Source organism: Rhinoderma darwinii, chromosome 1 (genome assembly GCF_050947455.1).
Source record: "Rhinoderma darwinii isolate aRhiDar2 chromosome 1, aRhiDar2.hap1, whole genome shotgun sequence".
NCBI classification, from domain to species: domain Eukaryota; kingdom Metazoa; phylum Chordata; class Amphibia; order Anura; family Rhinodermatidae; genus Rhinoderma; species Rhinoderma darwinii.
Genome location: NC_134687.1, coordinates 556,504,234 through 556,792,591, shown reverse-complemented (window position 1 = coordinate 556,792,591; position 288,358 = coordinate 556,504,234). Strand labels below are relative to the sequence as shown.

Genomic DNA, 288,358 nt, shown 5'->3' with positions numbered 1-288,358 from the left:
ATAAAGGAGGGGGGGATGCTGAGCGCTCACTAGAGCGATAGCTTTTAACCCAATGTTGCAATGCTGCAATTTTGGGAACTAGCTCCAAACAGCTCCATCTAGTGACCAAAAATGGGTAGTATTATAAATTTTGAAAAATTTGAAAAAATTTATAATATTTCCTGACTCGCGAAAAAAATAAAAAAAATTTGAACAATGTTTAATCACCCACACACTAAATGTTTAAATTTTAAAAAAAAAACATGTTTTTGGGGCGACACCATGCCTTTAAGACCAAAGATTTACTTCTGCAACATCTGAGGAGAAATCCTTCTATGCCTGAGGATTATGGCGACACATAACTATAACTGTATGCTGATCTCTCAGCTGCCACTTTAGCCTGACGAAGAGAATTCTCTGCCATGACCAAGATTTTGAGGGACTTGGTATTTCCTATAAATAGGGTTTCCCAGTGAAACTTGTTATACGCAAAGAGGGATCTTTGTTTACTTGTAATACCCCGGACCGAGCTCAGGACCTGCTGCGCTCGTGGAAATTAATGCCATTACAACACCTTTCTCCCTCAGTTTGGTCTTCAAATGCTAACAGATTGGATGCAGATTGGGCTACGGCCTGAAGGAACTTTCATGTCTTTGAGGAAATGTCGGACTCTAACTGTCCTTTGTTTACACCTATTAACTCGCAAGATTGCGAGTTATTGTTCCCCAGAAGACTAATACGTCTAAGCGTTTTCTAATGTTTCTTGGCTATATGGTTTGCCAATTTTGTATGTTCATGTGTTTGTTGTCAGCTATACGTATGATTTCTATTTACAGGTTTGGAGCTTATGCCTTTATGAGGAGTGTGCTTACTCCTTTAGATAATGGGGATTAAGATATTACTGCTTAATGTGAGGGAATTAAACTCTCCCTTCAAGAGGAGTGTAATGTGGAGAGAAATTGTGCAATCCAAAACTGACATAGCATGTATTCATGAATCACATTTGCTACCCACGGATTGCTTTCGAGTGGCACATAACCAGTTTCCTTACATTGTACATTCAACATCTAATGCCAAAAATGCTGGGGTGTGTATTATAGTTAAAAATACTTTAGCTTTAGTGGTTGATCACACATTTATCGACAAGAAAGTTAGATTTATAATTCTGGTTTGCACTATAAATGGTCAGCAATTTACCATTGTTGCTTTATATGCTCCGAACAAGGCCCAGACTAGATTCCTTAGAATTTTGTTTAAGAAAGTTGGGAAACATAGGGTGGGACATCCGATAATGTGTGGTGATTTATTTATTTTTCAATAAAAAAAATTTGTATTGGTTTTAATACAAACATTTATCAAAACATTCAGAGAAAATGTGTCCTCATAATAAAAGAACATTACAAATAGGGCACAGCCCAAACAGAGGATAGACATCACATCCTATGGAGAGCTCACAGTACGCCAGCCTTCTGAGTAGTCATAACTGGAACACTGCTTAAAAGTAAGGAAAAAGAATCATACAATAATTAATCGACTTCCTACACATCCTAAAATGCACTGGCCACAACATGTGAGCACAAACACAGGAAGAAATGACCCCCAAAGTAGAAACAAGAAAAGAAAAAAAAGGAAAAGGGTGACAGGAATAGGAGACACACAAAGGCAAGGGAAAGACAGGGAGAGTTCATGGTGAACCTGGACTCCAATTCCGGAAAAGCATGGGTAAATAAGAATAAAAAAATAAATAAAAATCAGCCATGTATGAAGCAAGCAAAATCCACCTCACTTGTCCACAGTCCTCCCCCACATGAAGTCTCAAGAGGGTGGATGGGCACTAGGTCTCCGGCCACTACAGTATGGTATGTGGGAGAGGAGAGAAATAGAAGCCATGGAGACCAAGTATCTCTATATCGTGCAGAGGCCTCCGGGGATTGAGCCAGGAGGAGTTCCATACGCTGTATCAGGGCTACCTCCTGAAACCATTCATCTAACAGTGGGGGAACTGCCATTTTCCATTTGCAGGGGATAATCGATTTGGCAGCCTGAAGGAGGAGCCTAACCAGGGAGCGTTTATAACTAAGTAGTGGCATAGGAAACATAAACAAAAGGGCCGCCTCGGGAGAACTGGGGACCGAGACCCCAGAGACTTCTAGTATTATCTTAAGTACCCCCTCCCAAAAACTCTGCAAGGAGGGGCAACTCCACCAAATATGAGACATAGATCCCCACGACGCCCCACATCGCCAACACGTGTCCGGTACAGATGGGTACCACTAATGTAGAGCAGAAGGTAATCGATACAACCTAGAAATTATTTTGTAGCTAGTTTCCTGGGCTTGTATGGCTATCTAGGTCTTCTGGGACAGGTAGAAAGATCACCTCCATTGTGCGTCCGCAAATGTCATGTTCAATTCAGTCTCCCAAGCATTGCAGAAGGATGGGAGATGAGGTGATCGCTGGGCAAGAAGTAATTTATAGAGTGTGGAAATGGCATGTGCAGGGGGCCGGGTGGAAACACATAAATGCTCAAAATCTGTACACGGTCGGTGGAGGTGAGCCCTACGCTTAGTGGCCCTATAGAAGTGTTGAAACTGGGAGTACTGAAATATATGACGCAGTGAAGGCGTTTCAGTTGGGCAAATAGTGGTTAATGGGAGTAAAGAAGAGTCAGATAGGACCTGAGTGAAGTACATGGGATTGATGGAAGACTTACCTAGGAAGGAGAGACGCGCTTCCCCAGCAGGAAATGCTGGGTTGTCAGTAATAGGGGTCAGTCGTCCCAGCGGTTCCACAAGTGAGCCCCCTCTCCCAGAGGAATGCAGCGCCAGGAGGGCATGGAAAACAACAAAGGAGTCAGGTCTCGGTCTGTTTCCAGGTAGGATCCAATGCAAAGTAGAAAGTTTACGGGTACAGAGCTGTTGGGCTAACCGAACCCAGAGTTTAGAGTCATGATTATGGAAGAAGTCGAGCACCCGAGCATGAGTCGACGCCATATAATAAAGACGACAGTCCGGCAGACCAACCCCACCCGCGTCCCTGGAGCGAGTAAGGAGTGTCCTACTCAGACGAGGACGACCCATTTGCCAGATGAAGGATCCAAAGCACTGTTGGATACGTAGCCAATAAGAGGGCGTTATGGAGACAGGGATAGTCTGCAGGAGGTACAACAATCTGGGGAGGAGTGACATTTTAATAATATTTATACGGCCAAACCAGGAGAATTCCCTTTTATGCCACGAGGCGAGATCTGCACGGAATTTGTCTAATAAAGCGGCAAAGTTGTTAGTAAACAGTTGGGATAGGTCAGAGCTTAGGCGCACCCCTAATTAAGTTATCCCCCTAGAAGGCCAGGAGAAAGGGAAATTACTTTTGAGGAGTGATTCTCTCGAGGATGAGAGGGACACAGTCAGAGCCTCAGATTTGGAGAAGTTGATCTTAAAGTTGGACCATGATCCAAAACAAAACAGCTCGGACATCAACGATAGAAGAGACACATGCGGATTCGTAAGATAGACCAAAAGGTCATCAGCAAAAGCAGAGCACTTATATTCCATCCCGCCTATCAGAATACCCTTAACATCCGAGCTGCCCCAGATGGAAGCCATGAGATGCTCCATAACGAGAACATACAGCAACGGGGAGAGAGGGCAGCCCTGCCTAGTGCCGTTATGAATAGCAAAGGACGCAGATAGGGAGCCATTTATTTTTAATTGGGCAGATGGGGAGTGATAGAGGGCCATCATCTTACTTATAAGGGACGGTCCTAGGCCTATATATTGGAGAGTCTGGAGGAGGGCGGGCCAGGATATTCTATTGAACGACTTTTCGGCATCCAGAGACAGGATCATGAGAGGGATATGATGGGACTGGGCATAATAAATGATATCTAAAGTTTTCAGGGTATTATCATGCGGCTCCCGGCCAGGTACGAAGCCCACCTGATACGGATGAATTAAATGGGGAAGATGTTTATCTAATCTGTTAGCAAGCAATTTGGCATAGATTTTTAAGTTCACGTTGAGCAAGGAGATGGGGCGATAACTGGAGCATAGCTGGGGGTCCTTACCCTGTTTAGGAATAACCGTGACATGAGCCAAAGGGGAGCCTGCGGGAAACAAACAGTCTGTCAGTTTTTTATAAAATTTGCACGTGCCTCCATCCGGTCAAGGACTCTTCCCCCCTGGAAGACGATTAATAACTGCAAGGATCTCCGGCAAGGTAAAATCAGCATCCATCTCCTCAGCCACCACACAAGCCAGAGGCGTGAAAAAAGAAGGAGAGCGAGGCTCAATCCGGGGAGGAAGAGCCAGCTGAGGGTGGAAGGTTATATAGATCAGAGAAGAAGGTATGAAAGCAATCCGCAATCTCGGGGTTCGTGTGAACTACATGGCCAGAAGGAGATTTGATATTTGGTATATTTGGTAGTCTTTAACGCCCTGGCTAACATGCGTCCGCTTTTGTTACTAAATTCATACAACTTACTCCTACAAACTTGGAGTGCACGTTGTTGAGCAGAGTCTAACAGACGTCTGGCCTCTTGACGGGCACTCTGTAACTCCCGTAAGAGTGGAAGAGAAAGCGCACGCTTGTGAGCCAACTCAAGGGAGCTGATTTTTTGGAGAGTAAGCTTCAGGGAATGGGGCCTTTCTCTTTTAATACGTGCGCCATGTTATACAAGGACACCGCGGAGCACACACTTGAGCGCCTCCCACTGCATCATCGGAGAAGTGGCATCACGGGCATGATCGGATGTGAAGTGCTCAACCGTTTGCAACAGTTCAGCACCACAGACCCCATCAAGGAGCAGGGACTCGTTAAGTTTCCAGGACCAGGGACCCTTAGTGAGGAAAGGGAGGTGTAAGGTACAAAACACCGGGGCATGTTCCGACCATAATATATTGCCTATGAACGTGGAAACAGCCCAGGGGAGGGCATGATGTTGGAGGGGGATGTAGTCTAACCCAGGGGCGTAACTAGGAAAGACTGGGCCCCATAGCAAACTCTTGACCAGGCCCCCCCCCGGGAGCCACAAGCAGCCCCCTTGTTAATAGTGTCCCCTGTAGAATGTGTGATACAGCCCCCCTGTAGACAGTGCTATATAGCCCCGCCTATAGACAGTGTCACACCCCATTTGTTGATAGCGCCCTCACCTCCCCCTTGTAGATAGTGCCATAAAGCCCCCTGTAGATATTGCCATAAAGCCCCCACTATATATAGCGCTATACAGCTCCCACTGTATATAGCGCCACACAGCCCCCCCTTAGTAGAAAGTGCAGTACAGCCCCCCGTAGTAAAAAGTGACACACACAGACCCCTAAAGATTGCGCCACACTCAGCCCCCTGTAGATAGAGCCACAGCCCTCCCCTAGTAAATAGTGCCTTACAGTTCCCCATGTGTATAGTGCCACACAGCTCCCCCTTGTGTATAGTGCCACACAGCTCCCCCCTGTGTATAGTGCCACACAGTTCTCCCTTGTGTATAGTGCCACACAGCTCCCCCTTGTGTATACTGCCACACAGCCCCCCCCTTTGTGTATAGTGCCACACAGCCCCCCCCCACTTTTGTGTATAGTGTCACAAGGCAATGGCGCATCCGAGAAAGTTGTATCAGCCAGGGAGATGTCACTCAAATATGGAAAGGTGGGTTTGGAGGCAGGACTATGTGACTCTTCAGAATAGCGGCACTGCCCCATGACCCTCTAATAAGTAATTAGCATATAGTGTGCGTCGTTTTAAAAGTGAATTTTAAGAATTTTGCTGCATCTGAGGAAAAACATACAAGGGAATGTTTGGAAATATTGTCAGGTCATGTATTACCGCATAGTTGCGGTTCAAGGGTTTAAATATACAATGAATTGAGAACAATTCCATCTGCCCTGCAATTTTGTTATTATAAATATATCCTATATAAACTACAGATCCAGAACCAAGCTCTGACATATATATATAGTACCACAACAAAGCTCAGTACATAAATACAGTACCACAGCCAAGATCAGTACAAAAATACAGCACTAGAACCAAGCTAAGTACATATAGACAGCACCAGAACCAAGCTCAGTAGATAAATACAGCACTAGAACCAAGCTCTGACATATATACAGCACCAGAACAAAGCTCAGTACATATATACAGCACTAGAACCAAGCTCAGTACATAAATACAGCACTAGAACAAAGCCCATACATATATACAGCACCAGAACAAACCTCAGTATATAAATACAGCACCAAAATCAACCTCAGTACATAAATACATCCCCAGAACCAAGCACAGTACATATATACACAGAACCAAAACCAATCTCATACGTATATACAGCACCAGACCTAAACTCAGTACTTACATACAGCATCAGAACCAAGATCAGTACATATATACAACACCAGGACAAATACAGCTCAATTTAGTGCAACCCCTGCTGTATAGGTTTGTACGGCGTAAAACTACAGCTCCCAGCATGGACCGAACAATGGTGAGGATATGCTGGGAGATGCTGTTTCACCAAAAAAAATCATATCATAATCATCTGGCTGCAGATTATACAGTGGCTACATTACTGATTAGAGGCAGAATAAACATTTACATTAAGTGACTCACCGGTGACGTCTCAGATTCTAGTTCTTTTCTTCTCCCTCCGGTCCAGACATCTATGATGGATTTCTACCAGCCATGACCCATTTCTGCAGTTTGCCACTCAGATGTCTTCAGCTTCTCACTTTTAAAACATTTCTGCACCTATAAACAAAGTTAAAATTCTCAACACCTCTTGCACCTCTAACTATAATAGCGCCATACACTGTGTCCCTGATTATAATAGTACCATACACTGTCTCACACACACACCGTGCCCCCTGTAGATAGTGCCACACTAGCCACCGTGCTGCCCTACATATAGCTTCCCCTATAGGTAGTGCTCCATGTATAGCCCACCTCTGTAGACAGTGCCCTACATATAGCCGCCCTGTTGCTAGTACCCCACAGGTAACCCACCCCTGTATATAGTGTCCCACATATAGCCCACCCCTATAGAAAGTGCCCTAAAAAAAATAGCTCCCCTATAGATAGTGCTCTACATATAGCCCACCCCTGTATAGTGTCTCACATATAGCTCCCCCTGTATACAGTGCCCCACATATAGAATACCCTGTAGATAGTGCCCACATATAGACCCCCCTGTAGATAGTGGCCCACATATAGACCCCCCTGTATATAGTGGCCCACATCACCACATATAGACCCCCCTGTAGATTGTGTCCCACATCCCCACATACAGACCACCCCTGTAGCTAGTGCCCCACATCCCCACATATAGACCCCCCCTGTATATAGTGGCCCACATATAGACGACCCCCTGTAGATAGAGCCCCTACTATAGATAATGCCATTAACAGTTTTATGAGAGAAAGAATAAAAAAAAGCTTTACATACTCACATGATCCCATTCATGTTCGCTGGCGATGCAGATCTGCTCTCTTCTGAGCAGGTCTGCAGGAGCTGAATGAGCGTCATCCAATGACGCTGATTGGCGGGGAGAATGACTTTCCCCGTCAATCAGGGCCTTTCAAGCATGGAAGCGGCGCAATGACGTTATCGCACCGCTAGCCAATCAGCGTCATTATAAGGTGCTGAATGGTCGGACACGGAACATGCCCGGCCCCCTCCGGTGCTAGCGACGCCTACAGGCATGAGAGGGCCTGTGTCGGCCGGCCCAAACTTCTTGGAGGCTCGGCGGTGCGGGCCCCATAGTAGCGGCCCCATAATAGCTGCTAGCGGCGCCACCGGGCATATGAGGGGGGGGCAAGTCGGCTGGCGGCACGGGCCCCCTCAAGCCGCTGGCCCTGTAGCAGCCGCTACGGCTGCTACCACGGTAGTTACGCCACTGGTCTAAGCGACTGTAGATGCCATGCGGATTAGAATAAAAGCTATAGTCTTTATCAGAGGGATGTTGAAGGTGCCAAACATCACATAGTTGGAGCTGTGAAAGTTGACGTCGCACCCGTCTGATAGCACCATAGGCGACAGTGGAGCGACCAGTAGAGCTATTTAGAGTCGGGTCCAAGGTAAGGTTAAAATCACCGCATAACACCACAGTCCCCCGTACAATCGGTAGGGCAGTGTCTACGAGCTGAAGTAGGAAAGGGACCTGACCAGTATTAGGGGCGTAGGCATTTATTACCGTGAACTCACGTCCACCAATGTTGAAGACTAGAATGATGTATCTAGCGTCAGTGTCAGGGACAATATTGACGACCTGATGAGTGAGGGATTTATGAAGAGCTATGGCGACTCCACAAGATCTGGAGTGTGGGTTGTTACTGAAATGCCAGTGTGTGTAAACTTTGTGCCTAATAGCAGGGGAGTGACCTTCCTTAAAGTGTGTTTCCTGGAAACATGTAATATGTGTCTTATGCTTATGAAGGTGGTGGAGGATTTGCGCACTCTTCTCAGGCGTATTCAACCCCTTCACATTGAAGGAGGCTAAATTGAGGTCAGCCATGGACGTATGCAGAACCGCATTCTGAAATGCTCCGGAAAGAACGGGAGAAGTAGGAGTCCAGGATCACCACAAGTAAGAGGAGAAGCAGATGGGGGGATATTCTAGGGAAAGAAAACACAGCATGAGAAAAAAAAAACAACAACAAAAAAAGGCAGCAACACAGAGACTGCCGCAGGAGCTAAACACAGAAATATGGCGGACCATAGAGCGACAACTGCGCTCCGGAATGGCCCAGTACCTACGGGGGAGGGGGGGAGGTGACACATAACAGCGACCCAGTCTCCCCAGCATATAATAACATAAAAAATAGGTATTAACAGCTATTATTATAGATACATTGGAAATAGGGGGAAAGGCGTACGATAACAGTCATGAACACAATTTCTAAGGCAGAAAATAAACTGGACATCTCACACTAAGTAAGAGCAAAAGAGGACATCCAGGAATGTAAAAAATCACGTAAGGCAAATTAAGTCCTGGGGACTTAGGACTCCAAGCAACACAAGTCCTCAAGCAGAGCGAGCAGTTTCCTCAGACTGTACAGGTTCCCAGTCGCGTCCGCGACCGGACCGTCTTCTGGGACCCCTCATGGGCCGACCCTCGCTAAAATACGGGCGTGAGGAAGGAGGGCGCCCTGCACGGGACCCTCCACCAGCAGAGGACAACAGCTTGGGCCACTCCTGGAGTGAGACGGAAGGAAGACCTAGATTCCTGAGGAAATCCGGCAAGTCACCGGGAGATCTCAGCGCGTAGGTGTGCTCGTCGCGCCTGACCATTAAGGCGAAGGGGAAGCCCCATCTATAGACGATACCTCGGTTCCAAAGAGCCTCCAAAAGGGGCTTAAGAGCAGCTCTTTGTGCCAGAGTGTGCCTAGAGAGATCCAGCAATATACGTATCTGCGTCCCGTGGTGAAAAATGGTGGACTGTTGACTGTTTTTTTGCAGGACAGCGTCTTTTAGGCCATAGAAGTGTATCCGGAAAATAACATCTCTGGGCCGCTGGTCATCAAGGCTCAATGGACACAGAGCTCTATGAGCACGATCAAGTTCTATATGGGTATTTGGCGGATGGCCCAGTAACGTATTGAAGATGGTGGACAATGTGGAAAAAGAGATCGGAGGCAGGGATAGTTCAGGCAGTCCCCTAATACAGATGTTGTTTCTGCGGTTACGATTCTCAATGTCATCAAGATGTTGTTGCAGAGTGAATAATTGAGCAGAGTGATGCTGCAAAGTGGATTGCATGGTGACTATTGTTGCATTGTCAGTGACACAGTCATGAGCAAGGGTATCAACTCTCGCAGAAAGTGAGGAAAGTTCAGCTCGGAACTATGAAAACTCCAATTTACATTCTTCCACAATTTGTTTAGCAAAGGAAGTCATATACGCCCTAGTGGGTAGCGTTTGGACCATCTGTCGGATGTCCAAAAGAGTCGCCGGTCTATCCTCACAAACAGGCGCTCCTGAGATGTCTGTATGAGTTAATCTGAAATCAGCCGACACTTCACCCGGATTCCGGGCAGCGTCCAGAGCATGGTGGCTGGGAAAGAGGATGGCGGAACCCTGGCTGCGGGCTTGGGGGAGGCCCCTGGGGGGTCAAGGAAGGAGAGGATGGCTGAGCATTGGGGGGACTACCCCATGAGGAGCCAGAGGACCATGCGGGGGAACGTCCCGGTTTTCCAGGGCCCTGGTGAGGCTGGAGGTTTATGCGGGCCATAGCAGTGGAAAGGGGCACTTGAGGTCCAGGACCCCCGTACTCACTTTGTGGATCGCTCGGTGGAGAGGATGCGTCCCGCAGAGGCCTGGCTTGAGGGCCGGGTCGATGTGGAAGTGCAGGGTCCAAGGCAAGGAGGGGGACCGCCGCTCTGAAAGGCAGATCCGGGCGGGAGGACGCCTCGAGAGGTGACTCAGCATCCACTTCCGGTCTCCTCATCTCCAGCAGCCGGTCATCTTGGAGGGCCGCATGGGAGGCATATGGTGCCTGGAGCCGAGCGTCGGCCTCTGCAGCGTCCCCTGAGGCATCAGCGCAGGATAGTGGGGTCCCCATCGGCAAGACCTCCCCAACAGGAGAGACTGGTCGGGATGCAGCAGCAATACTGGCCCAGTCGGGATCCGTCACACACAGGCTGCGGCGGCCAATTTGGAAGGCCTCTTCATCTGGGGCTTGGAAGCCGACTCCCTCATCACAGAGTGTGGAGGGAAGGGACCCCTGCGGTGATCCGGGCGGTGTTCCGGGAGGAGGTAAGGAGACCCCCACGGATAGGAGGGGAGCATCTCCGGCGTACTGGGGCAACCCAGGAACTAGATCCGGGCAGCCAGCCTGCCCACGTGTGTCGGGCCGTGGCGCACCCCTTCAGCTGCATGGGAGTTTGCCTCCCAAAATATTCCCTAATATCCCCCTGAGGGGATGAGGGCTGTACATGTGGGGCCATCTTACTCTTTTTGGATGCCTTCCCCATCTGGAAAGCAGGATGTTAGCTGATCCTGTTGAAGCTGGTGGAGGATCTCAGGGAAGCACGTCTTCACCAATTCATAGCTGGCCACGCCCCCCCCATGTGTGGTGATTTTAATGTCCATGTAAATAGAGGAATTGATACTTCTTCTACACCTAGGCAAGAAAGAGGTGAGATAAATTCATTGCTCAGAGAGGAAAATTTACATTATGTGTGGCGTTATTATAATGCTAATGAGGTAGATTATACATATTTTCTCCTAGACATGCGCCCTATTCTAGGATAGATTATTTTGTAGTTGGTTCCTCTTGTTTCCATTTATGTACAGAGACGTCTATAGGTACTATTACATGGGCTGATCATGCCCCGATCACCTTGATGGTGGAAGAACAATTTAAGCCCTTACCTCGTTTATATGTGGAAATTGAATAGTTCCCTCCTTAGACTGCCTGCCCTCAAAGATGAAATGTTATCATATTTAAGGGAATTTTTCTTGATTAATGATAACGGGAAGTGGCGGATGAAACATTATGGGCTACCCATAAAGTATTTATGAGAGGTATATGCATAAAATTAGCAGCTAATCAGAAACGTGCTAGGGAAAGGGAAATTGCTACCTTGTTGACACAAATGACTCAGAAGGAAAATGAAAATAAAAGTTCTCCATCTCAGTTTCTAGGCAATCATCTCATGCAGTTGTGTACCAAACTACGTTTGGTTATGTTGGATAAGTATGAATACAATATGATAAATTGTAGAACTGAATATTATGCTATGGTAGATCGTGCAGGTGCTCTTCTAGCTCATAGAGTTAAAAAACAATCAGCTAAATCCAAGATAGAGTATCTGGAAGATTCTAATGCGTCCAAGATCAGAAATCCCATTGACATTGCTAATTTATTCTGCAATACTATGCCGATCTGTACAATTTAAGAAAGGACCCCTCTATATACCATCCCCCTGAGTCGGTCATTAAATCCTTTCTAGATTCTTTACACCTTCCTTCTGTTTCTCAGATTCGGTTGGAATGTTTAAATGCTCCATTTGAAATTGCTGAGATTCAACGTGTTATTATATCGTGTGCTAGGCACAAAGCTCCAGGTCCCGATGGTTTGTCGAATGATTATTATAAAATCTTGGCAAAAGAATTGTCACCATATCTAAACCAGAGAACTTTAGACCTATAGCACTGTTGAACTGTGACTTAAAAATTTACTCTAAACTGTTGGCATTTCGCCTACAGAAAGTCATCCCTGCATTGATCTTTCCAGATCAAGTAGGATTGGTAGCGGACAGGCAGTCTAAGGACGATACAAGGCGTATGCTAAACCTCTTACAAATGGTTGAGATGTCCAGGGTCCGAGTGCATTCATGTTTTTGGATGCAGAAAAAGCATTTGACAGGGTGCACTGGGGTTATTTGGATGCTGTCCTTTCTAAATTTGGGTTTGTGGGAGATATCAAAAAGGCTATTATGGCTCTATATGTTTCTCCTAATGCGAAAGTTTTAGCATCGGGATTTCTATCAACCAGTTTTGATATCAGTAATGGTACCCGGCAGGGTAGCCCATTATCTCCGGTAATATTTTCTCTGGTTATAGAACCGTTAGTGAAGCATATTCGTTCACATGATGGCATATCGGGTATTCAATGTAGCTTCCATGGCCGTGGACCATCAGGATTACTTACCCCCTGGCGGCCGCAGCCATGGATCTGTGAGCCCTGGCTCGCATCTCCTTCCCACGAGACGCCAGCACTCACTTTCGCTCCGGTCCACTGTGTCCCGTAGGGTGCGCGTGCATGCTCGTGTCGGGCCTTAAAGGGCCAGCGTGCGCACATGGGAATCATCATCATCAATTAGCCTATGATTCCACTGGACTATAAGAAGGGCCCTGCCCCTTTGCTCATTGCCTGAGCATTGTTAGTATTCCCATGTCAGTCTTGCAAATGGTCCCTTAGTGTTATCCTGTTCCTGTTGTTACCCGTGCCCTGTTACCTGTATCCTGTATCCCGTGCTGTGTTCTTGTTCCTGAGCCTGTTAGTGTTGGAGTCGTGCCCTACTGCACCTGCTGTCATCTGCCACGTCCAGTGTCTTCTGCCACGTCCAGTGTTATCCGCCACGTCTGGCGCAACCTGCTGCCCCTGCTGTCATCCGCCACGTCTGGCATATCCTACCAATGTCCCCTGGCAGCACATTGCGATGGACTTTGTCACAGACCTTCCTCCCACAGCAGGATGCAACACTGACTGGGTGGTGGTGGACCGGTTCTCGAAGATGGCACATTTTATCCCGCTGACCGGCCTACCTTCTGCTCCCTGACTGGCGAGTCTCTTCATTCAGCACAACTTCCGCTTGCATGGCTTGCCCCTTCACATCGTGTCCGATCGGGGGGTTCAATTTACCTCAAAATTCCGGAGAGCCCTCTGTAAACTCCTGGATTTGAGATTGGACTTTTCCTCAGCCTATCAGCCCCAGTCCAATGGGCAAGTCGAGAGGATTAACCAGATCATGGAGAATTATCTCCGCCACTTCATCTCTTTGTAGCATGATAACTGGGTACAGCTTCTTCCGTGGGCCGAGTTCTCATATAGCAACCACACAAGTGAGTCCACCTCTTCCACACCATTCTACATTGTGTACAGTCAATATACTAGAGTACCTCCTCCTGTGTTGGCTACAACTCAGGTACTCGCTGCAGACTTTCTGCAAATCTGGCAACAGACCCGGTCTACTATTTTGCTAGCAGTCGATTGCATGAAGCGAAAAGTGGATATAAAAAGAACAGAGCCGCCTCAGTATCTTCCAGGTACCAAAGTCTGGCTGTCCTCACAGAACATTCGTTTAAAGGTGCCTTCATACAAGTTTGCTCCCAGGTTCCTCAGACCTTTTGAGATATTGCAACATATAAATCCTGTCTCCTATAAGCTTCGGCTGCCTCCTACTCTCAGAATCCGCAACTGCTTTCATGTGTCCCTCCTGAAACCAGTGGTCCTGAACTGCTACAGTAAGACTCCCAGTCCCGCAGTTGCTCTCAGCGGTTCATTTGATGTGTTTGAGGTGAGGGAGATGCTGGACTGCAAGAGGGTAGAAGGAAGGACTTTCTATTTGGTGGACTGGCGAGGGTTTGATACTGAGGAGAGGTCCTGGGAGGCGGAAGAGAACCTCAGTGCTCCTGCCCTAATTAAGAAGTTCCTCTCTCGCTCTAGCCCCAAGAAGAGGGGGCATAAGAAGGAGGATACTGTAATGTCCATGGGCACAGAACGTCAGGATTACTTACCCCCCGGCGGCCGCAACCATGGATCTGTGAGCGCTGGCTCGCATCTCCTTCCCAGGAGAGATGCCAGCGCTCACCTCCGGTCCGCTGTGTCCTGTAGGGTGTGTGCGCACACTCGTGCCCGGCCTTAAAGGGCCAGCGTGGGCACATGGGAATCATCATCATCAATTAGCCCATGATTCCCCTGGACTATAAGAAGGGCCCTGCCCCTTTGCTCATTGCCTGAGCGTTGTTAGTATTCCCATGTCAGTCTTGCAAATTGTCCCTTAGTGTTATCCTGTTCAATTAGTGTTATCCTGTTCCTGTTGTTACCCGTGCCCTGTTACCTGTATCCAGTATCCCGTGCTGTGTTCTTGTTCCTGAGCCTGGAGTCGTGTCCTACTGCACCTGCTGTCATCTGCCAAGTCCATCGTCTTCTGCCACGTCCAGTGTCTTCTGCCACGACCAGTGTTATCCGCCACGTCTGGTGCCACCTGCTGCATCTGCTGTCATCCGCCACATCTGGCGTAACCTGCTGCACCCACCTCCATCCTAAAGCCTCGGCCACTATTCAGATACCCTAGTGTGGGACTTTGTATTACTTGGGTGCTCTGTTGTTTGGCCAGCTGCCTCCCAGCTACGGCGGTGCGGCCTAGTGGGTCCACATACGCACAGACCGTGACATTCAAGTAGGGAATGAGTTTCACTATCTGGGCTTATATGCAGCTGACGTTATCATCACATGTGCTAAATCGGAATAATCTATTTCAGCTGTAATGGGGGTGTAAGACGCCTTTTCTAATGTGTCGTACTATAAGCTAAATGTGTCTAAAGACCCTTTTACACCGGCCGACACTCGGCCGGTGCTGCGAGCGCCGATCAACGAGACATTCTAACATTCTTAACCTCACTTTGTATCATAGAGCCTCTTTAATTGATGCACTGCCTGAGTGGTGGAACTCTGATTCTGATCATAAATGGATTTAAATAGAGAAAACTTTTACTAAATTTCAATCTACTAAAATTCTTTTGGAGGCGGAATGTCTGAAGCAGACTGTTTTGTGTGCTCCCCTGTCCTCTATGCAGGCTACTCTAGACATGTGGAGATACTTGCTAAAAAAATAAATCCAGGTTCCCTTTAAATCTACACCGCGTTCCAAATTATTATGCAAATGTTATTTTTCGCTGATTTTCCTAAATAGTCGATGCAAATGACAGTCAGTATAATCTTCAAGCCATCAACCGTTGGCGTATAATGCAAATTTTATTGAACAAATCTCCTAATGATAACAGATTTTTTTTTTAGAAGTAAAAAACTCAAAATGCACTGTTTCAAATTATTATGCACAACAGAGATCAAAACATTTTAAAGGTTGTAAAGAGAACTAAAATAGTAATTTGTTGAATTTACAGCATCAGGAGGACATATTTACAGAAATCAAAAGCTCTTTCAATAAAAAAAAACTTAACAGGCCAAGTTACATGTTAACATAGGACCCCTTCTTTGATATCACCTTCACAATTCTTGCATCCATTGAATTTGTGAGTATTTGGACAGTTTCTGCTTGAATATCTTTGCAGGATGTCAGAATAGCCTCCCAGAGCTTCTGTTTTTGATGTGAACTGCCTCCCACCCTCATAGATATTTTGCTTGAGGATGCTCCAAAGGTTCTCAATAGGGTTGAGGTCAGGGGAACATGGGGACCACGCCATGAGTTTCTCTCCTTTTATGCTCATAGCAGCCAATGACACAGAGGTATTCTTTGCAGCATGAGATGGTGCATTGTCATGTATGAAGATAATTTTGCTACGGATGGCATGGTTCTTCTTTTTGTACCACGGAAGAAAGTGGTCAGTCATAAACTCTACGTACTTTGCAGAGGTCATTTTCACACCGTCAGGAACCCTAAAGGGGCCTACCAGCTCTCTCCCCATGATTCCAGCCCAAAATATGACCAACCATCCACTACTCCATCCATCTTGACCATCCAGGGTTGCACGGCACTCATCAGTAAACAACACGGTTTGAAAATTAGTCTTCATGTATTTCTGAGCCCACTGCAACCGTTTCTGCTTGTGAGCATTGTTATGGGGTGGCTGAATAATAGCTTTATGCACACTTGCAAACCTCTGGAGGATCCTACACCTTGAGGTTCGCGGGACTCCAGAGGCACCAGCGGCTTCAAATACCTGTTTGCTTCTTTGCAATGCCATTTTAGCAGCTGCTCTCCTAATCCTATTAATTTGTCTGGCAGAAACCTTCCTCATTATGCCTTTATCTGAATGAACCCGTCTGTGCTCTGAATCAGCCACAAATCTTTTCACAGTACGATGATCACGCCTAAGTTTTCTTGAAATATCCAATGATTTCATACCTTGTCCAAGGTATTGCACTATTTCACGCTTTTCGGCAGCAGAGAGATCCTTTTTCTTTCCTATAGTGCTTGAAACCTGTGGCCTGCATAATAATAAGGAACGTCCTTCTTAAAGGAACAGTGTCATCACAAATTATTTTTTTATATGTTAAAGATGTTAGTGCTTTATTAAAAACGTTTATATTCATTTGTGTGTTTGTGTTTTACTTTTTCTTATTTTTACACTTTTTCTTCCCTATGGGGGCTGCCATTTTTTGTTCCATTTCTGTGTGTGTCGATTAACGACACATACAGACATGGAATACGGCAGCCACAGTCCCATAGGGACTGCGAACGGCTCCCGTCCCATTGACTGCAGTGTACGGCGTCTGTGTGGGAACTGCGCATGCGCCGCTCCCACACAGTCCTATTCGAAATTGGCGCCGTCCGGCGCCATTTTCCTGTGGACCGGAAGTCGCGGCCGGACAGTAATATTACTACTTCCGGTCGCGGCTTCCGGATTTGTGCACTTGCACCAGCGGCAGCAAACGGAGCGGACGGGCCGGAGGGAGCCGCGGCGGCAGGAGCAGGTAAGAGATTTCAATGTATGTTCGTGTTTGTGTGTGTTTACTACTGTATGTAAACCTACTACACTGTGGGTTAGCTCAAAAAATGGCGACACACAGTGTAGGAGGTTACACCGTTCAAACCCCTCGTTTATCCCGGCACTAGCCAGGATAAAGGAGGGGGGGATGCTGAGAGCTCACTAGAGCGAGGGCTTTTAACCCAATGTTGCAATGCTGCAACATTGGGAACAGCTCCATCTAGTGACCAAAAATGGGTAGTATTATAAATTAGAAATAATTTATAATATTTCCTGGACTCGTGCAAAAAAAAAAAAAAAATTTGAACAATGTTTAATCACCCACACACTAAATGTTTAATTTTTTTTAAAAAAACATGTTTTTCTGGCAACACATTCCCTTTAAGTAGTTTTCCTTTGATTGGGCACACCAGGCAAACTAATTATCACAGGTGTCTGAGATTGATTACAATGATCCAAAGAGCCCTAAGACACAATACCATCCATGAGTTTAATTGAAAAACTAATAATTTAATGTTTATGACACTTTAATCCAATGTGCATAATAATTTGGAACACGATGTATATCCTTAAAAAGTTTGGAATATCATATACCCCATTCTAACTTTTATATGTGGAGTCGGTCAGGAACAGTTACTGTAGACAAGCTTTATTGTAATTCAGTTTTGAGGACGTTTGAAGACTTGAGTCGAGAGGCAAATTGTGAGATTTTATCAGTATTTTAAAGGTGATATTTTATCAGTATTTGCAAATTCGTCAAAAGTTCATAAAGGGTCATAAAACCTATACTAGAGGTATGTCTATTGCATATAAAGAGCTGACGGTTATGGGTGACGGAGAAGAGAAACTGCCATATATGCATAAATGGGAACAAGATTTAAATATTCAGACAACTGTACCTCAGTGGAGAAGAGCTTGTGACTTGCTGATGCGTTCATCTCACTGTGTGAATCACTTGGAGCAAGTTAAAAAAAAATACACTTAAGATGGTACCTTTACCCATCCCGGCTAGTTCATATTATTCTGGGTTATTCAAATCTCTGCTGTAGACAATGTGGGCAAATACGTAGTTTGGAACACATGTGGTGGTCATGCCCAATAGTTAAACCATTTTGGGAGGCTACTTTTCAGGTTATTTACGCAGTGACTGGATATGACATTTCTCCTACTTTGGATATTATGTAGCAGAAATGTCTCTAGATCATCGCTGGCCTACATCACACATTTTAACCTCAGCACTAAAATGTGTGGCTTCACATTGGAAATCTTCCATCCCACTGCCAATTTCTGAATGATGTACCAAGGTGAATTCACATACGCACCACGAATTTGCATTAGCTTCTCATTCATCTCGGTTAATTGTACTTAAAGAGGCTCTGTCACCAGATTTTGCAACCCCTATCTGCTATTGCAGCAGATAGGTGCTGCAATGTAGATTACAGTAACATTTTTATTTTTAAAAAACGAGCATTTTTGGCCAAGTTATGACCATTTTTGTAGTTATGCAAATGAGGCTTGCAAAAGTCCAAGTGGGTGTGTTTAAAAGTAAAAGTCCAAGTGGGCGTGTATTATGTGCGTACATCGGGGCGTTTTTAATACTTTTACTAGCTGGGCGCTCTGAAGAGAAGTATCATCCACTTCTCTTCAGAACGCCCAGCTTCTGACAGTGCAGATCTGTGACGTCACTCACAGGTCCTGCATCGTGTCGGCCACATCGGCACCAGAGGCTACAGTTGATTCTGCAGCAGCATCAGCGTTTGCAGGTAAGATCGACTTACCTGCAAACGCTGATGCTGCTGCAGAATCAACTGTAGCCTCTGGTGCCGATGTGGCCGACATGATGCAGGACCTGTGAGAGAACGTCACAGATCTGCACTGTCAGAAGCTGGGCGTTCTGAAGAGAAGTGGATGATACTTCTCTTCAGAGCGCCCAGCTAGTAAAAGTATTAAAAACGCCCCGATGTACGCACATAATACACGCCCACTTGGACTTTTACTTTTAAACACACCCACTTGGACTTTTGCAAGCCTCATTTGCATAACTACAAAAATGGTCATAACTTGGCCAAAAATGCTCGTTTTTTAAAAATAAAAACGTTACTATAATCTACATTGCAGCGCCTATCTGCTGCAATAGCAGATAGGGGTTGCAAAATCTGGTGACAGAGCCTCTTTAAGTTACACTGGCACACTTGATTAAAAGCTCAATGGCTCTTCTCCCACGAGAATATAACAGTATATGACAATATCACATTTAATTTCCATTGGAATATTGATGCTTGATCTTTAATTTCTATTTTCTATATGATTACTTCTTAGAGAGACTTGTAGCTCTATTGTAATCCTAAGGCCTTTTTCACACGACCGTGAAAATCACGCGCGTCGCACGGACCTATGTTAGTCAATGGGGCCATTCAGACAGTCCGTGATTTTCACGCAGCGTATGTCCGCTGCGTAAAACTCACGACATGTCCTACACTTAGCCGTTTTTCGCGCATCACGCACCCATTGAAGTCAATGGGTGCGTGAAAATCGCGCACGGCACACAGAAGCACTTCTGTGTGTCGCGCGTGATTCGCGCAACAGTAGATTAAGAAATGAAGGAAAAAATAAAAACACTTCCTTAATTTCTTTTTCTAAACATCAAAACTGCGTGTCATAAGGATGGCATATGCGTGAAAATCACGCAGCCACGCACCATTCACTGATGACACATGGAACTGCAACGCACGAAAAACGCTGCGTTTTTTGCGCGCGCAAAACGCACACGTTCGTGTGAATAAGGCCTAAATGTGTATACGATGGCTGACATGATTCTTTATTTCTTTGTGTGTCAATTGTTTATATTTATTTTTTAAACTAATACAAATTTATTGGAAACAATAAATAAATAAAACTGTTTTTATTGTGCAAAAGTAGGAAAATATAAAAGAAAGATATAAATTTGGTAGTGGTATCAACCTATAGAATAAGATAAATAAGTAATTCATACCACACAGTAAATATCGTTGAAAACGAACCTGAAAAACAATGGCAGAATTTCTGTTAGTTTCCATTCCCCTCTTAAAAATGATAACGTTTTTTTAATATATTATATTCACCCCAAAATGGTGCCATAAAAAATATACCTTGTCCCGCAAAAACAAGGCTTCATATGGCTACGTCAACAGAAAAATTAAAAAGTTATAGCCCTCGAAACGCAGTGATGATATAATAAAATAAAATCGCTGTGTCCTCAAGGCTTAAAATACCTGAATACAATACAACATTTTTTATTTATACTCCAGTTTCAAATTTTGGGGAAAAACTTACACAGGTGCCAATATATTTGTGTGGGTTTATTGTAGGTGAGTGTAATCTCTCCACAATATGAAATTATGGCCAATTCTAGTCATGAACGCTCGTTGCTGATAATTCACCTTTGTAAAAAGGGCAGCGATCAGCAGATGAACGAGCAAACACTCGATCATCTGCTGATCGCATCTCGTATCGTTTTTAAAAAGTAAAATATTATCGTTGTCAGAAGCACATCTCCCTGTGTAAACAGGGAGATACGCTGCCGACATGATAGTAATGTATAGGGACGAGTGATCGGAGTAAAGATCGCTCGTCCTCATCCATAGCTCCGTTTGACAGGAGCAAACGAGTGCCGATCAACGATGTCTCTCTGTAAGGCGCTCGCTGCTCCGGCCAATTGTCGGCCGGTGTAAAAGGGCCTTAACAGTAGAGGCCTCTGTGTAACAAAAGACTATGAGCCCCGTGCTTCCCAACAGTTATTTGTCATGTGTGAGGGATCCTTCGTAGAATTCCTTTTTTTGTTTCCCTATCAAATCTAATACTGGTATGCCAATATCCCTGGAGTAGTCCCATTCATGCCTTCTAATAGAAAGTACTATACGCCGTTATTTTCTGTCTATGGTGTTGGCTGGCCTCCTTGCGTACGGGGACCCTGTGAAGAACATAGCTTGTACATATGGTATATTCTCCCATGCATAGACAGCATTATTTGTGAAATTTGTAAGTGCTGCTTTCATCTTACTGTTACCCTTTCTCCATATATTGAGTTATGTTAGCGTCCTGATGACAGATATTTTGAAATTAAATCCATCACTGTTTGATTTATTCATTGATAGTGGTTAAATAAGTCAGTGCCATTAGAGACACAGTATATCACTTTGCGGTTTCTTGCTGATCTAAAAGATTGGTGTATACACCCCTGTAACTACAAGCTGAAAATATATAATATAGAAAACAACTTGATTTGCAATGATTAAATGCAGAGCAAATATAATCCAAAGAGAAAGCAGAAACATTCACTTTGAACATACCTGGAGAAATGTATTAGGGGCTTGAGCTTTATCAGCAGGAGTATTCTCATAGTAAAATACAAGTGGAAGGGAGTTTCAGGGTCCCTATCATTTCCATTGTCAACATTATATTAGGGAGTTGCTAGATGGTGCTAAAGATACAGACAAATTAAGTAAAACTGTACCATGCAGCCTGGGACTTGGGTGAATTTAAAGGCTATATACACCTTTGAATGTTTTTTTTTCTTATTAAATCAATGTTTTTTGTAATTTTAAGCACTTTTTGAATTGACTATTATTAAAAATATTTTTTACTTTTTACGAATTAATGCATTCTGCATACATACTTAAAAGCTGTATTGCTCTCTCTCCCTCTTTCTCTCTATGAACGGACAGCTTGGCTGAGAGTGGGTCCTGTGTGGGTCTAACACAAAGGTTCGCAATAATATCAATTACATCTAAGTTTATCAACTTAGATGTGATCAATATTAGGTGGATACTTAGATATGATTAATATTACATGGATCTTGTGTGTCAGAGACACACAGGATCTTCTCCAAGTCGAGCCGTCAGATCAGCTGATGGAATCGGCTGAGAGCGAACGACACAGCTTCTATGTTTGCAGGATACATAGAAGCTGTATTGTAAAAAGTAAAAACAAATTTTCAATAAAAGTCAATTCAAAAAGTGCTTAAAATCACAAAAAAATAGATTTAATAATAATAGAAAAACATTCAAAGGTTTCCATAACCTTTAAAATGACTGTCCAGTTGTAAGCTTGAAAATCATATGTAAGTCTGTATATATATATTCTGCTTAGGCCCCATGCACACGTCCGTAGTTTTTATTTGCAATTTAAAATTTGCCATTTACTACGCTACAGACTCCCAGGCAGAGTGCTAGTAGCTAATAGCGCTCTGCCCGGTACTCCAGCTCTGGGGAAGCTCCAGACATCACTGTCCATATAAGGACAGTGATGTCAGGAGGAAAGAAGGAGAACCAGGGAGAGCGCTAGAAGCGTCTCTGCTCCGGGACTCCGTCTCTGGGAAAGCCCCCTGACATCACTGTCCATATATGGCTGCATTGAGCAGCTGAAACGCTGCATTCTTTTCCACTGATGCATTCTTTTGCACTGATGGGTGAATAAATTTATCCTTTTGATACGAATTTTGGAGTGCTGCCTTTTTTCCTGTTTTTTGTCTACATTTGGGGATTTACAAGTCGGATCCCTGGAGGCTCGCACCCAGTTACCCTGGAGGTTTTGTTCTACTGTGCTGCCCATATCTCTTCTGTTGGACATATATGGACAGTGAGGTCAGGAGCAGAGCAAGGGTCCCAGGCAGAGTGCTAGTAGTGCTCTGCCCGGGACTATGGCTTTGGGGTTGCCCCTGACAACACTGTCCATATATGGACAGTGACGTCAAGGGCTTCTCCTGAAGCGGAATCCACAGCCAGAGTGTCGACAATGCTCTAGCTGGGGATTCCACTCCTAGAGGGAGCCCCAAAGGCACTAGCTACAGGGAGGTGAGCTGTATGGAACTACCTTGGAGGAGGGGGCTGTGTGGCACTGCCTGAGAGGGTGGATATGTGGTACTACCTGGGAGGGGGTCTGTGTGGCATTAACAGTGAGGGGGCTGTGGGGACTACCAGGAAGGGGGGCTGTGAGCCATTACGAGGATAGGGTGCTATGTGGCACTACCTGGAAGGAGGGGGCTCTGTGGCACTACCTGTGAGAAGGGGGCTGTGTGGCACTACCTGGGATGGGGCTGTGTGGCACTACCTGGGAGGCGGGCTGTGTGGCACTATCTACAGAAGGCACTACATTTATGGGGCTACAAACTGGGGGCCTAACTTCTATATGGGGGCATAAACATGGCCTAGCGTTTATATGGGGGCACAAAGTGATGTTTTCTGCCATTTTACTGCCACCGTGAGTTCCCCTGCAAATGTGTCTACTAAGTCTGTGTCGCCCAAGGGCCCACATAAACCTAGAGCTGACCCTGGTCTGAAGCCCCACTTCCTGCCTCCTCATTGATTTTCATTATTTCTGCTCTCTCCTCCGCTGCATCTCTGCCCAGGGACATCGCTAGACTAAAAACAACTGGTGCCCCTTCGGGTACTGTTAACGTGTGGGGGGGGGGGGGGGATGCTGCTAATGTAATGTCCAACCACTACATAGTGCAATATAAACATGTGTCTCACCCCAAATAATTTTCCCCATCAGAAGTATGTTTAGCATACACCTCAATATAAATAATATTGCTGTAGCTTGACCAGTTATTACGACTACCGTATATACTGGACACATAAATGCAAATATACTCAGCTAGAGCCAGAAAATAAAAGATAAATATAATGACTCATGCTTCCCTAATTGTAGTCATTCACTTTCACCGTCCTTTCCATTTGGACAATGCCTTCATGACAGACCCAATGTTCCCATTACAAACACAATGTCCCATATGCCTCCATGATAGTCACAATGCTGTCAATGCCCGTATGCCAGCCAAAGAGCCCCCATGTCATCCACAATGCTCCATGACAGCCACTATGCCCCAATGACAGCCATAATGCCATATGCCGGCCCCAAATCTACCCTTCTTGCATTAGCCAAGCCCGCATGTACTTCCTGCAGGCAAGATTCTCACTATATGTGATGTGCGAAGCTCATATCCGCATGTCAGACGTGTGAATTGGCATCAGCTTCAATGTCAATTACATACTAGGAAACAGGGAAGCATCTTTTCCTGCTAGTTTTAAATTGTATTGGTGTCTTAAGGATGCAGATACAATTGAAAGTGGTAATTGAAAGTGGTAACAATTGAAATTGTTTGACGGCCCGAGACACCTGGGACACAGAAGACCCGTGTCACGTGTCCTTGGTCCCTAGCCTAGCGACGCCACTGTCTCTGCTCACCAGGAAGTCAGTGCATGGAGAACTGACTTACAGTACAGCAAAGATAGAATGATTATAACATACAGATTACTAAACCACCAGTGAGGAAAAGAAGATTATTAGGTGTTATGGCTGCGGTCGCGGACCGCTGCAGCTCACCCTCGACGAACTGCAGCGACCGCAACTTCCTGGTCGTCTGCCAGCCTCTTCCTCCCCGGAGACACCGGCTGCATGGCCTCCCCTTCCTGGACTGTGCGATAGGGCTAAACCACTGAAGTTAAAAAATCGGAGTCCTTCACTCGGAACAGATCACCTTCCTCGTCCTGCCTAAAACCATCAACCATGTCCTGCTGGGCCTGCCTTGGCTTCGTCTACACGCCCCGGTCCTTGACTGGAATTCAGGAGAGGTCCTCCAATGGGGGCCCAGATGCCTTAGCCGCTGTCTGCTACAGGTTTTTCCTGTTTTGCCTCCACTGCCGCAGTCAGTCTCCGACCTACCGTCTCATTATGCTAGTTTTGCGGACGTCTTCAGTTAGAGGGAAGCAGAGACTCTTCCTCCTCATCGCATCTACGACTGCCCTGTTGACTTACTCCCTGATGCTTCACCGCCTCGAGGGCGCATTTATCCTCTTTCCCTGCCAGAGACCCTAGCCATGTCCGCCTACGTCAAGCAGAACCTTGAGAGAGGGTTTATCCGGAAATCTTTCTCCCTGACCGGAGCCGGATTCTTCTTCGTGAAAAAAAAGGACGGATCTCTTCTTCCATGTATCGACTACCGAGCTCTGAACCAAATTACGGTTAAAAATAAGCATCCCCTGCCTCTCATCTCAGAACTTTTTGATAGAATTTGTGGGGCCAAGATATTCACAAAGCTGGATCTACACAGAGCATATAACTTGATCCGTATCCGCAGAGGAGATGAATTTAACACCCGTGACGGACATTACGAATACCTTGTGATGCCTTTTGGACTGTGTAACACTCCAGCTGTGTTCCAGGAATTTGTAAATTACATTTTCCGGGATCTGCTGTATGTCTGTGTGTCTATCTGGATGACATCTTGATTTACTCACCAGTTTTGATGACACGTGGATTTGATGAAGCATGTTCGCCAAGTTCTGTGGTGGTTACGGGAGAATCGCCTATATGATAAAATTGAGAAATGTGTGTTTGAAAAAATCTCTCTGCCCTTCCTGGGCTACATTGTATCTGATCGTGGTCTCAAGATGGACCCAGAGAAGGTGATATCCATCTTAGAGTGGTCACACCTACAGGGCCTTCGGTCCATACAAAGATTTCTGGGATCCGCAAACTTCTATCGGCAATTTATCCCGAACTTCTCATCTCTGAGTGCTCCAATCTCGGCCCTCACCAAGAAGGGGGTGAACGCCAAGGTTTGGTCTCCAGAGGCAGAATCGGCATTTACTAAGCTCAAGAGAGATTTCACTTCAGCATCTGTTCTCCATCACCCTGATGCTTCTCGGCGGTTCTTTCTGGAATTGGACCCATCTTCCATCGGTGCTGGAGCACTACTATTTCAAAACAACTCTAAGGGCAAGATGGTGGCCTGTGGCTTCTTCTCTAAATTGTTTTCTCCGGCAGAGCGTAACTATTCCATCGGAGATCAGGAGTTGCTTGCCGTCAGGTTCGCATTTAGGAATGGAGACACTTGCTGGTGGGTGCGGTTCACCCTATTATCATTTATACAGACCACAAGAACCTTACGTACTTACAGTCAGCTCAACTACTAAATCCTCACCAAGCCAGGTGGTCCTTGTTCTTCGCCAGGTTTCAATTCTTGCTTCACTTCCGCCCTGCTGATAAGAATGTAAAGGCTGACGCCCTGTCCCGATCATTTGAGACTAATGACTCTGAAGAAATTCCTCAATATACTATGTCGCTAGTCCATTGCAAATTAGAGACATTCCCCCTGGAAAGACTTTTGTCCACCTTGCAGACAGGAAGAGAATTGTCCACTGGGGACACAGTTCCAAATTGGCGGGGCACTCAGGTGTTCGAAAGACTCAGGGCTTCATAGCCCGTCAGTACTCGTGGCCCACTCTGCCGAGAGATGTAGCGGACTATGTCTCTTCATATACGAACTGTGCCTCGAACAAGACTTCCTGCTCCAAACCTACTGGTCTGCTCCTACCCCTGCCCCTTCCTTATGGCTCTTGGCAGCATATCACTATCGACTTTATCATTAACCTTCCTCCTTCAGTTGGATGTACTATGATCTGGGTAATAGTGGATAGTTTCTCTAAAGTGGCACATTTTATTCCACTGACTGGCCTTCCATCTGCTTCTCGCCTGGCAAGCCTGTTTATTTCGCACATCTTCCGGCTACACGGACTCCCTCTACATATTGTCTCGGACCGGGGTGTACAGTTTACATCCAAGTTCTGGAGAGTCCTGTGCAACCTGCTAGACATTAAACTGGACTACTCTTCTGCCCACCACCCTCAGTCCAATGGTCAGATGGAGAGGACCAACCAAATTCTAGAGAATTACCTTCGGAATTCTCGTACAACAATCACACAAGTGAGACTACTGCCCCATCTCCTTTCTGCATCGTGTACAGCCAGCATCCTCGAGTTCCTCTTCCTGTGCCAGCCATGACTCAAGTACCGGCAGCTAACTCTTCTTTTGGTTCTTTTATTCACATCTGGCAGCAAACTAAGGGCTTATTTAGATGAACGTATAATAGGTCCGTGCAACGCGCGTGATTTTCACTCGCCTCGCACGGACCTATGTTAGTCTATGGGGCCGTGCACACTGTCCATGAGTTTCACGCAGCGTGTGTCCGCTGTGTAAAACTCACGACATGTCCTATATTTGTGCGTTGTTCGGTCATCACGCATCCATTGAAGTCAATGGGTGCATGAAAATCACGCGCAGCACACGGAAGCACTTCCGTGTGACGCGCGTGATTCGCACAACAGCAGTAAAAAGTATGAATGAAAACAGAAAAGCACCACGTGCTTTTCTGTTTATAAACATACAAACAGAGTGTCATAATGATGGCGGCTGCGTGAAAATCACGCAGCCACGCATCATATGTGGCTGACACACGAAGCTGCTAAGAACCTTTTGCGTGCGCAAAACGCCGTGTTTTTTGAGCGCGCAAAACGCACACGCTTGTGTAAATCTGGCCTAAGGCTGCGATTCTCCAAGCAGTGGACCGCATGAAAAGGCATGCCGATTAAAGAAGAAAAGTCCCTCCTCAATTTTCTCCTGGAGTTAAAGTCTGGCTGTCCTCTAAAAACATTTGACTCAAGATGCCTTCGCACAAATTACCAGGTACCAGGTACCAGGTTCCTCGGCCCTTTCGAGGTTCAACAACGGATTAACCCTATGTAATGACAGGGGGTAGGGAAACAGACAGTGAGCCCTAATGTACCCACCACTCAGTCCCTGCCTACTTGCAACGACCCGCCCTAGGCGACGGGGTACAACTGGGCGACGGTCCCTACGCTCAGTAGGTGCACGACAGACAAAGGGACAAGGGGACACAAGCAAAGGGAAATGGGGCATTTGCCCACGGCAACACCGTGAGCAACAAGAGAGGTGAACGAGCCGAGTCAAACCAGGAATGTACGAGGTACCAAACGCAGAGCAGGAGAGTACTCAGAAAGCCGGGGTCAGTATGAAGCAAGGTCAAATAGCTAGGAGCTGCAGCAAGGCCAGGAAACCACACGAGAAGAATCACAAGCAAAGGAGGAACAGGAAAGGCAGGTATAAATAGACAGAGGGCGGAACTAGCTCCGTCTGGCCAGGCTGCGATAGGCTCTCCCACTCTTAAGCCTGCCATCCTGAGTGGTGGAAGATGGAGTCAGTCTCAGAGACATAGAACCAGGTGCAGACTGATTACCCATGGGCGTATACACAGAAGTGCCTGGCAGATCCTTTACACCCTTATCTTATAAACTTTGGTTGCCTCCTACTCTCAAGATTTCCATCTCATTCCACGTGTTCCTCCTTAAACCTGTGGTCCTGAACCGCTACAGTAAAGCCCTTGGTTCTGCAGTTGCTCCCAGTGATTCTTCTGATGTATTCGAGGTGAGGGAGATTCTTGACCGCAAGAGAGTAGGAGGAAGGACTTTCTATCTGGTGGGCTGGAGAGGGTTTGGCCCTGAGGAGAGGTCTTGGCAGCCAGAAGAGAACCTTAGTGCACCTACCCTCATTAAAAATTCCTCTTATGCTCTGGACCCAAGAAGAGGGGGCGTAAGGAGGGGGTACACCCTCGGCGAACGGCCGCGACTGCAACATTCTGGCCATCTGCCCGCGTCTTCTTCCCTGAAGATTCCGGCTAGCACGGCTTCCCCTTCCTGGACTGTGTGATGGGGTTCGCTACAAATGGCCTTAAAGGGCCAGCACGCGCACTCCCTAGAAGTTCCCCATCCTATCCCCAGTGCACCCTGGACTAAAAAAAAAGGGATCCACCCATCCACTCCTTGCCTGAGCGTTGTTATAGTTTTCCCATGTCTGTATTGCAAATTGTCCCTCAGTGTTTTCCTGCTTCCAGTGTTCCCGTGCACTGCTTCTTATCTCTTGTATCCCGTGCTTTGTTTAGTTCCTAAGCCTGTCTAGTATCGGAGTCGTATTGTGCCGCCTGCTGGATACACCACGTCTGATGTAATCTGCTAACCCTGGTACCACCCGCCACAGCTGCTGGATACACCACGTCTGGTGTAATCTGCTAACCCTGGTACCATCCACCACGTCTGACGCAACCCGCCACACCTGCTGGAATACACCACGTCTGGTGTCATCTGCTACTTCTGGTGCCATCCACCACGTCTTGCTCAACCTGCCACATCTAGCCCCATCTGTGTCAGAGCCCTGCCACTATCTGGACTATCTCAGGTACCCTTGTGCTACAAACCTCTTCCATAAGACTTTGCATAGAGAGCGATTATGTAAATGTAAGCCACATTCTTATGCTAATAAGCTATAGTAAGAAGGAGTCTGGAGAGTCAGACTTGTCATAATATATTTTGTGGACTTCATAGATGTGAAAAATAAAGAACAAAACAGTGGGAGAGGAAAATTATTGGGGACAGATTAAGTAACAATGGTGCTTCATATGCCAGTCCTAGCTTTCTGCTCGCTGGAGTAAGATGCAACAGATTTAAATCTGTCGCATTTTTCCGCCAACTGAATGCCACAATTCTGGCGTTACCGCCGAGTTTGTGCACCAACCATCCCCTTCCCCCAATTGGAAATAAAATAAAAAAAATAGAGCTTCTCCCTTTTGTGGCCCCTCAGCATGTCGCAGCTCATACAAGGTCATGACGTTGAGCTTAGTCAGTGCTTTATATGTGACCCTGCACTCAACGTCTTGAGTACTGCGTCACAACCTCTTGACACTGCCTGGCGTCAGTATGTTGTATGAGTCGCATCATGCTGATGGAACCTAAGGAGGCCCAGAGGGGAGAAGCAAAGAGAAGAAGTGAAGTGCAAAGTACAAGGCCCGGCACGGACCTCTACCCTGTGACTCCCCTCAGAGTGAAATCTGCTTCTAGCTAGTGAAAATTATAGTAAATCTGTCGGGCCACTTATGGTAAGCCACACCACTTTTTACAAAAGTCGCAATGGTGGTGTAAGATGCACAAAAGTACCAATTTTCAACACAAATTGCGACTTTTGAGCCTTTTTATGGATTTCTAAGCCAGAAAACTGGCGTTGAGGCCCCATGCACATGACCGTATTTTTTCCCTCCCGTAAATACTGGCGTAAATATGGGTCCTTTGTCACCCGTATTTAGCCCATATTTACGGACCCGTGCCCGTACATATGGGTCTGTAGTCACCCATATTCCACTTGTATTTACGGACCCGTTTTCTCTGCTTCTCTTTACACGTAGAGAGAGATATTGCACTGCACTAATCGGCAGCCCCTTTTCTCTATCCAACACTGAGAGAGAGAAGAAGCTGCTGATCAGTGCTGGATAGAGAGAAAGGGCAGCCCCTTCTCTCTATCCAGCACTGATCGCCAGCCTCTTCTCTCTATCCAGCTGTGATTGGCAGCCTCTTCTCTCTATCAGTGCTGGATAGAGAGAAGTGGCAGCCCTTTCGGGCAGAGTTTCCGCAGCGGAGTGCAGCAATAGAAAGAAAAATAAGTTCATACGTACCCTGGCCGTTGTCTTGGTGATGCCTCCCTCTTTTGGTATCCAGTCCGACCTCCCTGGTTGACGCAGCAGTACCTGTGACCGCTGAAGCCTGTGATTGGCTGCAGTGGTCACATGGGATGAAACGTTATCCCAGGAGGCCGGACTGGAGGAAGAAGCAGGGTGTTCTGGGTAAGTATGAACTTTTTTTTGTTGCAGGTTTTTGAAGGAAACATTAGAAATCTATATTGTGAGCGCCGCACATGGTACTCACTGTCCATTGGTAGTCACTGTCCAGGGTACTGAAAGAGTTACTGCCCATCAGTGCAGCCCCTTCTCTCTATCCAGCACTGATCGTTTAACTCTTTCAGCACCCTGGACAGTGACTACTGCTGGACAGTGAGTACCATGCGTAGCAACGCTCCCGTAATTATGGGTGCACACACATAGCCACGTAATTACGGGAGCCCCATAGACTTTTATGGGCCTGCCCGTGCCATAATTACGGCCTGAAACTGGACATGTTCTATATTGTTCAACGGCCCAGGCCGTAATTAGGGACGTTTTTACGGTCGTGTGCATGGGGCCTGAAAGATTGTTAAATTCCCCCTCGATGCCTTTGAGATTCGTGAGTGTTTATGAATACTTTTGTGATTACCTTGAAAGGCATAGAAATCTAACAAGCGGATCCTTCACCAAATCAGCTCTAGCATTTCACTAAAGCAAGAGTGGCCAGACTGAAGATATCCTATTTTGGACATGTTATGAGAAAACCCAGTTCATTAGTAAGGTTATGTTGACACGCTTAACCAAAAGTGTCTGAAAATACGGAGCTGTTTTCAAGGGAAAACAGCTCCTGATTTTCAGAAGTTTTTTGAGCAACTCGCGATTTTCGCTGCGTTTTTCGCTGCATTTTTTTACGGTCGTTTTTGGAGCTGTTTTCAATAGAGTCTATGAAAAACGGCTCCAAAAACGTCCCAAGAATTGACCTTCACTTATTTTTCACGGCTGCTTTTTACGCGACCGTTCTTCAAAACGCCCGCGCAAAAAAAAGTCCTGTCGGAACAGAACGCAGTTTTTCCCATTGAAATCAATGGGCAGATGTTTGGAGGCATTCTGCTTCTGATTTGTCGTCCATTTTTCGGCCGTTTACGGCCCGAAAAACGGCCGAAAATAAGCCGTGTGAACATACCCTAAAGATACTGTCATTATGCTTGAAAAGTAGGTGAGAAAAGAAGGAGATAATGAAAAACAAAATGAATTGAAACAATCACAGAAATCATAAATACAGAGTAGAAAATTATATTTATTTAGTTGCAAGGATATAAAATAGATAATTCAAAACTGTTGACCCACAATAACTCTTATTATTCTTATGATCTGTCAATGAAACAATTCATACCAGTATAATAGGTGGGTCTGACTTCTGGGACCACTACTGTTACCAAGAATAAGAGGCTCCAAGTCATGTTGAATTTATACTTTCACCAATGGACATGTTTTAGATGTTTTATTTAATAAAACCTTGACTAAGGCAGACAGATATAACTCTTGATACATTATGGTTGAGTGGAGGGCAGAAAATTATAAAGAGCTTGAAAGGAATTGATCCTAAAACTATGTCTGATTGTCCAAGACAGGACATTCCAGAGTTTAAATGCAGCATGGAAGATGCCCTGGAGAAAAGAGTGAGGATATGTTCACACGCAGTGGTTTCAGATGTAATTCGGGCCGTTTACGCCTCGAATTATGCCTGAAAAAACTGCACCATTACGCCTCCAAACATCTGCCCATTGCATGCAATAGGATCTACGGTGTTCTGTTCCCACGAAGCATAATTTTACGTGCCGTTGTCAAGATACGGCGCGTAAAAAGACACCCGCGAAAAGGAAGTGCATGTCACTTGTTGGGACGTTTTTGGAGCCATTTTTCATTGACTCCATTGAAAAACAGCTCCAATAACGGCCGAAAAATACGCCACGAAAAATGCGAGTTGTTACAAAAACGTCTGAAAATCAGGAGCTGTTTTCTCTTGAAAACAGCTCTGTATTTTCAGAAGTTTTTTGCTAAGCGTGTGAACATACCCTAAGAGGAATCAGGGAAGCTGTATGGGATGAGAGAATACATTCAGGAAGAAATGATTAGGACTTGGATTAGTGTTTCAACCAAGATGCTGCAAATATTCCGTATTCAAGTGTATACATTAGAACAGATATAAATCAATCTACTTAGATTGGTAAAAAATAATCAACTCCACTAGATCGATATAGACCATTAAATAATACTAATGTTGACTCTGCCCACAAGAGTTTATAATCTAAATGGAATAGGAGTGACATGGTACATTATGCTTTTGTTTTTTCTAGGGGACCAGTTCTAATGTTGGCAATGAGAATATAAATAATGCTGCATGAACCAGTCACCCAGCCAGTATCAAAGAAAACACGACTATAAAGTGCAGAGTGATGTGACAAAGGTAGCTAGTTGGGGACGTAGCAGAATGGAGTGATGATATCTATGACCAGGCCAGCTTCTGTATGTTCCATGGACTATGTGTATGTGACACAGGACGCCTTGAAGAAATAAGTTTTGAAGGTATGATTAACTCAGAGACTGTTAGGCTGGGTTCACACGACCTATTTTCAGGCGTAAACGAGGCGTTTTATGCCTCGAATTACGCCTGAAAAGACGGCTTCAATACTTCGGCAAACATCTGCCCATTGCTTTCAATGGGTTTGCCGACGTACTGTGCCGACGACCTTTAATTTTACGCGTCGCTGTCAAAAGGCAGAGTTCGTTCCATCTATATCCTAATCATTTCTCTTAACTTCTAAGTGGCCATAAATCCCAACTTATCCATTCCCATTATACACACAGAGACATTGGGTTGGATAAATTTGGCCAAAGCAGCCATTTTTTAACATACATAACAATAATCAAGGTTTGCATAGATCAAAATAACGAGAAAGGGGAGTCCTTGAAGCTACAAATCTGGCATCAAACTGCCCACCTTTATAATATTTACCCCCAGCCATCTCCCCACAGGCTCAGGGGCACCAATATAAACCGCAGTTGGCTGTCATAAGTGTAAACCACCCAGCAGGAGCCCAAATTAAGCCAGACCACTGACCAATTGTATAATTTGGGAGGGACCATACCCATGATGAATCTCCCCACAGCAATTTACAACCAACTCCAAGGACCCCCAATCCGCCACACGAACATACTTAGAAAACCTTCAAGTATGAGAGCCCCACCAATCAACAAGGCATGTTCTATCTCCTCCTGGATCTGTAAGGCCCAGAGGTCTATGCCGACCATTAAGGTGAAACCCATCACCTAACCAAAAACTGCCCTGGCCATCCTCAAAGTCGTAGTGACGCACAAAGACACCCCCGTTCATGACCTCGAAACCAGAAACTGCTCGATTGACTTTCAGATGGCTTGTGTGGAGCCTTATTAAGGCGCGTGATCTACAACGAGAAAAAAGAAGAAAGGGGGGGCAGGTGACACGGCCAAAATTACTCAATACAAAACAAATAACCCACAGTCAGAATATCACAAAAAATTGAGGACGGACATAAGGCTGAAATCTCCTGGACTCCCACTGACCGACATGTTTCACCACCGCTGGTCCAAGCCCCCACAAAGCTGCCTCAGTTGCGACCCCGATACGAAACGAATGAGGAGCGAACACCGACCCATCGAACCCTAAGACCTCCAAGCACTTTCGATAAACCCAGGTAAATTAATATTGAGACAAACACGATCCATTGTCATGGCATAACAACTGACCACCAGCACCCGGCCTAACAGCACTGTAGCGAGCCAAACAATTAACTGGACACATTCGTGCTCCAGGAACCACCCCCAACACAACCCGTTTACCCCTACCGCCTTGATCTGTCTTGGAATGCCTAATCCAAAACTCGACACTCCCCTTCAATAACAGCACATCCTCAGCGTGCAACCCTCTGGCCCTCTTAGTGTTAGGCGCCAGCAAATTCCCTACCCGAAGGGCCCCAAAAAACGCCCACGATAAAGCCAACCAATACAAAGTCACCTCAAACACAGAAAAACAAACACCAAGTAGCACTTCCTACAGGCGCTCCAACATCAAAAAGGATACAGGGCGACGTCCGTCTGGCAAGAGCCTACCCTTACGGTAACCCCTCAGGGTCTGGACAACCAAGACATTTTGTGTGACATCCCAAAAACCCAGGATCTTAAAACCGAAAACTAGAGCTGCCACAAACCAATTCACCTTGGATAGAGGCCAGCCCGCCACAGAAACCCAGCCCACAAAGCCTAGCAATGCCACCACTCGATCGCTGTATAGTTGCACTTCTGTTAAATCTGTGAACCATCCCTCCCAGTCCCTCCACGCCGCTTCGTAAGCCTACTGAGTACCAAGCACTAAAGAAGACCGGATCATTCCTCTCGCTGGTTGTAAACCAATCCCCATAGCTGTTCCAGGAAGTCGATCCCCTCCGCTTCCGCCTCCGGAGCTAACATACGAAACCGATCCAACTGAATTTACCAACTGCCGAATCAATAAGACAAGGAATTAAGCTACATTGTGTACAGCTGCCTTTTTATTGGTTTCGGGACCATATTTGTGATTGGTAGTGGTAGCTGCAGGTTGTAGCGTCCATGGCCACGGGCCGTCGGGTTTACTCAACTACCGAAGCTCGCAGCCATGGATCCGTGAGCGCTGGTCCCCATCTCCTTCCTAGGAGATGCCAGCGCTCACTTCCGCTCCGGTCTGCTGTGTCCCGTAGGGTGCGCGCGCACGCTCGTACCCGCTCTTAAAGGGCCAGCGCGCGCACCTGTAAAACAATCATCATCATCAACCACATGATTTCCTGGTCTATAAGAAGTCCCCAGCCCTTCTGATCCTTGCCTGAGCGTTGTTAGTTATCCCAAGTCTGTCCCAATGCTCCCTTAGTGTTTCCCGTTCCAGTTGTTACCCGTGCCCTGTTACCTGTTCCTGTATCCTGGGCTGTTCTTGTTCCTGTGCCTACTAGTGTCGGGGTCGTGTCTACTGCACCTGCTGTCGTTGCCACGTCCAGTGTCTTCTGCCACATCCAGTGTCTTCTGCCACGTCCAGTGTCTTCTGCCTTGTCCAGTGTTTTCTGCCACATCGGATACTGCCCGCCACATCTGGCGCTACCTGCTGAACCAACCTCCATCCGTGCTGAAGCCACAGCCACTGTCTGGACTACTTCAGGTACCCAATTGTTACTAACTACTATAGACTTTCATATAGACGTTGACCTGGTCAGCTGCCTCTCCGCTATGGCGGAGAGGCCTAGTAGGTCCACATACCCTGTGACCGTGACACAGGTACTCAGTTCGTCAGGGCTAATAGTGACACCTACCTCAGTGGTGCCCCTTTAGTAATGAGAGACGATACTGGTCGTACACTCCTAAGGCTGGTTCTGTTGTAGTACATTGATTCCATACTTTGACATCACTCTTTGCATCATTTCTATACTGTGTACATGAAATCCTTGCTATAACTGCACAATGTTTATTAAACATGTACAGTAACATGACTGCGATTGGTATTCATGCTTTTGTCAGATGTCTGCATAGTGATACATCGTGACCATTATTACTGTTCAGTGAAATCATTGTCTAAATTATTCCTGTACTGTGGCATTATATGGACCATTATTTCTGTACTGTGACATTACTGTGTGCACCATCATTTTTATTATCCCTGTCCAGAAACATCACTGTGTTTGTTATACCTGACACTATGTTTATTATTCCTGTGAAGTGACATCACTGTTTGCTTTTTCAGAGGCGTAAAAGCTGTATATGAGGTGCAGGGTTGCAGTACCACCCAAGAATCAGTGTCTGACGGAGCAGCACATAGACCCTCTGCCACATTAGATGGACAAATTAGATCTGAAGATCTATCCTGGTACAAATTTGAATCAGGGCCCAGGAATTTATGACTCACGTTATGCTCATTTTGCTTACAGTGTTTTAGGAAATATGTAACGGGGGCCCAGGCCACACGCAGGGATGGCTAGAAAGTCTTAGCGGCTACAGTAGTTTACCTCAGGAGACATTTCATGGCCCCTTTTAACAGTGTATAAATGTCGTAGTCCCGAGTGATATGATAATTCGTATATGCAATGTAAATTTACTTCTTTTGGAGAGGATAAATTCTTAAAATGTTACACATGCATTTAACAGACTCTTTGTCAACGGAAACTTTTTACACTGGTTGGCAGTGATGACTTCCCCTGGTTCCAACTCCTGCTTATACAGTAGGCCTGTTCACCAACTGCCGCACAGCCTGGTAACTTGGCTTTCAGCAGACCTCAGTGGCTTCTGCCCTGCTTGGCAACTCAGCTTAGGCAGCCCTTTCAGCAGCTCCCTCCCTGCCTGGCAACTATGCACTGCGCGCCTTAAACTCTGTAAATCAGGGTGGTCAACTGTTGCTGTAATTCCACCTGAATCTAAGGAAGAACAGTCCCTTTTTCCACTACAGGGGGCGGGGGCTTGAGTCTCTCTGATCACTGGTAAAACGCCCAACGCTTAGTGCCAACATTTTTACTCTTCTATACCATCTGGTTAGGCTCCCCCTCCTCTACGTGCATAGGCTTGCGCATCTTGGAGGCTCCTGCACTACAGTACTTAAGACCTCCCACAACATGGCACCTGGGAATGACACTGCCCAGAGCCTATAATACTCAATACCCATGGAGTTTACCTTGCAATTAAAGATTATTGCCCCAGACAAAATCATCGCCACCCATTCACACAGAAACACAAATATCTACATGAACATAATTCAATTACAGTATTTCCCCTCTTCCAAATAGAGATCAATTTCCTGTGTGGTTGTTATATAACCTCATGGCCAAAAATCAATAGTAAAGTAGTAAAAACCACAAGCTTTCAAGATATTTATAATAATTTCACTATAAAACCTGTAAAAAGGGGATAATAGAAGTATAAGTGTTTGGGATGACATCAGTAACACTACATAGAAATTCTAATGGGAGTATGTAAAAGCTGCTGGGTTGAAAGTCAGTGCCTTCCTCACTGAAAGTACTAGAATATTTATAAGCTGCTGGATTTCAGTATATGTGCACAAAACAATTTTCAGATTCTTTTGGGGATTGATTTCAATGTACTTGAGAAAAAAAATACATTAACAGGAACATTCGCTCCATTAAATTATAATGAATCAGACATTTGGTGCTAAGGAAGAATGGTCAAGTTGGCTTTTGCACATTCGCACTACATTTTAAGAAACATAGAGTAATGGACAAGGGAATTTACAAACCTATCACATATTAGGAAGGAGATAAAACCTAGACTGACAGTACATTGTCAGGAGAAACCATCGCTTCTACACAATTACAGTACAAGGATCATGTATTGTAGGGAATGTCTCCTACTTTTTTTTTTATTAATTAAAACCAGATACTGAAACATATTCTTTTTTTCTATTCTTTATAATTTTTATTTTTTAAATGTATATTTTTATTCATTTTCTTTTTATAATTATGGGGACAGCCATCTTGCCTGAGTTGCTGCTCTGAGCTGTGTACAGCAGTCCAGAGGTTTTCTTTACAGCAGCCACATGGATATATGAAACATCAGTCAGAATATAATTCATTGACATATATAGGAGAATGTTGTGAGCATGCTTTGTATCCTGTGTAGAAATCACCTGTGCATGGAGGAGGTAAAATATTTGGACGGAGGTAAAAAATGCATGAACGCTTGAGTCAACGAGCTCTTCGCTCTGATTCACAGATTCGGCACTGAGCTAGAGAGACCCACCTTTATGATATCTTTATGTTCTAATAGGGAATATGGAAAAGGGTTGTCCTGATGTGACAGCCGTTTCAATGTCTTATATGAGCTTTTGTACTCTAGGTAATAAGGAACACTGAGGAATGTACACTGTGTATTATCATTATCAAATGATTTGTGGACTCACTTAACTTGAAAGTACATTATCAAAATTATATTATATTTGCATTGAGAATGTGGATGTGAAGAATTGAAGGTTTATTAGATACAATAATGTTACGTGTGAATAATAAGAATAGTAAACTCTAGTGATCCCCTTAAAATTAAAACAAAATTGAGTTTCCTTTTCAAATAACAGATAATCAAAGAAAAACACAAGGCTAAAAACCCTTTAACACGGGCCATTTATCGGGCAAACGAGCATTCATATGAATGCTCGTTCCGGATCATTGCCCTGTGTAAACAGGAAAACAATCAGCCGATGAATGAGCAAATGCTCGTTCATCCGCTGATCACATCGTTTATGCAGCATGAAATATTATCGTTGTCGGCAGCACATCTCCCTGTGTAAACCATACTAGTGTCCATACTAGCTCCTTGTAAAACGAGCACACGAGCGCCGATCAACCTGCTGTCTCATTGATCAGCGCTCAATTACACGGCCCATGTTGGGCCATGTAAGAGGGCCCATAGGCTCCATGACAATTGCCGCATTAGAGATCCATGTGTAGCAGATTCATAATATTTTGGCCATAACATGCTATGGGCTCCTAATATAACTATGTTTAACTCTGATTTTATATGATTACATGTTGTATGAATCTGAAAAAAAATATTGTGGCATACTTGGTTATGGAGGTATTTTCCCCTAGTAGCATTGCTTCCAGGGGAAAATACACTACCTCTACTATGGGACCTTGGGCATACAGCGTCTGTGCATGTCGCTATTGTTTTTTGTGTTTCTTTTGTACGGTGTTCACCATGCGGTTTAATTAATGTGTTAGATAAATTTTTTAGGTCATTACAATCACGGCAATACCATATATGTTTATTTTATTTATTTATTTACACTTTTATTAAATAAAAACACTTTTAATAGAAAAAATGGTTTGATTTTATTTTTACTCTTCACTTTTTTATATTTTTTTTGTAAATTCTTCATTTATTTAAGGGTTTTCCAACAAAGGAAAAGGAAGGATACAGAAATAAAAAAGGAAAGGGGTGGGATACAGAAAAAAAAAAAAAGGGGAGGGGTATCAGATCATCTTCACAAGGCGAAACTATAATAATGCATCTCAAACAATATGATCAGGTGTAATAATGTGTTTTGATAAATCAATAAGGTGTTGATCTTAAAGAATATGGCATTAAATCCCTTGAATCTATATATGGAAGATCTGGTGAGTAGATGGCTTGTCTCAGGAACAAGAGCTGATGAAGATGTAGATGGGGGAACAGGCTGTGGTCTTAGGTAATAATTAGGATATATCTACAGATTTATAAAATTGTATCCAATTGTCCCATATATGTTGGAATTTGTCTAGGTCTTGGTTTAAAAGCCATTAATTTTTTTCGTACGATTGTATTATATTTATTTCTCTTAACCACTCAGTGATTGTAGGGGGATCAACCTCTTTCCAGTGTCTAGCTATTAAGGTCTTTGCTGCACTTATAAGATGTGGCAAAGTAGAGTTGCGATTTATATATTGATACGACACGTCTAAATTGAGTAGGATTAATTCTGGAGTAAGGGTCATGTCTTTGGCTAGAAATTTTCTTAAAATGACTTGGACCTTTTGCCAAAATGCGAGTATTAGGGGACATTTATACCATATATGCAAAAGCGTGCCTTTTTCTGTTCCACATCTCCAACAAGTAGGAGAGTAAGACGGATCAATTTTATTCAGAACCTCCGGAGTTTTATACCACCTCGCTATGATCTTATAGTTAAGTTCCTGGATTCTTGTTGAGATTGAGAAGGATTGAGAGTGGTTTAAGATTAGTTTGGTTTGTTCTGCTGAGAATTTAGTATCTAAGTGTTTCTCCCATTTTGAGATATAAAGATATACTTTTTTATATTTTAATAAACTTTATTTAACTGTTTATATATATTTTTTTTTTAGTCTTGCTAGGGAACTTTACAATGCACTCTTCTGATTGCTGATATATTGCTTTGGTATACTTAGTATACCAAGGCATTATTGCTTGTCAGTTTAAAACTGGCAGGCAATCTATTAGGCCAGGCCTCTGGCACGGCCTAATAGGCATATAGCCATGGCAGGCCTAGGGGCCTTTGTTAGGCCCCTGGCTGCATGGCAACCCATTGGCTTCCCACGACCATTCCCACGACGTGCATGTACGTGAAAATGCGGGTAAGGGTTAAAGTGTGGGTCCACCCTTGAATAGAATTTTGGTATATTTTTTGTTGATTTTTATCTAAATAGGTTGAAAAGTCTGTGCTGAATAATTTCCTAATATGTCTTTATAGTTGACAAAGCTCAACCTTTGAGAGGTGAATATAAACTATTGTAACTTGGGAACGTGTTGAGATCTACTTGATACTGAGTTGTGGCAGGAGAATGAGGAAAATTATGTGTAAAATATCAGGGGCAAATTTCAGGGTTTTAAAAGACACGGTCCCTGGATGGATATTCCTTATTAAATTACATTTACTTAAAAAAATACAGATAGGGAATTTAGATTGTGACTCCCATTGGCGACAGTAAATGATGACAGCTTCTAAATAGTGTATTCAGGAGATCAGCAGCACAACCAGGTATGTATCACACAGGAGAAGGGTTAAAATATCCCAACGAGGGATGGTGCACGCAGAGAGAAATCCCAGGTCTAAAGGGACAAATTGTATGCAATATAAATAAGAGAAACTGCAGCACTCAAGTTTCCAAAAGATGTGTTGGTTTTTATTCACCAAGTAAAAAAACTTGCGACGTTTCAACCCATGTTGGGTCTTTATCAAGCATATTAACAATGAATCAGTGCATGCTTTTTAAAGCACATAGAGTAACGTCCGTGGTCACTGACCACAAACTACTTCCATCCAGTCGACGCCCTTCTCTCAAGAGATGTCTGCACATATGGCCCACAGTGATCACCAGGGTGCGCTCACGAGCTCAGTCCAGACTTAAGAAGCCAGAGCGCACGCATGTTGGAGATTGAGCTAATTGATCCCAGAGCACCCTGGGCTATAAGAAGGTCCCAGCCCCATACTCCCACGCCTGAGCATTGTTGTCAAGTTTGTCTTGCAAATGGTCCCCTAGTGTTTCCTGCTCCCAGAGTTCCCTGTTCCTGTATCCTGATCTAGTGCCGCGCTGAGCTGTAGCCGTACTGTGCTGTATACCACGCCTGTCCTGCTTCTCCACGCCTGACTTCTACCTGCTGCCTAGTTCCTGCTAAGCCTGCCTTGCTAATGTCCGAGCTGCCACAGGTACCCTATATGAACTATAGTCTCTGACCCGCGCCCTGTTGGCCAGCTGCCATACCGCCAAGGCGGTATGGCCCAGTGGGTCCACGTACCCTACGTGACACATAACTTGTGACATCACTTCCTTTACAATTTTTATATAAATAACATGTGTAAAACATTAAACAGTGCATGACAAGGCAGATACATTTCCCCTACAATATCACCAAGGATCGCCAGGAGAAATACCTGTATATCAGCTTATTATCCCTCGTAATGCCTACGGTGTCCACCACTGTCTATAGCGCATGCTCAGCTTTCCTTGTTACCAACTTCTGGCGTTTCCAATCCCAGTGGTAGCAGATCGCACTATTCAGTGCGAACTGCGCACGTGCGCTTCTAACCCCATGTGCGCATGTATTCCCTATCGTAGAGAGGACACATAACGTTACATGGTAAGAGACCGGTTGCCAAAGGCAACGAGTGACGCTAACCCATCTCTAAAGAAGCACAGATCACACCACTACTGCACGCATAGTAGAATTAAGCTGCAGTCCCTAGGAGTTCTGCATGCCTCAACAGAATCTCATTTTTCAATACCATCAATGACTAATTATTGCAGATGAAAAGGCCATCTAGAGAAAACTATAAAAGAACAACTATACGATATATTTCTCATAGGCTCTATGGCCTTAATCTATACATACTATAGCTACCAAAAAAGGGATAAGTATATAAAGCCCCATATAATGGGGTCAAAGAGTATTAAACCAATTTAGTAGCATCACAATATAGTAATATTACTTATAGTGTTTAACTCCATAGTTTAGGCAAAAATCATACATTTCATAATATAACAACTATCCTTCCGTTGAGGCAGGCAGACATTCCCAGGGAACAAGAGCAGTCTGGGTCCAAAACTGATCAGGGATCCTCAAGGGTTCCCTCTAGGTGTATTCCAAAATTCTATTCCCAAATAGTATAAAAATACATAAAAACAAGTAAGTAATCATTAAATCAACATGTGACAATTACCCACAATAATACGACCAATTGCCAAAACCACCCCGGGACACACGGCTAACCAATACCTGTAGTCCTAAACTCCCTATTTTCTGACTAATAGGCGAAAATGTGGATACAAAAGGTATCCTTTTATGTATCTTCCTAACTGATTTTTTTTAGCTAGGAGATCCCCTCGGTCGCGTTCCTTAACTTTAGTTATAGCTCTATCAAGGACAGGTCTAGGATATCCTCTTTCAAGGCATTTGTTAAACATGACATTAAGTCTCTCATCGACAGCTCCGTCATCTGACACTATTCTTTTAACCCTTAAGAGTTGACTATATGGTAAAGATTCCACAATGCCATGAGGATGACAACTGTTAAAATGTAAGGGTATGTTCACACGCAGTGTTTTCAGACGTAATTCGGGCGTTTTATGCCTCAAATTACACCTGAAAAAAATGGCTCCATTACGCCTACAAACATCTGCCCATTGCTTTTAAATGGGTTTTACGGTGTTCTGTTCCCACGAGGTGTTATTTTACGCGTCGCTGTCAAAATACGGCGTGTAAACAGATGCCCGCGAAAAAGAAGTGCATGTCACTTCTTCGGACGTTTTTGGAGCCGTTTTTCATTGACTCCATTGAAAAACAGCTCCAATAACGTCCGTAAAATACGCCGCGAAAAACGCGAGTTGCTACAAAAACGTCTGAAAATCAGGAGCTGTTTTCACCTGAAAACAGCTCCGTATTGTCAGACGTTTTTGGTCACTGCGTGTGAACATACCCTAATAAGTTGTTATGGTCAGTTCATTTAACAAACAGTGACAATTCGACTATCTTTCTTAGAAACGACTGTATCTAAAAATTGCATTCTTTCCCTAGAATAGAGTATAGTAAATATACAGGTATTTCTCTTGGCGATCCTTGCTGATATTGTAGGGGAAATGTATCTGCCTTGTCATGCACTGTTTAATGTTTCACACATGCTATTTATATAAAAATGATAAAAGAAGTGATGTCACAAGCTATGTGCTTTATAAAGCATGCAGTGTTTCATTGTTACTATGATTGAACTCAACACGGGTTGAAATGTCGCAAGTTTTTTTACTTGGTGAATAAAAACCAATACATATTTTGGAAACTTGAGTGCTGCAGTTTCTCTTATTTATATAGCTTCTAAACAGTGCTGCTTAATATGTTGGCGCTATTTAAGCAACAGAAAAAAAATGATAATAATAAATAAATTTAGCACTATAGATTATACAGGAGAATACAGCACTGGTGAGACACAGAGATAATTCACAACAATGACATATAGTGATGTTTTCTGTGAAGGTAGACTTTCTCCTCATCTTTGTCACCTGGGCCAGACCGCCATGAACGCTTCTTCTGACCACTACTCATCTCTGCAGCATTTGTTTTTATGTTTATTTTACTATAGTAATTTGTTCGGGGTGATTAGGTCTTTGTGGGGGACTCGCACTGTCCGTGTTGGGCAGGGGCGGTGTTCTCCCTCCCATGGTCCCCGTTGCCGTTCTTTCCTCCTATACACATTATTATATAATACATATGAAATACATTAAATTATTCATATAATCTGTGTTATTTATGAATGATGTATATATTTTTATTTTTATTGATGACCTATCATCTTTCTGTATATACTACCTTCTTAATATTGCTATTGTTACATTGCTTGTGGATTTTGATGGTAGCGATGATAATTGGATCTTTTTCATGTAGCTGCCATACTTTGTGTGCAAGTTATGATGTTGGACTACAATCATTGAGATTAGCATGTAAGTAATATTAATTATTGATTCTTTTTCTCTATATTTAAGTCATCAGCGATTGGTGCGGATGCACGTCGTGTGTCCCTCCAGGTGTCATACCGGAAGTTGTCAGTACTGGTGGACATCGAGTGTGGGCAGTTATGCTTGCACTGATGGACGGCTGTGACGCGCATGGTATGACAACAGATGGGCGCGTGAGGTGTCATGCGCCATTAGTGGTCGCCTCATTAGGTTCAGTATTTAAACCCTTGATGGGGCTAGTATCCTCACCTCCTGACGAAGGGTGCGAAACGCGCGTCAAGTTTTTCCCTCAGGTGTACTACTATTTCCATCTGCTGTCATGTCTACCACAAGTAATTAACTATTCAAATTTTTGCACTTTTTTTGTATTACTGCACTTTTGTTACACTGCACCTGTGGTTTTACCATAAGGATCTGATCCTAGATATTGTTCCTTTATGAATATTTATTTTAATATATTAATATTGCTGATATATAAACCACCGCATTTTTGTGATTTTGACTTTCACCTGAGGCTTTTTTTAATTATATGTTTTTTAATATTGTTCTGTATGTTTTTGTATATAATTGTAGAGGGGGGGGGGCTGTCCCAGATTGTGGACTAATAAGGATTATCTACAAATACTATTTTGGAATATTTGTGTTTTGTATTTGGTTAAAGACATTATTGGTTTTGGTTAGACATTGTATAAGACTGACTCACATATTTCCCTGTATAGTCTAATAGGTGCTGAATATAAAAATCTTTAATATCTCAGCAGATTATAAATAGCACCAGGGTCACATTTTTAGTATACTGCAAAAGGCTTGGCCCTCATATTATTGCTCACAGAAATGTTTTGTTTCCTTGGCTGTAGATGATTCTTTGCATAGTAGATTCCTTAATAGACCAGTTGTGTAAATTAAACATACAGCATCACATAAGAAGCTATACAAAAGACCTTGCCCATTAAGGGGGTGTAAATATATTGGGTATATATATGATTAAGGATAGGTTCAGATCAGTCAGACCTGGTCACGGGTTCCACAGAGGACAACAAGAACTGCACCTTTATAGTAGCAATGGCAAACTGAATTCAGCCAGCCCAAAAATGCTTGGCATGGGGCAGTGGGGGCCTATAGCAAGATCAATATAGGTTCTCATTATGATGCCGGTTTTGCCATCCAGGACAGAAGGGTCTGGTGTTTGTTTACTTTGCATGGCTTTTGGACCCCAGCCGCTTGTTTGCTAACAATAAAGTTGCTGTGAAGAGGGAAGTACTACACAAGTACAAGTGGCAAAAAAAACGGGCCCAATCAGGGCAGGGCCCCTCTCGGTAAGGGCCCTATATCAGCTGTACTCAGAGGCGTAACCTTAAGGTGGTTATGTGGGGACTGAAAAGTATTAGCAGAATACTCACTGCAGTATGTAAGTACACTCGCTAATATACAGTCCGGTCCCACGTCGCACTGAATATGAGATTTTAATAGATTTTAATGTATTTCTACAGTGCTGGACAGTCTAGTGGCACAGTCTTCCTTCATGAGCCTGTGAGCCAGGAACTCTCTATAGAAAAATACATAGCTATTGTTGATTTGATATAATGTAAAGAAATGTCAATGTAAAATTGAATACCAATAGTCTAACATTACAAAAAGAGTATATCTATTTTTTTAGAGTACAATTATGTTATATTGAAAGCTGGAGGGAAAAAAAAAGAATGAATGTTCAAATGGTACAAAATGTAGCAAATTTTCCTATAGAGAAGGAGTCCACTGACAAGTGACTTTTCAGGTTTCTATACGCTTCATTTTGTATAGTAACAGTTGTTTAGGATTAAAAAGCAGCAGCTGTTATGAGCTCTATTTTTCTTTCCATGCCCCAACTGGTCAAACATAGGAAAAAAGCAAAGCATCAATCATCTGTTCGTGCTGTATTATTGTAGGAGTAGTAGTAAGCACTGCTTTAAAACTATAGGGCGAACGGTGCATCTGAACCAGATCCCTCCTCACCCCGCCCACGCCGCCATTTTCATCTGTATTTGCGTACCCAGGCCATCGGCTCCCAGCACCAAGATTACCTCTTAGAAGCGATAGGCTGCTTTAGGTCTACATCCTACAAAAGGAGACATTATACCAGAGTAGTGGGCACAAACAAGGCCTTAATGTCTGTGGGGCAATATTACTTTGTGGGGTCTAATTTTTTGGGGTCACTATCAAACTGGCCCTACTGTGTTCAGGCACAATTATTTTGGGGTCACTATTTGTGTGGCTCTATTATTTTTAAAATAACTGTGGTTATGAAACATATATTCCTGTTGCTGTAGTTTTCAATTTGTTTTTCTAAAGTATAAAATTTGGGGCACAATGTGACACAGCAGGTACAGTGGTAGAGGCATATAGCGCAGAAACAAGTACAGCATTAATGGTAGCAGCAGGATGGCGCGTTTGTGTAGAGGTTGGGCAATAGGTGGGAAGGTTGCTGGAAAAGTTCTCAAACTCTGGAGGCTGGAAGAAGTTTTCATAGTGCTCTGGGATGAAAATGAAGTGAATGGCTCCATTCAGAGAAGACGTCACCTGTGAGTATAGCGCTCTGCCGTTAAAGAGATTAGACTGACACTTTGTCAGCTCCATCCTCCTGAAGTGACAGGGACCTGAAATGGTCAGCTCCCTGTAACAAAAAATGGTAAGGCATTGATGACATCACAGGCTTTCAAATTTCTATGCTGGGGGGTACATGAAGTATTTTTTTTGGTATCAGTAGTAAGAGGTATCTTTTAATAGATCATTAAAGGGCCTTGATATTTTGAAGTAGCCCTCAATGATACATTGGTAAAACCACAAAATCCTAAGAATCAACTTCGTTCAGTCAAGTTGGTGGGACATGATCATGTGTCCCACAATATTTACAGATGAACATGCAAGCGTACATTTGTCAATGGAAAGTGTCAAGCCTTCTTTTCTTAAGCGATCAAGTACTGAATAGTCTCCGATTATGCTCTTTAATAGTGGAGCCAAAAGCAATGTCATCGAAGTAGACAATGCACTCTCTAAAAAAAAAGGTCTCCCAGTGTCTCATCCATTAATCGTTGAAAGGAAGCTGATGCTACAGTTATTCCTTGAGGCATGCGAGCAATCTTGAAAAAACCTATGGGCAGACAAAAGCTGTCTTTTCTTGATCTTCTTCACTCATGGGTACCTGATAATTCGCAGATCTTTAATCGAATACAGTGAACCATTTGCTGCCTTGGAGGGTATCAGAGCTGCTTCATTTTGAGGAAATGTGTACTGATCTGAAACAGTACGGCGGTTTAAAGAGCAATCTACAAAAATGCATACACCACCATTTTTCTTTTCTTACTATCACAATTAGTGAAGCATAGGGGCTTTGAAATTTTACAGTTATTTATTTATCTCTTATCTTTTGTAAACAATTCCGCACATCTTTCAAATTTCTAGGAGCTATACGCCCCCTCCCCCTCCTCTCGTTTCCTTCCCTGTACACTTGCATGACAACTCTGCCAAGCTGCTGCACCATCGGTCGCTAAATCCTGCAACTGCGCCATGCAAATCTGCAACTCAGATTGAGTTCTAGGGAATTTGAAGGTCAGGTCAACACCTTGAACTATTTGACATGCTTCTCAAACCATTCCTGAACCATTTTTGCAGTGTGGCAGGGCATATCCTGTGGCAGTATCCTACTGAAAGAGTCCATTGCCATTAGGGAATACTGTTTCATTGAAGGGGTGTACTTCTGTAACAATGTTTAGGTAGGTGGTACGTGTGAAAGTAACGTCCGCATAAATGCCAGGACCAAATGTTTCCCAGCAGAACATTGCCCAGAACATCACACTGCCTCTGCCAGCTTTCCTTCTTCCCATAGTGCATCCTGGTGATATCTCCTCCGAAGGTAAGAGATGCACACGTACCTGGCCATCTACAGTCCTTTTGAGACTGACACAAATTTTTCTTTTCATAAAACTTGCTGCTACAGTTTTTATAGTGGCAATTTGCATTAACTCTAGACTGTTATGAAGAATGATCAGATGAATTGCAATTAATTGCTAAGTCATTCCTTGCCACAAAAATTAACTTCATCACAAAAACCCAATTTCCACTGCATTTCAGCCCTGCCACAACATGACTTGCTAACATAATTTCAGTGACCTTCTCATTAGCTAAGTTGAAAGTGTTAACGAGGACAAGGCAGCTGATATCACTCCGTCATGCTGATTGAATTATAAGAGCAGACTGGTTGCTTTAAAAGGGGGATGGTGCTTGAAATCGTTGTCTTCTTCTGTTAACCATGGATAAAACACGTACCGTCGTGATTGCTTTACATCAAAGGGGCTTTACAGGCAAGGACATTGCTTCTTGTAAGATTGCTCTTAAATCAACCATTTATTAGATCATCAAGAACTTTAAAGAGAAAGGTTAAATTGCTGTGAAGCAGGCTTCAGGGCACCCAAGAAAGTCCAGCAAGTGCCAGGACCGTCTCCTAAAGAGGATTCAGCTACGGGATCGGTTTAACAACAGTGAAGAGCTTGCTCAGGAATGACAGCAGGCAAGTGTCAGTGTATCTGCATGCACACTGAGGCGAAGGCTTTTGCAGGCTGACCTGGTGTCAAGAAGGGCAGCAAAGAAGCCACTTCTCTTCAAGAAAAACATCAAGGACAGACTGACATTCTGCAAGAAGTACAGGGATTGGACTGCAGAGGACCGGGGTAAAGTTATTTTCTCTAATGAAACCCCCTTCACACTGTTTGGGACATCTGGAAGAGTAATTGAGAAGAAATGGTGAGCGTTACCATGAATCCGCTGTCAACAGTAAAGTATCTTGAGACCATTTATGTGTGGGATTCATTTTCATCCAAGGGAGTGGGCTCAGTCACAATTTTGCCTAAGAACACTTCCATGAATAAAGAATGGTATCTAAACATCCTCCAAGAGCAACTTCTCCCATCGATCCAGGAGCAATTTGGTGATAAAAAAAATAACAAAGCAAAAGTGAGAACTTTGTATCTCGGTGAACAAAACATTTAAGTTTTGGGTCCATGGCCAGGCAACTCCCCAGATCTCAATCTCATTGAGAACGTTTGGTCAATCCTCAAAACAAAAACAAACAAAAACACAGAAATTGTAATAAACTCTAAGCACTGATTAAACAAGAATGGGTTGCCGTAGCCAGGATTTGGCCCAGAAGATGATATCCAACATGCCAGGGCGAATTACATAAGTCTTGAAATAGAAGGGTCAACGCTAAGTATAGAGTCTTTGCATAAACTTGATGTATTTATCAATAAAAGTTTTAAAACGTATGAAATGCTTAGAATTTTACTTCAGTATACAATAGAAACATCTGACTAAAATAGCTAAAAACACTGAAGCAGCAAACTTTGTGAAAACTAAAATTTGTGTTAGGCCGGATTCACACGAGCGTGTGACGTGCTCGATTTGCACGCACCCATTGACTTCAATGGGTGCGTGATGTGCGAAATACGGGCAAGTATAGGACATGTCGTGAGTTTTACGCAGCGGACATACGCTGCGTGAAAATCACGACCTCTCAGAACGACCCCATTGACCCCACAGACGTAATACACGTTCGTATGAATAAGGCCTTAGTCTCAAAACTTTGGCCAGGACTGTACATGTACAAGGCCACCTCCATTTCTCCATGGTCCAGTTCTGATACTCAAAAGCGTTTTGAACAGGAGTCATCATTGGCACTCTGACTATTCTGCGGCTACGCAGCCCCAAACTCAGCAAGCTGCAAAGCAGTGTGTGTTGACATCTTTCTATTATAAATTCAGTGAAAACTTTATTGTTACATGTAAATAGATAAAAATACATGAAAATGTAATCATTCCCACGATGAAGGATTAACCCCAAGGTCTATAGACAATCAGATACAGTATATATAAAAAATGGAAAGTACAAATGCTACAATCAATGTAAGCCAAATAATTATTCTAGGACTGCAGTTAAGTATAAAGTGCAAAGTGCATACAATAAGCCAATCAAATACCTAGATACCGGAGAAGTGGAACATACAGACCAAGGGGTAACACACCCGACACGTGTTTCACCCTGCTTCTTCTGGGAATATGTTCTACTTCTCCTGTATCTAGGTATTTGATTGGCTTATTGTATGCACTTTGCACTTTATCCTTAACTCCAGTCCTAGAATATTTATGTGGCTTACATTGATTGTAGCATTGGCACTTTCCATTTTTTATATGTACTGTATATGATTGATTATAGACCTTGGGGTTAATCCTTCATCGTGGGCATGTTAACATTTTCATGTATTTTAATCTATTTACGTGTAACGATAAAGTTTTCATTGAATTTATAATTATTTTGTGAGTCTTGCTGTCATTTAGTAGGAGGCATTTAATATTTAGACATCACCAGTTTTCCTTTTTGGAGCTAGTACAAGCCCCTTTCTCGTAGGTGGTACCTTTCTATTATAGCCAGCATTAACTCTTTCAGCAATTTGTGCTATAGTAGGTCTGTAACATCTGTGGTCGCTGACCACAAACTCTTTCCATCCGGTCGACGCCCTTCTCTCCAGAGATGTCTCCACATGCGGCCGTCCTATTCCACAGTGACCAACAGGGTGCGCTCGCGAGCTCAGTCCAGACAAGGAGCCAGGTCGCACACAGGTGGAAGATTGAGCTGATTGCTCTCAGAGCACCCTGGACTATAAGAAGGGCCCAGCCCCTTCCTGCCATGCCTGAGCCTTGTTGTCGTTATCCTAGTATGTCTATGCAAATGGTCTCCTAAGTGTTTTCCAGTTCCCAGTGTTCCCCGTTCCTGCTACCTGTATCCTGTGCTATCCTGGTCAAGTGCCGTGTTGAGCTGAAGTCGTGCTGTGCTATGTACCACGCCTGTCCTGCTGCGCCACACCTGGTGCCTGCCTGCTGGCTAGTCCCAGCTGAGCCTGTCTTGCTACCCATCTGAGCTACCACAGGTACACTATACAAACTACAGACTGTGACCTGTGTCCTGTTGGCTAGCTACCATACCGTCAAGGTGGTACGGCCCAGTGGGTCCACATACCCAACGTGACAAGGTCTTTTGTGACAGACGGGATAGCCTTTGCTCCACACACACATCTAAGAGTCTTGCAATACTATAGTTAGTATAATCCTACAAAATCCATGACTTTGTACAAGTATACCTAGAAGAATTAATGCTGTTTTGAAGGCAAAGGGTGGTCACACCAAATATTGATTTGATTTAGATTTCTCTTCTGTTCATTCACTTTGCATTTTGTTGATTAATAAAAAAAATATTAACGCTTCTAGTTTTGAAAGCAATCTTACTTTGTAGCAATTTTCCACAACTGCCTAAAACATTTGCACAGTGCTACAATATATATATATATATATATATATATATAAATATATATATATATATATATATATATATATATAGCAGACAAAAAATGGCGACAGCACCCTGCGACACTAATGCCACCTAAACCACTAAATATAAATAAATATGCACTAAAGCTAAATCTACTTACAAATAGGGAGGTTCTTAGTGCACATTTTGATCAAAAAGTGTTAGCCCACCTGCCACGACAAGGCGACCTCTGTAAGGTGGGAACCTACGCTGCACATACACCCAGAACTGGGACTAAGCCTACATATATATATATACCTGGGGATGGTAGGATCCAGCATTGAACTGATTAAAATCACCCAGGGCAGAATGGGAGGAGTGCAAGAACAACAAGTGGAGGCAGTCACTAACCCCACATATATGGATACCATCAACACAACAAAAATTTGAACAGCACATTCCAACTAAATGATACAAAATGTATGCAGGTGCAAGAACACCTGTGACTGCAGATATACAGCAGACAAAAAATGGCGACAGCACCCTGCGACACTAATGCCACCTAAACCACTAAATATAAATAAATATGCACTAAAGCTAAATCTACTTACAAATAGGGAGGTTCTTAGTGCACATTTTGATCAAAAAGTGTTAGCCCACCTGCCACGACAAGGCGACCTCTGTAAGGTGGGAACCTACGCTGCACATACACCCAGAACTGGGACTAAGCCTACATATATATATATACCTGGGGATGGTAGGATCCAGCATTGAACTGATTAAAATCACCCAGGGCAGAATGGGAGGAGTGCAAGAACAACAAGTGGAGGCAGTCACTAACCCCACATATATGGATACCATCAACACAACAAAAATTTGAACAGCACATTCCAACTAAATGATACAAAATGTATGCAGGTGCAAGAACACCTGTGACTGCAGATATACAGCAGACAAAAAATGGCGACAGCACCCTGCGACACTAATGCCACCTAAACCACTAAATATAAATAAATATGCACTAAAGCTAAATCTACTTACAAATAGGGAGGTTCTTAGTGCACATTTTGATCAAAAAGTGTTAGCCCACCTGCCACGACAAGGCGACCTCTGTAAGGTGGGAACCTACGCTGCACATACACCCAGAACTGGGACTAAGCCTACATATATATATATACCTGGGGATGGTAGGATCCAGCATTGAACTGATTAAAATCACCCAGGGCAGAATGGGAGGAGTGCAAGAACAACAAGTGGAGGCAGTCACTAACCCCACATATATGGATACCATCAACACAACAAAAATTTGAACAGCACATTCCAACTAAATGATACAAAATGTATGCAGGTGCAAGAACACCTGTGACTGCAGATATACAGCAGACAAAAAATGGCGACAGCACCCTGCGACACTAATGCCACCTAAACCACTAAATATAAATAAATATGCACTAAAGCTAAATCTACTTACAAATAGGGAGGTTCTTAGTGCACATTTTGATCAAAAAGTGTTAGCCCACCTGCCACGACAAGGCGACCTCTGTAAGGTGGGAACCTACGCTGCACATACACCCAGAACTGGGACTAAGCCTACATATATATATATACCTGGGGATGGTAGGATCCAGCATTGAACTGATTAAAATCACCCAGGGCAGAATGGGAGGAGTGCAAGAACAACAAGTGGAGGCAGTCACTAACCCCACATATATGGATACCATCAACACAACAAAAATTTGAACAGCACATTCCAACTAAATGATACAAAATGTATGCAGGTGCAAGAACACCTGTGACTGCAGATATACAGCAGACAAAAAATGGCGACAGCACCCTGCGACACTAATGCCACCTAAACCACTAAATATAAATAAATATGCACTAAAGCTAAATCTACTTACAAATAGGGAGGTTCTTAGTGCACATTTTGATCAAAAAGTGTTAGCCCACCTGCCACGACAAGGCGACCTCTGTAAGGTGGGAACCTACGCTGCACATACACCCAGAACTGGGACTAAGCCTACATATATATATATACCTGGGGATGGTAGGATCCAGCATTGAACTGATTAAAATCACCCAGGGCAGAATGGGAGGAGTGCAAGAACAACAAGTGGAGGCAGTCACTAACCCCACATATATGGATACCATCAACACAACAAAAATTTGAACAGCAGAATGGAATGTGCTGTTCAAATTTTTGTTGTGTTGATGGTATCCATATATGTGGGGTTAGTGACTGCCTCCACTTGTTGTTCTTGCACTCCTCCCATTCTGCCCTGGGTGATTTTAATCAGTTCAATGCTGGATCCTACCATCCCCAGGTATATATATATATGTAGGCTTAGTCCCAGTTCTGGGTGTATGTGCAGCGTAGGTTCCCACCTTACAGAGGTCGCCTTGTCGTGGCAGGTGGGCTAACACTTTTTGATCAAAATGTGCACTAAGAACCTCCCTATTTGTAAGTAGATTTAGCTTTAGTGCATATTTATTTATATTTAGTGGTTTAGGTGGCATTAGTGTCGCAGGGTGCTGTCGCCATTTTTTGTCTGCTGTATATCTGCAGTCACAGGTGTTCTTGCACCTGCATACATTTTGTATCATTTAGTTGGAATGTGCTGTTCAAATTTTTGTTGTGTTGATGGTATCCATATATGTGGGGTTAGTGACTGCCTACACTTGTTGTTCTTGCACTCCTCCCATTCTGCCCTGGGTGATTTTAATCAGTTCAATGCTGGATCCTACCATCCCCAGGTATATATATATATGTAGGCTTAGTCCCAGTTCTGGGTGTATGTGCAGCGTAGGTTCCCACCTTACAGAGGTCGCCTTGTCGTGGCAGGTGGGCTAACACTTTTTGATCAAAATGTGCACTAAGAACCTCCCTATTTGTAAGTAGATTTAGCTTTAGTGCATATTTATTTATATTTAGTGGTTTAGGTGGCATTAGTGTCGCAGGGTGCTGTCGCCATTTTTTGTCTGCTGTATATCTGCAGTCACAGGTGTTCTTGCACCTGCATACATTTTGTATCATTTAGTTGGAATGTGCTGTTCAAATTTTTGTTGTGTTGATGGTATCCATATATGTGGGGTTAGTGACTGCCTCCACTTGTTGTTCTTGCACTCCTCCCATTCTGCCCTGGGTGATTTTAATCAGTTCAATGCTGGATCCTACCATCCCCAGGTATATATATATATGTAGGCTTAGTCCCAGTTCTGGGTGTATGTGCAGCGTAGGTTCCCACCTTACAGAGGTCGCCTTGTCGTGGCAGGTGGGCTAACACTTTTTGATCAAAATGTGCACTAAGAACCTCCCTATTTGTAAGTAGATTTAGCTTTAGTGCATATTTATTTATATTTAGTGGTTTAGGTGGCATTAGTGTCGCAGGGTGCTGTCGCCATTTTTTGTCTGCTGTATATCTGCAGTCACAGGTGTTCTTGCACCTGCATACATTTTGTATCATTTAGTTGGAATGTGCTGTTCAAATTTTTGTTGTGTTGATGGTATCCATATATGTGGGGTTAGTGACTGCCTCCACTTGTTGTTCTTGCACTCCTCCCATTCTGCCCTGGGTGATTTTAATCAGTTCAATGCTGGATCCTACCATCCCCAGGTATATATATATATGTAGGCTTAGTCCCAGTTCTGGGTGTATGTGCAGCGTAGGTTCCCACCTTACAGAGGTCGCCTTGTCGTGGCAGGTGGGCTAACACTTTTTGATCAAAATGTGCACTAAGAACCTCCCTATTTGTAAGTAGATTTAGCTTTAGTGCATATTTATTTATATTTAGTGGTTTAGGTGGCATTAGTGTCGCAGGGTGCTGTCGCCATTTTTTGTCTGCTGTATATCTGCAGTCACAGGTGTTCTTGCACCTGCATACATTTTGTATCATTTAGTTGGAATGTGCTGTTCAAATTTTTGTTGTGTTGATGGTATCCATATATGTGGGGTTAGTGACTGCCTCCACTTGTTGTTCTTGCACTCCTCCCATTCTGCCCTGGGTGATTTTAATCAGTTCAATGCTGGATCCTACCATCCCCAGGTATATATATATATGTAGGCTTAGTCCCAGTTCTGGGTGTATGTGCAGCGTAGGTTCCCACCTTACAGAGGTCGCCTTGTCGTGGCAGGTGGGCTAACACTTTTTGATCAAAATGTGCACTAAGAACCTCCCTATTTGTAAGTAGATTTAGCTTTAGTGCATATTTATTTATATTTAGTGGTTTAGGTGGCATTAGTGTCGCAGGGTGCTGTCGCCATTTTTTGTCTGCTGTATATCTGCAGTCACAGGTGTTCTTGCACCTGCATACATTTTGTATCATTTAGTTGGAATGTGCTGTTCAAATTTTTGTTGTGTTGATGGTATCCATATATGTGGGGTTAGTGACTGCCTCCACTTGTTGTTCTTGCACTCCTCCCATTCTGCCCTGGGTGATTTTAATCAGTTCAATGCTGGATCCTACCATCCCCAGGTATATATATATATGTAGGCTTAGTCCCAGTTCTGGGTGTATGTGCAGCGTAGGTTCCCACCTTACAGAGGTCGCCTTGTCGTGGCAGGTGGGCTAACACTTTTTGATCAAAATGTGCACTAAGAACCTCCCTATTTGTAAGTAGATTTAGCTTTAGTGCATATTTATTTATATTTAGTGGTTTAGGTGGCATTAGTGTCGCAGGGTGCTGTCGCCATTTTTTGTCTGCTGTATATCTGCAGTCACAGGTGTTCTTGCACCTGCATACATTTTGTATCATTTAGTTGGAATGTGCTGTTCAAATTTTTGTTGTGTTGATGGTATCCATATATGTGGGGTTAGTGACTGCCTCCACTTGTTGTTCTTGCACTCCTCCCATTCTGCCCTGGGTGATTTTAATCAGTTCAATGCTGGATCCTACCATCCCCAGGTATATATATATATGTAGGCTTAGTCCCAGTTCTGGGTGTATGTGCAGCGTAGGTTCCCACCTTACAGAGGTCGCCTTGTCGTGGCAGGTGGGCTAACACTTTTTGATCAAAATGTGCACTAAGAACCTCCCTATTTGTAAGTAGATTTAGCTTTAGTGCATATTTATTTATATTTAGTGGTTTAGGTGGCATTAGTGTCGCAGGGTGCTGTCGCCATTTTTTGTCTGCTGTATATCTGCAGTCACAGGTGTTCTTGCACCTGCATACATTTTGTATCATTTAGTTGGAATGTGCTGTTCAAATTTTTGTTGTGTTGATGGTATCCATATATGTGGGGTTAGTGACTGCCTCCACTTGTTGTTCTTGCACTCCTCCCATTCTGCCCTGGGTGATTTTAATCAGTTCAATGCTGGATCCTACCATCCCCAGGTATATATATATATGTAGGCTTAGTCCCAGTTCTGGGTGTATGTGCAGCGTAGGTTCCCACCTTACAGAGGTCGCCTTGTCGTGGCAGGTGGGCTAACACTTTTTGATCAAAATGTGCACTAAGAACCTCCCTATTTGTAAGTAGATTTAGCTTTAGTGCATATTTATTTATATTTAGTGGTTTAGGTGGCATTAGTGTCGCAGGGTGCTGTCGCCATTTTTTGTCTGCTGTATATCTGCAGTCACAGGTGTTCTTGCACCTGCATACATTTTGTATCATTTAGTTGGAATGTGCTGTTCAAATTTTTGTTGTGTTGATGGTATCCATATATGTGGGGTTAGTGACTGCCTCCACTTGTTGTTCTTGCACTCCTCCCATTCTGCCCTGGGTGATTTTAATCAGTTCAATGCTGGATCCTACCATCCCCAGGTATATATATATATGTAGGCTTAGTCCCAGTTCTGGGTGTATGTGCAGCGTAGGTTCCCACCTTACAGAGGTCGCCTTGTCGTGGCAGGTGGGCTAACACTTTTTGATCAAAATGTGCACTAAGAACCTCCCTATTTGTAAGTAGATTTAGCTTTAGTGCATATTTATTTATATTTAGTGGTTTAGGTGGCATTAGTGTCGCAGGGTGCTGTCGCCATTTTTTGTCTGCTGTATATCTGCAGTCACAGGTGTTCTTGCACCTGCATACATTTTGTATCATTTAGTTGGAATGTGCTGTTCAAATTTTTGTTGTGTTGATGGTATCCATATATGTGGGGTTAGTGACTGCCTCCACTTGTTGTTCTTGCACTCCTCCCATTCTGCCCTGGGTGATTTTAATCAGTTCAATGCTGGATCCTACCATCCCCAGGTATATATATATATGTAGGCTTAGTCCCAGTTCTGGGTGTATGTGCAGCGTAGGTTCCCACCTTACAGAGGTCGCCTTGTCGTGGCAGGTGGGCTAACACTTTTTGATCAAAATGTGCACTAAGAACCTCCCTATTTGTAAGTAGATTTAGCTTTAGTGCATATTTATTTATATTTAGTGGTTTAGGTGGCATTAGTGTCGCAGGGTGCTGTCGCCATTTTTTGTCTGCTGTATATCTGCAGTCACAGGTGTTCTTGCACCTGCATACATTTTGTATCATTTAGTTGGAATGTGCTGTTCAAATTTTTGTTGTGTTGATGGTATATATATATATATATATACACACACACCCTGCACCCTGTTACGCTTGGGACAACAATGATAAAATCAGCATTCTCTTTTAATCTCTGTAATCTGTATTTTGGTGTGTACACATTGCTATCATGAGTGTTGTTAGCCTAAGGCAGAGGTAGACAGTAAATAGCATGACGCACTCAGCATCAATTGTGTAAAGTGGATTAGGAAGTTAAATAGTAATTCTACTTACAGTATATAAAATATTTATACATTGAAAGGCAGGGAAATGCCACGGTAAAAATAGTAGGCTCTTTTTCAATTTACAGTGTTCATAAAATTCAATTTAAATAAAGCTACAAAGTGGTGAGAACTACTCTTATTGTAAATTACCTGAAAGTTTACTTCAATATTTCTGCTTGCAGTGAATAATACATCACTGTTTATGGGTCACTCCCAACTCCTTGTTGTCTTGCTTTGACTATCCCTTTTCATAGATATAATTCACATGTAATATTGCGAAACTTTGTAAATACATTGCACCAGGGGTGGGTTTAAAATTTTTAACATCTGGTTCCCTGTTTTTCGGACGAAGACATGCGGGGGGGATGGTTTTACGGTGTTTTGCGGTGTATCGCGCCATTGAAAATTATTCTAATAATAAAATAAAACAATTATGATATTCCAAATACCCCCTACATTAAAGTGGACTCTAAATAAAGAAACTCCCTGTCCAGAATGTTTTAGTGTGGATTGCGACACTGTTTATATAATTACATAAGCGTACAGACCTACCCACACATTATATTAAACTCACCCATTACGTATAGGCCTATATGCGCACATTCAATATCCTAAGCGTGCTCAGCCCATTTAGTTAGGGTGTGCACATGAGAAGGGTGGAGGACGGTCCCTACGCTCAATAACTGCACGACAGACAAACAGACAAGGGTACACAGAAGCAAGGGAAAAGGGGCAGTTGCCCACGGCAACACCGTGAGCAACAAGAGTGGTGAACGAGCCGAGTCAAACCAGGAGTGTACGAGGTACCAAACGCAGAGCAGGAGAATAGTGAACAAGCCGAGTCAAGCCAGGAGTGTACGAGGTACCAAACGCAGAGCAGGAGAGTAGTCAGTAAGCCAGGGTCAATATGAAGCAGGGTCAAATGGTTCAAGAAGCTGCAGCAGGGCCAGGAAACAAAACGAGAAGAACCACAAGCAAGGAGGAACAGGAAAGGCAGGTATAAATAGACAGAGGGCGGGAGCTAGCTCCATCTGGCCAGGCTGCGATAGGCTCTCCCACTCCTAAGCCTGCCATCCTGAGTGGTGGAAGATGGAGTCAGTCTCAGAGACATAGACTCAGGTGCAGACTGATTACCTATGGGAGTATACACAGAAGTTGTGCCTGGCAGATCCTTTACACTCAGTACATATATACAACACCAGAACCAAGCTCAGTATATATATACAGCACCAGAACAAAGCTCAGTACATATATATATATATATACATATAGGTTTTGAGCTTGGTTGTTCTGATATATATGTACTGAGCTTTGTTCTGGTGCCGTATTTATGTACTGAGCTTTGTTCTGGTGCTTTATATATGTACTAAGCTTTGTTATGGTGCTGTATATATGTACTGAGCTTGATTCTGGTGCTGAATTTATATGCAGAACTTAGTTCTGGAGTTGTATATATGTTTTGAGCTTCTCTTTGGTGCCTTATATATGTATTGAGATTGGTTGTTATGATGAATATAACTCCAGAACCAAGCTCAGTACATATATATATATATACAGCACCAGAACCAAGCTCATACATATATACAGCACCAGTACAAATACAGCTCAGTACAGAGATAATTTGCAAATTTCGTTTAACCCCTTCCATATAAGTTTGTACGGCATAAAACAACAGCTCCCAGTATAGCCAGAATGATGGTAAGGATATGCTGGGAGTTGCGGTTTCACAAAAAAGAACAATACACACATCTTCTCGCTGCAGATCATACAGTGACTACAGTACTGAGCAGTCACAGGAGAATAAACATTTACATTTAGTGACTTACCGGTGACGACTTCTCAGATTCTAGTCGTTCTCTTTACTTTTCCATCAGGTCCAGAACTCTATGATGCCTCCTGGCCCTGACCCATTTATGCGGAAATGGGTAAATTTGCTGCTCAGATGTCTTTGGAAGCTCACTTTTTCAACATTTCTGCACCTATAAACGAAGAGCAAATTCTTATGGTACCACACTCTATGGCCCCAAATATAATAGTATCATACACTGTGTCCCAGAATATAATAGCGCTACACACTGTGCCCCTGAATTTAATAGTAACATACACTCTGCCCCTGAATAAAATTGTGTCAAACACTGTAAAGTAATGCACCACACACAGTGCCCCCTGTAGATAGTGCCCCTCATAGAGCCCTCTGTAGACAGTGCTCCCAGTAGAGCTCTCTGTAGATAGTGCTCCCAGTAGAACCCTCTATAGATAGTTCTCCCCATAGAGCCCTCTGTATGTAGTAGCGTTCCCTGTAGATAGTGCCCCCTGTAGCGTTCCCTGCAGACAGGGCCCCCTGTGAGATTCCCTGTAGATAGTGCCCCCTGTGGCATTCACTGTAGCGTTCCCTGTATAGTGCCCCCTGTAGCGTTCCCTGTATAGTGCCCCCTGTAGATAGGCCTCCCTGTGGTGTTCCCTGTGGATAGAGCCCCCTGTGGCATTCCCTATAGATAGAGCCCCCTGTGGCGTTCCCTGTAGATAGAGCCCCGTGTGGTCTTCCCTGTAGATAGAGCCCCCTGTGGCATTCCCTGTAGATAGAATCCCCTGTGGTGTTCCCTGTAGATAGAGCCCCCTGTGCCCCTGTAGCGGTTCCTGTAGATAGGGCCCCATGTGGCGTTCCCTGTAGATCGGGCCCCCTGTGGCGTTTTCTGTAGATAGAGCCCCTTGTGGCGTTCCTTGTAGATAGAGCCCCTTGTGGCATTCCCTGTAGATATAGCCCCCTGTGGCGTTCCCTGTAGATAGAGCCCCCTGTGCCCCTGTGGCGGTCCCTGTGGATAGGGCCCCATGTGGCGTTCCCTGTAGATAGGGCCCCTTGTGGCGTTTCCTGTAGATAGAGCCCCTTGAGGCGTTCCCTGTAGATAGAGCCCCCTGTGGCGTTCCCTGTAGATAGAACCCCCTGTGCCCCTGTGGCGGTCCCTGTAGATAGGGCCCCATGTGGCATTCCCTGTAGATGGGGCCCTATCTACAGGGAACACCACATGTGGCCCTATCTACAGGGATTGCCACAGGGGCACAGGGGGCTCTATCTACACGGAATGCCACATGGGTCTCTATCTACAGGGAACACCACAAGGGGCCCTATCTACAGGAAATGCCACAGGGGGCCTTATCTACAGGGAACACCACAGGGGACCCTATGTGTCATTACCCTGTAGATAGGGCCCCTGTGGCATTCCCTGTAGATAAGGGCCCCCTGAGGCGTTCCCTGTAGATAAGGGCCCCTATGTAGTCCCCTGTAGTTAATGTCCCCTATATAGTACACTGTAGTTACTGTCCCCTATATAGTCCCCTGTAGTTACTGTTCCCTATAGTCCCCTGTAGTTACTGTCCCCTATATAGTCCCCTGTAGTTACTGTCCCCTATATAGTCCCCTGTAGTTACTGTCCCCTGTAGTTACTGTCCCCTATATAGTCCCCTGTAGTTACTGTCCCCTATATAGTCCCCTGTAGTTAGTTCCGCGAACCGGCCGGATCCCACCCCTGCATTGCACTGATCCTAAATTACAGCCTGTATAATATTCCAGAGCTGCATTAACAACACTTATAGATACTGTTGGAAACAGTCAACAAGTTTAAACCCCTAGCATCTTAGCTCCTATGATATAGTTGATAAGATATATTCGTTGCAGACATTGATCCAGCTTGGAGATTGAAAAAATAATACTAATTCTGGCATTGTTTTTTTTTGCAGTTTACTGTACATTTTTTAATAATATGGTATTTTTTTTATTGTAGTTACAGTTATAAGAATACCAAATAAGTATTCTTTTATGTTTTGTTTCTGTTTCAACTTTTTTTTAATGTTAACTTTACAGACTTTTTTAACTTTTTCCCCCCACTTGGGTACTTGACGGTTTGCTTTTTACTCATTAACTATAATGCTTTGGTATGCCTGTGTATTTCAATGAATTATTGTCTCTGCTTAAAAAGGAAATGTCAGGTAAAGCTGCCCACAGACATTAGATTAAAGTTAGTCAAGTCACCAATTTTAGCAGGATCGACTGACAGTCCCCCAACAACATATATCAGGGGAAAGAAGAATCCTGTGGGTCATTCCCTATACAGTTTCCCAGGTGGGTCATAACAACCACTGTCCGCACCACCTGCCAGAAGATGCCTTTATATACCCTAAAACTTGGCGGTGGATTGGGCACTTCCATACTTTTCACTTTAACTTTTGACCTAAAATATATTTTTATCTTCAAGTCCCTTAGAGCAATAGTAACTATGTTGTAATCATATTTAATAAATCGAATCTGTGTTATAGCTATATTTGCAGGAATTCATGTTTCTGCATAATTGTATTGGAAATAGTACAATTCTTATCTGAGCTGTTTTCATATAAATCTAATTTATTTGTCCTGCAGAAAGCTATCTATTAATCTTTTCTTGTGTACAGTGGAGCAGCTGATTTTTACAATGTTATCAATATAATTAAAATTTAATTTTAGTTTGTTCTTTCATAAATTTAATTAAAACTGACTTAATGGATTTTGCAATGCAGCTAAATATAAATGTCAATATCAGCTTGTTCTTTCTGTGATTTTTAATACTGATATTTACTCTGATTAAAGTGTCAGCAGAGAAGACATGCATGGATTTTGACATAATTAAAATAATATAGATGATATGATCATAGGGTAAAACAAGACATATTCCACTTATAAGAGTAAAATATTTTGTCAAGTCAGATGACTACAAGACTTTCAAGTGGCAGTAGTACTTAGGGCACCTTTACACATGCCCATAGTGTGCGGCCAGAGGCGTAACTTGAAGCTCCTGGGCCTCAATGAAAAATCTGAAACACGGCCCCCAAACTATCACACATCATTCATAGTACTGCTCTCCTATAATGTGGCATAGGGACCTTTTGGTCTTCTTAGGCTGCAGGGCCTGGGTTTCTCACCAATATCTGAACTCCTTATTGTTACCGCACCTGAGTGCGGTAACAATATTACATTATTACATTATTACAGGACACTTTAGGAACATATATTAGGTTTGGGCTGTCACTAAACACAGGTGAACGTTGGCGATCTTGGAGTAGGAAAAGGTAAAGCATTCTATAATTTATATTCTGCCACGATTTGTTGACTGTTTGTCCTGCCTCTCCTGCCATGCATATTTGGGCAGGCCGAAACTTTTTTGCCGTCCCTACTGTTATGCCAAATTGAGACGACTGTAGATACGTTCGTGTGACAGCCGTTAAAACAACAGCCGTCACGCGGACGCATGTATTTCATTTGGGCCGTTCACATGGCTGTTGTTTCAAGGGGGGTGTGTTGAAAAATAGAACATGTCCTATTTTCTTCCGCTTTCACGGATCCCTCGATAGACTCAAGTCAACGGGGATCCGTGAAAACAGGACCCGCTAGGGTGCAACTTGGACATGAAAAACTGCCATTTTTCACGTCCGAGTTTACACTCGTTCGTGTGAATGTGGCCTAATTTTGACAGCTCTTCTTGTGGCTGCCTTCTGGGAAACCCCAGGAAACCCTTGATTGGAAACACTCAGTGTTGACTTCTAAGCGTACAGTACTTTATTCAAGATTTTGGAGTTTATGTATATTATTTCTTTCTGCTGGCTATGAAGAAGAGTATTGCTGATGGCAAGAAAAGGTTGCAAGTTATCTAAAAGATAAAATGTCGTTTTCTCAGGAGTCACTTTTGTACCAGGCTATTGCGTATTACAGGGAGCCAAACTAGTACCCCCAGACAGAGTATCCAATCTCACTATGTTGAGATATGTAGTTTTGATCTCTGCTATATTACTTCTGCACAGTCCAAAAAGGGGGAGTAGTGATAGGACAGATCAGGTACAATTTTGATCAGGTACAATTTTGTTTTGTTTTGAATTTTGTTTTGAATTAATGAATTTGGTTCTAGGTCTACAAAATGTGTATGAGACCCCAATGAGTAATCCAGATTTAATGTGTAAGAGAGTAACACAGATTTTGAGATTTTCTGTATAGACAGTTCCAGATCCTTCCAGAACGGTAAATATGGCACTGGTATGCTGTGCTGTAGTCACCACTCAATATGAGGTATTGTGTAAGAGACCATCCCCCTCCAGCAAATCTGTACAGGAGGCCGAGGTGATGTCACTCACAGATGAGTATTTACAGATTTACATGGGAAGGAGGTGAAAATTGTCTGAATATTGTTAATTTTATGCTAGATTTTAGTAAAATTATTTGTTTGTTTTTGTATTAATCAGGTATTTACAGGACCTGATGGGGTAGGATTTATAAGTGTTCTGGATTATCAGATGAATGTGGAAAAATAAGACTCCACCCTTTTGAAATGGTCTATCTATATGCAACATGGGTTTCCAATGTAAATTTGTAATGTAGAGATACTTCATCATATACAGTATGTACAAGACAGGGTACGAGGCGTGAGGTAAATCATACAGAAACCTCTCTCACCTCCTGGTTCATCTCAAGAAGCGGAGCTGGAGGTGCTCGCTGTGGCATGTAACCTGGCAAAAGGTAAGATGGCCAACATTTACACTGACTCTAGGTACACTTTTGGCATTGCCCCCACAATTATGGGCCCATTGGTAGTAGGACGTTTGTTGGATAATCGGGTAAGCCAATTGAGAGTGCAAGAGATGACAGACCTGACAAGAAGAGTATGTGTAGCCAGGTAACAGAAAATTGGCTTGTCCCTGGATTCAATAATGCCACCACTGGGTTTGTAGCAGCCTGCATGATATGCGCACAGCATGACATAGGTAAAACAGCAAAGGTACCTATGAGAAGTGCACCCTGGCCAGATTACCCGTTCCAGCGACTGCAGAACATACAACTACCCGAGGTAGGTGTGTATGAAAATGTGCTCGTGTGTGTAGACCTGTTCCCAGGGTGGCCTGGAGCCTGGACAGTATCTTCCCCACTGCAGAAGTTGTGTGTAGTGATGGAAATAGTGTTCTCCCAAGTATTGAACTGGTGTTTGTACAATGATTAAGATATCAGCAGTTCTCCAGATGTTATTCCAAAGTTAGTTTGTTTAATAATGATATTCAAGAAGTGTTTTGGGAATATTATATACTGCCTTAGCATTGGACTATTGGAGGCATGTGTCAGATAAAAGGTACAGCAGCGGAATATTTCCATTTGAAAAAAAATTTTGTTGTGAAAGGAAAATTTTAGAGCAGAAAATTCTGTGCAGTATATATATATATATATATATATATATATAGAGAGAGAGAGAGAGAAGAAGAATCAGTGTGCATGTACCACTTCTAGTTATTGCTCAATGTGAATTTTAATGTAGAGATGTTATTTGTTAATGTTTTTCTTCAACTGAAAGATCTGATTAGGATCAAGTAATGATTATGCAATGAAAAAGATTGTTCTCCACAGGAAGTGTCCAACTGGGAGTGAAAGGCGTGAAAACCAGATTCTAACAGAATGTGGACAGATAAACGAAGGTAAACCGGTAGCACCCAAGGCATTCTTTATTGCACTTGCATTGATGGTGTATGACCTCACATATGCCCCCAAGACTGCAAGGATAGATTTGGTAAGATCTAATTGGTATGTCCCAGGCTTTACAGCTGTTGCTGCTAAATTCTGTTAGAGCTGTTTGATTTGCCTACAGAACAGTCCTGACAGACTGGTGCCAACCTTATCATCACACCCACCTCCCACAAAGCCCACAAAAGCAAAGTCTGTGTGTTATTCCTCCTCTCCCATATCGATATGAAATCTGTAACGTCCGTGGTTGTTGACCTCGAACTCCTCTCATCCTGCCGACGCCTTTCTCTCCAGAGATGCCAGCACAAGCGGCCGTCCTGTTCTGCAGTGACCACTAGGGTGCACGTGCGAGCTCAGTCCAGCCTTAAAGAGGCTCTGTCACCAGATTTTGCAACCCCTATCTGCTATTGCAGCAGATAGGCGCTGCAATGTAGATTACAGTAACGTTTTCATTTTTAAAAAACGAGCATTTTTGGCCAAGTTATGACCATTTTTGTAGTTATGCAAATGAGGCTTGCAAAAGTCCAAGTGGGTGTGTTTAAAAGTAAAAGTCCAAGTGGGCGTGTATTATGTGCGTACATCGGGGCGTTTTTAATACTTTTACTAGCTGGGCGTTCTGATGAGAAGTATCATCAACTTCTCTTCAGAACGCCCAGCTTCTGCCAGATCACGCTGTGACGTCACTCACAGGTCCTGCATCGTGTCAGACGAGCGAGGACACATCGGCACCAGAGGCTTCAGTTGATTCTGCAGCAGCATCTGCGTTAGCAGGTAAGTCGATGTAGCTACTTACCTGCAAACGCTGATGCTGCTGCAGAATCAACTGTAGCCTCTGGTGCCGATGTGGCCGACACGATGCAGTACCTGTGAGTGATGTCACAGATCTGCACTGCCAGAAGCTGGGCGTTCTGAAGAGAAGTGGATGATACTTCTCATCAGAACGCCCAGCTAGTAAAAGTATTAAAAACGCCCCGATGTACGCACATAATACACGCCCACTTGGACTTTTACTTTTAAACACACCCACTTGGACTTTTGCAAGCCTCATTTGCATAACTACAAAAATGGTCATAACTTGGCCAAAAATGCTCGTTTTTTAAAAATAAAAACGTTACTGTAATCTACATTGCAGCGCCTATCTGCTGCAATAGCAGATAGGGGTTGCAAAATCTGGTGACAGAGCCTCTTTAAAGAGCCAGAACGGACACATGTGTGAGATTGACAACATGTAGAAAAGAAGACAGCATGGCACTCACCATTTGCAAAAGGTTTCTCTTTATTCCTAAATTGAGCCAGGCAACACGGGATTAAAAAGACAATAGAGCCGACCGTTTCACGTCCTTCAGACGCTATATCTTTAAGCCAGTTACTTTTTTTTTACAGACAATAAAAACAGAGGCGCTAAGATACCTGGGTTTGAATGATAGGAATGACCTATCAGCATTTCTAAAATAAAATAAAATAGAACCTTGAAATAGGTATGTTTGACACATTGTACTTAGTCTATTGATCAGATACTCATAACATGTATGTGTTTCTATAAATATTTGTTGTTTTTACTTGTATTACCGTGAGAAGCGGAAGTGCTATAATGAGACAAGGTGTGGGTATTTAAAGAGGCTCTGTCACCAGATTTTGCAACCCCTATCTGCTATTGCAGCAGATCGGCGCTGCAATGTAGATTACAGTAACGTTTTTATTTTTTAAAAACGAGCATTTTTGGCCAAGTTATGACCATTTTTGTATTTATGCAAATGAGGCTTGCAAAAGTCCAAGTGGGCGTGTTTAAAGTAAAAGTCCAACTGGGCGTGTATTATGTGCGTACATCGGGGCGTTTTTACTACTTTTACTAGCTGGGCGTTCTGACGAGAAGTATCATCCACTTCTCTTCAGAACGCCCAGCTTCTGCCAGTGCAGACACACAGCGTGTTCTCGAGAGATCACGCTGTGACGTCACTCACTTCCTGCCCCAGGTCCTGCATCGTGTCGGACGAGCGAGGACACATCGGCACCAGAGGCTACAGTTGATTCTGCAGCAGCATCAGCGTTTGCAGGTAAGTCGATGTAGCTACTTACCTGCAAACGCTGATGCTGCTGCATAATCAACTGTAGCCTCTGGTGCCGATGTGGCCGACATGATGCAGGACCTGGGGCAGGAAGTGAGTGACATCACAGCGTGATCTCTCGAGAACACGCTGTGTGTCTGCACTGCCAGAAGCTGGGCGTTCTGAAGAGAAGTGGATGATACTTCTCGTCAGAACGCCCAGCTAGTAAAAGTAGTAAAAACGCCCCGATGTACACACATAATACACGCCCAGTTGGAATTTTACTTTAAACACGCCCACTTGGACTTTTGCAAGCCTCATTTGCATAAATACAAAAATGGTCATAACTTGGCCAAAAATGCTCGTTTTTTAAAAATAAAAACGTTACTGTAATCTACATTGCAGCGCCTATCTGCTGCAATAGCAGATAGGGGTTGCAAAATCTGGTGACAGAGCCTCTTTAAGTGTGTGTGCACTGAATCCCAGTATGCCTTGATAAAGCGTCTGAAGGACGTGAAACGGTCGGCTCTATTGTCTTTTTAATCCCATGTTGCCTGCCTCAATTTAGGAATAAAGAGAAACCTTTTGCAAATGGTGAGTGCCGTGCTGTCTTCTTTTCTACATGTTGTCATTTGTTGAATCTAACTTTAAAACGCACTGAGTACCGCCAGACAAAGGCTGTCGAACCAGAGGTCCCAGCGAGCAGAAGCACAGAGTTTGTGACATTGCAAGCTAAGGTAGTGCCAACTATTTTTCACTTCTACATGTTGCACAATGTGTGAGATTGAGCTGATTGATCCAAGATAACCCTGGACTATAAGAAGGGCCGTGCCCCTTCCTTCATTGCCGGAGCGTTGTTTGTACCTATCCGTTTCAGTCTTTGCAAATGGTCCCTTGAGTGTTCTCCAGTTGCCAGTGTTCCCGTTCCTGCTACCTGTATCCTGTATCCCGTCCTTCCATGTTCCTGTGCTGTACAGAGTTGGAGTCGTGTTGTGTCACCTACTACACCCGCTATGTTTCACCGCACCTGTTGTCTGTCTGCTGACAGAGTTCCAGCCGTGCCTAAACCATCGCTTCTGTCTGAATTGCCACAGGTACCTTTATCCGAACTATAGACATTGACTTTGTACCCTGTTTGGCTAGCTGCTATACCGCTACAGCGGTAGGGCCAAGTGGGTCCACATACCCACAGATCGTGACAAAATCTCCTGATTAGGATGCTGGATAAAGTTCCTGGCGTGAGTGTGGGTTGGAACACTCATCTAAATTTCAGTCCAAAATATTTTGGCCATTGACTTCCACAAAACACGCACTTTTTTTTAGGGGGGTGAATAAATGTTAGTAAAGAAGACTGCACGGAAAGTCCACACCTTTGTATACTTTAACCCCCATAGCTCCAGAAGACAAATCTTAAATAAATAACAACTAAAACGCTTCTTTATGGTAAATCGGGGAATAGCTACAGCTTTATTAATTATATACAATGATTTGAAACTATTGGCCTTAAGGCATAGTTAGCATTATTTTGTAAACCTTGTTTCCTGTTACGCCCCATGGTGCCAAGCTGCGGGCATGTAGAGTGTCCTATCCCGCTTTCGAGACCATAGCTCCGCCAGCTGTGACATCTGCAACAAAGGAAAAGAAAAAACCGAAACAAGTACAGATCCAAACACCACAGTCATCACATTAAACCATAAAAAGAGGGATGGTGGGAGGGTATACTTGACGCTGCAGCAGAAGGTAAGAGAGGGCTATATAATTTTGTACTCCACCTCCTCTTCTCTGCAGTCTCTTCCCAACCTGCTGGCTGGTCCCTCCACCAGCCTGCTCCTGAGACCTTCAGGGCCCTCTCCAAGCCCAGTTACCAGTGGCGTAGCTATAGGGGTCGCAGCGGTCGCAGTTGCGACCGGGCACCTAAGCCTGGGGGGCCCACGGGCCCCCGTTGCCATACAGCATGTTTCCTAACTAAATCTTCTGTGCCGTGAAGCCTGCACTTCCTGGTTACGGTCACATGGTACACTTAGTGTACCATATAAACCGTGTTGTCACGTGACACGGCTTCCAGACAGAGCAAAAGAGTCGGTGCGGAGGACTCCAGGTAAGCTGCTGTGTAATGTAATGTATTGAGTTGTAATGTAATGTATTGTAATGTAATGTATTGTGTTGTAATGTAATGTATTGTGTTGTGATGCCTTGTAATGTATTGTGTTGTTTGCGGTGGAGAGGGGGGGGGGCGTTAAAACACAGCTCCCCCCCTCCTCCACCGTAAACTGCACAATACAGTATAGTACACATGACTATGAGAGCGGGTCTGCGGCTGTGTAATACAGTCACTGCCCTGCTCCTGAGTCCTGACATGTGCGCGCCGTCAGGATGATGCGATGCGGCCGGCGCTGCACTAATGATCTGCGGCACTGAAGACAGAACATGGCGGGCGCACTACAAAACACCCCCATGTTCTGTCCTCAGTGCCTGAACTGCTGCTCATTAGTGCAGCGCCGACCGCATCACCTCATGCTGACCGCGCACGCACTTCCTGTCAGGAGCGGGGCAGTGGCTGTATTACACAGCCGCAGCCCCGCTCTATAACGGCGGAGATCAGAGAAACCTCTCATCTCCGCCGCTATTCTCCTGAATGCTACGATCAAAGCTGACTGCAGCATTCAGGGGAAAATGAGAAGGGGGGATGACCCTGGATCGCATCACATGGAATTCCTGTGACGCGATTAAGGGACATACCATATATGGGCAGACAGCCCTGGGTCTATTGAAGGACCCCAGGGCTGTCCTACCATATTTCCTGTTGTTAGGGCATACTGAGGTATGTCCTAACAACTGCCTGTGTACTATCAGTACACAGGCTAATGTACTGGCATATAGCTATAGGCCAGTACATTGAAGTTTAAAAATAAAGTAAAAACAAAGTAATGTTAAATAAAAAAAATACACATACACCTTTTTTACAATAAACATTCAAATAAGTCTCAATACCCATGATGAATAGGGCATGGGTAGGTCATAGTTTTCATTCTTATCATACTACATATTCAAGGGGGGTGAGTCTTCTCATACATAGGGCAGTGCCATTTATATGTCATGACTCCTTCCAGGATGGGGAGGGGCGGTATGTGGGGGTACACTGTACTCTGTATCATTGGAACTGTGTGTTGGTGGTGTTGTATGTCCCCCCTCCATTTTCTAGCGGGTGTATCAAGAAAGTGGTGGAGGAACTGGCTAGATTCCCGGAGGTGCCGTTACTAGTGATGGGGGATTTTAACGCGGTACTAAATACTATTATGGATACATTTGGCATGACAGGGGGAGGTATAACAGCATTTGGTCATCTTGTTGCTGAAATGGGTTGGCGGGACATATGGAGGGATAAGCATCCAAATAAGTTTCAGTACTCTTGTGCATCTTCCACGTATCAGTCTCTATCCAGGATAGACCTAATATTGTGCTCGCCGGCAGCGGTACCCTTTGTAGCCCAGATAGAATACCTACAAAGAGCCTTATCGGATCATTCTCCTTTGTTAATGAAGGTAGAGACGGAGGGGAGAATAGGACGGGGGCAAGGGTGCTGGAAACTCAATGCCTTTTGGCTGAAGTTGATAGACAATAAACGAATTTTAGACCTTATAAAGGAATATTTTCAATTCAACTCAGGTACGGTACCGCAAGAGATACTGTGGGATGCGATGAAGGCGTGGCTGAGAGGGGTGTTCATACAGCACATTTCGGCAGTAAAAACTAGATCCAGACAATTAGGGGAAGCGCTGTTGGAAAGGGTAACGGAGACAGAAAGGCTACATATTGCGGATAACACACCAGACACATTGAAGCATTGGGTGGAGGCACAGCGGTTGTTAAAACAGCATCAGTTTCTAAAACGCCAATATTATGAGGAGGGGGAAACCACAGGACGGTTACTGGCAAGGATGGCGCAGGCTCAGAGGGAGAATAATTATATACACACTATCAGGGGGGAGGGGGGAAAGTCGGAGACTGATACAGTACAGATTTTGAAAGTTTTTCAGCAGTTTTACTCAGATTTATATGCCTCTAGAGCAGAGCACACACCCCAACAGTTGGAAGAGTATATAGGGGAGACTGAAATTCCCAGGTTGGGAGGGGAGGAGAGAGGGACATTGGAGGAACCTATATCTCTGGAGGAGCTCCAGGCAGCCATAGGGATACTAGCCAGTGAAAAGGCGCCGGGGCCGGATGGTCTTCCGGTGGAGGTTTTTAAGGAATATGGGGAGGAACTCACACCTCAGTTACTGACCACTCTTCTGGATAGTTTTGATAGGGGCGGCTCCCGGAAACAATGTACGAAGCAACTATAGAAGTTCTGCCTAAAGAGGGGAAGGATCCGCAGCTCCCGGGCTCCTATAAACCAGTTTCTCTATTGACGGCGGATATTAAAATCTTAGCAAAGGTATTGGCGCTTCGACTGGCCAGGGTAGTGGCTGGGGTGGTACATGGAGATCAGGCCGGCTTTATGCCATCCAAGTCGACGGCGGTGAACCTGAGACGGCTGTTCTTGAATTTGCAAGTTCTTCCGGATAATAACAGGGGGAGAGCCATTCTGTCCCTAGATGCGGCTAAAGCGTTTGATTGCGTGGAATGGAAATATTTGTGGTCAGTTCTGGGAAAAATGGGATTTGGCCCTAATTTCATAAAATGGGTAAAGTTGTTATATGTAACCCCGACTGCAAGGATTAGGGTGAATGGGGTACTCTCTGATCGGTTTGCGCTGGAGCGGGGAACGCGTCAGGGATGTCCATTATCTCCGTTGTTGTTCGCGTTGGCGGTGGAACCATTGGCGTGTGCAGTAAGACAACATGAGCATATTCAGGGGTTGAGATATGGGGGGGTGGAGGAACAAATTGCATTATACGCGGATGATATGCTGTTATTCATGGTGGATGCCGAGCGCACACTCCCGTTAGTGATGGCCCTGATTAAGCGGTTTGGGAAATATTCGGGATTGCTCATTAATTGGTCAAAATCGGCTCTAATGCTCATGGACCCGGGGGTTATCCAGACTGGGGAGGAGGAGGTGGAGATACCGGTGGTCACGGAGTTTAAGTACTTGGAGGTCAGGGTGACGGCGAAAGCACAGGATTATATGTCTCTTAATGTAATGCCACTGTTAACTACGATAAAAGCCAAAGTAGAGGCTTGGAATAAGCTACCGCTATCTGCTCTGGGTAGGACGAATCTGATTAAAATGATCCTTATGCCCCAGGTGCTGTACGTCCTACATAACTCCCCGGTATGGATCCCCAAATATTGGTTTAGAAGGTTGCACAACTTGTTTAGAGACCTAGTATGGAAGAAGGGGGTACCCAGGATTAAACTGGAGAAACTCCAACTGCCTAAGGAGGAGGGGGGCCTGGCGGTGCCCAATGCGTGGGTGTATTATTTAGCTGCCCAATGTCAGCATTTCTGGGGGTGGGAGCAGGAAGAGACATGGGGGTCCAGTGCGCGCATCCTATCATATCTGGGGGGGGGGAGAACCCGTTGGAAGGACTGGAAGCACACAGCTATAAAGGGATGGCGAGTACCGGACCCACCCTGCTTCTCATACATAAGGTGTGGGGCAGTGCAAACACTTGCTGGGGATAGGAGAGTGTACTAAATATACACCACTCTGGAGGAATGCATATCTGGGGGAACTGGGTAAATTGGAAGGGATGCAGGGGTGGGAGCAGCAAGGCATAATACGATTGAGTCAGTTGTACGAGGGAGGCATACTCAAATCCTTTCAGCAATTACGGGAGGGGTTTCAGTTGGATTCCCGCATGTTCTATCAGTACCTGCAGATTCGGCACGCTGTGCAGACACAAGCGGCCAGTATAGACATGGCAATACATGCCACGGGAGTGTTGGAACATATTGCAAAAGCAGTAACGTCAAAGGGATTAATTTCATTGGTTTATCGCAGGTTGCTGTCGGAACATCTGGGAGATCCTATGGCACCAGTCAAAGCTGCATGGGAAAGAGATGTGGGTCCTATTTCTACAGACCACTGGGAGGCGGTCTTGGCGGCAACATGTACTTTGTCCATCAATGTAGCACAACGGAGATCTCAGTTGTTTCTGATACATAGGGTGTATAGGACCCCTTGGGTGCTGAAACAAATGGGGTTAAGGGCGGACGCCAGGTGCCCTAGGTGTCCGGAGGAAAAGGCAGACATCCTCCATATGTTCTGGTCCTGCGGGAGGTTGGGGACTCTGTGGACAGAAATGTCAGAGCTACTGGGGAGAGTGTTTGAGGTACAGATTCCATGGGATCCAGTGGTAATGCTGCTGGGATATGTTGGAGACTTGGAGGGGGATAGGATGTCAGGTTTGGCAATTGCAAAAATACTATACCAAGTCAGGAAAGGAATAGCGAAACACTGGCTGGATACGGAGCCACCCTCAAAGCAAGAAATTATAGGGGCACTTAACTCACAGGTTCTGATGGAATATAGGATATACTCCAAGAGGGGGTCCAAGGCAAAGTTTGAAAAACAATGGGCTAGGTGGATTGATCATTCTGGGTACGCTTCGGCGGAGCTACTTACATTACGGTCCCACATTCAGGTATAGGGCTACTGACGGTGGGGTACATACGGGGAGTAAACGTAAGAGGGGGAATGGAAAAGGGAAGGAGAAGGAGATAGGATTAAAAAAGTTGTAATGAGAAGACCGGCTGGGGGGGTACAAGGGGGAGTTGGGGGGAAGGGAATGTTTTGTTGAAAATACATACGCGGGTCTGTGGAAATTTGCTTATGCACTGTATAAGAATGTATAATGACCTGTACAGTTGTGAATTTTGTTGAATAAACTTGAACTGATTAAAAAAAAAAAAAAGAAGTCTCAATACATAAAACATGCACATAATCGGTATTGGCGCGGCCGTAATAACCTGCACAACTATTTTTTTGCATCATTTATGATGTGTACTCTGTAAAAAAATAAAATAAAAATTGCTTTCTATCACTTAGGCCCCATTTACACGACCGTGCCCACAATCACGGCCCGCGATTGCGGGCACGGCCGGCCGCCGACTGCCACCCGCATTTTCGGGCCGTGCTCCCATACAAAGTATGGGAGCACGGCCCGCAAAATGAAAAAGGACGGACATGATCCATAGCGCTACGGAAATGTGTCCGCGCTCAATGAAAGTGAATGGGTCCATTTTTATTTATTTACGGTCGTGTGCATGGGGCCTAATTGTGAGGCACAAGGTGCGTTGATGAATTTAACCTCCATGTGCCTCACATTAATAGTAATTAACCCCATCATGTACCTTACACATTAACCCATTATGACTGAGAAACATGATGGGGTTAATTACTATTAATGTGGGGCACATTCAAAATTCATCATCACACCTCGTGCCTCACATTAGAAAATGAATATCGTGACATCCCTACACTGTGGGTCGCGTCCCCCTGGGGGTTCGTGAGTCACTCACCGAGGTCCCGGTTCCAATCAATGCTGGAGCAGGGAGCTGACATCTCCTTGATCCAGCATTCCCTGTGCCCTGAGCGGCTCAACGCAGGCAGGCGGGATGTAGCGACATCATCACGCCTGCCTCGCTGAGTCACTCATAGCACACACCGGAGGAGGCGAAGGATCCTCCACCCGACGTGGGAACGGGGATAGGTAAGTAATTATGCACATATGGGGGCATTATACTGTATGGGGGGCTGATATGGGGAGCATTATACGGTATGGGGCTGTTATGGGGGGGCAGTATACGTTATGGGGCATTATACTGTGTGGGGGCAGCTATGGGAGCATTAACTGTGTGGGGGCATTATACTATGGGGGCTGTTGGGCAAGGCGTCTGGGCATAGGAGCGCGCAGGGGTCTGATGATGATGGTGGTGCTGGGGAGGGGTAGGGGGGCCCAAGCTGAATTCTTGCACCCGGGCCCATGAGCCTTTAGCTACGCCCCTGCCAGTTACAATATTACAAACTTGGGCTGATGGGATAAGGAGAGTCCCTGGTCTTGGCCTGAAAGTTGTAATCCCAGGAGTTCTTCCACAAACGACCACACACACAATCACACACTACACTCCTCAGGGGTGCTGGATGTTGTACATGTGTGGCAATGGGACTGAATGAAACACGTGAATTCAATCATTTAGTGGTATGTTACCATATATTTTGTTTATATAGTGTATTATGTAGGAATTCATGCCTGTGATTCTGCTTGTTTGTTTGTTTTTTTCCACTTCATTATGTTGATTTTTGTGCTGCACCTTATTTTGTTGGAGTGCTTTAACCCCTTCCCTCTTTAGCCACTTTTGACCTTCCTGACCGAGCCTCATTTTTCAAATCTGACATGTGTCACTTTATGTGGTAATAACTCCGGAATGCTTTCACCTATCCAAGCGATTCTGAGATTGTTTTCTCGTGACACATTGGACTTTAAGTTACTGGCAAAATTTGCTCGATATGTTTAGTATTTAATTGTGAAAAACACCAAAATGTAGCGAAAAATTGCAAAAATTAGCATTTTTCTCAATTTAAATGTATCTGCTTGTAAGACAGGCAGTTATACCACACAAAATTGTTGCTAATTAACATCCCCCATATGTCTACTTTAGATTGGCATCGTTTTTTGAACATCCTTTTATTTTTCTATGACATCACAAGGCTTAGAACTTTAGCAGCAATTTCTCACATTTTCAAGAAAATTTCAAAAGGCTATTTTTACAGGGGCCAGTTCAGTTGTGAAGTGGCTTTGAGGGCCTTATATATTAGAAACCCCCAAAAAGTCACCCCATTTTAAAAACTTCACCCCTCAAAGTATTCAAAACAGCATTTAGAAAATGTCTTAACCCTTTACACATGTCACAGGAATTAAAGCAAAGTAGAGGTGAAATTTACAAAATTTCATATTTTTTTGCAGAAATAAATTTTTAGTACAATTTCTTTTATAACACAGAAGGTTTTACCAGAGAAATGCAACTCAATATTTGTTGCCCAGTTTCTGCAGTTTTAGGAAATATCCCACATGTGGCCGTAGCGTGCTACTGGACTGAAGCACCGGCCTCAGAAGCAAAGGAACACCTAGTGGATTTTGGGGCCTTATTTTTGTTAGAATAAATTTTAGGCACCATGTCAGGTTTGAAGGGCTCTTGCGGTGCCAAAACAGTCAAAATCCCCCAAAAGTGACCCCATCTGGGAAACTACACACCTCAAGGAAATTATCTAGGGGTACAGTGAGCATTTTGACCGCACAGGTTTTTTACAGAAATTATTGGAAGTAGGCCGTGAAAATTAAAATCAACATTTCTTCAAAGAAAATGTAGGTTTAGCGATTTTTTTTCTCATTTCCACAAGTACTAAAGGAGAAAAAGCAATTTCTCCCGAGTAAAACAATACCCCACATGTGGTAATAAACGGTTGTTTGGAGACACGGCAGGGCTGAGAAGGGAAAGAGCGCTATTTGGCTTTTGGAGCTCAAGTTTAGCAGGAATGGTTTGCGGAGGCCATGTCACATTTACAAAGCCCCTGAGGGGACAAAACAGTGGAAACCCCCCACAAGTGACCCCATTTTGGAAACTACACCCATTGAGGAAATTATCTAGAGGTATAGTGAGCGTTTTGACCCAACAGGTTTTTTTGCATAAATTATTGGAAATAGGCCCTGAAAATGACAATCTAAATTTTTTCAAAGAAAATGTAGGTTTAGCTAATTTTTTCTCATTTCCACAAGGACTGAAGGAGAAAAAGCACCGTAAAATTTGTAAACCAATCTCTCCCGAGTAAAACAATACCCCACATGTGGTAATAAACGGTTGTTTGGAGACACGGCACGGCTTAGAAGAGAAAGAGCGCTATTTGGCTTTTGGAGCTCAAGTTTAGCAGGAATGGTTTGCGGAGGCCATGTCACATTTACGAAGTCCCTGAGGAGACAAAACAGTGGAAACCCTCCACAAGTGACCCCATTTTGGAGACTACACCCATTGAGGAAATTATCTAGGGGTATAGTGAGCGATTTGACCCCACAGGTTTTTTGCAGAAATTATTGGAAGTAGGCCCTGAAAATAAAAATCAACATTTTTTCAAAGAAAATGTAGGTTTAGCTTATTTTTACTCATTTCCACAAGGACTGAAGGAGAAAAAGCACCACAAAATTTGTAAAGCAATTTCTCCCGAGTAAAACAATGCCCCACATGTGGTAATAAACGGCTGTTTGGAGACACGGCTTGGCTTAGAAGGGAAAGAACGCTATTTGGCTTTTGGAGATCACATTAAGCAGGAATGGTTTGCGGCGGCCATGTCACATTTGCAAAGCCCCTGAGGGGAAAAAACAATGAAAACGCCCAAAAAGTGACACCATTTAGGAAACTACACCTCTTGAGGAATTAATCTAGGGGCGTAGTGAGCATTTTGACCCCACAGATGTTTCATAGAATTTATTAGAATTGGGCAGTGAAAATAAAAACAATCCTTTTTCTTCAATAAGACGTGGCTTTAGCGCAAATTTTTTCATTTTCGCAACAAATAAAGGAAAAAAAAGAACCCAACATTTTGGAAACTACACCCCTCAATGCATTTACCTAGGGGTGTAGTGAGCATGTTAACCCTGCAGGTGTTTTGTAGAAATTAGTGTGAACTCGATGTTGCAGAGTGAAAATGGGATTTTTTCCACAGATATGTGGACAATATGTGGTGCCCGGCTTGTGCCACCATAACAAGACAGCTCTCTAATTATTATGCTGGGTTTCCTGGTTTTAGAAACACCCTACATGGGGCACTAATCTTTTGCCTGGACAGTCGACCAGGCTCAGGAGTGAAAGCGTACCATGTAAAATTGAGGCCTAATTTGGCGATTTACAAAGTATTGGTTCACAACTGCAGAGGCTCAGATGTGAAATAATAAAAATAAACCCCTGGGAAGTGACCCCATTATGGAAACTGCACCCCTCAAGGCATTTATTAAGGGGTGTAGTGAGCATTTTTACCCCACAGGTCTTTTCCATAAATGAATGCGCTGCGGATGGTGCACATTAAAAATTTATATTTTTCCCTAGATATGCCATTCAGTGGCAAATGTCGTGCCCAGCTTATGACACTGGAGACACACACCCAAAAAATTGCTAAAAGGGTTCTCCCGGGTATGACGGTGCCATATATGTGGAAGGAAACTGCTGTTTGGGCACACTGTAGGGTTCAGATGGGAGGAAATGCCATTTGGCGTGGATTTTGCTTGGTAGTAGTTTTGTTTGGAGTCTTACTGGTGTTTCCGTTTATAATGTAGGGCATATGTAAGCCGGGCGGAGTATATAAGGGGCATAGTCAGGTGGTATAATAATGGGGTAACAAAAAACAATAAAATAATCCATAGATGTGTGTTACGCTGTGTAGCAATCCTTTCTGCACAGGCCGGTGTCGCACTGATATATGGCGTCCTTTATTATCCCCCTTTTGGTCCACACTCCGCGCCTTTGTAGTTTGGGGTATTTTGCTAGGAAGTGTTGTCCTGGTATAATACGGGCACCGTCGCTTCCAGCGGATATGTTTGGGCCCTCCCTTTCCTGGTTCCCTAATTTTAGGTCCTTGATAAATCGCCTCTTCAAACAGAAGAAATGTTCCCCTCGGGCACAACTGCATATTTTTTTATTTCCTGACTTATTGGAGCCATAACTAATTTTATTTTTCATAGACGTAGCGGTATGAGGGCTGGTTTGTTGCGGGACGAGCTGTAGTTATTATTGGTACCATTTTTGGATACGTGCGACTTTTTGATCACTTTTTATTCTAACATTTGTAGGGCAAAGTGACTAAAAAACAGAAACTCTGGTAACGTTTTTTACGTTTTTTTTTACGCTGTTCACCGCGTGCAATAAATAATATAATATTTTGATACCTCAGGTCGTTACGGTCGCGGCGATACCAAATACATATGGTTTATTATTATTTTTCAATAATAAAGGACTTGATAAGAGTAAAAGGGGGATTGTGTTTTATTTGATTACTTGAAACTTTTATTGTTTTCAAACTTTTATTATTTGCACTTTTTTTTACACTTTTTTATACTTTTTTTACACTTTTTCTCAAGTCCCACTAGGGGACTTGAAGGACCAACGGTCAGATTTTTTTTTTTCTAATACATTGCACTACCTATGTAGTGCAATGTGTTAGATCTGTCAGTCATTCACTGACAGCAAGCCGATTAGGCTTCGCCTCCCGGCGGGGCCTAAATCGGCTTCCGTAATGGCAGAGCAGGAGACCATTGTGTCTCCTGTTGCCATAACAGCAGTCGCCAGTCCCGATTGCCTCTCAGGGCTGGCGATCTGCTAGTAACCGCTACGATGCAGCAATCGCTTTCGATTGCTGCATCGAAGGGGTTAATGGCAGGGATCGGAGCTAGCTCCGGTTCCTGCCGTTACAGGTGGATGTCAGCTGTACAGTACAGCTGACTTCCACCGCTGATGACGCCGGATCAGCTCCTGACCCGGCGCCATCTTGCCGGCAGCTACGGAAGCCGATCAGGCTCCGCCGCCGGGCGGATCTTGACCAGCTTCGGTGCTAGGCAGACCGGGAGGCCAGTATTAGGCCTCCGGTTGCCAAAACAGATAAAAACAAGGACATTTATTCAAAAACACCGAAAAAGGCCATACTTACAAATGGACACAGCCAGGTCTGAAACGCTGATGAAGGCGAGTGAGCAGGTGCTTTAAATAATAATAATAGCCACTCCCACTAGTCTTGAGGGGAGTGGTATGTGGTGCATGGGATGTGTAGTAAGAAATAATAAATGAATAGTGTATGTGCAAGTGTAATAATGTGAGTGAAATATAGGGGGCAGTAATGAGTGAAGTGCCTAAAAAATAAATGAATAATGGGATGCAAGTGTGTGAAACATGGAGGAATAGTGTGTAAGTCATGAGGCGCAACGTGACCAGCCAGGTAGAAGCCTATTTGTGACGCCTTGATAATTCATAGAGCGGGCTACCCTGCTTGCTAGGCCAAACAACAACACACCATGCTCTCCCAGCATCAAAGACCTGGCTGTGTCCAAAAGAAGCGAATATAAGTAATAATGAAAAATACCTCCGGTTGCCGTTGCAGCCACCGGAACCCCGGCAATTTCATTACTGGGGTTCCGATGAGCTGCAAACACCTTAAGTGCAGCGATCGCGTTTGAGCGCTGCACTTAAGGGGTTAATGGCGGGGATCGAAGCTAATTTCGGTCCCCGCCGTTACAGCCGGATGTCAGCTGTAAGATGCAGCTGAGATCCGGTGATGATGGCACCGGCTCAGCTTCTGAGCCGCTCCCAAACATTCGGCGTACATGTACGGCAAGATGCGGGAAGTCAATGCTTTCCATGACGTACATGTACGGCAAATGTCGGGAAGGGGTTAAAGGGGATCCTGTCATCAACATCTTACCTGTCAAACTCGCCTGACCCCTCAATGGCCGCAGCTGTCCAGAGTTCGTTCCTGTTTTCTTCTTTCCTGAAGTCCTCCTCTGTCAGTAAATGTAGTCGTTTAAACTTTTCCCGCCTTTTATGGTAATTAGTTTTCCCTCTGGGACTCAGCTTCTTAACCCCGCCCACCACCGGCACCTGTCCGGCCCTGACTGGCTAAGGAGCTGTCAATCAAAAAGAAGGAGGTGGAGTCTACTCTGAGACGCTGGAGGAATGAAAATCTGACTCTTTTCAGATGAAGATTTGACTCTTTTCTGCTCATTTGCATACGGCGTGGGACCACTGAAAAACTGAATACTAAAGTTACAGAGCTTACTTAGAACATATTTATAGCTTAGATGACAATGATTTTTCACCCACTTTCACCAGGTATTGCTGGCTTTATAGCTAAAATGCTGGTGACAGGTTCCCTTTAATGTTATTTATTATTCATTGATGTTCATTAATAAAATGTCTAAACATTTTACAGTGTGGTGGTTTGGAGCAAGTTTTTTGGGCATATTGAAGGCAACATAGGCCAAGCTTGTCAACTAATAGAAAACAGTGGATATTTAAAGAAATATTTCATTAATTTTTACATGGCGTTCTGCTAACTGAAAAAAAAAATGTCAAACTGAATAGATTTTTTTTTTTCTCTTAGGCTAGGCTCACACCACGTTTGGGCGCCGAGGAAATTCAGAAGTATACGCCTTACGTGCCCATTAAACATTCATATTCCAAAAGACTGTCTTTATAGCATACATTTGGCCATATATATTGTTATACCTTTGACTCGACTGTATTAAAATAGGCCTGCACCCTATAAGGCGCTGGGAAGAATCCCTGTGCAGGCCGGCATGATGATGTCACTGCATCACGCTGGCCTATGAAAGGGTCCCGACCAGAGGCTGTGAAGCGCTCCATCCGTCGCGGGAATGGGGCTACATAACTACAATTTTTTGGGGGGCAGTGTGTCTCTATATTCAAGGGGGAGGGCTGTGTGGCACTATCTACTAAGGGTGGCTATGTGGGACTACCTACTAAGGGGGGACTGTGTGACACTATACAGGGATGAGGGCTGTGTGGCACTATACAGGGGGGCTGTGAGGCACTATCTACAAGGGTGTATTCAGTAACAGTATGGGGGTATTATTCAGTCACTATGTGGTTATGGTGTGGAGGTATTATTCAGTAACAGTATGGGGGTGTTATTCAGTCACTATGGGGTTATGGTGTGACAGTATTAATCAGTAACAGTATGGTAGTATTATTCAGTCACTATGTGGTTATGGTGTGGCGGTATTATTCAGTAACAGTATGGAGGTATTATTCAGTCACTATGTGGCTATGGTGTGGCGGTATTATTCAGTCACTATGGGGTTATTGTGTGGAGGTATTATTCAGTAACAGTATGGGGGTATTATTCAGTCACTATGTGGTTATAGTGTGGCAGTATTATTCAGTAGCAGTAGGGGATATTATTCAGTCACTATTTGGTTATGGTGTGGAGGTATTATTCAGTAACAGTATGGGGGTATTATTTAGTCACTATGTGATTATGGTGTGGTGGTATTATTCGGTAACAGTATGGGGGTATTATTCAGTCACTATTTGGTTATGGTGTGGAGGTATTATTCAGTAACAGTATGGGGGTATTATTCAGTCACTATGTGGTCAAGGTGTAGCGGTATTATTCAGTAACAGTATGGGGGAATTATTCAGTCACTATGTGCTTATAGTGTGGCAGTATTATTCAGTAACAGTATGGGGGAATTATTCAGTCACTATGTGGTTATAGTGTGGCAGTATTATTCAGTAACGGTATGGGGGAATTATTCAGTCACTATGTGGTTATAGTGTGGCAGTATTATTCAGTAACAGTATGGGGGTTTTATTCAGTCACTGTTGTTATGGTGTGGACGTATTATTTAGTAACAGTATGGGGGTATTATTCAGTCACTATGTGGTTATGGTGTGGAGGTATTATTCAGTAACCGTAGGGGGTATTATTCAGTCACTGTTGTTATGGTGTGGACGTATTATTTAGTAACAGTATGGTGGTATTATTCAGTCACTGTGTGGTTATGGTGTGGCGGTATTATTCAGTAACAGTATGGGGGTATTATTCAGTCACTATTTGGTTATGGTGTGGCAGTATTATTCAGTAACAGTATGGGGGTATTATTCAGTCACTATGTGGTCAAGGTGTGGTGGTATTATTCAGTAACAGTATGGGGGTATTATTCAGTCACTATGTGGTTATGGTGTGGACGTATTATTTAGTAACAGTATGGTGGTATTATTCAGTCACTGTGTGGTTATGGTGTGGAGGTATTATTCAGTAACAGTATGGGGGTATTATTCAGTCACTATTTGGTTATGGTGTGGCAGTATTATTCAGTAACAGTATGGGGGTATTATTCAGTCACTATGTGGTCAAGGTGTGGTGGTATTATTCAGTAACAGTATGGGGGTATTATTCAGTCACTATGTGGTTATGGTGTGGTGGTATTATTCAGTAACAGTATGGAGGTTTTATTCAGTCACTGTGGTCAAGGTGTGGTGGTATTATTCAGTAACAGTATGGGGTATTATTCAGTCACTATGTGGTTATGGTGTGGCAGTATTATTCATTAACAGTATGGGGGTATCACTCAGTTTCTATGTGGTTAGGGTGTGGCTGTACTATTTGGACCTTAAATTGTGTTATTATTGGTCTTACAATAGTGAGTTGCATTCAGTAACAGTATACAGGTAATATAATCTGGTATAGTGGTATAATTTAATAACTGTGTATATATAATATATATATATATATATACATATATATATATATATATATATATATATATATATATATATAGCAGAAAAAGAATGGTGGCAGAACACTGCGACACTAATGCCACCTAAACCACTAAATATAAATAAATATGCACTAAAGCTAAATCTACTTATAATAGGGAGGCTCTTAGTGCACATTTTGATCAAAAAGTGTTTGCCCACCTGCCACGACAAGGCGACCTCTGTAAGGTGGGAACCTACGCTGCACATACACCCAGAACTGGGACTAAGCCTACATATATACCTGGGGATGGTAGGATCCAGCATTGAACTAATTAAAATCACCCAGGGCAGAATGGGAGGTGTGCAAGAACAATATATATATATATAAAATCCTTTTTATATATATATATATATATATATATATCTGATGCAATAGCCTTTTCACGGCGCTGCATCAGAATAAATAAACAGAGCGGGGAGCCGTTAAATCTCCCTGCTCTCAGCTACCAGATGTAGCTGAGGGCTCGGGGCATCCCAGCTATTAGTATCGATCTCACCTGTTTAACCCCTCAGATGCGGGGCTCAATAGTGAGCGCCGCATCTGAGTTGTTTTGGAGAGAGGGAGGGAGCTCCCTCTCATCCCACCGGCACCTGGCGATAAGATCGCCGAGTGTCTGTGTCTCCAATGGCAGCTGGGGGCCTAATAAAGGCCCCCAGGTCTGCCTGTAGTGAATGCCTGCTAGGTTACGGACAGGCAGTAATACACTGCAATACAAATGTATTGCAGTGTATTATAAATGTGATCGGAGGATCGCATGTTAAAGTCCCCTAGTAGGACTAGTAAAAAAAAGTTTAATAAAGTTAGTAAAAAAAAAATGAAAAACCCACTTTTTCCCCTTTCAAAATGCTTCACTATTAAAAAAAAACAAAAGAAAGCAAAAAAGTTACACATATTTGGTATCGCCGTATATGTAACGACCTCGACTATAAAGCTATTACATTATTTAACCCGAACGGTGAACGCCGTAACAAAATAAAATAAAAAACAATGGAAAAATTGCTGTTTTCTGTGAATCCTGACTTTGATAAAAAATGATCAAAAAGTCGCATCTACTCCAAAATGGTGCCATTAAAAAACAAGACTTTATGCAGCTATGTCGACACAAAAATAAAAAAATTATAGCTCTTTGAATGTGCTGATGGAAAAACTATAAAAATTGCTTGGTCATTAGGGCCCAGAATGCAAGCAGGGGGAAGGGGTTAAAGGCTAACACTTAACTATTTATTGATATTATATTATATTGTAAGTAGTGGTCTTGAGCAGGAAAGTGTACCTATAATTAAATTTTACTTAACAATAAGGTCCTGAATTATCTAGGTCGGGGCTTCGCTTTTTTGATAAACAGATCTAAATCCCCTCTTTCCCCACACATCCATACTGTAACATGATAAAATTCTGTCTTCTTGTAGCTGCCACTCGGGTGAACTCACTGCAAAGGGATTTTTATAGTTCTCATTGAATTCAATAATAAATGCATGAGCAGTGAGCATTCCCTAGCAGTGGTAGAACAAATTTTATATTTATTTTGCTGAACTGCTAAAGGGGGGTGTTCGCATTCACTAGGAAACCCCCTTCTAAGTCTTCTCCTGCAAACTATGCTTTTTAATACAACTGTATACAAAAATTCCCATATGGGTCATATCATGGTCCAGAAAATAAAGCTACTTAATAATGTAATGGGCGTTTCATTTGTGTTCCCTTTACGCACTATAACCTCCAAGCAAATGAGGAAAACAGAAAGTTGTTTTAGAGACTGTAGACGATGCCAGTACACTGCTCAGAACATGGTTGTTATGCCAGTTGGCCCCATTTTGTGAGGAAGCAGAAGGAATTCAGAATTCTCCACAGTGCCTTAAGGGTCAATGTACATGATGCGTAATACGTGCGGCAAAAACCGCAGTGTAATACAGTACCAGCATAGTCAATGAGATTCCAGGAAATCTCATGTACACGCTGCAGTATTTTTCTGCATGTAAATTGACCTGCGGTGCGGATTTTAAAATCTGCAGCATGTCAATTTATCTTGCGTTTCCACTTGCGAATTGTATATGCCTAGTGCTGAGGAATATTGCACCAAAATCCGCAGCATGAAAACGTGCCGAAAAACGCATCAAAAAGTTTTTACCAGCGAATTTCCTGCGTATTGCTGTGGTTTTGGTGCGCGTTTTTCGCAGGAAAATACGCAACGTGTGCATGTAACCTAACTGTAATTTCCCTAGGTTTTAAAGGAAATAATTCCAGTAATAACGTTATATAATTGAATTCCTGATAGCTGCTGATATTTCATCATATTGTCAGTGTGACGGACATACTAATAGACATGCTGAATTTCTCATGGAACTGTGTGTGACTAACCATACCATACATCAACACCCTGTCTACACCCAAATGTGTGTTCACCGCTCCTTGCAAATATTTCCCGTAAATCTGCTGCTTATTGACTGGATGTTAATAATAACTGCAAGATAACATTTCACTGTTAACTTTTCCAATCCTACATTTAAGAGGTTTTCCAAGTTTTTATCTCTGGTCTATATTTAGCCCCCTCCGAATTGACATATCTCGTCGCCCGTCCCATGACCACTGAGGTCACGTTTACGGCTCCCATTAATAACGTGCCGTATACCGATCACATAGGCTTGGAGCAGACAGTCCTAGCACAGAATACAGAACGTCACTAGTGACGTTTCCCTTCTAGAGCATGTTTTCTCACATCAGGAAATCGCACATGCGCGGTCCCCTCTAGATTCTCAAAGGGCCACACATGTGTCGTTTACGAACCAGCGTTTCCCCTGCTGTCTTAATATTGATTGATCAGCGCATGCGTTGACCTGTCTACGGGGCATTTCAGAAGGCAGGTAAAGGACTAATTCCCTTTCCCAATGTACATCCAATCCAACACGCTGTTTACACAAAGTTTTTTGTTTTTTTGGGGGGGGGGTGATGGAAAACCCTTTTGAGGCCGATGATTTGGCGAATGAGCGCACTTCTGAACGCTTGTTGCCGATGTAACATGCCGAGCAATCTGCAGACAAACAAGAAAATGCCCGTTTGTCAGATGATCGTTTGTCGGCAGCACATCTCCCCTTGTAAATAGGGGTTGTGCTGCTGACATGATGCAGACTATATGGGAACAAACGATCCTATTAACAATCATACGTCCCCACACTCACAATGTTTTCTTCGTGTAAATGGAGCAAATGAGCACCAATCGACATGTTATTATCGTCGATCAGCACTACCGGCCAGGAAATCTTAAAAAGTAATAAAAATAATACGATTAATGACACTTTGCAAGCATGTAAATAGGAAAATGAAGGCATTTAACTAAACATTGCGTAATTGTCACATTTCATGGCTGTCAGGGGAGCAAGAAAAATATGCAGTATATATATAGTATATTTTTTTACGTTGTTGGTGAGTGGTGACGCCTTTGTGTGAAAAAAAAACAGCTACAACTTTTTGTTCAACATCTCCATCCAGTGGCCTGTGCATTGTCCCTGTCCATACATATGAGATAGTGACATCTTAAATCCCTGTGGAATAAATCAGACATATTGAAATCCAATTCTTCTTTCCTCAGTTTCTTCCTTTAGGCCTTATTCACACGCACGTGTCCGTTTTGCACGCGGAAAAACCGCTGCGTTTTGTGCTCGCAAAAGGTCCGTGTGTCATCAGCATATGGTGCGTGGCTGCGTGATTTTCGCGCAGCCGGCATCATGATGACACTCTGGTTTTATGTTTACAAACAGAAAAGCATGAGGTGCTTTTCTGTTTTCATTCATTTATTTTACTACTGTTGCGCGAATCAGTGCTTCCGTATGCCGAGCACGATTTGCACGCACCCAATGACTTCAATGGGTGCGTGCTGCGCGAAACACGGGCAAATATAGGACATATCGTGAGTTTTATGCAGCGCACATACGCTGCGTGAAATTCACTGACAGTCTAAACGGCCCCATTCACTAACATAGGTCCATGTGACGCGCGTGATTTCCACGCGTATAGCACAGACGTATTATACGTTCGTGTGAATAAGGCCTTAGAGGACGGTTGGGCTGACCCAAACACTAGATGTACAGCTGACTTTACCTCTGCTGCATTAGAACACAGTTATGATCCATCACTCCTACCTTCTAAGGTACTCTAAAATATATACTCTTTCTTATCAATGCATTGCTCAGGCTCCTTCCCCATGCTTTACACTGCAGCTATGCTTAGTAATAATGGCTTTCCATTATAGCAAACAATATAATGACTATAAATTACAAGCAACTATACCACCTGCGAGCAAAAAAAGAATATCAGGTAATTGCCATACTTGTATTGGGGTCAATAAGGGGTGAAGCTAAAGATTTACTTTAACAGGTTCCCGTCCGCTGGCTATATATATACGGCCAGCGGTCAGGGTCTCTGAAGTCCGCCGTATAGACTAATTACGGCGGCACTTCAGAGACTGTGCACGCGCGATCGCGTGCACACAGCTCTATGCCCTGGCTGTTGCTAACAGCCATGGGCACTGGGCAGAATGTCAGGGGCCAATCTTTTGGCCCCTGAACATGTGATCGCTGTGACAACCAATCACAGCGATCACATGCATTTGTACGTATAAAACAGTGTGCAGCCCTGTACCCACGCTGTTACCAACAGCTCTGGGCACTGGGCAGAGTATCAGGGACCAATCTGATGGTCCCTGAACATGTGGTCGCTGTGAAAACCTATCACAGCGACCACATTTGTTTTATTTTGACTTTTCTGGCAGTAAATCTCCTGCCTCTTTTCTTCTCCTCAAACATTGTTTCAATGTGAGGAGAAGAAGAGACTCGAGAGAATTGCTGCCAGAAGAATACAGTGAAAAAAAATACAGTTAGGGTATGTTCACACGGCCTATTTACGGACGTAATTCGGGCGTTTTTGCCCCGAATTACGTCTGAAAATAGCGCCTCAATAGCGCTGACAAACATCTGCCCATTGAAAGCAATGGGCAGACGTTTGTCTGTTCACACGAGGCGTATATTTACGCGCCGCTGTCAAATGACGGCGCGTAAATAGACGCCCGCGTAGAAGAAGTGACCTGTCACTTCTTTGGCCGTATTTGGAGCCGCTATTCATTGACTCCAATGAATAGCAGCGCTAATTACGGCCGTAATTGACACGGCGTTCAAGCGCCTGCACATGCCGGTACGGCTGAATTTACGGGGATGTTTTCAGGCTGAAACATCCCCGTAATTTCAGCCGTTACGGACCCCCGCCGTGTGAACATACCCGAAGTGACCTGTCACTTCTTTGGCCGTATTTGGAGCCGCTATTCATTGACTCCAATGAATAGCAGCGCTAATTACGGCCGTAATTGACGCGGCGTTCAAGCGCCTGCACATGCCGGTACGGCTGAATTTACGGGGATGTTTTCAGGCTGAAACATCCCCGTAATTTCAGCCGTTACGGACCCCCGCCGTGTGAACATACCCTTACACTCTTAAACATTCTCTGTATAGATAGATTTCTATCTATCTATACAATCTATCTATCCATCTATCTTTTTTTCTATCTATCTTTCTTTCTTTTATTCTATTAGAATAGGCATGTAGGGAGTATATAATTATATATATATCCACATATATATATAATATATATAGCAATAGCGGTTTATTTTTTTGTTAGCGGTAGTGTAGATATATATACCAGTTAGTTTGTGTGTTTTATAAAAAAAATAAAAAATTATTTGTTTAGTTAGTGTTAGTGTTAGTTACGTTATGGCGAGGAAGTTGTTTAGCGCCGAGGAGGCATACGCCATGCTGTGGTCTGAGTCGGAGACCGCATCAGAGATGGCGTCAGAGATGGAACCTGTTGTAGGCAGTGACGATGACAGCGTCACTTCAGGTTCATCTTCAGGGGACGTTGTCCCTGATGCAGTTGAAACTGCAGAACATGAAAGCGCAGGGCCTAGTAGCGCTGTAGCACGGGACAGCCTGGTCCCTCCAGTCCAGGCTCTTGTATGTGCACTTGCCCCATCTTTTGGGCCTAGAATCCACGGATTTACTGCCACTCCTGGCATAACCATGGACAATGCAAATTTTGTCCAAATGGATTACTTCCATTTATTTATAACGGACGACATCCTAAATCAGATTGTCCACGAAACAAATTTATATGCCACTCAATATATAAGGCAGAAACCTTCATCCACTCATGCCAGAGATTGGACGCCCACCAATTTGCAGGAATTAAAAAAAAATTTGGGGCTCACCCTAAATATGGGTATTGTCAAAAAGCCCTCCATTAGGTCTTACTGGTCAACAAGACCCGCCCAAGCCACCCCAGTATATTCTGCAGTAATGCCCAGGACTCGTTATGAGATAATAATGAGGTTCCTCCACTTCAACGACAACGCACAGGCCCCCCCAAGTACCGATGCAAACCGGGATCGGTTGTTCAAAATTAGACCACTGATAAATTCCCTGAATAATTTATTTCTGCAACTCTACACCCCTGAGCAGAATGTAAGTGTGGACGAATCCCTCCTCAACTTCCATGGCAGACTTAGCTTTCGCCAATATCTACCTTCCAAAAGGGCAAGATATGGCGTTAAGCTTTACAAATTGTGTGAAAGCGGGTCAGGATATACCACCGCCTTCAGGATTTATGAAGGGCGGGACCGCACAATAAATGTTCCTGGATGCCCCCCTGATCTTTCCACCAGCAGTAAGATCGTGTGGGAGATAATGCAGCCTCTGTTTCACAAGGGGTACCACCTGTTCTGCGATAATTTTTATTCCAGTGTGCCCCTGTTTAGGCATTTGCATGCTGCAAGGACCGGGGCATGTGGTACCATGCACAAAAACCTAATTGGTTTTCCACAGCAATTAGTGGGGAAGCGCATGGTAAAGGGGGACTCCTGTGCTTATGCATCTGAGGAATTGCTGGCGGTCAAGTTCAGGGATCGCAAAGACGTGTATGTGCTAAGCACGATTCATACCGCAGGAACAGTGGCAGTGAGGGAAAGGGGGGCAACATCGGACAAGCACAAATCAGTGAGCCTGTCCGAATATAACAAGTACATGGGGGGGGGGTGGATTTAAGAGACCAGGTTTTACAGCCCTATTTAGTAAAGCGAAAAACAAAAACCTGGTACAAAAAAGTGGCCATTTATTTGTTACAGGTGGCCATCCACAACTCATTTGTGCTCTACAAAAAAAACAGAGGCAGAGACACATACCTGGATTTCCAGGAGAAAATTATTGAAGGCCTCATATTTGATGTTCAGAACACCCGAGAATGCCCCCAGTCTGGGGATGTCATGCGACTCACTGAAAGACACTTCATCAGTCGGATTCCCCCAACACCAACCAGAAGCAACCCCCAGAAAAAGTGCCGCGTCTGCAGAAAAGACGGGCACCGCAAAGATTCACGATATTTCTGTCCATCATGTCCCTCGCAACCAGGCCTGTGCATTGACCCATGTTTTAAAAAATACCACACTGTTCTGAATTATTAGATTTTAGTTAATTCGTTGAAAATATATTTGCCCTACATTACATTTTTATTTTTCCAATGATTTTACTCCAAGGGTGAGGGAGGGAATGGGTGGGGGGTGGATGTCATGTTTGCTTATTTTCTAAAGTTCATCTGCTGGATAGATCCATTTGCATAAACCTGCAATCTCTTATTTTAGAAAACCCCAAAAAATAAATTCCCATTATACCCCTAGATGAATATTTTGGGATCTCTGCTTCAAGAGCAGATATTTTGGAAGTGTTATATAAAACCAGCTTTGAAAAAAAGCGATTTGTGAAATAAGCCTCTTCTATTGTAAGCCGTCCTACATCTCTATGTGATAAATAAGGCACACATATTTGGTATCCCCATGCACGGGAGAAGTGGAAGAATGTGAAAGGAGATGAATTTTGTCCGTGGTCCATTCTATGTGTGAAAAATGCTATCATAAACTGACGCACGAAGAGAGCTATAGCGTCTAAGTATACAAGAATATATAAATTTTATTGATAGAAAATAACATACATTTAAAAACACATCATAAGAAGACTCTAGTACTAATACCGTGGTATACAATACAGCACAGGACAAGATACAACATAGGAGTAGTATATTAGGGCAGACTCAAATTCACTACCCATACAATAAAGTATATAGAATATCTCAACCAAGTGGGTCATATACTGCTAGTTCTCGATGTCCTAATATTTATGTGGCAACAGTGGACAGGTGCCTGGCCAGAAAATAGTGACATAGGGAACTCAGTACTTGTATGGTGATCAGTTATAGTGATGCTGTCTTACCCATTAAAAGGTGGGAGTCTCACGATATGTCCGTGCTGGAAGGTCCACAGTACAACCCCAACGCGCGTTTCGCTATCTTTGGCTTCCTCAGTATATGACCCACTTGGTTGAGATATTCTATATACTTTATTGTATGGGTAGTGAATTTGAGTCTGCCCTAATATACTACTCCTATGTTGTATCTTGTCCTGTGCTGTATTGTATACCACGGTATTAGTACTAGAGTCTTCTTATGATGTGTTTTTAAATGTATGTTATTTTCTATCAATAAAATTTATATATTCTTGTATACTTAGACGCTATAGCTCTCTTTCTTCGGTATGGTTCTATAATTATGGAGCAATCTATTTGATATAATATGGGGGGAAGTTGGTTCTCCAAACTTTACCTAGCCTGTAACCAACATATGCTTAGAGTTTATCTATCCATAAACTGACGCATTTGTTAAAAAAAAAGCTAATTTTATTTTGATCCATCTTATTCAAGAAACTTTCATAAGAAAACTGGACTGTCTAAAAATATGATAAACCCCTTGAAGAAAACCTTGTGGGGTCTACTTGTGTGAATTAAGTCATTTATGGGGTGTTTCTAATGTTTCAGCAGCATTAGGCCCCCCAGAAAACAGTATGCGGCTATAAAGTCAAGTGCAGAATTCCTGGACCGAAAAGGCCAAAAAGCCTCCTTTTATGCCAAGCCCTGGCACATGCCCGCACAGTGAATAAGGCACACATATTTGGTATCCCCATGCACGGGAGAAGTGGAAGAATGTGAAAGGAGATGAATTTTGGCCGTGGTCTATACTGTGTGTGAAAAATGCTAACATAAACTGACGCATTTGCTAAAAAAAAGCTGATTTTATTTTGTTCCATCTTATTCAAGAAACTTTCAGAAGAAAACTGGACTTGCTAAAAATATGATAAACCCCTTGAAGGAAACCTTGTGGGTCTACTTGTGTGAATGAAGTCATTTATGGGGTGTTTCTAATGTTTCAGCAGCATTACGCCCCCCAGAATACAGTATGCGGCTATAAAATCAAATGCAAAATTCCTGGACCGAAAAGGCCAAAAAGCCTCCTTTTATGCCAAGCCCTGGCACATGCCCACACAGTGAATAAGGCACACATATTTGGTATCCCCATGCACGGGAGAAGTGGAAGAATGTGAAAGGAGATTCATTTTGTCCGTGGTCCATACTGTGTGTGAAAAATGCTAGCCTAAACTGACGCAATTGCTAAATTCTTGCATTTTTTTCCAATTTTGCCCACTTTAGAGAAAAAAATAAAAATGATATATACTGACAAATGCCACTAAAACAAAGCCCTATCTGTCCTTTAAAAAGAGTGTCAAATTCAAAGATGAACTTTATTCACCTGCAGAGTTATAGTCATCTAAAGAAGCGCATAGCAAAATTGTGACATTTGCTCTGGTCATTTAGCTGTAAAACAGCCTAGTCCTTAACCAGTTAATTCTGAAATATTATATATAACATAAATTTTTGTTATATCAGATGTAACTCATTAGCGTTTCTTAAAGGAGTTTTCCAGGACTTTTACATTGACGGCCTACCCGTAGAATAGGACAACAATATAAGATCGTGGGAGTCCAACTGCCGGCACCCCCGCCAATCACCAGAATGAAAGGAGCGCGGCGTTAGTCGCTGTGGCCTCCTCAGTGGTTTAAAAGGCACAGCACCGTACACTTACTTAAGTGAATAGGAGATACGGAAACAGTCTAGCCACCTTAGAATGGAACCGGAAATTCAATCCACAGCCACTACGGAAGTGTACGGCACTATGCCTGTAGACAGACCCCCACCAATCTTATATTAATGACGTATCCTAAGGATAGGCCATCAATATAAAAATCCTGGAAAACCACTTTAAGTTTGGCAGAATCGTGATTCTATTTTGAATACAGGACGGGATTCTTTATAGTTAGAATAATTAAACTTTGGAAATCCAAATCAACATCAGAAAATATTATGTCTAATGGTATCAAGTGCTGTAGTAAATAAAATGAAGAATGTTAAATTGATCTAACCGCGTTTGTAGGCTCAAGAAGGATCCCCCTTAGGTAATATGGCTATAATTGCCCAGTAGCTTTTGTTTTTTTATTCCTCTGCCAGGTCTGAGAAAGGCTAAACTTATGGGACATGTTTCAATTAAGGCTACATGCACACGTTGTGTAATTTGCTGCGGAAAATCGGCATTAAAACCGCACGTAAACACAGGTAATTCCGCATGTAAAATCCGCACTTGACACTGCATTTTTTAAGCATTTTTAGGTGTGATATTTTCATTTTAATACTAAATTCCCACGTAGCATAAACGCTGCGGAATTTCTGCAAAATAATTCTGTGCGAGTATTCCGCAGCATTTACATTAGCATCAAAGTGGATAAGATTGAAACAAATCTCATGCACATGCTGCAAAAAAATTCTGCAGCGAATACGTTTATAAATTGACCTGCGGTGCGGTTTTTAAATTCACAGCATGTCAATTTATGCTGCAGATTTATTGCTCTTTTGTTGCAGTTGTTCCCCCTTGAATTAAATAGGGAAGTAAAACAACAAATAGCAAATATTGCGACTTTAAAATGAAAAAAACGTTATTACTTACTCCTGGACGTTGTCATAGCGACGCCTTTCTCTGTTCTAAATGCAGCCTGGCCTTCTGGGATGACGTTTCATCCCATGTAACTACTGGAGCCAATCACAGGCTGCAACGGTCAAATGGGGTCACACTGTCGGTTGGTGTGTTTTTTTTGGCGCAATTCTCTGCCTGTTCTAGATCGGAAATAGGTGCGGTTTTAATCTGCGGATTTTGGTGCGTTTTTTTTAAATAAACTTGTCAGATCCAATTCTGAGACGGAAACGCAAGATAAATTGACATGCTGTGGATTTTAAAATACACACCGCGAGTCAATTTATGTGCTGAAAAATTCTGCAACGTATAAATGAGATTACTTTACATCTCATTTACTTTGCTGGGACTGTATTACGCCGTGGATTTACAGCAGAAAAATCTTTGTGGCAAATTCGCACTATATACGCATCATGTACATGTGGCCTAAAAGGAACGATAGATGCCGGAGATGGGACTGCCTGGAGTTATCCGCCCCTCAAGGAACAAACAGCAGCTTAGGACATACTCCTGCAGGAGCAGCAAGGGCGTAAGGAGCAGATTGGAAGTGCTCAGAGCCCAGAAGAAGAAGTGGCTGCTACCTGATTACAAGCTGGGATCAGTGTGGAGGCATACCTCCCAACTTTCAAGTATCGCAAAGATGGACAATTTGCGGCGCAGCAAGGTTTTTTTCCTTTTAAGCCACGCCTCTAACCCTGCCCAATCCCCGCCCATACAAACCCGGCCCAGCCCACACAGTATCCTGCTCCCTTAGTGCCTCCCCATGGTATAAATAGAACCTCTACAGATTTTAATGCCACCAATGGCGGATCATCATAGGGCGTTTTGGGCGGCCGCCCGAGGCTCTCGGGGGGCCCATGGCCGCCCAAAGTACAATGTAGTTTTGACGCATTTTTGCCGTGAATCGCGGCAAAACCTGGGACGAAACGGCATTGTATATGTCCTGCAAAAGGACCTTTAGACATAAGGTCACATGACATCATCTCTAAAGTTCTTACTACTGTTTAGAGACCTGCTGGTCACATGACCGCAGGTCCAATAGCAGCAGCAGCACTCCACAGAGAAGACTGAGGTGAGCTGCTATGTAAGTATAAGGGGATGGATTTGTCTAAGGGGTCTGTATTTAGGGGGTCTGATGTGGGGACTGTATTTAGGAGGTCTGGTTTGGGGACTGTATTTAGGGGGTCCGGTGTGGGGTCTGTATTTAGGGGGCCTGGTTTTGGGACTGTATTTAGGGGTCTGGTCTGTATTTAGGAGGTCTGGTGTCTGTATTAGTTTAAGGGGTCTGGGGTCTGTATTTAGGGTCCTGGCCCTTGGTGTCTAAATTTGTGTGTTTCTATAGAGGCTGGAAATGGCTGCAGAAGTGATGGCCAAAGATGTCTCATCAGGAGAAGTCACCATAACAGTCTGCGTCAGATGGAGAAGAAAAGAAAACGACTTCCATGAGAGAAGACGTCACCTGTGAGTCACTGGATCTATAGGGGATCTGTCCCCTCTCCTGACATGTCTGTTTTAGGAAATCCTTGTATTCTACATATCTTTGTGTACCCAGGACTAATAAACAAATGTGTGTTACCATTCCCATTGTCAGGAGGAAGTGTCCCTGAACAGTTGGAGACTGTCAGTATATAGGGACACAGCCCTTTGACAAGGGGAATCGTAACAACCATTTATCAATGCTCACACGAAAAGGTGGTGTTCACTATAGACACGGCAGAGCGGCGGTGGGGAAGGGGGGCCCCAAGTTTGTAGAACAGCCCAGGGCATATGGTCTACTTAATCTGCCACTGAATGCCACTATAGCTGCCCCCACACAGTATAATAACCCATAGTGCCTCCGACACAGTATAATGCCAAATAGCTGCCCCCACACAGTACAATTTTCCCATAGCTGCCCCATACAGTATAATGCCCCTGTAGATGTACCCATACAGTATAAAGCCAACGCAGATGCCCCCATACAGTATAATGCCCACAATACTCTGGCTGGGTATTCCGCTTTCGGAGGGAGCCCCTGACGTGACTACAATGATGTCAGGGGCTCACCCTAGGAGCAGTATCACCGGCCACAGCATCTGCAACACTCTGGCTTGGGATTCTGCTCCTGGAGAAGCCCCTTACGTCACCATCCATATATGGACAGTGACGTCAGGGGCACCCTCCGGGAGCGGAATCCCCGGCAGAGCCTTGGCAACGCTCTGGCCGGGGATTCCCCTCCAGGAGGAGCCACTGAAGTCACTGTCCATATATGGACAGTGATAATAGGGGCTTCAAAATGCCGGAATCCCCAGCCATAGCGTTGGCAATGCTCTGGCCAGGGATTTCGCTCTTGGAGTAGCCACTGACGTCACTGTCCATATATGGACAGTGACGTAAAGGGCTTTCCCAAGACAGGAGCCCCCAGCCAGAGAGCTTACTTTGCTCTGGCCGGGGACTCCATAGTTTAATGCTAAAGCTAGGGGCTGATGGTTCCTTGTTCCAGCATTGGATTCAACTGTATCTGCGTCCTGAGGATGCAGATATAGTTGACAACAGGACATACCTCCAGCCGCGGGGGACAGCGGAACACTGTCCGGTATCCGTGACTGCCCCGCTGAATCCAGGATGATTGGTCGGTGTGGTGGAGCAGAGGCGTAGCTAACGGGGGGGGCCTCATCTTGAAGCTGGGAGCTTTTTATCTCGGGTGGCTTAATTGCGCCAAAACTAAGCAAACCAAGCAGTGGTATAAGGAAGAGATATGCAATAAATTTCTGATAGATGCGGGTACCACCTCTGAGACCAGCACCCATCTTTTTTGAGAGACATAAGAGGGAGACTCTATGATAGACATTTGGAAAACAAGGGGCCCATATACATAGACTTCTTGCACGAAAATACATGAAATAAAGACTCACCCTTACCTATTTTATTTAGAATATAATTTATAATATTTAGGCTACATTCACACGACAGTGAAAAACGGCTGTGTGGCGGCTGTTTTTTTTAACAGCCGTCACATGGCCGTTTTCAGAACAATGAAGTTCTATGGGTGTATTCACTCGGCCGTTTTTTTTAAAAAAAACCTGACAAATGAAATCCCTCCTTTTATTTTTAACAGCCATGAAAAACGGATGACAAAAGGCTATTAAAAACGGACAGACGGACTGGAAATGGATGAAAATTTGGAGACACACTGATGCAAAATGGCCATGAAAAACTGACAGTCGATCAGTTTTTAATGGCTATTTTTTTTCACTGTCGTGTGAATGTAGCCTTAGACAGCACAAACGTCATAGTAAAACCTAGTGTACAATGCGTGGAAAATAATGAGCACTATACAAATCACACCTTCTTGGTAAATGTTTATCTTGTGCAGGCTATCCATGCGAACAAGTAAGAGAAACAGCTAGATGTTTATTTAAAGCAATAGTATCCCTTGAGGCTCTTAAGAGCACACCCCAATAAAATTTGACCTCCAAGATACATCTGACAAAACAGCAGCAAGTATAGGTAAACCTTATGCATGTTATAAAGGGCATTATGTATTAAATTTGTTTCAGAAAAGAAGTGTCTTATTGTCCAATACAACCACTGATAGTTCATGTTTAGTTTTTTTTGGTGTAATTTAGAAAATTAAAGTTGAATTCTGATGGATGGCCACTTTCTCTGACACTGGTTTTATACATAAGGCCTAAGAAATTATGATGTTCATCTCTGATACTGCTTATGGAGAATAAATGTAGGAATAAATTCTAAATGTTTAAAAAAACTTATTATTTCTTTCAAGTTGAGTTCCATTAGGGCAGAGCTGGAATTTGATGTGGTCTGAGATAGTCTGAATACAACGTCCATTGGTTTAGGGGTGAGTTTACCTTTTTTTAACAATAGATTCTCTACTTGGCTGACAAAGATATGCACGTGGGGTGCCTGCAGAGTAGCACGCCGCTGAAAATAATTCCTTCCTTAATAATCAAATAAAATAATTAGTGACTTAAAGGGGACATCTTCGCTGATTGGAGTTGTTCTCTTTCTTTTCTTCTCCATCCGACCCAGACCACTAGGGCGACCTCTCTCGGCCCCAACTTGTCTCTGCAGTTTGATGCCCAGATGTCTTTGGTGCCTCGCTTTTGCAGCACTTCCTCATCCTCTATAGCTACATAATCACTTCATAGTACCACACACTGTGCCCCTGAATATCATACTCCCACACACTGTGCCCCCTGAATATAATTACATCAATGCCTGTGCCCGCTGTCATATTACTGTCACACACTGTGCCCCTGAATATAGATTGCCTCGCAGACTCGGCACTCTGAATACTGCCACACACTGTGCCCCCTAAATAAAATACCACCACACACTGTGCCCCCTGAATATAATATAACCACACAGGGGCCTATGCAGGAACAGTATATGGCCCCTTACTATTCATTAACTCATCAAAGAACACCCTGCCATAATGTATCTCTAACAATTCATCAATAATTCTGACCCATTGTTATTAGCTCTGTCCATACATACAATCCAATATACTGTAAAAAGCTGATTTTAAGGGGGCAGTGGACCCCCTACCTACTGAGTCCCTTTGCAGCTGCACAGGTTGCACCAATGGTAAGTTCGCCCCTGCACCACACATAATGCCCCCTGAAAATAGTGCCACACTATGCCCCTAAATATAATAGTGCTACACACTGTGGCCCCTTAAAATAGTGTCACAGATATTAAAATATTAGTGCCGCTTAAAGTGCCCCTGAAAATAATGCCACAGATATTGCTTGCTGAAAATCTTAACAACAACCAGTTTGGGAGAACTGGCTGAGTTCCACCCCATAGACAGCTGCTCCCTCTCCCTGCAGCTCTGCCTCCTTAGGTTGGCTGATATGGATCAACACAAGTCTAGAACATGCACACCTGGAAGTCAGAGGAGTGATGGCGACTTTTTTTTATAGCAAGGGCAGAATGATTATAAAGTACAGACTATTAAACCACCAGTGAAAACAATAAAATTATCAGGTAATTTCGACACATTTTTGTGCTTGCTGTTTTATTACTAAAAAACAGGTATATGGATTTACATTTGCAGGTCGAATTGCACAGTAATAATATATTGTACATATAATTCAGTTTCACTAGCATTTCACATAGACTGGTGGTTCCCAAAGTGGGTCCCGTAGAATTTTGCATGTGTTGAACTTGTTCAGCCCCACATTGGCCACCAAAGGTTTTTAAACAAGTATCTTGCCTCCTCATCCCCCTCTCAATGCTTTGACTCTCTAGGTGGGGTCTGATAAGTTACAAAGACGCTGTATCTTCCTAGAGCCCCTATGATTGTCTGAGCTGTTCTGTGACATCCTCGGATGGAAGTCTTTACTGTAGTATAGGTGTAGTATACTGTAGTATAGGTGGCAGGGTTGTTCTCATTTCACTTGTAGGAGGAACTACCGCGGTTAGCACACAATGAACAAGACACACTTTCTGGTTGAGCAACTTCTTTACTGCGGAGAGCAATCAACAATAACTTCTTCTCTATGGAGCAGACAGGAAACCTGAGGTTGAGGACTTTGATCCCGCTGGAAGTCCCCCGGAGAGAGGTTGTGCCTGACCCCACGTTGCCGGCTTGGCTAAGGAAACGCCGCTGTCAGTCACGGCGGGAGCTACCCGCTACTGACAGAATACCCTAGGGTAAGAGTCACACTCTCGGCCCACGGGTCGCGTCGTGGGAACCAGCGACTAACGTACCTACTAGCACCGTCACGGGTCCTTGCGGAGCTATCCGCTACCTTTCATGACAAACCCTCTCTCTCCTCAGTCGGTGGTCCGAACGGTGGACCCCCTAGGACGCAACTGAACTGGCGGGCTGACGCTACAAGTTACACGAAGTCCAGCTAATAGTCTAACAAAGTCCCGTCAACCCGACCGTTCCTTCTTTCTGCTCCCGCTCCAACAAGCTTCACAAATAACAGTTCGATGCAAGGTTACACGCGGTGCTCATAAATAACAGTTCCATGCAGTGTTACATGCGGTGCTCATAAATAACAGTTCCATGCAGTGTTACATGCGGTGCTCATAAATAACAGTTCCATGCAGTGTTACACGCGGTGCTCATAACTAACAGTTCCATGCAGTGTTACATGCGGTGCTCATAAATAACAGTTCCATGCAGTGTTCTAGGCCTAATTCAGGCTCCAACAGCCGAAGTTAGTGTAAAGATAGTCTTTCAAGTACCTAGTAACCGAGGTAGGCGCGGACCGTACTACGCGTGGAGCGTCAGGTAGTACTGCGGCTATGGGACTTTGCCTGGGGAGGTCTGAGGGTCCTAATGGTTACGGGTGTGTGTGTGTGGCTGGTACCTGTAGTGGATGCTGAGGCTCCACTCCACTCTCCTGTTCAGGCCGTTCTTCCTTGGGTATACTCCTGCCAGTCCGGTCCTCTGTAGGGAGGCACGTTCCTCCTCCCAATCCCCTCCTGCTGACACACCGCGGATCCTCTTTCCTGCAGCTGCACTTCCAGCAGCCTCTGTCGCCTCTCTTCTTCTCTCTCTCAGACTCGGCTCCTCCTCCCCCACACTCTCTCCCTCCTCCTTCCTCTTTCCTCCTATTTCGCGCCACACACCGCACCGCCCCTCTTGCTTCCCGCGCTCCCCCTTCTCTCCCTTCTCCCGCCGCGCAAGAGTCCGCCCTCCTCCTTCTTCGGCGCAGGCGCCATGGCTGGCGGCAGGGCGGCCGTTGCCATGACGCCCGAGACGCTCCTTCGTCTGGAGCTGCGGCCGCTCCCGCCGCCCGACAACTTGGCCCTACTGTCCTCCGGAGAGAGGTAAGAAGGGACGCACCCTTACACTTCCCCCCTTGTTAACAAGTGCAGTCCTCTGCACTAAACTTCATAGTCTTGTAAATAGGCCGGTTGTCGGTTGCGAGTGCACCTCTGTGGATAACGCGGTACACGATTCAATTCCGTTGCAGGTGTCTCCACACACTCCATTTGGTTCTCCATCCTGGTCGGTCGTGACACCCAGGAAACACTAGGGTCGTCTGATGGAACCAGCAACCACCAATCCCCGTCAATATTTGTCGGTGAAGCACTCTGCGGTTCTTTTTGTCTTGATGTCGTGACTGGTTCTGGTGTCAGAAAGGTACATGGCCGCAACAGGTTGCGGTGCAGCCTTCTACTCGGTCCCTGGTCACCTTCTGGTCTCACTTCATACACAGGAAGCCCGGGGTCGACGCGGTTTACCACCACATATGGTTTCCTCTCCCATCGGGGCTCCAGCTGACGGCCACGTGCTGCCCTGTGATTTCGCACCAGCACCCGATCTCCCGTATGAAACGCTTGCTGTCATTCTTCTACGAAGGGTAGGCTCTCGGTGGGCCGAACTCTCGCCATTTCGTCCTTCGCCGCGTTCAACCGCCGTTGATGTTCCTGGATCCATTGTGACGGGGATCGATCGCCCCCCACCTCTGGCGTTTCTAACAGAAGATCCAACGGAACTCGGCTTGGTCGGCCGAACATCAATTGATATGGGGTATACCCGGTAGCTCGATGCACAGTCTTGTTATAGGCCCATACCAGGTCGTCCACATACTCGGGCCACCGTTCTTGTCGTTCGTCCCCGATGGTTTTCAATAGGCCGAGTAAGGTGCGATTGAATCGTTCACAAGCCCCATTCCCTTGGGGGTGATAGGGGGTCGTCCTGGATTTCCGCATTCCGTGTAAGATACACAGCTCTTGGAAGAGATCCGACTCAAAATTCGGTCCTTGATCCGACAAGATGCGTCTGGGGCACCCGTACGGACGGATGACATGCTTCCACAATGCAGCCGCGGTAGTCGTCGCCGTCTGGTCCCTTGTAGGAATTACCACGGCAAATTTCGAAAAATGGTCCAAGCATACTAACGCATATCGGTGCCCCGATGTGACTTCTTGGACTGTTAAGAAGTCTACCGTCAGTAGTTCGAGTGGTTCACCCGTCACGATGGTCATGGGCCTCTCTGCCTGTTCTGTCGCCTTGTGTAAGACACACTCTGGGCATTCCTGGTAGACACCCCTCATTATTTCTTCCAGGTTTGAAGCATAGAAGTGATTCCTGATGTTCTGTACAGTCTTTTCCACTGCAAAATGACCTCGATTCTCGTGCATCCACTTGCACACGGCCTTGACGTCAGCGATGGGCAAGACCAACTGCCATATATCGCGAGATTCCCGTGGGGCCCACACTCTTCTGTATAATACTCCATCACGGTGTTCTAGTCGCTCCAACTGCCGAACCAAGGCTTTAGCTGGTGTTGACAACCTGTTTCGCTCCGCTGCCGTGGGTCTTTCCTTTCGCCGCACCCACTTATCGATGGCTTGGATGTCTTGGTCTTGCTGCTGCCGCTTCTTCCACTCAGCCCGATCATACATTTCAGTAAGATCCTCGGCTCCTTGTATTGCGGTCACTACCCGCTGTTGTGGCATCGGGGGATGAACCACACGCAGTGGGGGTATCTCTATTTCTTCTTGCTCCTCGTCCACATCTCCGACCGGGGTCTCACGCGGCTGTCGGGAGAGTGCATCGGCATTGGTATGGTTCTTACCAGGCTTGTAACGAATGGTATAGTTGAATCGAGCCAGTCGGGCTATCCAGCGTTGTTCCATTGCCCCCAATTTTGCTGTTCCCAGGTACGCCAGGGGATTGTTATCCGTGTAAATTTCCACTCGACTCCCGACCAGGTATTCGGCAAACCGTTCGGTAACAGCCCACACGATGGCCAATAACTCGAGCCTAAACGAGCTAAAATTGGTTGGATTGCGTTCTGACGGTCGCAGACTACGACTACCATAGGCGATGACACGTTCCACGTCCCCTTGCTGCTGGGCCAGTACCGCTCCCAGTCCCTTCAGGCTGGCGTCAGTGTACAGCCGGAATGGCTGGGCGAAGTCTGCGAAAGCGAGTATGGGTGCGGTCACTAGTCGTGCCTTCAATGCTTCAAATGCCGCTTGTTGTGGCTCCCGCCATTGTTCCACTACACTGGGGCTTCGGCTCCCCTTCTTTTGGGTAGGTTGTCCACAGAGGAGCTGATTCAGAGGACTTGCAATTTTGGAAAAGTCTCGGATGTACCTCCGATAGTACCCGACCAACCCGAGGTAGGCTCGTACTTCTGTGGTGTTCTGCGGAGTGGCCCACTCCTGTATGGCTTTAATCTTATCTGGGTCGGGTGCAATTCCTGTTGCATTCACGACATGGCCCAAGTATTTGATCTGCTGGCGGCCCAGTCGGCATTTGCTTGGTTTTAGTTTGAGTCCATACCTTCCCAATCGTTCCAACACGATCTGTAGATGCTGCAGATGTTCTGGGAAGGTCTTTGAAAAAATGACAATATCGTCCAAATAGATCAAGACCGACTCATAATTTAGATCCCCCAGACAATGCTCCATTAGCCGTTGGAAAGTACTGGGCGCATTGGTGAGCCCGAACGGCATCCGGTTGAATTCGAACAAGCCTGAGGGAGTAATGAACGCCGTCTTCTCCTTATCCGCTTCTTTCATGGGTACCTGCCAGTACCCACTTGCTAAATCGAGTGTTGTGTAATACCGAGCCTCCTGCATGGCGGTTAATGATTCTTCCACTCGGGGCAGTGGATAGGCATCCCTATGCGTACAGGCGTTCAACTTGCGGTAATCCACACAGAACCGGAGCGATCCAACCTTCTTCCTTACCAGCACAATCGGGGCGGCCCATGGGCTCTGACTCTCACGAATCACCTGTCCATCTAACATCTTCTGGAGGAGCTCTTTTACCTCTCGGTACAGCGCGGGAGGTATATTGCGATATCGCTCTCTGATGGGCGGTGCCGCCCCCGTGTGAATTCCATGTTCAATGGTAGTGGTGCATCCAAAGTCCTCTTCGTGCTGAGCGAAAACCGAGCCGAAGCGTTGCAGAAGCGTCCTCAGTTGCTCCTCTGACTTGATATCCGGGGCTATTCCGTCCAGCTCGAGTTGGCGCCACAGTCTATCGGTCTGTTCGTTCACGTCGGTCTCACTCCCTTCATCTCTTGATGATGTCTCTTTTAACGTTTCGGCCATGGCCGGGTCCGTCACGTCCTCGGGCCTCACCATCTCAACGCTGGCTAGTACCGTGCCAGCCGGTATCTCGATCACCCCTTGGGTCGGATTCAACACCCTGACGGTCACCATTCCTTTGGTTATCCGACACACCGTTCTTCCTATCACCCAGGGTGGCGTACTCTTGAGACTTCGCATGGGTTCCACCACAACCATGGCATCCTTTAAGCGGTGATGAGTCCCTACGGAGAGAGGAATGGTGACTTCCTGTAGAGGTGGGACTTGCAGCACCGCTTTACCTGGGGCCCTCACCGACCCCACTCGTCCCTGTAGTGTCTTCAAGTCAGCCTGCCGTTGACAGATTTGGTGCACCTGAAAGAAAGCTTGCCGGGCGGTCCGGTTGGTTGCCATCTCCTCCCACCGGGCACCGCTCGTCTCGTTAAACATCATACCATGTATTTCCTGCAACACATTCATGCCAATAATAACAGGTATACCTGGCCTTGCACAATTATGTACTACCACAATACCAGCACGGGGAAAATTACGATTAAATACTTCTACTTCTAAACACGTAACACCGGCAATGGGAATTGGCAGGCTATTAGCCGCCGTAAGTTCAATCCAAGGGGCTTCTAGAGTCTGATCACCTTGGAACTGTTCATGGAACAACTGATAAGTCATGGTGGTTACTTCCGACTCAGTGTCAATAAGGCAAGGAACGTTAACCCCCCCGATCTTGGCTGTCACTACGGGGCATTTCCCTGTCAAAAGTTCCACCCTTCCTTTTGGGCCCGTCGATGGAATGCCCGCGGCTTGGCCCTCAGCGGCGTTGTACCTTAGTTTAAAGGTGGCTGCTCTCGCCTTGGATAGCGTCTCATCCTGCACTCTCTGGCGAAATGACCCGGCTGGTCACACTGCCAACAGCGTCAAGGCCCTCCTTGGGTCGATCAGGGCGGACGAGGAAGATGTTCCGGCCGATCGGCCATTACTCTTAGTTGAGCAACATCGGTCTTCAATTCCCGAATAGCCTCCTTGACATCCCGGGCGAATTCTGTGAACACCGCTTCTGGCCGTCCGGTCTCCCTTGAAGAGGGTTCGGGTGTACCCACGTTTTGCAGGGCCATACTCGCCTCTCCCAGCTCTTCTCAGTGAACCTCGAGTGCTTCTCGTAACACCTCACTCATCGTGGCGGCAGGGTTGACCCGGACGAGGTCCCTCGCGGCGCGCCTCAGGGTCCGGCTGTCTAGCCCGGATACAAACTGGTCTCGCACTATTCGGTCCGGCTCCGTTAATGCCGCGCACCCCGCGGGATCCTTCCGTACTAGTCGACTCCACATTCCTTGTAATCCTACTGCGAATTGCTGGAGCGATTCCCCGTTCCTCTGTACCCTGGTATAAAATTTCTTCCGGAGGTCGGCGGCTGAAGCGATATCTCCATATAGAGACTCTAATCGGCTGATGATTGCTTCTAGCGTGTCGCGGTGTTCTAGCGGTAAAACCAGGAGAGCCTGTCTCGCATCCCCTTCGAGTGAGTTGAAGTCCAGGTCGGCTTGGTGGGTCACCGGTACTTGAAATAATCGGGCCGCGGTGCGAACTCATTCCGTCCAGTCCGCGATCGAAACACTCTTCCCGTCAAAATTGGGGATGTTCATTAAGGCGGCCCCCATGGGTATCACGACGGTTGGGGTCGGCGGTAAGGTCCCGCTGCTGGATGGTTCCATCGCGGCGAGGTTCCGGATCCTGCCGACTACGCCAATTTATGTAGGAGGAACTACCGCGGTTAGCACACAATGAACATGACACACTTTCTGGTTGAGCAACTTCTTTACTGCGGAGAGCAATCAACAATAACTTCTTCTCTATGGAGCAGACAGGAAACCTGAGGTTGAGGACTTCGATCCCGCTGGAAGTCCCCCGGAGAGAGGTTGTGCCTGACCCCACGTTACCGGCTTGGCTAAGGAAACGCCGCTGTCAGTCACGGCGGGAGCTACCCGCTACTGACAGCCTACCCTAGGGTAAGAGTCACACTCTCGGCCCACGGGTCGCGTCGTGGGAACCAGCGACTAACGTACCTACTAGCACCGTCACGGGTCCTTGCGGAGCTATCCGCTACCTTTCATGACAAACCCTTTCTCTCCTCAGTCGGTGGTCCGAACGGTGGACCCCCTAGGACGCAACTGAACTGGCGGGCTGACGCTACAAGTTACACGAAGTCCAGCTAATAGTCCAACAAAGTCCCGTCAACCCGACCGTTCCTTCTTTCTGCTCCCGCTCCAACAAGCTTCACAAATAACAGTTCGATGCAAGGTTACACACGGTGCTCATAAATAACAGTTCCATGCAGTGTTACATGCGGTGCTCATAAATAACAGTTCCATGCAGTGTTACATGCGGTGCTCATAAATAACAGTTCCATGCAGTGTTACACGCGGTGCTCATAACTAACAGTTCCATGCAGTGTTACATGCGGTGCTCATAAATAACAGTTCCATGCAGTGTTCTAGGCCTAATTCAGGCTCCAACAGCCGAAGTTAGTGTAAGGATAGTCTTTCAAGTACCTAGTAACCGAGGTAGGCGCGGACCGTACTACGCGTGGAGCGTCAGGTAGTACTGCGGCTATGGGACTTTGCCTGGGGAGGTCTGAGGGTCCTAATGGTTACGGGTGTGTGTGTGTGGCTGGTACCTGTAGTGGATGCTGAGGCTCCACTCCACTCTCCTGTTCAGGCCGTTCTTCCTTGGGTATACTCCTGCCAGTCCGGTCCTCTGTAGGGAGGCACGTTCCTCCTCCCAATCCCCTCCTGCTGACACACCGCGGATCCTCTTTCCTGCAGCTGCACTTCCAGCAGCCTCTGTCGCCTCTCTTCTTCTCTCTCTCAGACTCGGCTCCTCCTCCCCCACACTCTCTCCCTCCTCCTTCCTCTTTCCTCCTATTTCACGCCACACACCGCACCGCCCCTCTTGCTTCCCGCGCTCCCCCTTCTCTCCCTTCTCCCGCCGCGCAAGAGTCCGCCCTCCTCCTTCTTCGGCGCAGGCGTCATGGCTGGCCGCAGGGCGGCCGTTGCCATGACGCCCGAGACGCTCCTTCGTCCGGAGCTGGCGGCCGCTCCCGCCGCCCGACAACTTGGCCCTACTGTCCTCCGGAGAGAGGTAAGAAGGGACGCACCCTTACACACTACCCTAGAATATCAGGGCTGTTACTCTCAACCCCTTAACTGCCCTAGACCACCAGGGGTGTTCCCATTAACCCTTCACTGCCCTAGATGACCAGGGATGTCCCCATTAACCCTTCGCTTCCTTAGTCCACCAGGGATGTAAAATCACCTCTAGCAGCCGTGACAGAGAGAGCGATCGCACAGAGCAGTACTGACTCATTCCGGCTCATTAATCTATTGATTTGAATGGATGACTTGTAATGCTTTAATTAAATTAGGACTAGCCAGCTGTTTTACTCAATAACAGTTTTACAGCAATAAATATTTTTTACAGTCCTTACTCATGTACATTTGTGTGCGTGCTGGTGGAAGGAGGGCCACACGTCATTTTTGCACAGAAGCCTCAGCTATTTGTGTCCACCCTCTTTCCCAATAATGGCAGTGCCATGCACTGCTTGGCCAAACAAATAAATGAATAACTAAATATTTATGCTCACCCCAACTCTCCTCCCCCCACGGGTCCCCTCAGCATGATGTGGCTCATACAACGTTCTGCCGGGTAGCGTCAGGGCATTGTATGCAATGCAGTATTGATGACGTTGAGCGCTGAGTCATAAGGCGGAGGGGAGAAGAGGAGCGGTGAGCATACTGGATGGCACACTGGTGCTTTCATTGCGCCACATGGCCAGCGGGAAGATGCGACGGATTTATTAAGAGAAGTGTGCCTCTTAATAAATCTGTTGCATCTTATTTCAGTGTAGCAGATAGCTAAAACTGTGAAACGCCAGTCTTGAAAAAATCTGCCCCTATGTTTCTTTACTGGGGTTTCTAGCTGGTTTGGGGTTCCTTAGGATAAAAAAAAGTTTGGGCACCACTGACATAGACTAATGTCAACTCAAGTTTGGGAAACAACATGGAAGATTTAATAATGGTGTCATAGGATGCATGAACTTAAAAGATGGCAAACCGAGCAAACTGCACCAAATTTATTAAAGTGGCACATCTGGCATAATATATTTGACACAACTTGCAAGTCATATGAGGCACTTTCCTTCTTACTAGTAAACAAACAGCTGCGGCACTCATCAGTCCATAAATAACATTACTTTATTTCATCTTGTTTAAAAGACACAGACTGGTTGATACATTTGACTGTTCTCCATGTTTTGGCAAATGTATCCACCACACTGTGTCCATTAAACAAGAAAAACTAAAGTAACGTTTTTTTATCGACTGATGAGTGCCGCAGCTGTTTTTTTTTTTTTTTACTTCTACTAATAATAAGGAAAGTGCCACAGTTTTTTCCACTTCTACGGTAAATTGATTGCTACACTGTAGATTCGTTTTGGCTGCTGAGCACCGCCGTTTTTAACAGTTTCTAGCACCGTTTAGCCATTTTTAGCACGCGTTAGTTAAACGGCTATAGCCCTTTTATTTGTTGGAATAGCAACATGATTTTTGTGATTTTTTTTTTTTGTGATCCATGCAGTTTTCTTTTCTTATCAGTTTTATATACATTTCCTTGACGTCCTCAGCAGCAGCACCCATGGGGATATTCTATCCTCCTAGAAGATAGGACAGGTGGTATCAATTTACTTTAATTAATTGGCTACCCTATAAGAGCTAGTCTCACAGTGGTCATATCGTGTTTTTTTTCTGTCCTTTCTCTGAAAGGACAGGTGGTGTCTGCAGGGTTGGGAGGTATATCTTAACTTATCTAAATACTATTCCAATTCTTTTTGTTGTGGTACCACTTGCGCATGGTCCCTAAAGAACAAAAAGGTAAATCTCTCTACATAATTTACCTTCTGTTAGCCGGGCCCAAGTCTTCCACTGTGTTCTGGGTCTAGATCACATGTGCGAATGCACCGGTGGGTGCGTGATGGCATTACATGGCCGGCGCCATTTTGATGTAGCCTGTTCTCTGGCGACCACCTGATTGGTCAAGCATAACAAGAGGGAATATTTAAAATCAGCCAGCAACATTCCTCTGTGGCCGCTCGTCCTGGTTGATTGAGAGATTCTAAATTTATAAGGTACATGTGTCCTGTCTTGTCTAACTACTGTATGCTGGAAACTTTCCACAGATGTCTAGCCACGGCTCTGGGGATAGAGGATCTGCAAGGAAGTCTGCTGGGAAACGCAGACATCTCTCATGCAGATGTTGTGATATTCCGCTGCCAGATGGTAGCGAATATTTTTTCTGCACTAATTGTAGATCCAATGACTTTCCCATAGAAGACCAAACTATGTCCAATAGAGAAATGTTACTATGGATGAAAGATTTTGTTCAGGACTCCATTTCTGAATTCAAAGAAACCTACTCCCGTGAGAGAGGAACATCAGGGGAATCAACGCAATCCTATCCTCACAGATCTGCACTACAGAAGAAAGCCGCGTCATCCCCTAGGGAATTAGACATAGTCGACGGTTTCAAGGTTAATACTTCCCCATATGAAAGTGATGATGACCAGGAGATCAATCTCTTTCCCATAGGGAAAATGCCCAGACTCCTTAAAGCAATCCGTTCAGATGAACGTGTGCAATATGACGGGATCGAGGAAGATGGATTGCCCAAAAAAGTTAGGGCATTCAAGGTCGACACCATCACTAAGAAACTAATAACTAATGAATGGAAGTCTCCAGACAAGGGGCCCATTCTAAATAAAAGGTTCAAGATGATGTTCGTCATTGATGACGAACAAGATAAAGAATGGGGCAAACCCCCTAAAGTTGATGTTGCTATTGCAAAACTCCTTAGGCGTACAGTGGTTCCCAGTGAGGACAATTCAAATTTTGATGATCCTATGGACCGTAGAATTGATAGTGCACTGCATAAAGGATACCTAACGGCCGCAGCTCAAGCAAAGACGGCATTGGCCTCTTCTACTGTCTCAAAGAATTTAAGATCATAGCTCCTCCAGATGGAGGACATAGATAAATGGAATTTCACGAGACGATATTCTAAAGATTTTTAGACAGGTCTCATTAGCCTCAGATTTTCTTTGTGATGCCAAGGTGCAGCAGGCCAGGTTGGCAGCCCGCGCATTGGCCCTATCATCAGCTGGGAGCAGATCCCTCTAGATAAAGCCATGGGAAGCAGAAACGCACTCTGCTCCATGGAGTTTCAGCCTAGTTGACTGTTTGGGGCAGAATTGGATTCCCTAATGGAGGATCTATCAGACAAAAAAGGTAAATCTCTCCCTCAGTCAGGAAAACGTAAATGGAAATCTTCCTTTCGTAGCCAGCCTAGAGGTCAGGGCCGGCCAGGGAGACAAGATAGAGGGGAGAATTCCTCCTCAACCGGTATTCAAGGATCCCAACGAGGCAGCTATAGACTCCAAAGAGGTAGAGGAAGAAACCATCCAGCCCCTGGCAGGAAGCTGGACTTCTGACACCAGAGAAATACCAGTGGGAGGAAGATTGTCTTTTTTCTACCCCAGATGGGAAGAATCTATAAAAGACCGTTGGGTGTTAGACATAGTAAAACATTGCTACAAAATATAATTCATGTCATACCCCCCAGACAAATTCCTTCCCACTTTAACATTGGCCAAAACTAAACAATCTCTCCTAGAAAAGGCTATTCTAGAATTCGAAGACATAAAAGTTCTAGGAAAGGTTCCCATTGCGGAAGTTCAGACAGGAGTCTATTCAAGAGTGTTCTTAGTCCCCAAACCCGGGGGAAAATGGAGAACAATAATAGATCACCGATATCTAAACAGATTTATACGCAAGGTAAAATTCCGCATTTGTTCCGTACTCTCTCTACTGGACGAAAAAGATTTTCTCGCCACTATAGATCTAAAATATGAGTTCCTCCACATACTAATTCATCCTAATACTCAGAGGATGATTTACCTTCCACCAGGAAAACGGTGTCGTATACAGGAGGTCGCACCGTATCTCAGCCAGATTTGGCCAGTATCAATTCGTCTGATGATGAAAGTACTGGGCCTGATGACAACGGCCAGCGAGGCTATCGAGTGGGCAAAATGGCACATGCACCCCCTGCAACAGGAAATCCTGCGGGTTTGGAACCGAGCCCTAGCGACTCTGGTCAACATAGTGACCATTTCCCGAAACACGAGAGCCTCCCTAAGATGGTGGTTTCATCTAAAAAAAAACAGCAGTCCCTTTGCCCCACAGTCATGGGTCGACATATCGACAGATGCATCGAACTCAGGTTGGGGGGCGCATATGGCAGGACAAATGGCGAAGGGCACCTGAACTCCGACCGAAAGAATTTTATCTTCAAATAGCAGAGAGATGCGAGCAGTTATGAAAGCCCTTACATATATTCACCAAGCTGTTCAGGGGAAAGCGATCAGAATTCGCTCAGACAATACGACTACAGTGCCTTACTTGAACCTCCAGGGAGGCACCAAATCATAGCCCTTCTTATATAACTGGAACCAGGGGCGTAACTAGGAAAGACTGGGCCCCATAGCAAACTTTTGACTGGGGCCCCCCCTCCCCTGGGAGTCACACAACCCCCCCTTGTAGATAGTGCCTTTTTTACAGCCCCCCTGTAGATAACGCCATACAGCCCCCTTTGTAGATATCTACAGAGGGGGACTGTATGGCGTTATCTACAGGGGGGACTGTATGGCGTTATCTACAGGGGGGACTGTATGGCGTTATCTACAGGGGGGACTGTATGGCGTTATCTACAGGGGGGACTGTGTGGCGTTATCTACAGGGGGGACTGTATGGCGTTATCTACAGGGGGGACTGTGTGGCGTTATCTACAGGGGGGACTGTATGGTGTTATCTACAGGGGGGACTGTATGGCGTTATCTACAGGGGGGACTGTATGGCGTTATCTACAGGGGGGACTGTATGGTGTTATCTACAGGGCGGACTGTATGGCGTTATCTACAGGGGGGACTGTATGGCGTTATCTACAGGGGAGACTGTGTGGCGTTATCTACAGGGGGGACTGTATGGCGTTATCTACAGGGGGGACTGTATGGCGTTATCTACAGGGGGGACTGTGTGGCGTTATCTACAGGGGGGACTGTGTGGCGTTATCTACAGGGGGACTGTGTGGCTTTATCTACAGGGGGACTGTATGGCGTTATCTACAGGGGGGACTGTATGGTGTTATCTACAGGGGGGACTGTATGGCGTTATCTACAGGGGGGACTGTATGGCGTTATCTACAGGGGGGACTGTGTGGCGTTATCTACAGGGGGGACTGTATGGCATTATCTACAGGGGGGACTGTGTGGCGTTATCTACAGGGGGGACTGTATGGCATTATCTACAGGGGGGACTGTATGGCGTTATCTACAGGGGGGGACTGTATGGTGTTATCTACAGGGGGGACTGTATGGCGTTATCTACAGGGGGGACTGTATGGCGTTATCTACAGGGGGGACTGTATGGCGTTATCTACAGGGGGGACTGTGTGGCGTTATCTACAGGGGGGACTGTATGGCGTTATCTACAGGGGGGACTGTGTGGCGTTATCTACAGGGGGGACTGTATGGCATTATCTACAGGGGGGGACTGTATGGCGTTATCTACAGGGGGGACTGTGTGGCGTTATCTACAGGGGGGACTGTGTGGCGTTATCTACAGGGAGGACTGTGTGGCGTTATCTACAGGGGGGACTGTGTTGCGTTATCTACAGGGGGGAGTGTGTGGCGTTATCTACAGGGGGGACTGTGTGGAGTTATCTACAGGGGGGACTGTGTGGCGTTATCTACAGGGAGGACTGTGTGGCGTTATCTACAGGGGGGACTGTGTGGCGTTATCTACAGGGGGGCTGTATGGCGTTATCTACAGGGGGGACTGTGTGGAGTTATCTACAGGGGGGACTGTGTGGCGTTATCTACAGGGAGGACTGTGTGGCGTTATCTACAGGGGGGACTGTGTGGCGTTCTCTACAGGGGGGACTGTATGGCGTTCCCTGCAGGGGGGACTGTATGGCGTTCCCTGCAGGGGGGACTATATGGCGTTCCCTGCAGGAGGGGCTGTGTGGCGTTATCTACAGGGGGGACTGTGTGGCGTTCTCTACAGAGGGGGCTGTATGGCGCTAACGCCATACAGCCCCCCCTGTAGAGAATGCCATACAGCCCCCCCTGTAGAGAACGCCATACAGCGCCCCCCCTGCAGGGAAAGCCATGCAGCACCCCCCCCCCCTGCAGGGAACGCCATGCAGCGCCCCCCCCCCCCCTTGCAGGGAACGCCATACAGCGCCCCCCCTGCAGGGAACGCCATAAAGCTCCCCCCCTGCAGGGAACGCCATACAGCGCCCCCCCCTGCAGGGAACGCCATACAGCGCCCCCCCCCCCCAAAAAAAAATGCGACCTACAGTGTTGTTGTGTCCTACAAATAACATGCATCCCCTATCCACAGGATAGGGGATACATGTGCGATCGCTGGCATTGATAGGGAGAACGGGGGACTGAAAGTCCCCCCAAGTTCTCCATGACTAACCTCTGACTTCCGGCGTCTGTGTCGGCAGCTCAATAAAAATGAAAGGAGAAGCCGACACAGAACCCGGAAGTCCGAGTTTTGTGATGGAGAACTTCAGGGGACTTTCAGTCCCCCGTTCTCCCTATCAATGCCAGCGATCACACATGTAGGGGATACATGTCTTTTGTTTAATGGCAGAGCGGGGAGATACCTCTCTGATCTGCCGTAGTGATCAGTGGCGTCCCGCTGTAGCAGCCATAGCGGCTGCTAGCGGAGCCTGCGGCCATGGTGGGGGCCCGTGCCAGGGGGCGACACGGGCCCCCTCATGCCGCGGGCCCCGTAGCAGCCGCTACCGCTGCTACGGCGGTAGTTACGCCACTGACTGGAACTGATCTTATCATGGGCAGAAGCATATGCACATCAGCTGACCGCGGTGCATATAAAAGGGACCCTCAACACTATAGCGGACAGGCTGAGCCGCGACCTTCCACTACAAGGAAGACCGGTCACTAAAATAGACCGGTCACGAAAGAGTTTAAAACACATGTTAATTTTACAGAATTCCTTCAGATTTGATGTAAGAATACAGAGATGTTGCAATGTAACCCCCATTCTAAATTATACTGTTCCCTCCTGTATATATTGGGACTTTCTTGTGCTCATTCATACGATATGAATAGTTAATAATATATACTGTTGTATGATCACTTTTGACAGCAGAAAGATCAGCTGCATGACTGAGCCTCTCATGGTGAATGTTATTCCAAATCCATGCAAGTAGTATATGACATTGAGGTTTTTTGCTGCACGCTGCCATCTTGTGGAAATAAATGCTAAGTTGAACCCTATATGCACTAGTATTGTGTGTATTTTAGAAAGTATCAGACCATAGGTTTTTTTATATTGCACTAGTGACAGACATATAATATCCTGAATTTGTCATCCCCTTCTCATACTCTCCTGTGTCTGTTATAGATTAAACTGCATTATACCAGACAAACAATCACAGAGACTCTCTGATTGACTGATAGCTGCTGGTGCTGGTTCTAGATATAGCTGCGGGTACCAGAGCTGGGACCCGCATCTATCAGACATTTTAGCGATCTTGGCCAATAGCGATCTTGGCTTCTTAGGGGTTAAACCACCATTGATGGCCCGCTACATGATAGTGTGCGGCGATGGTTGCTATGGCAACCGGACCCCTAATAATGGCGTCCGGCTATGCCATCTATGGAAGCCTAGTGGGTCCTGACAAAGTCAGGACACATTAAGCTTGCTGTCATCTGACAGCTCTGATACACTGCACTATGCATGTAGTGCAGTGTATTAGAATAGCGATCAGGGCCTCCTGCCCTTAAGTCCCCTAGTGGGACAAAGTAAAAAAGTAAAAAAAAAGTTGTGTAAAAATAAGAAAATAAAAGTTAATAGTAATAAATGTAAAAATCCCCCTTTTCCCTTATCAGTCCTTTATTATTAATAAAAATAAACAAATAAACTATACATAATTGGTATCGCCGCGTCCGTAACGGCCTGAACTACAAAATCATTTAGCTATTTATCCCGCGCGGTGAACGCCATAAAAGAAAATAATAATAAACCATACCAGAATCAAAAAGTCGCATGTACCTAAAAATTATACTGGTCGAAACTACAGTTCGTTACGCAAAAAACAAGTCCTCGCACGGATTTCTTGATGGAAAAATAAAAAAGTTCTGGCTCTTAGAATAAGGCAACACAAAAAGAAAATGATTTTTTACAAAAAGTATTTTATTGTGCAAACGCCTTAAGACATAAAAAAAACTATAAACATCTGGTATCGCCGCAATCGTATCGCCCTGCAGATTAAAGTGAATAAGTCATTTATAGCGCACGGTGAACGCTGTAAAAAAACAAACAAAAAAAACGATAGTAGAATTGCTGTTTTTTAGTCACCATGCCATTTAAAAATAGAATAAAAACTGATCAAAAAGCCGCATGCACCCCATGAAAACTACAATGAATTCCTCAAGGGGTCTAGTTTCCAAAATAGGGTCACTTTTGGGGGTTTTCCCACTGTTTTTGCACCACAAGACCTCTTCAAACCGGACATGGTGCATAATAAAAAGGAGGTCTCAAAATCCACTAGGTGTTCCTTTGCATTGGAGGCCGGTGCTTCAGTGCATTATCACACTAGAGCCACATGTGGGATATTTCTCAAAACTGCAGAATCTGGGCAATAAGTATTGAGTTGCGTTTCTCTGGTAAAACCTTCTGTTTTACAGAAAAAAAACTGGAATAAAAAGAATTTTCTGACAAAAAAATGAAATATGTAAATTTCACCTCTACTTTGCTTTAAATTCCTGTGAAACACTTACTTAAAGGGTTAATAAACTTTCTAAATGCTGTTTAATAAAGTAGGGTATTGCACAGAAGAGGAAAAAATACCATGCAGACACATTTAAACTGCAAAGGATCATGCTGCCCAGACAGCACGGGATCACATCTGCATAACCGGACCTTTAACCCCTTCCCTCTTTGGCCACTTTTGACCTTCCTGACAGAGCCTCATTTTTCAAATCTGACATGTTTCACTTTATGTGGTAATAACTCCGGAATGCTTTCATCTATCCAAGCGATTCTGAGAATGTTTTCTCGTGACACATTGCACTTTAAGTTACTGGCAAAATTTGCTCAATATGTTCAGTATTTAATTGCGAAAAACACCAAAATTTAGCGAAAAATTGCAAAAATTTGCATTTTTCTCAATTTAAATATATCTGCTTGTAAGACAGGCAGTTATAATACACAAAATTCTTGCTAATTAACATCCCCCATATGTCTACTTTAGATTGGCATCGTTTTTTGAACATCCTTTTATTTTTCTATGACATCACAAGGCTTAGAACTTTAGCAGCAATTTCTCACATTTTCAAGAAAATTTCAAAAGGCCATTTTTACAGGGGCCAGTTCAGTTGTGAAGTTGCTTTGAGGGCCTTATATATTAGAAACTCCCAAAAAGTCACCCCATTTTAAAAACTTCACCCCTCAAAGAATTCAAAACAGCATTTAGAAAATGTCTTAACCCTTTACACATTTCACAGGAATTAAAGCAAAGTAGAGGTGAAATTTACAAATTTCATATTTTTTTGCAGAAATACATTTTTAATACAATTTTTTTTTATAACACAGAAGGTTTTACCAGAGAAATGCAACCCAATATTTGTTGCCCAGGTTCTGCAGTTTTAGGAAATATCCCACATGTGGCTCTCACATGCTACTGGACTGAAGCACCGGCCTCAGAAGCAAAGGAGCACCTAGTGGATTTTGGGGCCTTATTATTGTTAGAATATATTTTAGGAACCATGTCAGGTTTGAAGGGCTCTTGCGGTGCCAAAACAGTGAAAATCCCCCAAAAGTGATCCCATCTGGGAAACTACACACCTCAAGGAAATTATCTAGGGGTATAGTGAGCATTTTGACCGCACAGGTTTTTTACAGAAATTATTGTAAGTAGGCCGTGAAAATTAAAATCTAAATTTTGTCAAAGAAAATGTAGGTTTAGCTAATTTTTTATCATTTCCACAAGGACTGAAGGAGAAAAAGCACTGCAAAATTTGTAAAGCAATTTCTCCCGAGTAAAACAATACCCCACATGTGGTAATAAACGGTTGTTTGGGGACACGGCGTGGCTGAGAAGGGAAAGAGCGCTATTTGGCTTTTGGAGTTCACATTTAGCAGGAATGGTTTGCGGAGGCCTTGTCACATTTACAAAGCCCCTGAGGGGACAAAATAGTGGAAGCCCCCCACAACTGACCCCATTTTGGAAACTACACCCATTGAGGAAATTATCTAGGGGTATAGTGAGTGTTTTGACCCCACAGGTTTTTTGCATAAATTATTGGAAGTAGGCCGTAAAAATGACAATCTAAATTTTTTCAAAGAAAATGTAGGTTTAGCTAATTTTTTCTCATTTCCACAAGGACTGAAGGAGAAAAAGCCCCACCACATTTGTAAAGCAATTTCTGCCGAGTAAAACAATACCCCACATGTGGTCATAACCGGCTGTTTGAATACACGACGAGGCTTAGAAGGGAAATAGTGCTATTTGGCTTTTGGAGCTCACATTTAGCAGGAATGATTTGCGGAGGCCAGGTCACATTTGCAAAGCCCCTGAGGGGACAAAACAATGAAAACGCCCAAAAAGTGACTCCATTTAGGCTGGGTTCACACGTGGCGGAATTTCACTTAAATTCCGCTGCGGACACTCCGCAGCGTTAATCCGCAGCGGAGCCGTTTCTCCATTGACTTCCACTTTAATTTAGCAGTGTTAGTTTAGACGATGCGTAAAATTCCGCTGCGGAGCATAGGCTGCGGAGCGGAATTTGGTGCTCTGTCTGTTGCGGAGCAGTGGCGGACTCATGGCGGAATTTCTCCATTGACTTCAATGGAGATTCTAATTTCCGCAATGAAGTCCGCAGCTGTCATGCACATGTTATGTGTGCTGCGGATGCGTCTTGCTTTTTTAACTTGACATTTCTTCATTCTGGCTGGACCTATGTATTTCTAGGTCTACAGCCAGACTGAGGAAGTCAATGGGGCTCCCGGAATTACGGGAGCGTTGCTAGGAGACGTCTGTAAATAGTCACTGTCCAGGGTGCTGAAAGAGTTAAGCGATCGGCAGTAACTGTTTCTGCACCCGGGACAGTGACTACCGATCCCAATATACAGCAACCTGTAAAAAAATAGAAGTTCATACTTACCGAGAACTCCCTGCTTCTGTCTCCAGTCCGGCCTCCCAGGATGACGTTTCAGTCTAAATGACGGCTGCAGCCAATCACAGGCCAAGCACAGGCTGCAGCGGTCACATGGACTGCCGCGTCATCCAGGGAGGTCGGGCTGGATGCCGAAAGAGGGACGCGTCACCAAGACAACGGCCGGTAAGTATGAAATTTGTTTACTTTCACTAGGGAAAGTGCTGTCCCTTCTCTCTATCCTGCACTGATAGGGAGAAGGGAAGTACTTTTCCCGCAGTCCGCAGCAGCTAGTCCGCATCAATTTACTGCACATTTTGGGCAGATCCGCAGCAGAATCTGCAACGCAGATTCTGTGCGGCATTGATGCGGACAGTTGCGGAGGAAATCTGCCACGTGTGGTCATGCCCTTAGGAAACTACACCTCTTGAGGAATTCATCTAGGGGTGTAGTGAGCGTTTTGACCCCACAGATGTTTCATAGAAATTATTAGAATTGGGCAGTGAAAATAAAAACAATCCTTTTTCTTCAATAAGACGTAGTTTTAGCGCAAATTTTTTCATTTTCTCAACAAATAAAGGAAAAAAAGAAACCAACATTTGTAAAGCAATTTCTCCCGAGTATGGCAATACCCCATATGTGGTCATAAACTGCTGTTTGGGCAAACGGCAGGGCTCAGAAGGGAAGGACCGCCATTTGGAGTGCAGATGTTGCTGGATTGGTTTCTGGGCGCCTGTGGGCCCAAAACAGTGGAAAGCCCCCAGAAGTGACCCCATTTTGGAAACTACACCCCTCAATGCATTTACCAAGGGGTGTAGTAAGCATTTTAACCCTGCAGGTGTTTTGTAGAAATTAGTGTGCACTCAATGTTGCAGAGTGAAAATGGGATTTCTTTCCATAGATATGCCAATATGTGGTGCCCGGCTTGTGCCACCATAAAGAGACAGCTCTCTAATTATTATGCGGTGTTTCCCGGTTTTAGAAACACCCTACATGTGACCCTAATCTTTTGCCTGGACATATGACAGGGCTCAGGAGTGAAGAGTACCATGCGGAGTGGAGGCCTAATTTGGCGATTTACAAAGTATTGGTTCACAACTGCAGAGGCTCAGATGTGAAATAATAAATAGAAACCCCTGAGAAGTGACCCTATTATGGAAACTGCACCCCTCAAGGCATTTATTAAGGGGTGTAGTGAGCATTTTCAACCCACAGGTCTTTTCCATAAATTAATGCACTGCGGATGGTGCAAATTTAAAATTTATATTTTTCCCTAGATATGCCATTCAGTGGCAAATATGTCATGCCCAGCTTATGACGCTGGAGACACACACCCCAAAAAATGTTAAAAGGGTTCTCCCAGGTATGACGGTGCCATATATGTGGAAGGAAACTGCTGTTTGGGCACACTGTAGGGTTCAGAGCCGAGGGAGCACCATTTGGCTTTTGGAGAGCGGATTTTGCTTGGTACTATATTTGTTTGAGTATTGCTGGTGTTTCCATTTATAATGTGGGGGTACATGTAAGCGGGGCAGAGTATATAAGGGGCATAGTCAGGTGGTATAATAATGGGGTAAAAAAAATAATAAAATAATCCATAGATGTGTGTTATGCTGTGACACAATCCTTTCTGCACAGGCCGGTGTCGCACTGATAAATGGCGTCCTTTCTTATGCCCCTTTTGGTCCACACTCCGCACCTTTGTAGTTTGGGGAATTTTGCTAGGAAGTGTTGTCCTGGTATAATACGGGTACCGTCGCCTCCAGCGGATATGTTTGGGCTCTCCCCTTCATGGTTCCCTAATTTTAGGTCCTTGATAAATCGCTACTTGAAACAGAAGAAATGTTCCCCTCGGGCACAACTGCATATTTTTTAATTTCCTGACTTATTGGAGCCATAACTAATTTTATTTTTCATAGACGTAGCGGTATGAGGGCTGGTTTGTTGCGGGACGAGCTGTAGTTATTATTGGTACCATTTTGGGGTACATGCAACTTTTTGATCACCTTTTATCCTATTTTTTGGGATGCCAGGTAAACAAAAAAACGCAATTCTGGCACAGCTTTTTTAGTTTTTTTTATACAGCGTTCACCATGCGTTATAAATTACATGTTAACTTTATTCTGCGGGTCAGTACAATTCCGGCGATACCAAATTTATAGCACTTTTTTATGTTTTACAACTTTTTGCACAATAAAATTACTTTTGTAAAAATAATGTATTTTTTCTGTCGCCAAGTTGTGAGAACCATAACTTTTTAATTTTTTTATCGACGGAGGTGTATCAGGGCTTGTTTTTTGCGGGACGAGCTATAGTTTTTATAGGTACCATTTTTGGATACGTGCGACTTTTTGATCACTTTTTATTCTAATATTTGTAGGGCAAAGTGACCAAAAAACAGAAACTCTGGTAAAGTTTTTTACGTTTTTTTTTACGCTGTTCACCGCGTGCAATAAATAATATAATATTTTGATACCTCAGGTCGTTACGGTCGCGGCGATACCAAATACTTATGGTTTATTATTATTTTTCAATAATAAAGGACTTGATAAGGGTAAAAAGGGGATTGTGTTTTATTTGATTACTTGAAACTTTTATTGTTTTCAAACTTTTATTTTTTGCACTTTTTTATACTTTTTTTACACTTTTTCTCAAGTCCCACTAGGGGACTTGAAGGTCCAATGGTCAGATTTTTTTTTTTCTAATACATTGCACTACCTATGTAGTGCAATGTATTAGATCTGTCAGTCATTCACTGACAGCAAGCCGATTAGGCTTCGCCTCCCGGCGGGGCCTAAATCGGCTTCCGTAATGGCAGAGCAGGAGACCATTGTGTCTCCTGTTGCCATAACAGCAGTCGCCAGTCCTGATTGCCTGTCAGGGCTGGCGATCTGCTAGTAACCGCTACGATGCAGCAATCGCTTTCGATTGCTGCATCGAAGGGGTTATTGGCAGGGATCGGAGCTAGCTCCGGTTCCTGCCGTTACAGGTGGATGTCAGCTGTACAGTACAGCTGACTTCCACCGCTGATGACGCCGGATCAGCTCCTGACCCGGCGCCATCTTGCCGGCAGCTACGGAAGCCGATCAGGCTCCGCCGCCGGGCGGATCTTGACCGGCTTCGGTGCTAGGCAGACCGGGAGGCCAGTATTAGGCCTCCGGTTGCCATTTCAGCCACCGGAACCCCGGCAATTTCATTGCTGGGGTTCCGATGAGCTGCAAACACCTTAAGTACAGCGATCGCGTTTGAGCGCTGCACTTAAGGGGTTAATGGCGGGGATCGAAGCTAATTTCGGTCCCCGCCAGTACAGTCGGATGTCAGCTGTAAGATACAGCTGAGATCCGACGATGATGGCACCGGCTCAGCTTCTGAACTGGTGCCAAACATTTGCCGTAAATGTACGGCATTTGGCGGGAAGTCAATGCTTTCCATGACGTACATTTACGGCAAATGTCGGGAAGGGGTTAAACGCAGAGATCTTGCGAAAAACGAGATCCCAGTCATACGCACATGATGCTGGGCACTGGGAAACAGCTGCGCAGTGGACATTTTTGAGAAGGGAGGTACATATGCCAAACTACCAACACCAGTACAGTGGCCAAACTGAAATACCTTACCAGGAAACTTGAGCAGCAGCCGATTGGTGCACCATATGTCGAACAGGAGGCGCAGGTAACTTGGGTCCCCAGGTATCACAGGGTAGATAACCTTGATACATACATTTCAAAGGCGTCCAGGAGCCTTGCACTGGAGTTCAGGATGGCTGTGGTCCGGCGCTGAGTGACAGGTAACACCTGTATACAGCATCAGGCGAGTATGGTACATTCAACCCTGTATCCAAGTCCTAAGGGAAAGACAAACACTCTCTGCATACCCTCCAACTTTCAAGCATCACAAAGAGGGACAACCGATGCGGCGCGCAACGCGTCAAATTAATTTTCTTTTAAGCCACACCTCTAATCCTACCATATCCCCGCCCATACACACCCGTTTCAGCCCACACACTATCATGCTCCCATAGTGCCTCCCACACAGTATAATTCCAAATAGCTGCCCCCACACTGTATAATGCCACCCATAGCTGCCCCCATACAGTATAATGCCCCCATAGCTGCCCCCATACAGTATAATGCCCCCATAGCTGCCACCATACAGTATAATGTCCCAATACAATATAAAGCCAACCCAGATGCCCTCATACAGTATAATGCCCACACAGATTCTCCCATGGAGTGTAATGGCCACACAGATGCCCCCATACAGTATAATCCCCACACAGATGCCCCATGCAGTATAATGCACAAACAAATTCCCCCATGCTGCATAACGCCCCCATAGCTGCCCAATACAGTATAATTCCCCATAGCACAGCATAATGCCCCATAGACTATAATGCCCAACTAACTGCCCTTATGCAGTATAAAGCCCCCAAAGCTGCCCCTAGTGCCAATGCCCACATATAAAGTGGCAGTGCCCTTGTAGATATTGCCACAGTGCCCATGTAGATAGTGCCCCTATATAGTGCCACAGTGTCCATGTTGATAGTTCCACGCCCCCTTGAAGATAGCACCACCCCCAGTAGATAGCGCTACCCCCCTGTAGATAGCGTCATTGGGACTCCCTCTAGGAGCGGAATCCCCAGCCAGAGCAAAGGCTAGGGATTACGCACCTTGCTGAAAGCCCTGATGTCTCTGTCCATATATGGACAATGACCTCGGTGACTACTCCTCGAGCGGAATCCCCGTTGCCGACTCTGGCCTGGGATTCAGCTCCAGGAGGAGCCCCTGACGTCAATGTCCATATATGGACAGTGACCTCAGGGGTTCCGTCTAGGAGCTGAATCCCCGGCCATTTCATCGGTAACAGAGATTCCACTCAATCAGTAGCCACTGACGTCACTGTCCATATATGACAGTGACGTCAAGGGCTTTCACGAGCAGAGTGCTTAAAGTAGCCCTGTGCATGGGGATTCCTTGGCGAGCGGAGGAGCTCCCTCTGCTCCTCCACCCTGAACTAATTCTGAAGCAGGGAGCCGATGGTTCCCTGCTTCAGCATTGGGTTCAACTGTATCTGCGTCATGAGGACGCAGATACAGTTGACAGCAGGATATACCCCCGGCCGCCTGGTACACCGCCCGGAATCCGGGACTGTCCCGTTGAATCCGGGATGGTTGGGAGGTATGTCTCTGTATAGAGGGCCTGGAGTAACGCTGAAGGACTTTATCTTCTATCCACTGCAAGAGACAAGTAAAACACATCTTTATTCTGGACTCTGGGAGCTTTATAAGGGAATGCTAATTGCTTGATTGTTTTTTGCATGTACTGCTTATTATCCCTGTCTCTTCTATCTGGCAGTCAATAGATCACGACCATTTATTGAAGAAAATACAAAACATTCTTTATTGATGAACCACCAAATACACAAACATAAGTTAAAAATAGGACGACAAAAACAGAGCCTTCACATAAATGAATGGAGTAAGAAAAACTGAGCAGTGAATGGTCAGGGTAAATACACAGTGTCAAGGTCCTTCAGGCAGAGGCGTAGCTAGGTTCTCCAGCACCCGGGGCAAAGATTCAGATTGGCGCCCCTCTCCCCCCAACATCTTCTTCCCCCTCGCCATGTTTGCTTTCTCTACCAATCAATGAGGTGTAATTTTATTTCACAATTTTTTTTATGTAACTCGAGCATAAAACCATTTCCACATTTTACAAGAGATATAAGGGAGTTAACATAAGTTAAAAGAAAATAAATTAAAGAGACAACACACAGCCCTCTGTAGATAGCGCCACACACAGCCCCCTTGTAGATAGGGACACACACAGCACTCTTGTAGATAGCGCCACACACAGCCTCCTTGTAGATAGCGCCACACACAGCCCCCTTGAAGATAGCGCCACACAGCCCCCTTGTAGATAGCGCCACACACAGCCCCCTTGTAGATAGCGCCACACAGTGCTCCCTCCTTGTATATAGTGCCACACACAGACTTCTTGTAGATAGCGCCACACACAGCCCCCTTGAAGATAGCGCCACACAGCTCCCTTGAAGATAGCGCCACACAGCCCCCTTGTAGATAGCGCCACACACAACCCCCTTGTAGATAGCGCCACACAGTGCTCCCTCCTTGTATATAGTGCCACACACAGACTTCTTGTAGATAGCGCCACACACAGCCCCCTTGAAGATAGCGCCACACAGCCCCATTGTAGATAGCGCCACACAGCGCTCCCTCTTTGTATATAGTGCCACACAGAGACTTCTTGTAGATAGCGCCACACACAGCCCCCTTGTAGATAGTGCCACACACAGCCCCCTTGTATATAGCGCCACACACAGCCCCCTTGTATATAGCGCCACACACAGCCCCCTTGTAGATAGCGCTAAACACAGCACCCTTGTAGATAGCGCCACACACAGCTTCCTTGTAGATAGCGCCACACACAGCCCCCTTGTAGATAGCGCCACACAGTACCCTTGTAGATAGCGCCACACACAGCCCCCTTGTATATAGCACCACACAGCGCTCCCTCCTTATATACAGTGCCACACACAGCCTTCTTGTAGATAGCGCCACACACAACCCCCTTGTATATAGTGCCACACACAGCCCACTTGTAGATCGCGCCACACACAGCCCCCCCTGTAGATAGTGCCAAACACAGAGCCCCCTTTGTATATAGTGCCACACACACCCCTTGTAGATAGCTCCACACCCAGCCCCCTTGAAGATAGCGCCACACAGCCCCCTTGTAGATAGCGCCACACACAACCCCCTTGTAGATAGCGCCACACAGTGCTCCCTCCTTGTATATATTGCCACACACAGACTTCTTGTAGATAGCGCCACACACAGCCCCCTTGAAGATAGCGCCACACAGCCCCCTTGTAGATAGCGCCACACAGCGCTCCCTCCTTGTATATAGTGCCACACACAGACTTCTTGTAGATAGTGCCACACACAGCCCCCTTGTAGATAGCGCCACACACAGCCCCCTTGTATATAGCGCCACACACAGCCCCCTTGTATATAGCGCCACACACAGCCCCTTGTAGATAGCGCTAAACACAGCACCCTTGTAGATAGCGCCACACACAGCTTCCTTGTAGATAGCGCCACACACAGCCCCCTTGTAGATAGCGCCACACAGTACCCTTGTAGATAGCGCCACACACAGCCCCCTTGTATATAGCAGAACACAGCGCTCCCTCCTTATATACAGTGCCACACACAGCCTTCTTGTAGATAGCGCCACACACAACCCCCTTGTATATAGTGCCACACACAGCCCTCTTGTAGATCGCGCCACACACAGCCCCCCCTGTAGATAGTGCCAAACACAGAGCCCCCCTTGTATATAGTGCCACACACACCCCTTGTAGATAGCTCCACACCCAGCCCCCTTGAAGGTAGCGCCACACAGCCCCCTTGTAGATAGCGCCACACACAGCCCCCTAGTAGATAGCGCTAAACACAGCACCCTTGTAGATAGCGCCACACACAGCTTCCTTGTAGATAGCGCCACACACAGCCCCCTTGTAGATAGCGCCACACAGTACCCTTGTAGATAGCGCCACACACAGCCCCCTTGTATATAGCACCACACAGCGCTCCCTCCTTATATACACTGTGTTCCAAATTATTATGCACGTTGGATTTAAGTGTCATAAACATTTAATTATTATTTTTTCAATTAAATTCATGGATGGTATTGTTTCTTAGGGCTCTTTGGATCATTGTAATCAATCTCAGACACCTGTGAAAATTAGTTTGCCAGGTGTGCCCAATCAAAGGAAAACTACTTAAGAAGGACGTTCCACATTATTAAGCAGTCCACAGGTTTCAAGCACTATGGGAAAGAAAAAGGATCTCTCTGCTGCCGAAAAGCGTGAAATAGTGCAATACCTTGGACAAGGCATGAAAACATTGGATATTTCAAGAAAACGTAGGCGTAATCATCGTACTGTGAAAAGATTTGTGGCTGATTCAGAGCACAGACGGGTTCGTTCAGATAAAGGCATAACGAGGAAGGTTTCTGCCAGACAAATTAATAGGATTAGGAGAGCAGCTGCTAAAATGCCATTGCAAAGCAGCAAACAGGTATTTGAAGCCGCTGGTGCCTCTGGAGTCCCACGAACCTCAAGGTGTAGGATCCTCCAGAGGTTTGCAAGTGTGCACAAAGCTATTATTCAGCCACCCCTAAACAATGCTCACAAGCAGAAACGGTTGCAATGGGCTCAGAAATACATGAAGATTCATTTTCAAACCGTGTTGTTTACTGATGAGTGCCGTGCAATCCTGGATGGTCCAAATGGATGGAGTAGTGGATGGTTGGTGAATGGCCACCATGTCCCAACAAGGCTGCGACGTCAGCAAGGAGGTGGCGGAGTCATGTTTTGGGCTGGAATCATGGGAACAGAGCTGGTAGGCCCCTTTATGGTCCCTGACGGTGTGAAAATGACCTCTGCAAAGTACGTACAGTTTATGACTGACCACTTTCTTCCGTGGTACAAAAAGAAAAACCGTGCCTTCCGGAGCAAAATTATCTTCATGCATGACAATGCACCATCTTATGCTGCAAAGAATACCTCTGTGTCATTGGCTGCTATGGGCATAAAAGGAGAGAAACTCATGGTGTGGCCCCCATGTTCCCCTGACCTCAACCCTATTTAGAATCTTTGGAGCATCCTTAAGCAAAATATCTATGAGGGTGGGAGGCTGTTCACATCAAAACAGAAGCTCTGGGAGGCTATTCTGACATCCTGCAAAGATATTCAAGCAGAAATTGTCCAAATACTCACAAATTCAATGGATGCAAGAATTGTGAAGGTGATATCAAAGAAGGGGTCATATGTTAACATGTAACTTGGCCTGTTAAGTTTTTTTTGATTGAAAGAGCTTTTGATTTCTGTAAATATGACCTCCTGGTGCTGCAAATTCAACAAATTACCACTTCAGTTATCTTTACAACCTTTAAAATGTTTTGATCTCTGTTGTGCATAATAATTTGAAACAGTGCATTTTGAATTTTTTACTTCTAAAAAACAAACTGTTATCATTAGGAGATTTGTTCAATAAAATTAGCATTATACTCCAACGGTTGATGGCTTGAAGATTATACTGACTGTCATTTGCATCTACTATTTAGGAAAATCAGCAAAAAATAACATTTGCATAATAATTTGGAACGCGGTGTACAGTGCCACACACAGCCTTCTTGTAGATAGCGCCACACACAACCCCCTTGTATATAGCGCCACACACAGCCCTCTTGTAGATCGCGCCACACACAGCCCCCCTTGTATATAGTGCCACACACACCCCTTGTAGATAGCTCCACACCCAGCCCCCCGTAGATAGCTCCAGACACAGCCCCCCCCTGTAGATAGCGCCACACACAGCCCCCTCTTGTAGATAGTGCCACCAACAGCCACCTCTTATAGATATTTCGCACAGTCTTCCCTTGTACTTAGTACCACACCCCCTTTGTACTTAGTGACACGCGCCCCTTGTACTTAGTGACCCACTGCCCCCCCTCGTACTTAGTGCCGCACTGTCCCCTTTGCACTTAGTGACATAAAACCCCCTCCCCCTTGTACATAGTGCAACACAATGCCCCTCCCTTTGCATATAGTGCCACCCAACCCCCCTCCCCCCTAGTACTTAGTGATACACAACCCCCCTCCCTTGTACTTAGTGCCACACAACCCCTGTCCACCCCTTGTACTTAGTGCCACTGAACCCCCCTCCCTTTGTGCTTAGTGCCACTGAATTGCCCTCCCCCTTGTACTTAGTGCCACACTGCCGACAGAGTGGAGAGCGGTAGCGGTTGCCTACCGCTACTACTCTCCGCTCTGCCTGACGTGACTCACCGATAGGAGGAGGCAGGAGTTCTTGCAGCGGCGTTCTGACAGGGGGTCGGTGCAAGCCTGGGAGTGGACCAGTCTAGTCATCTGACCTGAGCGCTACTAGAACTCTGCCTGGGACACTGCTCTGCTCCTGACAACAGGGACTATGGCTTTGGGGTTGCCCCTGACAACACTGTCCATATATGAAAAAAAGTAGAAATGTGTGCCGCACAGCAGAACTAGACCTCCATGGTCGATACGGGTGCCAGCTTCCAGGAATCCAACTGATGGATACCCACAATGTAAATGAAAAAAGGAAAAGGAAGCAGCACTCCAGCAAAGATTTGAAGAATCCAGATTTATTCTCCCATATGTGAAATAAAGATGATGCATCATCTTTGCAGGGCCGGCCCTAGGATAGATGGCGCCCTGTGCAAAATTATCTTTCGGCGCCCCACCCAATCATTAAATAAAAATGCCCCATAAAAAAATTATGACGTCCATTTAGTGCCCCCCATACAGTATAATAATAATAATAATAATATTTAATAATATATTACAACCCCTTCAAGGACACAGTATTTTGTATTATGCCACCTGTAGTACCCCTACACAGTATAATGTCCGCTTAGTGGCCCCCACACAGTATAGTGCCCCCTGTAGATTTTGCCATACAGCCTCTCTGTAGACAGTGCCATAATACCCAACCTCCCTTTTTGTAGATCGTGCAATACAACACACAGCCCCCTGTAAAGAGCGCCACACAGACCCCTGTAGAGTGCGTCACACAGCCCCCTGTAGGGAGTGCCACACAGCCCACAGCCCCATGTTAGGGAGTGCCACACAGCCCCCTGGTTGGTAGTGCCACACAGTCCACAGCCCCCTGGTTGGTAGTGCCACACAGCCCACAGCCCCCTGGTAGGTAGTGTCACACTGCCGAAAGCCCCCTTCTAGGTAGTGCAAGGACTGCGAAATGTCCCCGATAGCTGGTGGGCAATAGACATTCAAAAAAGGACAACAGTGCAGGAGCACACGCACAGTTGTCCTTTTTTGTAGGTAGTGCCACACAGGCCACATCCCCCTTGTAGATAGCAACCCCCCCCCCCCCCTTCCAGCATAGATAGCGCCACTGTAGCTCCCTGAAGGAGCGGAATCCCCGTGTGGAGCGCTCCTTGATGTCTCGGTCCATATATGGACAGTGACATCAGGGGAAACTCCTGAAGCGGAATCCCCAGCCACAGCGTTGCAGACGCTGTTACCGGGGATTCCACTCCAAGAGAAGCTCCTGTCGTCTGTGTCCATGAAGTCATTGGCTTCTCCTGGAGTGGAATCCCCTGTCATAGCGTCTGCAACGCTGTGCCCGGGGATTCCGCTTCAAGAGTTTCCCCTGATGTAACTGTCCATATCTGGACAGAGACATCAAGGAGCACTCCAGGAGCGGAATCCCTGGCCACATGGGGATTCCGCTCCTTCAGGGAGCTACAGTGTCGCTAGTAAATAGCAGAGCAGGGAGATACCTCCCTTCTCTGCTATAGTGCCGTCGCTACTGCTATAGCTGCCCCAGCGGCTGCTAGCTGCGCAACCGCCCTCATGCCCGGTGTCGCTGCTAGCAGCCGCTATGGCTGCTACAGCGGTAGCGACAGCCACTAATTGAAGAAGCGCCCGGGCAGAAAGGCGACTGCCTAAGGCCGGCCCTGGGTGTAGTTAGCGAGTGGCACCTGACCCGCTGGTAGTTGCAATGGCGCGGGGATACACACACCCGCTGGCGCCCCTCTTGCAGTGTGGCAGCTGGCGCCCTGTGCGACCGCACTGGTAGGCCGGCCATGCATCTTTGTTTCACATATGGGAGAAGAAATCTGGATTCTTGAAATCTTTGCTGGAGTGCTGCTTCCTTTTCCTTTTTTCGTTTACTGTCCATATATGGACAGTGACGTCAGGGGCTTCTACTGAAACGGAATCCCTAGCCATAGCATAGGCAATGCTCTGGCTGGGGATTCCACTGCTAGAGGGAGACCCAAAGGCGCTACCTACAGGTAGGGGGGCTTTGTGGCACTACCAGGGAGGGGGGCTGTGTGGCACTACCTGGGAGGGGGGCTGTGTGGCACTACCTGGGAGGTGGGCTGTGTGGCACTATCTACTACTATCTAAATTTATGAGGGTACAAACTGGGGGCCTAACTTCTATATGGGGGCATAAACAGGGCCTAACATCTATATGGAGGTACAAAGTGAAGTTTTCTGCCATTTTACTGCCGCCGTGAGTTCCCCCGCAATGGGGCCTACTAAGTCTGTGTCGCCCAAGGACCCACATAAAACGGCAGCCGGCCCAATACAATATACATGAGCAGTGTATGAGGCAGGGTATAATATATACAGTATACATGAGATGTGCATGAGGCAGGGTATAACATATACAGTATACGTGGGCAGTCTATGAGGCAGGGTATAATATATACAGTATACATGAGCAATGTATGAGGCAGGATATAATATATACAGTATACAAGAGCAGTCTATGACGCAGGTAATAATATATACAGTATACATGAGCAGTGTATGAGGCAGGGTATAATACATACACTATGCATGAGCAGTCTATGAGGCAGAGGATAATATATACAGTATATTTGAGCAGTGTATGAGGCAGAGTATAATATATACAGTATACACGGGTAGTGTATGAGGCAGGGTATAATATATACAGTATATATGAGCAGGGTATGAGGCAGGGTATAATATATACAGTATGCATGAGCAGTCTATGAGGCAGAGGATAATATATACAGTATATTTGAGCAGTGTATGAGGCAGAGTATAATATATACAGTATAAATGAGCAGTCTATGAGGCAGGGTATAATATATACAGTATACATGGGTAGTGTATGAGGCAGGGTATAATATATACAGTATATATGAGCAGGGTATGAGGCAGGGTATAATATATACAGTATATATGAGGCAGGGTATAATATATACTGTATACAAGAGCAGTGTATGAGGCAGGGTATAATATATACAGAATACATGAGATTTGTATGAGGCAGGGTATAATATATACAGTATATATGAGCAGGGTATGAGGCAGGGTATAATATATACAGAATACATGAGATTTGTATGAGGCAGGGTATAATATATACAGTATATATGAGCAGTGTATGAGGCAGGGTATAATATATACAGTATACATGAGCAGTGTATGAGGGAGGGTATGATATATACAATAAATATGAGGCCGGGTATAATATATACTGTATACATAAGCAGTGTATGAGGCAGGGTACAATATATACAGTATACATGAGCAGTGTATGAGGGAGGGTATGATATATACAATAAATATGAGGCCGGGTATAATATATACTGTATACATAAGCAGTGTATGAGGCAGGGTATAATATATACAGTATATATGAGGCAGGGTATAATATATATAGAACAAAATTAGGTTAATATAAACCATACCTAATAGAAAACCTAAAAAATGAATACTATGCCCCATATATACTGTATATATTATACCCTGCCAAATACACTGCTTATGTATACAGTATATATTATACCCTGTAAAACAAAAAAATAAAAATATTTCAGAAATATAACAAGGCACTCTTGGGTTATTGAAAAATTATGAAAGTTATTTTATTTTTAAACTCCAAATATTTTTGAAAATATAAATATATTCACACAAATTGAAAAGTTTTTTTCTCCTGGCCAGGAAAAGGTTACATACAGATGGAAATTACCTCCTATACACTGATTGTATTGCTTGTAAATAGATAACATTAATGTATACATATATTTCCCCCCACAACATTGGGGTCAATAGCATAGACCGAAAAACACCGCTGGGTTGCATTCACACTTGCAGTTTTTCTCTATATAAATTTTTTTATCCTCAAAATGGCAAAAGTTCCTGTTCAAGAATCTTGGTAATGAATTTATAAGGAAAGCTTTCCTATATGTAATAGTTCCTTTCATAGGAATGTGGCCATCATGCAGTAAAGAGATTATATTTACGATGTGTGTGACTCTCGTTCTTCCCTTTCAAAGTCAGATCTTTTCTAGGGAATCAGGGGTAACCAGCAGTCTATTCTTAGACCATTACGGTCTTTATGCATTCCTCCCGATCCCTACCGTTATCCCAGAAAACGCCGTTTTTCTATGATTTTATACGGAAATTCTTACTTCCATTATCCACATGGTTTTTTACCTCTGGTCATCCGAAGTGCACCGGGAAGACACGTGGAAAGACGGCAGGCTCAGCTGAAAGCTCCAATGGCTCTCACCAGGTGATTTCCAGCCCATGTGCTCATATATTCTTTTAAGCCTTTGGATTTAGTTTCCAGTCAGAAGCCTCTTGCTTCTCCGATGTGCAGGGTCACTCGACAGTATACGTGCACGACCCTGCACATCGGAGAAGCAAGAGGCTTCTGACTGGAAACTAAATCCAAAGGCTTAAAAGAATATATGAGCACATGGGCTGGAAATCACCTGGTGAGAGCCATTGGAGCTTTCAGCTGAGCCTGCCGTCTTTCCACGTGTCTTCCCGGTGCACTTCGGATGACCAGAGGTAAAAAACCATGTGGATAATGGAAGTAAGAATTGCCGTATAAAATCATCGAAAAACGGCGTTTTCTGGGATAACGGTAGGGATCGGGAGGAATGCATAAAGACCGTAATGGTCTAAGAATAGACTGCTGGTTACCCCTGATTCCCTAGAAAAGATCTGACTTTGAAAGGGAAGAACGAGAGTCACACACATCGTAAATATAATCTCTTTACTGCATGATGGCCACATTCCTATGAAAGGAACTATTACATATAGGAAAGCTTTCCTTATAAATTCATTACCAAGATTCTTCAACAGGAACTTTTGCCATTTTGAGGATAAAAAAATTTATATAGAGAAAAACCGCAAGTGTGAATGCAACCCAGCGGTGTTTTTCGGTCTATGCTATTGACCCCAATCTTGTGGGGGGAAATATATGTATACATTAATGTTATCTATTTACAAGCAATATAATCAGTGTATAGGAGGTAATTTCCATCTGTATGTAACCTTTTCCTGGCCAGGAGAAAAAAACTTTTCAATTTGTGTGAATATATTTATATTTTCAAAAATATTTGGAGTTTAAAAATAAAATAACTTTCATAATTTTTCAATAACCCAAGAGTGCCTTGTTATATTTCTGAAATATTTTTCTTTTTTTGTTTTACAGGGTATAATATATACTGTATACATAAGCAGTGTATGTGGCAGGGTATAATATATACAGTATATATGGGGCATAGTGTAATATATACAGCATACATGAGCAGTCTATGAAGCAGGGTATAATATATACAGTATACATGAGCAGTGTATGAGGCAGGGTATAATATATATATACTGTATACATGAGCAGTGTATGAGGCAGGGTATAATATATACAGTATACATGAGGCAGGGTATAATATATACAGTATATATGGGGCATAGTATAATATATACAGCATACATGAGCAGTCTATGAAGCAGGGTATAATATATACAGTATACATGAGCAGTGTATGTGGCAGGGTATAATATATACCGTATATATGAGGCAGGGCATAATATATACAGTATACATGAGCAGTGTATGAGGCAGGGAATAATATATCCAATATATATGAGGCAGGGTATAATATATACAGTATACATGAGCAGTGTATGTGGCAGGGTATAATATATACAGTATATATGAGGCAGAGTATAATATATACAGTATACATGAGCAGTCTATGAGGCAGGGTATAATATATACAGTATATATGAGCAGGATATGAGGCAGGGTATAATATATACAGTATATATGAGGCAGGGTATAATATATACAGTATACATGAGCAGTGTATGTGGCAGGGTATAATATATACAGTATATATGAGGCAGAGTATAATATATACAGTATACATGAGCAGTCTATGAGGCAGGGTATAATATATACAGTATACATGAGCAGTGTATGTGGCAGGGTATAATATATACAGTATATATGAAGCAGGGTATAATATATACAGTATACATGAGCAGTGTATGTGGCAGGGTATAATATATACAGTATATATGAGGCAGAGTATAATATATACAGTATATATGAGCAGTGTATGAGGCAGGGTATAATATATACAGCATATATGAGCAGTGTATGAGGCAGGGTATAATATATACTAGGGATGTCACGATACCAGAATTTGGACTTCGATACTGATACTTTGTGTAGTATTGCGATTTCGATACCAAAACGATACTTTGCCAACAGTAATAAAAAAAAAAGTTCTTCCATTTTCTGATGTGAGGCGCGAGGTGTGATGAATTTTGAATGTGCCTCACAGAATAGTAATTAAACCCATTATGTTTCTGTCATAATGGGTTAATGTGTAAGGTACATGATGGGGTTAATTACTATTAATGTGAGACACATGGAGGTTAAACTCATCGCACCTCGTGCCTCAGAATAAGTGATAGAAAGCAGTTTTTATCTTATTTTTTTACAGAGTACACATCATAAATGACGCAAAAAAATAGTTGTGCAGGTTATTACGGCCGCGCCAATACTGAATATGTGTATATTTTATGTATTGAGACTTATTTTAATGTTTATTGTAAAAATAGTATATGTGTATTTTTTTAAATTTAATATTACTTTATGTTTTTACTTTATTTTTAAACTTTAATGTACTGGCATATATCTATATGTCAGTACATTAGCTATTACTGATAGTACACAGGCAGTTGTTTGGACATACCTAAGTATGCCCTAACAACAGGAAATATGGTAAGACAGCCCTGGGGTCCTTCAATGGACCCTGGGCTGTCTGCCCATATATGGTATGTCCCTCAATCGCGTCACAGGGATTCCTGTGTTGCGATCCAAGGGGCATCCCCCATTCTCATTTTTCCCTGAATGCTGCGGTCAGCTTTGATCGTAGCATTCAGGAGAATAACGGCGGAGATAAGAGGTTTCTCTAATCTCAGCCGTTAGTGCGGGGCTGCGGCTGTGTAATACAGCCATTGCCCCGCTCCTGACATTATGTGCGCGCGTGGTCAGCATGAGGTGATGCGCCCGGCGCTGCACTAATGAGCGGCGGCGCAGGAACTAAAAACAGAACATGGGGGTGTTTTGCAGTCCGCCCGCCATGTTCGATCTTCAGTGCCGCTACTCATTAGTGCAGCGCTGGCCGCATCATCCTGACGGCGCGCACTTGTCAGGACTCAGGAGTGGGGCAATGGCTGTATCACACAGCTGCTCTCGTACATTCATGTGTTACTATACTTAGCTGTGCGGCGGCACAGCTTAGTATCGAAATACATGAAATAACGGTGTCGAACCGTTTGGGGGTGCACGCTATCGAAACAGTATCGAAGTTTCGATGCACCGTGCATCCCTAATATATACAGTATATATGAGCAGGATATGAGGCAGGGTATAATATATACAGTATATATGAGGCAGGGTATAATATATACAGTATACATGAGCAGTGTATGAGGCAGGGTATAATATATACAGTATATATGAGGCAGGGTATAATATATACAGTATACATGAGCAGTGTATGAGGCAGGGTATAATATATACAGTATATATGAACGGTATGAGGCACGATATAATATAAACAGTATATATGAGGAGGGTATAATATATATACTGTATACATGAGCAGTGTATGAGGCAGGGTATAATATATACAGTATATATGAGGCAGGGTATAATATATACAGTATATATGAGCAGGATATGAGGCAGGGTATAATATATACAGTATATATGAGGCAGGGTATAATATATACAGTATATATGAGCAGGGTATGAGGCAGGGTATAATATATACAGTATACATGAGCAGTGTATAAGGCAGGGTATAATATATATATAGTATATATGAGGCAGGGTATAATATATACTGTATACATGAGCAGTGTATGAGGCAGGGTATAATATATACAGTATACATGAGCAGTGTATGAGGCAGGGTATAATATATACAGTATACATGAGCAGTCTATGAGGCAGGGTATAATATATACAGTATACATGAGCAGTGTATGAGGCAGGGTATAATATATACTGTATACATGAGCAGTCTATGAGGCAGGGTATAATATATACAGTATACATGAGCAGTGTATGAGGCAGAGGATAATATATACAGTATATATGAGGCAGGGTATAATATATACTGTATACATGAGCAGTATTGGAGGCAGGGGATTATATAAGTATACAGTATGTGACAGGTCTGTGCAGACGTGCGGCGATACATTACGTGGGGGGTGGGGGGCAGTGCGCGGCAACGTCAGAGGGGAAGGGGCAGCAGACATCGCCGCTCACTGCCAATCATCCCCGGCACACAGCACCAGGGAGGAGAGTCCTTGTGGAGGTGAGTGATGCAGCTGGCAGTACCCCAGTGTAAATCATCATCATCAGCGCCCACCTCCTAATCCCCACCTCATCCCGGGCACACACTGCCCCACTGCCTATTATTTCATACTAGGTGGGAATAAGGTAAGGAGGGTGATGTCCAAGAAAATCCAGTCAGTGACTCCTGCCGTATAGCGTCATGTTATATATCTATTATTATGTGTGGGGAAGAATTGCATCGAGACTGACGTACACAGCCGGGGCTATTTATGGCCATTTTTGCTGCTACATGGACGTAGTAATGTTGTCATTTCTACCTACATGTATGTTTGTATCATAGATGTGTATTGATCATGTATGTGAATAGATCATGTATGTGAATAGATCATGCATGTGTGTGGATCATATATGTGAATGTCATGCTGCTGGCAGTTCCTTGGTTAAGCTCTTTATAGGCTTTGTTATGGTAGGGTCTTGTCTGATTTTTACATTCTTTTATTTTTATTAGCTTTTGTAATATTGTTGTATTTTGCAAACCTCCATTTTTAGAAATGTTGCAGACAGATAAATGTCCTTACTGAATTACTGAGACAATATTATCTTGGACCCGGGTGTAGGTGCATTGACACAGTGATAAGCAGAGAGAATGGATTTCTATCTTTATTGACATATGTAGATTTTTTTCTGGACTTTCCAGAGTTTTATAAAATATATAGTTGTATGTGTATTAGCATAGACAGGCTGCTCACCCCTTATTACTCAGTCTGGCATCATATTTATAAGTGTTACTATGTGCCCACAACTCATTACACTGGCATCATATATAGAAGTGTTACTATGTGCCCACAACTCATTACAGCGGCATCATATATAGAAGTGTTACTATGTGCCCACAACTCATTACACTGGCATCATATATAGAAGTGTTACTATGTGCCCACAACTCATTACACCGGCATCATATATAGAAGTGTTACTATGTGCCCACAACTCATTACACCGGCATCATATATAGAAGTGTTACTATGTGCCCACAACTCATTACACTGGCATCATATATAGAAGTGTTACTATGTGCCCACAACTCATTACAGCGGCATCATATATAGAAGTGTTACTATGTGCCCACAACTCATTACACTGGCATCATATATAGACGTGTTACTATGTGCCCACAACTCATTACACCGGCATCATATATAGAAGTGTTACTATGTGCCCACAACTCATTACACCGGCATCATATATAGAAGTGTTACTATGTGCCCACAACTCATTACACCGGCATCATATATAGAAGTGTTACTATATGTCGACAACTCATTACACTGGCATCATATATAGAAGTGTTACTATGTGCCCACAACTCATTACACTGGCATCATATATAGAAGTGTTACTATGTGCCCACAACTCATTACACCGGCATCATATATAGAAGTGTTACTATGTGCCCACAACTCATTACACCAGCATCATATATAGAAGTGTTACTATGTGCCCACAACTCATTACACCGGCATCATATATAGAAGTGTTACTATGTGCCCACAACTCATTACACCGGCATCATATATAGAAGTGTTACTATGTGCCCACAACTCATTACACCGGCATCATATATAGAAGTGTTACTATATGTCTACAACTCATTACAGCGGCATCATATATAGAAGTGTTACTATGTGCCCACAACTCATTACAGCGGCATCATATATAGAAGTGTTACTATGTGCCCACAACTCATTACACTGGCATCATATATAGAAGTGTTACTATGTGCCCACAACTCATTACACCGGCATCATATATAGAAGTGTTACTCTGTGCCCACAACTCATTACACCGGCATCATATATAGAAGTGTTACTATGTGCCCACAACTCATTACACCGGCATCATATATAGAAGTGTTACTATGTGCCCACAACTCATTACACTGGCATCATATATAGAAGTGTTACTATGTGCCCACAACTCATTACACCGGCATCATATATAGAAGTGTTACTATGTGCCCACAACTCATTACACTGGCATCATATATAGAAGTGTTACTATGTGCCCACAACTCATTACACCGGCGTCATATATAGAAGTGTTACTATGTGCCCACAACTCATTACACTGGCATCATATATAGAAGTGTTACTATGTGCCCACAACTCATTACACTGGCATCATATATAGAAGTGTTACTATGTGCCCACAACTCATTACAGCGGCATCATATATAGAAGTGTTACTATGTGCCCACAACTCATTACACTGCCATCATATATAGAAGTGTTACTATGTGCCCACAACTCATTACACCGGCATCATATATAGAAGTGTTACTATGTGCCCACAACTCATTACACCGGCATCATATATAGAAGTGTTACTATGTGCCCACAACTCATTACACTGGCATCATATATAGAAGTGTTACTATGTGCCCACAACTCATTACACCGGCATCATATATAGAAGTGTTACTATGTGCCCACAACTCATTACACTGGCATCATATATAGAAGTGTTACTATGTGCCCACAACTCATTACACCGGCGTCATATATAGAAGTGTTACTATGTGCCCACAACTCATTACAGCGGCATCATATATAGAAGTGTTACTATGTGCCCACAACTCATTACACTGGCATCATATATAGACGTGTTACTATATGCCCACAACTCATTACACCGGCATCATATATAGAAGTGTTACTATGTGCCCACAACTCATTACACTGGCATCATATATAGAAGTGTTACTATGTGCCCACAACTCATTACACTGGCATCATATATAGAAGTGTTACTATGTGCCCACAACTCATTACACTGGCATCATATATAGAAGTGTTACTATGTGCCCACAACTCATTACACTGGCATCATATATAGAAGTGTTACTATGTGCCCACAACTCATTACACTGGCATCATATATAGAAGTGTTACTATGTGCCCACAACTCATTACACTGGCATCATATATAGAAGTGTTACTATGTGCCCACAACTCATTACAGCGGCATCATATATAGAAGTGTTACTATGTGCCCACAACTCATTACACTGGCATCATATATAGAAGTGTTACTATGTGCCCACAACTCATTACACTGGCATCATATATAGAAGTGTTACTATGTGCCCACAACTCATTACACTGGCATCATATATAGAAGTGTTACTATGTGCCCACAACTCATTACACCGGCATCATATATAGAAGTGTTACTATGTGCCCACAACTCATTACACTGGCATCATATATAGAAGTGTTACTATGTGCCCACAACTCATTACACCGGCATCATATATAGAAGTGTTACTATGTGCCCACAACTCATTACACTGGCATCATATATAGAAGTGTTACTATGTGCCCACAACTCATTACACTGGCATCATATATAGAAGTGTTACTATGTGCCCACAACTCATTACACTGGCATCATATATAGAAGTGTTACTATGTGCCCACAACTCATTACAGCGGCATCATATATAGAAGTGTTACTATGTGCCCACAACTCATTACACTGGCATCATATATAGAAGTGTTACTATGTGCCCACAACTCATTACACCGGCATCATATATAGAAGTGTTACTATGTGCCCACAACTCATTACACTGGCATCATATATAGAAGTGTTACTATGTGCCCACAACTCATTACACCGGCGTCATATATAGAAGTGTTACTATGTGCCCACAACTCATTACAGCGGCATCATATATAGAAGTGTTACTATGTGCCCACAACTCATTACACCGGCATCATATATAGAAGTGTTACTATGTGCCCACAACTCATTACACCGGCATCATATATAGACGTGTTACTATGTGCCCACAACTCATTACACCGGCATCATATATAGAAGTGTTACTATGTGCCCACAACTCATTACACTGGCATCATATATAGAAGTGTTACTATGTGCCCACAACTCATTACACCGGCATCATATATAGAAGTGTTACTATATGCCCACAACTCATTACACTGGCATCATATATAGAAGTGTTACTATGTGCCCACAACTCATTACACGGGCATCATATATAGAAGTGTTACTATGTGCCCACAACTCATTACACCGGCATCATATATAGAAGTGTTACTATGTGCCCACAACTCATTACACCGGCATCATATATAGAAGTGTTACTATGTGCCCACAACTCATTACACCGGCATCATATATAGAAGTGTTACTATATGTCGACAACTCATTACACTGGCATCATATATAGAAGTGTTACTATGTGCCCACAACTCATTACACTGGCATCATATATAGAAGTGTTACTATGTGCCCACAACTCATTACACCGGCATCATATATAGAAGTGTTACTATGTGCCCACAACTCATTACACCAGCATCATATATAGAAGTGTTACTATGTGCCCACAACTCATTACACTGGCATCATATATAGAAGTGTTACTATGTGCCCACAACTCATTACACTGGCATCATATATAGAAGTGTTACTATATGTCGACAACTCATTACACTGGCATCATATATAGAAGTGTTACTATGTGCCCACAACTCATTACACTGGCATCATATATAGAAGTGTTACTATATGTCTACAACTCATTACAGCGGCATCATATATAGAAGTGTTACTATGTGCCCACAACTCATTACAGCGGCATCATATATAGAAGTGTTACTATGTGCCCACAACTCATTACACTGGCATCATATATAGAAGTGTTACTATGTGCCCACAACTCATTACACCGGCATCATATATAGAAGTGTTACTCTGTGCCCACAACTCATTACACCGGCATCATATATAGAAGTGTTACTATGTGCCCACAACTCATTACACCGGCATCATATATAGAAGTGTTACTATGTGCCCACAACTCATTACACTGGCATCATATATAGAAGTGTTACTATGTGCCCACAACTCATTACACCGGCATCATATATAGAAGTGTTACTATGTGCCCACAACTCATTACACTGGCATCATATATAGAAGTGTTACTATGTGCCCACAACTCATTACACCGGCGTCATATATAGAAGTGTTACTATGTGCCCACAACTCATTACAGCGGCATCATATATAGAAGTGTTACTATGTGCCCACAACTCATTACACCGGCGTCATATATAGAAGTGTTACTATGTGCCCACAACTCATTACACTGGCATCATATATAGAAGTGTTACTATGTGCCCACAACTCATTACACTGGCATCATATATAGAAGTGTTACTATGTGCCCACAACTCATTACACTGGCATCATATATAGAAGTGTTACTATGTGCCCACAACTCATTACACTGGCATCATATATAGAAGTGTTACTATGTGCCCACAACTCATTACACCGGCATCATATATAGAAGTGTTACTATGTGCCCACAACTCATTACACTGGCATCATATATAGAAGTGTTACTATGTGCCCACAACTCATTACACCGGCATCATATATAGAAGTGTTACTATGTGCCCACAACTCATTACACTGGCATCATATATAGAAGTGTTACTATGTGCCCACAACTCATTACACTGACATCATATATAGAAGTGTTACTATGTGCCCACAACTCATTACACTGGCATCATATATAGAAGTGTTACTATGTGCCCACAACTCATTACAGCGGCATCATATATAGAAGTGTTACTATGTGCCCACAACTCATTACACTGGCATCATATATAGAAGTGTTACTATGTGCCCACAACTCATTACACCGGCATCATATATAGAAGTGTTACTATGTGCCCACAACTCATTACACTGGCATCATATATAGAAGTGTTACTATGTGCCCACAACTCATTACACCGGCGTCATATATAGAAGTGTTACTATGTGCCCACAACTCATTACAGCGGCATCATATATAGAAGTGTTACTATGTGCCCACAACTCATTACACTGGCATCATATATAGACGTGTTACTATATGCCCACAACTCATTACACCGGCATCATATATAGAAGTGTTACTATGTGCCCACAACTCATTACAGCGGCATCATATATAGAAGTGTTACTATGTGCCCACAACTCATTACACTGGCATCATATATAGAAGTGTTACTATGTGCCCACAACTCATTACACTGGCATCATATATAGAAGTGTTACTATGTGCCCACAACTCATTACACTGGCATCATATATAGAAGTGTTACTATGTGCCCACAACTCATTACACCGGCATCATATATAGAAGTGTTACTATGTGCCCACAACTCATTACACCGGCATCATATATAGAAGTGTTACCATGTGCCCACAACTCATTACACCGGCATCATATATAGAAGTGTTACTATGTGCCCACAACTCATTACACCGGCATCATATATAGAAGTGTTACTATGTGCCCACAACTCATTACACTGGCATCATATATAGAAGTGTTACTATGTGCCCACAACTCATTACACTGGCATCATATATAGAAGTGTTACTATGTGCCCACAACTCATTACACTGGCATCATATATAGAAGTGTTACTATGTGCCCACAACTCATTACACCGGCATCATATATAGAAGTGTTACTATGTGCCCACAACTCATTACACCGGCATCATATATAGAAGTGTTACTATGTGCCCACAACTCATTACACTGGCATCATATATAGAAGTGTTACTATGTGCCCACAACTCATTACACTGGCATCATATATAGAAGTGTTACTATGTGCCCACAACTCATTACACTGGCATCATATATAGAAGTGTTACTATGTGCCCACAACTCATTACACTGGCATCATATATAGAAGTGTTACTATGTGCCCACAACTCATTACACTGGCATCATATATAGAAGTGTTACTATGTGCCCATAACTCATTACACCGGCATCATATATAGAAGTGTTACTATGTGCCCACAACTCATTACACCGGCATCATATATAGAAGTGTTACTATGTGCCCACAACTCATTACACTGGCATCATATATTGAAGTGTTACTATGTGCCCACAACTCATTACACTGGCATCATATATAGAAGTGTTACTATGTGCCCACAACTCATTACACCAGCATCATATATAGAAGTGTTACTATATGTCGACAACTTATTACACTGGCATCATATATAGAAGTGTTACTATGTGCCCACAACTCATTACAGCGGCATCATATATAGAAGTGTTACTATGTGCCCACAACTCATTACACTGGCATCATATATAGAAGTGTTACTATGTGCCCACAACTCATTACACCGGCATCATATATAGAAGTGTTACTATGTGCCCACAACTCATTACACTGGCATCATATATAGAAGTGTTACTATGTGCCCACAACTCATTACACCGGCATCATATATAGAAGTGTTACTATGTGCCCACAACTCATTACACTGGCATCATATATAGACGTGTTACTATGTGCCCACAACTCATTACACCGGCATCATATATAGAAGTGTTACTATGTGCCCACAACTCATTACAGCGGCATCATATATATAAGTGTTACTATATGTCCACAACTCATTACACCGGCATCATATATAGAAGTGTTACTATGTGCCCACAACTCATTACACTGGCATCATATATAGACGTGTTACTATGTGCCCACAACTCATTACACCGGCATCATATATAGAAGTGTTACTATGTGCCCACAACTCATTACAGCGGCATCATATATAGAAGTGTTACTATGTGCCCACAACTCATTACACTGGCATCATATATAGAAGTGTTACTATGTGCCCACAACTCATTACACTGGCATCATATATAGAAGTGTTACTATGTGCCCACAACTCATTACACCGGCATCATATATAGAAGTGTTACTATGTGCCCACAACTCATTACAGCGGCATCATATATAGAAGTGTTACTATGTGCCCACAACTCATTACACTGGCATCATATATAGACGTGTTACTATGTGCCCACAACTCATTACACCGGCATCATATATAGAAGTGTTACTATGTGCCCACAACTCATTACACTGGCATCATATATAGAAGTGTTACTATGTGCCCACAACTCATTACACCGGCATCATATATAGAAGTGTTACTATGAGCCCACAACTCATTACACTGGCATCATATATAGAAGTGTTACTATGTGCCCATAACTCATTACATCGGCATCATATATAGAAGTGTTACTATGTGCCCACAACTCATTACAGCGGCATCATATATAGAAGTGTTACTATGTGCCCATAACTCATTACACCGGCATCATATATAGAAGTGTTACTATGTGCCCACAACTCATTACACCGGCATCATATATAGAAGTGTTACTATATGTCCACAACTCATTACACTGGCATCATATATAGAAGTGTTACTATGTGCCCACAACTCATTACACTGCCATCATATATAGAAGTGTTACTATGTGCCCACAACTCATTACACCGGCATCATATATAGAAGTGTTACTATGTGCCCACAACTCATTACACTGGCATCATATATAGAAGTGTTACTATGTGCCCACAACTCATTACACTGGCATCATATATAGAAGTGTTACTATGTGCCCACAACTCATTACACTGGCATCATATATAGAAGTGTTACTATGTGCCCACAACTCATTACACCGGCATCATATATAGACGTGTTACTATGTGCCCACAACTCATTACAGCGGCATCATATATAGAAGTGTTACTATGTGCCCACAACTCATTACACTGGCATCATATATAGACGTGTTACTATGTGCCCACAACTCATTACACCGGCATCATATATAGAAGTGTTACTATGTGCCCACAACTCATTACAGCGGCATCATATATAGAAGTGTTACTATGTGCCCACAACTCATTACACTGCCATCATATATAGAAGTGTTACTATGTGCCCACAACTCATTACACCGGCATCATATATAGAAGTGTTACTATGTGCCCACAACTCATTACACTGGCATCATATATAGAAGTGTTACTATGTGCCCACAACTCATTACACTGGCATCATATATAGAAGTGTTACTATGTGCCCACAACTCATTACACTGGCATCATATATAGAAGTGTTACTATGTGCCCACAACTCATTACACTGGCATCATATATAGAAGTGTTACTATGTGCCCATAACTCATTACACCGGCATCATATATAGAAGTGTTACTATGTGCCCACAACTCATTACAGCGGCATCATATATAGAAGTGTTACTATGTGCCCACAACTCATTACACTGCCATCATATATAGAAGTGTTACTATGTGCCCACAACTCATTACACCGGCATCATATATAGAAGTGTTACTATGTGCCCACAACTCATTACACTGGCATCATATATAGAAGTGTTACTATGTGCCCACAACTCATTACACCAGCATCATATATAGAAGTGTTACTATGTGCCCACAACTCATTACACCGGCATCATATATAGAAGTGTTACTATGTGCCCACAACTCATTACACCGGCATCATATATAGACGTGTTACTATGTGCCCACAACTCATTACACTGGCATCATATATAGAAGTGTTACTATATGTCCACAACTCATTACACTGGCATCATATATAGAAGTGTTACTATGTGCCCACAACTCATTACACTGGCATCATATATAGAAGTGTTACTATGTGCCCACAACTCATTACACTGGCATCATATATAGAAGTGTTACTATGTGCCCACAACTCATTACACCAGCATCATATATAGAAGTGTTACTATATGTCGACAACTCATTACACTGGCATCATATATAGAAGTGTTACTATATGTCGACAACTCATTACACTGGCATCATATATAGAAGTGTTACTATGTGCCCACAACTCATTACAGCGGCATCATATATAGAAGTGTTACTATGTGCCCACAACTCATTACACTGGCATCATATATAGAAGTGTTACTATGTGCCCACAACTCATTACACCGGCATCATATATAGAAGTGTTACTATGTGCCCACAACTCATTACACTGGCATCATATATAGAAGTGTTACTATGTGCCCACAACTCATTACACTGGCATCATATATAGAAGTGTTACTATGTGCCCACAACTCATTACACCAGCATCATATATAGAAGTGTTACTATATGTCGACAACTTATTACACTGGCATCATATATAGAAGTGTTACTATGTGCCCACAACTCATTACAGCGGCATCATATATAGAAGTGTTACTATGTGCCCACAACTCATTACACTGGCATCATATATAGAAGTGTTACTATGTGCCCACAACTCATTACACCGGCATCATATATAGAAGTGTTACTATGTGCCCACAACTCATTACACTGGCATCATATATAGAAGTGTTACTATGTGCCCACAACTCATTACACCGGCATCATATATAGAAGTGTTACTATGTGCCCACAACTCATTACAGCGGCATCATATATAGAAGTGTTACTATGTGCCCACAACTCATTACACTGGCATCATATATAGACGTGTTACTATGTGCCCACAACTCATTACACCGGCATCATATATAGAAGTGTTACTATGTGCCCACAACTCATTACACTGGCATCATATATAGAAGTGTTACTATGTGCCCACAACTCATTACACCGGCATCATATATAGAAGTGTTACTATGTGCCCACAACTCATTACACCGGCATCATATATAAAAGTGTTACTATGTGCCCACAGCCATTACACTGGCATCATATATAGAAGTGTTACTATGTGCCCACAACTCATTACACTGGCATCATATATAGAAGTGTTACTATATGTCGACAACTTATTACACTGGCATCATATATAGAAGTGTTACTATGTGCCCACAACTCAGTAACACTTCTATATATGATGCCGGTGTAATGAGTTGTGGGCACATAGTAACACTTCTATATATGATGCCGGTGTAATATGTGCCCACAACTCATTACACCGGCATCATATATAGAAGTGTTACTATGTGCCCACAACTCATTACACTGGCATCATATATAGAAGTGTTACTATGTGCCCACAACTCATTACACTGGCATCATATATAGAAGTGTTACTATATGTCGACAACTTATTACACTGGCATCATATATAGAAGTGTTACTATGTGCCCACAACTCATTACAGCGGCATCATATATAGAAGTGTTACTATGTGCCCACAACTCATTACACTGGCATCATATATAGAAGTGTTACTATGTGCCCACAACTCATTACACCGGCATCATATATAGAAGTGTTACTATGTGCCCACAACTCATTACACTGGCATCATATATAGAAGTGTTACTATGTGCCCACAACTCATTACACCGGCATCATATATAGAAGTGTTACTATGTGCCCACAACTCATTACAGCGGCATCATATATAGAAGTGTTACTATGTGCCCACAACTCATTACACTTGCATCATATATACAAGTGTTACTATGTGCCCACAACTCAGTAACACTTCTATATATGATGCCGGTGTAATGAGTTGTGGGCACATAGTAACACTTCTATATATGATGCCGGTGTAATATGTGCCCACAACTCATTACACCGGCATCATATATAGAAGTGTTACTATGTGCCCACAACTCATTACACTGGCATCATATATAGAAGTGTTACTATATGTTCACAGCCATTACACCGGCATCATATATAGAAGTGTTACTATGTGCCCACAACTCATTACACTGGCATCATATATAGAAGTGTTACTAAGTGCCCACAACTCATTACACCGGCATCATATATAGACGTGTTACTATGTGCCCACAACTCATTACACCGGCATCATATATAGAAGTGTTACTATGTGCCCACAACTCATTACACTGGCATCATATATAGAAGTGTTACTATGTGCCCACAACTCATTACACTGGCATCATATATAGAAGTGTTACTATGTGCCCACAACTCATTACACCGGCATCATATATAGAAGTGTTACTATGTGCCCACAACTCATTACACCAGCATCATATATAGAAGTGTTACTATGTGCCCACAACTCATTACACTGGCATCATATATAGAAGTGTTACTATGTGCCCACAACTCATTACACTGGCATCATATATAGACGTGTTACTATGTGCCCACAACTCATTACACCGGCATCATATATAGAAGTGTTACTATATGTCGACAACTCATTACACTGGCATCATATTTATAAGTGTTACTATGTGCCCACAACTCATTACACTGGCATCATATATAGAAGTGTTACTATGTGCCCACAACTCATTACACTGGCATCATATATAGAAGTGTTACTATATGTCGACAACTCATTACACTGGCATCATATTTATAAGTGTTACTATGTGCCCACAACTCATTACACTGGCATCATATATAGAAGTGTTACTATGTGCCCACAACTCATTACACTGGCATCATATATAGAAGTGTTACTATGTGCCCACAACTCATTACACTGGCATCATATATAGAAGTGTTACTATGTGTCCACAACTCATTACAGCGGCATCATATATAGAAGTGTTACTATGTGCCCACAACTCATTACACTGGCATCATATATAGAAGTGTTACTATGTGCCCACAACTCATTACACCGGCATCATATATAGAAGTGTTACTATGTGCCCACAACCATTACACCGGCATCATATATAGAAGTGTTACTATGTGCCCACAACTCATTACACTTGCATCATATATACAAGTGTTACTATGTGCCCACAACTCATTACACTTGCATCATATATACAAGTGTTACTATGTGCCCACAACTCATTACACCGGCATCATATATAGAAGTGTTACTATGTGCCCACAACTCATTACACTGGCATCATATATAGAAGTGTTACTATGTGCCCACAACTCATTACACTGGCATCATATATAGACGTGTTACTATGTGCCCACAACTCATTACACCGGCATCATATATAGAAGTGTTACTATGTGCCCACAACTCATTACACCGGCATCATATATAGAAGTGTTACTATGTGCCCAGAACTCATTACAGCGGCATCATATATACAAGTGTTACTATGTGCCCACAACTCATTACACCGGCATCATATATAGAAGTGTTACTATGTGCCTAGAACTCATTACAGCGGCATCATATATACAAGTGTTACTATGTGCCCACAACTCATTACACCGGCATCATATATAGAAGTGTTACTATGTGCCTAGAACTCATTACAGCGGCATCATATATACAAGTGTTACTATGTGCCCACAACTCATTACACTGGAAATAAATAAATATATATCTATACTTAGCCGCTCTGATGACCCAATGAGTCCACTAACATAAGTCCAATCCACCTGAAAGTAAACTCCTTCTTTTCTCTTCTCCACCATGAGGAATTGCAATAGTACAATATACCGGCACAATAGATGTAAACTGGATGTTTCAATTCATTTGCTGGGATCAGTAGTTCTACCGCCATCTCGGGCTCCTTTAAGATATTCCAAACAAGCCTACTACGTGAAAGAACGGCAATATAGTAGTTCTGCCAGTAAATTGTAAAAATGTAAGGTTTATTTATACTCACAAACAAAAGTTTTAAAACAGCATGTAGTAAAAAAATGCGGCACGCCAAGTCAGCCCTGACTTAGGGCTGAATTGCTGTGTCACTTTTTTTATTACGTGTTGTTTTAAAACTTTTGTTTGTGAGTATAAATATAAACCATTGGGTCATCAGAGCGGCTAAGTATATATATCTTTTCTGCGTCTTGATGAGAGTTTTTGGACGAATCTTTTACTTAGCCAGCTCTGATCCTTCCTGAAAAGTCTGCGGAGCTTTTCTTACATATATAATTGATGTCAACATATATATTGTCTTTTAAACTCATTACACTGGCATCATATATAGAAGTGTTACTATGTGCCCACAACTCATTACACTGGCATCATATATAGAAGTGTTACTATGTGCCCACAACTCATTACACTGGCATCATATATAGAAGTGTTACTATGTGCCCACAACTCATTACACCGGCATCATATATAGACGTGTTACTATGAGCCCACAACTCATTACACTGGCATCATATATAGAAGTGTTACTATGTGCCCACAACTCATTACACCGGCATCATATATAGACGTGTTACTATGTGCCCACAACTCATTACACTGGCATCATATATAGAAGTGTTACTATGTGCCCACAACTCATTACACTGGCATCATATATAGACGTGTTACTATGTGCCCACAACTCATTACACTGGCATCATATATAGAAGTGTTACTATGTGCCCACAACTCATTACACCGGCATCATATATAGACGTGTTACTATGAGCCCACAACTCATTACACTGGCATCATATATAGAAGTGTTACTATGTGCCCACAACTCATTACACCGGCATCATATATAGACGTGTTACTATGTGCCCACAACTCATTACACTGGCATCATATATAGAAGTGTTACTATGTGCCCACAACTCATTACACTGGCATCATATATAGACGTGTTACTATGTGCCCACAACTCATTACACCGGCATCATATATAGAAGTGTTACTATATGTCCACAGCCATTACACCGGCATCATATATAGAAGTGTTACTATGTGCCCACAACTCATTACACCGGCATCATATATAGATGTGTTACTATGTGCCCACAACTCATTACACTGGCATCATATATAGACGTGTTACTATGTGCCCACAACTCATTACACTGGCATCATATATAGAAGTGTTACTATGTGCCCACAACTCATTACACCGGCATCATATATAGAAGTGTTACTATGTGCCCACAACTAATTACACTGGCATCATATATAGACGTGTTACTATATGTCTACAGCCATTACACTGGCATCATATATAGAAGTGTTACTATGTGCCCACAACTCATTGCACCGGCATCATATATAGAAGTGTTACTATGTGCCCACAACTCATTACACTGGCATCATATATAGAAGTGTTACTATATGTCTACAGCCATTACACTGGCATCATATATAGAAGTGTTACTATGTGCCCACAACTCATTGCACCGGCATCATATATAGAAGTGTTACTATGTGCCCACAACTCATTACACCGGCATCATATATAGAAGTGTTACTATGTGCCCACAACTCATTACACTGGCATCATATATAGAAGTTTTACTATATGTCCACAGCCATTACACTGGCATCATATATAGAAGTGTTACTATATGTCCACAGCCATTACACCGGCATCATATATAGAAGTGTTACTATGTGCCCACAACTCATTACACTGGCATCATATATATAAGTGTTACTATATGTCGACAACTCATTACACCGGCATCATATATAGAAGTGTTACTATATGTCCACAACCATTGCACTGGCATAATATATAGAAGTGTTACTATATGTCTACAGCCATTACACTGGCATCATATATAGAAGTGTTACTATATGTTCATAACCATTACCCTGGCATCATATATAGAAGTTGTAAAGGATCTGTCAGGCACAACTTCTGTGTATACGCCCATAGGCAATCAGTCGGCACCTGAGTCTATGTCTCTGAGACTGACTCCAGCTTCCACCACTCAGGCTGGCAGGCTTAGGAGTGGGAGAGCCTATCGCAGCCTGGCCAGACAGAGCTAGCTCCCGCCCTCTGTCTATTTATACCTGCCTTTCCTGTTCCTCCTTTGCTTGTGATTCTTCTTGTGTGGTTTCCTGGCCCAGCTACAGCTTCTGACTATTTGATCCTACTCCATACTGACCCTGGCTTACTGACTACTCTCCTGCTCTGCGTTTGACTCGGCTCGTTCACCACTCTTGTTGCTCACGGTGTTGCCGTGGGAAACTGCCCCTTTTCCCTTTGCTTTGTGTACCCTTGTCTGTTTGTCTCGTTCACTTACTGAGCGTAGGGACCGCCGCCCAGTTGTACCCCGTCGCCTAGGGCGCGTCGTTGCAAGTAGGCAGGAACAGAGTGGCGGGTAGATTAGGGCTCACTTGTCCGTTTCCCTACCCCCATCATTACAGAAGTGTTACTATGTGCCCACAACTCATTACACCGGCATCATATATAGAAGTGTTACTATGTGCCCACAACTCATTACACTGGCATCATATATAGACGTGTTACTATGTGCCCACAACTCATTACACTGGCATCATATATAGAAGTGTTACTATGTGCCCACAACTCATTACACCGGCATCATATATAGAAGTGTTACTATATGTCCACAGCCATTACACCGGCATCATATATAGAAGTGTTACTATGTGCCCACAACTCATTACACCGGCATCATATATAGAAGTGTTACTATGTGCCCACAACTCATTACACTGGCATCATATATAGACGTGTTACTATGTGCCCACAACTCATTACACTGGCATCATATATAGAAGTGTTACTATGTGCCCACAACTCATTACACCGGCATCATATATAGAAGTGTTACTATATGTCCACAGCCATTACACCGGCATCATATATAGAAGTGTTACTATGTGCCCACAACTCATTACACTGGCGTCATATATAGAAGTGTTACTATGTGCCCACAACTCATTACACTGGCATCATATATAGAAGTGTTACTAAGTGCCCACAACTCATTACACCGGCATCATATATAGACGTGTTACTATGTGCCCACAACTCATTACACTGGCATCATATATAGAAGTGTTACTATGTGCCCACAACTCATTACACTGGCATCATATATAGAAGTGTTACTATATGTCTACAGCCATTACACTGGCATCATATATAGAAGTGTTACTATATGTCCACAACCATTACACTGGCATCATATATAGAAGTGTTACTATGTGCCCACAACTCATTACACTGGCATCATATATAGAAGTGTTACTATATGTCTACAGCCATTACACTGGCATCATATATAGAAGTGTTACTATGTGCCCACAACTCATTGCACCGGCATCATATATAGAAGTGTTACTATGTGCCCACAACTCATTACACTGGCATCATATATAGAAGTGTTACTATATGTCTACAGCCATTACACTGGCATCATATATAGAAATGTTACTATGTGCCCACAACTCATTGCACCGGCATCATATATAGAAGTGTTACTATGTGCCCACAACTCATTACACCGGCATCATATATAGAAGTGTTACTATATGTCTACAGCCATTACACTGGCATCATATATAGAAGTTTTACTATATGTCCACAGCCATTACACTGGCATCATATATAGAAGTGTTACTATATGTCCACAGCCATTACACCGGCATCATATATAGAAGTGTTACTATATACCCACAACTCATTACACTGGCATCATATATAGAAGTGTTACTATATGTCGACAACTCATTACACCGGCATCATATATAGAAGTGTTACTATATGTCCACAACCATTGCACTGGCATAATATATAGAAGTGTTACTATATGTCTACAGCCATTACACTGGCATCATATATAGAAGTGTTACTATATGTTCATAACCATTACCCTGGCATCATATATAGAAGTTGTAAAGGATCTGTCAGGCACAACTTCTGTGTATACGCCCATAGGCAATCAGTCGGCACCTGAGTCTATGTCTCTGAGACTGACTCCAGCTTCCACCACTCAGGCTGGCAGGCTTAGGAGTGGGAGAGCCTATCGCAGCCTGGCCAGACAGAGCTAGCTCCCGCCCTCTGTCTATTTATACCTGCCTTTCCTGTTCCTCCTTTGCTTGTGATTCTTCTTGTGTGGTTTCCTGGCCCAGCTACAGCTTCTGACTATTTGATCCTGCTCCATACTGACCCTGGCTTACTGACTACTCTCCTGCTCTGCGTTTGACTCGGTTCGTTCACCACTCTTGTTGCTCACGGTGTTGCCGTGGGCAACTGCCCCTTTTCCCTTTGCTTTGTGTACCCTTGTCTGTTTGTCTCGTGCACTTACTGAGCGTAGGGACCGCCGCCCAGTTGTACCCCGTCGCCTAGGGCGCGTCGTTGCAAGTAGGCAGGAACAGAGTGGCGGGTAGATTAGGGCTCACTTGTCCGTTTCCCTACCCCCATCATTACAGAAGTGTTACTATGTGCCCACAACTCATTACACCGGCATCATATATAGAAGTGTTACTATGTGCCCACAACTCATTACACCGGCATCATATATAGAAGTGTTACTATGTGCCCACAACTCATTACACCGGCATCATATATAGAAGTGTTACTATGTGCCCACAACTCATTACACTGGCATCATATATAGAAGTGTTACTATATGCCCACAACTCATTACACCGGCATCATATATAGAAGTGTTACTATATGTCCACAACCATTACACTGGCATAATATATAGAAGTTTTACTATATGTCTACAGCCATTACACTGGCATCATATATAGAAGTGTTACTATATTTCCATAACCATTACCCTGGCATCATATATAGAAGTGTTACTATGTGCCCACAACTCATTACACTGGCATCATATATAGAAGTGTTACTATATGCCCACAACTCATTACACCGGCATCATATATAGAAGTGTTACTATATGTCCACAACCATTACACTGGCATAATATATAGAAGTGTTACTATATGTCTACAGCCATTACACTGGCATCATATATAGAAGTGTTAGCCCTTATTCACACGACAGGGTTTCCCAGCCGGGTGACGGCCGTTCATAAAACGGCCGTCATCCGGCTGCAGTAGGAACAATAGACCCCTAATGGGGCTATTCTCACGACCGATTTTTTTGACGGCCTGGGAAACCTGGCCGTCAAAAAATGGGACATGTCCTATTTTCGGGCGTTTACCTGGCCGCCCGGCTCCCATAGAAGTCTCTGGGGCCGGGTAATACACGGCCATCACTGGAATGTGTCCCGAGTGATGGCCATATATTCTGTCGCTCGCTCCCTCCTCACAGCGCAGAGTGCATGTGAGGAGGAGGAGTTTATGCCATTCGGACGAATGGCTGTACGCTGGAGGTAAGTTTATACACTGTGTGGCAGGGCCGGGGTGTACAGCAGATGGAAGGGAGCACTGCGCTTGCTCCCTTCCCCTGCTTGTTTTAAAAGCTCCCTGGCCCGGCGACACCTTCCATGGCCGATGGCGCCGCTAGCTGCTGCTGCTGCTGCGGCTTCTACTACTGTAGCGACGCCACTATAGCAGAGCAGGGAGGTACCATATAGAGAAGTGTTACTATATGTCCACAGACATTACACTGGCATGATATATATAGAAGTGTTACTATATGTCCACAACTCATTACACCGGCATCATATATAGAAGTGTTACTATGTGCCCACAACTCATTACAGCGGCATCATATATAGAAGTGTTACTATGTGCCCACAACTCATTACACTGTCATCATATATTGAAGTGTTACTATATATCCGCAGACATTACACCGGCATCATATATAGAAGTGTTACTATATGTCCACAGACATTACACTGGCATCATATATAGAAGTGTTACTATATGTCCACAGCCATTACACTGTCATCATATATTGAAGTGTTACTATATGTCCACAGCCATTGCACTGGTATCATACATAGAAGTGTTACTATATGTCCACAGCCATTGCACTGGTATCATACATAGAAGTGTTACTATATGTCCACAGCCATTGCACTGGTATCATACATAGAAGTGTTACTATATGTCCACAGCCATTGCACTGGTATCATATATAGAAGTGTTACTATATGTCCACAGCCATTGCACTGGTATCATACATAGAAGTGTTACTATGTGCCCACAACTCATTACACTGGCATCATATATAGAAGTGTTACTATATGTCCACAGCCATTACACTGGTATCATATATATAAGTGTTACTATATGTCCACAGGCATTACACTGGCATCATATATATAAGTGTTACTATATGTCCACAGACATTACATTGTCATCATATATATAAGTGTTACTATATGTCCACAACCATTACACTGGTATCATATATAGAAGTTTTACTATGTGCCCACAACTCAATACGCTGGCATCATATATAGAAGTGTCACTATATGTCCACAGCCATTACACTGGTATCATATATAGAAGTGTTACTATATGTCCACAGCCATTACACTGGCATCATATATAGAAGTGTTACTATATGTCCACAGCCATTACACTGGCATCATATATAGAAGTGTAACTATATTACCATATATGATTTTACTGCCATTATATATATATGTATCAGCATTGTGAGAAACTAGACATGGACCGCACAATCCACAGTATATACGTTGATCTGAGCCGCTAGGCATAATTTAGAAACATGAACATGAGGTTCTTTGTAAACATTTTGATCAAACTGTATAAGCCCACTTGCCACTTCACGGCGACCTCTTTAAAGTGGGTCCCTACTCTAGCGGTTGCAGCACCGCATGGCGGCTACCACCACCGCAGCACCGCTCCTGCAGAGGGAGCAACCCAGCGGCCCAAAAGCACCCATGCCTTCAGACCGTGCCAAGCCTCCTTGGCTCTGGGCCACGTCCCCCCACAAGTGCAGCACTACAGCAACAGACACCACCATACAGCACCACAACATGTGAACAGATGGAATGAGCTCACCTTGCCATGCGCCCCCAGTGGCCAACTGAGAGCACAAGCAAGAGCAGGAACACTTATGAGGTCATTCTGGAATTAAAATCAGCTGGGTATTTTTTCAAATGCGTGGAGTGCTGGTACCAAGTAAAACAAAGGAAATGAGGAGGATAGACTATACAATATCAGCATTGTGAGAAACTAGACATGGACCGCACAATCCACAGTATATACGTTGATCTGAGCCGCTATGTATATACGTTGTTGAAACAATCGGGTAGAAGTGCTCCGCCGATCACTCTGCACGTTTGGCTGCGATTTGCTTTCCTCATTAGGCTCACATAGAACGTCTATGAGCCCGTCTTTAGCTTAATGAGGAGCGCCGATCACAGCCGAAGAAGCAGAGTGCTCAGTTGAGTGCTTTTGCCCCTTAGTTTCATCAATGGTGGGAGTCTCAGCACTTGGACCCCCACCGATCAAAACTTCTTATATGTGTCTTTCACGATCTGTGGGTGTGGGGACCCATTGGGACGCACCGCCATAGCGGGATAGCAGCTGGCCAAACAACAGTGTACCAAGTCAATATATATAGTACCTGTAGGGCACCTGTGATAGTCAAGACAGTAGTAACGGCTAGGCACAGACGGAACCTTTGGCAGCAGGTGGTGCAAGACGTGGCGGAGGACACCAGACGTGGTGTAACACAGCAGGCGTAATAGACAGCACAACGACTCCACACTAGAGATGGCACAAGAATAAGTACAGCACGGGTTACAGTATACGGGAAGTAGGGTACGGGAACACAGGGAACAGGATATGATTACGAGACCATTTGCAAGACTAACAGAGGAATACAAACAACGCTCAGGCAAGGAGTAAAAGGGCAGAGCCTTTCTTCTAGTCCAGGGTGATCATGGGCTAAAAAATGATGTTTTACATGTGAGCGCACTGGTTTTTTAAGGCTGGGCGCGAGCGGGCGCATGCACCCTATGGGACACAGCAGAGCGGAGCGGAAGTGAGCGCTGGCCTCTGCCGGGGAGGAAATGCGAACCAGCGCTCACAAGTCCATGGCTGCGGCCATCGAGGGGTGAGCAATCCCGACGGTTTGTGGCCCTGGATCTTACGCCCCCTCTTCTTGGAACCAGAGCAAGAGAGGAACTTTTTAATGAGGGTAGGGGCATTGAGGTTCTCTTCTGGCTCCCAGGACCTCTCCTCTGGACCAAACCCCTTCCAATCCACCAACTAAAAAGTCCTTCCTCCTACTCTCTTGATGTCCAGTATCTCCTTTACGTCGAACACATGGGAATAACCCCTGAGAGCAACTGCAGTACTAGGAGTTTTAGTGTAGCAGTTCAGAACCACAGGCTTCAGGAGGGACACATGAAAGGAGTTGGGGATTTTTGGTTTAGTAGGCAGCTGAAGCTTATAGGAGACTGGGTTAATTTGATGCAGGATCTCAAAAGGTCCGAGGAACACGGGAACAAATTTGTATGAAGGCTCCTTCAGACGGATATTCCTTGAGGACAGCCAGACTTTGGTACCCGGAAGATACTGAGGCAGCTATCTTCTTCTTGTGTCCGCCTTTCACTTCATGCGATCGACTTCCAGCAGAATAGAGGAACGGGTCTGTTGCCAGATTGTCCCCAAATGCAAAGTCAGTTGCGGGTACCTGATATGTAGCCGACACAGGAAGAGAGATTAATGGATGTTGGCCGTAGACAATGAAGAACGGTTTGGAAGCAGTGGGCTCACTTGTGTGGTTGTTGTATACGAACTCGGCCCATGGAAGAAGCTGTACCCAGTCATGCTGCATGGAGATGAAGTGACGAAGATAAATCTCCATGATTTGGTTAATCCTCTCGACTTGGCCATTGGACTGGGGATGGTAGGCTGAGGAAAAGTCCAATTTCACATCTAGGAGTTTATAGAGGGCTCTCCAGAATTTCGAGGTGAACTGAACCCCCCCGATCAGACATGATATGAAGGGGCAGGCCATGCAAGCGAAAGATGTGCTGGATGAAGCAATTAGCTAGTTGAGAGGCAGAAGGTAGGCCGGTAAGCGAGATAAAAGGTGCCATCTTCGAGAACCGGTCCACCACCACCCAGACCGTATTACATCCTGCTGAGGAAGGAAAATCAGTCCATTGATATATGCTGCCAGGGAGCGTTGGGCAAAGGCAGAGGTTGGAGCAGACCGGCAGGCTTGAAGTGAGCAACTTTGTTGGAAGCACACACAGTGCAGGAAGCAACAAAGTCCACAATATCTTTCGGCAGCGTGGGCCACCAGAAATTACGAGCAATCAGATCTCTAGTCTTACGAACTGCCGCGTGCCCGGCCAGTTTGGAGCTGTTTCTGTTTGCAGCGAAGGATTCTCCTGTCTGCCAACCGCACAAAAGTCCTCCCCGGAGGGATGTCTCTAACTTGCAGGGGATTATCAGAAATAATGCAGGACGGATCTATGATACATTGAGGGGACTCCACAGTGTCGTCAATGCCGTCTTCCACTCATCACCTTGACAGATTCGGTTTAGGTTGTAGGCCCGACGCAAATCTAGTTTAGAAAAGTTCTTGGCTCATCTTCAACACTCCTTATCTCTTCAGCAGTCACTGTTTCCTTTACTGTCTGTTTGTTTCTTATTGTTCCTCTGTAATTTTGTACTAATGGTGTACTACCTCATTATCCTTTGGACTAAGGGTGTGAGGATTGTTGTAAACGCTCATGTTTTTACTCAAAAATAAAAATTTGAATTGGAAAAAGAAAAGATCTTGGCTCTTCGTACGCGATTAAATAATTCCAAGATCAGTGGCAAAGGGTATTTGTTTTTGACTGTGATTTGGTTGAGACCACGGTAGTCAATGCAGGGACGAAGAGATCAGTCTTTTTTCTTTACGAAGAAGAACCCCGCTTCGGCCGGGGAGGATGATTTTAGTATGAAACCCCTCTCCAGATTCTCCTTGATAAAGGCTGACATGGACTGAGTCTCTGGCAAGGAGAGGGGGTATATGCGTCCGAGGGGAGGTGAAGCATCAGGAACTAGTTCAATCGGGCAGTCGTACGCCCGTTGTGAGGGAAGCATCTCGGCCTCCTTCTTGCCAAAGATGTCCGCAAACTGTGCAAAATGAGTAGGTAGTCCTGTCAACAACTGAGATATAGGAGGCAGAACAGGATGAACCTGTAACAGGCAGCGGTGGAGACATTTGGAGCCCCATTGGAGAACTTCTCCGAAATTCCAGGACTGGGCATGAAGCCGGAGCCAGGGCAGGCCAAGCAACACCGGATTGATGGCTTTGGGCAAGACGAGAAATGTCATTTGCTCGGTATGAAGAGTTCTCACTTGGAGCTTCAGTAACTTGGTCTCGGACACGATGGGATAGGGCAGAGGAAGACCGTTCACCGAGGCAACAGCCAGGGGTGTCTCCAAGGCAGCCCTTGGCAACTGGAGCTGATCCACTAGGCCCTGGTGGATGAAGTTTGCCGCGGAACCGGAACCCAGCTAAGCAGAGTCCCGGTGCGTCTTTTCACCAGACACTATGGTCACGGGAATGGACAATTTGGGAGAGAGACTTTTATTTTTCGCCGTTCCGCCTAGGGTTGTCTCTCCAACCAAACCTAGGCACTGAACTTTTGGGTTTTTGGGGACACAGACGCACAACATGGCCTCCGAGGCCGCAATACAGACAGAGTCCTGAAGTGCGTCTGCGTTGTTTCTATTGGACAGACAATTTGAGGCGGTCTACTTGCATAGGCCCCTCAGGTGGAGTAGTTGATGAGGGCAAAAGGGGTTGCTGAAATGTAGGAGCCAGCCTAGGACGTCTTCTGGACAGGCGAATCTTTTGAGACCGTTCCTGAATCCGCATGTCAATCCGGGTAGCTAGAAGAATGAGGTCATCTAGGGTAGAAGGCAGATCTTGAGCAGCAAGCTCATCTTTGATTTCAGAGGATAGACCCTGCCAGAATGTGGCCACTAAGGCGTCATTGTTCCAGGTCAGCTCGGCCGCCAGGGTACGAAACCGAATGGCGTACTCGCCCACAGTGGTGTCTCCTTGGCGCAGGGTCAGCAGGGATGTAGCTGCTGAAGAGACTCGTCCAGGTTCCTCAAATACTGTGCGGAAAATTTGTAGGAAGCACTGTAAGTCACGGGTCTCTGGTCCCTGACTTTCCCAGATGGCATATGCCCATTCCAGGACTTTGCCAGCAAGGAGAGAGACTATGAATGTGGTCCTAGCGCCATCGGAATTAAATGCTCTGGCATGTAGGCTGAATTGGATCTGGCACTGGTTCAGAAATCCCCTGCATGTCCTCGCATCTCCGTCGTAGTGAGGAAGTAGTGGCAGCGAGAATCGGAAGTCGGCACTGGTACTGACAGGAGGTGTAACAGGAGGAACAGCCGAAGCAACAGGAACAGGTGCTTTGGTGGCTGCAGCTTGCACATCCAACCGATCTGCAATGGAATTCACCGCCGGGAGGATTTGGTCCTGTTGTGACCAAAGGTCTCGTATGTCTGCCTGCATGGCTTGTGACGTCGTCATGGTCTTGGGTAAGCCAGCGGGGTCCATGGCCTGAGTGTACTATCAGGATCTGTGGGTGTGCTGGATAGCAGCTGGCCAAACAACAGTGTACAAAGTCAATATATATAGTCCAAACACAAGGGTACCTGTGATAGACCAGACAGTAGTAACGGCTAGTCACAGACGGAACCTTTGGCAGCAGGTGATGCAAGACATGGCGGAGGACACCAGACGTGGTGTAACACAGCAGGCGTAATAGACAGCACAACGCGACTCCACACTAGAGATGGCACAAGAACAAGTACAGCACGGGATACAGGATACGGGTAGTAGGGCACGGGAACACAGGGAACAGGATACGATTATGGGACCATTTGCAAGACTAACAGAGGAATACAAACAACGCTCAGGCAAGGAGTAAAAGGGCAGAGCCCTTCTTATAGTACAGGGTGATCATGGGCTAATTAATGATGTTTTACATGTGCGCTCACTGGCGCTTTAAATCTGCCCGCTAGCGTGTGTGCGCACCCTACAGGACACAGCAGAGCAGAGTGAAAGTGAGAGCTGGCGTCCCCTGGGTAGGAGATGCCGGCCAGCGCTCACAAGTCCATGGCTGCAGCCGTCGAGGGGTGAGCAATCCCGACGGTCCGCGGCCGTGGATGTTACAGTGTCTATGACATATCAAAGTTTTGCGAAAGTGCAGTTACTCTTTAAGACATTTAGCTGCTGTAACAATTTCAACACTTTTGACATACACAAACAAAAAAAATTAGACCTCTGAAATGCCACCCATTACTTCACCCTCTTGGGCGCTTTTATACAGCTTTGCATCAAACTTAACATCTTATTAAAAATAATTCATAAATGTCTGACCCAAGTGGAGCCTGAGACACACATCACCTCCTAGAAATGAAAATGTAAGATGTGCAGAGTTCATACATGTCACTTATGTCTACATCTACATGAACAAATCTTCACATATTCACCAGAACTATAGAGAGCGAAATATCTCCATGATCCAGAGCCCAGATTTGTCACAGGGTGTCCTCATTAGGCGCAGGGGATGATTAGACAGCAGATCTTATCACCCCTTTAGTTGAAATTAGCACCCCTCCCCTAAATGTGATGTTTTACATACAGCCTTGGCAGTGAAAGGGTTAAACATTTCTGTCATTTCCACAGGATAGGCCATAAATGCTTGATAGGTGTAGGTCCCACTTCTGGCACCCGCACCTTTCTAGAACAGGAACTCCTTTTTACTTCTATAGGGGTTACAGATAAAGCATAGCTCAGCGAGCTCGGCTGTTTCCGAACTCCCAACCACCTCGCCACTGTGGCCAGAGAGCAGTGGGAGCGGGACAAGGTAGGACAGGGGTCAGGGGGCCCTAGTTAAGAAATAGGTGGGACCCGCATCTATTGGACATTTTTGGCATATCCTGTGTGTATGTCCATAAATTGACAAGAGAAAGAGGAACGCCCTCAGGCGACAGCCAAATTTCCCAACTACCCAAATAATTCTTTTATATAAAATAATTAATCTTTATTCGCTACTTGTAGCAAGACAGACCACACAGATAGTTTTAAAATTCCCACTATCATAGATCCGGACAACAGTGATTTGCCTGTGTGTACAGGCAGTAGATAGATGCCGAACAGGCATATATGAATAGGTTCAACAATTTGATTATGATGTATCGACTAGGTGGATAGTAAGTCCGGACACAGATAGGATTTAAAATACAATTAGGAGCCCCCCCGACATGTTTCGCTACAGAGTAGCGTCCTCAGGGGTACACGGGGCTAATGGCGACGCGGCGAAACAGAAGCTATTGATATAGACAAATCGACGTGTCATGGGGGTGTGTCATGAAAGGCAACCAATCACGCCATGGAAGACATAATAGTGGCGTGGGGGCAAAGGGTCAACCAATAAAAATCAGGATAAGGTTGGCGAATAGCAAGCAAACTACAGCGCAAGCGCAGATCAGCAGGATCCGAACACAGTGTTTTTATGAGCCAAGTTCGTAGGGACTCCTCGCATGCGCCAGGAGTCCCTACGAACTTGGCTCATAAAAACACTGTGTTCGGATCCTGACACCCCCATGACACGTCGATTTGTCTATATCAATAGCTTCTGTTTCGCCGCGTCGCCATTAGCCCCGTGTACCCCTGAGGACGCTACTCTGTAGCGAAACATGTCGGGGGGGCTCCTAATTGTATTTTAAATCCTATCTGTGTCCGGACTTACTATCCACCTAGTCGATACATCATAATCAAATTGTTGAACCTATTCATATATGCCTGTTCGGCATCTATCTACTGCCTGTACACACAGGCAAATCACTGTTGTCCGGATCTATGATAGTGGGAATTTTAAAACTATCTGTGTGGTCTGTCTTGCTACAAGTAGCGAATAAAGATTAATTATTTTATATAAAAGAATTATTTGGGTAGTTGGGAAATTTGGCTGTCGCCTGAGGGCGTTCCTCTTTCTCTTGTCAATTAATAGTGTGCCTGCCAACTACCTGGGGTCTCCTCATTCCTTTTTGTGTACTATGTCCATAAATGTCCTAAATGGGAAAACCCCTTTAGCGTAAAGGTGGCTGTGCTGCTTGCTAAGCTCTTTCCATAACTTCCATAGTCTTTAATGGTGAGGTAACCCCATTCTCGCAATAGGTGGGGGTCCCAGAGGTAGGACCCATACTTATCAGATATATTTTTTGTGTATGGAAGTATCCCTTTCATACATGCTGCATGCTGTGCTATTTTGTCCAGCAAAAACGTCAGAATCTGCTGCGGAAGCCCCTAATAGAGCCTCTGGCGCAGATGGGGCAGGACGTTACTTTTATTGTTGGATCCGTAGGAAAATATTTAAAATGCGCTATATGGACAAAAGTATTGAGACACCTACACATGACACCTTCAGGGGCTTTTATGACATCCCATTCTAAATCCATTGACATTAATATGGAGTTGGTCCTCCCTTTGTAGCTCAAACAGCTTCCACTCTTCTGGGAAGGTTTTCTACAAGATTTGTAGTGTGTTTGTGGGAGTTTTTGCCCATTTATCCAGAAGAGCATTTGATTTGTGAGATCAGACACTGATATTGGATCAGAGGGCCTGGCTTGCAATCATCGTTTGCGTAAGTTCACACGTAGCGTAAATACTGCGGATATTCCTCAATGGATTTCGTTGCAGAAAATCCACAGCATAATACAGTAGCAGCAAATTGGATGAGATTTGAATAAGTCTCATCCACACGCTGCGTAAATAATGGAAAAAAAATTCTCAGAAATTTACCTGCGGTGCGTTATTAATCTGCAGAATGTCAATTGTATTTGCAAAAATCTCTGCTTTTTTGTTGCCGGTTTTCCCCATTGAATTTAATTGGGAGCTACAACCCCCAACAAATAGCAGATGTTGCGTTTTTTTGCTGCAGAAAAGCTGCGATTCCACTGCAAAAAATAATAATCTTATACTTACCCAGATTTCTGTGCTTCTTCATCCAGGCCGGCCTCCTGGGGTGACGATTCATCCCATGTGACTGCTGCAGCCACTCACAAACTGCAGTAGTCACATAAGACGAAATGTCATCCCAGGAGGCTGGGCTGCAGGACGTCAGAGGATAAATACGTGTTTGTTTTTTTTATATGTGCTATTTTCCGCAGTGGACATTTCGGTCGAAAAACCACCACAATTTGGTGCGGTTTTTCAGCCAGAATTCCTTGTGTCGCCCAGGCCGGATACGCATTTTGCTATATATATTACCCCACGTGTTTTTAAGCAACGTATCCTGTGTGAACATATCCTTCTAGTTCATCCCAAATGTGTTTGATGGGGTTGACACCAGGGCTCTGTGTGGGCCAGTCAATTTTATGCACTGGGGAGCAGTCCGCTGGAAAATAAAAGGGCCTTCGCCAAACTGTTTCCACAAAGTTGGAAGCTACAATTGCCCAAAATGTCTCGGTATACTAAAGCATTAAGATTTCCCTTCAGTGGAGCTGAGGCCTAGGCCAACCCCTGAAAAACAACCCCATATCATTATCCCTTCTCCATCAAACTTTACAGTTGGCACAATGCAGTCAGGCAGGTAACGCTCTCCTGGCATTCGCCAAACCTAGACTAAACCATTATTCTGCAAGATAGAGAAGGGTGATACATCACTCCACAGAATACGTTTCCACTGCTCCACAGTCCAGTGGCGGCGTGCTTTACACCACTCCATCCGACGCTTGGCATTTTGCTTGGTGATGTAAGGCTTGCATGCAGCTGCTCGGCCATGGAAACCCATGCCAGGAAGCTCCCGAGCACAGTTTTTGTGCTGATGTCAATGCCAGAGGAGGTTTGGAGCTCAGCAGTAACTGAGTCAGCAGAGCACTATGCGCCACAGCACTCGGCGTCCCTGCTCTGATCCTTTATGTGGTCTGCACTTCGTGACCGAGTTGCAGTGGTTCCTAAATGTTTCCTCTTTGCAATAATACCACTACTGGAATATCTAGGAGGGAAGAAATTCCACAAACTGACTTGTTACAACGGTGGCGTCCTATTACAGTACCACGCTGGAATTCAGTGATCTCTTTACAATGACCCATTCTTTCACAAATATTTGTCAAGGCGACTGCATGGCGAGGTGCTGTATTTTATACATCTGTGTCAATGGGACTGAATGAAACCAATGATTAAGAGGTGTGTCCCAATACTTTTGTCTATATAGTGTATTTATACCCTCAAGATTCTGTCTTTCTCTGTCAGTGCTTTTCAGCGATGGCCTACAGCTAGATTCACCTCGTCTTGTATGGGTACTTTTACACGGACCGACGTTCGCCTTTTAAACGAGTGTCGATCAACGAGACAGCTCGTTGATCAGCGCTCGTTTGCTCCTTCCACAAGGAGCTAGTATGGGGACAAGTGCTTTTTACTACGATCGCTTGTCCCCATTCATTTATATAATGTTGGCAGCACGTCTTCTTGTTTACATAGGGACATGTGTTGCCGACAACGATAATATTTTGGGCATTTATAACGATATAATCAAATGAACGAGCGTTTGCTTGTTCATCGGCTGATCGTTGCCCTGTTTACAATTATCGGCAATTATCGGGAACTAGCTTTCTGTGAACGCTCGTTTGCCAGATAATTGGCCAGTGTAATAGGGCCCATAGACTCTTTGGTGACATGTTATGCAAAGGATCTCATAGCTGACACATGGTGGAACAATTGACTGTTGTTTCTGCTGCAGTGTTTAACTTACCCAAGGCCACATATTGCTGAACCCATAACAGGCAGGCAACACATTAGTAAGGATGTGGGCACTGTTGGGATGGGGCACTGCGTGCCAACATTGCATGCCAACAGGCATTGTCATTATGGAGCCTGTGCCTGCATACTTTGTACTATTCTGTATAGAGGCACCTTTGGATCAGTGATCTGGGTGATTATCTAGTACTCTTAAGCTGGACATACACATGAGATAGCTTATTCAGCTGACAGCTATTTTTTCCCGACTCCACGATAAACATATTGTACATGCTCGACTTGGCTGAATGAACAAGTTTATTTCAATGGGGAGAGAGGAAACCCCCTTTGGCAGTAGCTTATTTCCCACCGTAGCAAAAGATCCATGTTAAAATCCAACATGCCAAATTCCTCTTTCCCTAATCCCTCTTTCTGCCGGTCACTAGCATCTTTTCTAAACTTTTCATTAAAATAAATAGCAAAATAATTTAATTACAGCAGTCCCATAAAAAGTGATTGGAGCGGTGGCGGAGCATGCGCAGTCCCGCTCCATTCACATAGGGCACTCCCGGCCCCCTATGTGGATAGGTGATAAATGATCTTCATGAGAAAACTGCTTTAAGGGCTAGTTCACACAGAGTTTGTTTTACACGATAACCACGTCTGAAAACGTGCCAAAAAACGCTCGGAAATGCCTCTCATTGATTTCAATGGGAGGCGGAGGCGTTTTTTCCCGCGAGCGGAAAAACTGGCTCGCAGGAATAAGAAGGGACATGCCCTAGCTTTGGGCGTTTACGTTTCTGACCTTCCCGTAACATCAATGGGAGGCAGAAGAAGCGTATTTTGCTGCGTTTTTTGCCCGCGACGCTCAATGGCCGCAGGCGAAAAATGCCGCGAAAATCGGCATGCAGGCAGGGCAAAGTCTGCTTCAAAATTCCAAACTGAATTTTGAGGCAGATTTTCTGCCTGCAAAATCTCAGTGTGAACCCAGCCTTAGGCCGTATTCACACGAGCGTGTGCGTTTTGTGCACGCAAAAAACGCGGCGTTTTGCGTGCGCAAAAGGCACTTAACAGCTCCGTGTGTCATCAGCATATGATGCGCGGCTGCGTGATTTTCGCGCAGCCGCCATCATTATGACACTCTGTTTGGATGTTTGTAAACAGAAAAGTACGTGGTGCTTTTCTGTTTACATTCATAGTTTTACTGCTGTTGCGCGAATCACGCGCGTCACACGGAAGTGATTTTCACGCACCCATTGACTTCAATGGGTGCGTGATGCGCGAAATACGCACAAAGAACGGACATGTTGTGAGTTTTATGCAGCGGACTCACGCTGCGTAAAAATCACGGACTGTCTGCACGACCCCATAGACTAATATAGGTCCGTGCGAGGCGCGTGAAAATCATGCGCATTGCACAGACGTATATCACGTTCGTCTGAATAAGCCCTTAGTGTATTACTTGCCTTAACATATTTAAGAAAGTGGAGAGACTCATTAAAGTGGACCCGTCACCACATATTTATATATATAAAAAGGTCAATCCGTCTGATTGGGGCAACTTTATAAATACTTTTTATTCAAAATTCTTTTTGTATTCTGTATACAGAGCAGCTGTATCGTTCGCTAAATCCTTAAAGGACCAGTGCGCGCACATGAAAATAATCATCAATTAACCCATGATCACCCTGGACTATAAAAAGGGCTCTGCCCTTTCACTCATTGTCTGAGCGCTGTTGTGTTTACCTGTGTTAGTCTTGCAAATGCAAAATGAGAAAGGTTTGGACCCTTGGTAGTTGGCAGGTCTAATATAACAATTGAACAACAAGATGCCAGAGGCAGAAAACCCTATTTCCCAACTACCATTAAATTGTATTTATAATCTTTAATATGCTATTACAGCAAACAGACACACAGACAAAACCAACATAAATGGTTAAAATTTTCGATGCATGGATAGGGTCAATAGCCGTTCGTGGCTATAACAGTGTGCACATATGTGTGCCGTTTGAATAGTCCCTGCTGGTAGCAGTGTGCCGATTGCATAATCAATAAATGTAGCAATGAACAGGTGTGTCTATAGTCTGTGTCTACAGATAGACAAATACAGCAATCACCGATACCTATAGCGGACTTCTAAGCAGTTAGATTGTTTAGTTACTAGATTGCCCTAATACCAGCATGTATTAAAATAGAACAGAGAGCCCCCCCGACATGTTTCGCTACTATGTAGCGTCCTCAGGGGTTCATGGGGCTACTGGCGGCGCGCCGATAAACTCTCACTAATATGGGAATCCTTGGTGACGTCTCAAGGGGGGTGTGTATGTGGGTAGGAGCAATAGCAGCAAGGGTGGGTGGGAACCAACGAACCACCACTTGAGTGGCAGCAAAGACTGCCAATAGAATAGTAGGTGGCCCGAGTATCTAGATAGGAACGCCCACGCATGCGCACTAGGGCTGGGTTAGCACTTATACCATGAGAGCCACTCTCAAAGATCGCTAGATGTGTAAGTTCCATTAACATCAGCTCAAGGTGCGAAATAGCTGACATAAGAAACAGCTATCACAATGTAGTGGTGGACAATGGATAAATAGATAGATGTATTGATGAGCCACTCATTGTAGCAACGGCCACACAAATAAGTAGTAAGGGTTTGTCACATAACAGCAGATGCCGATGGCGATATATGACAATAAAGTACTGAAACGCAGATGGAAGCTGTTGGTGTTTTACCATGTCACTGCAGGATGCAAAGGTGACAAAGCACATAGCTGTTGAAGACTACATGAGAGTAGTAGAGTAATGCTGTCATTGCAACAAGGTACCAAAGATACATATGATATATTCACACATACGGAAACTCCGAGAAAGCTCATAAAGTGAATCTCTACCAAAACGAAGATCATATTGAGCGTATTGGAATAATTTATCTGGACAGAACACATACTTTTTAGACTGATGCACATGGTTCCTTTATCATTGAGTTCAACAAGGATTGAAGGTACCCCAAATGAGACAGGGAGAGTCAGAGTCCGCCAGAACTCAAACAATTGGACAGTGTCTGTAATTATATCTAATATGTGAAATGAAATGAATAAAAAATGTAGAAATAAATAAAAACAGTATTAGTGGCACTAAACACGATATGTTAGTATATCGATCTCAGAGGAAAGCCGTAAATGTAAAACCTTCATTAAGACCCGAGGGGCTGAGAGAATGCAAACGATGGATCCATCGTGTCTCCTCTTGCAATAGAAACCGGTCTAGATTGCCAGCTCTTGGTCCCAATTTAATCTGAGTGACACCCCAGAACCGAAGTAGCTTAGTATCACCTCCATGTAGTTGGTGCATGTGTCTGGATAACGTAGTATCCTCTTTATGGTTAATAGTACTCAGGTGCTTCGAGATCCTCCTTCTTAGTTCCTGTATGGTTTTACCCACGTATAGTTTGGGACAGGGGCATTTTGCTATATATATTACCCCACTGCTCTGGCAGTTAATAAACTGCTTGATGGTATAAACTTTCTCGTCAGATGGATTTGTGAAGGTTTTTGTCATGGGCATGAGAGGACAGAAGGAGCAACAACCACATGGATGGGAACCCCTAACTGGAGATTTTAACCAGGTTTGTTGAGACTTATTTATGGTGGAGTAATGACTATGTACCAACAGTTCTCGTAGGTTTTTGCCTCTACGATACGTGATACTTGGAACTGCAGAAATGACTTTTTTAAGGTCTGGGTCAGTGGTAAGTATTGGCCAATGTTTTTAAGGATGTCCACAACTTGAGAAGAGCAGACATCATATGTACCAATGCAGCGTATGGCACTGGATGACTCAGTTTCAACGGGATTAGTCCCGTTATCCTGGATCAAGTTCTGTCTATTAGTTGCCCTAGCCCTGGCATAAGCCCTGTGTAGCCACTTTTTTGGATAGCCACGGGCCACAAATTTATTGTATAGTACATCGCTTTCGACCTGAAAGGACTGTTCGTCAGAACAATTCCTCTTGGCTCTCAAATATTGCCCTATCGGTATGCCTCTTTTAAGGGTAGGTGGATGATGACTCTGCCAATGTAAAAGACTATTTGTGGCAGTGGCTTTACGAAATATATCGGTGTGGACACTGCCGTCAGGGTCCAAGGAGATCTTAAGATCAAGAAAATTAATCTCGCTCTTATGTGTTTCCTGAGTGAATCTCATGCCAATATCATTATTGTTAAGTGTCAGAACGAAATCATTAAATAAATCAGTGTCACCGTCCCAGAAGATGAGAATGTCGTCGATAAATCTCCCCCAGAACAAGATATGTGATGTGAAAATATGTAAATTATCAGTGAAAACAATGGTGTCTTCCCACCACCCTAGAAATAAATTTGCATAAGTGGGTGCACATACTGTCCCCATGGCCGTGCCTTTAATTTGTTTATAGTACCTTCTATCAAAAGTAAAGAAGTTGTGCGTGAGAAGAAATTGTAGCAGTGATATAACAAAATCATTGTGTAAATGAAATTGAGTACCTTTAGTGCTTAGAAAGTGTTTGACTGCATTTAAACCTAATTGGTGCCGAATGTTAGTGTATAGTGATTCGACGTCGATTGTGGCGAGTATAGTGGTTTGAGTGACATGGATCTCCTGGATCCTGGCGACAGTGTCCTTAGTGTCCCTTAAAAAGGAGGGCAAAGAAGAGACGAACGGTGACAGGATTTCGTCCACATAGAGGCTTATCCCCTGTGTGAGATTATAATTTCCTGACACAATTGGTCTCCCAGGAGGTGGACGTACAGCCTTGTGGATTTTTGGCAGGGCATAAAAAGTTGCTATGGTCGGACTAGGGTTATAGAGTCGTTTGAATTCATCCATAGTTAGTAGGTTGTTGTCTTTCGCTTCCGAGAGGAGGAGATGTAGTTCGACCAAAAAACGGTCAGTCGGATTGCCTGTCATTATGACATAGGTGGTGGTGTCATCTAATAGTTTATGGACCATTTGCGTGTAGTCTAGTCGATTCATCACAACTACATTTCCTCCCTTATCAGAGGGTTTTAGAACTATTTCGTTATTATTACATAAGTCATCCAGTGCCAATTTTTCACTAGCACTTAGGTTCCCAAATACCCTAGATCTATTATTTTTGAGTTTCCCCAGGTCAGTACACACCATCTTGACAAATATGTAGATGTGACTATACTGGGAAAATGGCGGAGTAAGTTTAGATTTTGGTCGTAGGGAGGAGAAGGGACCGGTGGCAGTCACAGCTCCAAATTCGTTTTCCTCCAGTAGAGTTTCAAGAACTCTTAGGGTTTTAAGTTCCTCATGGCTATATGATGTACCGTCTCGAGTAACATTTTTAAAGTATTTGTGTAGTGCTAGCTTCCTAGCAAAAAGATTAATATCTTTTGACCAGACAAAGTTATCAAAAGCAGGTGCAGGTGTATATGAATGTCCCCTACATAGTAAGGTTTCTTGGTGGGGATTAAGGTGTAGGGAGGATAAGTTAAAGATCTGCATATTATCACTACTACGATCATTTAGACTAGCTGGTGTTGTTATTTCGGACCCCAATGAGGGTTGGGTGGTCCTAAAAAAGGAAAGGTGGCAATGGGAGTCAAAGGTGTAGTGGTACTGCTTGATAACCTGGAATTGCTCCCACTGACTGCTGGTTCCACACCTAAAGTGTGAGGTGTCTGAAGTGTATTCTGAAAACCTGGTAAACGTGAGACAGCAGAGGTAGAAGACATAGCTTTGAAGCTGGTAGATGGACATCCCCCGTTTTGATTAGAATCGGGGTCTCTTGTAGGGGACCTGGATGCAGAGGAGGTCCTTTTAGATAGATATTTATTGTTTTTATTATTAACCTTAATTTTACGTTTCGTGCCCAGTCTCAGGTTCTCCCTAGGTAATCTAGAGTCATCAGTGCCTGATGTATCAGATTCTGAAAAGTCTGTATAGACTGCAGTTTGTTTGAATGTGGGCTGTGAACGTGTTCTATATGTGTATGCTTGTCCTGTGTCGAAATCCCTGCAATCACGGATATATTTGCGATGCTTGCGTTCTTTTATTTCCCCTTGCAATTTCTCAATATTTTATTGTAGCTTAATTTCAGATGTACTAAATTCTGGGGAAGATTTAAATATCTGTATATCCTCAATTTCTTTTTCAAGTTGAACGGCAGTGGTGTTGTGATCGCGTTTCTCAAACTCTAGGAGGTAGTTAAGCATACGCAAAGAACTATCCGTTAACAGTTCCTCCCAGCCTTTGATAAATGTACTATCGTTGCGATACAGATTAGGTGTGATGTTAATTCGTAATCCTCTATATACTATTTTCTGCTGTATATAGGTTTCCAGACTTGCTATCTCCCAACTGGATCGAATAAATTTTTGATACGTTTTTTGTAAATCTTTGAACGCTGTGTTCATATCAAATTGGTGTAAAGGAATCTTTTCTTTGGTAAATACATATGCAGCTTCAGCAGTGAAGCTCTCTGGATTGGGCTTTTTGGATAAAAAGCCAGCCATAACCTGAATATGTCAGTAGGTAATTAAGTGTCCAGCAGTGTGAACAAGGCCCAAGAGAAAAGGGGTAATTAACCCTATAAATTGCAAAATGAGAAAGGTTTGGACCCTTGGTAGTTGGCAGGTCTAATATAACAATTGAACAACAATCTATTTATCTATCTATTTATCTAAAAGGACCTCCTCTGCATCCAGGTCCCCTACAAGAGACCCCTATTCTAATCAAAACGGGGGATGTCCATCTACCAGCTTCAAAGCTATGTCTTCTACCTCTGCTGTCTCACGTTTACCAGGTTTTCAGAATACAAAAATGTTACTCGAGACGGTACATCATATAGCCATGAGGAACTTAGAACCCTAAGAGATCTTGAAACTCTACTGGAGGAAAACGAATTTGGAGCTGTGACTGCCACCGGTCCCTTCTCCTCCCTACGACCAAAATCTAAACTTACTCCGCCATTTTCCCAGTATAGTCACATCGACATATTTGTCAAGATGGTGTGTACTGACCTGAGGAAACTCAAAAATAATAGATCTAGGGTATTTGGGAACCTAAGTGCTAGTGAAAAATTGGCACTGGATGACTTATGTAATAATAACGAAATAGTTCTAAAACCCTCTGATAAGGGAGGAAATGTAGTTGTGATGAATGGACTAGACTACACGCAAATGGTCCATAAACTATTAGATGACACCAACACCTATGTCATAATGACAGGCAATCCGACTGACCGTTTTTTGGTCGAACTACATCTCCTCCTCTCGGAAGCGAAAGACATCAACCTACTAACTATGGATGAATTCAAACGACTCTATAACCCTAGTCCGACCATAGCAACTTTTTATGCCCTGCCAAAAATCCACAAGGCTGTACGTCCACCTCCTGGGAGACCAATTGTGTCAGGAAATGATAATCTCACACAGGGGATAAGCCTCTATGTGGACGAAATCCTGTCTCCGTTCGTCTCTTCTTTGCCCTCCTTTTTAAGGGACACTAAGGACACTGTCGCCAGGATCCAGGAGATCCATGTCACTCAAACCACTATACTCGCCACAATCGACGTCGAATCACTATACACTAACATTCAGCACCAATTAGGTTTAAATGCAGTCAAACACTTTCTAAGCACTAAAGGTACTCAATTTCATTTACACAATGATTTTGTTATATCACTGCTACAATTTCTTCTCACGCACAACTTCTTTACTTTTGATAGAAAGTACTATAAACAAATTAAAGGCACGGCCATGGGGACAGTATGTGCACCCACTTATGCAAATTTATTTCTAGGGTGGTGGGAAGACACCATTGTTTTCACGGATAATTTACATATTTTCACATCACATATCTTGTTCTGGGGGAGATTTATCGACGACATTCTCATCTTCTGGGACGGTGACACTGATTTATTTAATGATTTCGTTCTGACACTTAACAATAATGATATTGGCATGAGATTCACTCATGAAACACATAAGAGCGAGATTAATTTTCTTGATCTTAAGATCTCCTTGGACCCTGACGGCAGTGTCCACACCGATATATTTCGTAAAGCCACTGCCACAAATAGTCTTTTACATTGGCAGAGTCATCATCCACCTACCCTTAAAAGAGACATACCGATAGGGCAATATTTGAGAGCCAAGAGGAATTGTTCTGATGAACAGTCCTTTCAGGTCGAAAGTGATGTACTATACAATAAATTTGTGGCCCGTGGCTATCCAAAAAAGTGGCTACACAGGGCTTATGCCAGGGCTAGGGCAACTAATAGACAGAACTTGATCCAGGATAACGGGCCTAATCCCGTTGAAACTGAGTCATCCAGTGCCATACGCTGCATTGGTACATATGATGTCTGCTCTTCTCAAGTTGTGGACATCCTTAAAAAACATTGGCCAATACTTACCACTGACCCAGACCTTAAAAAAGTCATTTCTGCAGTTCCAAGTATCACGTATCGTAGAGGCAAAAACCTACGAGAACTGTTGGTACATAGTCATTACTCCACCATAAATAAGTCTCAACAAACCTGGTTAAAATCTCCAGTTAGGGGTTCGCATCCATGTGGTCGTTGCTCCTTCTGTCCTCTCATGCCCACGACAAAAACCTTCACAAATCCATCTGACGAGAAAGTTTATACCATCAAGCAGTTTATTAACTGCCAGAGCAGTGGGGTAATATATATAGCAAAATGCCCCTGTCCCAAACTATACGTGGGCAAAACCATACAGGAACTAAGAAGGAGGATCTCGAAGCACCTGAGTACTATTAACCATAAAGAGGATACTACGTTATCCAGACACATGCACCAACTACATGGAGGTGATACTAAGCTAATTCGGTTCTGGGGTGTCACTCAGATTAAATTGGGACCAAGAGCTGGCAATCTAGACCGGTTTCTATTGCAAGAGGAGGCACGATGGATCCATCGTTTGCATTCTCTCAGCCCCTCGGGTCTTAATGAAGGTTTTACATTTACGGCTTTCCTCTGAGATCGATATACTAACATATCGTGTTTAGTGCCACTAATACTGTGGTACATATCCATAATCTGTTTTTATTTATTTCTAAATTTTTTATTCATTTCATTTCACATATTAGATATAATTACAGACACTGTCCAATTGTTTGAGTTCTGGCGGACTCTGACTCTCCCTGTCTCATTTGGGGTACCTTCAATCCTTGTTGAACTCAATGATAAAGGAACCATGTGCATCAGTCTAAAAAGTATGTGTTCTGTCCAGATAAATTATTCCAATATGCTCAATATGATCTTCGTTTTGGTAGAGATTCACTTTATGAGCTTTCTCTGAGTTTCCGTATGTGTGAATATATCATATGTATCTTTGGTACCTTGTTGCAATGACAGCATTACTCTACTACTCTCATGTAGTCTTCAACAGCTATGTGCTTTGTCACCTTTGCATCCTGCAGTGACATGGTAAAACACCAACAGCTTCCATCTGCGTTTCAGTACTTTATTGTCATATATCGCCATCGGCATCTGCTGTTATGTGACAAACCCTTACTACTTATTTGTGTGGCCGTTGCTACAATGAGTGGCTCATCAATACATCTATCTATTTATCCATTGTTCACCACTACATTGTGATAGCTGTTTCTTATGTCAGCTATTTCGCACTCTGAGCTGATGTTAATGGAACTTACACATCTAGCGATCTTTGAGAGTGGCTCTCATGGTATAAGTGCTAACCCAGCCCTAGTGCGCATGCGTGGGCGTTCCTATCTAGATACTCGGGCCACCTACTATTCTACTGGCAGTCTTTGCTGCCACTCAAGTGGTGGTTCGTTGGTTCCCACCCACCCTTGCTGCTATTGGTCCTACCCACATACACACCCCCCTTGAGACGTCACCAAGGATTCCCATATTAGTGAGAGTTTATCGGCGCGCCGCCAGTAGCCCCATGAACCCCTGAGGACGCTACATAGTAGCGAAACATGTCGGGGGGGGGGGGGGCGCTCTGTTCTATTTTAATACATGCTGGTATTAGGGCAATCTAGTAACTAAACAATCTAACTGCTTAGAAGTCCGCTATAGGTATCGGTGATTGCTGTATTTGTCTATCTGTAGACACAGACGATAGACACACCTTTTCATTGCTACATTTATTGATTATGCAATCGGCACACTGCTACCAGCAGGGACTATTCAAACGGCACACATATGTGCACACTGTTATAGCCACGAACGGCTATTGACCCTATCCATGCATCGAAAATTGTAACCATTTATGTTGGTTTTGTCTGTGTGTCTGTTTGCTGTAATAGCATATTAAAGATTATAAATACAATTTAATGGTAGTTGGGAAATAGGGTTTTCTGCCTCTGGCATCTTGTTGTTCAGTCTTGCAAATGGTCCCGTAGTGCTATCCTGTTCCCAGTGTTCCCTTATATGCTACCTGTATCCTGTATCCCGTACTACCGTTGTTCCTGTGCCTTAGAAAGTAGGAGTCGTGTTGTGTTATCGGTCACGCCTGCTGTGTTACACCACGCCTGGTGTCTGCAGCTAAGGTCCCATCTGAGCCTATCTGTCACTACTGTCTGAACTCCTACAGGTACCTTTTGTGCTTGGACTATATAGACATTGACTTGGTACACTGTTTGGCCAGCTGCTATCCCGCTACGGCGGTACGGCCCAGTGGGTCCACATACCCACAGATCGTGACAGTAGCTGTATCTCAAAAAGTAAAGAATTTTTAATAAAAAAGATTTATAAAAGTTGCACCAATCACACTAACTGACCTTTTTATTTAAAAAAAATGCCTTTCAAAGGTTTACATGGCCTTTAATAAAACAGACAAGTCAGGAGAGACAACAGGTCCTGTTTAAATGAATGTATAAAAAAACACAATCACTCCTTAGGCAGCTGTAGATGTATATCAGACGTAGCCAGAAATGTTGTGTCTGCACATTTCAGCCTTTTTTTATTCTCCTTTCTGTGTAGATGTACATTTTTTTTCCTCTATGCTTGTGAGCCATTATGTTGCCCAGCTCTGTACAGCACTGTTGTTTTCATTTTGCTAGGGCTTTCTGTGGGTGGGATTACCATGTAAAGGACTACAGTTCCCATGATTCCTCTACCCTCTTACAAGGTCTGTCATCCATAGGCTCCCATGTAAAAAAATAATAATGTATACCACTTGTATGGAATAGCTTAGTCTACTATGTTATTCTGTACTATATACCTTTTTTTTTTTTTTAGGTATACTAATGTATACCGACCTCACTGAGGCCAAAAGGACACTCTTTTGGCCACTATGAGGCAAATGTTAGCCTATGGACTCATTTAGCGTATACATCAGGAGGTTTCCTGACTTACATGCTAAATCTACATCTTAAACGTTATGTTGACAAGGCCTCAAAGCTGTAATTGTGTCACAATGTATTTCTGCCAAACATTATTTTGTTCAATGTAAAAGTCATATGCAGTAAGCTCCCCCTAGTGGTGGCTACAGGCAGCCAGAGTTTTATTATTTAACGTTATATGTTGATATCTATTCAGGGGATTTAGAGCTCGTTATAGAAAAAAAGGAGCTCTGAACCCTATAAAAAAAATACTAAGACATTAATTAGCACAACATTTTTGCTCTATCTAGATAAAAAACTTCTTTTTTTTAAGGATGGACATTCACATTCACTGATATCATTTTTCCATCCATGTGGATCTCTGATTATTGCCGAATTAATAGGGCAAAGTTAAATGGTCAATCCCCTTAGATATGTAGAGGCAGAGATTTCCAGTGAGGGAAAATGATCTAAATATTACATTTAAATAATGTAATTTAAGTTCATCCTCATTGACATAGGGTACTCCTACTTTACTCCGCATTTATTTAAGGGGCTAAAATAAAAAGCACTCATCATGTAATCACTTTTATGTAATGGTATCTCAAATGAATGTAAAGCTATTGGTGTAACATACTACATTGTGGGACTTTGTCAATCCATGTAGAAATCTCTATTTGATGAATGCGTGTCTTCATTTCACACATAGTACTTGCCGCTCACTATGCCTGGGGAAATAATGGATGTATCTGTGCACTCACCTTTTTTGACACTTGTGTGCAGCTTAGGGCAGTAAGTATATTAAGATGCGTGATACAAGTCATTTTTACATGGCATATGTTAGAAGCTTTACATTCTTTTATGCCCCTCCCAAGTCTAAACTATTATATAACCTGAATTCTCTGGAATGAATGATGAGAACTGTGAATTCTACTGGAGAGATCAGATGAGTTTTTGCAATAGATCTGAAGTATTTTTCCATTGGTTTATATGTATTTGTGGACCATTCAGAATTGAAAAACATTTTTTTCTCACACCTTTTCATGTTGCGTCGCCACCTGCCACTATTACATGTGTTATAATATAACTATTACTATTTAAGTGTTTTTAGCTCCACGTATACTTATAATGCAATATTACATTTACGTGAAAAATGCTTCCAACATAACACTAAAGCCAGCCATACACATAAGACAGCTGTCATATTCGGCCGACAGTTATCTCCCCTAATCTCCCTATGAACGTTGATGCTCGTTCAAGCATGCATGTTTAGTTATTAAGGGAGAGGAAGACAAAACTAAAGTATAGGTCATGTAAAATCAAATATGATTGATCCTTGTCACCCCCGACATCTGCTGTCACGGGAAAGTCGGCAAATCCATCCACACATTGGCAAATCCCATCCACCATAACTTAATTTATATGGGCAACATTAGCGATGTTGTCCCAAATTAGATTTTTACCATCCTAATTATAGGCAATGGCCTTGCTGACCAACGGCCTATTCATCTAAAGTGCCTCTCCATTGAAACGAGTTATGAGAACACTTGGAGGTTTGCGTTACTATAATCCCTTTATATAATTGTAAACTCATAACTATTTGCCTTAGTGCATCGTTCCCTGGTGAGTACCCATGAACAGTATGTAATGTCCATGGCTGCGGGCTGTCAGCTCCATTCTCCCCCTGACAGCCGCAGCCACGAGTCGGCAAGCGCTGGCCCCAGCCTCCTCCACAGGAGAAGCCAGCGCTCGCGTCTACTCACCACTGCCGGATCACGTACGGTGTGCGCGCGCGCGCTGGTGCCCGTACTCAAGGGGGCAGCGCGTGCACCGGACCTCGTTCATGAACTTTGACCCGTGAGTACTCTGGAGGGGTTCAGCCCCCTAGTTCGTTGCCTGAGCTTTGTTGTGTATTCCGAGTCTGTCTTGCATATGGCCCCCTAGTTTTTCCTGGCTCCCAGTGTTCCTGTTCCTGTATCCTATAACTTGTATCCTGATCTAGTGCCGTGCTGCGTTGTACACCACGCCTGTTCTGCTTCTCCACACCTGACGTCCACCTGCTGCCAAGTTCCTGCCAAACCTGCCTTGCTACTGTCCGAGCTGCCACAGGTACCTATACGAACTATAGACTTTGACCTGCGTCCTGTTTTCCAGCTGCCTTACAGCCAAGGCGGTACGGCCCAGTGGGTCCACAGACCCTTCGTGACACAGTAGTTATAGGCTGAGGAACTGAAGTGTAAGTCGCCTGTAATGATGGGGTAGGGAGACAGACAGGTGAGCCCTAATCTACCCGCCACTCAGCCCTGCCTACTTGCAACGACCCGCCCTAGGCAACGGGGTACAACTGGGCGACGGTCCCTACACTCAATAGGTGCACGACAGACAAACAGACAAGGGTACAAAGAAGCCGGGGAAATTGCCCACGGGAACACCGTGAGCAACAAGCGAGGTGAACGAGCCGTGTCAAACCAGGAAATGAGCGAGGTACAAAACGCAGAGCAGAAGAGTGGTCAGTAAAGCCAAGGTCAATAACAAGCAGAGGGTCAGTAGTTCAAGAAGCTGCAGATGGGCCAGGAAACCAGCAGAGAAGAATCACAAGCAAAGGAGGAACAGGAAAGGCAGGTATAAATAGACAGAGGGCGGGAGCTAGCTCCGTCTGGCCAGGCTGTGATAGGCTCTCCCACTCCTAAGCCTGCCATCCTGAGTGGAGTCAGTCTCACAGACATAGAAGTAGGTGCAGACTGATTACCTATGGGCATTGACACAGAAGCTGTGTCTGGCAGATGCTTTACATCGCCACTGAAATCAATCGACTGCCAAGAATATTCCTGTATAGGGATACAGTGGCATATGTGGCTCATAGGGTTCAATTGTAAATAAAGAACTGTACAGCTCGGAATATGTTTTTCAACTGTACGTCTCTATATAGGAAAGTGCAGCAGACTACGCTTTGCTATACAGTATAGAAAATGCACTGGTCAAGTAAATGGGGTCCTGTGGATACGTTTTACGTATGTGTCGGGCGCAAGTCAATAATATTATAATAAATAACAATCGTCGTTCAACTGCTATGAGACACAAGGAGTATTGGTTAAAAAACAACAGTACACAACAGGATTCCCAGTAATGCAAGTACATAAGCACTGATATAGGAAAATCACCATACTACGATTGTCCCGTGACAGACATTGATGACATATATCTAGGATATAACACCAGTGTTCGATCAGTAAGGGTCTGACTGCTGTCTGAATGCTACACACAAGAGCTAGGAAAGCTCTGTGCTACTTTGTTTTCTGATAGCTGCAAGGCCAGACCATTATAGTCATCACAGCGGTCGGAGCCCTGCCGATCGGACATTGATAGCATATCCAAGTGATATTCCATCAATGTCTGTCATGATACAAACCCCTTTAAATTAGAAAGGTTTCCCCACTACAGTAGGTTTTGGTCACTATGATAACCTATTTTTTTAAATTAAGGAATAACTTTTTTAATATGTATATTTATAGTCCTATTTCCCCAACATGCCAAAATTCTGCTAACCTTGGGGTTTCCTGAAGCAGGCAGGGAGAAGCCTTGTTGTGTCTGCATCTCAAGTATGAAATATTTCAGGGGCTGTGAGGGCAAATAGGTAACAATTAGGGTATGTTCACACGTAGTGAGCAAAAACGTCTGAAAATACGGAGCTGTTTTCTGTCAAAAACAGCTCCTCATTTTCAGATGTTTTTTTATCAACTCGCCTTTTTCACTGCATTTTTTACGGCCGTTTTTGGACCTCTTTTTCAATGGAGTCAATGAAAAACGCCTCCAAAAACGTCCCAAGAAGTGTTCTGCACTTCTTTTGACGAGCCGTCATTTTACGCGCTGTATATTGACAGCGACGCATAAAATAAAGGCTCGTGGGAACAGAACATCGTAATTCCCATTAAAAGCAATGGGCAGATGTTTGTAGGCGTATTAGGGGTGTTTTTTCAGGCGTAATTCGAGGCGTAAAACGCCCGAATTACGTCTGAAACCACTGCGTGTGAACATACCCTTATATTTTTCTATTATTCTATCACAAATAAAAGTCTTCCGATGGTCTGTAGATTATTATTTATTTTTTTTCATATATAATTTTAATTTATTATGTTATAAATTCAGTTTAGAATTTTCACATTATATAGATCGTTCATAAAAATACATACATATTTTATGCGGACATAAGAATCTCCTTATCCATCTCTTCCCTAACAACAAAAACATAGACAATAGAAAAGAAAAGGGAAAAAAAAAAGGATGGGGGGGGTATCAACGTTGATTTGAGACTAGATCTATAGATCGGATGACCAGCAAGACGATCTCTCTAGCAACGACTTTACTCGGATAACCCCATTCACCTGCATGCACTTCTCATATAGATAGTATTGATTCCCTCTTTTCCTCACTCCATTTAATTGTGGAAGATCTTTAGATTTCCATTTAGACACTAATTCCGCTTTAGCAGCTTTACATATCCTGCTGACCACCCATCTACATCTAGCTGGAACTGCTTCAAATGAAAGATGAAGCAGTGCCAGTTCTGGTGTTGGCTCAACAGTAGTTTTACAAGTTCCTGTTATCAAATCAAACACCTCACGTCAATATTCAAAGATTTTAGGGCATTCCGACCTTATATGAACTACGCTGCCTCTTCTATGGCAGTCCCTACAACATAAGTCCGAGTAATTTACAAACACTCTACTTATTCTCGATGTGGATACCATCTTAATTGCAGTTTCCGTGATAATTCTAAATGGTTAACCCCTTCCCGACATTTGACGTATCCATACGCCAAAGTCGGGTAGGGGAAGTACGGAACGGGGTCACGGAGTGAACCCGCTCCATACCATGCCGGTGTTGGCTGTTTGTTACAGCCGACACTTCAGAGTAACAAGCAGCATTGCGCTCGAGCGCGATCCCGCTCGTTTAACGCGTTAAATGCCACGGTCAATAGCGACCGCAGCATTTAAATCGTTAGAAAGAGGGGGCGACCCCCTCTAACAGCTCATCGCGCCACTCGCAACGCAATCGCTGGGGGGGGGGCGATGGTTGCTATGGCTGCCTGGGGACCTAATGAAGACCCCCAGGTCCGCCATCTTTGTACACCTATTAAGTCTTGCCTCTGGCAGGGCTTAATAGTTGCCTGTCAGAATCACGATATACTGCGATACATTAGTATTGCAGTATATCGTGCAAGCGATCTAACGATCGCTGGTTGAAGTCCCCTAGGGGGACTAATAAAAAAAAGTAAAAATGAGTTAAATAAAGTTTTTTTTAATGTAAAAAAAAAAAATTAAAGTTAAAAAAAAAACCCTTTTCCCATTTTCCCCCTAGAGCATAGTAAAAAATAAAAAAAAATAAACATAATTGGTATCGCCGCGTTTGAACTATTACAATATATCATTATTTAACCCGCACGGTGAACGCCGTAAAAAAAAAAATTGGAAACGCCAGAATCTCTATTTTTTGGTCACCTCATCCCCTACAAAAAATGAAATAAAAAGTGATCAAAACGTTGCATGTACTCCAAAATTGTATTATTAAAAACTACAGCTTATCCCGCAAAAAATAAGCCCTTATACCACTTAATCGACGGAAAAATAAAGAAGTTATGGCTTTTGAAATGTGTGGAGGAAAAAACAAAAATGAAAATCTGAAAAAGGGCTGCGGGAAGGGGTTAATGATCTGTAGATTATCTGACATCAATATCAAAACGCTAAAATTAGCCTTGCCAAGCACATCTATACATTGAAATCCAACTGAAGCTGCAGTCTGGTATTTAAAAGAGGAGTTTTGTTTTTTTATCTCATCTTGTGTGTGGCCATTTCGTAGTATTCTCCCAGGATGCTCTTCCTAATCTCCTAAATGTATCACACGAGTACAAAATACTCCAGTCAAACATAGGCTCATTGGTCAATGCAGCTCAGACATCAGGCATCTGGTAGGATATTCATTCTCTGAGACAGCACTAAAGCTGAAAGAACAAGCTCAGTAAGACCTTAGTGTATCACAAATCCATTGAAAAGCTCACATGGAAAAAGGAGAGAGTATCCAAATATTAGATGTTATATAAAAATGAATTGATGACCTGAGTAAGAAGGGGGCTATGTGATGACTATGTGATGACCATGACTATGTGATGACGAGGACTATGCGATGACGAGGACTATGCGATGACGAGGACTATACGATGACGAGGACTATGCGATGACGACGACTATGTGATGACTATTTGATAACTATGTGATGACGATGACTATGGGATAACGATGACTATGTCATGACTATGTGATAATGATGACTATGTGATTACTATGTGATGACGATGACTATGTGATGACTGTGACGATGATTATGTGATGTTTATGATGACTATGACTATGTGATGACTATGTGATGAATATGTGATGATGACGATGACTATGTGATGAATATGTGATGATGACGATGACTATGTGATGTTTATGATGACTATGACTATGTGATGACTATGTGATGAATATGTGATGATGACGATGACTATGTGATGTTTATGATGACTATGACTATGTGATGACTATGTGATGATGACGATGACTATGTGATGAATATGTGATGATGACTATGTGATGTTTATGATGACAATGACTATGTGATGACTGTGATGATGACGATGACTATGTGATGAATATGTGATGATGACGATGACTATGTGATGATGACGATGACTGTGATGTTTATGATGACGATGACTATGTGATGAATATGTGATGATGACGATGACTATGTGATGTTTATGATGACGATGACTATGTGATGACTATGTGATGATGACGATGACTATGTGATGAATATGTGATGATGACTATGTGATGTTTATGATGACAATGACTATGTGATGACTATGTTATGATGACGATGACTATGTGATGACTATGTGATGATGACGATGACTATGTGATGAATATGTGATGATGACGATGACTGTGATGTTTATGATGACGATGACTATGTGATGACTATGTTATGATGACGATGACTATGTGATGAATATGTGATGATGACGATGACTATGTGATGTTTATGATGACGATGACTATGTGATGAATATGTGATGATGACGATGACTATGTGATGTTTATGATGACGATTACTATGTGATGAATATGTGATGATGACGATGACTATTTGATGTTTATGATGATGATGACTATGTGATGACTATGTGATGATGACGATGACTATGTGATGAATATGTGATGATGACGATGACTGTGATGAATATGTGATGATGACGATGACTATGTGATGTTTATGATGACGATGACTATGTGATGAATATGTGATGATGACGATGACTATTTGATGTTTATGATGATGATGACTATGTGATGACTATGTGATGATGACGATGACTATGTGATGAATATGTGATGATGACGATGACTGTGATGAATATGTGATGATGACGATGGCTATGTGATGTTTATGATGACGATGACTATGTGATGATGACTATGTGATGATGACGATGACTATGTGATGAATATGTGATGATGACGATGACTGTGATGAATATGTGATGATGACGATGACTATGTGATGTTTATGATGACGATGACTATGTGATGAATATGTGATGATGACGATGGCTATGTGATGTTTATGATGACGATGACTATGTGATGATGACGATGACTGTGATGAATATGTGATGATGACGATGACTATGGGATGACTATGTGATAATGACGATGACTGTGATGATGACTATGTGATGTTTATGATGACGATGACTATGTGATAATGACGATGACTGTGATGAATATGTGATGATGACGATGACTATGTGATGACTATGTGATGATGACGATGACTATGTGATGAATATGTGATGATGACGATGACTATGTGATGTTTAGGATGACGATGACTATGTGATGACTATGTTATGATGACGATGACTATGTGATGAATATGAGATGATGACGATGACTATGTGATGAATATGTGATGATGACGATGACTATGTGATGAATATGTGATGATGACGATGACTATGTGATGTTTATGATGACGATGACTATGTGATGACTATGTTATGATGATGATGACTATGTGATGAATATGTGATGATGACGATGACTATGTGATGAATATGTGATGATGACGATGACTATGTGATGATATTTGATGTTTGTGATAACAATGACTGTGATTACTATGTGATGACGATGACTATGTCATGACTATGTGATGATGATGATGACTATGTCATGACTATGTCATGATGACGATGAATATCTGATGACTATGTGATAACCATGCGATGATCATAACTAAGTGAGGATTACATGATGACGAAGACTATGTGATAACTATGTGATGATGAGATACATAGTATTGTGCAACTTGAGTACCATTAATCCTGGGGTAGATTATGACTTCTATCACCTTGTGTCATTTCTCTGGGGTTATATGGCGACCTCACCACTCATAATCCAGCTTTGATTCACACAATAGGTGTGACGAAACATGTCTGCAATAGCTAAAATTTTTAGTTGACTTCCCCTAAGTCCCAGTGGCTTGCTTGGTCATGACATGAGGTGGCTTGCAGTGGTGCTTGAAAGTTTATGAACCCTTCAGAGTTTTCTATATTTCTACATAAATTCGACCTAAAACTACATCAGATTTTCACGCAATTCCTAAAAGTAGATAAAGAGAACCAAATTAAACAAATGAGTCAAAAACATTAGACTTGATCATTTATTTGTTGAGGAAAATTATACAATATCACATATCTGTGAGTGGCAAAAGTATGTGAACCTTTTGGAGTCAGGTGTTTTTAATCAATGGGATGGAAAAGGTTACAAGACCATGTCTAAGATGTTTGGACTCCACCAATCCACAGTCAGACAGATTGTGTACAAATGGACGAATTTCAAGACCATTATTACCCTCCCAGGAGTGGTCGACCAACAAAGATCAAATCAAGAGCAAGGTGTATAATAGTCTGCAAGGTCACAAAGAATCCCAAGGTAACCGCTAAGCAACTAAAGGCCTTGTTCAAGAGTCCATCATCAGGACACTGAACAACAATGGTGTGCATGACAGGATTGCAAGGAGAAAGCCGCAGATCTCCAAAAAGAACATTGTTGTCCGACTTCAATTTGCTAAAGATCACCTGGACAAGCCAGAAGGCTATTGGAACAATGTTTTGTGGACGGATGAGACCAAAACAGAGCTTTTTGGTTTAACCGGTTCAGGACCAGGCTATTTTGAGCCTTCAGGACTAGACACCGTTTAGCCATTTTTAGCACGTGTTAGTTAAACAGCTATAACTTTTATTTGTTGAGCGATTTTTTGGACGTTTTTTCGTAGACAATGCAGGTTTCTTTATTTCTAATTTTAAACACATCCTTCTTGCTATTTTAGAATTTTCAGGTTTATAGTTTGAAAATAATAGTGAAAATATTTGCTTTTTTACTTTTCAGATAATTTTTTCTGGTAGTAATATAGCTTTACCCTAAAATAGATCTTTTATTTGTGATAATCATTGTCTACCGTAATTCTGACATATTACATGTCTATTTTAGGGTAATTGGGTCAGGGCTAGCGTTACGACAATAATTGGTGTGGGAAATGTTTTTTTTGGGGTGGCTATTTTATATGTATTTATTATTTCATTTATTTGCACTTTATTTTAAATTTTTCTTTAATATTATGGTCTGTCCCTCAAAGGTCACAAAAGACCTTTGGGGGACTTTATTTATTTTTTATTTTTTTACACCTTATTTATCCACTGTAACTGCACAGCAGCCCCAGTTAGAGGGGAAATCATCCCTCTTATACTGATTTCTATCACTAATAGGGCTGTGCTGGGTCTAGTTAGACCCAGCAGCAGTAGTCTCTCACTAACGGCATCCCGGCGATCATGTGACCAGTCACATGATTACCAAGACCAATAGAGGCAGAGCTACCTCTCTACTATGCACAGCGCTCATTAAGTGCTGTCTACAAGCGATCTGAGAAGACAGAAGCAGTGAAAATTTCTTCTATCTTCTCTAAAGGGTCCTTGGCAGTCACTGACTGACTGGCACCCAACATTCAGCTGCCCGATCGCTCAGTAAGCCAGCTAAAACCCGCACTGCACAGACACTATGGCGCAGGATATAAGGCCCTCGACCGCCGGCCATTTATATACAGTTATATAGATATATGTTTTGCTGCATCTGGGTCAGGACGGTTTGCCATCATTGATACAACAATAAATTCTAAATGATAGGAAATAATAAGGAAAATGTCAGGACATCTGTCGGTGAGCTGAATCTCAAGAGAACATGGGTCATGTAGCAAGACAACAACCCTGAGCACATAAGTTGTTCTACCCAAGAATGGTTAAAGAAGAATAAAGTTAAAACTTTTGAATGGCCAACTCAAAGTTCTGACCTTAATCCAATAGAAATGTTGTGGAAGGACCTGAAGCGAGCAGTTCATGGGAGGAAACCCGCCACCATAACAGAGTTGAAGCTGTTTTCTACAGAGGAATGGGCTAAAATTCATCCAATCCAATGTGCAGGACTAATCGACAATTACCGGATACGTTTAGATGCAGTTATTGCTCTACAAGGGGGTCACACCAGATACTGGAGGTAAAGGTTCACATACTTTTGCCAATCATAGATATGTGATATTGGATAATTTTCGTCAATAAATAAATGACCAGATCTAATATTTTTGACTCATTTGTTTGATTGGGCTCTCTTTATCGACTTTTAGGACTTCTGTGAAAATCTGATGTAGTTTTAGGTCAAATTTATGCAGAAATACAGAGGGTTCACACATTTTCAAGCACCGCTGTAAGTCTCTTCCAGTGTCTTTCCATGCACTAGCCACCATGTAACCCTACCCATAGAAGACGATACCTGCGGTATAGTACAGTTGGCCACATATTACTTCTTATTGGTTCTTTGCCCCCTTTTAGGATTCTGTGTATTGCAGCGATGTGCAGCATCATATTCATGCATACATAATAAAGCATTTACCATTTTCTGAACAGCCCCATAAATTAGAAATAAAGAAATGATCATTGCACAAAGCACAGGTCAATGGGGGTGAATTTATTAACTTCTCCGTGCCATTTTTCTGGCATACAAAAGGCACAAACGGCACAAGATTTGCAATTTATGGTAAAAATTTTAAACTTTTCTTCTGTTTCCTCCTCTTTACTAAAAAGTGGGCAGTGCTTAGCGGAAGGGGACAAGGCCACCCGCAGCTCATCAAATTTATCATAATTTATGCCAGCAACTGGCGTGAATTATTGCGCATAACTACGCCTACTAATTGCTGCCATAATTATCACTTTCTAGCGCATGGATGGCCAGAGATGCGCCTAGTTTATAAATAGGCAGGAGCATTTTACTTCAACTTTATGTATATTATCACTTTCTTAAGCCAGTCTAAATAAATTCCCCCAATGTTCTCAATTAGATTGAAAATAGAAAGTGGAAAGCATTTTTTCTTACTCAATAACTTAAAGAGGCTCTGTCACCACATTATAAGTGGCCTATCTTGTACATGATGGGATCGGCGCTGTAATGTAGATTACAGCAGTGTTTTTTATTTAGAAAAACAATCATTTGAGTTTCTCAATGGACAACTGGGCGTGTTTTACTATATAGCCAAGTGGGCGTTGTGGAGAGAGGTGTATGACGCTGACCAATCAGTGTCATACACTGCTCCCCATTCATTTATACAGCACATAGCGATATAGCTATATCGCTATGTGTAGCCACATAAACACACTAACGTTACTGCAGTGTCCTGACAATGAATATACATTACCTCCAGCCAGGACATGATGTGTATTCAGAATCCTGACCACTTCTCTGCACTTCTCTGTGAGTTACAGCACACCAGGCGTAGTCTCGCGAGATTACGCTGTAAGCTGTCATTTACAGCGAGATCTCGCTGTGCTGTAGTCTCACACATACGCTACAGAAGTAGTCAGGATTCTGAATACACATCCCGTCCTGGCTGGAGGTAATGTATATTCATTGTTATGACACTGCAGTGGCGTTATAGTGTGTTTATGTGGCTGCACATAGCGATATAACTATATCACTATGTGCTGTATAAATGAATGGGGAGAAGTGTATGACGCTGATTGGTCAGCGTCATACACTTCTCTCCACAACGCCCACTTGGCTATATAGTAAAACACGCCCAGTTGTCCATTGAGAAACTCATTAGCATAAAGCTAATATAGGTCATAACTCCGTCAAAAATCATCGTTTTTCTAAATAAAAAACACTGCTGTAATCTACATTACAGCGCCGATCTCATCATGTACAATATAGGCCACTTATAATGTGGTGACAGAGCCTCTTTAATAAAAGGTTCAAGTACTACTATGAATAAATTGCGTGACACAGAAATGTTGGGAATTTCCTCCTGTGGGTTTGTTTGTAATCCAATTTTATTGAAAAATTCTCTCGACTAGGACTGCTGCTGAAATGTAGGTCAGTATATGCCTGTTGACGTGATACGGATAAGCAGGATTACGTTATTTGCCATCAGATTAACTCTGGAAATGTAGGCAGCATAGAAGTTGTTACAGAAGGAGTCGACAGAACAAGTGTCACATCAGGTTACTCTGCTCACTATTTCAGTATACAGTAAAAATAAATGTAGGCTGTCAAAAACAAAAAAAAAACAAAAAAGAAGAAAAGAAATGGACCGTCATGAGTCTTAATTAAAACGCTCATGTTAAATGGGGTTTTCTGCTTTAGAAAACTTATTTTCTGCTGATATCTATGTAAGGAGAGGTATATACAGCCTAAAAAAAATTCATTGGAGTCATGTAGATGACATCCACTTGATGCTGCAGTGTAAAAAATCTGTAGTAACAGCAAAAAAACTGAAAACACAAATACTTTATAATATAAGAGTAAGGAACACATATAAACACTGTGGGGCAGATTTACTAAGACCGGCATTTCATATGCTAGTCTTAGTTTGAAGCCCGCAGGAGTAAGATGCATCTAATTTATTAAGACGCACGCGGCTCTTAATAAATTTGTCGCATCACCTGCTATCCGTGAACCAGAAAGGGAAATCTTCGACAGCTACGAGCTGGTATAAATTTCCACTATAATTTCCACGGGTTTCTGGCCTTAAAGTATAAAGTAGTAAATGTGGCCGCAGGTGCCCGTCTCCTTCTGCTATGCTGCTACAATTCTTTTTTTGTGCAAATTGCGACTTTTGATGCATTTGACTTTTATATGCCATGCCAGTTCTGGCACAGAACATTTGTTAAATTTCCCCTACTGTGCAGCCTGATTTTTCATTCTTGATCGACGGGTTCCTTCAAACCATCAAAGTACAGCATTATCATAGTGGTTCTTAATATTCACAACCCATCCCATGATGAAAATGACACATTCATATTTTTCTATTTTTGAAAATATCTGAACGGACTAATAGTACATAATATACAATGATATAGCAACAGTTATGTAAGGGAGTCAGTGAGCACCAACTATTTGAGGGGATGGATAAAGTAATGGCAATTCTGTGAAAATGGAAAATAAAGGGGTTGTTCAGTCATAAGAAATTGATGGCCTATCCTCAGGATAGTCCAACAATATCTGATCGGAGGGAGTCAGACTCCCAGCATCCCGTCGATCAGCTGTTTTGAAGGGGTCGCGGCACTCATACGTTGGTACACTTGAAGGAGTGAAGGTTGTAATACTGTTAATCGCCACTACAAGTGTGTCAGTGATTTGCAGTATCAGCAGGTAAGGAATGAAGGGGAAGCTGCGCTTCTACGAGCGCTGCGGCTTCTTAAAAACAACTGATCAGCAGGAGTGTCGGGATTCGGACCCACACCGATCAGATATTGATGACCTGTGCTGAGGATAGGCCATCAAATTCTTAAGACTGGACAACCACTTTAAAGCCAATTCCAAATGGTTAAGACAAATATCCTATGTGTCACAATCACAGTGGTCCAGGGTACTAAGGTCTGTGTTGCTGTTTGTAAGTTGATACCACTGGTGCTGCTTCTTTACCAAGTGACAAATTGTTGTCTAGAGTAAAAAATAAAAAAAAGAATATATTTCTTTGATGACTCATTGGCACTATTTTGTTAAGCAAGTAAATTCATCAGTTTGCCCCTGTGCCAATTCTTCACAGAGATTAGGCAGCACTACAGATCCCTGCCTCCTGGTCTTTTCTGGGTAGTCAGGTTTTCAGAGTTGATAGAGAGAGAGATTTCAAAGTTAAAGCTATCAACTCTGAAAAGATAGATAGATAGATAGATAGATAGATAGATAGATAGATAGATAGATAGATAGATAGATAGATAGATAGATAGATAGATAGATAGATTTAACTTTGAAATCTATCTATCTATCTATCATCTATCTCTCACGCAGTGTATGTCGGTTAAAGCTCTGATGATGAGCACATTGATATGTTTGAGTTTTCAGAGATACATGAGACATTTAAAGAGGCTCTGTCACCACATTATAAGGGCCCTATCTCCTACATAAGGAGATTGGCGCTATAATGTAGGTGACAGTAATGCTTTTTATTTTAAAAAAACGATCTATTTTTACCACTTTATTAGCGTTTTTAGATTTATGCTAATGAGTTGCTTAATGCCCAAGTGGGCGTGTTTTCACTTTAGACCAAGTGGGCGTTGTACAGGGAAGTGTATGATGCTGACCAATCAGCGTCATGCACTCCTCTCCATTCATTTACACAGCGCATAGGGATCCTGTTAGAGCCTTATGTGCTGTCTTATACTAACACATTAACAATACTGAAGTGTTTAGACAGTGAATAGACATTCCACGGGATGTCTATTCACAATCTCTGCACTTCGTTACTTGTCTGTGTTAGTTACAGCAGAGGAAGCGTAATCTCGCGAGATTACATGGTAAATGACAGGTTACAACGAGATCACGCTTCCTCTGCTGTAACTACCACAGACAGAGTAACGAAGTGCAGAGATTGTGAATAGACATCCCGTGGAATGTCTATTCACTGTCTAAACACTTCAGTATTGTTAATGTGTTAGTATAAGACAGCATATAGCGATCTAGCAGGATCCCTATGCGCTGACTAAATGAATGGAGGAGTACATGATGCTGATTGGTCAGCGTCATACACTCCTCTGTACAACGCCCACTTGGTCTAAAGTAAAAATACGCCCACTTGGGCTTTAAGCAACTCATTAGCATAAATCTAAAAACGCTAATAAAGTGGTGAAAATAGATCGTTTTATTAAATAAAAATCACTGCTGTCACCTACATTATAGCGCCGGTCTCCTTATGTAGGAGATAATGCACTTATAATGTGGGGACAGAGCCTCTTTAATACAGCACTAAAAAGGTCAAATACTATTTGCAAGTGCAATATTATAAGAACTTATGATCAGGCCACTATCACACGGCAGTATTTCGGTCTGTATTTTACATCAGTATTTGTAAGCGAAAACCATGCAGTGGAAACTACACAGAGAAAAAGTATAATGGAAAAATTTGCATCTCTTCCATGTAATGGACCCACTCCTGGTTTTGTCTCACAAATACTGATGCAAAATACTGACGACAATCCTGCCCTGTGAAAGTGACCACAGACCACAGTATAAAGACATTTAAAAATCTCATCCACACGCTGCTGAAAATTTTCATGCAGATTTAGACCTGTGGTTACTGTTACTATTATTGATTTCCTTTAACACTTTATCTGCCATCACTGCTGCAGTTTGTGGTATGCAGAAATTAGAGATCATATAGGCACAGGATGTATCCGGGTTTTTAAAGCAGCAGTTGGAGACCAAAAGTTTTATTAAAGAGAGATTTCATGATTTCAGTGTTGAAAATCTCAGTACTGAATCACAGGCATTTGTATAGACATGCCAGAAGATGATTTTAGGTCAAATTCCTTTTAAAGGGCAACTCTGCCAGATAAGAAGGGGCTTTTGAGCACCCTTGTGGCACCCAGAGTAGTTGTCACCTTCACTAACCCATACAGCAGTGAGGAGGAACAGATATAACCTATACCAAGGACGTGGCATAAGAGAGGTTTTGCTGATGAGTATCCTCACCCTGAATACACCCTTTGCCCTGATACCAGCTTTGCACATTCTTGTCACTCTCATTACTTTCATGAAGGAGCCATCTGGGATCCGTTATTAACAAGTCTTGCAGGACTTTCATGCTTGTTGACAACTTTTCCTTAACCCTTTGGTACGCCCCAAACCATCCCTATTGGGTTTAGGTCAGATGACTGTGGAGTCCGCTTCATCTGATGACCCTTGATACAGTACTACTTAAGATATAGGTATATATGAGATGCCTATGAGCAGATAAGGACAATGGGGACAAGGATTTTGTGGGTGCTGTTTGTCCCTGTCAAATAAACATGTGGAGGAGAGCCCTGTTAGTTAGCTGGCCGCTGCAACGCTAATCATCGGATTGGAAGAAAGGCGCTGAGCTATAGGGCACTCCACCTCAAATGTCAGCTCCCAACTACTTGTAGCCATCTTGTAGATGCCTGTATTTAAAGATCCAGTCTCATGACAGTGGTAATTTAAGTTCATGAGTAACATACTTTCAACCAGGTGTGCCTAAACATTTGACAGATACTGTATAACATATGCCAAACTATACATAAAAGGGAACCAGGGGTGGCTTAGCCTGGCAGCAGGGGAGCTGTTGGCCCCCTGGGTTGCTCCCCCTGCCGATGCTATGTTGTGGTGGCATTGGCTGCCATGTGATACTGATCCTAATAGAGTAGGGACCAAACCAAAAGTGGTCGTTATGAAGTGGCAAGTGGCTTATACAGTTTAATCAAAATGTTAACAAAGAACCGTCCATTTAGTTTTCTACAGTTTGTTGTACTGTATAATATATATATTGTACATATATTTTCCTTTAGGGTATGTGCACACGATAACTGCATTTACGTCTGAAATTACGGAGCTGTTTTCAGGAGAAAACAGCTTCTGAATTTCAGACGTAATTGCATGTACTCGCGTTTTGCGGGGCGTCCATTACGGACGTAATTTGGAGCTGTTCTTCATTGGATTCAATGAAAAACGGCTCCAAAGACGTCCCAAGAAGTGTCCTGCGCTTCTTTGACGAGGCTGTTATTTTACACGCCGTCTTTTGACAGCGACGCGTAAAATTACAGGTCGGCGGCACAGTACATCGGCAAACCCATTGAAATGAATGGGCAGATGTTTGCCGACGTATTGGAGCCGTGATTTCAGGCGTAATTCGAGGCGTAAAACGCCTCCATTACGCCTGAAAATAGGTCGTGTGAACCCAGCCTTACACACATTCCCATTCCCCCTGAATTTGCAAAAAATGCCAGTGACAAAGGCAGACATTTATGTAGTGAACATTGAAGGAAATATCAACATTATGGGTGATAATTATCTCATATTTATGGCCGGCTTAACAATGTGAGACATGATGTTGTATTTGATGCTCTTCCTTCCTTTAGCGCTTTTTAATACTCTTATTTTTCCTCCCTCTGATATTCACAATTCCAATGTTTTCGTATATGTTTGGTGTTCTATTTTCAGGAAAGGGAACAGAGCACATTTTTTTTTGTATTATTTGGACATTCTTTTCCACTCCAATATCCTTTCTGCATGAGAGTTTTAATGAGTGTATTTGCTCAAGGCTGTATGGAACTTGCTCATCCATGCAGAATCAGCCATGGCCTATCAGAGAACGTTTGGCTACGAGCACGGATGATGTGACATGTATTTATTCTGACAGGCTGGTGGACAGTAACAACACTGAATCACTGTCATACAGATCAGTATTATCATTCATAGTCACCAGTGTAAAGTACAACTGCGCTTATTAAAGGAAGGAAAAATTATGGGTAAAGAAACGTAAGTGACAGGATCTGTTCAAGCACTGGTTCCAGATAGAGTAGGGTAGATACAGCACAGGTTCCAGATACAGTAGTGTAGATACAGCACAAGTTCCAGATACAGTAGTGTAGATACAGCACAGGTTCCAGATACAGTAGTGTAGATACAGCACAGGTTCCAGATACAGTAGTGTAGATACAGCACAGGTTCCAGATACAGTAGTGTAGATACAGCACAGGTTCCAGATACAGTAGTGTAGATACAGCACAGGTTCCAGATACATAAGTGTAAATACAGCACAGGTTCCAGATACAGTAGTGTAGATACAGCACAGGTTCCAGATACAGTAGTGTAGATACAGCACAGGTTCCAGATACAGTAGTGTAGATACAGCACAGGTTCCAGATACAGTAGTGTAGATACAGCACAGGTTCCAGATACAGTAGTGTAGATACAGCACAGGTTCCAGATATAGAATTGTAGATACAGCACAGGTTCCAGATACAGTAGTGTAGATACAGCACAGGTTCCAGATACAGTAGTGTAGATACAGCACAAGTTCCAGATATAGAATTGTAGATACAGCACAGGTTCCAGATATAGAAGTGTAGATACAGCACAGGTTCCAGATACAGTAGTGTAGATACAGCACAGGTTCCAGATATAGAAGTGTAGATACAGTACAGGTTCCAGATACAGCAGTGTAGATGTACCACAGGTTCCAGATACAGCAGTGTAGATACAGCACAGGTTCCAGATACAGTAGTGTAGATACAGCACAAGTTCCAGATACAGTAGTGTAGATACAGCACAGGTTCCAGATACAGTAGTGTAGATACAGCACAGGTTCCAGATACAGTAGTGTAGATACAGCACAGGTTCCAGATACAGTAGTGTAGATACAGCACAGGTTCCAGATACATAAGTGTAAATACAGCACAGGTTCCAGATACAGTAGTGTAGATACAGCACAGGTTCCAGATACAGTAGTGTAGATACAGCACAGGTTCCAGATACAGTAGTGTAGATACAGCACAGGTTCCAGATACAGTAGTGTAGATACAGCACAGGTTCCAGATACAGTAGTGTAGATACAGCACAGGTTCCAGATATAGAATTGTAGATACAGCACAGGTTCCATATACAGTAGTGTAGATACAGCACAGGTTCCAGATACAGTAGTGTAGATACAGCACAAGTTCCAGATATAGAATTGTAGATACAGCACAGGTTCCAGATATAGAAGTGTAGATACAGCACAGGTTCCAGATACAGTAGTGTAGATACAGCACAGGTTCCAGATATTGAAGTGTAGATACAGTACAGGTTCCAGATACAGTAGTGTAGATACAGCACAAGTTCCAGATATAGAATTGTAGATACAGCACAGGTTCCAGATATAGAAGTGTAGATACAGTACAGGTTCCAGATACAGTAGTGTAGATACAGCTCATGTTCCAGATACATAAGTGTAAATACAGCACAGGTTCCAGATACAGCAGTGTAGATACAGCACTGGTTCCAGATACAGTAGTGTAGATACAGCACAGGTTCCAGATACAGCAGTGTAGATACAGCACTGGTTCCAGATACAGTAGTGTAGATACAGCACAGGTTCCAGATATAGTAGTGTAGATACAGCACAAGTTCCAGATATAGAATTGTAGATACAGCACAGGTTCCAGATATAGAAGTGTAGATACAGTACAGGTTCCAGATACAGTAGTGTAGATACAGCACAGGTTCCAGATACAGTAGTATAGATACAGCACAGGTTCCAGATACAGTAGTGTAGAAACAGCACAGGTTCCAGATACAGTAGTGTAGATACAGCACAAGTTCCAGATATAGAATTGTAGATACAGCACAGGTTCCAGATATAGAAGTGTAGATACAGTACAGGTTCCAGATACAGTAGTGTAGATACAGCAAAGGTTCCAGATACAGCAGTGTAGATACAGCTCATGTTCCAGATACATAAGTGTAAATACAGCACAGGTTCCAGATACAGCAGTGTAGATACAGCACTGGTTCCAGATACAGTAGTGTAGATACAGCACAGGTTCCAGATACAGCAGTGTAGATACAGCACTGGTTCCAGATACAGTAGTGTAGAAACAATACAGGTTCCAGATACAGTAGTGTAGATACAGCTCGTGTTCCAGATACAGCAGTGTGGATACAGCACAGGTTCCAGATACAGCAGTGTAGATACAGAACAGGTTCCAGATACAGCCGTGTAGATACAGCTAATGTTCCAGATACATCACTGTAGATATAGCACAGGTTCCAGACACAGAAGTGTAGATACAGCACAGGTTCCAGATACAGTAGTGTAGATACAGCACAAGTTCCAGATACAGTAGTGTAGATACAGCACAGGTTCCAGATACAGTAGTGTAGATACAGCACAGGTTCCAGATACAGTAGTGTAGATACAGCACAGGTTCCAGATACAGTAGTGTAGATACAGCACAGGTTCCAGATACAGTAGTGTAGATACAGCACAGGTTCCAGATACATAAGTGTAAATACAGCACAGGTTCCAGATACAGTAGTGTAGATACAGCACAGGTTTCAGATACAGTAGTGTAGATACAGCACAGGTTCCAGATACAGTAGTGTAGATACAGCACAGGTTCCAGATACAGTAGTGTAGATACAGCACAGGTTCCAGATACAGTAGTGTAGATACAGCACAGGTTCCAGATATAGAATTGTAGATACAGCACAGGTTCCAGATACAGTAGTGTAGATACAGCACAGGTTCCAGATACAGTAGTGTAGATACAGCACAAGTTCCAGATATAGAATTGTAGATACAGCACAGGTTCCAGATATAGAAGTGTAGATACAGCACAGGTTCCAGATACAGTAGTGTAGATACAGCACAGGTTCCAGATATAGAAGTGTAGATACAGTACAGGTTCCAGATACAGCAGTGTAGATGTACCACAGGTTCCAGATACAGCAGTGTAGATACAGCACAGGTTCCAGATACAGTAGTGTAGATACAGCACACGTTCCAGATACAGTAGTGTAGATACAGCACAGGTTCCAGATACAGTAGTGTAGATACAGCACAGGTTCCAGATACAGTAGTGTAGATACAGCACAGGTTCCAGATACATAAGTGTAAATACAGCACAGGTTCCAGATACAGTAGTGTAGATACAGCACAGGTTCCAGATACAGTAGTGTAGATACAGCACAGGTTCCAGATACAGTAGTGTAGATACAGCACAGGTTCCAGATACAGTAGTGTAGATACAGCACAGGTTCCAGATACAGTAGTGTAGATACAGCACAGGTTCCAGATATAGAATTGTAGATACAGCACAGGTTCCAGATACAGTAGTGTAGATACAGCACAGGTTCCAGATACAGTAGTGTAGATACAGCACAGGTTCCAGATACAGTAGTGTAGATACAGCACAAGTTCCAGATATAGAATTGTAGATACAGCACAGGTTCCAGATATAGAAGTGTAGATACAGCACAGGTTCCAGATACAGTAGTGTAGATACAGCACAGGTTCCAGATATAGAAGTGTAGATACAGTACAGGTTCCAGATACAGTAGTGTAGATACAGCACAAGTTCCAGATATAGAATTGTAGATACAGCACAGGTTCCAGATATAGAAGTGTAGATACAGTACAGGTTCCAGATACAGTAGTGTAGATACAGCTCATGTTCCAGATACATAAGTGTAAATACAGCACAGGTTCCAGATACAGCAGTGTAGATACAGCACTGGTTCCAGATACAGTAGTGTAGATACAGCACAGGTTCCAGATACAACAGTGTAGATACAGCACTGGTTCCAGATACAGTAGTGTAGATACAGCACAGGTTCCAGATATAGTAGTGTAGATACAGCACAAGTTCCAGATATAGAATTGTAGATACAGCACAGGTTCCAGATATAGAAGTGTAGATACAGTACAGGTTCCAGATACAGTAGTGTAGATACAGCACAGGTTCCAGATACAGTAGTATAGATACAGCACAGGTTCCAGATACAGCAGTGTAGATACAGCACAGGTTCCAGATACAGCAGTGTAGATACAGTACAGGTTCCAGATACAGCAGTGTAGATACAGCACAGGTTCCAGATACATCAGTGTAGATATAGCACAGGTTCGAGATACAGCAGTGTAGATACAGCTAATGTTCCAGATACATCACTGTAGATATAGCACAGGTTCCAGATACAGTAGTGTAGATACAGTATAGGTTCCAGATACAGCTGTGTAGATACAGCACTGGTTCCAGATACAGTAGTGTAGATACAGCACAGGTTCCAGATACAGCAGTGTAGATACAGCACTGGTTCCAGATACAGTAGTGTAGATACAGCACAGGTTCCAGATATAGAATTGTAGATACAGCACAGGTTCCAGATATAGAAGTGTAGATACAGTACAGGTTCCAGATACAGTAATGTAGATACAGCACAGGTTCCAGATACAGCAGTGTAGATACAGCTCATGTTCCAGATACATAAGTGTAAATACAGCACAGGTTCCAAATACAGCAGTGTAGATACAGCACTGGTTCCAGATACAGTAGTGTAGATACAGCACAGGTTCCAGATACAGCAGTGTAGATACAGCACTGGTTCCAGATACAGTAGTGTAGATACAGCACAGGTTCCAGATACAGTATTGTAGATACAGCTCGTGTTCCAGATACAGCAGTGTGGATACAGCACAGGTTCCAGATACAGCAGTGTAGATACAGAACAGGTTCCAGATACAGCCGTGTAGATACAGCTAATGTTCCAGATACATCACTGTAGATATAGCACAGGTTCCAGACACAGAAGTGTAGATACAGCACAGATTCCAGATACAGCAGTGTAGATACAGTACAGGTTCCAGATACAGCAGTGTAGATACAGGACAGGTTCCAGATACAGCAGTGTAGATACAGCACAGGTTCCAGATATAGAAGTGTAGATACAGCACAGGTTCCAGATACAGTAGTGTAGATACAGCTCGTGTTCCAGATACAGCAGTGTAGATACAGCACAGGTTCCAGATACAGCAGTGTAGATACAGTACAGGTTCCAGATACAGCAGTGTAGATACAGCACAGGTTCCAGATACATCAGTGTAGATATAGCACAGGTTCGAGATACAGCAGTGTAGATACAGCTAATGTTCCAGATACATCACTGTAGATATAGCACAGGTTCCAGATACAGTAGTGTAGATACAGTATAGGTTCCAGATACAGCTGTGTAGATACAGCACTGGTTCCAGATACAGTAGTGTAGATACAGCACAGGTTCCAGATACAGCAGTGTAGATACAGCACTGGTTCCAGATACAGTAGTGTAGATACAGCACAGGTTCCAGATATAGAATTGTAGATACAGCACAGGTTCCAGATATAGAAGTGTAGATACAGTACAGGTTCCAGATACAGTAGTGTAGATACAGCACAGGTTCCAGATACAGCAGTGTAGATACAGCTCATGTTCCAGATACATAAGTGTAAATACAGCACAGGTTCCAGATACAGCAGTGTAGATACAGCACTGGTTCCAGATACAGTAGTGTAGATACAGCACAGGTTCCAGATACAGCAGTGTAGATACAGCACTGGTTCCAGATACAGTAGTGTAGATACAGCACAGGTTCCAGATACAGTAGTGTAGATACAGCTCGTGTTCCAGATACAGCAGTGTGGATACAGCACAGGTTCCAGATACAGCAGTGTAGATACAGAACAGGTTCCAGATACAGCCGTGTAGATACAGCTAATGTTCCAGATACATCACTGTAGATATAGCACAGGTTCCAGACACAGAAGTGTAGATACAGCACAGGTTCCAGATACAGCAGTGTAGATACAGTACAGGTTCCAGATACAGCAGTGTAGATACAGGACAGGTTCCAGATACAGCAGTGTAGATACAGCACAGGTTCCAGATATAGAAGTGTAGATACAGCACAGGTTCCAGATACAGTAGTGTAGATACAGCTCGTGTACCAGATACAGCAGTGTAGATACAGCACAGGTTCCAGATACAGCAGTGTAGATACAGTACAGGTTCCAGATACAGAAGTGTAGATACAGCACAGGTTCCAGATACATCAGTGTAGATACAGCACAGGTTCCAGATACAGCAGTGTAGATACAGCTCATGTTCCAGATACATAAGTGTAAATACAGCACAGGTTCCAGATACAGCAGTGTAGATACAGCACTGGTTCCAGATACAGTAGTGTAGATACAGCACAGGTTCCAGATACAGCAGTGTAGATACAGCACTGGTTCCAGATACAGTAGTGTAGATACAGCACAGGTTCCAGATACAGTAGTGTAGATACAGCTCGTGTTCCAGATACAGCAGTGTGGATACAGCACAGGTTCCAGATACAGCAGTGTAGATACAGAACAGGTTCCAGATACAGCCGTGTAGATACTGCTAATGTTCCAGATACATCACTGTAGATATAGCACAGGTTCCAGACACAGAAGTGTAGATACAGCACAGATTCCAGATACAGCAGTGTAGATACAGTACAGGTTCCAGATACAGCAGTGTAGATACAGGACAGGTTCCAGATACAGCAGTGTAGATACAGCACAGGTTCCAGATATAGAAGTGTAGATACAGCACAGGTTCCAGATACAGTAGTGTAGATACAGCTCGTGTACCAGATACAGCAGTGTAGATACAGCACAGGTTCCAGATACAGCAGTGTAGATACAGTACAGGTTCCAGATACAGAAGTGTAGATACAGCACAGGTTCCAGATACATCAGTGTAGATATAGCACAGGTTCGAGATACAGCAGTGTAGATACAGCTAATGTTCCAGATACATCACTGTAGATATAGCACAGGTTCCAGATACAGTAGTGTAGATACAGTATAGGTTCCAGATACAGCAGTGTAGATATAGCACAGGTTCCAGATACATAAGTGTAAATACAGCACAGGTTCCAGATACAGCAGTGTAGATACAGCACAGGTTCCAGATACAGTAGTGTAAATACAGCACAGGTTCCAGATACATAAGTGTAAATACAGCACAGGTTCCAGATACAGTAGTGTAGATACAGCACAGGTTCCAGTTACATAAGTGTAAGTACAGCACAGGTTCCAGATACAGCAGTGTAGATACAGCACAGGTTCCAGATACAGTAGTGTAGATACAGCACAGGTTCCAGATACAGCTGTGTAGATACAGCACAGGTTCCAGATACAGTAGTGTAGATACAGCACAAGTTCCAGATATAGAATTGTAGATACAGCACAGGTTCCAGATACAGCAGTGTAGATACAGCACTGGTTTCAGATACAGTAGTGTATATACAGCACAGGTTCCAGATACAGTAGTGTAGATACAGCACAGGTTCCAGATACAGCAGTGTAGATACAGCTAATGTTCCAGATACATCACTGTAGATATAGCACAGGTTCCAGATACAGTAGTGTAGATACAGTACAGGTTCCAGATACATCAGTGTAGATATACCACAGGTTCCAGAAACAGTAGTGTAGATACAGCACAGGTTCCAGATATAGAAGTGTAGATACAGCACAGGTTCCATATACAGTAGTGTACATACAGCTCGTGTTCTAGATACAGCAGTGTGGATACAGCACAGGTTCCAGATACAGCAGTGTAGATACAGTACAGGTTCCAGATACAGCAGTGTAGATACAGTACAGGTTCCAGATACAGCAGTGTAGATACAGCACAGGTTCCAGATACATCAGTGTAGATACAGCACAGGTTCAAGATACATCAGTGTAGATATAGCACAGGTTCCAGATACAGTAGAGTAGATACAGCACAGGTTTCAGATACAGCAGTGTAGATACAGCACAGGTTCCAGATACATCAGTGTAGATATACCACAGGTTCCAGATACAGTAGTGTACATACAGCACAGGTTCCAGATATAGAAGTGTAGATACAGCACAGGTTCCAGATACAGCAGTGTAGATACATGTCGTGTTCCAGATACAGCAGTGTAGATACAGCACTGGTTCCAGATACAGCAGTGTAGATACAGTACAGGTTCCAGACAGAAGTGTAGATACAGCACAGGTTCCAGATACAGCAGTGTAGATACAGTACAGGTTCCAGATACAGCAGTGTAGATACAGCACAGGTTCCAGATACAGCAGTGTAGATACAGCTCATGTTCCAGATACAGCAGTGTGGATACAGCACAGGTTCCAGATACAGCAGTGTAGATACAGAACAGGTTCCAGATACAGCAGTGTAGATACAGCTAATTTTCCAGATACATTACTGTAGATATAGCACAGGTTCCGGAGACAGAAGTGTAGATACAGCACAGGTTCCAGATACAGCAGTGTAGATACAGTACAGGTTCCAGATACAGCAGTGTAGATACAGCACAGGTTCCAGATACAGCAGTGTAGATACAGCACAGGTTCCAGATACAGTAGTGTAGCTACAGCACAGGTTCCAGACACAGTAGTGTAGATACAGTACATGTTCCAGATATAGAAGTGTAGATACAGTACAGGTTCCAGATACAGCAGTGTAGATGTACCACAGGTTCCAGATACAGTAGTGTAGATACAGCACAGGTTCCAGATATAGAAATGTAGATACAGCACAGGTTCCAGATACAGTAGTGTAAGTGACAGGATCTGTTCAAGCACTGGTTCCAGATACAGTACTGTGGATACAGCACAGGTTCCAGATACAGCAGTGTAGATACAGAACAGGTTCCAGATACAGCAGTGTAGATACAGCTCATGTTCCAGATACATAAGTGTAGATACAGCACAGGTTCCAGATACAGTAGTGTGGCTACAGCACAGGTTCCAGATACAGCAGTATAGATACAGAACAGGTTACAGATACAGCAGTGTAGATACAGCACAGGTTCCAGATATAGAAGTGTAGATACAGCACAGGTTCCAGATACAGAAGTGTAGATACAGCACAGGTTCCAGATACAGCAGTGTAGATACAGTACAGGTTCCAGATACAGCAGTGTAGATACAGCACAGGTTCCAGATACATCAGTGTAGATATACCACAGGTTCCAGATACAGTAGTGTAGATACAGCACAGGTTCCAGATACAGTAGTGTAGATACAGCTCGTGTTCCAGATACAGCAGTGTAGATACAGCACAGGTTCTGGATACAGTAGTGTAGATACAGTACAGGTTCCAGATACAGCAGTGTAGATACAGTACAGGTTCCAGATACATCAGTGTAGATACAGCACAGGTTCCAGATACATCAATGTAGATATAGCACAGGTTCCAGATACAGTAGTGTAGATACAGCACAGGTTGCAGATACAGTAGTGTAGATACAGCACAGGTTCCAGATACAGTAGTGTAGATACAGTACAGGTTCCAGATACAGCAGTGTAGATATCACGGCGCGGGGTGTGGATCCACTGGGCCGTACCGCGTAGCAGGATAGCAGCTGGCCAAACAGGTACATAACAATGTCTATAGTCCAGAAAGGGTACCTGAGGCAATGTAGACAGTAGCGGTGATTCAGGCTTAAGATGAGGCTCTGGCAGTAGACAGACACTGCAACTGGACGCGCACTGGCCCTTTAAGACAGTGCACAAGCGAGCGCGGACGTCCTACCGGAGACAGACTCTGAACCAGGAAGTGAGTGCCGGTGTCATTTAGGAGGGAGATGCCACCGAGAACTCACACGTCCATGGCCGCGGCTGTCAGAGGGTAAGTCAGAACGACGGTCCGCGGCCATAGACGTTACAGTATCACCCCTCTTACGCCCCCTCTTCTTGGGACCAGATCGGGAGAGAAACTTCTTCACGAGGACAGGGGCATCGATGTTCTCTGGCTCCCAAGGTCTCTGCTCTGGACCAAATCCCCTCCGATCCACCAAATAAAAAGTCCTTCCTCCCACTTTCTTGGTGGCCAGGATCTCCCTCACTTCGAAAGTCCCTGACGAGCTGCCAGGAGCCTGGAGTACTGGTTCATGACCATGGGCTTCAGCAGGGAGACATGGAAGGAGTTAGGGATCTTAAGGGTAGGAGGCAGCCGAAGCTTGTAAAGCACAGGATTAATTTGCAGCAGAATCTCAAAGGGTCCGAGTAACCTGGGGTCAAATTTGCAATACGCCACCCTCAGCCGGATATTCCTGGAAGACAGCCAGACTTTCGTACCTGGAAGAAACTGGGGAGGTTCTTGTCTTCTAGTGTCTGCCTTTCTCTTCATTCGGTCCACCGCCAGCAGAGTAGAAGATCGGGTTTGTTGCCATATCTGCAGAAAGTCCCTGAAGGTAGAGTCAGCTGCTTCACCTGGGACATAGTAGAAACAGGAAGAGGTATTCGAGGATGTTGGCCGTAGACAATGAAGAACGGACTGGAGGTGGTGGACTCACTAGTATGGTTATTATAGGAGAACTCAGGCAGCTGCACCTAGTCATCATGCTGCCTGGAGACAAAGTGCCGCAGATAGTTCTCCATAATCTGGTTAACACTCTCGACTTGACGATTGGACTGAAGATGGTAGGCCGAGCAGAAGTCCAACTTTACACCGAGGAGACCGCAGAGTGCTCTTCAGAACTTCACGGTCGATTGGACCCCTCGAACTGAGACCATATGCAGAATGGATATGCCCTAGGCAGCGGTTGAGACACTTGGGTCCCCACTGGAGAAATTCTCCGGAGTTCCAATCCAGGACTGAAGCGTGTAGAAGGAGCCAAGGCAAATGCAGCGGCACAGCGTTGACGGCCTTGGGCAGGACAAACAGGGAGATGAGCTCACAGTGAAGGGCTCCCACTTGAAGCCTCAACGGCTTGGTTACAGACTAAATTGGGTCAGGCAGTGGCAGACCATCTACCGAGGCAATGATCAACGGCCTTTCCAGCAGAACAGTGGGCAAATTAAGAAGATCCACAAGGTCTTGGCAGATGAAATTGGCTGCAGAGCCAGAGTCCAGGTTGGCAGAGACCGGATGGGGCCTCTCGCCAGCAACGATGGTCACAGGAATGAACAGTTTGAAAGAGAGTTCTCTATTAAATGCTGTACCGCCCAGGGTTGTCACTCCAACCAATCCTAGGCGCTGGTTTTTTTGGGCTTCTGGGAACACAGACGCACGACATGGCCAGCGAGTCCGCAATATAGACAGTGTCCAGAGGTGCGTCTGCTCTATTACTCTTGAACTGACAGTTTAAGCCGATCCACCTGCATCGGGACCTTGGGTGGAGTAGTAGAAGAAGGCAAGAGGGGTTGCTGGAAGTTGGGCGCTAGTCTAGGAAGCCGTCTCTCTTGTCGAACTACTTGAGATCTTTCTCTGAGCCTTATGTCCACTCGAGTAGCAAGTAGAATCAGGTCGTGCAAGGTAGATGGTAGATCCTGAGCAGAAAGTTCGTCCTTGATCTCGGACGATTGGCCATGCCAGAAGGAAGCTACCAACGCCTCATTGCTCCAGGACAGTTAACCTGCCAGGGTCCAGAACCTGGATGGTGTATTCGCCCATGGAGGCGTACTCCTGGTGAAGGTTCAGCATAGCAGTGGCTGCCGACGAGACTCGTCCACCGTACGGAATAACCACACGAACCCCTGGAAGTCTCGGGTCCCTGTCGTTCCCAGATTGGGTTCACCCATGCCAGGTCCTTGCCGGCAAGTAAGGAAATAATGAAGTCGATCCTGGCTCCGTCTAAAGGAAATGCTCTGGCGTGCACGGTGAAGTGGGTATGACACTGGTTAAGAAATCCCCTGCACGTACTTGCGTCTCCATGGAAACGAGGTGGCAATGGCAGCAAGAACTGAGGATCAGAACCGGAGCTGCCAGGAGGTGTAGCAGGAGGGTCAATCGGAGGAGCTTGAACAGGAGCAGAGAAGGAAGCAGCTAGCGCCCCTGTTGTGCCATGGAGTCTACTGCCACAAGAAGTTGATCCTGTCGTGCTCGCAGATCCTGCAGGTCCGCCTGCATGGCTTGGGAGGGTGATAGGCCCTTTAATTGACCAGCGGGGTCCATGGCCTGAGCGTACTGTGACGGCGCGGGGTGTGGACCCACTGGGCCGTACTGCGTAGCAGGATAGCAGCTGGCCAATCAGGTACAATACAATGTCTATAGTCCAGAAAGGGTACCTGAGGCAATGTAGACAGTAGAGGTGATTCAGGCTTAAGATGAGGCTCCGGCCGTAGACAGACACCCGGCGAGGTGTGACACAGTAGATGCAGCGGAAGACACAACTCGACTTCAACTCTAAATGGCACAGAGGCACCGTAGCATGGGATATAGGGTACAGGCAGCAGGAACGGGTAACACTGGGAACTGGAAAACACTAGGAGACCATTTGCAAGACAAACTATAGGTAACACAACAACGCTCAGGCAATGGTCAAGAGGGCAGAGCCATTTTTATAGTCCAGCAGCATTCTGGGCTAATTGCAGATTCTCTGCAACAGGACGCGCACTGGCCCTTTAATGTCGTGCGCGCGCCCTAAGGGAGACAGTCTCTGAACTAGTAAGTGAGTGCCGGCGTCTCTCAGGAGGCATATGCCGCCGAGAACTCACACGTCCATGGCCGCGGCCGTCATAGGGTAAGTCAGAACGACGGTTTGCGGCCAGACGTTACAGGAGATACAGCACAAGTCCCAGATACAGCAGTGTAGATACAGCACAGGTTCCAGATACAGCAGTGTATATACAGCACAGGTTCCAGATGCAGCAGTGTATATACAGCACAGGTTCCAGATACAGTAGAGTAGATAAAGTACAGGTTCCAGATATAGAAGTGTAGATACAGCACAGCTTCTAGATACACCACAGATTCCAGATACAGTAGTGTAGATACAGCACAGGTTCCAGATATAGAATTGTAGATACAGCACAGGTTCCAGATACAGCAGTGTAGATACAGTACAGGTTTCAGATACAGTGCAGGTTCCAGATACAGTAGTGTACATACAGTACAGGTCCCAGATACAGAGGTGTAGATACAGCACAGGTTCTAGATACAGCACAGGTTCCAGATACAGTAGTGTACATACAGTACTGTTTGCAGATGCAAAAGTGTAGATACAGCAGAGGTTCCAGATACAGCAGTGTAGATACAGCACAGGTTCCAATTACAGCAGTGTAGATACAGCACAGGTTCCAGATACAGCAGTGTAGATACAGTACAGGTTCCAGATACAGTACTGTAGATACAGTACAGGTTCCAGATGCAGAAGTGTAGATACAGCACAGGTTCTAGATACAGCAAAATAGACACAGCAGAGGTTTCAGATACAGTAGTGTAGATAAAGCACAGTTTCCAGATACAGTAGTGTGGATACAGCACTGGTTCCAGATACAGTAGTGTAGATACAGCACAGGTTCCAGATACAGAAATGTCGATACAGCACAGTTTATACATACAGCACAGGTTTCAGATACAGCAGTGTAGATACTGCACAGGTTCCAGATACAGCAGTGTCGATACAGTACAGGTTCCAGATACAGTAGTGTAGATACAGTATAGGTTCCGGATATAGAAGTGTAGATACAGTACAGGTTCCAGATACAGTAGTGTAGATACAGCACAGGTTCCAGATATAGAATTGTAGATACAGCACAGGTTCCAGATACAGCAGTGTAGAAACAGTACAGGTTCCAGATATAGATGTGTAGATACAGCACAGGTTCTAGATATAGAAGTGTAGATACAGTACAGGTCCCAGATACAGAGGTGTAGATACAGCACAGGTTCCAGATACAGTAGTGTAGATACAGTACTGTTTGCAGATGCAAAAGTGTAGATACAGCACAGGTTCCAGATACAGCACAGGTTCCAATTACAGCAGTGTAGATACAGTACAGGTTCCAGATACAGTACTGTAGATACAGTACAGGTTCCAGATACATTACTGTAGATAGAGTACAGGTTCCAGATACATTACTGTAGATACAGTACAGGTTCCAGATGCAGAAGTGTAGATACAGCACAGGTTCTAGATATAGTAGTGTAGATACAGCACAGGTTCCAGATATAGAAGTGTAGATACAGTACAGGTTCCAGATACAGTACTGTAGATACAGTACAGGTTCCAGATACAGTACTGTAGATACAGTACAGGTTCCAGATGCAGAAGTGTAGATACAGCACAGGTTCTAGATACAGCAAAATAGACACAGCAGAGGTTTCAGATACAGTAGTGTAGATACAGCACAGGTTCCAGATACCGTAGTGTGGATATAGCACAGGTTCCAGATACAGCAGTGTAGATACAGCACAGGTTCCAGATACAGAAGTGTAGATACAGTACAGGTTCCAGATACAGTAGTGTAAATACAGCACAGGTTCCAGATACATCAGTGTAGATACAGTACAGGTTCCAGATGCAGCAGTGTAGATACAGCACAGGTTCCAGCTAAAGCAGTGTAGCATGGCATGGACTACCACCAGTCATTACAACTTTATAAACGGCAATAATTTGTATGGCTATATTTACCAAATTTCACCAGCTTTTTCTTGGGAAAAATCCCTCCTTTACGTTCTTTCGAAAAATAAATCACAAGCATAACAGCAAGAAAATGAAATACATAGAGTGCAAAGGAAAATGAGGCTTTATTGTGGCATGAATGGCCCTGTGCTTTTTTGCCCCCACTTCCTTTCCATTCCTTGGCGTTTTACCAACCACTTGAGAGCATGGATGGGGGTCAACCTGACGTTCCCTGTCTCCAGATTCCTCAAAACAGTTTAATATTTTCCATTTGGCATTGTGTATAGTGTTTTTGTAATAGCTTATAAGTAATTTTGAGTTAAGTTTGTGTAAATTTGATTCATACTTTACAAATGTTTTGTGTGGCTTTTAGGAATGGCCTTCCCTGCCGATATCTTGGAGAACTGTAGTCATGATGAACTGGAGAGCCTTTCGGAGGATTATTTGTCTTACCTCCGATGTGCTGACCCTGATAACCCAGAGTATTTATCATCGCGGGATGGAAGAGAGGTAATATGTACAAGGATTCCACTATTTTTACAGTGGAGACATTTTGCTTTGGACCTGAGAGACTAACAGTATAAGGCGCTGTTCACACAGAGTTTTTTTGCAGGTAGAAAAAATCTGCCTCAGAATTCCATAAGGAATTTTGAGGCAGATTTTGACCTGCCTGCGCTTTTTTGCCCAGGTTTTTGCAGCATTTTTTGCCCACGGCCATTGAATCTAATGCGATGACCGCGGGAAAAAAACTGAATCTCTGTCACACTCGTATCGGCGGTTCACAGTTCAATAGTAAAAGGCAGTAATACTGTGAACCGCCGCTACAAGTGTGTCGGCGATTTACAGTGTGAGCAGTAGGAATGAAGGATGGCCGCGCTCGTACGAGCGCTGCAGCCCCTTCAAAGCAGCTGATCGGCGGGGGTGCTGGGAGTTGGACCGCGACTGATCACATATTGATGGCCTATCCTTAGGAGAGGCCATCAATTTTTTGGGACTGGAAAAACCCTTTAACCACGTAACAACCAGCCTATTTAGGACAAAGCATGATTTTTTCCCTGTTTTTTCATCATCACATTTCAAGAGCCATTCCTTATTTTTGCATCCATGACTTAACTTTATTCTATGGGTTGGTATTAATATGGTGATTCCAAATCAGTATAATTACTTTGGCACAAAACATGTTTTTTTTTTGTGTCGCCACATTCCGGTGCCCATATTTTTTTATTTTTTTTCTGTCGAACGCGAGGGCTTGTTGTTTCAGGAGGGCTTGTCATTTCTATTGGTACTATTTTGCGGTATATATATATATATATACCTTATGGATTCATTTTTATCGAAAAAAATTGGGGGGGGGGTGCAAATAAACAACCCATCAATTCCGCCATTTACTTTCCATTTTTTCCTCAGTTGTTTACCTGCAGTGAAAATAATAAGTTATCTTTATTCTATGGGTCATTACGATTGCGGTAGTACCAAATATGTAGTTTTTTTTTATTGTGAACTATTTTTAAAAAATAAAATGATATTTATTGAAAAAAAAATGTTCTTTATTTTTTTTAAGAGATTCATAGTGTGCCAAAGTATTATTGCCTGTAGGTATTACACTGACAGGCAACCTATTAGGCAATGCTCCTGGCATAGCCTAATCAGCAATTGCTAATGGCAGACCCCTGGCTGTTATGATAAGCGATTACGTCACACTATTGACCACAGCATCTAAGGGGTTAAACGGCTGTGATCAAAGTCATGCCATCACAGCAGGAGCCCATCTGCCATTTACAGTAGGGCTCCTGCTGTGGATCGCATGGGCACAGCTCCTGTATCCTTGCGATCTCCATGACGTAACTATATGTCATCGTGCCTCAATGTAGGACAATCCATGACATTCAGTTACGTCATGGTGCGTTTAGGGGTCAACTTAATACATTCATGGTAAACAATAGAGCTACGCGGAGCTGTATTGATTTATCATGGATAGAAAACTATGCAGCAGTCATTAGGGGAATACTAAATGTAAAAAGGAGATTCCAACAATGTAAGCCAACATTAAATACTTCATGTATGTTAACCCTAATGTATGTTTTTCAGGTTCCAATCAGCCTTAGTACAGTAGGGTATGTCCCACTTTATGGAGGAGATCAAACACACAAAATTCTGGCTCTTTTTGCACCAGGAGATCCTCTCACAGGTAAGAACATTATTGTATGTCTGCTAGTTGAAAAAGACACATTTCTTATGTGGGTCACTAATATTTCAACAATTAACGCTATATTGAACTATTGACTGCTGAACCTAGAGGATGTTAACTAATCTGATGTATGTAGAATAGAAAGAGCATATGCTTTTATGGGTATGTTCACACGAGGTCATTACGTCCGTAATTGACGGACGTATTTTGGCCGCAAGTACCGGACCGAACACAGTGCAGGGAGCCGGACTCCTAGCATCATAGTTATGTACGACGCTAGTTGTCCCTGCCTCGCTGCCGGACAACTGTCCCGTACTGTAATCATGTTTTCAGTACAAGACAGTTGTCCGGCAGCGAGGCAGGGACTCCTAGCGTCGTACATAACTATGATGCTAGGAGCCCGGCTCCCTGCAGTGTGTTCGGTCCGGGACTTGCGCCCGAAATACATCCGTCAATTACGGACGTAATGACCTCGTGTGAACATACCCTTATTGTATATTCCTTGTATTTTTTTGTGTGTTTCATTTGGCTAAAGCTATCTTCACATTTGCATTCATGGGCCCTTTCAGGGGCTTTATCGTAGTTCCTGTCAATTTTGGCGGCAAGAATCACATAGCATGCTGCACTATTCTTGCTGTCAATACAATGGAAACCTTGGCGGAACCCCGGTGGAGCCCCTTTATAAGTCAATGGGGTTTATCTACTGCCGTTCACTTTGGCACATTGCTATGGCTGACATACAACAGATCTTGCACATCTGTATGGCTTCTGTTATGAGATGTGAACAGAGTCTAAAGTTAGCCATCCACAGGATCTACTGGCGATATCTAATGTGTATGGGAGGAGTCCGATTGTCCCCCAAATTCTGCTTTTGGGGAAAGGATCTGCATTTGTGGATTTTAACTTGTCAATCCTTGTTCCACAGGGGAGATAAGTTGCTCATCTGATCCAAACATGAATGTTTATGGGGAAGTTGGGGGAGAAATCTGTTGGCAATCTACAACATATGACTAGCTTTAGTATTGCGCATCATTTCATGAAATTAATATCTTGAAAAAGGAGAGAGTTGAAAATGCAATAACTAATATGGAAGACGTAGGTGTGGATAGACGGTCCTGTTTTTTACACATGAGAAGATTATGTGATACAATATTATTCCTCTACAGCTGTGGCACTATATCTCGCCCACCAGTGGTGGACAATTGATGACATTGTTAGAACATCAAACTCCTCTCGAGAGGGCCTTCAACAGGTAGGAACGGAGTCATAATCTACAAATCAATCTTGTTTTTCCACTTTAAAGGACGTGTCTGGTTTAAAAGGCACAGTTTAACCCCTTCCCGCTCCTTGACGTACTATTACGTCATGGCAGCTGTATCGTTCGCGCTCCATGCCGTAATAGTACGTCTCGGGAGTAACGGCCGTTTCGGCCGTCCTCCCGACACATACAGGAGCTGTGACGCTGCTGTCTTGTTCAGCAGCTGTCACAGCTCCTACAGCGGGGACCGATCGCTGTGTCCCCGCTGATTAACCCCTTAAAAGCCGCGTTCTATAGAGATTGCGGCTTTTTAGGGGTTAAGCTGCCATCGCCGGCCTGCTACGCGATAGCGGCCGGCGATGGTGACTATGGCAACCGGACACCAAACAATGGCGTCCGGCTATGCCATAGACGGAAGCCTAGTGGGTCCTGACAACGTCAGGACCCACTATGCTTGCTGTCAGTGAGTAGCTGACAGTTCTAATACACTGCACTACGCATGTAGTGCAGTGTATTAGAATAGCGATCAGGGCCTCCTGCCCTCATGTCCCCTAGTGGGACAAAGTAATAAAGTGAAAAAAAAGTTAAAAAAAGATGTGTAAAAATTAGAAAATAAAAGATTTAAAAGTAATAAAAGTAAAAATCCCCCTTTTTCCCTTATCAGTCCTTTATTATTAATAAAAATATATAAACAAACAAATAAACTGTACATAATTGGTATCGCCGCGTCCGTAACGGCCTGAACTACAAAATTATTTCATTATTTATCCCGCACGGTGAACGCCGTAAAATAAAATAATAATAAACCGAACCACAATCACAATTCTTTGGTCACTTCACCTCCCAAAAAATGGAATAAAAAGAGATCAAAAAGTCGCATGTACCTAAAAATGGTACTGATCGAAACTACAGTTCGTTACGCAAAAAATAAGTCCTCGCACGGCTTTATTGATTGAAAAATAAAAACGTTATGGCGCTTAGAATAAGGTAACACAAAAAGTGAATGATTGTTTACAAAACGTATTTTATTGTGCAAATGCCATAAGACATAAAAAAAAACTATAAACATCTGGTATCGCCGTAATCGTATCGCCACGCAGAATAAAGTGAATATGTCATTTATAGCGCACGGTGAACGCTGTAAAAAAAAAATGAAAAAAAAAACAATAGTAGAATTGCTGTTTTTTAGTCACCACGCCACCTAAAAATAGAATAAAAACTGATCAAAAAGCCGCATGCACCCCAAGAAAGCTACAATGGATTCCTCAAGGGGTCTAGTTTCCAAATTGGGGTCACTTTTGGGGGGGTTCCCAATGTTTTGGCACCACAAGACCTCTTCAAACCGGACATGGTGCCTAATAAAAAAGAGGCCTCAAAATCCACTAGGTGCTCCTTTGCTTCGGAGGCCGGTGCTTCCGTCCATTACCGCCCGAGGGCCACATGTGGGATATTTCTCAAAACTGCAGAATCTGGGCAATACGTATTAAGTTGCGTTTCTGTGATAAATCCTTTTGTGTTATAAAAAAAATGGTATAAAGAGGATTTTCTGACAAAAAAAAATGTACATTTCACCTCTACTTTGCTCTAAATTTTTGTGAAACACCTAAAGGGTTCATAAACTTTCTACATGCTGTTGTGAATACTTTGAGGGGTCTAGTTTCTAAAATGGGGTATTTGATAGGGGTTTCTAATATATGGGCCCCTCAAAGCAACTTCAGAACTGAACTGGAACCTAAAAAAATAAATAAATGAGGCAATACTTCGCTTCTTACATTATACTGATAATGAGCCGTGCCCACCCCGAGATGACCCCAGTTTTGACCGTTTGTATAAACGGAGACCCCTATTAGACCGTTCCAGTGCCCGGTTTTCCCAAGCATACACCCCCGAGAAGTGTATTTCTATTGATGAGTCCCTGGTACATTTTAAAGGGAGGGTTCAATTCCGCGAGTACCTGCCGGGTAAGAGGGCAAGGTATGGCGTGAAGATGTATAAGCTGTGAGAGTGCATCAGGGTATACCTACAGGTTTAGGATATATGAAGGAAAGGCCACCCCCAAACCAGACTGCATCCTGGACTACAATAGGTACATGGGAGGGATGGACTTGTAAGATCAAGCCCTGAAGCCCTACAGCGCCATGCGGTGTGGTATAAGAAGCTGGCCGGGAACATCATATAGATGGCTTTGTACAATGCGTACGTGCTACGTCGATGTGCAGGCCAGACGGGAACTTTCCTGGAATTTCAAGAGGTGATTATCAAGAACCTAATCTTTAGGGACCAAGAAGGGGGGGCACCCAGTACTTCTGGAAGCGAGCCCACACGCATCGTACCAGGGCAACACTTTCCAGGGGAAGTTCCCCAAACTGGCAAGAAGGGAAAAAGTCAAAAGAGGTGCAAAGTCTGCTATAAGAGGGGGATAAGGGAGGACACAATATATCAATGTGACACGTGTCCCGAATAACCAGAGCTCTGTATGAAAGTGTTTTAAAATTTATCAGACATCCCTTGGTTTATAATTTACCCCAATTTTACTTACCCTGATGCACTCCGCACAGCTTATCCCCCCTCGTCTTTCCCCTCTGGGCCCTGCTGTGTGTCCAGGCAGCTGATAACAGCCACATGTAGGGTATTGCCATACCCGGGAGAACCCACATTACAGTTTATGGGGTGTAGGTCTCCGGTCAAAATGGTCACTACACCTCTAGATGAATGCCTTAAGGGTGTAGTTTTTAAAACGGGGTCACTTCTTGCGGGTTTCAACTGTACTGGTACCTCAGGGGCTTCTGCATACATGACTTCGCACTAGAAAATCCCGAGTAGGCCAAATGGTGGTCCTTTCCTTCTGAGCCCTCCCATGGGCCCAAACGGCAGTTTATCACAACAAATGGGGTATTGCGGCACTCAGAACAAATTGCGCAACAGAATGGGGTATTTTGTTTCTTGTGAAAATAAGAAATTTTCAGCCAATACTACATATTATTTGACAAAAATAATTTTGTTTTCATTCCCAGCCCAATTCAAATAAGTTCTGTGAAGAAACTATGGGGTCTAAATGGTCACATTACCCATAAATGAATTCCTTGAGGGGTGTAGTTTCCAAAATGGGGTCACTTCTGGTGGGTTTCCATTGCTTTGATACCTCTGGGGCTCTGCAAATGTGACATGGCACCCGAAAACCAATCCAACAAAATCTGTACTCCAAAGAACACACAGCGCTCTTTCCCTTCTGAGGCCTCCCATGGGCCCAAACGGCAGTTTATCACCACAAATGGGGTATTGCCACACTCAGGACAAATTGGGCAACAAAATTGAGTATTTTATTTCTTGTGAAAATAAGAATTTTTGAGCTAAAATGACATATTATTGGAAAAAATATATTTTTTTTAAATTCCCAGCCCAATTCAAATAAGTTCTGTGAAGAAACTATGGGGTCTAAATGGTCACATTACCCATAAATGAATTCCTTGAGGGGTGTAGTTTCCAAAATGGGGTCACTTTTGGTGGGTTTCCATTGCTTTGATACCTCTGAGGCTCTGCAAATGCGACATGGCACCCGAAAACCAATCCAACAAAATCTGGACTCCAACAAACATATAGCGCTCCTTTCCTTCTGAGCCCTCCCATGGGCCCAAACGGCAGTTTATCACCACAAATGGGGTACTGCCACACTAAGGACAAATTGGGCAACAAAATGGGGTATTTTGTTCCCTGTGAAAATAAGAAATTTTGATCACAAATGACATTTTATTGGAAAAAATGACATTTTTTTCATTTCAGAGCCCAATTCAAATACGTGCTGTGAAAAAAATGTGCGGTCAAAATTGTAACAACAACCCTAAATGAATTCCTTGAGGGGTGTAGTTTACAAAATGGGGTCACTATTGGGGGATTCCTACTGTTTTGACACCTCAACACCTCTTCAAACCTGGCATGCTGCCTAAAATATATTCTAATAAAAAAGAGGACTCAAAATGCACTAGGTGCTTCTTTGCTTCTAGGGCTTGTCTTTTAGTCCACGAGCGCAGTAGGGCCACATGTGGGACATTTCTAAAAACTGCAGAATCTGGAAAATACATATTTAGTAGTGTTTCTCTGGTAAAAGCTTCTGTGTTACAGAAAAAAAAATGAATAAAATTGAAATTCAGCAAGAAAAATGAAATTTGCAAATTTCACCTCCACTTTGCTTTAATTCCTGTGAAATGCCTGAAGGGTTAAAAAAACTTTATAACTGCTGTTTTGAATACTTTGAGGGGTCTAGTTTTTAAAATGGGGTGTTTTATCAGGGTTTCTAATACATAGGCCCCACAAAGCCACTTCAGAACTCAAGAGGTACCTTAAAAAAAAGGCTTTTGAAATTTTCTTAAAAATATGAGAAATTGCTGTTTATGTTCTAAGCCTTGTAACGTCCAAGAAAAATAAAAGAATGTTCAAAAAACGATGCCAATCTAAAGTAGACATATGGGAAATGTGAACTAGTAACTATTTTGGGTGGTATAACCGTCTGTTTTACAAGCAGATGCATTTAAATTCTGAAAAATGCAATTTTTTCAAAATTTTCACAAAATTTTGCAATTTTTCACCAATAAACACTGAATATATCGACCAAATTTTACCACGAACATGAAGCCCAATGTGTCACGAGAAAACAATCTCAGAATCGCTTGGGTAGGTTTAAGCATTCCGACGTTATTACCACATAAAGTGAAATATGTCAGATTTGAAAAATGGGCTCTGAGCCTTAAGGCCAAAACTAGGCTGCGTCCTTAAGGGGTTAAAATACCCTGTTACAAATTTAGGATCCTTATCTGTTGAGTAGCTATAAACAGAGAGGCTCTCGCTCTGGAGGATCCGGCACGTCCATGTATTACACAGACAGACCATTTAAATGAGAACTGTGTAATGCTTCATTCCTCTTGTTGAGGCGATGCAGGGTAAATGAATACTTTCTATTGGGTTTTCCTACAGATTCTAGCTCATAGATGGGGGCCCCAGCACCAGGACACCCTGTAAAAAACTTTTTAGCGAGGGGCCCTTCTAACAAAAAAGGCATTTTCCAAAGTAGACAACCCCGTTAATATGGTGCATGCTTTATACCATACTTAGAGAGTATGCGAATATCTGTATATTACTAGATACTGCCGTTTATCTAAAGAATTAACTATTGTTAGACCAAGGGGCAGAAGCAGCGGAAAAATTATGACCATTTTTTATGTCATGCTCAAAGGGGCTTTAGAAGATCACATGGGTTCAGGGAGATTAGATATGGGGATTTGTTTGCCAGGGTCCTCACACTAGAGGTTCACTGTTATATTTTAATAGGGCTTAATTTTAAGACTCGAGCATTTATTTTATTTATGACTCTAAAAAAACTGTTCTCATCAAAAGTAGACATGCCAAAAGAAAAAATAACTTCAGGAAGAGAAGATATTTACAGAAAACAAAAACATTGCTAAAGACCATTTAGACACATTTAGGCCCTGTTTACAAAGAGTTTTTTGCGCGTTTTTTGACGCAGAAACAGAGCCATAAAAAGGCTGAAAACGTATCCTATTGATTTCAATGGGAGGCGGAAGCGTTTTTTCCTGCGAGCGAAAAAGAAGCGTCATGCCCTTTTTTCAGGCGGTTCCATCTTTGACCTCCCTTTGACATCAATGGGCAGCAGAAAAAGCAATTTTCGCAGTGCTCAATGGCCGTGGCTGAAAAACACAGAGAGAGACGATGCAAAAAACACGGCAAAGGAAGTGCAGGCAAAAAAACTCTGTGTGAACAGGGCCTTACACAAGTTCAGGCAGGGGCGTAGCTGCAGGGGGTGCAGTGGTTGCGGTTGCACTTGGGCCCTGGAGCCTGAGGGGGCCCAAATGGTCCCTCTGGCCCATATGAGGAGACCTTTGCTAAAAATTTGGGGGCCCTGTTACATATTTTGCAATGGGGGTTTAGGAGCTTTACGTTACGCCTTGAGTTTATTAACCCCTTAACGACCTATGACGAAAATACACACGTCATAGAGCGGAGCGGGGGGTGTGATGTTTGAAGCGGGCTCACGCACTGATTCCGCTCCATACACCGCAGCTGTTAGCTGTGTATGACAGCTGACACGCTGCTCTAACGGCCTGGAACAGTGATCATGCTGTTCCTGGCGGTTTAATGTTTAACTAGTTAAATGCCGCTGTCAATAGCGACCGCGTCATTTAAACCATTCGGAGGAGGGGGGACAGCCCTAATAAAGGCCCCCAGGTGTGCCTTCTGTCTGCCTCTGCTAAGCCATGCCTCCGGCATGGCTTAGCAGAAGCCTATAAAATTACATTATACTGCAATACATTTGTATTGCAGTGTATTGTACCAGCTATCTAATGATCGCTGGTTCAAGTCTCCTAGGGGGACTTATAAAATGTGTAAAAAAAAGTTAAATACATTCTTAAAAAGTGTAAAAAAAAAATACAAAAATATTTTTTTTCCCAAAGCACAATGTAAAAAATAAAATTTAAAAAATTGGTATCGCCACATTCGTAAAAGTCAACTATTACAATGTACCATTATTTAACTCAACCGGTGAACGGCGTCAAAAAATAAATAATTAAAACACCCGAATCATTGTTTTTTGGTCACCTTAGCGCTAAAAAAAAACGAAATAAAAAGTGATCAAAAAATCATATATACTGTGGTACAATGGTACCAATAGAAACTACAACTCCTCCCACAAAAAAATAAGCCTCACACCAGGCTATTGATGGAAAAATAAAAACTTTATGGCTCTTGGAAGGCGGGGCGTGAAAAACAAAAACGAAAAATGGCTCGTTCGTTAAAGGGTTTAAAATGCAACACAGTGAAAGACATGAAGAATGTTTCTTTACGTTTGTATTTGATGGATCTTGTTTGCAGGTCAGATCTCTTGGAGAAAGAATTGTTCTATATGTATTAAACCGAATTATATATCGAAAGAGGGAAATGGAGAGGAATGAGGTTCCTTTTCTGTGTCACAGCAGCTCAGACTATGCCAAGGTTATGTGGAGTAGGGGGGAAGCCATTGGATTTTACTCCGTGAAGCCTTCAGGTCAGTACTTTCTTTTTCTTTTCTTCAGGTGGAATATACAGGGTGGGCTATTTATATGGATACACCTAATAAAATGGGAATGGTTGGTGATATTAACTTCCTGTTTGTGGCACATTAGTATATGGGAGGGGGGAAACTTTTCAAGCTGGGTGTTGACCATGGCGGCCATTTTGAAGTCGGCCATTTTGTATCCAACTTTCGTTTTTTCAATGGGAAGAGGGTCATGTGACACATCAAACTTATCGAGAATTTCACAAGAAAAACAATGGTGTGCTTGGTTTTAACGTTACTTTATTCTTTCAGGAGTTATTTACAAGTTTCTGACCACTTATAAAATGTGTTCAAAGTGCTGCCCATTGTGTTGGATTGTCAATGCAACCCTCTTCTCCCACTCTTCACACACTGATAGCAACACCGCAGAAGAAATGCTAGCACAGGCTTCCAGTATCCGTAGTTTCAGTTGCTGCACATTTTGTATCTTCACAGCATAGACAATTGTCTTCAGATGACCCCAAAGATAAAAGTCTAAGGGGGTCAGATCGGGAGACCTAGGGGGCCATTCAACTGGCCCACGACGACCAATCCACTTTCCAGGAAACTGTTCATCCAGGAATGCGACATGTCAATGGCTGTAAACAAAGAGAAGCTTGTAAATAACTCATGAAAGAATAAAGTAACGTTAAAACCAAGCACACCATTGTTTTTCTTGTGAAACTCTCGATAAGTTTGATGTGTCACATGACCCTCTTCCCATTGAAAAAACTAAAGTTGGATACAAAATGGCCAACTTCAAAATGGCCACCATGGTCAACACCCAGCTTGAAAAGTTTCCCCCCTCCCATATACTAATGTGCCACAAACAGGAAGTTAATATCACCAACCATTCCCATTTTATTTAGGTGTATCCATATAAATGGCCCACCCTGTAGTTATTATGTATCCACGCGGGAATCAGTGGCAAGGTGTCTGGGATTACGGAAACAGCAGAGCTGAGCCACGCTGTTTCCGTAACTTCCATAGAAGTGAATGGGAGTTACAGAAGAAAAATAGCAAAGTGCCCCTTTCAAGGGGTCATCCCAACTGGACAATTCTGTACATATGCTCGATTAGGACATCATAGAGGGATGGGCACTTACTTGGGTCCCCTCCCTGTTAGCTAGGACAGGGAGTGTGTGTCCATGTATCAGAAAAGCAGGTTGCCCATTTATTTGAATCGGCGCATTGTAATATGACATTTCCCCTCGTTTTTTCCCATTAGAATTAGTACACAATAAGTAAAGCAATGTGTTTGTGAGGTTACTTACCTTTTATGTAGATTATATTTATACAGTAACTGTAAAGTGGTGTTGATCCTAAACCTAAATAAACAATTTACATAGCGAGACCAAGAAAAACTGGTATAAATCAGCAGGGTCCAGAAATTTTGTTCAACTGGTCAGAAAGGTTCCAGATAGAGGACCTTCCATGATCAGCTTTGTGCACAAAGTGGACAACCTCTATATCGATGTATTTAGTGACTTGGATCCACACAAGGTCTCCATCACAAGAGTATATCTGACAGAAATTAGAAGAGAACATGTGGTCAACACAGTCTCTCAGTGGAGCATCCTCAGGCTTTGGGCCTGTAAATTCAAATGATGAAAGCGCAGTATAGAAGAAAGATATTGAAAAACTTTTTCTTGCAAATTTCTAAATCGTATAATCTTCTGATAGAATTGAGTGTCTTCTATGTATTCTCTCTTATTTTTATATATTTTTGGGATTCAATTACCAGGAAGTATGTGCGCAGCGTATCTAACACAAACCTACACTCTCCCAGTTCTGGACACCATGTTTGTTAGAAAGAGATATCGTGGTAAAGATTTTTCACTACAAATGCTTGAAGATTTTGTTGACCGTTTCACAGAAGACTCACTTGGACTGAGGTATCCTCTGTCATCGTTAATGTATACAGGTAACTTAATGCTAATTTCTACATGGTGTACACTTTACAGGTTTTCTATTTTACAAACCAGAGCTTTTATTTTTTTTTTTGTTGTTTTTTTAGCAACAATGCCCCTTATATGTTCTTTGTATTTCAAATAAGTCAATATATTTCTCAGTGGAATAAGCGTCTAGCCATGAGTATATATGCTGCATTACGTACTGGCAAGAACGTGATTTCTATTTTGTGCCCTTCACTCTGTTCCCATTACCACAGAACTCCAGACTCCCGCTTACTGAGGCTCAAGCACTGATCTTATAATCTTCTTGATCTCACCGGTACTTTAGTGGCTTGTAGTTTATAATTATTCTGGAGATCAGCAGTTTAAGTACTGACTTCTTGAGGAGCTTGTGGTTAGCTTGTGCTTATACACAGCAGGCTGTCTGAACAAGCAGGCCTTCAGTGTAAAGCATGGTGAAGGAACAGAGCAGCAACCCGATCTTTGATGTTGATGAGACAGAAGAGGGATTTCAGACTTCCTTTAGACCATGAGTAGGCAATCTAAGAGAGGTGGAGATCTACTGTTATAACTTTGGAGGGTCTTGAGATCTACTTGGTACCAAGTTGCTACAGGACCCTGGGGGAAATTGTGTAAAAATTTCTGCAGGTTGCTGAATAAAGGTACAGAAAACAGGGAAGTCTGTTTCAAAATGGAAATGAGCTCACTAACTGGACAAGCTTTTTTTTTTTCTTTTTAAGCAATTTTTGTGTTTTGTTAAAAAAAACTTTATATATAACACAAAAAAGAATATTGAGTAAAAAAAACTGTTCTTATAACGTGCTCGCTCCTTGCGACACCTTTTGTATCTCTTTTTTGAATGTTGCTGAAAAACGTTTTAGGACATAAAATCTTGCTATGCCACATACATAAAGGGATTTATTGGAATGTGCTCACTAACGGACAAACTTTTTTTTTTTAGTTTTCATATTTATATTAATTGCTGATCAAATATTGATTTTTTGTAGTTTAGAAAATGTTAATGGTTTTCTATAGAAGGAATTAATTATACAACTGTGCACCACATTATAATTTCTGTAACAGTAATATATATATACACTGCTATATGGTTTTACAAACCAGTAGTGAGCCATTAACTATTTATGTTAACCTTCTTTTTTCTATTAGATAGCCCGTTGCAGGTAGAAAAACAAGTCAAGGCCCATATACTATTTAGATATAAGAGTCCCAAATATTAATTTTTTTCCACTTTTCCAACATGTATGAAAGTGAAGTGTAGCTCCGGTTTATAGTGGGAGGGATCCAGGTTGTAAAGCAGAACAGCTGTAGAAAATTCACATTTCCTAAATCTCTGCTAAGTTAACCTAGATTTTCAAAATTTCAAAAAAAAGATGGGACGAGGAGAGAAAAGGGATAATAGGCACTCTATATATACGCACATACCTCAATGGATAAATCTATGACCAAACTATTAGAAAGGCCCACCAGTAATTTCAGTAAAGCTAAGTATTGCTATATATTTTATCATATAAGAAAAAAGATCAAAACCACAATATAGGAAGCAGAACCACCAACTATTAAAAGTGAGTTGTATTATCACATATATAGGCTGGCCGGTATAACCACGCGTTTGTTAGACGTTATCGGTGGGTCCATATCACCTGGCACGGGTGTACGTTTAGTGATACAGTTATCCCTGTGTATCAGGATTTTTCATTTATGGCACATACCTTTATATTGCACAGTCCCAGATATAAGTGATAGGATCACAAGTGCTGCCAAATGGGAGTATATACTCATCCATCCACGTAGATGCCTAGGATGAAGGTTGCCTGGTTTCTCTTGAATCCTTCTTCTATTGCTGAGGGTAAATTCATCCAACAATGGTATTTTGCAAGATCCAGTCGACATTAGTCATTATTAGCCATGAGGCACAGGGCAGATCCTTAGTGGCATGGGCCGCCATTATAGGACATGGCGATCTCAGGTAGGCTGACACGTATCGTCACATATTATTCTGTTAGCAGAATATTGCAAAATCTGTAAGCAGAATAGATATGCCTATATTCTGTGAATTCAGCAACCCTTTTGCTATATTTATTCAGAGAACACATGAGGTTGATGAAAACGTTACATTTTCTATTAGCTGAATTCCTCAGTTGAAAAGGGAAAGAGTTTCAGGAATAGACACTTCAATAATATAATGTTTAAAGTGGTCCCCAGGTTGAGCTTTACTTTAAAGGGGTTTCCCATTTGATCAGCCTTTGTCCATATCCCTTTTAGAGGGGTGTCCTATTAGCCAGGGTCCTATTATGGGCCCTTTTAGCAGCTCTCACTCTGATGGACTAAATGTGACTCGCTCTGAAGGACTAAATGTATTATATGGTCACCCATTTATTTTACTCGTCACCTGTAATCCACATTTCTACTGCAGTGGCACTGCTGGAGAAATGTGCAGCCTCCCACAACTTCCCCCGGGGATAACAGCCGATTGACACGGGTTTCAGCTGCCTCACCCATGCGGATTAGCTAAATACCAGAGGGTCCTCAGAGAGACGCTTGTCCAGATGGGACAACACATGTTCATTGTGGTCTGTGTTCTAGATCATGATAATGGAGTGTCTGATTGAGACCCTTTAATTCTTGTCACCATATTTCAGCCCTAATCAGAGCCCCAGACAGTCCATTAATTGTATAGGATGTGTGGGAAGTGTGAGGAACATGTTTCCCATAGGTATTACCTTTCACTCCTGGAAAGGAGGTTTGCATACCGTTAAATAAGATTTTTTTTTTAAAGGAACACTCCAGGCAAAATTTATAAACTGTGTTATGTCTAGGCCAGGGCCTGAGGGGGCGGTGCATGACACAGGAATTCTCTCTTTGGTGTTCTTTGAATCTCTGTGCCATTCAACGCCCCCTCTAGTACTGCACTAGGCATTACACAGGTTTGCCAAGGTGTTTCCATACATATTCCCTGTGAAATTATTAAACATAGTTTGTTTTTCGTGATAAATATATCTATCACATTATTGTGTATTGTTTGGTTTTCTTCATATGCGCATTATATCTTTGTATTTTAGCCTGCAAGCAATATTTAGAGAAGTACCCTGGAGATCAAGAGCTTCTTTGGGAAGTTGAAGGAGTTGGTCATTGGTTCCAGAGAACTCTTATCACAAGTATTATAAAAAGAGAAAAACAGAGGTTATTGGGTAAAAAAAGAATAATTGCGTACATCAGTAATTCTCACTTTGTGATTACACTGTCTATGTGTATTAAAGAAGATCTGTCACCTGAATATACCCCTTTAACCAAGAACATCTATAAGATGCTCTTAGAGAATATGAATGGGGCCAGTGAATCCCGTCCGGCTGCTGGAAGCCGCCTTGTGCAATATTGTAAATAGAGGCTCCTCGACCTGATTGACCAATAGCAGATCACAAGGCTGCATTTACGGCACCTTTGCATAGTTAATTGTGAAATACACCGATCAGCCAGAACATACAGCCGTGGACGTTACAATGGCACCTGTCATGGGGTGGGATATATTTGGCAGCAAGTGAACTGTAAGGATCTGAGTGACAAGGGCCAAATTGTGATGGCTGGATCAGTGCATCTCCAAAGCGGCAGGTCTTGTGGGGTGTTTTCTGGGATGCAGTAGTTATTACCTATCAAAAGTGGTCTAAGGAAGGACAACTGGTGAACCAGCTACAAGGGCATGGGCGCTCATTGATGCGTGTGAAGATCAAATGCTGGCCTGCTTTTTTTGATCCCGCAGAAGAACTACTGTAGCACAAATTGCTGAAAAAGTTAATGCTGGCTATAATAGAAAGGTGTCAGAACACACAGTGTACAGAAGCTTGCTGCGTTTGGGGTTGCATAGATGCAGACCAGTCAGAGTGCCCAGGCTGACCCCTGTCCTCTGCCAAAAGCACCTACAATGGGCACGTGAGTATCAGAACTGGACAATGAAGCAATGGAAGAAGGTGGCTTGGTCGGATGAATTTGTTTTGTTACATCATGTGGACATGTGGGTATGTGTTCGGCGCTTATCTGGAGAAAAGATGGCACTAGGATTCATTATGGGAAGACAGCAACCTGTAGAAGACTGTGATTCTCTAGGCAATGTTCTGCTTGGAAACTTGAATACTGACATTCGTGTGAATGTTACTTTGACACCAACCACATACCTAAACGTTGTTGCAAAACAAGTACACCCCTTCATGGCAACGGTATTCCCTAATAGCAGTGGCGTCTTTCAGCAGGATAATGTGCCCTGACACACTGCAAAAAATATTCAGTAATGGTTGGAGAAACATGATAAAGAGTTCAAGTTGTTGACTTGGCCTCCAAGTTCCCCTTATCTCAATCTGATCAAGCATCTGTGGGATGTGCTGGAAAAACAAGAGTGATCCATGGCGGCCCCACCTAAAAACTTACAGGACTTAAAGAGTTCTGTTGCGAACGTCACGTGACCAGATACCACAGGACACCTTCAGAGGTCTTGTGGAGTCCATGGCAGAGCTGTATTGGCACCGCAAGGGAGACCTACACAATATTAAGCAGGTGGTTGTAATGTTATGGCTGATCGGGGTATAGTTATACCTTAATGGCAGTTAAAACATGAAATATCGTCTGTAAGCGTGTATTCAGACGTAGCGGTTCAGGTGCATTTACAACAGAAAAATAAATGGCATTCTAAATGCGCATGCGTTTTTAAGGGGATTTGGTGTCCGTTGTTTGATGCAGTTGCATTTTTTTTTTTACTGCAACCGCATTGTAAAATTCAACAAATCGCGATAAAAACGCATGCGCTAACTGTATAATGCACAGGATGTTGGGACCCCCAGAGTGGGAGACTCATTCCTTTCCACTCTAGCTAAGATGAGAGTCCTGAATATGAGACTCCCGTCTTAATTCCCTAAAACGGTGTTTGAAAATGTTTTTTCTAAACCAGCGCAGGTTGGGACTCAGTAGAGAGGACTGATGATTATTACTTGTTGGATGGCTGTATGCTTGGTTACATGCATTGACTTATAGCAGAAGGTGACTAAAATTCAACTAAATTGGCTGAACCCACTAATTAGAGGGGTCGTCCACAGACATTTGGCTATGTAAATTATACGCTTAACCATAGGACAAGCTCACTTATTAACTGGTTTGCATTTCCAAGCCGGAATAATCTGCTGCATCCGGTGTATAACGTCGCAGAGATATAACAACAACGGAAGTCTGTTGATTTTTTTCTTCATCACCGCCAATATTAGGCAGGGTTAACACAGCAACATGCGGTTTTGCCGTAAGTCGGTGCAGTTTTTTAATTGATTATGAATGGCTGAGAGTTTTGCTGGTAAACAGCAGTTTTATTCGCAAACCAGCGCAGACATTAAAAATATATTTGAAAACCGCTCCGAATTGCAGCAAAACCATGGCCATAACATGTGAACCCAATCTTATACATGTAAATACAATTAGCAGCATGTAGCCTTTATACACGTAATACATGTGTAGATCCTGTTGATCTCACCTGTAATGAAATACCATGGTCATATTTCTCATCCTGTGTCCTGCAAATACAGAAGGTGCCAAAGACGACCCAACTCCTCAGTCTGCAGAACAGCCGTCAGTGCAGCCACCTGTTGTATCCCAGAAAGAAGATTCTCCTGAATCAGAGACCGAGCAAAAGGAGAACATTCAGATAGTGGACACAGAGGACACACAGGTGGGATTATTGGTTCAGATTACCTTACTAATGTGCTGTTCTCTACTCATCTGTTACATAAACCTCTTACTGTATGTACATCATCTCAAAAACAAAGGTTTTGGTCAAGGCCCTTTTAAAGGGACAGTGTCATGATTATTTTTTTAAATACATTTATGTGTTTTTATTTAATAAAATATTATATTGACTTTAATTTTTCACACACAAATTTTTTTTATTAACACTTTCTTATTTTACTGGGGACTGCCATGTTTTATTTAATCTGTGTATGTGTCTCTTAACGACACATACATAGATGGAATACGGCAGAACAGTGCATAGGACACAGTGAACGGGAGCCGTTCATTGCCTCTGCTCTCTGGCTCTGTACTGCGCAGGCGCAGTTCAGAGCCACACATCAGAGAAGCCGGTTTGTAGGGAGAAAGCAGGCGCCATTATGAAGACCGGCTGCACTGCAGGTAAGGTGTGTGTCTCAGTCTGTCCCCCTCTCTCTCTCTCACAGACCCCCGCTCTCGCAACCCCCCCCCCCCCCCCCACGCGGCACCCTCCCCCCTACACCCTCTCCCCAACATTCTAAAACGGTAATGGCACAAACAACTAGCCCAGTCTCTTACCTCACATTCTATATTGTATATAAAACTAGTACAGCAGTGTATATAGACTATAGTAGTATATATATTTAGTTCTGTATTTCTTAAAACATTCAGATGAATGAAACCGATTTTCAGTCTAAGGGCAAAAATATTCTGCAACGCAAGAACTAGAGAAATCCCTTTGTGTTGTAGAATATCTTTCCCATAGTCATACATTCTAGTTATCACAGAGCATTTTTATGCTGTGGAAATACCATGCAAGTACGCCATGTGTGAGCGCATCCTTATACATACATGCGCAGTCACCATACATGGACACACACATTCTCATAGAGTCACCACACACATGGACAAGTACATACACAGGTAGTCACACCCAACACATATATACACCAAATACAGTATATACATTATACACACACCAAAGATACACACACACACACACACACACACACACACACACTGATATACTCACATTACACACACACACACTCACATACACACAAATATACATATACACACACATATCCTAGAAGTGTCCCTTCAACAGTAATAGACATCATCCCCTGGGTGCTCCCACAGTGGTGGTCAGCGTGATGCCAATGGTTTTGGAAAATGTTTTGCTAATATATATATATATATAAAATGTCTACAAGTCTAGAGTTCAAACACCTAAGGCTGGAGTCACATCTTCTACATAATAGAACCTCTCGTAGTACCTGCCAGACAAAATAGCTCAGGATGCCGCACTATTTTGTCCGGCACAACGACTGACACCATGACAGAAACCCGACGAAATCCATTAGTCATTGGGTTCCATCAGCGCCGTTGGTGTTCGGCATGCAATGATAATCGATGTGAACATAGCCTAATGGCAATGTCAAACTCTATTGGAACAAGGTCTCCTATTTGTACTATCAACTGTTTAATTTGTTCTATAAATTATTATAACCTAAAAATGTTCACGTAATCTTTTACTTTAGGTAGAACCAGATGAGGAGAAAACGGATATAAATGCTGATGCCGGCACAGCTAAAGGTAAATATCTCCCATACTTATAATACCTGACTAAAATACTACATGTATCTAAAAAACAGAGAGAAGTAGAACGGGAACGTTGCTGACTTTGGAGAATTTCCCATCAAAGAATGAGATTTCCTCCATTTAAAGAGGCTCTGTCACCACATTATAAGTGCCCTGTCTCCTACATAAGGAGACCGGCGCTATAATGTAGGTGACAGCAATGCTTTTTATTTAAAAGAAACTATCTATTTTTACCACTTTATTAGCGTTTTTAGATTTATGCTAATGAGTTGCTTAATGCCCAAGTGGGCGTATTTTTACTTTAGACCAAGTGGGCGTTGTACAGGGGAGTGTATGACGCTGACCAATCAGCATCATACACTCCTCTCCATTCATTTACACAGCGCATAGGGATCCTGTTAGATCCTTATGTGCTGTCTTATACGAACACATTAACAATACTGAAGTGTTTAGGCAGTGAATAGACATTCCACGGGATGTCTATTCACAATCTCTGCACTTTGTTACTCTGTCTGTGGTAGTTACAGCAGAGGAAGCGTGATCTTGTTTTAACCTGTCATTTACCGCGTAATCTCGCGAGAATACGCGTCCTCTGCCGCAACTACCACAGACAGAGTAACGAAGTGCAGAGATTGTGAATAGACATCCTGTGGAATGTCTATTCACTGTCTAAACACTTCAGTATTGTTAATGTGTTAGTATAAGACAGCACATAAGGATCTAGCAGGATCCCTATGCGCTGAGTAAATGAATGGAGATGAGTGCTGATTGGTCAGCGTCATACACTCCCCTGTACAACGCCCACTTGGTCTAAAGTAAAAATACGCCCACTTGGGCATTAAGCAACTCATTAGCATAAATCTAAAAACGCTAATAAAGTGGTAAAAATAGATCGTTTCTTTTAAATAAAAAGCACTGCTGTCACCTACATTATAGCGCCAATCTCCTTATGTAGGAGATAGGACACTTATAATGTGACAGAGCCTCTTTAAGACAATGAAAGCTAAAATATGGATCTGTATTTTAGATTGCAATGTAATGTCTTATATTACAGAAATATATTTCACAATAGAAAATAAGGGGAACTTGACGGTCGTCAAACTGGTGCGAACATGCAAACTTGTTCGTGTATTTCATAAAACTAAATTATAGCGATCCTCTCTGGTTATTATTATCTAAAACTCTATATTTTGGTTATTTATAAATTGAATATCAAAAAAGAAATGCATAAAATGTGCAGTAAATAGAAATAACATATTGTAGATATTTGGTGCTTTCTGAAGATAATCGTGTAGAATTGTTATAACAGGATACATGCTCTAGTAAGGATTGTGTGGTTTTGCTGAGAAAATGAGTGTATAGTGCACAGGTAAGGATAACGCAATCATGCGACTCTCCATTCTAAGGCTGTGTTCACACGAGCAGGTTACGTCCGTAAAGGATGGAACGTATTTCGGCCGCAAGTCCAGGACCGAACACACTGCAGGGAGCCGGGCTCCTAGCATCATAGTTATGTACGATGCTAGGAGTCCCTGCCTCGCTGCAGGATAACTGTCCCGTACTGTAATCATATTTTCAGTACGGGACAGTAGTTCCACGGAGAGGCAGGGACTCCTAGCATCGTACATAACTATGATGCTAGGAGCCCGGCTCCCTGCAGTGTGTTCGGTTCGGGACTTGAGGCCGAAATACGTTCCGTCCATTACGGACGTAACATGCTCGTGTGAACCCAGCCTAAGAACTACACAATATTTCTGGGCCCCCTGTTGTATGTAAAGCACTAGTGCGGGTATAAAAAAATACCTCAGGGTGTCACTGACTTACATTTTGCGGACGTCTAATAGAGGCACCAGCACAGCGTATGGAGTGTCTCATACTCCCCCATTTTGCTAATGTGGGAAACAGTAGTCCAAAGTTGCAACAACATCAGTCTCTATGACTACTAGGATCTTTGTGCCACTATTGCGACCGTATGACGGAAAGGATGTCAGGGTATGGTCGAATATAGCTAATCAGCCCTGACATTATATGCAAAGTGATCCATCGGACAGTCGTAATGATTGTTATATTACTATGAACTTGTGCAATGATGTGTGGTGCATTGACAGAGTGTGCCATTCTAGGAGTTACTAGACTACAGAGGTATTCTTAGTTTATAAGTATAGAAGTGTAAAGGGGGTTTTACACTGGGCGATTATCGGGCAGACGAGTGTTCATATAACGCTCGTTGCCGATAATTGCCGTGTGTAAACAGAGAACGATCAGCAGATGTACGAGCAAACGCTCAATCATCTGCTGGTCGTATCGTTTTAAAAAACTAAAAGATTATCGTTGTCGGCAGCACTTCTCCCTGTGTAAACAGGGACATGCGCTGCCGACATGATAAAAACTTATGGGGACGATCGGAGTAACGACCGCTCGTCCCCATCCATAGCTCCGTGTGACAGGAGCAAACGAGCACCGATCAACGATGTCTCATTGATCAGCGCTCGCTGCACCGGCCTATTGTCGGCCAGTGTAAAAGGGCCTTGAGGCAGTGAGAACCAGTAGATACGGAGTGACTCTGTTACATGCAATTAATCAGACTTGTTAATTCCACCTTTGTTCCAGAATTTGGGGCAACATCGGTCTCTACTCGCACAAGAAGCAGTCAGCTGAAGCGGCCAAAGATCGGAAAGAAAGTGGTGGAAGCAATGGAGGAAGAAACTGCCAGCAGCAGTGATATTTCATCCAATAAGTAATGGTGGTTTTATGTCTATACCCACAGTTTTTTTTGTTAGTCTCCAAAAGAGGTTGTCTAAAGAAGATAGCCCCCTGTCCATATGTCCTATCAGGCCCATACGGCACCCCCCACTATGAGCCAGAATAGAGAGCCGCTCTGTAAGATTGGCTTTCTTTCTGGCCATCATCAAAATGGCTACCATGTAATTCTACATTTACGCTGAAGTAGCAGGGCATATGGACATGGCTTATCTTGATCAGAAGAGAGGCATTGGGATGCCAAGGTCATTGTACACTTTGGTAGGACCCTGTAGCTTTTTAGGTAATTTATTCATTGTTTGGTTACAGACTGGAGTCTAAGGAACAGATAGTAGAGAACTTCAAAGAGCTCATTCAGCAGCTTGCAGAAGAAAAGGATGAGAATGACATGTCCAAACTACAGGAGGAAATCTCAGCAAATCCAGTGGAACTTCTGTTATGTGATAATCTGGATTCTCAGGATGAGGAGAAGTGTGAGAAGAAACAGGTAAAAGAACCCTAAATATAGTTACAGCTACTTACAAGTACCTTATGAAAACACCAGTAGTCTGATAGTAACTTCATTTATACCAAGTTGTCCTTGACATATGGGTTGCACGGCTGGACACTTGTTGCTTCATGAGATATTGATCACGGTGCTGACGAAGGGCTGGGGCATTGCGATTGATGGACTGACATTTTTATTGCTCATGCACATGAACAGATCTGTAGTATGGCGCCCATAACCTGCTATGTTTGTAATGACAGGGATAGGGAAACAGACAAGTGAGCCCTAATCTACCCGCCACTCAGTCCCTGCCTACTTGCAACGACCCGCCCTAGGCGACGGGGTACAACTGGGCGACAGTCCCTACACTCAGTAAGTGCACGACAGACAACCAGACAAGGAAACACAGAACAAAGGGAAACCGGGCAGTTGCCCACGGCAACACCGTGAGCAACAAGAATAGTAAACGAGCCGAGTCAAACCAGCAGAGTACGAGGTGCCAAACGCAGAGCAGGAGAGTAGTGAACAAGCCGAGTCAAACCAGGAGTGTACGAGGTACCAAACGCAGAGCAGAAGAGTAGTCAGTAAGCCAGGGTCAATACGAAGCAGGGACAAGTAGTTCAAGAAGCTGCAGCAGGGCCAGGAAACCAACAGAGAAGAATCACAAGCAAGGAGGAACAGGAAAGGCAGGTATAAATAGACAGAGGGCGGGAGCTAGCTCCGTCTGGCCAGGCTGTGATAGGCTCTCCCACTCCTAAGCCTGCCATCCTGAGTGGTGGAAGATGGAGTCAGTCTCACAGACATAGAAGCAGGTGCAGACTGATTACCTAAGGGCGTGGATACAGAAGCTGTGCCTGGCAGATCCTTAACAATGTTACTGTACTTCAGAACCAAAATTGTGGCAAGTTCCATCAGATGCTGTATTTTGGAGGTATTTTTATCAATTCTTCTGGGTGGAATATAGTTGTAAAGGATCTGCCAGGCACAGCTTTGGGGTTAACGCCCATAGATAATCAGTCTGCACCTGCTTCTATGTCTGTGAGACTGACTCCATCTTCCACCACTCAGGGTGGCAGGCTTAGGAGTGGGAGAACCTATCACAGCCTGGCCAGACGGAGCTAGCTCCCGCCCTCTGTCTATTTATACCTGCCTTTCCTGTTCCTCCTTTGCTTGTGATTCTTTTCGTTTGGTTTCCTGGCCCTGCTGCAGCTTCTTGTACTTTTGTCCTTGCTTCATATTGACCCCGGCTTGCTGACTACTCTCCTGCTCTGCGTTTGGTACCTCGTACACTCCTGGTTTGACTCGGCTTGTTTACTTCTCTTGTTGCTCACGGTGTTGCCGTGGGCAACTGCCCCTTTCTCCCCCTAGCTCTGTCTACCCTTGTCTGTTTGTCTGTCGTGCACTTATTGAGCGTAGGGACCGTCGCCCAGTTGTACCCCGTCGCCTAGGGCGGGTCGTTGCAAGTAGGCAGGGACTGAGTGGCGGGTAGATTAGGGCTCACTTGTCTGTCTCCCCTCCCCCCGTCATTAAAATAGTACTATAACGGAGGGCCTACGCGTCCGTTATACAGAACTGTAAAGACTATGTGTGCCATCATACAGGCTCCATGCACATGGCTTTGCTATAAGCATGAGACGTTAAATCCCTGGTCCCAACCTGATCGCCCGGGAAATACAGAAATAAGAACAGTCTTTAGGCTCAGCAGGATTTTATATATATATATACACACACACACACACACACACACACACACACACATATATATATATATATATATATATATATATAGATATCTAAAAATAAAACAAAAAAACGGCCAAAAAAAGCGAGTGGTTTTGATTAAACTACTGGATTAGATTCAGACTCACTTAGTTTTAGTGTGCCGCAGAAACAGATGCAAAATAAAAATAAATAGCTAAAATCCTAAGCCACAAGGCATTATCTCCTGCAGGAACAAAGGATCGGGCAGGTTGAAATCCAACATGCACGATTCTTTGTTTCCCCGACATCTTCAATCGGGGGGGGGGGGGAGGAGTGTCAGCATAACCCCTACGGACTACAGCATAACCCCTTTAGCGGACTACAGCCGAGCACCCCAGATGCATTTTTCACTTACAGCAGCAATTTTCCAAGGTTTACACCTTCCCCCAGGACAGAAGTGTGGATATGAAGCAAATCCCGGATTTCAAGATCACACCCCACCTGCAACCGGATTAATGTCTTCAGCCTAGAAACAAAACTTCGACATTCACTTAGGACTATGGAATCTGCCCATCTCTTTCCCAGTCAACTCTCTTGCTTTAGTATTTCTCTCAAAACTGGATTCAGAGTGTTCAAACAGACTTCATTGTTGCATGTATCTTCATAAACTTTCATACATCCCCCCCATGGTCCTGTCACAACTCAGTACCAAGTAGATATCAAGGCTCTCCAAAGTTACAACAGTAGATCTCCACCTCTCTATGGTTGCCTAACCCTGCGAAAGCCCGAGGCCTAGTAAAGTTACATACGAACATATGCAGTTATGGCTGACTAAATGCGAGGAGGCAAAAACGAAGAAAGGTTTGTGTCTCTTCCAGCCATTCCCCACACAGATGAGCACTGGAGCATAGTAGAGGTAATTCTACTGCTCTGTTATGATGACGCTGTGGCTAACTGCCCCTCTGGCTCTGCTACATTGGCACTAGTGGTGTAACTGCTATTTTCAGCACCAAAAAATTCTGAACAGTCTCAAAGGTGCTTAAAAACTCTAGAGTGCCCTGTCGTTCTGGAAATCGGTGGTGATCTGAAATCATAGATTTCACCAATCTCATCTTTTCACGTGTATCTATCACTAATAAGATCATATTGACCTCTATTTCCCCTTTAAACCTTTCTCACTTACAAATTTATTGGGTCATATATTGAGTCCATATATTGTTCTTATTTTTTGGATTATACTTATTTCTTTGGATGGTGTTTGTAAGTCAAGTAAGATATATGGAGTAAGAATAGTCCAGATAGCCCTTTATATTTCCATTTTAGGAGGTTGAATTGGAGCCAGTGAATGGTGAGATCACAAAGGAAGTCTTTGAGCCTCGAATGGTAGACAAGCATGAAGTAGCAAGAGAAGCTTCAGATACGGAATCCAATTTAGAACCGGGGGACAGCGATGGAAAATCTCTCACCACTCTGGTTTCAGTTAACATGGACTTGGAGAAATCCTTTGAAGACTCATTTCCAGACCAGGTACATAAGAATTCTTGTGCTTGAGGACATATCTGAGCAGTTACTGGCTGCATGGTGTGCCGTCCAATGTGTTGACGTGATGGAAAATAGTGTGGAAAAATAATGTCCTTCACATATGGACAATGAGGTTCTAATTCTACAACTGAAGCCGTGTTTACATGTGTGGCATATATGCAGTGAAATACTTCCAGTATATACGCCGAACGTATGGACCGTACGTATGCCAAAAAAAGTGTCCTTTAAGTATACTACTGGGCAGTATGCGTCAGTACAGTATATTATTCTTAGCTTAGTCAATGCTTTCCAGTAAAACGCATCCCGCAATTTTTTATACAGTAGGACAGTTGCATGCGTCTTGGCCAGATCACGAGATTTTCCGAGCATATCTGTCTAACATTACACTGCAGAAGCAATGACGCTGATCCTGTTGTACGATGGATCCAAACGGTGTCTGATGAAGAAAAATTGGACGCAACTAGCTGGAGCTAAATGGGCACAGTGCTTTCTTAGTGCCGTTGCCCCCTTGTCCTAGCAATCAGACCCTCAGGGTGCGGACATTGATGGCATAGCATAGCGATATTTCATCAGTCTTTAGTGATATAACGCCTATAAGCTACATGAAAAATTCAGCTATTTTCTAGTAACCAGAGTGCAGTGCAGTTTCACCATATTTCTATTATTTTATATACTTAATAAAAGGCTATGATATATTATATTTGCCTGATGGCAAAACGCCAGTGAAGTGGATTTTCAGGTTTGCCTATTTCTACTGCTGTCTGTTTCTAAGGACGACAAGCAGTTTTTTGAAAGAGGCTATGTACATGTGTGAAGAAAATTACATTTAAGAGGCTCTGTCACCACATTAGAAGTGCCCTATCTCCTACATAAGGAGACCGGCGCTATAATGTAGGTGACAGCAGTGCTTTTTATTTAGAAAACTGATCTATTTTCACCACGTTATTAGCGATTTTAGATTTATGCTAATGAGCTTTCTTAATGCCCAACTGGGCGTGTTTTTACTTTAGACCAAGTGGGCGTTGTACAGAGAAGTGTATGACGCTGACCAATCAGCGTCATGCACTCCTCTCCATTCATTTAGTCAGCGCATAGTGACACTGCGTTATTCACGATCTGCTGTCTTAGGGTATGTTCACACGGCAACGCAAAATACGTCTGAAATGACAGAGCTGTTTTCAGGAGAAAACAGCTCCTGAATTTCAGACGTTTTTACAAGTGCACGCGTTTTTCGCGGCGTCTTTTATGGACGTAATTCAAGCTGGTTTTCATTGGAGTCAATGAAAAACGGCTCCAATTACGTCCCAAGCAATGGGCAGATGTTTGCCGACGTATTGGAGCCGTCTTTTCAGGCGTAATTAGAGGCGTAAAACGCCTCCATTACGTCTGAAAAGAGGTCGTGTCCACATACGCTTATACTGACATATTAACATTACAGAAGTGTTTATAGAGTGAATAGACATTCCTTCCAGCCAGGACGCGATGTCTATTCACAATCCCGACACTTCGCTAACGTTTGTGTGGGACTTACAGCACAGCAAGTGTAATCTCGCTGTAACTTGTCATTTACGGCGTGATCTCGCGAGATTACGCTTGCTCTGCTGTAAGTACCACAGAAACGGGGGGGCGTGGCCTAGCGGTGAATGTGAGAGGACGTGTGTGACCGGAGCTCCTGCTGTACTCATCCTATAAGGTCCATATATCCCGTAAAATTCGGGGAAAATAGCTTCCCCAGGGTCTTACCAGAGTCTGGAGGTGGATGAGCACGAGTACCCGGCCATAATGACGCGCTCCAAGAAGCAGAAGTCGCCGCCAGCGAGTCCCGGGTCCCGCGCTCAAGATGGCGCCGAGGAGAAGGAAGGCCGCAATAGAGGCCTCCGGCAGGAAGTTGTGGAGAAGCTGGAGAGGTTCGCCCGCACGCCGAGAGCAGGGGGGGCGGCTGCACAGCAGCGAAAATCGGCTGGAGATCAGGCAGCTGGAGGCTCATCTTATGGATCCAGGTACTCTCCTTTGGCGGGGGACATGAGAAGTGAGGAGGAGGAGGAGGAGGAGATGAGTGGCGCCATGCAGGATCAGCCAGGTGCTGGAGGGAAAAGTGGAGTAAGGAAGGAGGAACCCTCCCTAAAGGACATTTTGGCAGCGGTGAAGCAAAATTCTATGGTCCTTAATACCTTAGCAAGCCAGATGGGTGGATTGAAGGAGGACATTTTGCTGCTCAGGAATGATTTGCAGAAAGTTGCGGAACGCACCACTGCCGTGGAAGGGAGAGTCTCAGACATGGAGGATGCGATTCCTCACATAAAGCAGGATGTACAGGCACACTCGCAGGCAGTGGCGACATTGCTGGCTAAGACAGACGATATGGAAAATCGGCTGAGACGGAATAACGTTCGCCTTGTGGGGGTTCCGGAAAGAGTGGAGGGAACGAATCCGGATGACTTCTTTGAAAAGTGGCTGATAGACACATTTGGCAGAGAGGAATTGACCCCTTTATTTGCGGTGGAGAGAGCGCATAGGGTGCCGACCAGACCTGGCCCTCCGGGAAGGCCGCCGAGACCGGTGCTGATAAAGATTCTACATTATAAAGATAGAGACAAGATCCTGAGGAAAGCTAGAGAACGTCAAGACATCTCCTTTAATGGGGTGAAAGTGTCCTTCTTCCCGGATTTCTCTATGGAAGTACAACGGAAAAGATCACAGTTTATGGATATAAAGAGACGCCTAAGGGCGTTACAAGTGCAATATTCAATGATGTATCCTGCCCGTCTGAGAGTGGTGGCGCTGGGCACAACTTCCTTTTTCGAGACACCGAGAGAAGCGGTTAGATGGTTGGATAGCCATGAAAGTCAGCTGAGACCGGCAGAGGGACGGCGTTGATGCGGAACAGACCGGCTGACAAAAGGAGGCTGGGGTTGCGGGACTGAACCAGGTGTCGTAGGAAAAAAATTGCAAGATATGGCATTGAGGGTTTCGGGTCATGTTTGGACTTGGAGTTGGAGGGCATGGTTGCGGTGAACGCGGAAGACCGGAAGAGGAGGAATGTGTTTATGGACATTGAGGGGTACCGATATGCTGAAGGGATGGTAGTTTATTTGCAAGAAAATGGCAGCGGGAGGGATGGTCAGTTACGCGGGAAAAGGGCATAACGAGTTATGGTATTGTTGAATGTACGGTGGGCGGAGTTGACCTGCCGACGCTTGTTATGGGTAATGGCAGATACGTTCTGTCGCCCCAACCCTTGGAAAGGGGTAGGTTTACGGGGGAGGTTGCAGGGGGGGAGGGGAGGGAGGGAAAGAGGACCCAGCCGGTCGGATATGGAAAATTACGAGAACAGGATAGGATGTGTTGGGATATGTTGAGGGATGATGGGATCACTTAATTGTTTGTCCTGGAATGTACGGGGCCTGCGGGAAGCCAGAAAACGACAGGCGGTATTTGATTTTATTAGGAAACAGGAGTCGAGGGTGATAGGATTACAGGAGACACATATGAATAGGGATTCAGTTTCCATGATGCATAGGGCCTGGGTAGGCCATAGTTTTCATTCTTACCATACTACATATTCAAGGGGGGTGAGTCTTCTCATACATAGGGCAGTGCCATTTATATGTCACGACTCCTTCCAGGATGGGGAGGGGCGGTATGTGGGGGTACACTGTACGATGTATCATTGGAATTGTGTGTTGGTGGTGTTGTATGTCCCCCCTCCATTTTCTAGCGGATGTATCAAGAAAGTGGTGGAGGAACTGGCTAGGTACCCGGAGGTGCTGTTACTAGTGATGGGGGATTTTAACGCAGTATTGAATACCAATATGGATAAATTCGGCATGACAGGGGGAGGTTTAACAGCGTTTGGCCATCTTGTTGCTGAAATGGGTTGGCGGGACATATGGAGGGATAAACATCCAAATAGCTTTCAGTATTCTTGTGCGTCTTCCACATATCAGTCTTTATCCAGGATAGACCTAATCTTGTGCTCACCGGCAGCGGTACCGTTTGTAGCCCAGATAGAATACTTGCAAAGAGCGTTATCGGATCATTCTCCTTTGTTAATGAAGGTAGAGACGGAGGGGAGGACAGGGCGGGGGCAAGGGTGCTGGAAACTCAATGCCTTTTGGCTGAAGCTGATAGATAATAAACAAATTTTAGACCTCATAAAGGAATACTTTCAATTCAATTCGGGAACGGTACCGCAAGAGATACTGTGGGACGCGATGAAGGCGTGGCTGAGAGGGGTGTTCATCCAGCACATTTCAGCAGTAAAAACACGGTCTAGACAATTAGGGGAAGCGCTGTTGGAAAGGGTAACGGAGACAGAAAGGCTACATATAGTAGATAACACACCAGACACATTAAAGCATTGGGTGGAGGCGCAGCGGTTGTTAAAACAGCATCAGTTGGAGAGGGCAGATAACAAAAGGATGTTTTTAAAACGCAAATATTATGAGGAGGGGGAAACCACTGGACGGCTGTTGGCAAGGATGGCGCAGGCTCAGAGGGAGAATAAATACATACACACTATTAAAGGGGAGGGGGGGAAGTTGGAGACGGATACAGGACAGATTTTGAAAGTGTTTCAGCAGTTTTACTCGGATTTGTATGCCTCTAGGGCAGAGCACACACCTCAGCAGCTGGAAGAGTATATAGGGGAGATAGAACTTCCTAGGTTGGGAGGGGAGGAGAGAGGGACATTGGAGGAGCCCATATCTCTGGAGGAACTCCAGGCGGCTATAGGGATACTAGCCAGCGAAAAGGCGCCGGGGTCGGATGGGCTTCCGGTGGAAGTTTTTAAGGAATATGGGGAGGAGCTCGCACCGCAGTTATTGGCCACTCTTTTAGATAGCTTTGATAGGGGGCGGCTTCCGGAAACAATGTATGAAGCGACTATAGTAGTTCTGCCTAAAGAGGGGAAGGATCCCCAGCTCCCGGGCTCTTATAGACCAGTTTCCCTACTGACGGCGGATATTAAAATCATGGCGAAAGTATTGGCGCTTCGACTAGCTAAAGTAGTGGCTGGGGTGGTACATGGAGATCAGGCCGGCTTTATGCCATCCAAATCGACGGCGGTGAATCTGAGACGGCTGTTCTTGAATTTACAAGTTCTGCCGGATAATCGTGGGGGGAGAGCCATTATGTCCTTAGATGCGGCTAAAGCATTCGATTGCGTGGAGTGGAAATATTTGTGGTCAGTTCTGGAGAAAATGGGATTTGGCCCTAATTATATAAAATGGGTAAAGTTGTTGTATGTAGCCCCGACAGCAAAGATAAGGGTGAATGGGGTGCTATCGGATCGGTTTGCGCTGGAGCGGGGAACGCGTCAGGGATGTCCATTATCTCCATTGTTGTTCGCGTTGGCGGTGGAACCCTTGGCGTGTGCAGTGAGACAACATGAACATATTCAGGGGTTGAGATATGGGGGGGTGGAGGAACGAATTGCACTATACGCAGACGATATGCTGGTATTCATGGCGGATACCGAGCGCACACTACCGTTAGTGATGGCCCTAATTAAGCGGTTTGGGAAATATTCAGGACTACTCATTAATTGGTCAAAATCGGCTCTAATGCTCATGGACCCGGGGGTTATCCAGACTGGGGAGGAGGAGGTGGAGATACCGGTGGTCACGGAGTTTAAGTATTTGGGGGTTAGGGTGACGGCGAAAGCACAGGATTATATGTCCCTTAATGTAATGCCACTGTTAACAACGATAAAAGCCAAAGTAGAGGCGTGGAATAAGTTACCGCTATCGGCTCTGGGTAGGACGAATCTGATTAAAATGATCCTTATGCCCCAGGTGCTGTATGTCCTACATAACTCCCCGGTATGGATCCCCAAATATTGGTTCAGGAGATTGCATAACCTTTTTAGGGACCTAGTATGGAAGAAGGGGGTACCTAGGATTAAACTGGAGAAATTACAGCTGCCAAAGGAGGAGGGGGGCCTGGCGGTGCCCAATGCTTGGGTGTATTATTTAGCTGCCCAATGTCAACATTTCTGGGGGTGGGAGCAGGAAGAGACATGGGGGTCCAGTGCGCGCATCCTATCATATCTGGGGGGGGGGGGGGGGGGGGAGAACCCGTTGGCAGGACTGGAAGCGCACAGCTATAAACAGATGGCGAGTACCAGACCCACTCTGCTGCTCATACACAAGGTGTGGTGGCAGTGCAAGAAATTGCTGGGGATAGGAGAGTGCACTAAATATACACCACTCTGGAGGAATGCTTATTTGGGGGAATTGGGTAAATTGGAAGGGATGCAGGGGTGGGAGCAGCAAGGCATAATACGATTGAGTCAGTTGTACGAGGGAGGCATACTCAAATCCTTTCAGCAAATAAGGGAGGAGTTTCAACTGGACTCCCGCATGTTCTATCAGTACCTGCAGATTCGGCACGCTGTGCAGACACAAGCGGTCAGTGTGGACCTGACGATGCATGCCGCGGGGGTGTTGGAGCATATTGCAAAAGCAGTAACGTCAAAAGGATTAATTTCATTGGTTTATCGCAGGTTATTGGTGGAACATCTGGGGGATCCTATGGCACCAGTGAAAGCTGTATGGGAGAGGGATGTGGGTCCTATTACAACAGACCACTGGGAGGCGGTATTGGCAGCAACATGTACTTTGTCCATTAATGTAGCACAACGAAGATCGCAGTTGTTTCTGATACATAGGGTGTATAGGACCCCGTGGGTGCTGAAACAAATGGGATTAAGAGCGGATGCCAAGTGCCCTAGGTGCCCGGAGGAAAAAGCAGACATCCTTCATATGTTCTGGACATGCGGGAGGTTGGGGAGTCTGTGGACGGAAATATTGGAACTAGTGGGGAGAGTGTTTGAGGTACAGATTCCATGGGATCCTGTGGTAATGCTGCTAGGGTATGTTGGAGATTTGGTGGGGGATAGGATGTCAGGGTTGGCAATTGCTAAAATACTGTATCAAGTTAGGAAAGGAATAGCAAAGCACTGGCTGGATGCGGAGCCACCATCAAAACAAGAAATCATAGGGGCACTTAACTCACAGGTTCTGATGGAATATAGGATATACTCCAAGAGGGGGTCCAAGGTCAAGTTTGAAAAACAATGGGCTAGGTGGATTGATCAATCTGGGTATGCTTCTGTGGAGCTAATGACACTAAGGTAACACGTTCAGGTATAGGGCCACTGACGGGGGGGTACATACGGAGAGCAGGTGTAAGATGGGGAATGGAAAAGGGGAAGAGAAGGAGAGAGGATTGGAAAAGTGGTACTGAGAAGACCGGCTGGGGGGATACAAGGGGGAGTTGGGGGGAAGGGAATGTTTGGTTGGATGTAAATAATTGGGTCTGTTGAAATTTGCTTATACACTGTATGAGAACGTACAATGACCTGTAATAATGTGGAGTTTTTTTAATAAAATTGAACTGATTAAAAAAAAAAGTACCACAGAAACGTTACCGAAGTGTCGGGATTGTGAATACACATCGCGTCCTGGCTGGAAGGAATGTCTATTCACTGTCTAAACACTTCAGTAACGTTAATGTTTCAGTATTAGGCCTTATTAACACGAACGTGTGGGTTTTGCGTGCGCAAAAAAAACGCGTTTTTTGCGCGTTGCAGTTGCTGGTTTTATCAGTATGTGCTGCGTGATTTTCACGCATATGCCATGCTTATGACACGCGGTTTTGAAGTTTAGAAAAATAAATGAAGAAAGTGCTGTTGCGCGAATCACACGGAAGTGCTTCCGTGTGCCGTGCGCGATTTTCACACACCCATTGACTTCAATGGGTGCGTGATGCGCGAAGAACGGCCAAGTATAGGACGTGTCGTGAGTTTTACGCAGCAGATATACGCAGCATGAAAATCACGGACTGTCTGAACGGCCCCATTCACTAATATAGGTTCATGCGAAAATCACGCGCGTATCACGGACGTAATACACGTTCATGTGAATAAGACCTAAGACAGCACATAGTGATCTAGCAGGATCCCTATGCGCTGAGGAAATGAATGGAGAGAAGTGTATGACGCTGATTGGTCAGCGTCATACACTCCCCTGTACAACGCCCAATTGGTCTAAAGTAAAAACACGCCCAGTTGGGCATTAAAAAAGTAATTAGCATAAAGCTGAAAATAGATCATTTTTCTAAATAAAAAGCACCTCTGTCACCTACATTACAGCGCCGATCTCATTATGTAGGAGATAGGGCACTAATAATGTGGTGACAGAGTCTCTTTAAAGGCTATGTAAACAATTGAAAAGGGTTTTTTTTGTTGTTTTTTTTATAGTGGGATTGGTGCAACTGTATAGTTTGTGTTTATTAAAAATCCTTTTTACTTTTTGAGATACAGCTGCTTTTTATTCTGTATACAGAGCAGCTGTATCGTTCGCTAAATCCTGTTCTCGTCAGGTCCGCGGGACTGACAGGTTCAGTGACAGCGGGTCCTGCGTATCAGATCCACCTGTTATCCATCCCATCTAAGTTCATAACTTAGATGTGATAGATTATAGGTGGATCCTGTCTGTCAGAGACACGAAGGACACTGAACCCGACAGTCACGCGGACCTGACGTATTCAGATCTTCGCGAATTATACAGCTGCTCTGTATACAGAATAAAGAGCAGCTGTATCTCAAAAAGTTAAAATTTTTTAATAAAAACTAATTATAAAATGTCACCAAACACACTGACTGACATTTTAATTTTAAAAAAAAGAGAATCCCTTTCAAAGTTTTACACAGCCTTTAACCCCTTCCCGCAAATTGGCGTTACTGTACGTCCTTTTTAGCGGCTCGTTCCCGCAAATGGGCGTACAGTAACGTCCTGAGAATGAAGCAGGCACAGGAGCTGTGCGCGCTTCATCCTCAGCGGGTGTCGGCTGTAATATACAGCTGACATCCCGCTGCAACGGCGGCGATCACTGTTATGTCCGATCGCCGCCATTTATCCCCTCAAATGCCGCTGTCAATAGCGACAGCGGCATTTAAGTGATTGATACAGAGGGAGGGGGCTCCCTCTGTACCCCGTTGGCCCCCCGCGAAAAATCGCGGGTTTCTGATGGTTGCAATGGCAACCAGGAAGCCTAGCAATGGCTTCCTGGTTGCCAGGTACGGGAGCCTATTAGGTCCTGCCCGAGGCAGGACGTAATAGGCTCAACTGTCAGTTATAAAATGACAGTTACAATACACTGCACTACACAAGTAGTGCAGTGTATTGTACAGGAGATCAGAAGATCAGATCTTCCAGTCCCCTAGTATGTGTAAAATAAAAAGTAAAAAAAAGGTTAAAAAAAGTTTTAGATAAATAAATAAATAAAAGTTTTATGTAATAAAAACAATAATCATCTTGTGTCCCTGATCAAGTCCTTTATAATTAGAAAAAAATGGAAAAAAATACAAAAACTAGACATAATAGGTATCGCCGCGTTCTTATCGGCGTGACCTATAAAAATATAATATTATTTATCCCGCACGGTGAACACCGTAAAAAAAATACAATAAAAAACAATGCCAGAATTTCCTTTTTTGGTCACGTTGTTTCCAATAAAATGGAATAAAAAGTGATCAAAAAGTTGCACGTAGCCAAACATGGTACCAATAAAAACTACAGTGTCTCACGCAAAAAACAAGCCCTCACAAAGCTCCGTCGACATAAAAATAAAAAAGTTATGACTCTCAGGATATGGTGACACTAAAACATTTTATTTATAAAAAGGGTTTTTATTGTGTAAAAGTAGTAAAACATATAAAAACTATATAAATTTGGTATTGCCATAATCGTATCAAACCGCAGAATAAAGCAAACATGTTGTTTATGCAGCACAGAGAACGCCGTTAAAAATGGATTTAAAAAAAACAGCGAGAGAATTTCTGTTTTTTGGTCTCCAAACAATTGAATAAAAACTGATCACATTATCACATTTACCCCAAAATGATACTAATAAAAACGACAGCTCATCACATGAAAACCAAGCACTCACAAAGCTGGTCAACGGAAAAATAAAAAGTTAGGACTCTTGGAACGCAATAATGCAAAACGACGACCCAGACTAATTTATATGTGCAGTAGTTCTTCACCTAAAACCCCACGTCATCATTTGCAGCCCCCATTTGTAGACCCTGTAAATGCAGCGAAAACTATGACATTTTGGGGTCTGTGCTACATATGGGGCTAGTGAAGTCAAAGATTAGATGCTGGAGTGCGGATATTTTGTACAATACCACGGACACCCTTTAGAAGTGCGACTCCTACACCCAAAAATCCGGCCTGTGCATGAAGGATTGGTTGAAAGCGTACGTCACTATCCAGGGATCATTCATTTTATTATTCATTCTCCCCATTATTACATCATCCTATTATGACCTGTTGCACTCCGCACAGCTTACATATACCCTGATGTACTCCACATAGCTTACATATACCCTGATGTACTCCACATAGCTTACATATACCCTGATGTACTCCACATAGCTTACATATACCCTGATGTACTCCGCCCAGCTTACTTATACCCTGATGTACTCCGCCCAGCTTACATATACCCTGATGTACTCCGCCCAGCTTACTTATACCCTGATGTACTCCGCACAGATTACATATACCCTGATGTACTCCGCACATATTACATATACCCTGATGTACCCCTCACATATTACATATACCCTGATGTACTCTGCCCAGCTTACATATACCCTGATGTACTCTGCACAGCTTACATATACCCTGATGTACTCCGCACAGCTTACATATAGCCTGATGTACTCCTCACAGATTACATATGCCCTGATGTACTCTGCACATATTGCATATACCCTGATGTACTCTGCACAGCTTACATATACCCTGATGTACTCCGCCCAGTTTACACATACCCTGATGTACTCCGCACAGCTTCCATATATCCTGATGTACTCCGCACAGCTTACATATACCCTGATGTACCCCTCACATATTGCATATACCCTGATGTACTCCGCCCAGCTTACATATACCCTAATTGTACTCCTCACATATTACATATACCCTGATGTACTCCGCCCAGATTACATATACCCTGATGCACTCCGCCCAGCTTACATATACCCTGATACACTCCACCCAGCTAACATATACCCTGATGCACTCCGCCCAGTTTACATATGCCCCCATATTATAAGCTGAAACACCAGTAAAACACTAAACAAAACTACTACCAAGCAAAATCTGCGCTCCAAAAGCCAAATGGAACTCCTTCTGGGCCTGGCAGTGTGCCCAAACAGCAGTTAATGACCACATATGGGGTATTACTGTACTCTGGAGAACCCCTTAACAATAATTTATGGGGTGTGTGTCTACGGTGGTACAAGCTGGGCACAACACATTGGGCACTGAAATAGCATATATGTGGAAAATGGCAATTTTAAATCTGCAACATCCACTGTGCACTAATTTCTACAAAACCTTTGGGGTTAAAATGCTCACTACACTTCTAGATGAATTCCTTGAGGGGTGTAGTTTCCCAAATGGGGTCACTTTTCGGGGGTTTTCACTGTACTGGTACCTCAGCGCAATGCAACATGGAGTAAAAAAGAAATTTTGTAAAATCTCCACTCCAAAAATGAAATTGCGCTTTTTCCCTTTAGACTCTTGCTGTATGTCCAAATAGCAGTTTACAACCACATATGGGGTACTTCCCTATTCAGGAGAAATTTTGTCACACATTTTGGGGTGTCTTTTCTCCTGTATTGCTTGTGTAAATGAAAAATTATGTGCTAAATCTATAGGTTATAGGAAAAAAAAAATTTTTCATTTTCACGCCCCAATTCTAATAAAATCTATAAAACACCTGAGGGCTCAAAATGCTCACTACACCTCTAATTTAATTCTTTGATAGGTATAGTCTCCAAAATGGGATCACACCTGGGGAATTTCTACTATACCGGTACTTCAGGGGCTCTGCAAATGTGACATGGCCCCCGGAAACCAATTCAGCAAAATCTGAGCTGCAAAATCCAAATGGTGCTCCGTCCCCTCTGAGCAGCAGTTTATTACCACATATGGGGTATTGCCGTAATCAGGAGAAATTGCTTTACAAATGTTGAGGTGCTTTTTCTCCTTTATTCCTTATAAAAATTAGAAAATTCTATGTTTTTTCAGAAAAAAAGTCTATTTTCATCTTCACAGACTAATTCTAATAAATTCAGCAAAAAACCTGTGGGGTCAAAATGCCAACTATACCACTAGAAAAATTCCTTGAGGGGCATAGTTTCCAAAATTTAGTCATTTTTGGGGGGTTTCCCCTGTTTAGGTCCCTCCAGGGCATTGCAAACACGACACGGCACCGAAAAATATTCCAGTAAAATCAGTGCTCCAAAATCCAAATGGCGCTCCTTCCCTTCTGAGCACTGCCGTGGGTCCAAGCAGCAGTTTATTACCACATGTGGGGTATTTCCGTAATCGGGAGAAGTAGCTTTACAAGTTTTGGGGTGCTTTTTCTCCTTTATTTCTTGCAAAAATTCGAAAATTCTAAGTTTTTCCACAATAAAAGTAGATTTTCATTTTCACAGACGAATTCGAATAAATTTAGCAGAAAATCTGTGGGGTCAAAATGCTAACTATACCCCTAGATAAATTCCCTGACGGGTGTAGTTTCAAAAATGGGGTCACTTTTGGGGGTTTCCACTGTTTTGGCACCACAAGACCTCTTCAAACCTGACATGGTGCCTAAAATATATTCTAAAAAATGGAGGCCCCAAAATCCTCTAGGTGCTCCTTTGCTTCTGAGGCCTGTGTTTCAGTCCATTAGCGCACTAGGGCCACATGCGGGACATGTCTAAAAACTGCAGAATCTGGGCAATAAATAGAGTTGTATGTCCCCCCTCCATTTTCTAGCGGATGTATCAAGAAAGTGGTGGAGGAACTGGCTAGGTACCCGGAGGTGCCGTTACTAGTGATGGGGGATTTTAACGCAGTATTGAATACCAATATGGATAAATTCGGCATGACAGGGGGAGGTTTAACAGCGTTTGGCCATCTTGTTGCTGAAATGGGTTGGCGGGACATATGGAGGGATAAACATCCAAATAGCTTTCAGTATTCTTGTGCGTCTTCCACATATCAGTCTTTATCCAGGATAGACCTAATCTTGTGCTCACCGGCAGCGGTACCGTTTGTAGCCCAGATAGAATACTTGCAAAGAGCGTTATCGGATCATTCTCCTTTGTTAATGAAGGTAGAGACGGAGGGGAGGACAGGGCGGGGGCAAGGGTGCTGGAAACTCAATGCCTTTTGGCTGAAGCTGATAGATAATAAACAAATTTTAGACCTCATAAAGGAATACTTTCAATTCAATTCGGGAACGGTACCGCAAGAGATACTGTGGGACGCGATGAAGGCGTGGCTTCCCCTAATTGTCTAGACCGTGTTTTTACTGCTGAAATGTGCTGGATGAACACCCCGTTCATCCAGCACATTTCAGCAGTAAAAACACGGTCTAGACAATTAGGGGAAGCGCTGTTGGAAAGGGTAACGGAGACAGAAAGGCCTGTTTCAGTCCATTAGCGCACTAGGGCCACATGCGGGACATGTCTAAAAACTGCAGAATCTGGGCAATAAATAGAGTTGCATTTCTCAGGTAAAACCTTCTGTGTTACAGAAAAAATGTATTACAAATGAATTTTGTAAAAAAAAATGAAATTTGTAAATTTCACCTCTACATTGCTTCAATTCCTGTGAAACGCCTAAAGGGTTGAAACACTTTCTGAATGCTGTTTTGAATACTTTGAGGGGTGAAGTTTTCAAAATGGGGTGTTTTATGGGGGTTTCTAATATATAGGGCACTCAAAACCACTTCAGAACTGAACTCGTCCCTGAAAAAAAATAGCCTTTTGAAATGTTCTTAAAAATATGAGAAATTGCTGCTAAAGTTCTAAGCCTTGTGAGGTCATAGAAAAATAAAAGGATGTTCAAAAAACGATGCAAACATAAAGTAGACATATGGGAAATGTTAATTAGTAACTATTTTGTGTGGTATTACTATCTGTTTTACAAGCAGATACATTTAAAATTAGAAAAATCATAATTTCTTCACATTTTCTCTCAATTTTGGTGTTTTTCACAAATAAGCAATAAATTTATCGACCAAATTTTTTCACTAACCTAAAGTACAACATGTCACGAGAAAACAATCTCATAATCGCTTGGATAGGTAAAAGCATTCCGGAGTTACCACATAAAGTGACACATGTCAGATCTGAAAAAATGGGTTTGGTCCTGATGGCCAAAAATAGCTTGGTCTTGAAGGGGTTAATAATGAGAAATGTCTTAGTAGGTTAGAGAGAGAAATAGAACGAAGCTAGACAGACTCCTAATGATCTATGTGGGGGATGTAAGAATAAAGTTGGGGGTAGAAAAAAAAAAGAAAGTAAGAAGATGTAATTATAAGGAGGACTCATAGTACAAAGGAGAGGGGGTGGCAGAATCCTAACTGTATGTTCTTATTGGGTATTATAAAAACACAGGTATGGATAATATAAGACCCTTCGGGATACATTAGGGCCTTACTTTGTTTTACAGATGTTCACAGATTTTCTTATGAATCGATACCAATGCACATCCACCATTTCCATCAGTCTCAATTAGGGATGCATCGAAACTTCGATACTGTTTCGATACTGTGCATCCTCAAACGGTTCGATACCGTTATTTCATGTATTTCGATACTTGCTGTGCGGCCGCCCAGCTAAGAAGTATAGTAATACATGAATGTATGAGAGCGGGGCTGCGGCTGTGTAATACTATGTAATACAGTCATTGCCGCGCTCCTGAGTCCTGATAACAAGTGCGTGGGGTCAGGATGATGCGATGCGACCGGCGCTGCACTAATGAGCGGCGCCACTGAAGGCCAAACATGGCGGGCGCACTACAAAACACCCCCATATTCTGTCTTCAGTGCCCGAACCGCCGCTCATTAGTGCAGCGCTGGCCGCATCTCCTCATGCTGACCGCGCACGCACTTCCTGTCAGGAACGGGGCAAAGGCTGTATTACACAGCCCCGCTCTATAGCGGCAGAGATCAGAGAAACGGCTCATCTCCGCGACTATTCCCCTGAATGCTGCGATCACAGCGGACTGCAGCATTCAGGGGAAAATGCGAAGGGGGGATGCCCTTTGGATCGCGTCACAGGGAATTCCTGTGACGCGATTGAGGGACATACCATATATGGGCAGAGACAGCCCAGGGTCCATTGAAGGACCCCAGTGCTGATCTACCATATTTCCTGCACTGCTTTCTATCACTTATTGTGGGGCACGAGGTGTGATGAATTTAACCTCCATGTGCCTCACATTAATAGTAATTAACCCCATCATGTACCTTACACATTAACCCATTATGACTGAGACACATGATGGGGTTAATTACTATTAATGTGAGGCACATGGAGGTTCAAAATTCATCACACCACGCGCCTCACATCAGAAAACGGAAGAACTTTTTTTTTTATTATTACTGTTGGCAAAGTATCAAATTGGTATCGAAATCACAATACTACACAAAGTATCGGTATCGAAGTCCAAATTCTGGTATCGTGACATCCCTAGTCTCAATACAACTGCAGTGTGTGTAAAGCCGAATTTATGTCCCAGCTACAGCCCTACAATTATCTAACATTACTGGAAGGACTGGGCAAAATAAAATAGATTTCAGTAGCTAGTCATGAAGGACTACAGAACATTTTAAGAAGGAAGTAAGACTGTTTACACAATGTTTTTGGCTTTCATCAGATTCATAATGTATCAAATACATAGTATTCTATGGCAGACCATCCCCTTCCCACACAAATTACAGTAGGGTCGTCCCCCCATTGTCTCAGTAGTCACTGCAATGCTTAGCCTTACCCTCAGTGCTTACAGTAATGTCCCCCCTCCACCAGTACACACTGCAGTGCTTCCCCTTACCCTCAGGGCTCACAGTAATGTCTTCCCTCCACCGGTACACACTGCAGTGCCTCCCCTTACCCTCAGTTCTCACAGTAATGTCCCACCTTCACCAGTACACACTACACTGCAGAGCCTCCCCTTACCATCAGTTATCACAGTAATGTCCCACCTTCACCGGTACACACTACAGTGCCTCCCCTTACCCTCAGTGCTCACAGCAATGTCCTCTACAGCAGTATACACTGCAGTGCCTCCCCTTACCCTCAGTCCTCACAGAAATGTCCCCTCTACAGAAATACACACTGCAGTGCCTCCCCTTATCCTAGGTGCTCACAGCAATGTCCACCCTCCACCAGTACACTGCAGTGCCTCCCCTTACACTCAGTTCTCACAGCAATGTCCACCCTCCACCAGTACACACTGCAGTGCCTCCCCTTACACTCAGTGCTAACAGTAATGTCTTCCCTCCACCAGTACATACTGCAGTGCCTCCCATTCCCCTCAGTGCTCACAGCAATGTCCACTCTCCACCAGTACACACTGCAGTGCCTCCCCTTACCCTCAGTGCTCACAGCAATGTCCTCCTTTTACCAGTATACAGTGGAGTGCCTCCCCTTACCCTCAGTGCTCACAGCAATATCCTCTCTACTAGTATACACTGCAACACCTCCCCTAACCCTCAGTGCTCACAGCAATGTCCTCTCTCTACTAGTATACACTGCTGCAGTGCCTCCCCTTACCCTCAGTGCTCACAGCAATGTCCACCCTCCACCAGTATACACTGCAGTGCCTCCCCTTACCCTCAGTGCTCACAGCAATGTCCACCCTCCACCAGTATACACTGCAGTGGCACCCCTTACCCTCAGTGCTCACAGTAATGTCCTTTCTCTACCAGTATACACTGCAACACCTCCCCTAACCCTCAGTGCTCACAGCAATGTCCTCTCTACTAGTATACACTGCTGCAGTGCCTCCCCTTACCCTCAATGCTCACAGCAATGTCCACCCTCCACCAGTATACACTGCAGTGCCTCCCCTTACCCTCAGTGCTCACAGTAATCTCTTCCCTCCACAAGTACACACTGCAGTGCCTCCCCTTACCCTCAGTTCTCGCAGCATTGTCCACCTTCCACCAGTACACACTACAGTGCCTCCCCTTACCCTCAGTGCTCACAGCAATGTCCTCTCTACCAGTATACACTGAAATGCCTCCCCTTACCCTCAGTGCTTGTAGCAATGTCCTCTCTCTACCAGTACACACTGCAGAGCCTCCCCTTATCCTCAGTGCTCACAGTAATGTCATTTCTCTACCAGTATACACTGCAACACCTCCCCTAACCCGCAGTGCTAGCAGCAATGTCCTCTTCTACCAGTATACAGTGCAGTGCCTCCCCTTACCCTCAGTGCTCACAGCAATGTCCTCTTCTACCAGTATACAGTGCAGTGCCTCCCCTTACCCTCAGTGCTCACAGCAATGTCCTCTTCTACCAGTATACAGTGCAGTGCCTCCCCTTACCCTCAGTGCTCACAGCAATGTCCTCTTCTACCAGTATACAGTGCAGTGCCTCACCTTACCCTCAGTGCTCACAGCAATGTCCTCTCTCTACAAGTATATCTTGCAACACCTCCCCCCCCCCCTTACCCTCAATGCTCATAGCAATGTCCTCTCTCTACCAGTATACACTGTACTTACAGCACTGCCCACCTATCCCCAATATGCACAGCAGGGACAATGTTCTTAAAGGGGATATCCAGTAAAATGATCTTCTGGCATGTTGAAGTCTGTGATGTTAGAACACTGATAATATCTAGAATTAAAAGTCTGCTGAGCCCTCAAATCCCCTTGGCACTGCTCAGATATTTCTATTATTAGAAATCTGATACAAAATGCCAAGCAAATGGCTATTCAAATAAATCTCTGAGCAATGCCATAGAGGTTTTAGTGCTGAGTACAGGCCTTTTCATTCTGGAAATCAGCAGTGGTCGGAGATGAGACTTCACCAATGTAATCTACACATATCTATGACATATCAGACGATCTGGGTCTCTTAAGTTTCATGTGCCGGGGATCCGCACGTAGATTAGTGACATTCAATGGGGCTAATCCGCATGTGGAAATCCACCGGCTTTTCCTTGTGGAATCCGTGTCAATAAGTAACATGTCCCTTATTGCCGCGCATTTTAAATCAATAGGAGGCGGATTTAGATGAAAAATCTGCTGAAATACTGACCATGTGAACGGGGCCTAATGCATCTGTCTGTCTGAGATGATACTGCAAACCTGCATGACATATAAGCTCAAAAAACATGTGCTGTAATTTCTACTTCAGCACTCCATACAAAGTATAAGTGACTACATTAAAGAAAGTGGAAAAAGCAATATTGCTTGATTTGGGAGGTAGAGTGAACACAATTGCTGCTGCTTGTACCTCCCAAATAAGGCCTCATTCACACGGCAGGGTTTCCCGGCCGGGTGCCGGCCGTTCATAAATCGGCACCCGGCACCTGAAGCGGAATCCCCGAACACATGGGGATTCCCCTTCAGGAGTTGCAGCTGATATCACTGTCCGGATCTGCCCGGCCCGGCCCGGATGCAAAACTTTATGCAAACCGGCCGGGCAAAACGGCCGATTTTACCGGCCGACACTCGGGCTCGGGAACGACCCGGTCGTGTGAATCCCGCCTAAGGTGCAGTTCCGTCATCTGCCATATGGTGGCGCTAAAGTGCCTGAATGTCTCTTTCAACATCTACGTGACCTGACGCAAGTAACGTAACCGCGTTGCCTTGGAGATGGCTGCCTGGTTACGGAGGACGCCAAGCAGTAACAGTACTTGCCGGGTGTTCTGTGTCTGTGCCTCCACTTTTCGCTGCCGGCTGTGAGGAGAGCGGAGGCTGTTCTTGCCCCTTGTACAGTCATGCCGCTTCCAGAGCCCATGTTCTGCGCTCAGCAAATCCATGTCCCACCCGAACTTCCCGACCTGTTGAAGCAGTTCACCAAGGCCGCCATCCGCACCCAGCCCCACGACGTGCTGCAGTGGTCAGCGGCTTATTTCAGCAGTTTATCCAGAGGAGAGCCGCTGCCAGCGAAAGAGCGGGTGGAGATGCCAGTGGCGACTCAGAAGACAGACACTGGACTGACCCCCGGACTGCTGAAAGTGCTGCATAAACAGCTGTCCTCCATGGTGATTGTCCCGGTAGAGGAAGTGGAGCAGAAGTGGCGGGATCTCTGCTTACCACAGGCACAGCTGCACAGCATCCTGGAGCTGGACCACTATGGAAGAGAAGTGGAATGGATGAAGTTCCTGGCTCTTGCCTGCAGTGCTCTGGGGGGCAGCATCACCACAGCACTGAAGTATGGATGTGAGGTACTGACCCAGGACCCTGAGGGGGGCGCCGCTCGGGTCCCACTACAGACGTTTATATTCCTCTACAAATACCTGGCCCAGATTGATGGGGACATCTCAGACAGCACCATAGAAGAGGTGCTCAGTGCCCTGCAGGAGGAGGCGGGCAAACAAGGTGGCATGATCCAGCCCAGAAACTTCCTCAGTCCTCAGTGCCCGCCTCTGTCCTAAAGAGACATACAATATTGTGTCCGGATATTTACAAATAAAGTCCTGTAATGTTACATGAAATGTATGTGTTCTGTTCAGTGTGGCATCATGTGTGCCAACTTTACTACATATACTAGTAAACCTGTATATTGTGCAATGTACCATCACAGGGGTAGCCTGAATGAGATAACTCCATGTTAGATGCCCTCTTAGGACGTGTTGAGGTGGGCATTGTGTAATGTGCCTACTGGGGGTAGAGGGGTTGAAGGAAACAGCCCCTAATATCAGCTTGTCTGCAGTGGATGTCTTATAAACTGTAAGATGCCTCTATTTCTATATTACAATTTGTTGTAAATAGTTATTTTCATCTTGTTTTAATTCACACCACACCTGTGGTACACATTCAGGGTATATGCCAACGTGCCCATAGACTATAGTAGCCAAAAGTAGACATGACGTTTGTCATACATTACATCCGCAGCCCAAACTGTATACTGTGTATGTATTTATTATTATATGTTTATATATACAGTTGTATATATCTGGGGCATATGTTCAGCAGACCTTTTAAAATGGTCCTGCCAAACGCAATGTGAATCTAACCTAACTTCTTGAATTTTCTTTAAGGGGTTTTGCGGGACTTTGATATTAATGATCTATCCTTAGGATATCAGATTGGTGGGAATTTGACTCCTAGCAACCCCCCCCCCACTCTGATCAGCTGATTAAAAGGGTTGTAGCAGCACAAAATGCCCTTCATTGTATGCCAGGTACAGTGCCATACATTTGGTAGTGGCTGTGCCTGGTATTACATCTCCTTCTCACTCACTTGAATGGTACTGAACTATGTTTGTAGTATGGTACAATACATCTGGATGGTTTGTGACGGAATCTGATCTGGCACAGCGTAAACGCATGTCTGGTGTCATCCTGTAGACCAAGCCCTATAACTTACAGTAACTATCAGATTAGGCCACGTTCAGATGTGGTGGATTTCAAGCAGATTCTGCACCAGAATACCCCATCCACACGTAGCGGAAAAAATCTGCGCAGAAATGAGCTCATTCTGCAGATTTTCACTGCAACTTTCATCACTTTGCAATGCATAGTGTGCAATTCGCAGCAAAATTTGCCGTGGATCTGCGTCACAAAAGGTCTGCTATGTGTGGACATGGCCGTATTCCATAGATTTGACCTGATCAGAAAGAGTGGTTCACTGAGGTTACAAAATAGAAATCCGTATCAGCCTGACATTACTGTAACATAACACATCATTGTTCTTCACATGGCTAAACATTCATCTTCACATTACCAAGCGTGCAGCAGATGTGGAGAGAGCCTGTAACTGGATCTCTTCTTCTGATCAATAAGTGGTGCTACCGGTGATCTAGTAATTAGCGCATCTGCCGTAAATGTATGTCAGCTTGGGCCAGTGAAACAGAAATATATTTTCTTGTTCTTTATCGGTCACTTATGATCTCAGATGTGATCGTTGTTATCCGGATAATGTGTGTCGAGACCCGCAGGACCCGCCGTCAGTGCAGCTGACCTGACAGAATCGGCTTTGACGGAACGATACAGGTTCTATGTAAAGTCTTTAATAAAAGTCATGTTAAAAGTTGTTGGAAATCACTTAAAACATTGATTTATTAAAAAGAATAATAATCTGGCTTCAAAGGTGTTCATAGACTTAAATTAATTGCCCAAAAAAAACCTGTGACTTTTATGATGGTGCACATGATGATCCTTGTAATTTCATGTAAACTGTCAGATCGTGCAGATTTATTTAAAAGTAAGTCTCTGCTCAGCTAGAGGGACTTTAGGTGTGAGCGGTTTTGGAGCTTTTGACTGGCCAAGAAAGCCATTTAGTGGGTGCAGAAGGCCATTCATTTGGGCATCTGATAGATGTCCTAAGCTTAACCCCTTCAGGACCCAGCCTGTTTTGGCCTTCAGGACCTAGCCGATTTTTTCAAATCTGACATGTGTTACTTTATGTGGTAATAACGTTGGAATGCTTTTACCTATCCAAGCGATTCTGAGATTGTTTTCTCGTGACATATTGTACTTTATGTTAGTGAAACAATGTGGTCGATAATTTTGGTATTTATTTCTGAAAAACACCACAATTTAGAAAAAATTTGCAAAAATTAGCATTTTTTCTAAATTTAAACGTATCTGCTTGTAAAACAGATAGTAATACCACACAAAATAGTGACTAGTTAACATATCCCATATGTCTACTTTATGTTTGCATCGTTTTTTGAACGTCCTTTTATTTTTCTAGGCCGTTACAAGGCTTAGAACTTTAGCAGCAATTTCTCTTATTTTAAAGAAAATTTCAAAAGGCTATTTTTTCAGGGACCAGTTCAGTTCAGTCTGAGGTGCCTTTGAGGGCCTTATATATTAGAAAATCCCCAGAAGTCGACCCATTTTGAAAACTGCACACCTCAAAGTATTCGAATCAGCATTCACAAAGTGTTTTAACCCTTTAGGCGTTTCACAGGAATTAAAGCAAAGTAGAGGTGAAATTTACAAATGTAATTTTTTTTGCATAAATTAATTTCTAATAAAAACATTTTTTGTAACAAAGAAGGTTTTACCAGAGAAACGCAACTCAATATTTATTGCCCAGATTCTGCAGTTTTTAGAAATATCCCACATGTGGTCCTAGTGCGGTAATGGACTGAAGCACCGGCCTCCGAAGCAAAGGAGCACCTAGTGGATTTTGGGCCTCCTTTTTTTAGAATATATTTTAGGCATCATGTCAGGTTTGAAGAGGTCTTGTGGTGCCAAAACAGAGGAAACAACGCAAAAGTTACCCCATTTTGGAAACTACACCCCTCAAGGAATTTATCTAGGTGTATAGTTAGCATTTTAACCGCACAGGTTTTTCGCTAAATTTATTAGAATTAGTCTGTAAAAATTAAAATCTACTTTTTTTCTGAAAAAATATAGACATTTTTAATATTTACGAGGAATAATGAAGAAAATCACCCCAACATTTGTAAAGCAATGTCTCCTGATTACAGCAATATCCCATATGTGGTAATAAACTGCTGATTGGACCCACAGCAGGGCTCAGAAGGGAAGGAGCGCCATTTGGATTTTGGAGCACGGATTTTGCTGGATTGGTTTTCGGTTCCATGTCGCGTTTGCAACACCCTGGAGAGACCAAAACAGGGGAAACCCCCCAAAAGTGACCCCATTTTGGAAACTACACCTCTCAAGGAATTTATCTAGGGGTATAGTTAGCATTTTGACCACACAGGTTTTTTGCAGAATTTAGTGGAATTAGGCCGTGAAAATGAAAATCAACCTTTTTTTTCTGAAAAAGCATAGAAATGTTAAATTTTTACAAGGAATAAAGGAAAAAAAGAACCACAACATTTGTAAAGCATTTTCTCCTGATTACGGCAATACCCCATATGTGGTAATAAACTGCTGATTGGACCCACGGCAGGGCTCAGAAGGGAAGTAGCGCCATTTGGATTTTGGAGCACGGATTTTGCTGGATTGTTTTTCGGTGCCGCCTTTACAACACCCTGGAGAGACCAAAACAGTGGAAGCCCCCCAAGTTACCCAATTTTGTAAACCCCCCTCAAGGAATTTTTCTAGGGGTACAATGAGCATTTAGACTCCACGGGTCTTTTGCAGAATTTATTAGAATTAGGCGGAGAAAATTAATATCACAATTTGTTTCCACTAAAATGTTGCATTTTCTCATTTTCACAAGGGATAAAGGAAAAATAAACAACCAATTTTTGTAAAGCAATTTCTCCCGAGTACGGAAATACCCCATATGTGGTCATACATTTTTTTTCATTAGAAATGAATTAACCCTTTCAGGACTGATCCATTTTTTGCTTTCTTATTTTCGTTTTTCACTGCCCGCCTTCCAAGAGCCATAACTTTTTTCTTTTTCCGTCAGAGCGGTGTGAGAGCTTATTTCTTGCGGGAGGAATTGTAGTTTCTATTGATACCATTTAAAGTGCCATAAACAGTACTGGGAAACTGAAAAAAAATAGGAAAATATAGGAATATAGGGAAAAAATCTGATTCCATTTTTTGGGGTTTTCGTTTTTACAGCTTTCGCCCTGCGGTAAAAATGAAAACGACAGCGATTTTGGCGGTTTAAATTATTTTAGTTTTTTACGGTGTTCACAGTGCGAGTTCAATAATGGTATATTGTAATAGTTCGGCCTTTTACGGACGTAGCGATATCAATTCTGTTTATTTTTTCACATTACTTTTGAAGAAAAATGGGAAAAGGTTTTTTTTTTAACTTTTTTTTCTTTCTCACTACTAATAACTTTAATTCTTCTACACATTTTATAAGTCCCCTAAGGGACATTGGATCGCGGGTACAATATGCTGCAATACTAATGCATTGCAGTATATTGTTATTCTTACAGGCTTCTGTAACCGCACGATCGCTGTTCCTGTCCGTTAGTCCTGGGTGTCAGCTGTAATACACAGCCGACACCCGCAGCGTATGGAGCAGGCTCAGCATGTGAGCCCGCTCAATACATCAACCCCCGCACCATGACGTGCTATTAAGTCATAGTGCTCAAAGGGGTTAATGCACAGCGGATGGTGTGAATATTAAAATTTTGCACTGATATGCCATTTTAGTGCATAATATGTTGTGCCCAGTTTGTGCCACTGAAGACAAATACCTCATAAAGCATTAAGCGGGTTCTCCCGGGTATGGCGATGCCATATATGTGGGCACAAACTGCTGTTTGGGGACGCTGCAAGGCTCAGAAGGGAGGGAGCGCCATTTTGCTTTTGGAGCGCAGATTTTGCTTGGTAGTTTTTCTGTTTTGGGTTTCGCTGGTATTTCAGTTTATAATGTGGGGGCATATGTAGGCTGTGCGGGGTACATCAGGGCATAATAAGAGGGTATAATAATGCGGTAAATAAATAATAATTCATAGATGTGTGGCCGGTGTCGCACTGAAAATGGTGTCGGATGTTACCCGCTTTTAGAAAACTCTGCACATTTTGCATCGCCATATTCTGAGAGCCAGAACTTCTTTATTTTTTCACCACCGGAGCTGCGTGAGGGCTTATTTGTTGCGGGACAATCTGTACTTTTCATTGGTACTATTTTGGGATACATGCGATTTTTTTGATCACTTTTTATTACATTTTTTTGCAAGCCGGGTGACCAAAAACCATCAATTCTGACAATGATTTTTAGTTTATTTTTTGCGGCGTTCACCGTGCACTATAAATGACCATTATATTTTATTCTGCGGGTCGGTACGATTACGGTGATACCATATGTATATAGGTTTTTTTAATGTTTTGCAGCGTTTGCGCAATAAAATCTCTTTTTTATAAAATAATTTATTTTCTGTCACCATATTCTGAGAGCCGTAACTTTTTTATTTTTCAGTTAAAAAAGCTGTGTAAGGGCTTGTTTTTTGCAGGACGGGTTGTAGTTTTTATCGGTATTATTTTCGGGTACATGCGACTTTTTGATCACTTTTTATTCTCTATTTTGGGAGGGGTGGTGACCAAAAAATAGCGCTTCTGGTGTCGTTTTTTATTGATTTTTTTTTTGGCGTGTTTATCGTGCGGGAAAAATAACATTATAGTTTTATAGTTGGGGTCGTTACAAACGCGGTGATACCAAATATGTGTACTTTTTTTAACGTGTTAATTTTTTTCCTATAATGAAAGACTTATAGGAAAAAAATGTAGTGTTTGTTTATATAACTTATAACTTTTATTTTTACACTTTTTTAAAACATTTTTATTATCTTTTTTTTACATTTTTCACTTGTCCCACTAGGGGACACTTAGACTTGCAGCTTTGATCGCTGCTAGAGTACATTACACTACACACGTAGTGTAATGCACTCCAACTGTCATTGTGACGTGACAGTCACACTGACAGGAAGTCTCGGAGGAGTGGCAGGAGGCTGCTCCTCCGAGGCTTCCGTACATGGCAACCCGGAGGTCATTGTCTGACCTCCGATTGCCATGACAAGCATCGGTAGCCCCCACGATCACTTCGTGGGGGCTGCCGATGTGCTTCAAACCACTTAAATGCGGCGACGGCAATCCGTCGCCGCATTTATGGGGTTAATTGCCGAAATCAGCGGCGATGGTCCGCTGACCGGCAAGGCTGGCGTGTCAGCTGTCAGGGACAGTGTGCTCTGGGAACTACTCCGCAATAGTACGTCTGGATGCGGGAACTAACCCCTCTGCAGGACGTACTATTGCGGAGCAGCGCGTCAAGAGGTTAAAGGGAATGTGTCGCGAATTAAACCTTTTTTTTAAAGTAAGTTACTTATTTATATTATATATTTACGTTTTTTGCTGTATTTTTTTTTTTCTTCGATATGGTGGAAAGTATTACAAATTAAATAATAATTTGACATGTTTTGCTATGTTGGCCGCCAGACGGATCACTTCCCAGAATTACAGCAATGTGAATAAGGCAAAGCAACCTGACTCACAGCTGCTGGTAATGTGGGAGGGAATCTCACCCCCCTCCCTCCCACAAGCCAGGAAAAGGTGTCTTCAAATTGCTAAGCAGTGTCCGGCAGCCATTTTGGGTGTGATTGTACAAATGGCAGCTGGCAGAAGCTATAGGAGACACCAAAAGGCTAAGGGTATGTTCACACGCTTACTAAACAAAGGGAAACCAGCTCCTCATTTTCAGACATTTTTTAATCAAACTCGTGTTTTTGGAGCTCTTTTTCTATATGGTCAATGAAAAACAGCTCTAAAAACGTCCCAAGAAGTGATAATCCCTTTTTTTTGGCGGGCGTCTTTTTACGTGCCGTTTTTGGAAAACGGCCATGTAAAAAACGCCCCGTCGGAACAGAACGCCGTATTTCCCATTGGAACCAATGGGCAATGTTTGTAGGCGTTCTGCTTCCGATTTTTCAGCCGTTTTTTGGGACGTTTACGTCCTGAAAAATGGCTGAAAACACTGCGTGTGAACATACCCTTAGAATGATGAAAGTGAAGTGAATGACTTTTCATTTGACATGTTTTTTTTTCGCATTTTACGTGCCTCTCCTTCTAAATGTCTTTATCCCTCCATCCTGCTGACTATACAATCTTGCTGACAGTCTCCTCCAGCATCTCCACCCAATCTTGCTGACAGTCTCCTCCATCGTCCCCATACAATCTTGCTGACAGTCTCCTCCACAGTAGACGAGACTATCACGCCACTCTGTGATAGGAATAACCATCTGTTGTGACAGTCTCCTCCCCTACCTCCTGCTGACGGATACCTCACCTCCTCACCCAATCACAGTCCGCACACCGTCCACACTGACAATACATCTGGGGGGGGCCCGCCGGGGGTCACGAGAGCGGGGGTCTGTGAGAGAGAGGGACAGACCGAGACACACACCTTACCTGCAGTGCAGCCGGTCTTCATAATGGCGCCTGCTATCTCCCTGCAAACCGGCTTCTCTGCTGTGTGACTCTGACCTGCGGCTGCGCAGTACAGAGCCAGAGAGCAAAAGCAATGGACGGCTCCTGTGTCCTATGTACTGTGCTGCCGTATTCCATCTTTGTATGTGTCGTTAACAGACACATACACAAATGAAATAAAACATGGCAGTCCCCAGTACAGTAAGAAAGTGTCAATAAAAAAAAAATTGTGTGTGAAAAATTAAATAAAGTCAATATAATATTTTATTAAATAAAAACATCAATTAATAACAAAAAAATAAATCACGACACTGTCCCTTTAAAGTCCTTTGAAAACTATATATATATGATTGACATTTATATATATAAATGTCAATCAGTGTGGTTGGTGCAACTTTATAATGACTTTTTATTAAAAATAATTGTTACTTTTTGAGATACAGCTGCTCTGTATTGTGTATACAGAGCAGCTGTATTGTGCGCGGAGACCTGAATCTATCAGGTCAGCGGCAGTGACCAGTTCAGTGACAGCGGGTCCTGTGTGTTTGACCGGTTCAATGACACCTGTCATCGATTACATTTAAGACTCTGTTCACACCTGCATTGTGCAATTCCATTGTTCTACTCCGTCAGAGGAGCAGAACAAGAGAATAACAGAACCAACTGTTACATTGCACAACGGACACCGCCACTTGCCGACGGAACCTATTGTCTGTGATTTTACGGGCACAGTAGTGCAGCATGCTGAACTATTGTCTCCGGTAAAACCCCGCCGGATCTGTGACGGAGGCCACTAACAAAGCCTCCGACGCAGATCTGAACAGAGCCTTAGTTATGAACTTAGATGTGATCGATAACAGCTCAATCCTGCGTGTCAGAGAATCCCAGGACTTGCTGTCACTGATTCTGTCTACACAGCCTTTAAAGGGTACTTCTGGTGAGGCAGCATATAAAACTAGCAGTCCAGGTAGTGATGTGCGAGCTGTGCAAATGAGGCTCAACTTTTATTACGCAAAAAAAGGAGTTTGTAAAGATCTGTTTTATTTGCTGTGGCTCAGAATAAATATCCAAAATCCCGTTTTTCACTTCCGTCCCTTACAGCAGCACAGCAGATGGGGAACTTCTCCGCGGAGAGCTGATAGGACAGGTGGTATTTTTAATGGGCCTTCACAATATATAAGTTCTCCTACGCTCCACGCCTGTTGTGTTTTTCTGTCCCATTTGTGGTAGGAGAGGTGGTCATTCAGCTGACTAAGGCCTCATGCACACCACCGTATTTTCATCTATCCCGAAATACTGTTTGTAAATACGAATCAGTAGGCATCTGTATATACGGATCCGCTCAAAAAGAGGGAGGCTGCAAATGATGTCATCAACATGTTGCCTAGCAATGCTTCAGTAAATACGGACGGTATACAGATGCACATCAGTAACCGTCCGTATTTACGGAAGCGCCTCTATGGGAGAGTCCTTGTCGTAATAACTGACAAGAATAGGACAGGTTCTACCATTTTTTCAGCACGGACACCCATCAGTAAAAATATTGAAAGGTGTCCGTGGCCAATAGAAACGAATGGGTCTGGAATTACTGATGAAAAACACTGTCGTGTGCACGGGGCCTAACTTTCTTCTTCAGGTCCTGGAATACTTTACTGAACTAGGGTAAAAGTTTCATGCTTGTTTTCACCTGTGTCCTTGTACTGGGTTTGTTTCAGCTTCTCTGTGCTCCAATCAGGGGTCCATATCAGTGCTGAGATGCAGAACATTTGCGCGGTGTCAGTCATGTGCCACCCGCAGCCATTTTGGTTCCCTTTGCTTTTGGTGCACTGTGGAAGGCTATTTAGTTCTCGATCTCCCCTCTGTAGAACGCACTCATAGTAAAGTCTTTTGGAAATCGGACATACTTTTGTCTTCAAGTGCAAATTAACCCTTTCATGCCACTGATCTGTAGATCTACGTCGTGAAAGGGTCTTTAAATATAGCGCTCGCTCATAGCTGCTGGGTCTCTGCTGTGTTGCACAGCTGGGACCCAGCGGCAATGCATGCGATCAGAGAAAATTCTGATCGCAAGCATTTAACCCCTCAGATGCCGGTGTCAGATGTGATTAAAAAACAAATGCATAAAAATTAAAATGTCTGGTCTTGAGAGGGTTAAAGTATTCTCTACTACCATCTTGTGGCCAGTTTTGTGAACTGTACCCTGTGAATACGCCATAAGGTGCCTTCATTTTTCAGTTGATTGTTTTCAGACTCTTCACTCTGTTTCCTCCTCTAGGGAATTTTTAGATTTGGCACGCTATTTGCGCTCATATTTTGCAAGAAGTTCGGCAATTAAGACAAAATAAAAAACAGCTTATTTTTAGTTACTCTGGTAATAAACATATACACATTAACTTGGAGCTTAGGGGATCTCAAAATGCCACCTGTCCTATCAGTTCGTAGGGCGGAGAATTTCTCCATATGTTGTGCTGCTGACAGGACTAAGGGAAAACAAATATACATAAAATCTAAACTTAATTTTTAGAAAAAAAAAAGTATCTTGGACTATATATTTTCCTACATGTCCTGTACTGCTCAGATTACTGCCGATCCTCAATTCTGGCTACCAGGTTTTTCTCTGTGGAAGCCACAGATTCATTTTTATTTGGCCTCATACACTTGACTAAACTTCATATTCGTTCCATGGGGTATTGATCCAGATTACAGTACTCATTTTACCCATACCTCCACACGATGCCGTATTTTTCGGTCTGAGAATTTTCTATGCAGTCTGTGCGCTGTATGAAAAAAATATGTGCCATTTTTAATGGATGCCGATAATTGCAAAAATCTGATTTGTGTACATACGGGTCCTGTATGAGTGCCATTTTTCTTTTCTAAACTACAGGCGCACCACTTAGAAAAACAGCTTAAGGCCCTGTTCACATCTTTTTTTGGCTTACGTTAGACTTATACGCCAAGAAAAGCTACCGACGTATACGTAAAGTGTAGGCTGTGACGGACGCCTAACCCATAGACTGTAATGGTATCCGTTTAATGGAGACGTCATGAACTCTCATGAACCTTTCCATGATGTATCCGTTAAATGGAGAAGATTATACTGTTAGGAATCCGTTAAACGAATCCGTCACCTATAGGCTATAATCTCATCCGTTTAATATATACGTCTTGTAAAGCTATTGACGTATTTGCTTAACGGACGCCTGTGACGTAAGCCATACAGTGGCATCCGTCACCCATAGGCTGCTATGTTAATGTATACATATTTTTTTTCATTGCACTCTGCAGGATGGCGTAGCGTAGTCTATTACACTATTCCATACCTTTTTCTTTTGTGGTATACTGATGTATAGCGGCCAGACTGAGGCCAAAATAGAACTACACGTGCTGTGCTCAACATGACTACAATACTAAAACCGTAGAACAACCTTTAATCCCTATCATAATTCTGGGAATGGGTAAGTTTACATTTTACATGGTCTGTACACGAGGTGGCCCTTGTAACAGTGTTTTGCATAATTCTTTACAGGTCCTTAATCCAGATGATCTAGAGACTGCCTCAAATGCAAACATGATCACCGAAGTAGAAGAAACAGAAATACAAGATGAGGAATTCAAAGAAAGAATGGTAGCGAAATCCACTGAAGCGGGTCTACCAAGCGAAGACCCAAGAGATAATGGTGTTCCCGGCTACACAGAGGGCACTTCTGCAGAAGAGTGTCCAACATCTGATGAAACTCCTACCCTGGACACCGGCTCCCCAGAAGAAACAACAGTTCATGTTACAGCAGAAACGTTGCCTCTTCTCCGGCAAGGTCCTCTTCTCGTGGTTGAACTTCAAGATGTAGCATTTCAGCAACAATCTGATGGACAAAGGAGCGAACAGTCTGAAGGATCTGTGGAGACCGATCAGTCAGCCCAGAAGTCTACTGAGAGAGGTGGGGAGAGCAGTTCAGAAGAGGTGGAAGCAGAGATCCCCATAGCAGAGAGGAGAGGTGGTTTGCGCAGGAAGGCCAGGGGCTACAAAGGACCACCCAAGAGAAGAGCCAAGTTATCAGCTTAGCTGATGGTAGTATGTAACTTATATGTTCTTCTTCACACAATATTTGTAAAACAGGATTATCTAGAATTTTTTTTTAAAGTTCTATAAAGTTGTGCAACATAGGTCACAGACATTTGTATCTGTTCAATTTTAAAGTTTTCTGGTTCATGTTATTTTTTTCTATTTGTGTTTTTTGTGTGTTTTTTTGTGTTTCTTACTATTTAATACACAATGGTACTAAGGTGTCAGAATCCAACCAAAAGCACAAGTGTTAAATGATGGAAGCCAGGAAAGAGTTCATGGTAATGAGGACATTTTCGAGTTTACTGACTAAGTAAAACCAGTTTTGTATATGAATATATCGGAGAACTTGTGTATGACTGACTTAATACTATAGCACTGATAGATGTTTCCAGCATGCTCTTTCTTTTGGAAAGGCAAGTATTTATTAAAGGAGTTGTACCAACCTCTGTTGGTACTATTTGGGCTCTTTTAGGCTCTAGTAGGGCATAAGGACATCATAGAGAAACGGGGTCCCAACACAGGACTCTCCTCTAGCCAGAGTGGAAGGCAACTGCAAACAGTGGCTCCCACTCTGGTGGCCTAGACAGGACCCCTACTGTACGGGAAATGTGTGACCACCCACAGCGGCCGGACCTGCATCGCTTTGCATTAGTTTGAATCCCTCTTATAACCATACTTTGTGTTATTGCCTTGCTGGTATCCTAGATCATTGTTTCCCAAGTCCAGTCCTCAAGTCCCCCAATAGATCATGTTTAAGGCTGCCAGTACAAATAGCGGTAGTTTGCGATGCGTCCAAGAAACACTCTGTTTTACCTCAAATTTTTACGGTTTTGCCATACTTTTTTTGGCCATGCAGCTTGTACAGGCAAAACACTTGATTTCAATGCGTTTAACCTGTACAAGTCGCATGGGCAAAAAAACACATGGCAAAACCTACGCTATGTGTATGGGTACCCTTAAAGGCTATGTACGCTTTTGAAGGAAATTATATTGAAACAATAAATCAATGTTTTATTTGATTTTGAATGACCTCTAAATAGATTTTTTTTTTTTTTTAATGTTTTAACTTAAATGCCTTCAAAAGTGTACATAGCCTTAAAAGGCTACGTACACCTTTAATAACGTTTTTTTTTTAATAAAAATGTATATCCGTGTGATTGGTGCAACTTTGTAATTACATTTTATTAAAATACTGACGGGTTCAGTGTCAGCGGGTCCTGCGTATCAGATTGAGCAGTTATCGACCAAATCTAAGGGCCTGTTCACATCAGCATCGGGGTTCCGTCAGACCTTTTTGTTTTAATCAAATAATTTTTTATTAACATTTTCACAATTTACATACATGAAAACACTCCGGGAACACCCTCTCCCCTTCCTCTAACCAACCCCATGCTCAAAAGAAGAATCAGCAGTTAGAAAATAATACTGTATGACACAAATTAGCACTTGTTACATGAAATGAACAAAGATCAATAGAGGTCCATCACAATGAATAGTCAATATCATATCAACATCAAATCAAGGTTTTTTAGGCAGTATAAAAGAACATTTGACGAATACCATACACATTATCATCACATATCATATACATCATTATCAGAGGAGGGCCAGAGACTAGCAAGAACTCACAACGTCCCCAATCGAGAGATCAGATCAGCGAGGCAATCTGTCCAAGACCAGCACAGCTGAGGCCAAATCCGGTGTATCCAACCAAGGAGCCCATAGGTCCTCAAACCTCTTATACTTGCCCCGCTTTAAATATACACATTTTTCGAGCCGCAGCAGAATATGGAACCTGGATTTAAATTCTACAAGCTCAGGGGGATCAGTATCTTTCCAATGCGCAGCGATCAGCTTACAAAAGTCTCAGAACCGCCAGTCTCTGTCACAGTCAATTCAGAAGTGTATCCCAGGACACAGACAATCGGATCCAAGGGAATTGTACATTTATACACGACCTGAGAACCACTGCCTTCCTACAACACTCCCCAAGCCGCGAACAACTCCACATAACATGCAAAAGATCAGCGCCATTTTCCCCACAGCGATAGCAACAGGAATCCCCTTTATATCCCATCTTATAAAGAAGAAGAGGGGTTCTATACACCCTATGCAAAAGAAAAAGCTGAGAAAGACGGTTCATCTCAGTCATGTGCTGGGTACTGACTCTAGAATGTCCTTCCAAACCTCGTCAGCAATCTGACCTAATTCTCTCTCCCACCTTTCCTTTATAGTAAGAGGCCGAGCTTTAAGAGTGGATTCCAGGAAGGACCTGTACAACAAAGGAGATTATACCCTTAGTGTTACCAGGTTGCGCCAGAACCGTGATAAAAGAAGTATTAGAGGACTGGACTATCGGGACAAGTCTATTCTGTACATCATAAGCATTCCGAAGCTGCAAATACTGATAAAAACTTGACCTCGGCAGATCAAATTTCTCCTGAAGATCTTCAAATGAACGAAACACACCATCCGAAAAAAAGACTGAAGGGTTCTGATACCATTACGCTGCCACTCCTCAAACCCCAGTAATTTATCAAATTCTTTATAAAGAGTATTTCCCCAGATGGGGAATAAGGAGTGTATCCCACCAAAGTCTTCGCTCTATCCCAGACCTTATAGATCATAGCTAATGTAGGAAAGTCCGACCTCCTTTCTCCCAGTACCAATAATAGCTGTTTCTCACCAGTCACCACATTAATTAATTTCCCCACTGCATTAAATGATACTTCCGCTCCCCACCCTCTGATATGTTGCAACTTACACCATGCTGTCGTCTTACTCTGGAGCTTACCTAATAACGGGTCAAGATTAAGAGACTCAAAATCCATAACACTGTCACTCACATGTATACCGAGATATTTAAACCTGGAAACCCTTTGTAATTGCCCTGTGTCATCCTCCACCCCGGGGGTTGAGGTCCGACCAACAAAAGAGAGGATTTCGTCCAATTGATCGTTAATGGCGATAAAGAGCCAAACCTATCAATTATGCACATAACATGCCTTAGGGAAACTGGCCAATTACTCAAGAACAAAAGCATGTCATCCGCATGGAGAGCAACCTTTTCATGTATCCCGTCATAGCAAAACCCCCGAACCTCATCAGCTCTACGAATGGCAGCCGACTCACGGTTCAATGGCCAATCCAAATAAAAAGGGTCGATAGGGGACACCCCTGTCTCGTTCCTCGATAGAGTGAGAATGAAGGTGACAGTAAACCATTTGCTCGAACCCGGGCTTTAGACGCAGCATACAGTAATTTCACCCAGGCTATGAATCCCTCCCCAAAACCAAAACATTTCAAAGTATACCATAAGTATTGCCATTCCACACTATCCAAAGCTTTGGCCGCGTCCAAAGAAGCCACAGCCCTGACCTCCCCCACTGCCAAGGCATCTGAAGATTCACATATAATCTGTGCAAATTAACAGCCGTTGATATATTGGGCATAAATCCTGCCTGATCCTGATGTACCACCTTTGTGACCACCCTAGAAAGTCTATTAGCCAGAATCTTAGCCAGAATTTTCACATCAACTGTCAAAAGCGATATAGGCCTGTAGGACTCAGGCATTCTAACATCCTTATCAGGCTTGAGTATTACAACAATAACGGCATCGTTCATCGAGTCCAGCAACCTCCCCCTAGCCAAAGCCGCTTGATACACCTTAAACAATTGTGTCATCAGGGGTTGAGTACATAATTTAAACACCTCGGCTGGCAAACCATCCTACCAGGGGACTTTGTATTAGCCATTGAGGCCAATGCCTCCTCTAACTCCTCCAAAGTCAATGGAGAATCTAGTTGAACCGCATCCTAGGGAGACAAGGATGGAAGAGAAAGACCCCCAAAGAACGCCTCCGGCTCCCCATGAGAAGGATCAGTCCTAGACGTATATAAAGAGTAAAAATATTTCAACACTTCCAGAATCTGCTGGGGATCATCCACCAAGGTCCCTGCCCTTGAGTATAGTTCCCTAATATATAAATTTTCCTGTTGAGCCCTAGAGATCACTGCCAGTAGGTGACCCGCTTTCTCTCTGTCCTCAAAATACTTGTTCTTGAAAAAAAACGTTTATGCCCTGCTTTGGTAAGTAGATATTGATTAAGAAGATCCTGTGTCCTACAAAGCCTCTCAATACCCCCCCCCCCCCCATCATTAGCAACCAAATCAGCCTCCGCCTTCTGCACCTCCAGTCTCAAAGCCGCCTCCTTAGCCCTAGAAATAGCTTTTACTTTGTGAACTTCCCTAATGATAGTCCCTCTCAGAAAGGCTTTCATGGCATCCCACACTACCAAAGACGAGGCTGATCCTTCATTAGAAGTAAAAAATTCATGCAGCTGATCTGATATCGATACTCTAGGTGAAATTAGCTGTAGCCAGTACGGGTTAATCGCCATAAGCTCATAGACCTGCCAGATGCTGGAGCAAATTTCAAAGACACGGGAGCGTGGCTTGACGATGGCGGAGTGATGACGCGTGTGCTGAGAGCTCCGGACCCGCATCACTCTCCATACACTACCACGGGCCATACTTACCTGCTCCAGCGCCGGGATGACCAAGGGGAGACACCGCAAGTCTCAGTCGGTCACCCCAGGTCCCTCCTCCATGGACCGTTACCTGCGATCAGGCCACGACGGGTCCTCACTGCGGCCCTCCTCCATCCCTGCAGTAGGCCGCAGCAGATCCCCGACGTCGCGTGGGGAATCCCCGCCCACTGGCACCGAAGTCACGGCTGGATCTTCCAGAAGACGGCAAGACCGCTCCTCTGATGCTCTGTCCCCGGAGGTAGGTCCTGATGCTGGGATCGTGGCAGGGTCTGTGCCTCCGGGGAGAGCTGCCGCTCCCCTCCCCCAACAGCATCCCCCTGTGACTGGACGGGAACATGGCCGCAGGGGGGGAAAACAAAAATGGCGCGGTAGACAAGGCGCCACGCTCCTCCGTCGTCCCCCTGCATTACCACTCTGAGGACATGTCACCATTGAGCCAGGGCACACCAGCCATACTAAGGGGCCCGCTCACCTCCGCTGACCGGGGGGATCCCCACCTAACGACTTCCACTGGCCCCCCTCCCTCTATGGAACGGACCCTGGCAGAGTTATGGGAGATGGTGAGGGCGCTGCCCACTAAATCAGATTTGGATGCTCGCCTAGTCCGACTGGAAGAGAAACATGACCGGGCCATAGGGGTGGTGACCCAGGACTTACGAGCTTTAACCGCACGGGTAGACGCATTGGAGCGCCAGAACTCTGTTCACATAACGGACAATTCAGTCCTCTCTCAGTCCATGGACACCCAATCGACTCAAATGAGGGACTTCTCCCTGCATCTGGACGACGTGGAGAACAGGGGAGATGGAACAACTTATAGCTGAGGGGCATTTCAGAGTCTGTACCGCCTGAGGAGCTTTACGAGGTCGTCACCCATATATTCAACAAACTCATGGACAGACCACGCGATTTGGCCATTGAAATGGATAGGGTACACCGCTTGGCAGGCCCACAGAACAGGGAAAGTAACCGTCCCGAGATGTCATCTGCAGGGTCCACTTTTATAAACAAAAAGAGGACATTGCACGGCGCGCTTGGGAGCGGGGGGCCATTCCTTTCCAGGGCGCGGAGGTGACCATTCTGCCGGATGTCTCAAGGCTGACCCTACACATGCGCAGGGTGATACGCCCTCTGCTGGAGGCAACTAAAGAAGCAGGCACTTCCTACAGATGGGGCCATCCTTTCCATGTCATCCTCCGTCGACAGGGGCAATCCTTTGCTGTCCGCTCTCCGGACGACTTGGAAGCAGCCTTCCGTTTCCTCGAAATCTCCCTAGTGCACCTTCCAGACTGGACGGAGCCGCCGCCGTCACTCTTCCCCAAGGGGGGCCTGTATCCGGACTCTGTGCGCTCTTCACTGCTCCCTCCTAGAGACAGTCCTCGTGAGCAACGGGCACCTGGACGGCGCTCGCCCCGAAGAAATTGATCGACCAGCGGCCTGAAGGCTAATGTATCACTGTACCCATGAGGATATCATTGGGGGGCTGTCTGTTATGATTGTTTAACCCCCCTTCCTTTCCTCCACAGGTTTTCTCTCAGGTTTGAGGCGGGAGGGAGTGTTGCCAGGCCAAAGGGGAATTTTAGGTGGGCCAGGGGGTTTAGTCTGTTAGATCCGGGGGAATGTCTCAGGGAGCCTTTTTCCCCACTCTGCTGCGCTGCGGTGGGAGGTCAGGAAACTACATACACCCGTTACAGTAATCCGGCCGAGTCCGGGGTTCCGGCCTACTCCTATTTGGGCTTATACAACCTTAGACCCAATTAGTGGCGAGTCTCAGGGAGATCACCGCTTCACGCCAATGTCCTTCTACGTTCCCCACTAGGTTTCCACGCTGTTGTGTAGTGTTCAGGGGGGGTTTTCTGCCGGGCCCGACACAACACGCAAAGTATTGTTTAGTGGTTTTGTACTCCGCTGTTAGTGGGACGCTAGTGTCCCTTTTCCTGGCCCTTCCCTCTCTCTTCGGGGGTAACCGTCTCTTTCCCCGCCTTTCTCCCCCTTTTTCTGTTTTCCTACTGTGACTCCACATGTCTAACATTACGGTTGTTTCCCTGAATGCACAGGGCCTGAATGTTCCAGAGAAGAGATCCTCCATCTTATATGGAAAAAGAAAGCGCATGTGTCGTTCTTCCAGGAAACTCACTTCCGGGCAGACAGCGTTCCACGGTTGACGGACTCTCATTACACTGAGGGGTATCACAGTACCTCACCGGACTCCAAGACCAAGGGAGTCTCTATCTTGATCTCTCGTTCTCTGCCGTGGGAGCACGTGGAGACTCGCACAGATGGAGCGGGACGGTATATCTTCGTGAAGGGTAGGTTGGCTAACACACTGTTCACATTGGCCACATGCTCTCTCCCCAACACTGGTCAGGTCGCCTTTTTTGAAAGGGTCCTGACGGAGTTGGATGATTTCTTGGAAGGCACTCTCATACTAGGGGGGGACCTGAACCTTACATTAGACCCGACCATAGACTCCTCACGTGGACACTCGTCGTTACCTAGGTCGGCACACCGCCGGGTGCGTCGGTTGTTACATGAACACCAATTGATAGACGCGTGGCGGCTTATGCACCCGACGACAAGAGATTACACCTTTTTTTCGTCCCTCCACAACACATACACCAGACTAGACTACTTCTTCATGCGCCACTCCCATCTCTCCAACCTCTCCTCAGTCTCAATAGATAACATAACCTTCTCGGACCACGCCCTCATTACACTCTCTCCCTCTCTCCCTGCAGCCCACCCTCGCTCCTGGCAGTGGCGGTTAAATGATTCGCTCCTGCAGGACCCGACGGTAATTTCAGAAATACACAGGGACCTACGGGAGTATTTGGCTATGAATGTCTCCTCAGAAGTCAGTCCGCTCAATGTTTGGGAGGCACATAAGTGCGTGATCCGGGGTTCCTTCATCTGGATCGGAGCTAAACTTAAAAGGGAGCGAACGGCTCACTTGAGTGAACTGATCTCGTATACACCTCCTAGAGCAGTCCCACAAGGCTTCCTTGGACCGGGTGATGGGGGCGGAGTTGGGGCAGTTGCGTGTTCAGGTCCGCTCTCTTTGTCTTGCTAAGGCTAGGGCCTCCCTAGTAAAGTGTAGACGACATTTCTACGAATTCAGTAACAAACCAGGTAGGACTTTAGCACGGGCATTGCGGAAAACTAGGTCACGCACCTATGTCCCCCAGGTACAGGTCCCTGGTGTTGGGGGTTTACACCACCCCCAGGACATCTCGGAAGCCTTCCGGGCGTACTACCACTCACTCTACAATCTCCCGCAGTCCTCTCCCACCGCAGAAGGGGGAACTAGACGGGAGCAGATGGAGGCATATCTCCGCTCCTCGGGGATGAATAGTATCCCGCAGGAAGCTCTTGCAGCTCTGGAAGAGACGATTTCGCCAGAGGAGTGGTCATGGGCCCTGAAGGATTCTCCAGTGGGGAAGGCGCCGGGCCCGGATGGGCTCCCTATTCAGTATTACAAGGTCTGTTCAGATCTTCTCGCGCCTCATTTCCTGCAGGCCTATAACTCTCTCACAGACGGGTGCTCTCTCACTCAGGATGCCCTGCGGGCATACATTACGGTTATACCCAAGGAAGGAAAGGACCCCACCAGCTGCCAAAACTACCGCCCCATTTCACTGCTTAATGTAGACCTCAAACTGTTTGCGAAAATCTTGCCCCATAGGCTCACACCCCTCCTCCACAGTTTGATCCACTACGACCAGGTGGGCTTCATGCCCCTTAGGGAAGCCAGGGATAACACCACTAGGGCAATTAATGATTTATCACGCGGTTGCCTCGTCTCTGCCCACGCTACTGCTGTCCATGGACGCGGAGAAGGCCTTTGACAGGGTAGATTGGGACTTCATGTCGACCACTTTGCGGCACATCGGGCTGGGCTCCCACATGATGCAATGGAATTCGAGCCTCTACTCATCTCCTTCAGCCAGGGTTAAGGTTAACGGTACCTTATCTTCCCCGCTCTCCATCTCCAACGGTACGCAGCAGGGATGCCCCCTGTCGCCCTTAATTTTTATTTTGTGCCTGGAGCCCTTCCTTTGTCGGGTGCGTTCAAACCCAGACATAGCGGGTGTATCAGTGGGAGGAAGATCCCATAAGGTGGCTGCGTATGCGGACGACCTTCTGTTCTTCCTCACGGCACCCAGGATCTCCTTGCCCAACCTCATGGCGGAGATGAGTAGATACTCAAAATTGTCAAATTTCAAAATGAACTATCAGAAGTCCAAGGTTCTCAACATTTCACTGCCGCAGTCCCTAGTGGATGACCTGTCGGGGTCCTTCTCCTTTAAGTGGGCCAGAGACTTGCTTCAATACTTGGGGGTCCAACTCTCCAGGGATCTCTCTCGCCTTTACGCAGTCAACTATCCTCCTCTCCTTCAGCGTGTAAAGTGCGATTTGGATTCCTGGACGAAGGGTACCTTCACGTGGTTTGGCAGATGTGCAATCTTCAAAATGAACATTCTCCCACGAATACTGTACTTCCTCCAAGCCCTACCGATCCACATTCCCCGCACTTTCTTCCGAGCTCTGTTGTCCTTACTCCACCGCTTCATTTGGGTGTGGAAACCTGCCCGTATAGCCCGCTCCACGCTTTTTCGCTCCAAGAGTGAAGGGGGCGTGGGGCTCCCTGACTTCGTATCTTACCATCAGGCCTCACACTTGGCGCGCATCCTGGATTGGTTCCGCCACGCGGAGGTCAAACAATGGGTGTCAATGGAACAGTCTTCTATGGCGGTCCCCTTGCAGGCCCTACCTTGGCAGGGCAGGGATACCCCCTACCAGCAAGGACTCACCCGACGATAGGGCCCTCACTGGCAATTGCGTCGAAGGTCTTCCCTCGGACAGAGATCTCCCCTTTCCCGTCCCCCATGTTTCCAGTCCTGGGCAATCCGGCGTTCCCTCCAGGGCGGGAGGGGGGTCCATTTCGGAGCTGGTTGCAGGCAGGGGCCCCGCCTCTCATTACCTGCACGGGGAGTCTTGGATGACTGGCCCGCAATTGTTGTCTTTGACAGACCCTCTCCCCCTCACTCCCTGGCAGATAACTCAGCTGAGACACTTCCTGGTGTCCTTACCTAACCCTGCGGAACATGCTCGGGTTAAAACTCAGTTTGAACTCCTCTGCGTGGGCACTGGCTCGATGCGTCACACACTATCCAAACTATACTCCCTACTGATCTCCCCATCTACCCTCCCCACGCCCACATATTTGCTACGATGGGAAAGGGACTTGGGAATCACGTTTTCGGCGGAACAAATAGATAGGATATACACAACATAGTTACATAGTTACATAGTTAGTACGGCTGAAAAAAGACACATGTCCATCAAGTCCAACCAAGGGAAGGGAAAAGGGAAGGAAAAATTTCTACACATAGGAGCTAATATTTTTTTGTTCTAGGAAATTATCTAACCCTTTTTTAAAGCCATCTACTGTCCCTGCTGTGACCAGCTCCTGCGGTAGGCTATTCCATAAATTCACCGTTCTTACTGTAAAGAAGCCTTGTCACCTCTGCAGCTTGAACCTTTTTTTCTCCAGACGGAGGGAGTGCCCCCTTGTTTTTTGAGGGGGTTTTACAAGGAACAGGATATCACCATATTTTTTGTATGTGCCATTAATATATTTATATAAGTTAATCATGTCCCCCCTTAGTCGTCTTTTTCCAAGGCTAAATAGGTTTAATTCTTTCAATCTTTCCTCAGAACTTAAATTCTCCATGCCCCTTATTAGCTTCGTTGCTCTTCTTTGTATTTTTTCCAACTCCAGGGCATCCTTTCTATGAACTGGAGCCCAGAACTGAACTGCATATTCTAGATGGGGCCTCACTAATGCTTTGTAAAGTGGCAATATTACATCTCTGTCCCGCGAGTCCATGCCTCTTTTAATACACGACAATATCTTGCTGGCCTTTGAAGCAGCTGATTGACACTGCATGCTGTTATTGAGTTTATGATTTACAAGAACACCCAGATCCTTCTCAACAAGTGAATCCGCCAGTGTAGCTCCCCCTAGGACATATGATGCATGCAGGTTGTTGGTACCCAGATGCATAACTTTACATTTATCTACATTAAACTTCATTTGCCAAGTGGACGCCCAAACACTTAGTTTGTTTAAATCTGCCTGCAATTCACAAACATCTTCCATAGTCTGAACTATATTACATAGCTTGGTGTCATCTGCAAAAATAGAAATAGTGCTATTAATCCCATCCTCTATATCATTAATAAATAAGTTGAATAATAGTGGTCCCAGCACTGAACCCTGGGGTACACCACTTATAACCGGTGACCATTCAGAGAAGGAATCATTGACCACAACTCTCTGGATACGGTCCTTGAGCCAATTCTCAATCCAATTACAAACTATATTTTCTAAACCTATAGTCCGTAATTTACCCATTAGGCGTCTATGGGGGACAGTGTCAAATGCCTTTGCAAAGTCCAAAAACACTAAATCCACAGCGGCCCCTCTGTCTAGACTTCTGCTTACCTCTTCATAAAAACAGATTAGGTTAGTTTGACAACTTCTGTCCTTAGTAAAACCATGCTGGCTGTCACTTATAATGCTATTTATTGTCACATAATCCTGTATATAGTCCCTCAATAGCCCCTCAAACATTTTCCCCACGATGGATGTTAAGCTTACTGGTCTATAATTACCCGGGGAAGACCTAGAGCCCTTTTTGAAAATAGGCACCACATTTGCCCTGCGCCAGTCCCTTGGCACTATACCAGTCACTAGAGATTCTCTGAATATTATGAAAAGGGGGACAGAAATAACTGAACTAAGCTCTTTAAGAATTCTAGGGTGTAACCCATCTGGTCCCGGAGCCTTGTGCACATTTATTTTATTTAATTTAGCTTGGACCATCTCTACATTCATCCAATTCAGTATATCAGCCGATATATTAACAGCACTGGCACCGGCTACATCAGCTGCTCTTTCTTCAGTTGTATATACAGAGCTAAAGAACCCATTTAGTAACTCTGCCTTCTCTTGATCCCCTGTGATCAACTCCCCATTACCATTATCTAGGGGTCCTACATGTTCAGACCTTGGCTTTTTTGCATTTATATGCTTGAAGAATTTTTTAGGATTTGTTTTACTATCCTTGGCCACCTGCCTTTCATTTTGTATTTTTGCTAATTTTATTACATTTTTACAGATTTTATTAAGCTCTTTATATTTTACAAAGGCTACAGCTGTACCCTCAGATTTGTATTTTTTAAATGCCCTTTTTTTGTCATGTATTGCCCCTTTCACAGAAGGTGTAAGCCATGTGGGGTTTAATTTGAGTCGTTTATACTTATTACCTGTAGGAATAAATTTTGCACTATAATAACTCAAAGTAGATTTGAAAATCTCCCATTTATCATTTGTTCCATTATTTGACATTAGTTCTTCCCAGTCCATATCCTGAATTGCAGCCCTCATCCTGGGGAAATTGGCTTTCTTAAAATTAAATGTTTTTGCCCTCCCAGCCTGCGTTTGTTTTTTACAGTATAGGTAAAATGTAACTATATTGTGATCACTGTTACCGAGGTTTTCACGAACATTGACATTCCCAACAAGATCTGCATTATTAGAAATGACCAGATCCAACAGAGCTTCACCTCTAGTCGGGTCTTCCACAAACTGGCCCATAAAATTTTCCTGCAACAGGTTGAGGAAATGTCTCCCCTTTGCAGTTGAAGCCGAACCATGACACCAATTAATATCCCGGAAATTAAAATCTCCCATTATCACTACAGTACCCGCCTGTGCAGCCCGCTCCATCTGTTTATATAGCTGAACTTCCATCTCCTCAGTTATATTGGGGGGTCTATAGATTACACCAAAAGTAATTTTTTCAGTGTTTACCTCCCTTTCTAGTTCCACCCACAAGGTTTCAACCTCCTCACAGTCTTCACCCACTATTGTCTCTTTCACACTCGCCTTCATATCACTTCTCACATACAGACATACACCACCACCTTTCCTATTTGTCCTGTCTTTACGAAAAAGTGTAAAACCCTGTAGATTTACAGCCCAGTCATGTGAAGAGTCCAGCCATGTTTCAGCAACACCAACTATATCTATATTTTCTTCCAGTATCAAGGCCTCCAGCTCCCCCATTTTACTTGCTAGACTTCTGGCATTTGTGAACATACACTTTAACTTGCCTGTCAGTTTTTCACTTTTATTATCAGAAATGTGATTTGACATTAATCGGTCCTTTTTATTTACACTGATGTTTTGTAACGAAAGGATCTCCTTATCCTGTTGTCCAGTCCTCTCCCCACATTCTGTTTCTCCCCCCACCAATATAGTCTGACCCCTCTCTAACCTGGCTACCCCTTTTTTTTCTACATTGACCTCCCTCCTCAGCCCTAGTTTAAATACTCCGCCACCCCAGCTAGAATTCTCTCCCCCAGCACAGCGGACCCCCTTCCATTTAGGTGCAAATCATCTGCAGAATACAGTTTGTACCCCAATGAAAAGTCAGCCCAGTGCTCTAGGAACCCAAATCCTTCTCCTCTACACCAAGACTTCAGCCATGCATTTAACTCCCTAAGCTCCCGCTGTCTTTCCTGTGATGCGCATGGCACAGGCAGTATTCCTGAGAATACAACCTTGGAGGTCCTTCCCTTCAGCTTGTAGCCTAGTTCTTTAAAATTATTCTTAAGGCTCCCCCACCTACCATTTATTCTGTCGTTGGTACCGACATGGACCACGACAGCTGGATCATCACCAGCCCCTCCCAGCAATTTGTCCACCCGTTCCACCACATGCCGAACCCTGGCACCAGGGAGACAGCAAACCATTCGGTTGAGGTGGTCTTGGCGACAAATAATTCTATCCGTCTTCCTGATTATAGAATCCCCTACGACTATCAATTGTCTTGGCTTACCTGCATTACCATCCCGCCGACTACTAGCTGGGCTGTTCTCCCGGCTGTTAGGGAGATCAGTATCCACTAGGGCTGCCATTTCTGAGACTGACACCCTCGCATCATCACCCAACTTGGCAATTTTGCCTGGAATGTCAAAAACCGGATCGGCCTTCCTTGTCTTTGACCCCTTTCTACTGCCCCTAACTACATTAACCCAGCTACTTACCTGATCCTGCTCACCCATGTCTTCACCCTCCAGTTGTAACCCACTAACTGCATGCTCTGTGAGCAGCAAGCTCCGTTCAAAATTGTCTATCCTCCTCAGTGTTGCATTCTGCTCCTCCAGATCTCTAATACGAGCTTCCAGGTGAACAATATGCTCACATCTGCCACAGAGATATTCACCCTGGAACTCCGGCTCCAGTCGTGCATACATATGGCAAACTGTGCACTGAAGAAAACCTCCAATCTTGCTGTCCATTATCCCAGTTACAAAAAAACAGCGAACAGGTGTTAACCAAAAAGATAAAGAAGTAGAAGAGCACTTACTTGGGCTTTAACTCCTCTTTTGAACTCCGGTTTTTGGAACTCCACTTAATATACAAACCACTTGCAATTCAAGCCACAGAGCAGGCTCTACAGAGTAGTGAGGCCTGATTTATACCACCTGGTAGCAGCTAAGCCCTCCCCCTTACTCAGCTACTCAGGAAACTGCAAAGGAAAAAAAAGGTTACAAATTATGTCACTTTTGCAAACTTTGTAGCAAGCAAGCAATCAATACATATATCACATACAATGGCCCCCCACTTTGTCACACACAACACAGTAAATCAATCCGGTTTTTGGAACTCCACTTAATATACAAACCACTTGCAATTCAAGCCACAGAGCAGGCTCTACAGAGTAGTGAGGCCTGATTTATACCACCTGGTAGCAGCTAAGCCCTCCCCCTTACTCAGCTACTCAGGAAACTGCAAAGGAAAAAAAAGGTTACAAATTATGTCACTTTTGCAAACTTTGTAGCAAGCAAGCAATCAATACATATATCACATACAATGGCCCCCCACTTTGTCACACACAACACAGTAAATCAATCCGGTTTTTGGAACTCCACTTAATATACAAACCACTTGCAATTCAAGCCACAGAGCAGGCTCTACAGAGTAGTGAGGCCTGATTTATACCACCTGGTAGCAGCTAAGCCCTCCCCCTTACTCAGCTACTCAGGAAACTGCAAAGGAAAAAAAAGGTTACAAATTATGTCACTTTTGCAAACTTTGTAGCAAGCAAGCAATCAATACATATATCACATACAATGGCCCCCCACTTTGTCACACACAACACAGTAAATCAATCCGGTTTTTGGAACTCCACTTAATATACAAACCACTTGCAATTCAAGCCACAGAGCAGGCTCTACAGAGTAGTGAGGCCTGATTTATACCACCTGGTAGCAGCTAAGCCCTCCCCCTTACTCAGCTACTCAGGAAACTGCAAAGGAAAAAAAAGGTTACAAATTATGTCACTTTTGCAAACTTTGTAGCAAGCAAGCAATCAATACATATATCACATACAATGGCCCCCCACTTTGTCACACACAACACAGTAAATCAATCCGGTTTTTGGAACTCCACTTAATATACAAACCACTTGCAATTCAAGCCACAGAGCAGGCTCTACAGAGTAGTGAGGCCTGATTTATACCACCTGGTAGCAGCTAAGCCCTCCCCCTTACTCAGCTACTCAGGAAACTGCAAAGGAAAAAAAAGGTTACAAATTATGTCACTTTTGCAAACTTTGTAGCAAGCAAGCAATCAATACATATATCACATACAATGGCCCCCCACTTTGTCACACACAACACAGTAAATCAATCCGGTTTTTGGAACTCCACTTAATATACAAACCACTTGCAATTCAAGCCACAGAGCAGGCTCTACAGAGTAGTGAGGCCTGATTTATACCACCTGGTAGCAGCTAAGCCCTCCCCCTTACTCAGCTACTCAGGAAACTGCAAAGGAAAAAAAAGGTTACAAATTATGTCACTTTTGCAAACTTTGTAGCAAGCAAGCAATCAATACATATATCACATACAATGGCCCCCCACTTTGTCACACACAACACAGTAAATCAATCCGGTTTTTGGAACTCCACTTAATATACAAACCACTTGCAATTCAAGCCACAGAGCAGGCTCTACAGAGTAGTGAGGCCTGATTTATACCACCTGGTAGCAGCTAAGCCCTCCCCCTTACTCAGCTACTCAGGAAACTGCAAAGGAAAAAAAAGGTTACAAATTATGTCACTTTTGCAAACTTTGTAGCAAGCAAGCAATCAATACATATATCACATACAATGGCCCCCCACTTTGTCACACACAACACAGTAAATCAATCCGGTTTTTGGAACTCCACTTAATATACAAACCACTTGCAATTCAAGCCACAGAGCAGGCTCTACAGAGTAGTGAGGCCTGATTTATACCACCTGGTAGCAGCTAAGCCCTCCCCCTTACTCAGCTACTCAGGAAACTGCAAAGGAAAAAAAAGGTTACAAATTATGTCACTTTTGCAAACTTTGTAGCAAGCAAGCAATCAATACATATATCACATACAATGGCCCCCCACTTTGTCACACACAACACAGTAAATCAATCCGGTTTTTGGAACTCCACTTAATATACAAACCACTTGCAATTCAAGCCACAGAGCAGGCTCTACAGAGTAGTGAGGCCTGATTTATACCACCTGGTAGCAGCTAAGCCCTCCCCCTTACTCAGCTACTCAGGAAACTGCAAAGGAAAAAAAAGGTTACAAATTATGTCACTTTTGCAAACTTTGTAGCAAGCAAGCAATCAATACATATATCACATACAATGGCCCCCCACTTTGTCACACACAACACAGTAAATCAATCCGGTTTTTGGAACTCCACTTAATATACAAACCACTTGCAATTCAAGCCACAGAGCAGGCTCTACAGAGTAGTGAGGCCTGATTTATACCACCTGGTAGCAGCTAAGCCCTCCCCCTTACTCAGCTACTCAGGAAACTGCAAAGGAAAAAAAAGGTTACAAATTATGTCACTTTTGCAAACTTTGTAGCAAGCAAGCAATCAATACATATATCACATACAATGGCCCCCCACTTTGTCACACACAACACAGTAAATCAATCCGGTTTTTGGAACTCCACTTAATATACAAACCACTTGCAATTCAAGCCACAGAGCAGGCTCTACAGAGTAGTGAGGCCTGATTTATACCACCTGGTAGCAGCTAAGCCCTCCCCCTTACTCAGCTACTCAGGAAACTGCAAAGGAAAAAAAAGGTTACAAATTATGTCACTTTTGCAAACTTTGTAGCAAGCAAGCAATCAATACATATATCACATACAATGGCCCCCCACTTTGTCACACACAACACAGTAAATCAATCCGGTTTTTGGAACTCCACTTAATATACAAACCACTTGCAATTCAAGCCACAGAGCAGGCTCTACAGAGTAGTGAGGCCTGATTTATACCACCTGGTAGCAGCTAAGCCCTCCCCCTTACTCAGCTACTCAGGAAACTGCAAAGGAAAAAAAAGGTTACAAATTATGTCACTTTTGCAAACTTTGTAGCAAGCAAGCAATCAATACATATATCACATACAATGGCCCCCCACTTTGTCACACACAACACAGTAAATCAATCCGGTTTTTGGAACTCCACTTAATATACAAACCACTTGCAATTCAAGCCACAGAGCAGGCTCTACAGAGTAGTGAGGCCTGATTTATACCACCTGGTAGCAGCTAAGCCCTCCCCCTTACTCAGCTACTCAGGAAACTGCAAAGGAAAAAAAAGGTTACAAATTATGTCACTTTTGCAAACTTTGTAGCAAGCAAGCAATCAATACATATATCACATACAATGGCCCCCCACTTTGTCACACACAACACAGTAAATCAATCCGGTTTTTGGAACTCCACTTAATATACAAACCACTTGCAATTCAAGCCACAGAGCAGGCTCTACAGAGTAGTGAGGCCTGATTTATACCACCTGGTAGCAGCTAAGCCCTCCCCCTTACTCAGCTACTCAGGAAACTGCAAAGGAAAAAAAAGGTTACAAATTATGTCACTTTTGCAAACTTTGTAGCAAGCAAGCAATCAATACATATATCACATACAATGGCCCCCCACTTTGTCACACACAACACAGTAAATCAATCCGGTTTTTGGAACTCCACTTAATATACAAACCACTTGCAATTCAAGCCACAGAGCAGGCTCTACAGAGTAGTGAGGCCTGATTTATACCACCTGGTAGCAGCTAAGCCCTCCCCCTTACTCAGCTACTCAGGAAACTGCAAAGGAAAAAAAAGGTTACAAATTATGTCACTTTTGCAAACTTTGTAGCAAGCAAGCAATCAATACATATATCACATACAATGGCCCCCCACTTTGTCACACACAACACAGTAAATCAATCCGGTTTTTGGAACTCCACTTAATATACAAACCACTTGCAATTCAAGCCACAGAGCAGGCTCTACAGAGTAGTGAGGCCTGATTTATACCACCTGGTAGCAGCTAAGCCCTCCCCCTTACTCAGCTACTCAGGAAACTGCAAAGGAAAAAAAAGGTTACAAATTATGTCACTTTTGCAAACTTTGTAGCAAGCAAGCAATCAATACATATATCACATACAATGGCCCCCCACTTTGTCACACACAACACAGTAAATCAATCCGGTTTTTGGAACTCCACTTAATATACAAACCACTTGCAATTCAAGCCACAGAGCAGGCTCTACAGAGTAGTGAGGCCTGATTTATACCACCTGGTAGCAGCTAAGCCCTCCCCCTTACTCAGCTACTCAGGAAACTGCAAAGGAAAAAAAAGGTTACAAATTATGTCACTTTTGCAAACTTTGTAGCAAGCAAGCAATCAATACATATATCACATACAATGGCCCCCCACTTTGTCACACACAACACAGTAAATCAATCCGGTTTTTGGAACTCCACTTAATATACAAACCACTTGCAATTCAAGCCACAGAGCAGGCTCTACAGAGTAGTGAGGCCTGATTTATACCACCTGGTAGCAGCTAAGCCCTCCCCCTTACTCAGCTACTCAGGAAACTGCAAAGGAAAAAAAAGGTTACAAATTATGTCACTTTTGCAAACTTTGTAGCAAGCAAGCAATCAATACATATATCACATACAATGGCCCCCCACTTTGTCACACACAACACAGTAAATCAATCCGGTTTTTGGAACTCCACTTAATATACAAACCACTTGCAATTCAAGCCACAGAGCAGGCTCTACAGAGTAGTGAGGCCTGATTTATACCACCTGGTAGCAGCTAAGCCCTCCCCCTTACTCAGCTACTCAGGAAACTGCAAAGGAAAAAAAAGGTTACAAATTATGTCACTTTTGCAAACTTTGTAGCAAGCAAGCAATCAATACATATATCACATACAATGGCCCCCCACTTTGTCACACACAACACAGTAAATCAATCCGGTTTTTGGAACTCCACTTAATATACAAACCACTTGCAATTCAAGCCACAGAGCAGGCTCTACAGAGTAGTGAGGCCTGATTTATACCACCTGGTAGCAGCTAAGCCCTCCCCCTTACTCAGCTACTCAGGAAACTGCAAAGGAAAAAAAAGGTTACAAATTATGTCACTTTTGCAAACTTTGTAGCAAGCAAGCAATCAATACATATATCACATACAATGGCCCCCCACTTTGTCACACACAACACAGTAAATCAATCCGGTTTTTGGAACTCCACTTAATATACAAACCACTTGCAATTCAAGCCACAGAGCAGGCTCTACAGAGTAGTGAGGCCTGATTTATACCACCTGGTAGCAGCTAAGCCCTCCCCCTTACTCAGCTACTCAGGA

General features: G+C 43.8%; 2 protein-coding genes across 4 annotated transcripts; both read left to right on the top strand.

The window, feature by feature from the left end:
* Nucleotides 1–137,825: 137,825 nt before the first annotated feature.
* FAM169A (family with sequence similarity 169 member A) lies at nt 137,826–270,043 on the top strand. 3 transcript variants are annotated; one of them, XM_075838291.1, is made up of 13 exons: nt 137,826–137,909; nt 212,177–212,313; nt 213,892–213,991; nt 215,158–215,243; nt 222,132–222,303; nt 224,078–224,257; nt 227,327–227,455; nt 229,823–229,965; nt 231,542–231,596; nt 234,213–234,339; nt 234,672–234,849; nt 237,874–238,077; nt 268,471–270,043. In XM_075838291.1, exons 2-13 carry the CDS (start codon nt 212,179–212,181, stop codon nt 269,002–269,004), a joined length of 2,043 nt encoding a protein of 680 aa, XP_075694406.1. In that variant the 5' UTR covers nt 137,826–137,909; nt 212,177–212,178; the 3' UTR covers nt 269,005–270,043. The 3 variants fall into 3 exon arrangements, with proteins under 3 accessions (XP_075694406.1, XP_075694425.1, XP_075694415.1); XM_075838300.1 differs by lacking the exon at nt 137,826–137,909 and adding an exon at nt 137,927–138,034; XM_075838310.1 differs by lacking the exon at nt 237,874–238,077.
* On the top strand, nt 256,730–257,621 carry ROPN1L (rhophilin associated tail protein 1 like). Its single transcript, XM_075838322.1, has one exon. The coding sequence runs from the start codon at nt 256,902–256,904 to the stop codon at nt 257,559–257,561; it is 660 nt and encodes a 219-aa protein (XP_075694437.1). The 5' UTR covers nt 256,730–256,901; the 3' UTR covers nt 257,562–257,621.
* Nucleotides 270,044–288,358: the final 18,315 nt, after the last annotated feature.

Excerpts from the sequence above, each read along its gene's own strand:
- ROPN1L (XM_075838322.1), top strand. The coding sequence starts at position 256,902 with ATGCCGCTTCCAGAGCCCATGTTCTGCGCTCAGCAAATCCATGTCCCA.
- FAM169A (XM_075838291.1), top strand. The coding sequence starts at position 212,179 with ATGGCCTTCCCTGCCGATATCTTGGAGAACTGTAGTCATGATGAACTG. Across the intron at positions 224,258-227,326 it reads GTCATCGTTAATGTATACAG|CCTGCAAGCAATATTTAGAG; the intron begins GTAACTTAATGC and ends TTTGTATTTTAG. Across the intron at positions 234,850-237,873 it reads AGAAGTGTGAGAAGAAACAG|GAGGTTGAATTGGAGCCAGT; the intron begins GTAAAAGAACCC and ends TTTCCATTTTAG.